This window comes from Ochotona curzoniae, unplaced genomic scaffold (assembly GCF_017591425.1).
Source record: "Ochotona curzoniae isolate NIBS_2020 unplaced genomic scaffold, NIBS_Ocur_1.0 contig_4692, whole genome shotgun sequence".
Taxonomy (NCBI): domain Eukaryota; kingdom Metazoa; phylum Chordata; class Mammalia; order Lagomorpha; family Ochotonidae; genus Ochotona; species Ochotona curzoniae.
Window position 1 is genome coordinate 181,449 of NW_024466361.1, and position 284,482 is coordinate 465,930.

The 284,482-nt window shown below is 49.6% G+C and overlaps 2 protein-coding genes and 4 long non-coding RNA genes across 13 annotated transcripts; 4 read left to right on the forward strand and 2 right to left on the reverse strand.

The window, feature by feature from the left end:
* The first annotated feature begins 7,358 nt into the window (after positions 1-7,358).
* LOC121161179 lies at positions 7,359-77,520 on the forward strand. Of its 2 annotated transcripts, none has more exons than XR_005884653.1 (3): positions 7,359-7,518; positions 11,680-11,751; positions 76,980-77,520. It is a non-coding gene; the product is annotated as an uncharacterized LOC121161179 (long non-coding RNA). The 2 variants fall into 2 exon arrangements; XR_005884654.1 differs by lacking the exon at positions 76,980-77,520 and adding an exon at positions 68,543-69,151.
* LOC121161180 lies at positions 40,116-43,439 on the forward strand. The gene is made up of 2 exons (XR_005884655.1): positions 40,116-40,942; positions 43,216-43,439. It is a non-coding gene; the product is annotated as an uncharacterized LOC121161180 (long non-coding RNA).
* Positions 72,996-73,741, forward strand: LOC121161182. Its single transcript, XR_005884657.1, has 2 exons — positions 72,996-73,040; positions 73,362-73,741. It is a non-coding gene; the product is annotated as an uncharacterized LOC121161182 (long non-coding RNA).
* Positions 77,521-107,985: 30,465 nt separating the features above from the next.
* LOC121161183 lies at positions 107,986-136,235 on the reverse strand. 2 transcript variants are annotated; one of them, XR_005884659.1, is made up of 4 exons: positions 136,223-136,235; positions 131,710-131,801; positions 121,372-121,463; positions 107,986-109,643 (listed from the first exon to the last, which is right to left on the reverse strand). It is a non-coding gene; the product is annotated as an uncharacterized LOC121161183 (long non-coding RNA). The 2 variants fall into 2 exon arrangements; XR_005884658.1 differs by lacking the exon at positions 136,223-136,235 and adding an exon at positions 132,981-133,408.
* A 504-nt stretch (positions 136,236-136,739) lies between these two features.
* On the forward strand, positions 136,740-215,676 carry MKLN1 (muskelin 1). 6 transcript variants are annotated; one of them, XM_040987475.1, is made up of 18 exons: positions 136,740-136,864; positions 144,846-144,915; positions 151,598-151,740; positions 152,939-153,027; positions 158,236-158,345; positions 160,433-160,625; positions 165,367-165,444; positions 170,320-170,385; positions 179,406-179,518; positions 184,478-184,690; positions 188,814-189,035; positions 192,678-192,807; positions 200,038-200,185; positions 200,983-201,097; positions 204,010-204,149; positions 204,878-204,980; positions 208,093-208,147; positions 213,704-215,676. In XM_040987475.1, exons 1-18 carry the CDS (start codon positions 136,767-136,769, stop codon positions 213,823-213,825), a joined length of 2,208 nt encoding a protein of 735 aa, XP_040843409.1. In that variant the 5' UTR covers positions 136,740-136,766; the 3' UTR covers positions 213,826-215,676. The 6 variants fall into 6 exon arrangements, with proteins under 6 accessions (XP_040843409.1, XP_040843411.1, XP_040843414.1 ...); XM_040987477.1 differs by lacking the exons at positions 136,740-136,864; positions 144,846-144,915 and adding an exon at positions 148,290-148,731; XM_040987476.1 differs by lacking the exons at positions 136,740-136,864; positions 144,846-144,915 and adding an exon at positions 150,782-151,450.
* Positions 215,677-227,138: 11,462 nt separating this feature from the next.
* Positions 227,139-234,308, reverse strand: PODXL (podocalyxin like). The gene is made up of 7 exons (XM_040987481.1): positions 233,863-234,308; positions 231,513-231,760; positions 231,182-231,253; positions 228,970-229,117; positions 228,712-228,773; positions 228,387-228,554; positions 227,139-227,664 (listed from the first exon to the last, which is right to left on the reverse strand). The coding sequence occupies exons 1-7, from the start codon at positions 234,296-234,298 to the stop codon at positions 227,470-227,472; spliced, it is 1,329 nt and encodes a 442-aa protein (XP_040843415.1). The 5' UTR covers positions 234,299-234,308; the 3' UTR covers positions 227,139-227,469.
* Between the last annotated feature and the right edge of the window lie 50,174 nt (positions 234,309-284,482).

The following is a 284,482-nucleotide window of genomic DNA, read 5'->3' on the forward strand; positions in this document are numbered from 1 at the left end:
TACAGACCGCTTCCTCTGCACGAGGTGGCATGTAGAGGGGTTGTCCACTTTTCTCAGAGCTGGAGACACAAGCCTGGTTAGTGTCCCCATGTCACAGCTGTGTGTATCAAGGCTCCGATGGCTTAGGAGTTGGCTTCTGATTAGAAAGTTGGTTAGGCAGGAGAGCTGGGATTCTGTTCCTCTACATATATCTTCCAATATCTTCTATAACATAACCATATAAAAATAATCCAATTACATTAAATATAAAAAAAAAATAATAACATCCTAACTAACACTAACACAATCAAACCATAATATTCTACCAAATACTTATTTTTAAAATCAATAAATCAACTCTCATCACAACACATCATCCCTCCCCACACTCTCAACCTCCATTTCAAAACAAGACATTCAACCCATACCCAACCACACATATCTCTCCTCTCTACCTCACCCCACACCCCCCCTACACACACACACCTAACACCACATAAGATACATCAATCATATTTACATCCCCTCTTCAAACATCACTCACTCACTATAATACCTCCCCTCCAAAACTCCGATATACCCCCCCCTTTACACATTTGTATATCTCCACATTTTCCTTTCCACATTATACTCATCCCCATCAATCCCCCCTCTTCCCTCCCCCTAACTCCTCTTACTCCCCAATCAAATACCTCCTAGATTAAAACAATACACCCATTATATGCACACCGCCTGCCTACACTTAAATCACTAATACATCTATAATCTAACTTTCCCCTAGCAGCACTCGCCTCGCCCCCCACCCCCCCCACCTGCTCACCTCCTCCACCCGTCTCAGGATGGCCCCCGTCAATGTATCATCTATCTACCCAGTGATTCCAAGGGCGAGCAAAGAGAACTAGTAGGTGCGTCCTCGTATTGGCGCTCATTCGCCACTGAGAATCTTCGGTTAGTAGTCCAGTCTGTTTTCCTCAAGTACCACATGTGACAAGGGGCTTTGACAGCCTAACCCGTGGAACCAGAGGTGAGCAGCCAACTGGAAAGATAACACATGCTTTCAAGAGAAAAACCTAGACAAAAAACAAAACACCGAAGTGGCTGCAATCCACCTGCAGCTAGTTGGTAGACTATGGAAAGAAAGACTTACTTTGTGTGGGGCGCTAGAGAACAGAGAGCTGTGATTGCAAGCAGGCAGATGTGGGCTCCTAACTGAACAGCCGAACATGGCTGCTCCGTGTGTCTTCGGGGATCCACCTGCCAAGCCGGATGCTGTCTTCCATAGCAGGCCTGCAGCCAGTCTGTTTGGAGCTCAATTGGTGTGTTACTAGGCGAGACTCGGTTGGTGTGTTTGTGGGGTGGTAAGCTCACGAGAGAGGTTTGAGTGGAAGTCCTTCCCACCAGAAACTATCCTGTGTCTACCCAACTCCAGCTCCTCAGCCACCCTCAGCTGTGCCTCACTAAGCGCACTACAGGGTTAACTCCCCAAGTCTACAAATCCCGTAATTGGCCTCTTCCTCTCCCAGAGAGAACTCCACTTTCTCCTTGAAAGTCTCCTCTTGTCACTCCGACCTTGCTCTGTCCTGCTTCTCGCTCCCCTCTGTCCTGCCCAGCCTCCTCCCTGGCTCCGTTCAAAGCTGCCTGCCTGCAGTTTTTAGGTTTGGTGCTTGGCGGTCTTCTCACTGTGCGCCCTTCCTGGGATGTCCTGTCCATTAGGAGGAGTCAGCTAGCACTGACCATACCTTTCTGAACCTGTCAAGTCCCAGCCTCTCCATGGTTCTGCCTGGCTCTGACAGCCTACGGTCACTGCAGACTTCGCCTGCTGCTGCTGGTCCTTCAGCTTAGAGAATGTTCTTGCACTTCAGCCTTGGCCAGTCTCCCCTACTCCCAACCCTCTATCTAATCACTAACTCTGTCCTCAGTGCTATTTCTAAACCTCCCCTGGATTTGTCTCTCCTTCTCGTCCTCTGCTGCTATGGTGACTCAGACCTTAATCCCTCCTTTAGCCTAGCGAGTAACCTTCTAATTGGCTTTCCTGGTTAGGTAGTCCCTTTTACTACTGCCCAGCCTTCATCCTGCCACCAGTTTATTCCTTATTTTTAAAATGTGAATGAGCACAACATTTTAGCCTATTTAACAACCTTTCTGATAGTTGGATTTCCGAGCCATGAACCACAGTTCTTCACTGGACAGCTACAAATGACCGCACAGGTCTTTCCCAAGGCAAACCACATTTTCCTTTGAGCGCACTTTTCCTTTTCACACCTTCCTGCCTTTTCTCAACTCATTCCACTCACACAGGAAAGCACCCTCTTGGCCAGCTCAGCTCCTCCTTCGTTCCTGACTCAGACGTTAGCACCTCTTGGAGAAGAATCCCTCTCCCACGTCCAAGTCAGGGGTTGAAGGACTATGTCAGAGGTGTGGTATTTATAGGAATGGACTGAATGGGCAATTGTTGGGGGGGTGGAGAGTGTGGAACAACCTAAGGGAACTTCCAACATTCAGGAATCAGGAGGGAGCCAGTGAAAGAAGCTAAGAAGGAGAAAGCAGTGGAGCAGGAAGGAGTCCAGAGAGAAACAGGGTGGTCCTTGGCGCCAAAGGCTGCTGAAGGCAAGAAGGTGAGCGTGCAGCACTGCGTGTGATGTCCCAGGAGTGTCTTTAGTTGGAGCAACAGGGATAAGAGGCTGATTGGATTGACACAGACTGGCACATGGGAGGCAGTTCGGGCTGGTTGAGTGGGTGAAAGTTGATGAATCAAAGATGTGATGGTCTAGAGAGGACTCTGAGGGGTTAGGAATCAAAAGAGATAAATAAGTGATTTTGAACAGTTAGAGCCAAGGAGAAGCAAGAGTGTGCGATGCTTTTCTGAAGTGCTGAGAGAATTCAGGGCAGACTCTTTGAGGCAAGGGTGTTGGTGTAGGGACAGGTTCTGCAGTGGCCCTACTGTGTTTGTGTTTCCTCACCTTCAGGCCCGGCTCTAAGAGAACTCCCAGGACTTCCCAGAGGATGCCTGCAGGGAGAGCTGGCTCTGCAGAGACTAGAGTAGAAGATATTCCAGAACTGGCTGATGGCAGTCTGGGGGGCTCGTTCTTCTGAGAGCTGGGCAGCAGTAAATCTGAATGGTTAGGATGAGGTAAACAGGAACAGATCTGACCCTTCCAATGTGCATTTGGAATGCTGCAGTTCCTGCATTTCTAGATGAATGTTTTATAGCTAAATAGCGATGGAGGTGGGTTAAGCCAGCACCTAGACCGCATGGAGCAGTAGGCTTTTCTTTCCTCTCGCCTCTCAGTCGAACAAGTAAGGAACTGTAGACTACAGGCCTTGCACAGACCTTCGATATTTAAGTCAGAGGACTTCGATTGTCTTTTTAACTAAGAAATGTTGAGTGGTTTATGCATTAGGGCATAGCAGGTAAAACCACTGCCTGCTACGTCGTTAGGGACACCAGTTCAGTCTCAGCTCCTTGCTAGTGGCCTGGGAAAAGCAATGAAAGATGGCCCAAGTGCTTTGGCCCTTACCTCTCATGTGGGAAAGCTGGATGGAATTCCTGGCTCCTGGCTTTGGTCTGGCCCAGTCCTGGCCATTACAATCATCTGGTGGGTGAACCAGTGGGTGAAAGATTCTCCTTCTCTCTCAAATTCTGACTTTCAATTAAATGGATGTTTAAAAAAGAAAGTTTAAATTTCTACATAAGAAGCAAAGACAGAGATAAAGTGTGTCCCTCTACTGGTTTGCTCCTCAAATACTTGAAACAGCAGCAGCTGGGCCTGAGAACAAAGCTGGTAGCTGGAAGCTCAATCAGGGTTTCCCACGTGGATAGCAGGAACCCAGTCACTCGAGCCATCATCTGCCTTCCTAGGATCTGTATTAGCAGAAAGCTGGAACTGGACTAGAACCCAGGTTCCCACCATTGGGTGCTAGATTGAATGCCTTGCCCCAGGCCTTGGTTCTGGGCAGTTCCCTATCTGATGCTTCTTGAATGGCCCAAGTTTCAAAGGATGCTTTGGTACAGGCCCCACACAAAATTTATTTGCCCTGCGAGGGCAGTACATTTCCCAGGCCGTGAAGTGGAACCACTGTGGTGTAACTGAAGACCCTCTCCTCCTAACATGCTTCCTTTAGTTCTCTACATGCAGCGTGCCCTCATACTCGTTCCTTCGCCAGTGCTGGTCCTTGTGCCAGGAAGCCAGGGTCTCCTTTCTCTGGAGATGGGCTCTGGGAGGTCTGCTGAAGCCACCATGCCCGTCGGGGTGAGCTGGACTCGCTGGCTCTCTGAGGAGCACCTTGAGTTGTGAGTCTCTTGAAGTCCCTGATTTTTGTCTGAATCCTAGTTTCCTGTGTTTTGTGTTTTGTTTTGTTTTATCCGTAGTGGTTGTACATTTGGGGTACATCATCAATATTTGTTGAATGGATGCATGAATGCTTGAGACTGTCAGTGAATAAATGCATGGGAAAGATCAAAAGAATGTTACCCATTCTGTTTTACCCAAAGACTAAAAGAATCAGTGGCTTCCCAGATGTAAACGTAGACTCTGTGGACATAATGAGACTTTGCAAATCCAGTCAAGAGGACAAGAACATCGCAGCCAGAGAGAAGGGCTCGTGTGTGTGGCCTGGGGTTATGAAGACCTGCTGATACAGAGCACAGCTGGGCAGCAGGAGCTCGTGTGTGGGACAGTCGATCCGTGGCATCTACGAATGTGTTTCTTTGTCAGTTCTTTTAGGAAGGATATTTTTCTTTTAAAGAGATAAGGGTACATCCTACTATGTATGATTATCAAAAGGATAAAAAAAAAAGAAAGAAAGAAAAAATAAACAAGCTGTGACACTTGCAAAATGGAAATGATATTGAACCAGTCATTTCATTCCCATATCCCTCAGCTCCTTTCATGCATACTTTGTAAAACGATAATAACCCTTACTAGTATTTATGTTTTAAGAGTGTTGTTACTGTAAATTAGGTAGTCTAAATGGGTTATGTTGTCTTGTTTGATAGACAAGCATTATACACAAATGAGGCGTTGTTATTTATTTTTCCTTGCAAGCCTGTTAAATGAGAATTAGACGGGAACTCTGCTTTGAGATACCTAGAGACGGAATGGTTATCAACTCAAGTGAAATGAACACACACACACAGTCTTCACCTGGCAACTCAGTTTGTACAGCTTAGCCTGTCTGTGCACACAGTAAAAATATTGTCCCTGTTTTTGCCTGTTGTATACTTGGCTGCTTGCCACCTCTCTGAGTTCTAACCGCAGCTGGAGGCACAAAGCCTTCTAGGGCAATCTTAGTGAGCCCTTTAGAAAACCCAGGTATCCAGGAGGATGACAATTTAGGGGAAAATGTTTCCATTCATTGAGCCATGCAACTAATGTTCTTGTTGATTTGGGGCCTCAATGAGTGGAGTCAAGTCTCTCTGCACTGCAGGTTCCTGACTTAGGGACACCCGTGGCCTCAATGTTTTCAGGTTGCTTACTGTGCATCTTTTTTTTTTTTTAAAGATTTTTCAAAAAAAATTTTTTTAAAGGTTTATTTATTTTTATTGGAAAGGCAGATATACATAGAGGAGGAAAGACAGAGAGGAAGATCTTCCATCCGATGATTCACTCCCCAAGTGACCGCAACAGCTAGTGCTATGCCGATCCGAGGCCGGGAACCAGGAACCCCTTCCAGGTCTCCCACACAGGTGCTGGGTCCCAAAGCTTTGGGCCGTCCTCCACTGCTTTCCCAGGCCACAAGCAGGGAGCCGGATAGGAAGTGGAGCTGCCGGGATTAGAACCGGCGGCCATATGGAATCCCGGAGCGTTCAAGGCGAGGACTTTTGCTGCTAGGCCACGCCGCCTGGCACTTAGTGTGCATCTTTGGCACCCCATTAACACCTCCAGTGCTTTTGTCCTTTCTGGAATCCAGGATTGTGATGGCACAAGACAGAAGCTGGGCAAAGAAAGCTTTAGAAATAGTGGATGTCAGAAACTTCATTGCGTATCATTAAGGTCTGGGAACTGTGACGGTGCCCAGGGGATTCAGGGACGCAGAGAGCTGCTGCTGATGCTCCCATCTGTGCAGAATCATCGTGTCTAGCCCTTGTGTGTGTACAATAACCTCAGCCCGTTTGGGGTTCCTCGGTCCCTGCTGTTGCATAGCTCCAGCCCCTCTCCTCTAGTCCAAAGCCCTCGCAGTGACCACCCATTCTGTTTTGGCTCACCTTCACTTCCCAGCGCCAACCTTCAGCATTGCTTGCGGTCACAATCATCTGTTTTCCACCTGACCCATTTATTTTGGCTTCTGTAGTTTGCTTTCAGAGAGGCCCCCTGCTTGGCCAGCTGCCCGGCCAGCTGTGGGAACAGCTGCCTGCTCCAGACACCAAGGTGACCAGACTCGTCTCCTCTCCCTTGGGTGGCTCCCCAAACATGAGCCGTGGCCAGAGATGATTGATAATGACAGCATGACAACTGTGTCTGGCCACATTTGTCCCTATGTAGGTCACTTAATTGGTGGACTCCTCAGAAAGACAGGCGTTCACTGCTGCAAACTGGTGGGCTTTGGTCCAGGTAGTTTGCGTGGGCCTTCAAGACCTACACAGAGAACCAGAAGGGAATATTTGGCTTGCTCTCTGCTTTTTGGCCAAGTGCAGCACCGGTTGTCATACTGCTGTCTTGAACATGGGTTGTGGCTACCAGCAGCATTGCCATGGAGGCAACCGAGTTCATGTAAAAGTGGGGAAGAATTCTGAAGAGCCTCCTGTGAGATGGACCCTGCTGGGGAACCAGGGAGATAGTCTAGGGACTGTGCCTCTATTTCCATTTCTTAAATTTTACTTATTTTTATTTAGTTAGTTGAAAGACAAAGAGTGAGAGAGATCTCCATCCTTTGGCTTATGCCCCAAATACCTGCAATAACCAACCAAGGCTAGACAGACCAAAGTCATGAGGCTGGAATTGCATCCGGGTCTCCCTCATTGGTGGCAGGAGCCCACGTGCTTGAAACATTAACTGCTGCCTCTTAGACTGTGTGTTACCAGGAAGCTAGGAGTAGAGCCAGGACTCAACCCAGGCACTCCAGCACCCTAACTCTGTGCCAGGCACTCGCCCTGTCTTCTATTTTTAAGGCAAACTTCTGAAATAGCTCCCCGACATCCCTTGGTTCTATTTATTTCTCAATCCACTATAATCTTTTTTCTTTTTTTGAGACTGACTTATTATTTGAAGGGAAATGGGAGACGTGCAGACAGAGAGAGGGAGAGACTGTCCATCCACTGGTTCACTTCCGACAGCCAAGGCTGTGTCAGGCCAGATCCAGAAATAGGGAACGCTGTGGGCGTCCCCGGGGTGGGTGCAGAGGCCCGTACCTTGGGCCATCTTCTGCTGTTTTCCAGGTGCGTTAGTGGCGAGTTGGAACTGAGGCTCAGCAGCCAGGAAGGGAAGCAGCTCTTGGATGTGAGATGCCAGCTTGACCACCGCACCACCGAGCCTGCTGTGATCCGCTGCCACAAAGCGTGCTGCTTGCTGGCCTGGTCGCACACCTCCCTGATGCATGCGTGTGAGTGCTTCTGTTTTTGCTTGCTCTCTTGACAACATGTGTTGCTGTCGCCTGCCACTGCTAGGAAGATGCTTCTCCTTGCCCCCTGGCTGCCTCTCACTGCTCCTTCCTGCTCAGCTCCCCGGCTGCTCCTCTCACTCTGCTTTTTTCCCCAGGGATCTTTGCTGTAGCGATCCTGTGGTAAGCATGGCTGGGTCTCCTCTGGGTCCTTTTCTCCTTCTGGTACACCCTTCCGGAGTACCTGATTGGTCCCTGTCCCTTCTGTCCTTGTCCCTCACACATGGTGACTCCAGTACCTGGATCTAGATTTTTCCATGAACTGGCGCCCTTGCATGCTCTCTCTGCAGCACAAAACAAACCAATCAGGCCAAACTCATTGCCTTCTCTCCACCTTGTCTTCATGCTGAATTCAATTTCGGGGGTCATAGTGGTGTCGCTGTGTACCTAATTTTCAGCTCCTTAGTCATGACTTGACTCTAAAATTCCAAGTTTAGCCCATTGAGTATTTCTGTTGATTTTCTTGCCTCTGTGGCATGGCTTACGGAGTTCTACGTATTTAGTCTTGTAAACTTCTGATGCCCATCTCTGACTGCTTGGTCCAGGATTCCCTGTCTTATTTATATTTTCAGTGCTTGTGTACTCAGCAGACACTAATTTCTGATACTTTGAAAACTTGCCCATGTGATGCCCTCCACTGTAAGCAGCCTTCCCTCCTCTTATTTTTCTTATTCATTTATTTCCAGTTTATTTGAAAAGTAGAGAAAAAATAAGAGAAAGACAGACAGGAACAGATCTTCCACTTGCTGGTTCACTCCTCAAATACCCACAAGAGCCAGGGCTGGGCCACACTAAAACCAGGAGTCCAGAACTCAGTCCAGGTCCCCCGCATGCATGGCCAAGATCCCCGTGCTTGAGTCACCACCCACGCTCCCCCAGGGTGTGTATTGAAGGGAGAGCCAGGACTCACCCAGGCTGAGCGGGCATCCCAAGCACGTGCTGCCCCAGAAGCTTGCCCCTCCACCGTGTCTGTGTATCACCACCGACGTCACTAGCTTTCAGGTCTCTCTGCTCGTGATGCTTCTCTTCGTGACACACTGCTTTCTCAGCGCCAGCCTCCCCACTCCTCTCCTGCCCTCTGCTCTGACGTCCCGGCATCAGGGGCTGTATCTGTCTCGCAAACCTTTCATTCCTGTCGCCAATAAAGTATTTGGTACAGAGTGAACAAATGCTAATATCAAAACTATGATTGTGAGGCTATGAAATAAATCTTGAATTAGATGGTGAAATTCATATTTTACTAAGCAACAGGACCCTGTAGTATCAAAGGTATTTGAAAAGGAAACTATGTAGAAGAATTTATCAAAACTAGGATCATGACCTGAGGGTGAACGAGAGAAGCAGATTTCTACTCTCTCCTCTATAAGTTTATTTTTCCAGAGTTCAATATCCAGATTCTCTGATCTGTGTTTTGGGGTCACCCAAGCATTTCCTCCTGATTGTGCGTAAACTCCTGATTCTGATTCTGGACTCAAACCGACACCATAGTTGACAACATCGGAATCGGAATTACTGCATTTTAGTTTTCCTTCCTTTTTTTTTTTTTCAAGATTTATTTATTCCAGACTCTACAGAATGGTACCATAAAATTCAAAATTTAAAATAAATTAAAACATTTTGAAAAAATAATTATTTATTTGAAAGACAGAATGACTGAAGAGAGGCAGAGGCAGAGAAAGAGGTCTTCCGTCACTAATTCATTGCCCAAATGGCTGCATTGGCAAGGGCTGGTCTAAACCGACACCGGGAGCTTGGAGCTCCACTCAGGTCTCACACATGGCTGTCAGGGACCCAAGGGCTTGGGCTGTGCAACGCTGCTTTCACAGGAGCATCAGCAGGGAGCTGGATAAGAAGTGGAGTTGCCGGGACTTTACTGATGCTCAAGTCGGATGTTGGCAGAGCAGGCAGTAGTTTTACCTATTGTAGCAGCCCGCGTTTTGGAAATCTTTTCCTCAATTATTTTGTTATTAATACTGCCATCATTTCAAACTTCTCCCTGGAATCTTCATCAGGAGATGTTGCAAGCCTGACAGTAGATTTTTTCAGAGCATGTGAGAATCTTATGCATATGAAGAAATGTCCTGTTTTTAAAAAATATATTTAGTCACTTAAAAGACAGAATGACACAGAGAGGAGAGGCAGAGATTGTTCATCTGCTGCTTCATCCTCCACATGGGTAAGAATGGGCCAAGTCGGAGCCAGGAGCCAGGAACCCAACCCAGGTCTCTTATGCTGATGACATGGCCCCGAGCTTGGGGCAATCACCTGCCAACTCCCCGGCTCTCCGGGGTCTTCTGTCCATGAACAAAGAAAATTCCTAGTTTCCATGGTACCTGGCCTTGGGACAAAAGGTCCCTGACTCCTGGCCCTGCTGTGGCCCAACTCCCGCTGCTGAGGCCATGTAAGGGGAATGAAGCAGCAAATGGAAGATCTTGTTCTTTATTTTACTCTTTGTCACTCTACCTTTTAAACAAATCTTCTTTTAAAAAGCATTTGGGGAAAGTGGTGTGACGTATCATGCTAAGCTGCTACTTGTGTCAGTATCCCACATAAGAGTGCAAGTTTCAGTTCTATTGGAACTATTGTACTTCTGGTCCTGCTTGCTGCTAGTGGGCCCCGCATCTCTGCCTGCCTGGGCCATGTGGGAGACAGGGCCAAGACGATGGCATCGTTGGTGTGCAGAGCACATTTACAGGAACACACGAGAGGTTGGACGATACAGTCAGCGTTCCCTCCTCCAAATCTCTGACAACATGCAATAATGAATCATATCTAACAATATCAAGTTTAATGGGTACAAATATAAAGTACACAGAGATCCCAAAATTCAATTACACAAGTACAGGCTGGAGGCGGGATGGCTTACAACTCCGCGCGTCAGGAAGATTTAGAATCTCCTGTTGATTGTAAGGAGATGATGAGTCAACCCCGTGTGATGCAGCTCCCAAAAAAACCCAGTCTTTTTTTTTGTATTAATAGAAATAGAGCACTTTAGAAGGGCATTGGTTCCCCACCACTCGCTGCTGGTCAGACCACATTGTGCTGCATTTGTAATTCCAGGTGTCAGACAATTAGTGACACTGGTGAAAAGAAGAGTGGCCAGGATAATAGGGGACCTGGTAAACAGGGTGACTCAGAGACAACAAAAAGACCTAGGGTCGTGTGTGGGTGTGTGAGCGTGAGAGTGGACTCGCATTGATAGCTTCCTTTGCAAGCCCAGCAGTCAGTGCTCGATAACAGAGATCTGATGGGCAGACTGGGGGCTAGGAGGAGCGGACTTGTGTTTGTTGGAGCCAGCTAGAATTTGTCAGCAACTAGATCTGCCTAGCAACCAAATGGACAGCCACTGTAAGTAGTAATTCCCTGGTTCTGGGGGAATGCACCCCACGTGGCAGATAAGACCATGATGGAAGTTCGAACACTGGGACAAAGGAGTGACGAGAAGAGGCTAGCAAGCAGGAGTGCGATGTACGTGGCGGACTGCCACAGGTGGTTGGCATTTCTGCTCTTCTCTGTCTGACTGTAACTCCACTTTACAGAAGAGGTGGGTGAGGCTTGGAGGGACTAGGTAACCTCTTGGTACAAAACTGACGTGAGATTTGAGCTGAGGTCATCAGATCTCTGACTTTCATTATTCAGTAAGAGTCTGTACTCCTAGTAGGCATTTCTTTTCCATCCTGCCAGTTTGTCTAATAACGGAATCGTGCCAAGGAGTTTATTACCTCAAGGAGCGGATGATTCTTTGGCAAATAGATTTCTTCTCTTTCTAGCTTTTGCAAGGGAGTATTCAGTCTAGATGCCTGCCCCTTGTGGTGCACAGGGCGGAGCTCGAGTTAGGTGAGCATACATTGGGTGCTCAATAAGTACATCCAAAACGAGAATGAGCACATTCCACCACACACGGCTACCCGTGTCCGAAATGTCAGAATCTCAATATACTCGCCGGGAGGAAAACGAGCACGTTCGCAAGTGGTTTAGTGAGGGCACTTGGCAAAAGTGAAAATCCTTTTTTGTTTTCTTGGCAAAGACCTTGAGCCTTTCCGGCTCAATTGTTTGCACAATGTCCATTAAGCAAACATTTATTGAGTGCCTGTCCTGTGCCAGGTGTGTCCAGTGTGCTGCAGATACCAAGATGAACCAGAGGATGCAGAGCAGGTCCACTGTTCACATGGACTGGTAAGCAGGTTCTCTTGATGTGTTCGGAGTGTTGTGTGTGCGTGCCTGTGTGTAAGTGTTTGGAGTATTGTAGAAGCATAGAGCAGAAAAGAACTAATTCTTGGTTGAAAAAGTCATCTAATCATTGGCTACACTTTAAAGATAACTTCTACATATGTTATGCTATTTGGGCTCATCCTAGCTCAGGCCATGTGGGATTGTGATCTGTTCTTTGTGTGAAAGATGAAGTATTTTCCTAGAGGTTAAGTGAGAGCCTCAAGCTCATGGCCACTGGTGATAATTGTTGACTTTTATTGTGGGTTTAGGATTCTTAATTCCTTTTAAGAATTTAATCCTCACAACACCTCCATAGGGTGCTTATTGATATCGTCGACATTTTACAGATGACAAAACTGAGATACAAGATGTGAAAGTGTCCAAAAGCTAGAAAGTGGACAGCTAGAGTTTGCACCTACCCAGTCTGGCTTTAGTAGGAAAGCACTTTTTCATTGGCCAATACCCTACATTGCCTACGCTGATGCCGGAAAGAGCAGGTGCTCACATAGCTGACTGTGCCTCCAAGTTCAGATTCTTTCACGTGGACTTGCTTTCCACCAGACGGCACATCAAAGGAGAAGCAACGGTGATGTGGATCCAGAGAGGGGTGCAGCTCACACACGCCGCAGCGTTCAGGAGGGGCGTGCCGGAATCCGGCACACGTGCACGCTTTGGGGTCTGCCTTAGGTGTCCGAGCTTGCTCACGACACAGAGCTTGGCCTGTTGCACCCAGGTCAGCAGTCCAGGCTCCATGGATTGTGTTTTATTATTCAGAGGAATGTCCCACCAATACCTACCCTGCAGCCTTGTGAGATCTAGTTGGAGTTTTCTGAAAAGAGGATGACAAGATGTTAAAACATTGAGAATAAAAGCAGCTAAATGCAGCACCTTGTGTATTAGCAAGAAAGGAGATAAAGAAAAGGAGGAAGAAATCACACAGTGGCTTAAGTTATCCAAGCTTTTTTCCCCCTAATAAAAATGACTGACTTGAGAAATGTTAGTATCAGCCCAGTATCATTGTGCTTTCACAATCAAGTTGGGTTGGCTGCATGGCGAATCTTAACTGAGAACGGATCTTTTATTAAAATGAAGGAGGTAGATTATCTCGCCACAATAATTGCCACTTTTAAGCTAATGTGGACTTGATGTATGTGATCGACGTTATTGGGTTTTTAAAATAGTCCTCTCCAATAAATGTTGGAGATTTGTGACTTTTTAAATCAGCTGTAGGTTGGGACCTCGGTGGTCAGCAGCCGGACAAGAGGCCACTGCTCTCATATCTCCTTCAAAGCAGGTGCGGCATTTGGGTGGGTTTTGGTTGGCGTGTTTTGTCATGCGTGGTGATTTAGGGGATTCATCTGATGCACCTGGCCTTTGTGTTCACAATTTGTGTTTTCTCGGCTTCAGTTCCCTGGAAACGCTTTTTCTGATGGCAGCCGCAGAGTTAGTTGAGTCATGTCTAATTTCTGCTGTTTCTATCTATTTCTAATATCCTTTAGCTTAAGACCACTTACAAGATGTTTCCAGAAAAGAAACTCTAGAACAACCTTGCAGAAACAGTTAACGTAGCGCCTGGTTAGTGTACGGCAGGAAGATTTTGCTGTATCAGTAGCTATAACAAGGATATGATTTGAAAATCATATACAGAATTCATAATTATATTTAGCATTTGTGTGTGAAATTTCAGGTTTCCTAGGGTTAATTAGAGCTACCAAGTGATCATATTGTTTTTAAAGTTTTATTTATTTTTGTTTGAAAGGCCAAGTTACATAGAGACAAGAAGGAGAGAGAGTCCATCCACTGGTTTACTCCCCTAAATGGTTGACGTGGCTGGAGCTCAGCCAGTCTGAAGCCAAGAGCCAGGAACTTCTTCAAGGTCTTGCATGTGGTAGGGAATCGAATCAAACATGAAGCAGCAGGGACTTGAACCAGTGTCTGTATGGGATGCTGGCACTGCAGGTGGGGCTTAATGTGGCTCTGGCCCCAGTAACTAGACTCTTTTTTTAAAAAAAGTTTACATTTCAGATGATGTTTACGTAGTTGATCATGATGGGAAGGATCAAGGGAAAGTGGGTGTGATTATTGTCTCCAAATTTTCTATTTCTTGTTCCTGTTTGTGGGGGCGGCGAGGGAACAGGGGAGAAGCCACATCCAGCCTCCCAATTGTCCCAAATCTGGGGGTGGGGCACGGCCTCCGATGCCAACCCAGGTCCTGATGTGACACACTCACCAGGTTCTGCCCAGGTGATGTTGATAGTTCTGAAATGCTCGCACTCTGATCCAAGGATGAGGGAACTCTTTCAGTGTCCATTGGCTGACTCAGCTGACCTTAAAATCTCCATTAGCCCAGATATTTGCTGTCATCGTTTGGCTGAGGTAGTTGTCCAATTTGTTCAGCCCTTCTTCTGGCATCGTACCAGATGTTCTCTGTAAGCCTCAATGGGCTGCCATATCCTCCATGGGGATCTGGGCCACTACTCCATCTTTTCCAATGAGGAGGACCAGTTCTCATAGGTGAGCACAGGACCTGGGCCCTACCGGTCCCTTTGCATCTGGGACTTATGGGCCCCGCATCCACCGCACAGGTGGACCTAGGGCCTGGGCCAGGTGACCTGGGCCCTGCTGGAACCCCCGCCCCCAGGGCTCACAGACCTGGTACCCACCTCCCCCAGACTGGCATGGCTCACCTCACCTTGGTTTCTACTAGTGGGTGCTGCAGTCTGGCTTGGTCCAGCCTGCCCCAAGTTCCAGCTCATGCTGGTTGGTTGTGTAGCCTAGCCAGGCCCAGCCATCCCCAAGTTCTGGTCCTAATGTGAACTGGCTGGTGTTGTGGCCTGACCCGGCACCTCCTTACCCCATCTTGGTTCTCAGATCTGCCCGTGGATGTTACGAACTGGCCTAGCCTTGCCACTCCTAGACCTGATCCGCATATATGCCAGTGGGTATTTACCCTGGTCTGGCCTGGGCTGCTCCTTGCTTGGTTCTTGCACTCATCTGCCAGGACTGTGTGCTGAAAGAGTTCCCCAAGCTCATCTATCAGGTCACCTTCCAATGGCAGATGTTGCCTACACCAGTGGGTCATTGGCCCAGGCTGACTTAATCCACCTCTTGTCCTAGAAGGAACAGTGTCCCTGCCCAAACAGCCTATACCCATCTGGCTCTTACTGTTGGGTGTTACAGCCCAGCCACACCAGGTCCATGCCCTGACGTAGCTCTCACATGGTTCAACAGAAGCCAACACCTAGCCCACCCAGTTCTACACCATGCTGGCTCTCACGAGTACCAGTGGGTGCTGGTGCCTAGTCCGGTCTGGTGCTCCCCTGACCCAGTCTACATCCATGCCAAGGGAGACAGTAGCCATGTCCAGCCCAGCCCGCTGCCCCTGTTCAAACTCATGCTCACCACTGGAAACCCCAACCAAGCCCAGGGTGTCCCCTTAGCTTCCCAACCAAGCTTGTTCCCAGCCACAGATCTCGCACATGCCAATGGAGATTGTTGTTCCACAGGGATGAGCACCTGTATGCTCCCACAGATTCTGCCCCCTGATTCGTTCATGTGCTGGCTAGTGTCATGGGCCAGCCTCACATTACCCCTTCCCTGTTCTGACTCTCACTAGCCCTGCCAGTTGGACCCCCAGCCCTAGCTTTACTGTGTGCCTGTGAGTGGCATTTGGTGATGGTTGATGCTAACCACCCCAGCTCAGGCCTCTCAGGGGCGTTGGTACCTTAAAGGTTTTCCCATTCCATACTCCAAGCAGCTGTCTCAGCCCCTTGCTTACCTGCTAGTACAGTGACACTGTCCATGGAAGTCCCTCAGAAGTCATTCTTCACCTTTCATGAACCCTCAGGTCCCTACTCAGCCCCACTTGTGTCACCTCCCAAATCTCCTATAGGCCCACACCCCCAAGGCCCCAGAGCGCACTGCCAGGCAGCCAGCCCAAGGTCCTGCAGGCCGCAGCTATACAGCCGGTGGGCGGAAACCCCGGGTCACGTGCCTAGGCCGCCCGAGGTCTTGCTGGCCCCACCTAGGCAGCTGGTGGAGTAGAAGTTCCATGCCACCGAGACCACCTGAAATCCCGCCAACCACAGCTAGATCATTACTATATTTTTTATAAATGTATTTTTCTTCTTATCATTAAGTCAACAAAAGTTGGAAAATTCATTTTTTTACACATTCCATTATTTTTCTAAAGCTTTTTCTTATTATTATTTGAAAAACAGAGCAGTCTCCTTCCACTGACTCACGTAGCACATGCCCACAGCAGCCAGCGCTGGGCCAGCCTGAAGTTAAGGTACCAGCAACTCTATCCAGGTCTCCCATGTGGGTGGCAGGAGCTCACATATTTGAACCACCACTTACTGCTCCCACGTGCACATCAGCAGGAAGCTGCCTAGGAAGCAGAGATGGGCCTCGCCCAAAGGCACCCCGACATGGGAAGCAGATGTCCCCAGAAGGAGCCAAAGCTGCTGAGCCACAAACCCGCCCCACCTATTTCATTCTTTAACTAAGCCCGAAGGTAAATTGCTTCCAAATACCACATCCCAAATAAAAAGCCGTTTTTCATCAGAGGAGGAGTAAATGAATGGCATGGGCTCCACTGGCATCTGGAATGTCTGTCTAATTAGAACTCACGGTGTTTCAAACATATAATTTACTGCAGTGGAGGTTCTTTCTTCCTAATCCCAAGTCCTCTGGGATGAAACAAGTGACCCTTGTTGGAAATATTTCAAGAATTACTTTCTCAAGGTTGACCTTTGGTTTGCTGGTCATCAATTGAATCAAGGCACTGCTTGTTCCCTGGGCTTGCACATGTCGGCACCTTCTTGCCTGCTGAAAGATGGAGGCTGGCGGTGCTCTGCTGCTGAGGAGAAGCGAGCCCTCAGCTCCCTTGGGGTGGTCTCTGCATGAGAGCACGTTCCATCCAGCTGCAGAATCACCTTTGCAACTCGCAGGAGGCAGGAGGCAGGAGGCAGGAGGCAGGAGGCAGGAGGCAGGAGGCAGGAGGCAGGAGGCAGGAGGCAGGAGGCAGGGGAGGTGCAATCTGTGTTTGCGGGGAGCTGGATGGAAATCAGCCTTGGAACCCATTGGAGCTGCTCTTCAGTGTGAAAGCCCGTACCAGGCAGGATTGTCCTAGTTGGTGATTGTTGTTGCTAACTTCAAACAGAAACACAGAGCTGGAATAACCGGATTACTGGGTGTTCTTCAGCCATCAACCTGACCTCTCTCCAACAGCTGTCTCATGAAGCTGGTTTTTTTTTAAATAATTGCTATTAGATATGAAAATAGTTAGCACAAAGCCTGGAATGTACTTGCAAGTTTCAACTGAATGTGTGTAAAGTGCACAATATTCCATGGAAATTTAGCTGGATAAATGGGCCCAAAGAAATATGAGACAGCTGTAGTTTCTTTAGGAGGAACTGATGTGTGAACACAAGGAAAATCAGATGAATAAAATGGCTTTATTTTAAAATAATGGACACTTATCTGATTATAGGACATGCCGATGACATATTACATTATAAACAATATGCTTGTTTTTATGAGTTGGTTTAAAATATTGTTTTAGTCCTCTTAAAAAGAGTCGCCAGCCACACTGGTCACAAGAGCTATTCAGATGCCAAAAGTGCCCATTACCTGACTTTTCCTCGGAGAATGTTCTGCCAGGTCCTTATGTCGGTCCAGTGATGTGTAAGGAGTGGTCTGCCTGGCTACACAGCACGAAGTAGGAGAGGGAGCCGTGCCCTACGACCCGCATAACCGAGGAGCAAGGGCTCGCGCATGTTGCCAGGCACCAACTCTGCAGCATAATTAAAAACCATCACTTCCCACCTGTTCATGTGCCTGGAAGCTGAGGCGCTGGATTCCAGCACAAAGGTGACTTTGGAGGAGAAGAAAAGAATGAACTGCTTCTACCTGAGATACAGGCTTACTATGACCTTATTACATCAAATGACAGAATTTCCAAGACTCAAATTTTACTTTAGGGTTGTGTTTCCATAAACTATTATCTGAACCCACTCAGAGCTGAAAGTTTAAATATCAGCCTTACTCAATTATATTTAAAGGTGTAAGTTAGCTGGGTGTTTGGTCCAGTGTCTGGGATGGTAGACAGGGTAGCGGTGCCCCCATCGGTTGGTTCCCCTTCCAATTCCAGCTTCCTGCTCATGTTGACCCTGGGAGACACAGGCAATGGGTCCATGCCAACCGCTCGGGGGACCTGAACCCTCGTCAGCCAATGGAATGCCCAACATTCCATTGTGGGCATTTTGGGAAGTGACTCATCAGATGGAACTTTTTCTCTTTTCTCCATATGTCTGCCTCTCAAATTTTATTTTATTTTTTATTTATTTATTTATTTATTTATTTATTTTTATTATTTTTTCATTGGAAAGGCAGATATACAGAGAGGAGAGACAGAGAGGAAGATCTTCCGTTTGATGATTCACTCCCCAAGTGAGCGCAACGGGCCGATCCGAAGCCAGGAGCCTCTTCCGGGTCTCCCACGCGGGTGCAGGTTCCCAAAGCTTTGGGCCGTCCTCGACTGCTTTCCCAGGCCACAGGCAGGGAGCTGGAAGGAAAGCAGGGCTGCCGGGATTAGAACCGGCGCCCATATGGGATCCTGGGCGTGCAAGGCGAGGACCTTTAACCACTTGCGCCACCGCGCCGGGCCCAGCCTCTCAAATTTTAAAAAGTTATTTTATTCAGCGCACTAGAAATGAATTATAGTTTATAAAAATGACATTATGAAACAAATAACGTTTTCCTAATTATAACTAATACATGTAAGATATCAAAAACAGAATATGTAGTAGAGAACAAAGAAGAAAATAAAACTCTAAGTCACAGAACTGTAGTGTTTGGAAACAGTCGGCACTTCCTTATGAATGGCTGTCGGTCGTCACACACAGAGACACTACCCTGTGACCGGGTGTGTCGTCACACACAGAGACGCTACCCCGTGACCGGCTGTGTCGTCACACACAGAGATACACACATGCACAGGCTTACCAAAATAATCTATGTAAAATGCATGCTAGCAATGTGCTATATAAAATTTTAAACATAAAGAAAAGTAAGCAGAGGATGTAATAAGCAGCCATGCTCAACAAGCCGTGACCCGTGAGTCACTCATTTCATCTTGAAGTAGGACATTCCCATAGTCAGTCATTTCCTCATAAATATCTGAATGTGCATATCTTTAAAGGCTAAAGGTTTTGGGGACCAGCTTGGTGGAAGTGAGTTTTAGGCACTCACTTGGGATTTCTGCCACCCACATTGGAGTTCCTGGTTTGAGTCCTCCACTCGTCCAGGCTGAAACCAGAAGCCAAGAACTCCGTCTGGATTTCCCATGTAGGTGTCTGGGATCCAAGCACTTGGTCCATCATGATGTGCTGCCTCCCAGGTGTATTTGCAGGAAGCTGGATTAGAAGCAGAGCAGACAGGCAGACACTCATCGAGTGCTGAGCATCACAACATGGTAGCTACCTGTCAACAGGGGAGGCAGTGCTGGAGGGAGGGATCGAGACCAGTCTGTGATTTTTAACCTTGCCTTGAAAATTGGACTTTGGAATTATGTAAATATTTTGCATAATTTAAAAAATATCGATTTTTAAAATACTATTTCTAAAGCATGTTATTTATAAGGAATTTTGTGTATCCAGTTGACGGCATTCAGAAAATTATTTGAAGTGTTTTTAAAGCACATCTCTAATTAGATATATCTTCTAGACAAAAAGAATTTCAGGGGCAGGTGTCTGACATAGCAGTTAAGATACACTTTGTGAATAAATTTGAGTCCTGCTTCCAGACTTCTGCTACTGGTGCCCCTGGGGCAGCAGATGGGGGCTCAGTTAGGTCAGGGCCTTCTTGCTGCTCACACAGGAAGCCCAGGTTGAGTTTGGGCTCCTTGCTTCAACTTGGCCTCATCCCAGCTGTTGCAGACAGATTTTCTTTCTCTCTCTCTCTGCCTTTCAATACATAAAAAGTAAAAGAACTGCAAAAACATTTCAAACAATTCTTGGAAACCCTATCACTGATGGAAGTGCTGACATTGCTATGCTGGCATCTTCAGAGCTACTCAGATAATAATTATGGGATAGTCTGTCACACTTGGTGTCCTTGAGAATCGAGATACTCAGTGTGGAAGAGAATATAAACATAAAATTAAGAAATGCAAATACACACCTGAATTTGATTTGAAAGGTTCTTTCTTTCCAGGTTTGTCTATTAATTTGGAAGGCAGAGTGACAGAAACAGAGGCATAAACACACAGAGATCTGCTCGCTGGTGAATTCCCCAAGTGCCCACCAACAGCCAGGGTTAAGTCAAGCTGAAGCAAGGAACCACACATTCCATCTGGGTCTTCCCACACAGGAAGGAACCTTCCTGGCAGGAACCCAGGCACTGGACCATCATGTTGCCTCCCAGGCACACTGGCACGAAGCAGGGCAGAAGTATGGAGGAGCCAGGACTGGACCTGGCGCTCTGATATGGCATGTGGCATTGCAAGCGGCAGCTTAACCCACTGACCCCAGTGCTTTACTGATATAAACTTAGAATGAGGGTACATGTCTTCAAAATTCTATGATGTCACTTAAAAAACAATTTGTTTATTTTCAAAGCCAGAGTTTCAGAGAGAGAGGGAGAAAGGAAGAGATCTTTTTCGCTCTCTCATCTCTGTAAATATGTCCTTCAAATAAAAATAAATGAAGCTTAAGAAAAAAAACATAAAAAAGAGAAAGCCATATGTGTGAATGCTAAGATGAAACTGCTGGGGCAAAGAGCCCGTCTGACCGCTCACCCGCTGACCCCTCACCCGCTGACCCCTCACCCCTCACCCGCTGCTTATGGGGTGCTTTCCCCAGTTTCATCTACCAGGTTGTGGTGATAACCGCCTCACAGCAGAAGACTACATCAGATGAATGGTCTGCGTGTTTCAGCAGACCACCTGGCACTCAGTAGATATTCAAATGCTAACTCCCATCATCACCTGCTGCTGTCATCACAGTCAGTGTTACTAACGCCATCCCTAACAGCATTATCATTTCTCTCTCTCCCTGTTGACATCATTGTTTAATGCAAGAACTCCTGGAAGGGACAATACATTCCCCAAGAGGCAGGTGACTCACCAGTTGTTTTTGTCCTGGCAGGTCAGAGCAGAGCCTTACAAAAGCTTAAAGAAAGGAAAGAGAACCGGAGGAGAGGGAGCCCAGAGAAAGCTTAGAGCGGGTCTGAGCTCAAACTAGTCGGGGCGAGTTTACAAAACAGTTCACTTGCAGCCCACAGACATTCATGCGGCATCCAGAGGGCCTGAAGGAAACAGGAAGGTCAGCAGGAGAGTGGACAGAAGTCTCATGCATGAGCCACCTGCCTGTGCGTGTTGCCATGGGCGAAGAGAGCACACTGTCTTCCACCAAATCTTGTGTTTGCTGTGCCTTTTGCCATGGAAAGTTTTCACCATGCGCATTGTCAGCACGGGACTCAGACGGCACAACAGGAAAGACCTCGGTAAGACTTCGTGTTTGCTCTGGACACGCTGTGCCAACAGACCAGAACTGTATTTCCCTGTTCCTTGGGGGTTAAAAGTCTAAGGGAAGTTCATCCTCACACTTTCCTCTAGAATCCTGGGCTGTTCACTGATGCCTCTTGTCTGATTTTCCTATCAGCTTCTCTCTTGGGTGTAAGTATTTGAGTCTCTGTATTTTATACATTTAAAAATCACATTTACATATTTTCGCTTTTACTTGCAAATGAATCAAAAACAAGAGGGATTTTCCATGTGTTAGTTCACACCTCACAAAGTCTGCAACAGCCAGGCCTGAGTCAGGCCAAATCCAGGAGCAAAATCTCAGTCCAGGTGACCCATGCGCGTAGGCTAGCCCGCTCCTAAGCCAGGGGTCCCACGTGTGAAGGCTAGCCCGCTCCTGAGCCAGGGGTCCCACGTGTGAAGGCTAGCCCGCTCCTGAGCCAGGGGTCCCACGTGTGAAGGCTAGCCCGCTCCTGAGCCAGGGGTCCCACGTGTGAAGGCTAGCCCGCTCCTGAGCCAGGGGTCCCACATGTGAAGGCTAGCCTGCTCCTGAGCCAGGGGTCCCACGTGTGAAGGCTAGCCCGCTCCTGAGCCACTTCCCGCTGCTTCCCTGGATATACACCAGAAGGAGGCTGGTTGAAAGGCAAGAACCTGGGCTGGAACCAGGTACTCTGATATGAGTTCAGACATTCCAAATCTTAACCACTGAGCCAGGTACTCACCCTGATTTCCTGCATTTTGTTTCTCATTTTTCACCATTACAAAGAGGAAATAAATGTATAGTAAAACAGTGAAGGGTCCAGAGGATGTTGGAGGTGTTTGCTCCCAATTTAGCTTCCAGGTAACACTGGTCAGAAATGCCCATGATTTATTCATTCGCTCAAAAAAAAAAAAATCTAAAGTTCCTCCTTGTTGGTCCTGGTGCCTGGAAGCCGGCAGCAAATGAAGCAGTGGGTCCCTGCGATCTGTGACTTATGGCCAGAAACAAGACCCATGAGCGAATGAGCATGGACGATGTTGGACAGTGATGAATGACACGAGCACAGACAGCAGGGTGGGCGATGGGAACGAAGTAGCATCATTGGGCTGATGTTTAAACACAGAGCTAAAGGAGAAGAAAGGCGTCGTGGCAAAGGAAAGCTCGTCTAAGCAATGGGGGGAGGATTTTCTACTTTATTATGTGTACAGCGTTTCTGAAGGGGTTGGTGCTGGTGCAGTGGGTTAAGTCACTGCTGAAGATACTCGCATCCCACAGCAGGGCTCCCTTTCCGATCCGGTTTCTTGCTAATGTCCTTGGGAAGGCGGCAAATGCTAGCTCAAGTACATGAGTCCCTGCTACCCATTTGACTGGGAGACAGAGGGAGAGAGGAGAGGGAGAGAGGGAGAAAGAGAGGGAGGCTTTTATTTGCTGGTTCATTCCTCAAATGCCTGCAGTAGCTGGGGTTGGGGCCACCCCAAACAAACAGCCAGGAAGTCCATCTTGGTCTCTCCCATGGGTGACCAACACCTGCCGCTCTCCTGGAACATTAGCTCAGAAGTGAAGCAGCTGGACTCAAACTAGGCACTCTGACGTGGGGTGGAAATGCCCTAAGCAGCGTCTTACCCAGCTTCATCACAATCCCCAACCCTGAAATCAATTATTTTAAACATAATCCATTGATTTTTAATTGTACATTAATAATTAAGGAGGTCTTCAAAGAGTTTATGCAAAATATATAATACATATATATTATGTATTACCAGCCCCTGTATTTTCCAAATTTACTGGAAAGGCAGAGCACCAGGAGAGGAAGACAGAGAGAGATGCTCTTCCACCTGCTGGTTTGCTCCTCAGACACAATAGCAAGGACTCTAGCAAGCCAAAGCTGGGAGGCCAGAGCTCCATCCAGCTGGGTCCCACATGGTGGCAGGGACCCAAATTCTTGGACTATCTGCTGCTTTCCCCGAGGGCATTAGCAGGGAGCTGGAAGTGGGACAGCTAGAACTCAAATCTGCACTTCAAAATGTGTCAGTGTCAGGGCGGCAGCTTAACCCGCTGCGCCAGGACATCAGCTCCCCCCATCCTAATTACATGAGGGAGACAGACTCATGGTGGGACCTCATTCTTAAGATATTATGAATCAGCATTCCCAAGGTCATGCATTAGAAAGTAACCCGAGGCAGTCTCCTTGGAAGTTAACTGGAGGTCCAGCCTTGAGCAAGCTGGAATTTCCCAGGTGCTTCCACATGCAGAGCAAGCAGCTCAGGGAAGAGCAGGTATGGGAAGTGCATGCGTCTTCTGAAGACGGTAGCAATGACTTCAGCATTTATTCTGAGTAATCCTAATGCCTCTGGGCCTCCTAAACCCACACTGGTGCCCACTGTGCCTGTGTTGGAATTGGTCTGGGTTGATATACTCAGTGCACAGAAGAGTTAGATTCTAAAGGAGCTCACTTTTTTTTTTACATGTGAAAATAATATTTTAGATGTGTCAAGTTAGGTAAAATAACATACTGAAATTAATTTCACCTGTTTCTTTTTAGTTTTCATGGGCTACCAGAAAACTGTAACTGACTCATGTGGTTCACATTGTGGCTTGCCTTCTATTGCTACTGCACAACCCTTGTTCTAGGCGATTCTGCTCAGTAATTTGATCAGCTGGATGGTATTATCGTCCCCACATTATGGGTGAGGAAATGGAAGCTTAGGGGGCTTAAGTAAATTGCCTGAGATCACACAGCTGGGGCTTAAGCACAAATCTGTGTGTCTCCAGGCCTCAGTCCTTCCCCATTACCTCTGCCAGCTCTCCATCGCTGAGAAATGCCGCCTGTGGAAGATGGGATGGCCATGATCCTCAGTGCTGGCCAAGAGCCGTGGGCATGTGTCTCCACGGCAGAGCTCCAGGAAGGCCTCCTGCGTGGATGTGCGAGGTGCACTGGGTGCTGAGCAGGAACCGTGTGCAGGAGGCTTCCTGAATACTCCCCCATGGAGGGCGGGGCAGGGAGGCCAGTGCTTCCCACCGCTTCCATTTCTGTGAGCTGTGTATGTGGTGTCACAGGCCAGCCTGTGTGTGTGTATGTGTGTGTGTGTGTGTGTGTGTGTGTGTGTGTGTGTGCGCGGTGTCACAGGCCAGCCTCTCTGGAAGACACGGGGTGGTGTGTCTGTGCTTTGTAAAGTATATGGCATTCATTTCACCCTATTCCTTTAGGATGTCTGAAGGCATTCTTCCGTGCTCCAGCCCCCCGGTTGCAGTGGGGTGCCGAGGAGAACCAGGGTGGCAGAAAAAGCCCCCCAGCTTTGTTTCCCCCACTGCCTTGAACTGCTCTCCACTCTGCCCAGCCTTCTTGGTTCGAAGGCATCAGGACACGCCCCACACATTAATGCTAGCCATTCCTATTTTTTTAATGCCATGACTTAATCGCACTTGCACTTTCTATATGCTTGGGTGGGACATGCATCGTCTTTATCTCACTTGGCGTACTGAAGATGCAGCCCAGTTTGCACCCCCGATTCTTGGAGCTGTTTTGTTCCAGGTTGGGAAGGCAGAGGGAGCATTAGAATCCTTGCAATGACTGTTACCTACAGAGCCCCAACCTTCCCAAAGCTGAAACCCTCCCCTGTCCACGGGCGTTGGACATGCTGCTGAGGGCTGTTAAGCAAAAACAAAACATTTCTATTTTTTCTCCCTGAGACTACAGATTTACAGCAGACCCAGAAACGTGGTGGCAGCTCAAACACAAAACCCTCAGAACCTGAAGATGGCTCGGCTTGTATGTGCTTTGGGTTTTGCGTGTTTTCATTTTTTTAAATGCAGAGTCTAATTTTCGGTGCCACTAAATTAGGTTCACTTTGACCTAAATAACTACGTGGAAAAGAGATTGCAGCGTTTGTTTTTGTTTAGTCATTCTTTCTTCAAATTCCTTAGCGGTTTTGAATGTAATTCAGACTTGATGACAATGAGCCACAGACAGAAGAAATCAGAAAGTTCAAATGGGGCTGGGACAGTAGCAGGAGCTGAATCGATAGTGTGACCTTAAGCAATTTAAGGTCCACAAACATTTTTTAATCAAATGCCTAGCTTGTTCTAGACATCCTAACAAGTGCTGGGAGAGTTACTAAGATACCCAGGACATGCGTCCCGAAAGAACTTACCCCCCATAAGGATGGCTGTTCACAAAACAAGGGTCTAAGGTAACAGAATCGAATCTGGCAGAGGAAATCAACCTGATTACAGCTGGGGAGTTTGAGGCTGGCTCCGTCAAGGAGGTAGTATTTGGGGTGGTCCTTGGAGCATGGCTGGGGTGTTGGTGTGAAGCTGCTAGGCAAAGGAGTTTCAAGTAACAGGGAGGCCGTGTCCGCAAAGGTGTGCTGGGAGGAAGCCCAGACTGCCGCCATCGGGGAACTTGTTAGACAGGAAGGCACAGTTAATTCTGAATAATAATAGGAGATCAGTTTTGACTGTTAGATTAGAATCAAACTGTGGTAGGGCTTGAATTCCATTCCGAAGGACTAGGACCTCACTGTGGCGGGGAGCGGGAGCCGACATGAAGAGGCCCTGCCTTGCCAGCCTGGTTACTCCAGGCAACCCTGGGTACCTTGAGGGGTAAGCAGAGAGACAGCAGGCTGGGGGAGGGAGGCACTGGCCGTGGGAATGAAAGGGAAGAAGCTACCCGGGAGAACTGGCTGGGCTGGGGGATGGTGGGCCCGGAGGAGTGACGGAGGGCTGAGGCCAGACCACAGAGGAGACAGAGGTGCTGAGCAGGTAGAAAGCTTGTCCGAAAGACACAGACGTGGGTCTTGAGCAGGTGGAGGCTGTTCCCACCAGCCCAACCAGTCCCAGACGTCTCCCTGACCCAAAGCCTCTGTTGCTTCTGATCTTAGTGTGAGCCTGAACTGCCGAGGCTGCCCACCTGCCCGCTCCCCTGCTGTGACACTCGTGTTCCTGGAGGGGCCGGCCACACGGTGCACGCTGTCCAGTTTGATTCTCTGTAAGCAGAGTAATAGAATGTCCACGTCCTGGGACTTTGTGTCTTGGAAATTCTGACAGTCACTTGTAAGAAGAGGATCTAAGGTATCAGAAAGAATCTGCAGAAAAATGTATATTAAGATGATACTAATAATAGCCAAAACCCAGAATGATTCTAACACTATAAGGAGATAGTTAAATTAAGTAAATTACTGTTCATTTACTTAATGATATAGTACTCACTTGTGAAAAGGTTAGTTGCGCAGAGCTGGTTAGCAACAAGCAACTGCTTATGAGATAATGTAATATTTAAAACAACAGAATACACAATTGCATACAGTATGGTTTCCGTTGTCTTTAAATACGCATATGAAAAAGGCCAGGCGGAAATTATCCCAAATGCTGCTCTTACATACTCTAAGCTAATGGAGATGTGAATGGCTTGTGTTTTTCCCTGAATCTTTCTGGATATCCCATATTTAGTTTGCATCCTTTCTATAATTTGGATTTTTCTTAAATGCTCAAGAGAAGCTGTGACTGTCACACAGCTCCCCCTGTAGACTGCATGGCTGGGCATCAGTGACCAGTGAGTGTCCAGGCTGACAGAACCCATTTTTAAAGACTGAGGGGCAGGCACCGTGGCCAGCCTGCGATGCTGCCTCTTGGGACTCACATGCATGCCCGAGGGCCTGAGGTTGAATGCTGCCGCCCCTTCAGTCCAACCTCCTGCTAAGGTGCCTGCCTGGGAGGGTTGGGGCAGAGGACAGCTCAAGGCTTTGAGTCCCTGCTACCCACGGGCGGGAGCTGGCTGGACTTGCGAATTGCCTGCCTCAGCCTGGCCTCACCGTGACTATCGCCGGCCTGGCCTCACCGTGGCTATCGCCAGCCTTTGACGAGTGAACCAGTACCTGGAGTATCTCTCGCTGTCTCTCTTGATCTCCCTCTCTCCTTATCTCCCCCTACCTGCCACTCTGACTTTCAAATAAATAAAAATGAATAACTAACTATTAAAAAAGAAACAAAGTAGAAATTGGCAATGCCATGAAGTTAAATAACATACTACTGGATATGAGGGTCTCCATTTCACAGTTACTGTACGTCCCCTTAGATGAAAAGCCACAAAACAGAATCAACAGGAAGAAAAAAGAAATTGACAACACCATGAAGTTAAATAACATGCTACTGAATGACTGATGTGTCACTGAAGAAATGAAAATCAAGAACCTTCTTGAAGAAAATGATGCTACTGTATGGTCTGTGAGTCAGTGAAGAATTTAATGAGAGAGTTTTGAAGAGATGAAACCAAAAAAAAATCAAAATCCATGAGATATCGTTTCTGCTGATCTTTCTGTCTCCTGTAGGCAACAAATAGATGGGTTTTGTTTTTGTAATCCAGACACTAATCTGTGATGTTTGATTGATGAGTTTAAGCCATTTACATTCAGGGTTAATCTGATAATAATAATAAGAAGAAAAATTAAATAAAATGATAACAATAATAAAAACTTGTAGACATTAAGCCATAAAGAAGAAAACAAAACTGAGGCCACTAACTGCAGTGTTGACTCCACAATGCTGAGCCCATGGCATCCCATTGTCCGTTTACAACTCCCATTCCTGACACGTTCCTTTTCCCGTCCCAACTCGACTGTGTGTCTATCTAGTTGTGAAGGTCCCAGCCATGAAACACCACAAGGTCAAACAAGACACGCGTGCTGTGGACCGTGCCCCTGCCGTGGGCGTGCAGGCCTACCAGCCCTTTCTAGTCTCATTCTGGCATTGCCAACATTTGGGTCCCACAAGCCTGTCTCCACAGTGCTCATCACCATCTGGCATATTATATATGTGCTTGTTTATATCACAGCTGAGATGTTGCTACGATTAAAAAAAGGGGGGAAAAGATCCAATATGTACCATCTAAATGCTAGTTAAGTTCTTTCCATCTGTACCTCAACACATCCTTACAAACCAGTAGCATCAGTATTACATTTTAGGGATGGGGAAATGGAAGCTGGGAGAGGTAAAACAACTTGCCCAAGTCCATGCAACTAGGAAGGAACCAACTTTGATTGTTCATTCATTCATTTACACACAAAACAGAGAGAGCAGTAATGAGAGAAGCAGAGAGCTCCAGCCTGCTGGTTCACTCCTCAAATGCCTGCAGCAGGGCCTGGGAGAAGGCCCAAGGCTGCCTAGGTCTCTGTGTGGATGGTAAGAACCCAGCCACTGGAGCCATCGTCACTGTCTCCCAGGGCTTGCATTAGCCGGAAGCTGGAGTCAGGAGCTGAGCCTGTGGACCCAGGCACCCTGATGTGGATGTGGGTGTCTGGCACTAAGCTAAACATCTCCCCAAACTGGCATTGGAACTCTCTTCTTTCTGGCTTCATGTGTTGTGTGAGGCCAATTAAGATAGTGTAAGTTAGTGTATTAGTTAAGCATTGGCCAGGTGGAATAGCTGAGTAAGTGAATAATTTGACATAAGATTTGTAACCCGTTGATGCTGTCTTCATGCCTGAGTTAGCCGGTTTATTGCCCCAGAGTGTCTCCCTGTCTGCAGTGTCTCAACAGCTAACAGAGTCTCTAAAATGAGCAATTAGGAGTCGTCTAGCTACGGCTGCTTTGATTATCTGCAGTATTCCAAGTATCTAGCTATTAACTAAAATGAACTTTCTGTGTGTTGATATATGCTTTCATCTGAAAGGCTTAGAAGCCCTCCTCAGGGACAAATGGCAACTTTTCTTATTCCTAAATATTCAGCTAGATCCTCAAAAATGATCATTTGGACTTCAGAATTGAAACTCTGAGTCGGAGACCAGGAGGATGTTGAGGGCAATGCACGCTGCAGCTGTGAGCAATACGGTTTCAGAGGAAATTTCTGACAGAGATTTTCCATTTAAAAATGCATTTATTTCAAGCATCAGTACATTTCCTAAAGATCCTAAGCAAAACTCTTATAAAGGAACTGGGTCAGATTCCCAAGAAATACCACTCATGCTCGCCAGCGTATGGGCTGGCATTTCCTCGTGTCTCCTGTGGCTGACGGCCCACGGAGGAAACGCCTACAGCTGCTGACTTAGCAGTGTCACCTGAGTCAGGTCACACAGAAAGAGTAGCCTGCCGCCTGTCTGGGAGAAGGTAGCCTGAGCAGGCCTTGGCTGCACACGGCCCTGGCTTAGCTCATTTTAATGTCAAGGTCCTCAAAGTGGGCGTGAGAGTTATGCCCACGCTACAGATGGGTGAAGACGCCGGGCCACAGAGGCATTGAGGTCACTTGTTCGAGAGATTATCTATATTTAAAATAAAGGGGTGGGTGTACTGGTGCAACGGACCAAGCCACCTTGTGTCTGAGGACTGATTCACACCTCAGCTGACCCACCTTAGATCCAGCTTCCTACTAATGTGCCTGGGAGGGGGCAAGGCAGAAACCAAGTGTTGGCCTCTGAACCCACATGGGAGACTTACATGGATCCTGGCTCCTGGCTTCAGACAGATCCAGTCCCAAAATGTGTGCATTTTGGAGAGCAAACTAAAGGATGGAAGATTGTGTGTGTGTCCCCTTTCCTCTCTCTTTATCTTTCAAACAAACAAATAAATAAATCTTTTAAAAAAAAAAAGAAGTTACAATACTTTGCCTGTTTTGCCATCACTGTGATGCTAAGTGAATAATTATTTTTAAGATTTATTTTTATTGGAAAATCAGGTTGGCAGAGAGAAGGAGAGACAGAAAGAACTTCTATCCACTGCTTTACTCCACAAATGGCCACAATAACCAGAGCTGAGGTGGTCTGGAACCAGGAGCCAGGAGCCTCCTCCAGATGTCTTAAGCAGGAGCAGGGTCCCAGGGTCTTGGGCCATCCTCTCCTGCTTTTCCAGGCTATAAGCAGGGAGCTGGATGGAAAGTGGAGCAGCCTGGCTGTGAACCAATGCCCATATGGGATGCCAGCACCAGCATGCAGAGGATTAGCCAGTTGAGCCATTTTGCCAGTCCCTGAGTGAATAACTTTAAAAAGCAATGCCATGTTCACCTTTATAGCTTGTATGTTAAAGAAAAAATGAAAGGTCTCCTGAATCACTCCAGCTGCTCTGCTAGCGATCAGTTCCCTTGGAAAACCGGCTAGGTGAGAGTTGAGGCTTTGGAGAAAGCCCCTCTCACGAGGCCTGTGTCACCTGCTCAGCCCTTCCGCCATCGGCCTGCGTGTACAGGGCCCCCTCTGAGGAGTCTGCACTGAGAAGTTTGTCTTTGGTCTGAGAGGTCAGGGAAGAGAGGTTTTGCCTGAGGTCTCTGACCTTTCTACTCAACAGCTGACGGTGCGTGTGTTTAGGGGAGACTAGTCTGACTCTGAAGTCCCCGAATCCATTTTCATTGCTCCCTCTGAGTGAGCAGTGCTTTTCCATCTTGGGTCAGGAAATAGGAACCTACAGTTTACTGATGCAGTGAAATTATGTTGAATGCCTCTTTTGGGCAAAACAGAGTTGTAAGAGCTGCAGAAGATCAAGATGACATTCATTTCAGCAATAAGGCACATTCTTAGAAATGTTCCTCGGCGTAGGTATGGTGGCACAGCACGGTAAGCTGTGTCCGTCAGCAGGGCGCCCGGAGTGGAGCCCTCAACTGCCTGAGAAGGCACACCTGGGAGGCGGCAGGGACGGGCTCAAATATTTGAGTTTCTGCAACTCATGTGGGAGACCTGGATGGAGTTCCTGGCTCCTGGCCTGTGACTGTTTCCCAAAGGAGTTGTATCCGTGTATTATGTTATATAATTAAGACATACAAAACTTACAAATAAAAGACAGGGCTTATGTTTAAGAAGCCACAGGAAATGAAGATTTCAGATGGGACTGGTTGAAGAAGTGCCTGCAGGGCCCTGTGCATGGAGACCAGTGAGGCCCTGCTCGGAAGGAGCATGGCAGTAGGGCAGGTTGGGCCAGGTGGACGAGAGCTGTGGGTGTAGAGCTAGCAATGGGAACCTCCCACCCTTGACTAGAAACCCTGAGAGGAGAAGGTGTGCCTTAGGATAGATGATTGATTGATTGATCAAGATATTTGTTTCATTTTCATTTGATTCAAAAGTCAGAGAGCCAAATCCAGGGCTTCCATCCCTCGGACCACTCCCTAAGTTCTCATAACAGCTGAGGTTGGTGCAATCTAGACCCAGAAGCCAAGAACTCCATCTCAGTATCCCTCGTGGGTGGCAAGGCTGCAGGAACATGAACCAGTGCTGCTTCCTTCCAGGCTGCACGTCAGCAGAAGCTGGACCAGAGGCGGAGGAGGAAGGACCCACCTCTCTATGCGATGCGGGGCTCCCAAGCAGCAACCTCACTGCCGTCGCAACGAGTTGATGGGTGCATACCTGAAGACCTAGCAAAGGGAGATGAGATGATTACAAACTTACCAATCTGGCACAACATGAAACAGCACAGAAGTGTTACTTGCAGCAGCTGCTGTAGCAAAGGATTTGATTTATGCAAACTTGTTGAACTTTTCTGGAAACACTGAAAAATAGAAGTGCCCCTGGGAAGTAGCCACTTGCTCTTGATACATTAAACCCTTCATAAATCTTACAGAATGCTTCACATCTTTGTTTTATTTATTTATTTCTAAACTTTTTCAAACGATTGAGTTTTTAAAAGATTCATTCTTTTTTTTAATTGGAAAGGCAGATCAGATTTACATAGAGGAGGAAATGGCTGCAGTGGCTGGAGCTGAGCCGATCTGAAGCCAGGAGCTTCCTCCAGGTTGCCCACATGGGTGCAGGGTCCCAAGGCGTAGGGCCATCCTGTACTGCTTTCCTAGGCCACAAGCAGCAAACTAGACGGGAGGTGGAACAACCAAAATACTAACTGGTGGCCATATGGGATCCCAGAGCTTGCAAGGTGAGGGTTTAGCCATTGAGCCATCATTCCGGGGCCTGTTTGCTATCTTTGATGAATGATTCAGATGGCTGAGAGAGGGGCCAGCATTGTGGGAAAGCAGATTGAGCTGCTGAATTTCCAACTGCTCAGCTTCCAATCCAGCTTATTGTGAATGGTTCATGTGCTTGGGCCCTGCCACCCACATGGGACACCAAGATGGAGTTCCAGGCTCCTGACTGTGGCCCAACCCAGTCTCTCTCTCTCCCTCCATCTCTCTCTCTCACTTGCTTACTGTTTTTCCCTGTCTCTGTAACTGTGTGCTTCAAATAAATTGTTAGATAAATTAATCTTTTTTTTTTTTTAAGTATGGGAACAATTTCAATCCCTAGCCCAGGAGAAAGGACTGGGCTGATTTTGTGGGCATGAGTAATATAACTTGGTTTTTGAAATGAGAATCAGATGTGTTCTATCACATGGCATTTGTTTTAGTGAATTTTTCCTTTCCTCCAGTGAACTGACAAAAGTCAGTATCTTCTTTACACTTACATCTGTAACTAGAGCACTAGTTCATGTGTTTTGTGCACAAATCAACACACCGTGTTATACACCAGGCCTGATGCGGTAACACAGATCTGCAGCTACCTGGGTGTGGGGAAGTAACTGACCCAGAAGCCAGTCTTGGACGCAGCAAATCTAATCTGAGAACAAACACAGCCAGTGGAACCTTGAGTCACGCCCTGTGACGCACTTGAAGTGATGGGGCTCTGGGTGAGCGGTGTTTCTGTATTGACCCACAAATGGAAGCGGGACACGTCAGAGTCGCAAAAGAATGACGAGAATTAGGCTGATCAAAACGTAGTCTTTACCTGCTGCGAAGTCTCCTGTGGACGGATGTTGCGGTCTGCATCAGAAGCTCACCTCCGAAGCTGGGTTTTGGCTTTTGTTTTCCTTCTTGCAGTGGTCAACCTCTGAAGCCATGCCTTACGTCCCCCCGACTCCCTACAGCTGCGCCCCCCCAGCCAATGCTGTTCACGCTTCCTCAGAGGGCTACGTGGAATCCTTCATTGGCAAAGTGGAGTTGTTCTGCCAGGAATGATCAAATGAGGCACAAGAGGCAAGAGGAATGGCTAGAAGCTTTACAATCACGTTGAGTGTGAGCAGGTGTTGCGGGGCCTTGGGTCAAGGAGGCCTCCGCTTGGAAGCACCTGGCCCCAGGCTGGTAACTCTGCTATCCAGCTTACTGCTAATGCACTCTGAGCGCCAGGGCCCCCTGCCCCTGTGACAATGTACTCTGAGCGCCAGGGCCCCCTGCCCATGGGCCAGTGCACTCTGAGCGCCAGGGCCACCTGTCCCTGGGCCAGTGCACCCTGAGCAGAAGGCAGGCAAGCAAGATGATCCTGTGTTGTCAGTGAGCACACAGACTTACACATGTCATAGACTGACAGTTTGGAATAATAACAAAACAGCTCCTTTAAAAATGTCCTAATCATTTTCACTGATTCCTCCATGCCAATCCTGATAGGAAGTGATAGTTCAACTCAGTTGATAGTTACTGCTATCAGCCTGGTTGAGTAGCAAACAGTTTCATGCAGTCCTAATAGCTTTGCCTGAATTGATAGGATTGTAGAGGAGCTACACAGTTCAGACCAGGCAAGTCTGTTCTGTGTCTCTCCTGACTCTTCACTGTCTCTCCCTGCTTCTCCTCTGCTCACTGTCTTTCCTCCTGACAAGCTGTCCTGCTCTCCTTCCATCCCCGCGGCTCCCCACCCTGTCTCCCTCCCTCTTCACAGATACACAAAGCAGCTGGAAGGAACCTTTTCCCCAGTTGCTCTTCCTGTCCACAGGAAAAGGAGGTGGAGCTACGGTGGGCAGCGACGCTGCAGGGAGCGCAGAGAAGGCAGAGTCATTCCAGCTGAGCAGAAGGAGCTGGATCTGCAGTCTCACAGAGGCAGGAGTAGGGTGGTAAAGAATTCATACCCTGAGGAAACAATCAGCAACAGATAGGAAGTTAGGAAGTATTTTTGACCCCAAATGCAAAACACCTGGAGTTTATCTACTTCTGTATCAGTGTGTTTGAGAGGAAACCTACAAATATTTGCAAAAACAAGTTTTACTCTGAAGATGCTCTCACAGGCTCTCTGGGTTCCTCCAGTCTTTCTAGCTGACATCATTCAGCATGTCCCCTGCTTGCTGGGGGACTCACCGTCCTCTGCCCCTCCAGCTTTCCCTGTGGTTCAGGGACAGACATCTTAATACTTTGGCAGAGCTGGTCTTTTTATTAAAGTGAACATTATTAAAAGTATATAAAAATTATTTTAAAATATTCTTCCATGCTGTGTTTTGAAAAAAAAAAAAAAGCATTTCTTTGTATTTATGTGAAAGGCAAGTAGCAGAAAGGGACGAAGAGGCTGCCAGGCTGCGTTGCACTCTCCACCTGTCTGCGTCATCGTGCGGGAGGGCGCTCAGGGCCCGGGACTGCATGGCTGGAAGGGACCCAGGTATCTGAGCCATTGTCTGCCGCCTCCCGAGGGCGCACTGGCAGGTAGCTAGATGAGAAGCGCAGCTGGAACGCCTAGGCAGGCACTCTGACGTTAGATGTACCAGCAGCAGCCTGATGCTGCGCCACGGTGCCTGCCTGTGTCAGGACGGCGCGGAGGGCAGCACTTAGAGGAGGTGATAACGTAGTGTGAGACTCAGCAGTGTTCCTGGTAGAATCACCTTTCTTCCTTTCTTTTTTTTTGTTGTTGTTTTAAGATGTAGTTTTCATTTTTATTTGAATGGTAGAGTTACGGAGAGAGAAAGAGAGACACAGAGAGAGATCTTCAGTCTGCTAGTTTACTGCCCAGTGGTGGCTGCAATGACTAGGGCTGCTGGCCGAAAGCCAGGAGCCAGGTGCTTCTTTCGGGTTTGCAGCATGAGTCCTTAGATCCAAGCACTTGCTCCGCTGTTCTCCCAGGCCTTCAGCAGGGCGGGAGTGGAGCAGCCGGGACACCAACCCGTGTCCATCTGTGTCGCAATGCCACAGGTAAAACCTTAACGCCGTGGCAATGGCCTGTTACATCTGTTCGTATTTTAAAATACCATTTTCTTGCCTTATTAAAAATTCATTTGAGAAGCAGAGTTATCTGTTTTTAAGTGTTCTCAATACTTGAAGATTTTGCTTTTGTATTTTTTGCTTGAGGATTTTTGCTCTTGTTGGCGCGACCAGCCACTGCAGTAGAAATGCTGTCTCATAGTACAGATGACCCTGTGGGACAAGAAGTTTGTGTGTTGGGAGACTGTGAAGACTTCTTGTCCCTTAAGCCCCACTTACACAATGTTTGTCAATTGTTTCCTACGGCCCTTCATAATGGCTTGCCAGCAATAAGCAAAAATAAAGCTGGAACTGTGTCAAAACAACTCGGGGGTCCACATTCATCCTGCTTGTGTCCCCAGTCGAGCCCCCGTGCCCCCCCCCCCGGAGCAGCAAGCTGTTGTCTCAGCTGAAGAATGATGGGAAAAGTGGTGCCTGTTTCGTTTCGCGCAAATCACAAGCAGCCATTTCGCATTCTGTCAATGCTCTCGCAGGCTGCAGTGGACAGTCCTAGCGCTGCTTGGGTGACTCCGATCTGAGAAGTCATGACCTTCCAGCCTGCTGGTGGCCCTCCCGAGCGAGCTAGTGACAGCCATGGGATGGAGTGGCACCCCGGCCTGCAGCCAGTGATACACGGCCCAAGCAGCCTTGTGTGTATGAATCAGCTTTGATTTGCAAGGTGCCAAGCTGGGAGGAAGAATAAGTAAGAAAGAGGAAATATGGAGTGGAGTGATCCTCACTGCATCGAGCCAGATGCCAGAAAGGCTGGGTAAAGTGCCACGACCCCTTTGGCAGCAAGCAGGAGAGAAGCTGCCTAGCCTGCTCTGCCCTCTGCCCTGCTCTGCCTTCTCAAGGCTCAGTGCTCATCCTGCTCACATGCCAGGCACCATGAAATATTCTGCAATTTTGAAGTACACAAGGACTTAAAAAAGTTTATGGGGAAACATAAATAAGAGATAAGCTTGTTTCGGTGCAAAAAGTTTTGCAATTCATTTCATGAACTTTGGAAGACGTCTTATGTAGATATGTGCGTAACTTTTTTGCTGTGTACCAGTTGCACACATTTGTTGCCATACTCCTGTGTGAATGATAGATTGTCATGACCTCTGTAACTTTGTTTGCTTTTGACTGCATGTTCTATGGAATTCTGAAAGAAATATGCTAAAATCTACCAGTATGGATGTCAATCTACCAACTCTTCTGAACTTTTAATGTTTTTAATTTTGTGGTATATCTTTTTCAGTAAGATTTATTGGAATTACAGAGAGAAAGGATAGAGAGAGTGGTCCTCCATCCACTGGTTCACTCCCCAAATGGTCACAATGGCGGCAGCTGAGTTGAACCAAAAGTAGGAGCCAGGAGCCTCCTGTGGGTCTCTTAGGCGGGTGCAGGGGCCCAACAACTTAGGCCGTCCTCACTGCTTTCCCAGACCATTAGCAGGGAGCTGGATGTGGAGTGGAGAAGCCAGGTCTTGAACCTGTGCCCATAAGTGATGCCAGTTTCACAGGCAGTAGCTCCACTTGCTATGCCACAACACCAGGCCATTGTGGTATATATTTTTATTACATAATGAAGTTAGCAACCCTTATATATTTGTCAATTTCATATTTTTACCACAGGAAATGTGGCTCACTGCACATAAAAGCATACCCAAATAATGGGGATTGAATACACAAAAATGTGCTTTGCTCAAAGAAAGCAGATGTGTGGCGGCGGGAAGTGCACGGGTGGCACAGCAACCTGCAGTCACACGAACCGTGAGCTCCCTCTGTCTTGCGGCTCAGTCACGTTTCATATGTGGCCCGCTTTTGCAAGTCGTGGTCGTAAGATGGCTCCTGCAGCTCCAGACATCATATGCACATCCCAGTTAGGAAAGGGGAGGAAGAGGTTCATGCAAGGACAGAAATAGGCTTCAGCAAGCCCCACCCACTGACCTCTGCTCAGAGCCTGTGGCTGACTCCTAATCATAAAAGGGGATGAGAAAAAAAGTTACTTTTCCATCTGGACATGATGCTGCCCCAAATTAAGCTGATGTTTGCGAAGGGCAGAGGCCGGGACGCCGAGTGGGTGTCCGACAGCGTCCTTCACGCACCGGAACTGTTCCAGTCTCTTGTTCCTGTTCAAAGCTCTTGGCCCCAATCTGATGCCATCACGCCACTCCTGCTTCCGCATTTGCCTGATATAAATCTGCCCAGTGTTCCACTTGGCCACGTTGTTTGAGGTGAGGTCCCTAGCTATAACGTAGTCTTTGATTTTTGCAGCCAATCTGAAAGGTTGCCTTTTAAATGGCAATTCAGCTCACTCCGATTTAAAATAGTCAAACGTATGTTTGTTCTCACCGTTGTCTGATTATTTCATTGTTGCTGCTCCCTCCCCCGTCTGAGGGTTTATGACCTTAATGATTTGGTTAGAAGTAATTTCCCGCCTCTGTTAAGTAGAAAGTTTTCCCATAAGTACTTACTTCTCTTCAATAAATAAATGCCTTTTTCGGATTCAATAGCTGTAACCCTGTGTCTCAGTGATTCATTGTGAGGATGCTGAGCAAGATATGTAATTTATTTCTTTAATAGTGAAATAATAAATAAGGTGGCTGGAGCCATGTAATAATTAAGGAAGTTTATTTTTTCCATTTCCCTTCAACGTCACACGCAGACAGCAGCAGATATTTGAGCAGTTCTCTTGGGCGGAGCTGGGGTGAGCCCAGTCTAAGGCAGGCTGCTGGGACAGCACTTGTTTCTGCTCAGGGCCCACCTGTTGGAGGAGGAAAGCTGTTCGCCCAGAGTTCTCCACGTCCACAGGGAGCAAAGGACTGAGTGTTCATCCTTCTCTCCTTGCTTCCTGGAGGCAAGACTTCCTCAAATGCCAGCCAGCAGTGCGTGCGGCCGGCCCACTCCATTTGCATTTGTTGTGAAAGAGGTTTTAAAGCCTTTCCTCCCGTCCTCCCCACGTGGCAGCTCTAAGTTTTACGGTGTTCGCAGCAGTTCTGGAAGGCTCCGGCAGCTGTAATGCAGCTCTAGATGAAGGGTGAAGTGATGAGCCCTCTCTTGCTACTGTTACGTTGCAGGAACATAATGTTGCTTCTGAAAGAAGGCTTTTATTCTTCTCCAAATCACACGTTCCACTTCCTGTCGCAGTGTCCCCGGGAGTGATCAAGGATCCTAGAATTAAGCAAATGGTACAAGTGCTGCTGTTTAGGTAGGGAAGTTGCTGTTTTTACGCTGGGGAGCAACATAAGGGGAGAAACCATTTCATTAAAGCCGTACAACTTGTACGCAGCTTCGTTATTCTAATTTACTTCTTCCTTAAAAAGTATTATTTTAGATCCTTACGGCTTTGCTTTGGCTACAAATTGATAAAGCTTAAAACAATCCTTCTATACAGCAGCGCTGTACTCTGAATGCTTAGTAAAGACGTGCGAATATGACCAACTGTGAAGAAGTCTCTGAGCTATGAAAGCGCTTGTCGCACGGCCTCCCGATGAGACCTGTCCCTGGCATTTCCCCCCTGTGCTGTGGAGAGGACAGTCATCTTCGAAGTGTCTGCCTCTTGCAATACATTCCTGGGGCAAAGGCACAAGCATTCGCCCCTGCTTCTGGAAGGTTCTCCCTTTCCATTTACTGCTGCTATATTCCTGACCCTTTTGAGAAAATGGGGCAACGAATGGTGTCATAGGAATTAAGAAATGTATGCATTTGGAGCTGTCCCCTCCCTCTTATCTCCCTGCTGGTACTGACTGTGAGAGTTCGAGAGAAATCAAATGTCCCATGGCTGCAGATGTTTGGTGTAGCAACGGAGTCGATGTTGCGTCCTGGCTTTTCCACTTTCCGTGCAGCCTCCGATGCATCCTGGGCTAGAACAGGAGGTAGCTTGAGCTGTTTTTTTGCCACCCACATGGATGGGACTGTGGGCCCCTGGCTTTGCCCTGACCTTCCTTGGCTGTTGTGGGCATTTAGGAGCGAAACTACAGATGGAAGCTATCTTTCCCTCTCTGTCTCAAATCAAATGTCAATCAATAAACAACATTTTCAAAAAGTATCTGGTTGAATCCTTACATTGCAAGCACCAGGATCTCATATGGGTGCCAGTGCGTGACCCAGCTGTCCCACTTCCCACCCAGCTCCCTGCTTGCAGCCTGGGAAAGCAGTCGAGGACGGCTCAAGGCCTTGGGACCCTGCACCCCCACGGGAAACCCTTAAGAAGCTCCTGGCTCCTGGCCTCATCAGCTCAGCTCTGATCATTCAGTCACTGAGGGAGTGAACCAACGGATGGAGGGTCTTTCCATCTCTCCTTCTCTCTGTAAATCTTTGGTTTGTTTGTTTATTATTATTATTTTAATTACATTATATTATGTGACACAGTTCTATAGGCACTGGGATTCCCCCCACCCCTCTCCCATCCCTCCCCCCATGGTGGGTTCCTCCCCCCGCCCCCCCGTTGTGTAACCACAGTTCAAGTTTAGTTGAGATTCCTTCATTGCAAGCTACTTTTGAAAAGTACTACTTTTGATATTTCCCATGACAAAAAAGGAGGAGTTCTTTTAAATTTTAAAGTTATTTTCATTTAGTTAAAAGTCACAGAGACACAGACATAGAAAGAGAGGCTCAGAGCTCTTCCATGCAATGGTTCATGCTGCAAATGCCGAGGTGGCCAGGGCCAGGGCCAGGGGAGATCTCGCAGGTGAGTGCATGGGCCTCCTCTCCTGTGGCTGAGATCCAGCAGCAGGAACTGGAGAAAAAGTGCCAGAGCTAGCACTTGAGTCAGGCATTAGGGTATGAGACGATGCAGGCACCCCCCAGGTGGTGATTTAACATGCTGCGTTATAATCACTACTGCACAAAAACGCTTTTAAAAAACAATAACTGAGGTTTCAGAAGATTGTTAATCCTGAACAAAAGGGATTCCTGAGTGGTGAATAATGCTCATCATGCCTGTAGTGCTGGCAGCCAAGATGGGCACCAGTGCATGTTCCTGCTGCTCCACTTCCCACCCAGTTCCCTGCTAAAGCGCCTGGGAACGCAGCAGAGGACAGCCCAAGGGTTTGCGTATCTGCACCCATGTGAGAAACCCAGAAGAAGCTTCGGGCTCCCAGTTTTCAACTGGCATACTCTGGCCATTACCCCCGTCTGGCAGGTTATCCGCAGACTGAAGATCTCTCTCTCTCCTCTCTTTCTCTCTTCTCTCTCTAACCATGACATTCAAATGAAATAAACAAATTTTAAAACAAAGGTGTTCAAAAGTGGTCTGCATTCAGTTTGGTGACAAAAAGTTTCAGGCCTGAATGTAAGAGCCGAGGTGGACATTGTACGGCTGAACATGGGAAGCTGCTGGCTTCCCTGCCGTCTACTAACAGTCTTTCAAAAATGCTGAAATGGAAACGTTTCAGAATGAAAAGGCAGTTTTTCCCAGAGCCACGTCATCCATTCTCCAGTTAGCTTTACTCTCATGTTCCTTGGGCCCAGAGAGCTACATGAAGAATCAGGAATTTTAAAATACTCAAGTTACTTCAGCTCTTGGTGCCGCCAATGGAAGAAATCCTGAGAGTAAACCTTCTGTATTCCAGAAGCATTCTGAAGAATAGCCACGGTTGAACATGTTTGCTGACTTATAGGTTCACATAGACTTCAATTAAATTTTCAGGTAACTTCAGAGTGAAAGGCACCAGGGGACATTTCATCCAGTGTCAGGAGTGACTGTGTGTCTCAAAATTAAATCCCAAGAAGTGAAATCCTCAAATGGACAGAGTGCAGAGGAGAAGAGAGTAGACGGTCCTTATCGTTACACATGAATCCAACATTTACCAAGTGGCTGTTCTGATGACCCCTTGCGTTTTAGGAATGGTTAAATCTTGGTACATGAAATATTTGCTCTGGGGCCAGTGTTGTGGTAAAGCATGGTAGGCTGTAGCTTGCAATGTGATCATCCCATAATGGGAAACTGGAGCCAATTCCAACTGCTTCATTTTTGATCCATGCTCCGTGTTGATATGAGTAGGAGGGCAGCAAATGACAGCCCAAACTCTTGGGTCCCTGTCAGCCATGTAGCAGACCAAGCTGGAGTTCTAGGCGCCTGGCTTCCGCCTGATCCAGCCCTGGCTGACACAAGCATTCAGAAAGTGAACCAGTGGATGGATGATTCATGTCTTGCCCCGTCTATGACTCTATGCTTCCAATAAGTAAGTAAATATTTAAAAACAAAAACAGACTTCCACATATACTTTTTTGTTCCTTCCAACAACTGGTGAAGTAAGATAAACCTTGTAACATCTCCAAGACATGGACACATCGGAAAACCAGCACCTGCAGAAGTAGCTCTCTGCAGTCCTCCAGTGCCCCGGACGGCCCCGCCCTGTGGGCCCCAGGGCCGTGCTCCTCGCTGTTGCTCATGCCCTGTGGAGGGGTCTGAGAAAGGGCAGGCATGGGTTCTCTCTGGAGGAGCTGATGAGCTGCACAGGAAAATGCAAGATTTCCTCATGCAGCAAAGAGAAGGGTTGTGTCATCCTGTATGAAATAGGCTATAAATACGGTAACAATTGGATCATCTTCATTGTAACAGAAGGTGCTGTAAACCGTAACAAAAGCCCTGAAAAATATGTGTGTGGGTGCCTCCGAGTACTGGTCCAAGGACTGTTCCTCAAGTTTTCCAGCTAGACAGTCAATGTTTCCTGGAGAAATCCCATGATTCCTTTTTGACTAGGAAGAGAGCCAACAGGCTCAGCCTTGCATAGCGCCACAGGGACCTTTGGTCACCTTTAGGAGCCAGGTTTGTTTTTTAGATTTATTTCCTTTTACTTGGGTAACAGCTTTTACAGAGGGAGGTCTTTTGTGCACGGGTTCTCGATCCAGATGGCCACGACAGCAGGACCCGAGCTGAGCGGAGCGAGACCTGGAGCTGGGAGCTCAGCTGGGTCTCCCTGCTGGTGATCTGGGTTTAGTTTGGCGACTTCAGTTCCACCATTTGTTTCTTGTTCTGGTTTTGTTGGTTGTTTGGTTGTTTTTTTTGAAAGCATGCTTGTTGGTCACTCCTCCGAGGCCTTGGACATCTCCACAGGCCCTCCAGAGCACCGTGCTGCTCCGGAGGAAAGACAAAGGCAGGAGCAGTGAGCGGCCTTCATCTGTTTGTGAGCACAGGCTTGTTCGGATGCAAATGCAAACAATAGATCTCTGGGCTGTAATTCTGCTGCCGGAAGCACTGCGGGCTGGGAGAGGGACCGGCTGAGCATCCATTAGAAAACGGAAGCTGAGTCTGTGCAGACCCTGAAGGGCTGTGCCTGCGTTCTCCTGTTTCGAGGCCATGTGAAAACACCAACATTGGTCTTGGCTCCCTGGTACATTAGGCAGGTGGGGGAGGCGTTTCCTTGGTTGGATAGGAGCCCTGATGGGAACAAGGGCTAGGACCAGCTGCCTCAAGCCCCAGTATTCTATCTGAGACACAGCAGAGGCTGGTAAGAACTCAAGGCTTTTTGGAGTGGTGGGATCTTGGGCCCAATCCTCCCTTGCAGGGGCTGGCATTCCATATAGGCACTAGTTTATGATCTGGCTGCTCCATTTTCCAGCCAGCTTCCTGCTAATGCTCCTGGGAAGGCATGGACTATAGGCTAAGTGCTTGGGTTCCTGCCACCCACGTGGGTCACTCAGATGGTGCTCCTGGCTCCTGGCCCTGAGCTGGCCCAGTCTCAGCCATTAGAGCCATTTGAGGAGTGAATCAGCAGATGGAAAATTCTCTCTCTGTAACCCCCTTTTAAATAAACAAATCAATCTTTATAAAGAAATGGCTCACCAGCCTTACAGACATCCTGTGTGGTGTCCCTCCCCAAGCCCACTGCCAGTGGACAGTGCAGCCATTCCACGTGATCCTCTTGTAGCCGGAAAGGATCAAGACAGCAGACACCATGCTGGAAGAGGCCATGCTCGAGTCGCTTACAAGTGTCCACTCCTGCAGTCCAGGATCTGGCAGGAAAGCAAGGAAGGCAGACGCGTTCTCAAGGCCAGGTGAGATGACACTGCTTACGTCAGTGTGACATGTACCTTGCAGGTCCTGCCTGTCCCAGCCACGTCTTTGCTCGCTTCGCTGAGCTCTTGAGTACAAATGGGCATGCAGTGCTCCCTGACTCCTGAGCCCAGCCCGCTGCGTCTCCAGAGATGCACCTGTGAATTCCTTTTCCCAGAGTGGCACTGGAGTTTTGCTGAGCCACCCAAGCTTCCATTTCATCCCGCGATTGAGTATGGACCTGACATTACAGTCCCATCCTGGCTGTGCGACTTCAGAGAGAGCTGCCCCGCTGCTCTGCACCTCGTGAAATGGTGGTATCAGTGACCCCACAGAGTGGTTCCAAAGATCCCCTGAGTGTAGCCATGTGGAGGACCTAGAACATTCCCTCCCACAAAGGCTGTGCCATGTGAGTGTTCAGTCATCCATCTAACACGAATTTAGAACCACTGCTCCGACTACTGAGAAAGGAAGACAAGTGGCAGGTACTTTCAGTGGGCGTCCAGTCTCTGGCATGAGTTACTGCTTTATTTATCCTTTTTGCCTATCACAACTGTTGGAAAATGCTCAATAAATATTTATGAAATATTTCTGAAGTATTTGCTTTGGTGAACAGGCAAACACAAAAGTGATTTCAATTAAAAGTTACTAGATAACAATGACTGGCCCAAAGCAGGTGCTTGCCACCACGTAAGTTTTAGTAATTCTAATTGTCCGTGTCACAGATCACGTGCTGAGAGACGGCGTGTGTCTGGGCAGGCTGGGGAGAGCCAGCAGGTGGAGGTGCTCTGGGGGATGGCTTCCAGGAGGCAGGATCGGGAGCATGGTGTTGATCAGTGAGTGGGCGTCAGGCGGAGAGAGAAGAGGACTAGGAGTGTTCCAGGCCCCGGGAACACTGTGTGCAGAATCAGAGAGGCGTGAAATAGCACAATACATTCGGGGGACTCCAAGGAGGCAGCCTACCGGGGCCCCATCCTCTGAAGGACACGCAGTGAGCGCTTGGGCAGTGAGTCTGAGGCATGAAACAAAGCAAACGAGGCTTGCTGGGCCCATACGGGCCTTCAGTGTAACCTGAATGGCTGGTCACTAGGCAAGAGGCAGTGGCGTGGTAAATAGGGCAGGGGTGTGCCCCTCTGGAACAAACCCCATCTCCCTCTGCACAGCGCTGTGGCAGGCGTCCTGCTTGGTGCTTAGAAGGGAGAGAGGAAGTGAGACCACTCAATGCATCTCTTTTTTGGGAAGTAATGGGAATGAATGACAATAAAATTGATTGGATCATGACAAAGGCAACTCTACGCTCACATAGAAGCAGATTGCTGGAGATCGGAGGTCAGTGAACTCCGGCCGGAGGGCCACATCCGGCCCACTGTCTGCTTTCATCGTTGGGTCTTATGGGAACACAACCAAGCTCAGTTATTTACGTGCGGTCTGCACTGCCGCCCACAGAGCCGAGGAGCTGGGGACTGTGGCTGCGTGGTGCGCAGAGCCAGCTCCTCCAGGGCTGTTCTGCCACAGCAGGCATGTGGGCTCCATTTATCCTTTCTCATCTGGTTTTAGAAATCAATATTTAAAGCAAGGGTCAACACTGTGCATAATGGACGAAGCCGCCACCTATACAGCCAGCATCCCGGGTGGACACTGGTTCAAATCCTGGGGGCTCCACTACTGATTAGCTTAGCTCCCCACTAACACATGTAGGAAGGCAGGGGAGGATAGCCCAAGTGCTTGGGGCCCTGCTGCCCCCGTGGAGGACAGGATGAGGTCCTGACCCTGGGCTTCGGCAGCCATCACAGGCCTTTAGAAGTCAGTCAGTGAGCAGAGGCAATCTTTCTCTCTGTGCTTCTCTCTATCTCTGCCTTCAAATGAACAAACGAATCTTAACAGAGACATTTAAAGCAAGAGATTAGATCGGTTGAGAAGCAATATGATACAAGTAGCTTGCAGAATTTTGAAAACTACACTGTTAGGAAGGGAGGAATGCAATATGTATGAATACATGGATCAGTGTCGAGCCAGCAGTCGCCTCGCAGGTGTCACTCTCACTCCCAGGTAGTCAATTTTTTCTTTAAAAAATGGATTTGGTTGTCTGCACATCCGTGAGCATCGCCTGTGACCTTAAAAGCCAGGGGCTCTGAAAACAAAAAGGCAGGGGCTCTCGTGTCCCAGGACTCTGCGTGATGACCTTGATGGACTTGTTGGCACATCTGCCGTCAGCAGGTGTGTTGCCTCAGGGCTGGCGGGCTGGGAGACCTCAGCCATCCCCCAGGGCACCTCCCATCCTCCAGCGGGCTAGCTCAGGCCTGTCGCCTGGTGAGCAGCAGGGCCCTGGCTAAACCAGAAGCACACAGCTGAGGGCTGTGTTTGGGACCCGCAGACTGTTGCTGCCTTTTCACGCTGGTGGTCAGTGCACGTCGCCCCAGGAGTTCAGGAGTGGACTCCAACTTTTCATGGGAGGAGCTGCAGTGGGTCCTGCCAAAGCAGAGACGCAGGGAGGCCAGAACTGGGGCCTCGGAGCTGTGCTGATAATGACAAACAATCATGTCTGGTCCAAGCGCATCTCCGTGGCCTCAAGTGGAAAGAAAAGTTCATCACCCATCGTTTTCCTCAGCCCCACCCACAGATGCGAGTCACAGGCATCTTCTGCCAAGAGAGCTCAGAGCTGTGACAGAGGATTGCTGTGGGCAGCGGCCGCCGTGCAGTGCTGTGACAGGAGAGCTGTGGGCAGCGGGCACCGTGCAGTGCTGTGACAGAGGATTGCTGTGGGCAGCGGCCGCCGTGCAGTGCTGTGACAGGAGAGCTGTGGGCAGTGGCCGCCGTGCAGTGCTGTGACAGAGGAGAGCTGTGGGCAGTGGCCGCCGTGCAGTGCTGTGACAGAGGAGAGCTGTGGGCAGCGGGCACCGTGCAGTGCTGTGACAGAGGATTGCTGTGGGCAGCGGGCACCGTGCAGTGCTGTGACAGAGGAGAGCTGTGGGCAGCGGGCACCGTGCAGTGCTGTGACAGGAGAGCCGTGGGCAGCGGCCGCCGTGCAGTGCTGTGACAGAGGAGAGCTGTGGGCAGTGGCCGCCGTGCAGTGCTGTGACAGAGGAGAGCTGTGGGCAGCGGCTGCTGAGATGTGGTATGGTGGGTGCCTGAGCCCGCCCTGCACTCAGACCCCACTGAAACACCTAGCAGTCCTCAGCCCTTGGGCTTCAGGGTTGAAGGAGGACAAGCACGACCACAGACATCAGCAAAGCCCAGCCAGACCTGCAACGTTCATGCCACCTTGTGCTTCCGCTCCGTTTCTGCTTCCGGGTGGGCTCACATCGGATCCTGCCTTCAAAGATGACCTTGCTAAGGATGGACAATGGGGCAGGATTTTTTTTTTCTGAACTCACTAGCCATTGGATAATTTCAATTTATTGTTAGACAAATCTTCACCACTACCAGAGTTTGTCAATGAGAAGTACAGTTACCGTGATGTCAGAAAACCTCCTTCGCTCGTCTTGTCCTGGTCCCTCGCGGCTGGCGCTGAGACAGTAGGCCTCGGGCCCCTGATGCTTCATTTTACTTTTAAGATTTACTTGTGTGTTGGGAAGGCAGAGTTAGAGAGAGGGACAGACAGAGACAGAGGGGTCTTCCATCTGCCAGTTCACTCCCGAAATGTGTATAACAGCCTGGGCTGGGTCAGAGCCAGGAAGCTCCCCGCGTCGGTGACAGGGTCCCAAGGCTTTGGGCCGTTCTCCGCTGCTTTCCCAGGCCACATTGGCAGGGAGCTGGATGGGAAATGGAGCAGCTGGGACTTGAACTAGCACCCATAATGGATGCCAGAGCTGCAGATAGAGATAACTATGGGACAGCACTGGTCCCCATCCTTGCTCCTGAAGTATTTTAAAATCCCCTCCCCAAGTCTAAAACAAAGATGAAGAACAAAAGATCCACACCGCCCAGACAAAACCACATGGTTTGCTCAGGCTTGAGAGTGGTCTTCCCGGCAAGGAGCCAGTCAGTGTCCTGGGCCAGGGCTGGTTCCCTCGGACTTCGACGGAGCGCTTCCCGTTAGCCTCCTGCAGTAGCAGCGATGTGAGGAGGAACAGGAGAGAGCTGACGGAATTATCAGAGATGTTGAGTCAGGCCTCAGGCTGTGAATGGAAACCCATTTCAGCTCAGACAGTGAAGCACAAGGCCTCTGCGGGCATGGCTGAAGAGGTGGAGGGAAAGCCTGCAGGACGCTGCAGGGGGCAGTTGACGGAGGCTGCGGGAGGCAGGGCCACCTCAGAAGTTGGGTACAGAACCTCAGAAGTTAGCCGGGGCCGGTAGCACAGAGGGGAATGGCCAGCCAGCTGAGGGGATTACTAGGGGAGACCTCCATCACTGTGGGTTCCCTGGAACCCCATCGCCTTAGGGACTTCTCAAAAACAAAACCAACAGAAAAGCCTGCCAGCCAACCGACTGCCTATCACTGAAGAGCTGTCCACCAGGATAAGCCGCTGGCAGATGGGGCCAGTGGACAAAAGCCACGACCAGGAGGCTGGGGAGGGGCGTGTGTGCTCTCCTGGTCCGCTCCTCGCCGGCTGGGCAGAAGGGAGTCCTGCCTCCGTGCGGACAAAGTGTGTGTGTGCTCTCAGACCTACCTTGGCATTCCTTGGTGTCTTAGAGAAGCAGATGACCCCGGCTGAGCGAGACAGTCGGCAGAACAGCAGCTCTTGATGCTGCAATTGGAAATTTCCATTCTTTGCTTGCAGCTCTGAGAAAAAAAAAAAAAAAAAACAAACTCAAGAGCCCAGTAGCTGGGAAATTTCCACGATGGAAAATTTTAACATATTCTTTAGCTCTAAACTATGCAGCTTTATACAGACTGGTTTTTTTCTCTTTTGGTAATTTCCTTCTTTAACAATAATTTATGAACATGGCAACACCACAGCTGTGGCAATGGGAGGGCATGATGACCAGAGGGGAGTGGGTACGTTTTTGGCCACTGGGAGGCGAGCCCATCTCTACTAAACCCAGACATGCAGACCTCTTCAAGGCCCACCAGTTGGGAACTCATGCGAGGTAGAGACATCGCGCCCCAGCGCCCTGAGAAGAAACCGTGTAGAGATGAGAAGTGGGAGGTAGATGGGTGCCACCCAGGACCAGGACATGGCCAGTCCTGTTACTGGAAAACCCAGGCTCAGGTCAATCCCCTAGACCACACATGGCTACCAAGGGTGCCGAAATGCCCGCAGGAGTCCCTTGGGACCCTGTTAAGTCCCAGATTGTGAATCTGGTGGTCCAGGTGGGGCCTGAGCTTCTGTCTCTAACTAATGGAGGTGCTCGTCTCTGGGCAGGTGCTGCCCCAAGGTGGGTACAGGTGATGGCCTTGGTGTTGCTTTCTCAACTTCAATGCTCAGGCACAAGAGTAGGAGGGCAGGAGCAGGTGTTGCGCAGGAGAGGCTCCATGCCAGGCTGGATGGCAAGGGGCTCTTGAAATGTGCAGATGTATGTGGCTACTGGAAGGCTGCCTGCTCCAGCAGATTCCAGGTAGAAGCTTCTAGAAGCTGCTAGATTCCCAGAGAAAGCCTTTTATCCAGCCAGAGAAGATCTCTAGCCTGGTCCTGAATCTCGAGGGATGCTCTAGCACTGTGGCATGAAGAGTGAACATGAGGGATCCAGCTGCAAGTGTGGAGGGCCGGCGGTTGTGTGGAGGGCCGGCGGTTGTGTGGAGGGCCGGCGGTTGTGTCGGGGATGGTAGTTGTGTGGATGGATGACTGTTGAGCTGTGCCTGAAGGGAAAATCAGGGCTAGGCTTCCCTTCCGGCCAGAATCTGTCTGATTGAACTGAAATGAAATAAAAGCAAATTCAAGATTTTTCCATTTGATTCACAGCTATCTCAGCTTTGTGCTACTTATTTTATTGAGAGAGAGAAGGAAAGAGAGAGAGAGAGGAGAGAGAGAGGACTGTGTGGCTCTTTATTTCAGTGCTACCATTTATGAACTGTGTGTATTTTAAAGCAATGCTGGTCCCACTCTTTGGTTTCCAATTCAGTTGAGCTGTGGATGGGTTATTATTACTTACTTTTCAAACTGAAGTTCACAGTGGAGCATATGGAAGGAAATAGCAATCATGAGAATGTGACGTTGAAATCAGCGTAACAGGCAAGAAATAGATGTGACTCTATAAGAAAAGTAGTAAAAATATATTAGCAGTAAATATTCTAGTATGCTACCAGCAATGTAATATTTCAAACATTGAAGCGGCTGACGAGATGGCTTAGGGATTTGGATATCTGGAGACTGGTTGACGCCTTCCCTTTTGAAAAACCATCACTGTGAGGTCAAGAAGGCATTCAGCCTTGAAACAGGCTTCCCGATTGCTCGAGAGATCAGATTGATATTTTTTCTCCTACTCTAGGTCTTGATGAGCAATTATGCACCTAAGGCTTATCTTACAACTTAGAACGATTCAGGGAGCCGGTGTGGTGGCATCGCACACTACTCCTCTGCCAGTGGTGCTGCCATTCCATAAAGCTGCTGGTTGTCATCGCAGCTGCTCCACTTCCCATCCAGCTCTGTGCTTTGGCCTGGGAAAGCAGCAGAGGATGGTTCAGGTCCTTAGGCCCCTGCACCCATAAGGGAGACCCAGAAAAAGCTCCTGGCTCCTGGCTTCAGATCAGCTCAGCTCTCGCCATTGTGGTTGTTTGTTGAACCAGCATTGGAAGATTTCTGTCTCTCTCTCTCTCCCTCTCCAACTCTGCCTTTCAAGTAAACATAAGTAGCTCGTTAAAAAAAAAACTGTAACTAATCAAATAAAACAAATAAAATTTGATACATATAAAGTCTATTTTTCTGAGAATTCTTTTTCTTTTTTTAATATTTACTTGAAAGACACAGGGAGAGATTGAGGGAGAGATTCCACCTGCTGGTTCCCTTCCCCAAAGGGCTGTTATCAGTAGGCCAAGGTGAAGCCAGGAACCTGGAACTCCATCTGGGTCCCCCATGACATCCTGTGCCTCTTTCCCAAGTGCATTGGCAGGAAGTTGGACCGTAAGTGAAGCTACCAGAACTCTAACAGGTGCTCACACAGGATGCCAGCGTCGCACGTGGTAGCCCAACTAGCTGCACCACAGTGCCAACCTCATAACATTTAGAAACGAACAATGCAGAGGCATCTAGCATATTCCCTACACTGTCCTCACCCCGTGTGTCTGGTTCTAAAGCAGCTTCGTCATCCACAAAAGAATGCCATCTCATTCCTCCATCCTACCCTGCCAGACCCTGGCAACCACCAATTTATTTTCTGTTTCCATAGGTTTACCTATGCTGGATATTTCATAATTGATTCATGTATACGTGATCATTTAAGATTTATATCTTAATACTTTATTACGGTATAGTAGGTAGGCAGGTATCATGGCCAGGGAGTTAAGCTCCAACTTGGGTTCCTACATGCCACATCAGAGTGCTGGGATTGAGTGTGCCTCTACTTCAGACCCACCTTCCTATCAATGCACCCAGAGAAAACAGGTGACAGCCCCTCCTCTCAGATTCCTGCCCCCCGAGGGGAGAGCCACATGGAGGTCCTGGCCCCTGGCTCCAGCTTGGTCCAGCCCTGATTGGTATAGGCAATTGGGCAATGAGCCAGTGAATGGAAGATCTCCCCTTTGCTCTGTCACTTTGCCTTTCAAATAAATGAATAAATACATTTTTAAAAAGATTAGGCATTTGATTCTTTATACCTGTATGGAAGAGGAAACTCGGTGTGAGTTGAAATGAATTGCCTGAGATCCAGAAGTTATGGCCAAGCAGGCGCCAACCTTCCTTGGCTAGACCCACACACTCTGGTGTTTTTCCAAATGCCACAGTTACATCTCAGCTTTGTTTCCCTTATCACGGCAGATGGGTAGTCCCTCCTTCTCAAGTTGAACAGCCTCACAGAGCTTGATTCAAACACTGAATGTGGTGTTAGTTGCTTACAGCTGCTATTTCTCTTGCAGTGCACTGAGTCCAGGCAAACTCTTTTTGAAGAGCTCATTAAAACTGTGATAATAAAGTCTTAGAGGCAGGTGCATTCATTAGCTGAAATGCAGACGATTATGCTAATATCACATTCAGGTGACACATTTAAAGGCCTCAGAATCAGGGAGGATAAAGGGATTTTCAAAGCTAAAGTTAACTTCTTCCTTTGTGGGACTCTTTGTTCTGAAATCATGTGATTGATTGCAGCTGTCCAACATGGGGACTTCCTATGTCGTCCCACGGAACTGGGGCTGGTGGGCAGCATCCGGTCCCCCTTAGCCTTCTTGGGTAAAGACTCCCACATCCCCTGGGACTAGTTTCCAAATGGGAGATCTTGGCATCCCATTTATAATTCATTGTTGAATTGGACCAAAAAATTCAGGACACACACACACACAAAGAAAATGTATTTCTTAATACGTTTTAAATTTTAAAAATTCTTAATTTAAAAAATCTTTGTTTTAGCGACCAACATTGAGGTACAGTGGGTTAAGTTGACACTTACTATGCCAGCATCATATTTCAAAGTGCTGGTTTGAGTTCTGGCTACTTAACTTCCAATCCAGCTTCCTGCTAAAGCACCTGGACCCCTCCACCTGCATGGAATTCCTGAGTCCTGGCTTTGGTTAAGTGCCTCTCCAGCTGTTGCAACCGTTTGGGGAATGAACCAGCAAATGGAAGCTCTCTCTCGCTCATGTGACTTTTCAAATAAATAACCACATGAGTCTTTAAGTTATTTAAAGTAATTTAAAAAGATTTAAAATGATAAAATTAATATTTGACATTAATTTCTCTGCAAGGTTTAAAACATTAGAAATTACTATGGAGTTTATAGTCTGCCCACATTCTGTTGCTTTGTCTATCAAATTGGGTACTTCTTTTAAAAAGGGATTTATTTGTCTGTTATTTATTTGAAAGGCAGAGTTAGAGCAACAGAGTAGGGCTAAGCTAGACTGAAGCGAGAAGCTAGGGGTTCTTTGGGGTCTGCCACCTGGATGCAGGGCCAAGCACTTGGGCCATTCTCCACGGCTCTCTAAGGCGCATTAGCGAGGAGCCAGGGTGCAGCAGTGGGAACTAGAGCCCACGTGGGAGCTGTTTTCACAAATGGCAGCTTTATTCGCTGTGCCACAATGCCAGCCCTGGGTTCCTCCTTATTTACCTGGCAGGAAGATGTTGGACGAGATGTTCCCCAAATTCCTTCCCAGCCAGAACGGCCAGGGCTGGGTGAGGCTGAAGCTGAGAGCCGGGAGCTGCTTCCAGGCATCCCCCGTGGGTGCGGGCGTCCCGCACTCGGCTCAGCTGCCGCTGCTTTCTTAGGCCCACGAGCAGGGAGCTGCATTCACACTGAAGCACCTGGGACTTGATTCGGTGCCGTGTGGGATGCCAGCACTGCAGATGGTGCTTTTAGCCTCTGTACCACGTTGCTGGCCCCAGCGTTTCCATCTTTACTAAAAACCGTGGCTGTAACTTTCGCTGTTTGAAATACAACCACACATGAGTGCGACTTTCTTTTTCCCTCTTCACCGTTTCCTGACTAGAAGACTGGCTCTCACTGTGGAGATTATAGCAACCTTAACCTCAGCACATGATTTTTTTTTCTTTCCTAGTTAAGCCAAGAACTCCACCTTTTCATTGTTGACACATTTTCTTTGACATATCCCAACTGGCAGCATCACTTCTCTGTGCCTTGAGGCCATTCATAAGTAAAATGGGGGGACAACTGGACACAGCGCTGCACTCCTTGGAAACTGATCTGATAACCAAGATGGCTACCGAGTGGCTAGGGGGTGGATGCCATGCACAGTGTGGACACACTGGCCCAAGGGATGGCTTAGTCCTAACAGGGAGGACATGCGATCTCATCACCCTTCTCAGAAGAATGCACAATTTAAGTCTTATGAGTCGTTTATTGCTAGAATTGTCCATTTAAAATTTGAAGGCTGGCATTGGCTGCAGGCAGTGACTTCTCCGACAGGAAAACAACCGTGTACACATACACAGCCTCACTGGAAGAAGGACTGGCTCAGGACTGGCTCAGCCCTGCTCGCATCAGCCGCAGCTCGCGAGACGCAGCATCCTTGACTGCTGGACAGCTCCACGGATCCTAGGGACACTTCCCCACCCACTCCAGTTCCTTCTGTTCACTGTTCCAGCCTGGCACACTCAGCGAAGTGAGGATAGTGGCCAGAGCAGGCATCTGTCCTTCCCAGGTAATGCAAGGCACAGAACTAAAACGTGAACTTGAGAAGACTCTCAAACCTGTTTCTTTTTGGGGCTGTATCTCTTCTAGAGAACACTCGACAGTCATCCAGCCTGAATCTGAAATGTTCTAATAACAAAACATGTCCACGTTTTCTCACTTTTATAGTGACAGGCATGTAGACAGAGCACAGTGGCACGACGGCCTCAATGCCCATCCTGCCACTCTTGTAAAACGCAGTGACGAAAGTACATTTCTGATGTAGGACCAGGTCCCAAGGAGCTATAACCACCCAGGGTCTTCAAAGAATGCAATGGTGCTGAGTCATGGAGCTTAGAGACTCTTACAACATTTTGCTGGTTTATGATATCCATCACACCATGGAAAAAGAAAAGTTAGAAAAGAATTGATAGAATTTGGGAGTGTCAATGAGGTATAGTAGCTGGCAGCTGATCGGAATGCTCACATTCCACACTGGAGGGCTGGGTCCAGGACTGACTTCTGATTCAGCTACCTGTCAGTTTGCCTGGGAAACAGCAAATTCTGGCTCAAGTGCTTGGATCCTTGCCACCCTTGCAGGAGACTGGATGGAGCTCCTGACACCTGGCTGGAGCCTGAACCAGCTTTGACTGTTGTGGCTGTTTGTATGTACAGTGAACCAGCAGACAGGAAACTTTTCTCTTTCTTCCTCTGTTGTTATGCTTGTCCAAAAAATTTTTTTGAGGCATTTTGCAAGGAATTGGCACTCTACTGTAGTGGGAAAAGCCACTCCCATGGGCACTGGTTTGTACCCCAACTACTCCACTTCTGATCCAGCTCCCTACTAATGTGCCTAGGAAAGTAGAGGAAGATGGATCAAGTTCATGGCCCCTGTGCCCATTGCGGGACCCAGATAATCTTTTGGCTCCTGGCTTCTGGCTTTGGACCAGCCCAGCTGCAACTGCTATGACCATTCGGGGAGTGAACCAATAAATGGAAGATCTGCCTTGCTCTCACCCTGTCTCTCTGTAACTCTGCCTGCAAATAAAGAAATCTCAAAAAAGTTTAAGAATTTGTAAACCTGAAAACTTCAGCATTGTCCAGGTGTTCCTCATTCCTCTCTTTCTCCCCACACCTGTACAACAAGCAACTTCTGAACTGACTTTGTGTGGGCATCTTGAACACTATTCTAGCATTTACAAAGTTGAGCAATATGTTCCCAAGTTACTTAATTTTATATGATATTCTTTTCAGAGGAATTTGGGGGGTTGAGCAGTATTCTGAAACAACAAGACATGATAACATGAAGAACAAAACCAGCACAGGAGAATTCTTTAAAGATGGAGTGCCCTGAGAAGATGGCGTGTCTCCTGTCCTTCCACATTGGCTGTCTGTGAGAGTCTATTAAATTGAGTTGTAATGATGAAAGTGGGGCTGGATTTTGCAAAAACAGATTTGGAAAATCAATTAGCTAGTAGAGGTAGAAAGGCTAGAACACCGGACTCCAATTTTGGCAAAGTAAACAGAACCGGGAGGTGTTGATGTGGTTATTATTTGGATGAGTCGTAAGCACACACACACACACACACAAGATTGCAAGAACAAAACAAAATCAACCCTAAAAATACCACAGCACCTAAAAATAACCACCACAGCATTAGAGGACTATCACTTCAGACACGGAGAGAAAGAAATATTTTAGAATCTTAAAAGTGACTTCTACTTGGGCAACTGAGCAGAACATTGTCGACAGTGGCTTAATGAAAACAGATCCTAGACCTGACTGTTCAAACGTCTAGTTCGTCTGAGCTGTTCTGAGACAAAGGGCATGCATTAGCACTCAGTCCACGAGCAATCACAAGTATGTTTATTTTCTTTAAAATGCCCGTGATGAGCTCCCATGCAGCCACACCTACAATATGTTATAATGCTTCCCCGAGTCTTCAACCTGCAAAGCAGCGTTACATGGACGGTCATCCCCATGTCATATCGCCAGGGCTGCCCCTCAGCCTGTAAGTAGTCATTTGGCCATCCTAGGTGTCCATGGCAAGTGCCCACTCCGACTAGCTGAGCATCTATTCCAACTGGTCACTGTTGGTGCCTTGCCAGTTATCAAATGTTTTTAAAAATCACTTCTGGAGAGGAAGATGGGAGATCCTTAAGCTTTGGCTAGCACGTTATGACAAATGCCACCTGCTCAGTGTCCTGTCCCATGTAGCAAGTGCCCTAGCAAAGTCGTGTCCTCGTGGCTGACACATGACTCTGGGCCCGTGTGCAACTCCCTTCATTGGGATGGTGCTTCGTTCCCCACAAAGCGGTTAGAAGAGCAGGGGCAGATGTGAGGCAGCTGTTTGACCTTGACTCTGACTGAAGGATCCCAAATAGGCTGTGACAAGAGCTCGGGTCACAGGGTTCTGAGGCGGTGAAACGTTCCCTGTTGGGGACAGGAGAGTCTGCCTGGTATGCTGGGTACTCAAGCCCATCACCAAAGGCAGTCTGCCTGGTATGCCCGGTACTCAAGCCCATCACCAAAGGCAGTCTGCCTGGTATGCCCGGTACTCAAGCCCATCACCAAAGGCAGTGAACGTGTTCTCAAGCCAGACTCCCCACTTCTCTGTCTACTCAAGAATATTATTCTTGCTTAGCCAAAGCTACTTCTTTTCGAGAAGACAAAAGGAGATCTCTCTTCAGTAATAACAGTGGGAAGGCCTTTATATATCACATGAAAGTTAATTTTGATCAATTATACCTTTTTTTTTCTGAGCATACTAGCTCAGGAACTAAGTTCCATTCTTTTAATTTTCTGATCTTTGGTGTTTTGAAAAAATGTTATTCATTGTGGGCTAGCATGGAGGGCAGGAGCAGGCGTTCAGTCTCGTGGCTGAAATACTCGCCCTCTGTCCCCAGGCCCGTCTCTCCTTCCAGCTTGCTCTTGGTGCCGACCACGGGAAGCAGCAGTCAGGGCTCCGGTTGGTGGGTGTGTGCCATGCATGAGAGAGCTCACACTGAACTCCTTGCTCCCTGCTGACTTTGGCCCAACCTAACCCTGACTATTTGCAGGTGTTTGGGGAGAGAGGCAGTGATGACAGCTCTCTCTTCCTCTCTGACTCTTTCTCTCCATGTCAAATAAATAAAAGATATCAAATCATCCCTTTTAAAATATGTCACTCTGATTCATGGAGGTTGATGCGGGAGCAGGAGAACAAACAGAGGCTCAGTAATGAGCACCAAAGCGTAGCTAGACAGAAGAGAAAGTTCCGGTTTGCCTGGTACGTTGGTGACTATGGTCAGATTTTATGAAGAAGCAAAAGGCAGAAGACAAAATAAACAGATTGAAATACTGACTTGTGACATTCGATCACGACACGGTGTCTAGAGTCTGGACAAACACATGATGTCCTATAAATATGTACACTTGTTAAAATCACATGAAGCCATGTAGACTGTTTTTAAAAACCATCAAGTTTGTCGCTCTCAACCCACTGACTCCCTGTTTCCTCCATGAGATTCCTTCTTCCGAAGAGGTGAAGTGAGTTTTATTTATTCATTTACATATAGAAGAGCAAAGTCCTCCCTCAGACAGCGCCGTTTGGGCGACAACTTAATCAAATGTTTGAACTCAAGGCATTCTGCTGCGGCACGCTGGGGAGGCCAGGAACGCTGCAACCTTCAGTGTGTGTTGTATTCAGGGCGCGTGGATGCCGTGGACTGGAACGGCAGCTTGCCCTGTGAGCTCCACTTGAGGTTGCCTGGTGGTTCTCTTGCTCGTGTGCTGGAGGCTCACGCAGCACGCGACGCCCTGTCCTGACACTGAGAGGATGCGGCTCAACCAGGTGGAAGGAGAGCCAACGTTTTCTCGGTAACCTGCATACCACAACCAGAGGGAACTGCTTAACCCACAGAACAGATCCTCTATGCAATAATAAACACTAGAACGTTAGCCTAACTGAACATTTTTTCTGCAAAAATGGGTAAGCCATTTTAACAAATTAAATCATATTCTTCATGGACATGCTCTAATGGAAAGAGATAAACACATCTTTAATTGATCCTAGACTGAAAGTGGCATTAAACCTTTCTCCTACTAATGGTGGTTAATATGTAGCAAAAAAAAAAAAAAAAAAAGATGCCAAGTTGATGCCTCTGCAGCTTGGTCTTCCTGGATGTAAAAAATGGCTCAAATTCTACTTAAAAACACATCCAAGAAAAAGCCACCTTAATTTTTTAATGTTTTAAATTTCAAACTTCATTAGCGTCCATGAACTCAACACTTTAGGGGAAAGGCCAGTTTGAATTAGTGAACGCTCCGAATGCTGTAGCCGAGGAGTGCGGGGTCGTCCACCTCGGCATGCAGTGTGCAGTCGCAGCGGGCAGCAGTGACGTGTCCCCGAAGGGAGGCCATGGCAGATGACTTTGTAATAGTGCTTCTGAGCCACTCTGCCCAGTGCCCACCCCTAGAACAACTTCAGTGACTGGGTCCTTGGGGGACAAACCTTTTGGGGATGAGTGCTGCTGAGTCAGCTGAGCGTGTTCAGTTCGTACTCACTGAGCAGTTACTGTATGCTTGGCGTCGCGCTAAAAACGCTTTGTCCTCTGGAGTTAACAATTCACTCTAAATGACTGTTAATTTTGCCCGGTGACACTTTATCACCTGCTTTATTCAGCACCTGTCTAAATGTCCTCATTTATTCAAAGGATATGCAATGTTAGAATGGTTTACAGGCCCAAATTCACAGTGACTGGGGCCTTTTACGGTGTAGACAAGCACCCATCCATCAATTCCTGAAGCGACTAGTCAGTCCATCACCAAGTCCTTTGCTGCAGCTAGCACAGCGGCTCGGGGCTGCTTAGCTTGGGTGCTGTTGACGCTTTGAGCTGGCTCGTTCCTCACTGTGGACGGCTCTTCTCTGCATCAAACAGCCTTGGCAGCATCCCAGGCTGCATGTCATCAGATGCCAGGAGCGCCCCACTTCTGCTTCTGATCATCAAAAATGTCTGCGGACATTGCCCAGCACCCTGAATGATGGGGGCAGGGAGAGAGGCGCTGGTACTGGCAGAGCCCGCCTCGCTCAGGCTGGTGGGTGTATCACGCCCCCTCACTGGATTGTAAGGACCTTCAGGGCAGAGACCCAAAGTGAGTCATCACTCCACCACCCATTCCCCACCGACTAAATTTAGTGTCTGGCACACAAATGCTTCTTGATGAATGTTCTGAGAACAGAATATCTGCAAGTGCCCTCACTGTCATTAGCCCTGCACAGGCAGCTTGGTAAACCCAGAAGATGAATAAGGTGTCTGGGATAAGCGACACAGATGTATACGACTTAAATAGTCATCCAGTCGCATACCCACTTTGGTGACAAACGTGTACGTTGAGGGCCTAACCACGCCGGAAGTCCATTTCCCAGACACAGCACTAATCACTGCAGACAGCACTGCTCGTGATTTAGGCCCCTGGGGCCTCGGGACAGACTTCCTCAGCGGGAGTGGGAGGGGGTTGTGACTTCAGTAGCATTGCCTTCATTTATTAAAAGGATCTTGGGTTTGGTTTAATAATGTTAAATTTGAAGTTCAGATTCTTTTTTGTCGTGTTACAAGTAGAGCATCTAAAAGCCTCTCCAGTGATCTAAGTGATTCTGGTTTTCTTAGATTCCTGGAAATTGCCAGAGGGCTTTAAGGGAAGAGGGGCAAAGAAGAGTGAGCAAATTTTCCCTGTGGACAATAGGGGAAAACAAAAATATTTTTGTGCTGTGGAGACTTCTCAGGAAAGCAGGGCTGGCCAGCAGTGGCCGCATCTGCGCAAGGGGAATTTCCACATTTGGAGAAACATGGTCATAATTAATGACTTGGGAAAGCCAAGAAAATGGACCATGTTGGAAAAATATGCTGTTCAAGGGCCAAGTCATTGTCAACTGAATGGACCAGAAAATTGGATTGTTTTAGAAAGAGGTTTTTATTTGCGGACGTTTGCCTATAGGTGCTTCCTTCTGGGGATCTTGGAAGCACCCCACCCCTGCCTGGAAAGCCAGCCTCCCATGGTCAGAGCCACTCTCCTGCCTCTCCCGCCCCCAGGGAGCGTTTGCCTTGGAGACTGGCCTGGACGCTGGCCTCAAGTCTTCTGCTTTGAACATGATGTTTCGATCTAGCCAGCAGGGCTATTAGCATCCATTAAAACAGAGCTGATCATCCAGGATTCTGGGACAAGGGTGGGAGGATAAGATGGCCTGATCCTAAGGCAGCCCTCATTTGTTCAGAGCTGCACATCCCAGGTCCTGAGCAATGATCCTGATTCGGAGACGAGACGTTGAGAGTCAGGCAGAGCCAGGAAGCTCTGAAGCACCACACTGGATTTCTTGCATCTTCCCATTTCAGACGGGAAGCTGACTCCCTAAATCGCAGTGTTCCCTCTCGATTTTAACAACCTGTGGCTTGCTAAGCTGGTATGCTTAGTTTGTCCTGTTCTCCCATCACTTTGTTTAAACTAGATCAGGTTGGGGTTGGGCTCATCAGTCCTCAAGAAGAGAAATGCAGGCTAGCAGGCTCAGCAGCCTCTGGTCTCGGTTTACTCACGGAATGACCATGTGGTCAGAGCATTCTTACTCTGCCGGTGTTTTGCTTTTTCTGACTTTTGTTTTTTTAATCTTAGTGATAAATTTGATTAAAACGGGTATGATCGGGGCAGATGCTTGGTCTGAAATTGACTCCTTCATTCCATATTGGAGTATCTGAGTCTGAGTCTTGCTAAAGGCTCCCAGTTCCAAATTCCTGCTGATGCAGACCCTGGAAAGCAGCAGTGATGGCTCAGCTGGGACACACCCTCAAGGGAGACCCTCACTGAGTTCCTGGCTCCTGCCTTCAGCCTGGCCCGGCCCCACATGTTTTTAGCATTTGGGGAAAATGAACCAGCAACTGTGAGAGCTCTCTTTATTTCTCTCCCTCTCACAAATAAAATAAGTAAATGAAATAAAAGATATGTGATTATCTTTTGCCTCATCTCATTTTCTCAAGATCAAAAATAGCTTGTTGAATTTCAACAGATTGTGTGAGGCAAAAGTCAAGGTTTGTAGGAAGAGATTTATAGCTAGGAGAAACATGAATTTGTATTTCACATGTAGATTCCACCAACACAATGCAGCACATCTACTTTGTGAATTGGAAAGGTTGCAGGTTAAACATGTCCACCAGAAGCAACAACTGCAGGCTCTAAACCCATGTGGTATGGCTTCTAGACTTAGCCCAGCCCTGCAACCACAGGGAATCTGGGAAGACAGACCCAATCAGAATGCAAGAGCCTTAATGCCCTGGATTAATGAACATTATGATTAATTGGAAAATCACAGCATTGGGAAATAATACATTTGTTTTCTGTGGAACTTATACTATCCATTAAATCTGATGAATCTGTGTTTGCCGAGTGCTTCTTGGGTGTGGCCAGACATTCTGCCTTTATTTAGAAATGTGAAACGATGTATTAACATCTACTGCTGTGTCACGAATCACTACTCACTCAAGGGTTAGAACAGCCTGACTGTCCTGTAGGTTCTGTGGTTCTATACGTCAGAAACCCAGCAGGGGCGGGGAAGGGGCTGGATTTTCTGTAGAAATAAAAATCCTAGGCAAGCTGGAAGGCTCTGGAAAGGAGGCTGTGAGCCTGGCAGTGCCACCCCTTTATGCACTGGTTCCAGGTCGGGAGGGAAGGAGGCTGTGAGCCTGGCACTGCCACCCCCTTCTGCACTGGGAAAGAGGCTGTGAGCCTGGCGCTGCCACCCCTTTCTGCACTGGTTCCAGGTCGGGAGGGAAGGAGGCTGTGAGCCTGGCACTGCCACCCCTTTCTGCACTGGGAAAGAGGCTGTGAGCCTGGCACTGCCACCCCTTCTGCACTGGGAAAGAGGCTGTGAGCCTGGCACTGCCACCCCCTTCTGCACTGGTTCCAGGTCGGGAGCCATGGCTTGCTCCAGGTTTTCTCCATCTTCAAAGCCAGCAATCACCTCTTTCTCTCCCTTGGAATGTGACTTTCTGCTATTCGTGGTTGTTCTCAGATTGGGTCAGGCATGCCAGGAACAGCTCTGTACACTAAACAAAACCCATGTAAGTCCTATTGAAACCTGGACAAGGGTTTGACTGAATGGCCGGGCACTAAACTCTTAGGCAACATCTTCAGAGTGAGAAAGAAAATAGTGTTCAGGGAAGGGTGACCAGGTGGCTGGGTTGGACTGAGTGCTGGGGGAGATGTCTTTGGAGAGCTGATGTTTGAACAGGAATCACCATGAGAAAATCAGAATGAAGAGTATTCTAGTCAGAGAGTACAGCTGGCACAAAGGACCCCGAGGCAGCAAGACATTGGAATTTGAGGAAGAAAATGAGGGCTCCAGTCGCTGGAACTCAGTGCCAAATGGAAATGTCGTATGAGATGAACTTGATCAAGTGCATGGAGGCTAGATCATTTGGTCAGAGCAAGGCATGGTGAAGAATTTGATTGGGAGGAAGATGGGATCCCCTGGGAGATTTTAAGCAAGCAAGTGGCTTTCTGTTTGGGTGATAAATTGTCAGAGCAAGCATGAAAGCAGCCAACTCTTTAGAATGGAATTATACCAACTCAGATGGCCAAGGTGGTTTGGCCAAAGTTAACAGCAGTGAACATAGAGGGAACAGACAGGATGTGGTTTGTGGGTGAGATCTAAGTAAAAGGAAGGAATCAAAGCTATCCCCTCTAGGGCTGGCATTGTGGTGCAACAGGCTAAGCTGCTGCTGGAGACGCCCATGCCCCGTGAGCAACTGCAGAGTTCAGTCCTGGCTGCTCCACTTTGAACCCAACTTCCTGCTCATGCATCTGGCACAGTGTTTGACCTTGCCACCCATGTGGGACACTCAGATGGTGTTCCACGTGCCTGGCTTTGGCATGGCCCAGCCCTGGCTGTCAGGGCCACTATGGAAGTAAGCCAGAGAAGGAAAGCATCCACTTGTCCACTCCCACTCCTCCTCAGATAAGGATATGTCCTGTAATATCAATGTGGACACTGGGTAGATGGTGATGCCACTGGCGAGAAGCTGGGGTGGAACAGGAAGAACAGAAGATGCTGCTCATCCCCCCTCAGGAATTCTCCCTTCCTCTTCCTGGATAGCGCGGCACTGACTTCATGGAGACGACAACAATCTCATTCTTCTTTGCTATACTGTCTACTCTCAATTCACCCATTCCATGACAGCTAGAGATGACTTATTTCTGGCTAAAGAGACCTGGACAGGAGCCTCTGGGCATGGGTGTGGCTGTCCAGAACATCATCACAGTGGCTGGAAATGCAGCAGCCACTTTCTGACTACAAGATACGAGGCATGAAGACCAAAGACCAATACGTCAAAGATGATGAAACACAAAACATAAATTACCCGTGTCCTGGACCAACACCAATAATCCTCTCTGGCCACAGGTCCTGTTTAAACCTCCTGTTATGTGATACAGGAAGGCTGAGGGAGACTCAGGAGCTCTCTTTAGATCGGGCTAATCTTGGATGTGCATGTGGCCGCGACTGAGTTCTTCCTTTTCCTGATGGAATAACAATTGCCCAGTAACAATCTTCTCTTGGTGGCATAACATTGGCTTCCTTCCAAATGCATGGATATACAGCTGTGGCACACATCTGTGATACTAGTAAATGTGAGAAATCAAGCAGAGAGCCAAACGTGAGGCCAATGTCATAGCATGGTGGGTTAGGCCACCTAGGATGCCTCCCTCCCATACTGGAGTGTCTCCCTCAAGTTTTGGCTACCCCGCTTCTGATCCTGCTTCCTGCTGATGTGTGAAAAGCAACAGCTCAAGTGCTCAAGTGCTTAAGTCCTTGCCACCCACATGGAAGCCCTGGTGTAGTTACTGACCCCTGGCTTTTGCAGGCATTTGGAAGTGAACCAGAACAAGGAGGGTCTCTCTCTCTCTCTCTCGCTCCCTGCCCTTAGGTCACTCTAGCTTTTCAAATAAGCAGACTGGGGCCAGCTCCACAGTATAGTAGATTAAGCTTCTGAGTGTGGTGCTGACACCCCTCATGGACGAGGGTTTCAGTCCCAGCTGCTCCACTTCCAATCTTGTTAATGTGCCCGAGAAAGCAGCAGAGGATAGCCCAAGTCCTTGGGCCCCCCTACACCAAAGTGGGGGATCTGGAGGGAGCTGCACACTCCTGCCTTCTGACTGCAGCCCTGTGGCTACTTGGGGAATGAACCATCAGATGGAAGAACTCTGTTCTCTCTCTCTTTGTCTTTATAAATCTATCTTTCAAATAAAAACAAATCTTAAAAGACCAAATAAGATTAACCTTTTAAAATAAATAAGTTGTTACGGTTTAACAAGAAGGAAGCAAAGCTGTACAGGGACAAAGGGACCCAATATAGAAGATATGGAAAGCTGTCTTTCATAAGCAAATCTGAAGTTGTTGAAGCAGGAAAAGAGCAACGAAGCTGGCGGACGTCAGCGATCCAAGCGCCTGCCATCGCTGGGTGAGGCAGCACTGGCCGGGGTACTTCTCAATAGTGTATCACAGTACTTACGCACTGCCCGTCTTCCTCTTCTGCTACATGACAAACAGCCTCGAGAAAATTCTCCACTATCTTGTCCAGGAAGCTAAGGATGGCTAAATTGAGCTTTTAGCACAGTTTCTAGATGCTGGTTAAAAAAAAAAATCAGCACCTACAAACCCATTAGCGCCATGACCCAGAGCTCGGTCTCCAGTTCTCCAGTTCTGTACATTAAAAGTTCACGAGACCATGACACACACTTTATAATGTACTGGATGGCTTGGACTCCATTTACAGAAAACAGCATTTTTTTTTTTTTTTTGCCAATGGTCCATCAGAAGCAGCTACTTATGTGTGTGTGTGTGTTCCAGATCTGAATCTGCAGAATTGACTTCCCGGGAAAAGTATCAGCGTGTGTGCGTGGCTGTGCGGCTGTGCGTGGCTGTGCGTGGTCGTGCGTGGTTGTGCGGCTGTGCGTGGCTGTGCGTGGTCGTGCGTGGCTGTGCGGCTGTGCGTGGCTGTGCAGCCGTGCGTGGCTGTGCGTGGCTGTGCGGCTGTGCGGCTGTGCGTGGCTGTGCGGCTGTGCGTGGCTGTGCGGCCGTGCGTGGCTGTGCGTGGCTGTGCGGCTGTGCGTGGCTGTGCGGCTGTGCGTGGCTGTGCGGCTGTGCGTGGCTGTGCGTGGCTGTGCGGCTGTGCGGCTGTGCGGCTGTGCGTGGCTGTGCGGCTGTGCGTGGCTGTGCGGCTGTGCGGCTGTGCAGCTGTGCGTGGCTGTGCGGCTGTGCGTGGCTGTGCGGCCGTGGTGAACGGTGTGGTGAACGGTGTGTCCTGTGTGGTTCAGTGTTCTCTTGGGTCACCATGCCGGCGGTGAGCTGTCCCTGCACCTTCCACTTCATCTCCCATCATTCCTTACAGCCAGCTCCTGCTTTAACCGTTTAGATCTGCATTAATTTTTAAGTCCCTGGAGGAACACTGTGTTCCCCAAACATTATGTTCTGCATTCTCCTGCTCCATCACTTCCTGAAGTGCCAGACACCTCCTGGGATCTCACGAAATGTTTCTTTTTAGAAGATTGGCAGTGACTCTGGGATGCCCATAAAATATTTCTCAGATGAGTTACTCGCCCTGTTTATTTATCCCAAGTGGTCAAGCTCAAAATATTGGTTAATAGAACGACTGGGTCTCAGTGGGCCTTCACTAGTCTCTCTCTGCCTCCATTGAAGCACAAACACCGACTGGTCTTATAGCAGTGTTGGAAAGAGATCACAGAAACATTAAAAGAAAGAAAGCCTTCTGGTAAGAATATGAAATGTGCGTGTGGACATTCAGCCTCATCCACGTCAGCACGTCTGGCTCCAGTGCCTGGCTCTAGCTCCTGGCTCCAGCGCCTGGCTCTAGCTTCCTGCCAACGCAAAGCCTTAGAGCTGGTCATGACGGTTCAGATGGCTGCTTTCCTTCCACCCCCGTTGGATCCCTAACTGAATCCTGAGCACCAAGTCAACCCTGGCTGACTCAACTATTCACCAGTGGGTGAGAGCTCTGTGTTTCTTTGCCTTTCAAATACATAAGTTTTTTTTAAAAAAAGATTGATTTATTTTTATTACAACATCAGATATACAGAGAGGAGGAGAGACAGAGAGGAAGATCTTCCGTCCGGTAATTCACTCCCCAAGCCGCCACAATGGCTGGTGCTTTGCCTATCTGAAGCCTGGAGCCTGAAACTTCCTCCAGGTCTCCCACGCTGGTGCAGGGTCCCAAGGCCTTGGGTTGTCCTCGATTGCTTTCCCAGGCCACAGGCAGAGAGCTGGATGGGAAGCGGAGCTGCTGGGACACAAACCAGTGCCCATATGGAATCCCAGTGAGGACTTTAGCTGCTAGGCCATCGTGCTGGGCCCCAAATACATAAGTTAAAAAAGAAAGAAAGAAAAATTATGTGAAATGCTAGGAAGAGAGCATCATTGCCTGGAAGCAGATCTCAGAGCAAGCTGAGCTCACTGCCATGACAGAATCTGCTCCTTGCTGCAGCCAAGCTCTGTCCCCCAGAATTCCTTTCTGCTCGTGGCACCTGCTGCACACAGTAGGACTGTGCTTGCAGTCAACTTGAAACCTGCTGTAGCCACAGTACCCCCTCCTCTCTCAGCTGTCTCCGGAGCACTTGAATGCCTTCCCCCGGGGCCCATTGGAACCTCGCTCTGACTTCCTGTGAGGACCATGGACAGAGGTCTAGCCGGCCAGCCCTTTTAGGCAGGACAGCTGCTTTCCCGGACAGGGAGACTCTCCGTGGCCGGCTTCTCTTTGTCTAGGGCTGCTCTGCTCTCCTCCAACCTCCTTCTTTGTGGCACAGTTGCCCCTGGAAACACTGGCTCCATCCATACTCCAGGCTCCTGAGACACAAGGAATTTTCGTTATTGCAAAGGCAGCTGTACAAGCATTTTCAAGTATTTTCATCATCAAATGTTGCAGAGGAATACAGAAAATAGTTTAACAAATATATGTATGTAACATCTAGCTTATAAATTGTTCAGATTTGACTTTCTTGTTCCTCTTGTGCTTATCTGCTCTGTAAAAGACCTTACGATACATCTGAGGCCCCTTGCCTGGCATACAGCTGAGGCCCCTTGCCTGGCATACAGCTGAGGCCCCTTGCCTGGCATACAGCTGAGGCCCCTGTCCTGGCATACAGCTGAGGCCCCTTGCCTGGCATACAGCTGAGGCCCCTGTCCTGGCATACAGCTGAGGCCCCTTGCCTGGCATACAGCTGAGGCCCCTTGCCTGGCATACAGCTGAGGCCCCTTGCCTGGCCTTGCCTTGTTTATTTCTCTTTTTCCAAAAGCAACCATTCTCTTGAAGTTGATGCAAATCATTCCCATGCTTGCCTCTCTGCTTATATTGCATGTATATATTCATAAACAATACAGAGCTTTGTGTTTGTAAAATCTAAAGCACAGCTATGTCATGCAGGGTGTAAGATTCTGCAATTGTTTATCAATAATTTTTAGATTTGTATCATTGTGAAACACAGAACAAATAAAATGTAACAGTTTCATATTTTTCTTGGGCTTGAAAGTGCATGTTACCTAGTCATGCTCTTGTTTTAAGGACATTTACGTTGTTTTGGTGATTGTTTACCACTGTCAGCAATAGAAAATAGATACTTAATATAGATTATTTACTTATATTTCCATAAACTTGGGCTGTTTAAATATTTAAATATATTACATTCATATTTATAATATATATCATTTTGGGCCCAGTGGCGTGGCCTAGTGGCTAAGTCATCCACTTGAATGCACCGGGATTCCATATGGGTGCCAATTCTAATCCCGGCAGCTCCACTTCCCATCCAGCTCCCTGCTTGTGGCCCAGAGCTTTGGGACCATGCACCTGTGTGGGAGACCCGAAAGAAGTTCCTGGTTCCTGGCTTCGGGTCGGCGCAGCACCGGCCTTTGCGGTCACTTGGAGAGTGAATTATCAGATGAAAGATCTTCCTCTCTGTCTCTCCTCCTCTCTGAATATCTGCCTTTCCAATAAAAGTAAATCTTAAAAAATATATAATATATATCATTTTAAATATAAATGTTATAAAATATTGAGCTATTTAAATAAGTAGTGCTGCAATTAACATTGAATTACTGGTTTCCTGGTGCATCCGATGTTATTTATTGGAGAGACAGACAAGGAGGGAGAGATCTTCCATCCGCTGGTTCATCCTCCGAGTGTTTACAGTAATTAGGATTGGATCCAGCCTACCACCAGGACCCGGTGTCTCAGTCCAGAATACCCCCCTTACCTGTGATATGAGAGAACAGGGGGCTGGCATAGTGGCTTAACAGACAAATCCTCCACCCATATGGGCACCAGAGAGAGACAGAAAGAGAGAGAGAGATGAGACAGAGAGAGAGATGAGACAGAGAGATGAGAGAGAGATGAGACAGAGAGATGAGATGAGACAGAGAGATGAGACAGAGAGAGAGAGAGAAGAGAGAGAGAGATGAGACAGAGAGAGAGATGAGACAGAGAGAGAGAGAAGAGAGAGAGAGAGATGAGACAGAGAGAGCTCTCTTTGTTTCACTCTGCAAATGGCGGCAATGGCCAGAGCTGGGCCAGTCTGAAGCCAGGAACCAGGTTTCATCAGGTCTTCCATTGCACTCGGCATCCTCTGCTGCTTTCTCCAAGCCTTTAGGATGGAGTCGAGTCAGAAACGGAGTAGCCAGACCCAAATCGGTTGACCATTTGGGATGCTAGCTTAACTTGCTCAGCCTTGGCGCCAGCCACCCCATCCCCTGTCTGTCTTGTGAGAAGTTGCACTGGGTGTCCAGCCCAAGGCTTCAGTCTGACCTTTTCTGCATTGTTGTGGGCGTCTGGGGAGTGAATTGGGTAGGAGATCTTCCCTTTTTCTGCGTGTCAGTTTCTCTGCCTTTTGGACAAATAAAATAATAATGAAGGAAATTGCAGACTTGATGGGATAGATTCCTTCAAGAAGATCAATCTTTAGAGATAGTTGCACATTCATATACACAGTGGCGTTTTTCACAATAGCCAAGAGGTGGAAGCACCCAAGGCTAGGTCGACGTATGAATGGATTGCTGGAGTGCAATGTGTACTTGGACGTGTGGTGGCGTATTATCCATCTTTTTTATGCTTTTAGACACGGTTTGATAGGCACTGGGGTCTCCCTTCTCCTCAAGTTCCCTCCCCTCCCTACTCGTCTCCCCTCCAGTCTTACAAGAGGTTCTGTGAATTTTCACAAGTTCTTCATGCCGCCACTGAGGTGTCCCCAACAACGGAGGAGATTATGAGTCATTCCGCGGAGTCCAACCTTGCATTGCACGCACGGGGACATACTCTTCTCTGTCTCCGCCTAAGAGCGCGTTAGTTTCCGCTGCACTTCCGTTCTGCATCTCCTTACGTACGGTCAACCACAGGAAGAACCGCGGCTCTGACACATGCTGGCTGAGCAAAGAGAAGACAGTGGACAGGCGTGCAGTCTCACTTCTGCGAGGCAGAAGAGCTGTGGAGCTTCGTGGGCAACGATTTGAATCTGCTTAGCCGAGAGGGAGGGCTGGCATACGACCCGGCAGCTCAGGTGCTGCACTACACAGCAGAATGCGGGGTCTGACTTCCAGCTCTGCTTTCAGGCGCAGCTGGAGATGGCCCAGGTGCTTGGGTCCTGATGCTCACGTGGGAGACAGGGACGGAATTCCAGGCGCCTGGCTTCAGCCTGGCCAGCCTCGGCTACGGTGGGCATTTACGGGGGCAAACCAACTGATGGAAAATCTTTGTTTCTCTCTGTGTGTTTCTCTGCCTTTCAAATAAATAAAAAGGAAAAATTACTCCAACAATAAATTTTATTTTGTCACAATTAAAAAATAAATAAGTCCGCTTCCTGAGGGCAGGGGCTTGTTTCATTTGCCCCTGACTTTCTGGCGTCTAGCAGAGGGTCTGACGCATAGCAGACACTTGACAAGAATTCTGCCTTCGCTGTGGCTGCTCTGGCCACCACCCTCCACGGCAGGACACAGGCCAAGTGCTCCTGGCAGCTGCTTCAGCAAACACAGCCGTGTCTCTCCTGGGCACAGAGGGGAAGAATTTCAAATATTTGTGATTGATATTTGTCCTGGTCACACCAACTATTCTTTGCATCTCAATTATGCTTTTGCGAGCTCCTTCTGTATTAAATTTTCTAAACATAGATCCTGTTTCTACTTCCTAAAACAGAATTTCCACAGGCTTTGAATGAAAAAAAAAAGTGGAAGGAAGTCTGCGGGGTGAAGTCATGCTTGGGTCCACACACGGGCAGCTGAGAAGCCCGGCACAGGCGGGCGGCCGGGACCGAGGCAAGCAGAGGTCGGCCGCAGGGTTTGCAGCTCGGGCCGTGTCTGGCCGAGTCCGGGCTTGTTTCGCTCATGCTTGTTTTTCTTTTTTCACTTGGCCAAAAATAGAGAGAAAAAGCTTCCTTGTACTTGGGATTTTCTACTCTTTTCCCAGGTTTTTGGTTTCTCTTGGCCTGCCCCTTCCTTCCTGTCACCTGCTGTTCCTCTGCAACCTCTTGCTTTCTTCATCATGCCCGCTGTGGTGTTCTGCCACCCTGACTTGGTGCAGGATACCAACGAGGAACCCCCATGCAGCACTTACTGATCACACCAGTGGCTTGTGGCAAGGGCCCGAGGGGCTCCAATGGGGAGATTCCCGTTGGTGGTTCAGGCACCTGTCGGTCCCCGTTGGTGGTTCAGCGTGGTCTTGCCCTGAGCAACTCGGTTAGCATTCCATATTGAAAGTATTTTTCTGGTACATCCTTATGCTGGTATGACAAGCAGGGAAGTGTGAACCAGAACCAATCCAAAGCCTCAGAAAAAACTGGATCAACCGTAGAACCCATCAAGCTTTGTAGGCTTGGAGATTTGGCTTTTTGAAAAAGAATTGATTAATTAATTTGAGAGGCAGAATTGCGTCTGCTGGTTTACTCGCCAACGTCCACAAGCCAGGAAGAGGGAACGTGGAGGCAGGGGCTGGGCTGCCTGCTCTATTCCCCACTGCCCCTCAGGGCCTGCACTGACAGCAGGCAGCAAACACTGGGATTAAACCGTTCCAATGGGGGACCCAGGTGTCTCAGCTGCTAGACCCTTTAAAATGTAGCACTTCATGTTCTTGTCATGTGATGCACTGCTATAAGGACTTTCAAATATTAACTCAACAACCCGATGAGCTGGGAACAATTATTGTCTGAATTTTATGGATAAAGGAATTGAGGCCCAGAGGGCCTAAGCGACTTCCTCAAGCTCACACTGCTGACATTTCCCAGCCTGCCTCCTGGAAAAGTTAATCTGTAGCATTCTCTATAAATGTGCCTTTCCAATAAAAATAAACTGAAAAAAAAAAAAAAACCCACACAAGGGTAGCAGGGAGCAAGGTACTTGGGCCATGATCTGCTGCTTTCCCTGGCACATTAGCAGGGAGTCAAACTGGAAGTGGAGCAGCCAGGACTTGAACTGGCACTCTGATATGCCAGTGTTACAAGTGACAGCTTATCCCAGTGTGCCACAATGTGGGCCCCACAAAATATTCTGTATTTTACTGAACCTGACCCTGCATAGGCTGGCACACATGAGTCAAGCCTGAGGTCATTCCACACGAGGTTTCTTGCGGGACTCCTCAATTAGACCACTGGACTCAAACCCGAGCCACAGGGAATAGCAAGATAGGCGGTCTGACCTTGGTGTGCATGTATCAGGAACGGGCCTCCTCAGCTGTGGAGGATTGTGCAGTGGACAGCATGTCCCAATGCACACGGAGGGCATGACAGCTGGGTCATCTAGGCCAGCAGAGGACACTGAGTGCCTGTTCAGCAGATGAAAAGCCGAACAGGTTGGACCAATCTCCTGGCCAAGTTTTGCAACAAGTTCCTGGGCCTGTGGATGCACTGTGGCAGACGTGGTCAGCCAACAGATGTCCTAACCCTGGTACAACGAAGCCAACAACATCTCAGAACTATCAACACCACTCAAATGTTCTTCCCCCACATCAGTGTCTAATGCGTCATCAAATGACTGTCCCCCATCCCTGGATGCTGATGTAGCTTGACAGCAACGAGTGCCTCCTTCCCTCCCCTCCCTGCAGACACAGAAGGAAAACAAAAGGAAGCACCGTGGGGCTGCTCACCCACTTTCCAAAATAGGCCCTTGCCTGGGAAGGCCTGCACCCAACAAGAGCTTGGCGTGCAGGGGAGAGCCTGGCCATTCGGCTCCAGCTGGCCCCTCCCTCTGTTAGGGTCTGGGTTAACACACTCATGACCCAACAGAGAGCAAAGACACAGAGTGCTGGCTGCCAACTGTGGCTGGGTGGGACTGTGACCTGGAACAGGGGAGGTACGCCTAGGCCTTCCTAGGCTCACTGAGAGGCTGCAGCCAGCCTCTGGCCCTGGGTGACACCCTTGGCTCCCCGGTCTCGCTGCGTGATGCCCCTTGCATAGGCATCCGTGCCCAGTCCCATGCAGGCTGCTCCCCCAGGCTTTCTAACTGCCTCTGGTTAAAGTTTAAATACCCGGGTTGCAGCCCAAGAGAAAAATGTAAACAGGCCTCTTGTACAGCCTTCCAGAGCAGGGTGGCTGCCGTCCAGGGTGTCGGAAGGCTGAGCAAGGAAACCCAGCCTGCCGCGCCCAGCTGCAGGCCCCGTGTCAGCCCAGGGGCTTTCCGGGCGCCGCAAGCCGCCCCCACACCACGGACAGGCTTCCACGGGAGCCACATGTCTCCTCTCGACTGGTTTTAGTCATCAGGATCCCGCGTGTTTGTGGGGCGCTGAGGTGTATAGCACTCTTGAGCCATCTATGCAGTCTGCTTCAGAACGGGAAGGAAGTGAAAGGAACAGTCGTTTTCCTGCTGGGATTTTGTGCGTGGGAGGAGGAGGGGCTTTGCAGTTGGGCTGGTGGGGCGGTCAGTGCAGGAAGTTGTCTGTGAGCCCTGAAAATGGGACCACACCGGGCAGCCCGGGAGAGCGCAGGCGGCTCACAGCTCCCTCGCTTTTGTTTGTTTTTGAGTCTTGATTAAGGATATTGATTTTCTATGGTTTTTTTTTTGCTGTGTGTACTTGTGTGTGTCAAGATGGATTCAGCAATAATTTGGAATGCTGTAGTCAAGGGTTTGCTGTTTGCTTTCTCCTACGCAGGACCTCGGATAATTCCTCAGTTCAGGTCCAGCCTCTTACTCAAAACCTTCTGTAGTCTGGCTCGTCCCTCGCCATTCCTGCCTTAGCCTGAAACCTCCTGAACCTCGTTACTTCCCTTCTAAAAATTTTAGTTGGAAGGCAGGGTTACAAAGACAGCAGGAGAGACAGAAAGAGGGGTTTTTGAATAGATCCATTTATTTTCTTCAAAAGGCAAATTTTCAGAGAGAAGGTCTATCCGCTGACTCACTCCCAAGTGGCTGCAACAGCCAGAGCTGAGCTGATCCGAAGCTGGGAGCCTGGAGACCCCGCCAGATCTCCCACAGAGACTCTGGGGCCCAAGTACTGGGTCCATTCTCCACTGCCACCCCAGGTCATTAACAGGAAGCTGAATCACAAGCTGAGTAGCCAGGACTCGCATGCAGGATAAGGCACTGCAGGTGACAGCTGAGCTTACTGTGTCATGTAGGAAGTTTTCTACCCAACTTCTGTCTTTGCAGGGTCCTCAATCTCCCCCAACCTCTACTGCTGCTACCCAGCTCCACACTGCCTGGAGCCAGGTAAGGATCCAGCTCTGGGGTGTCCTGGCTTTGTCATCTCTCCACTGTTTGGCGCTCAGGAAAGTGCTGTAAGCGTGGCACGCTGCAGTCCCTCATCCCAGGCTCAGCCTTCCGTGGAGCCCAGCCCTCGTTTGCAGCCCCCTTGGAAGGTTGTGTGTCAGCTCTTGGAATGCCGTGAAAGGAGGAGTTTGGAGTCAACTGGGTTTGCGCTGCTGACCCTGAGCGCTGGGATGGCACCCCGAAAGTTGCCCTTGCTGAACCTTGGTTTCTCCTCACTGCTCCGCCTCCCCCGCGGCCTTGAAAACCACATCTCTTTTGCAGGATTTTGTGGAAAATCAGATGAGGTCCTGCAAGGGCAGAGGCTGACACACGCAGCTTTGGTCTCAACCTGACCCTCTCTTGATGCTGAAGCATCTTGCTCTGGGACAGGGTTCTTTTGAAACAATCTTAAAAGGTATGGACCACATTCTCCCTTTAGGGAGACGACTTGCCTTGATGGAACAGCTTCTCCTTTGTTCTAGAATGTTGTTTCTCACAGGCTGATCTTGTGAGTAGACTTGGACGTGTCTGCTGGTCTCAAACTCAGTGGTGGGTCTGTTGCTGAGCTTTTTTATGTGTAGTCTGAGATGAAAGGACATCTTTCCACTATCAATGTCAACTTTATATATTTTTTGAAGGTTTATTTGTTCTTCTGAAAGGCACACACACACTTCCACATACTAGACCACTCTCCAGAAGGCTACAGTAGCCTGGGCTGGGCCAGGCAGAAGGCAAGGCGGGAGCACCAGCTGGGCCACTCACGTGGATGGTGGGGACTCAACCATTTGGGTCATCTGCTGTCTTCCCAGGGCGCTGCAGTGGAAGTGCAGTAGCTGGGATCTTAAGTGGCACTCTGTGGAATGCAGGTGTCCCGAGTTCAACCCAATGTGCCACAAGACCAGCCCCTGCCACTGCCAACTTGAAAGGGAAAGAGCAACCTCCCTGCTCTTTCCACACCCCACGGTGGGGAAGTGGATTCCATTCATCCATTCATTATGCACCCAATGCCTCTGGTGTGCTGGGTGCCAAGAGAACATAGCAATCACCCAAGTCCATGGCTTACAAAGTTTTCCACTCTAGGGGGCTTGAGCTGTGTGGGGAGGTTGGCAGTGGGGAGTGAAGTGACCATCTAACTAAACAAAGACTGCAGGGGAGGGCACGGCAGTGGGTCAGGAACAAGCTATACCCGTGTTGAGCATGGCTGTCAGTAGACAGCAGGGACAAAGCCCTTTGGGGAGAGGGACGTTTCCCCTCTCCTGCTGTCACTACTGGCAGCCTACAACATCCGGCTCTACCACCCTGAACCTGAACAGCCACATCCGAGGCCAGGTGACCAAAGCTTCCTTGGAAGTCACTGCGTGATGACTGCTGGCTCTCATCACAAACTGGACGCAGGACTTTCTGTTCTGGGTTTTGATGCGAGAGCAAGCAAACACTGGCAGAGTGGAGGCCGTGTGTGTGTGTGTGTGTGTGTGTGTGTGTGTGTGTCTGTCTGTCTGTCTGTCTGGGAGTGTGGGGGCCAGGGCTGCTAGGTGCTCTTGTGTAGGTGTTGCCACAGAATTCAGAGAACACAGTGGCAGTTTAGGACAATCTGGAAACAGCTCAGAGCAAGCGGAGGCTGAAACGGCCCTGAGCAGAAAAGCAAGAAGGAAGTCGCAGCAGCAGTGGAAGATTGCCAATGTCAGGCTGAAGAGCCGCAGATGTCACAAAAACAAGAACAAACTGTGTGACTCGTGTTTTCCCTAGTCACATCCTATTATCATATTTGCGTCTTTAAAGATTACTGAAATTACAACATTTGGTCTTGCAAACATGATGTACATAGAAAAACATAAAAAGCTGTGATATTTTTAAAGTTACATATGAGCATATTCTAATTTATCCCTTTGGATAAATTTTATCGATTACAACTTTGCTTTCCTTCTCCATATAAAGTCTTCCCCCCCAGGACTGGCATTGTGGTATAGTAGACTAAGTCTCTACTACAACACCAGCAGCCTATACCAATGTGAGTTTGAATCCTGCTTGCTCCACTTCTGATCCAGCTTCCTGCCTAAGGCCTGGGAAGGCAGTCCAAATGTTTGTGCCCCTGCATCCAGTGGGATACCCCGAAGAAGCTTCTGGTTCCTGATGTTGGCCATTGTGGCACTGGGGGAGTGAGCTACGGGGTAGAAGATTCTCTCTCCTTCTCTTCCAAACAAATAAAAAATAAATTTAAAAATAGATTCTTCTTCAGCACTTAAAAATTGACTCTAAATTGGCTTATTAGAAAATAGTTAAAAGATATCCTTATTACTAACACAATTTGAAAAATCCCTTTGCTAAAAGATCTATTTATTTGTTTGAAAGGCAGTGATGGGGTTGGGGGTGCGGTGGCGCAGAGAAAGCTCTTCCATTTGCCGGGTCATTCCCCAGGTGGCTACATAAGCAAGGAGGGACCAGGCTGAAGCCAGGAGTCAGGAGTTTCATCTGGGTCTCCCACATGATGGCAGGGGCCCCAAACAATTGGCCCATCTTCTGCTGCTTTTCCCAGCTCCTGGATCAGAAGTGGAGAAGCTAGAACTTGAACCAGCACCCTTATGGGAGGTGGGCGTCACAGCTGGGGCCACAAGACCCGCCACCAATTGAGAAATTTGCAGTATCCAATCTAATAGAGACACTCCAATGTAGTGAGGGGCAGGAGATATCAGAGCAAGAACTACAGGCCCCGGGTGATGTGACGGCTTTTATCTCAAGTTCATGTAGAAACGTTAGTATCTGTGACCAAAAGAAATAAAATAGTTTAGTTTTGGTTAGATTCATGAACTTGAGCCCCATATTAATGGGGTTATAAGTTGCTGAACTTGAAGATATCAACTATCGTTTTTAAAGATTTATTTATTTTCATTGGAAAGGCAGATTTATAGAGAGAAGAGAAGACAGAGAAAGATCTTCCATCCACTAGTTCATTCCCTCAGTGGCTGCAGTGGCCAGAGCTGAGCCTATTCGAAGCCAGGAGCCTCTTCCGGGTCTCCCGTGTGCGTGCAGGGTCCCAAGGCTTTGGGCCATCCTCTACTACTTGCCCAGGCCACAAGCAGGAGCTGGATGGGAAAAGGAGCAGCCAGGACATGAACCAGCACCCATATGGGATCCCAGTGTATGTAAGTGAATATTTAGCCACTAGGCTATCGTGCTGGGCTCTTATTTGACTTTTCCTCATTGATGAGGAAGCAGCAAAGTGTAAAACACAAACTAATTAAATGTTTTTATAGACCTACTGCCATCCATAAGGCATTTATTTTCAGAAAAGATATATAAAGAAGCATTTATTTTCAGAAAATAATCCAAATGTGGGGCAAGGAAAGAGAAAAAAGTAAACCAAACTCCTTGACTACAGGCCTGTTCAAGCATTCCCATTTTCGTCTACTGAGTGGATATCCACACTTTGGTCAATTCCTGCTCCCCGGGTACTGTATCTCTGGGGACCCTCTCTACGAACGTGCGAGGAGCCCTCTGTTACATCTGTGGGTCCCCGGCCTGCAGACTCCCTGAAGCTTGGACAGAAACTGTAGTTAGGGGCAGCTTTGTGGTGTGTTGGGTTAAGTGGTCGCTTGCGACACCACCATTCCTTCTCAGTTGGTGTGAGTCCTGGCTGCCCCAGCCCCGGTGCGGCTCACTGCTGGTGCACCTGGCTCGGGCCTCTGCGTTCATGGGAATCAGGGAAGGTCCTGTTTCCTGCCTGTCCTGGCCATTTGGGGGAGTGAACCAGAACACCAAAGGCCTCTTGCCCAATCTTTCTCTTCATCGCACTTCCTTTCAAGTAAATAAAATGAATGTTTAGAAAACAACAGAAAGGAAAGCATGCTAGGCCTGCAGTAGTCGCACCTGTGCTGACCACACGTGGACGTTTATCATCTACAGAGCACTTGCGTTGTCTTACGTCTTCTATGCACTGGAGGTGATGTGAAGGATACCAGAGGATGGATGTGAGGCCACATGCAGACGCTCCGTTCTTCATTACCAAGACGAGCGTCCTTGGCACCTTGGCACCCACGATGGATCTCACAGCTCCGGAGGTGTGACTGTGCCTCTTGATTGGCTCTCAAGCTCTACTCCAGAGGAGGCAGATGCGTTTCCACCTCAGCAGCCCAGTGTGCTCTGGGAAGCCTCCCGACTCAGGAGCTGGACAGAGGAGGCCTTACAGTGCAAGTTTGCGGCTCTTGCCTTCAGGGAGTGGCAGACCGCTCTTACACACTGCTGTCCAGTTCCTGATTGCTTAGCTCTCTTGCCTAGGGGATCTAAGGAATGGTGCTCTCTGCTCTCTCTCTCTCTCTCAACCCCAAAGCAATTTCCCCTCCTCTGAGAGGTGCTGTGGTGTCAGGCTGCACTGCCCTTGAACCAGACAACTTACTCTGCTTGTCTCTATCTGTCTAAATAAAGCTAACCTACATTTGCTGTCTAATTCATTCGGATGCTTGCTGATGCTATTTACAGCAGCCCCGAAGGCCTGTGGAAAACAAGACGTCTGATCTCCCGTGGGGAGCTTGGGGCTTGCTGGCCATTTAAGGAATTCAAGAATCTGAAGCATCTCTTCAGTTTGCAGTGGTTCAGATGGAAAGGGCCAGAAGCTCCAGGAGTTCCTTTTCATTCCATGCAGTCTGAGACTTGGACTTGTGCGACCCGTTGGCAGAAAAAGAGGGAGCTAGAAAATCAGTCTCAAGTTCTCTCCTCTCTTTCTCGAAGATGCGATTTCATCCTGGCCGGAGTGAGTTAGTCCCTGCACACGGACTCCCCTCCCCGGGAGGGAATGTGCGAGTTCTGAAACACACGGACTCGCGGGGAAGCTTTCGCTTCGTTCCGCCATGACCTCTTCAGCCACTGTGCGGCATCTCGGTAGAGAATCCTGGGACTTGACACGAAAAGGACAGGCTCGTGCGCGTGAGGGGCTCTTGGTTCTTCTCCAGGGTAAGCTTATGTATACCTTGGAATTGAGCGAGGCTTCAGCTCCGGGATTTATGTGGATCTGTTGGTTTGTTTAGTAGGAGGAAAGAGCTGGTACAATGGGATTGTTTCAGCGTTAGCGCCCCGCTGCTACCTGACAGGCCGGCTTATGAGCAGCATCTACTTGTTCAGCCTGGCTCCTCTGACGTCTGTTGCAGTGAATGAGTCAGAAGCCACAAGCTAACAGGTCTATTCTGTCTCATCGTCACCTAGGAAACCAGCGCATCATCCACAGGAAATGGAGCCCAAAGGGGAGTGTACCCAGATCGAGCTATAAAGCTGGCAAAGCGGGTCACATAATAATGTCCACAGTCTCGGGCTGGAGTGAGACGTGGGTCTCCTCGACACGGGTGGAGGGCTGTAAGGCAGACAGAGCGGGAGGAAGTCAGCCTTAAAAGCCCACGTCTGCCTGACAGAAACTGAATGAGATGTGACTTGATTTCTCCAGCAGCTTTTATTTCCCCAAAGGCTTAGGCTGTTTTGCGGTAGGGTTATACAGTATGCAACGAGATAAAGAAATCAACAACACAGCAAGTGAGGCTTTCTGCTGAGTAACATGTCCATGTGCCCTTCAGGCTTCTCGTCCTGACCCAGTGCGGGGGAGGCCTCAGCGGGACCTCGGCGCCCTCAGCCTCACTGTGATTGGTTTTGACTGTGTTATTTCAGCATAGTTCATCGGCCTTATTGCATATTTAAATAACACGCGGCACCAATTTCTGTGGCTACAAGCCTTGTTCAGCCAGGATAAGTACCTGCACAGGCTCATGCTGTTGGATGAGCTGCAGGCTTCCAGGCAAATTCCACTGCAATGAGAGATTCCACAATGGTGATAGAGGCCCAATGACTTGAACCTCTCTCTCCCAGTGAGGTGGATCAGAAGCAGACAGGCCTGGCACAATGGCTCGACTGGCTAATCCTCAATCTTGCACGTGCTAGGATCCTGTTTAGATACCAGTTTGTGTCCTGGTTGCTCCACTTTCCATCCAGCTCCCTGCTAGTGGCCTGGGAAAGCAGCAGAGGACGGTCCAAAGCCTTGGGACCCTGCACCCGTGTGGGAGACCCAGAAGAAACTCCCAACTCCTGGCTTCAGATCAGCTCAGCTTCAACTGTTGCAGCCATTTGGAAAGTGGACCAGTGGATGGAAGATTTTTCTCTCTGTCTCTCCTTTCTGTAAATCTGATCTGCCTTTCCAGTAAAATTAAATAAACAAATAATCATTGAAAGAAGGAGGTGGAGGAGAAGCAAGAGAAGAGGAAGAGGAGCCATAGGACTTGAACCAGCCTTCTAATACAGAATGCAAGTGGGCATCCCAGGCAGAGGCTTAACCCTCCACTGCAACACCTGCCCAGGGCACAACTTGTGAGCCTGAGGTAAAAGAACAAAGGTTGTGACGGCTCTCCTGTGATAACAAGCAGGCACAAAGTAAAGAGATGACAATGCAGCCAAACCGTGATGGCTTTCCGTAGAACCACACGCAGTCTCAGAGTGCTGTTATATCTAGTATCTTTGTTTTCATAACAGTCCTAGTAGCTATCATGCAGAATACTGCATTAGTTTTGGTTTGTAAGATACCGTTACAGCCAACATAGGAGTTTGGCTATCTGCACGGTCAGGTAGACTCACAAGGCTCCCTTCTTGGTCTCCGGGGAGGGTCACCTCTGCAAGTAAACAAGATACCTTCTCATTCAGTGTACCCTTCAACTGCTATTATTTCAACCTTATAATTGAAAACACGATGGTGGCTACAACATGTGGCAAAGATAATGAATTATCAAGAAATAGAAACGTTGGTAGCTTTCTGGTGGAGATGTTAGTTGACAAAATCTTTCCAGAGATAAAACTGGGAACAGATAAACTTTAAACATGTTCGTATAATCCTATGCATCAGTTCCTTGTACAAGTTTGTCCTAATAAAACATTCAGAGAAGCATAGTGATTTATGGCAAATGGTTTTACTATCACCTTTCTTATGAAGCCAACCAAAAGGTGCATCAAATGATAGAGTTAGAAAATGTGATATCAGGCTACCAAGGAAAAAAATGCATGCAAGAACTAGCAAAGAGCCTAAGGAAAATGTCACTCCCAGCGGCAAGGAGAAAACACAAATTCAGGAAGAAACAGAGAAATTAGGATACACCGTACAAACCAAGGAATTCAGTAAAACCACCTGGCCAAGAGTGATGTCCGCTTAGAGGCACACGGAGCCCTGAAGTCTTTAACCCCAGGCAGCATTCCATCCCCTGCTTGTCGTTGGTCTCTGTTCTGCTAACCTACTTGTCCTAAAACTACCGCGTCATGCATACAGAAGAGTCGGTCAAGGCACCTCTGAGTTTGCCAAGTGTCACGAAGAACAGTTTAGCAGCCGCTGTTAGAGGAATCAAGGCTATACAGGCCTAACAGGTCTGGAATCTGTGGGCACATTCCCCGATGTTCAACTCAGGTTTCAGAACAAGCACTTCTACCACAGTTGGTTTTTATTTTTAATTTTTTTCCGTTTGTATTTATTAGAAAGAGAGCAGGGGAAAGGACCCAAGCCTATCTGTTGGTTCATTCCGCCAATGAACTGCAGTGGCTGGGCCTGGCTGAGGCTGGTCACTGGGAAGTCGACCTAAGTCGTCCCTGTGGTCGGCAGGAAGCCAGCGGCCCAGGCCATTGCTTCATGCCTGCCAGAGCTGGCATTAGCAGGAAGCCAGGTCCTCCAACTCAGTGTCAATCTCCGTATCGAGTGTGGACCCCCACTCCTGGATGTTAAATGCTGTACAATGTTTAATATCTAGCCTTACTTATTATTTTAAATATTTGTTTACTTATACAGGAAGAGGAGGAGATAGAGTGAAAGAGGGATTTACGTGTGCTGATTCATTCCCCAAACAGCTGTCATGGCCAGTGGGGGGATGAAGCCAGGAGCTTCTTCCTAGTTAATATTTGGATCGTGGCCTTGCAAAGTTAATGTCATGCTGTAATCACATGTTCAATATGGATTCCATTTCTTAGATTGTTTCTCCTTATTCCTTGCTTATTGGTGTTCAAATGCACAAACTCAACCAACATCTTTTTTTTAATTTTTACTTTAAATTTTTGGATTTAATGGTACAATACCATAGAGTCTAGGATTTCCACCACCTGTCAAATTCCTACCCCCAACTGATTTTCCCTGTGTTGTTACAATAGCATAGTCCTTCATTGGGAGCCATGACCCCATCAGTCTGTTACTTAAGTGTGCCCCAATCAACCAATATTTTTCACATGATTTGAATCTTTCTTTGTCATTCATAATCACCCTTTGACTAATGAACCATGTGCTACCCATGTACAACACCGGTGATTTCATTACTGTGTTCAATTTGCTAATCTCTTATTTTCATCATAATCATGAGCCTATTCTCAATAATATATTAAACATTCTCACTTCTTTCATAAAAACGGACACAAGGGGATTAATGATATGGCAAAGCACCCAAAATTAAGATCAGCAATAATGCAGGTAACAGCAAACTGACCAAGGCTAGACCAATCACGTGACTCACTGCTAGGGGCATGCGAAGTTGAAAGTTTTGTTTTTAAAGCAAAGTATTTTACACCTGCACAAATGGTCACATATGGCCGAGATTCCAAGGAATGTCTGCCTATCTTTCCACAGCCACAGTACCTTCCTAGGGAAGAACTACATTGAGATAACAACCCTCAAATTATAAGCATGTGAGCCACTGAAAGTATTTTTAGCTAGCTCAGCTGGTTTACATTCTCTGAATGAGATGAGATTATAGGCTTGATATCTGTATGGATTTTTGGCAAATGGAGAAAAATTATGTTTCCCCAGTAGTCTGTAAGTACATTCGGCCACTTACAAATGAGGGCTCGTCCAGGAGCCGGGAGAGTCTGTGTAGGGTGGAGAGCAGTCACATTCTCTCATGTGACTTATGTCCGTGCAAGACAATGCAGTTACCAGCCTCGAAATTTTCAAGGTCAAAAACCTCAATTAGCAATTAACAATTGATCATATATTTTCATTTGTTTAGTATTTATTTGAGAGACAGAAAAATACAGACACATCTCTCTACTGACTCACCCCGCAAATGCATGCAGGGTCTGGGCTGGGACACGCTGAGATCTGAAGTGAAAGGAACTCATTCAGGTTTCCTGCATGGGAGAGCAGGAACCCAAGTCCCTGAGCCTCACCCCGCCTCCGAGAGCCTGTGTTAGCAGGAGGCTGGAGGCCAAGGCAGAGCTGGGGATAGAGCCCAGCTGCTCTGACGAGGGACAAAGGCTTCCTAATGGGCATCTGAACTGCCAGACCAAATGCTCGCCCTCTTACCATCTTACAAATGCCAGTCTAGGAGTAGACGCTGTAGGACTGCTCCAGCCGGGGACAGCCACCTTCCACATTGGTGTGCCTGCTCTGTTTGTGATCCAGCTTCCTAGTAGCTCACCTGGGAAGCAGCCAATTGTGGCTCCAGTACTTGGGCCCCTGCTACCCACTTGAGGGACCTAGGTGTGGTTCCTGTCTCCTGGCTTCGGTGGGATTATAGCGTTCCTCAACGACAAAGCACTGCAGAAAGATGATCCTGGTTTTCTAACTGAGATTTTTTAAGTAAATAAAAGGTAGCACCTGATTCACCTCTGCTTCTCAGGGACCCGATGACAATCGCTTCCTACTGAGTTATCTTCTGAGGTCTGCTTCTCAGGCCAGTGTCGTGAAAGGGTGCCACGCGTTTCTTAAAGCACAGAAAGCTACAGACTCACAGCTCCACTTCTGGCCTCCAATGCAATTTCCTCCCTCTGTTTTCAGAATCCACTCCGCCCTCCAATGCCAGAGCTGCAGGCAGTTCTCTAAATAACCCCGTGTCCCTGGCCTCCTGGCTCTCTCTTTGAAGGTTTCAGCAGGGCTCCTTTGAGTTCTGCCCCAGCCGCCTCCCTCTCCCAGGTGTCCTGTTCCTCTGAGTCAGCCCATGAGTCACCTCTCTCATTAGCTGAGCTCAGAATGCCTCTCCATCCCCTGGATCCCTTTTGTCTCCCTTCTTTACAACAGATTTCCTGGCTGCCTCGGGTCTGTGGACAACCTTGGCGGTAGAGGCTGGGTCATTCTGAAAAGGTCTGATCAGGAAAGAGGCTGGTGGAGAGCAGGTTGAGTCCAAGATGGTGGTGATGATGATGGTGCTGATATATAGAGCTGCATTAGAGGGATCCACGAAATCTGACAGCCTGGCCTGTGACGGCATGGGCAGCCCTGCAATCGCTGACCCCTTTGTCTGGTCACTCTTATCCCCCCCTTCTCCCTACACACTTCACCTTTCACTCATGGACAGCATGAGGCGTGTGCTTCTGAGCACCACTGATGAGCAGAGTCGGGGGGACAGCGATGCCCGGCACTGGGGCTCCGGTCCTCCCTGTCAGGTCCCAGCCTGGCACTGGAGCTCCGTTCCTCCCTGTCAGGTCCCGGCCCTGCACTGGAGCTCCGTTCCTCCCTGTCAGGTCCCGCCCCGGCACTGGAGCTCCGGTCCTCCCTGTCAGGTCCCAGCCTGGCACTGGGGCTCCGGTCCTCCCTGTCAGGTCCCAGCCTGGCACTGGAGCTCCGTTCCTCCCTGTCAGGTCCCAGCCTGGCACTGGAGCTCCGTTCCTCCCTGTCAGGTCCCGGCCCTGCACTGGAGCTCCGTTCCTCCCTGTCAGGTCCCGCCCCGGCACTGGAGCACCATTCGTTTGATTTTTACAGTCCTAACGCTTGTCTTTCTGAGGAGTGGACCAGAAGCATGAAAGAGAAAAAAGACTTAAGCCTTTTTGGGGTCACAGTAAATTGACACTAAAACAACAACAGAAACTAACTCTAGATTCCTGCAGGAAATATCAGTACTGAACACTGTTATGAATTCATAACTCTTAAAGTCCTTTGTTTTAAAAAGTACTTATATGTTTATTTATTTATATTTATTTAAAAGGCAGACACACACAGGCAGTGAGAGAGAAGTAAGCAGAAAGACAGAGCCCCTCAGCACTGGTCTGTCCCCAGTGACTGTAGAAGCCAGGACTCAGGCAGCACGAGCCAGGAGCCCAGAACTCAGCCTGGATCCCCAGTGGGGCAGGGATTCTATCTGAGGCAGAGATCAAGTACCTGAACCAGCTCTCCTGCCTCGTGGGTGTGCATTTTCAGGAACCTGGGTTTGGAAACAGAGGAGACAACTCTGTACCAGCTGTATGCATGCCAAGGGGCATCTAAGCCACTGTGCCCAGATGCCTGTGCCCAAACCCTTCATGAAATATCTGGCCCCGGTCTTTGCTGAGCACTGACAGTTTTCATGATTTCTGATGACTGCCGTGTCACCCTGTCCTCTCCTTTCATTCCCTTGGCAGACATCTGGGTACCTGCAGTGAGTGAGCCTTGAGCTGGGCGCCCTGGGGAGCTGCTTGCCCTGGGGAGCTGCCTCACACACCATGTGAGAAGCTCCAGGAGCTGTAGACACTGATTCAGGAGGCCTGAGCTGGAGTTCAAGGTTCTGCATTTGTTTTAGCTTCCTGAGCTGCCCATGCGACTGATCTGTGAGGCACACACCTTGCGTGGCAAAGCCACAGGCGTACTATCCAGTCACACGAGGGCCCCTCCCCAGCTGCTGGCTTCATTCCTCTGGATCAGTATCATCAACTATCAATGAGACCCAGAGCACCCTGACCAATTCTTCCAAATGTTTTTGGCTTCGTCACCAGACTGTGTCAAAATTGCAAGAGTTAGATGGGATTTGGACAAGGAATGGGCCCATATTCTTCACCTGTGGCTGTGAGGTCTAGCATTTAGTGCAGAATCCGATGAGCAGTAAGGCATTCCCTTGATTGCTACAGAGATCTCCTTTACGTTCGCTGTCTCATATCCTTTGCTGGTTTTTCCATGGGGGTCTTTACTCGGGAATTTTGAATCAAGTAACTCTTCATTGAAGTATTAAAGGGAATCCCTTTTCTCCTAATCAAGCTTTGGAGTTCTTTGATCTCTAATATTTTGACTTGATTGATTTGGGATTTCAGAGACTTAGCCTTAGGTACATGCATTTTCTTGCTGATCTGAGCAAGCTCCTTGACCTGCCATGACAGTTCCTTCGCTCGCAGCCACACGGATGTAGGGAATACTCCCCTCACTCACACCTGTTAGAGTAAAAAGCAAGCTCCTTGGAAGAGGGTCGTACAAATACAGGACAGGCTCAGCTGACTTTCAGATCTTCTGTTAATCTGATAGTTGTCCTGAACCCAGGCTGGGACAAAGATGACTGGGGTTGACAAATCCCAGCTTTGCTTCATTCTGTTTCTAGTTTGGCTTTTGTTAAACAAACATTTATGAGCACTTCCGAGTACTCTAAGTTCTGTTCTAGGCTCCGGCTGTGCTGGGGGACGAAAAGGAGTCGTGGTTCTGCTGGCTCCTGCCTCCACAGCCACTCCTCACAGAGTTGTCAACAGCTGAGCTCTCCCACCATTCCCAACACATTTAGTTCTGAAGCTGCCTCTGCACTGAGGGCCCGCACCAGGTGGCTTCCAGGTGTCCACACCTCCCGTCTCCTCTCTGCTACAATTTATCCTGTAAGGACATTTGAACGCCCATGTTCCCGTGTAGGAGTACCTGGGTTCAGTACCAGGCTCCAGCACGTGACCCCAGCTTCCCCCTGAGGCCGACTCTGGGAGGTGGCAGGTACTGGCTGACGTCCTGGGACCTGGCATCTTGTGGGACCCTGAATGGAGGTCCAGGCTCTTGGCTTTAGACTGGCCCATCACGGCTGCGGGAGCATCTGGAGAGTGATCACTCCAATTCTCTCTCCGTTCCTCTGCCTCTGCCTCTCAAAGTTGTTAGCCTCATTGTTTTTATTTTATCTCAAAAGCAGAGGGAGAGCGCGAATGAATCTTGCATGTGCCTACCACAGCAGGGCCGGGCTGGCTTGAAGCCAGGAACAAGGGCCCCCGTGCAGATCCCCCACGGGATGACGGCCGAGCACTGCTGCCTCGCAGAATGTGCGGGAGCGGGGAGCCGGATCAGAAACAGGGAGCTGGGACTGCAACCAGGAACTCTGACAGGGAGACAGGCATCTCAACCGGTGGCTTCAGCGCCTACGCCACAAGCCTGTTTAGAGGCAGTTACGCCGATTAATTTTATCTTTATAATAGAAGTTTTAAGAAGACCATGTCCATTTAGACACAAAAAAACTTTGTCTTAGATTTAAGAAATAGAAATTCTGCACATTCCATTTATTGGTTTTTTGCCTTAAAATGAGTATCAGTGAGGGCACTGAGACCCGGGGAATTAAGCTACTGTTGGGGACGCGTGCATTGTGTCAGAGCATCTGGAGATGAGTTCTCCATCAACTTCCCATTCAGCTTCCTGCTGACGTACATGGGAGGGCAGCAGGTGACGGCCCTCGTGCCTGGGAACCTGTCACCATGTACAAGACAGATGGCGTTCCAGGCTGCTGGTTTCAGCTGGGCTGTCCTGCGTGCTCTGGCCATGGAGGGAGTCAGCTAGAAGGTGGAAGACTGTCTCTCTATCCCATTCTGCCTTTTAAATAAGTAAATGAGTCTTTAAAAAAAAAAAAGCTAATGCCATCATTGTGTTTTTAAAAAGAGACAATTAACTCTTAATAGAAAAATTAGAACTGTCTGAAAAGATTTGTGTTTGCCTCTGATTGGCACCTGCCGGTAGCAGCCAAAGGGAACAGCTTCTGATGGCAACAGTGATACTGGAGTGAACATCTTCCTACCCTTGCTGACTCCCCTTTATTCTTCTTACACGCAAATCTGCCTTTTGGGTCTCTCTACGGAGCAAGGATGAAACAGGAAAGTCAATATTATTGAGTCCCTTCCATTTGCCAAGCACTGTGCTAAGTGCTTCCCTATACATTTTCTCATTTAATGGCTCTTTCGCTCACTGACTGCAGAGGAGAAAGTGAGGCCGTGGCTTTGTCCTGCCACCTGTCTCCTGTCCTCCCTCCCCTGGCTGCGTCAGCCTCGAGCTGGTGGCCAAGAACTGAGATCGAGACAAAATCCATTCTTCTGTCATCAGGAACACAAGCAAAGTGCTGGTGAGCGTCTCATTGCTAGAAAATGAGAGCTGTGTTGATTTAAGCAAAAGTGAATGGAACAGGGCTGAAGGCTGAGTGTTCTTGAACAACACACTGTGTAGCGTGTGGGTGGGAGGTCTCTCTTGTTCTGGCTTCTTTCCCAGATATTCCACTGCGCTCTCTGGGAACAGGGATCCAAAGGCAGCTGACTGCCCCTTCTGATACGTTTATCACTCAACACTTCCCTCTTCGCCCGACCCCAGCCACACGACCTGGAGACATGGGCAGGTCTCATCTGGTCCGGGACTACCTACAGTTTTCTCTTCTCATCGCGATTTCCATCTTGGAATATGCTAAGGAAAAAATTGCCTGGGAGATGTTGCACAAGCAGTGGGAAAGGAATCTCCCTGGGCAGCGGGGAGGAGCTGACAGACTCTCAGTTCTTAGGAATGATTTTGCCAGCTGCTGACAGGGACCATAAAAGGGTTAAACCATGAGGCCACCAAGGACCTCCTGGGACTAGTCAGAGTTGAGCTGGGGCAACTGACGCATTGGTAGCTATGCATTCAAAAGTGGCAGCCAGTTGTCCAAGTTGCAATGTCTTGGCAGGGTACCAAAGGCATCGCTGGCTCACTCTGGTGGATGACTGGTGCCCAACAAAAGAAAAAGATGTTCTTAGGACCAACACATGGTGCCATTCTCATTCCAGAGGGTTCTTTCTCTTTCTTGCACTTCCACATGAGCTCTTTGAGTGCCTGTCTAGGTATCAAGTTGGAAGGTGGCCAAGCGCCCTGCCTTCAGCAGAAAGGAGAGTACGCAGAAGCTTTGGAGAGATGAGAAGAGCCCTGACCTTGAAACGGGGGAGTGGGGAGAATGTTCCCAAGAATGTGGGCAAAGCATATGCAGAAGGGAAGGAAAAGATGTTGCACGCGGAGTCAGTAGTGCTTGGGAGGACAGGTGGCTTCCTGGAAAGAAAAGGCGGCTGCTGTGGCTTCCTCACACTGCCTAGGGCCAGGGCCAAGAGATGGCCCTGGAGCGTGAACAGGGATCCGACTGGAAACCATAATTTGAAGCTGGCATTGTGGCATATCAGGGCAAGCTACTTCCTGTGAAGCTGGCATTTCATATGGTTGCCAGTTGAACTCCCAGTTGCTCCACTTTCAATCCAGCTTCCTGTTAATGTTCCTGGGAAAGCAGGGGAAGATGGCCCAGTAGTTCAGCCCCTATCACCCATCTGGGAAACTAAATGAGGCTCCTGGCTGAGGTTGAACCAAGCCCCAGTATGTGCACCCGGGGAGTGAAGCAGCAGATGGAAGAGTTGCTTTGTTCTGTCTCTATTCGTTCTCTGTGTGTGTGCGCGCGCGTTTCTCTCTCTCTCCATATCTCATCCCATCTCCCTGGGCAGTAGTATCTGGTCATCAATGCTGAGGGGGCTGGGGGAATCTGCAATCTTTCCTGGGAGGAATGGCAAGCCACTGGCTTTCTGTTGGGGAGGGCCGTGGGCAGGTCTGCCTCCACAGAGCATTTTATCCATGCTGTTCCGTGGAAACGGAAAGCCAGTGTGGAAGCAAAGGACCAGCCTGGAGGGACTCACTGGGCACTGCCAAAGCAACAGGGAAGGGCGTCTGAGTGTGTGGAGAGTGGGGCTCTCGGCCGCAGAGCTCAGCTGCGGGGCCTGCTGAGTGGTCCTCAGCTGTGGCAGCTGCGAGAGGGGCCGAGAGGAGAAAGCTTGCTGGAGGCAGAGGATGCAACGGGGCTGAAGCATCCAGGGAGCAAGACTTCTCTCGCACCCGTCAGTGGAGGCAAGCGAGGGAGGCCGGCAGGGGCGAGGACCTGCCAGGAGGACCCCAAAGGGGTGTGATGACATGTGCGGCCCCCGCGGCAGGCGAGCGGCTCGCCACACGCCGCCTGTTTTGTTCCGAGTGTGACTGTGCAGCAGCGAGGCTGCACACAAGAGGTCTGCGTACCTGCAGCCAAGCAGAGCCTGGCAAGCTGTTTCCATGGTGACGCGTGCGATGTGCGCAGGAGGGAGTAGGAGGCTGATCCGTTCCAGAACTGTGGGTCACAAGGCTGTGGCAGGCTAACAAATGGGAAAAGGACGCAGTCCATGTTCAGAACTACTGCCAGTTCACTGGGGCTGTGTCGTCACAATTCTAGATTAAGTCTAACATTTTAGGAGGGTTGGAGCAAACCAGCTAATGATCCTGCTGGGTTATTCTGGGTACACTTAATGAGAGCACAGGCACGTAGATGCCAATTCAGGACAACTCCCAATGTGCAGGTGCCCAACAACAACACAAAAGCCTCTGGACCCCTGGGCTCCCAGCAGCGACGAGCCATTTCCAAGCTCCAGGAGAAACAGACAGACATTCTCCGAGTTTGTTCTTTGGTCTGCCATGCTAGCAGCAATAAATGTGCAGGAAACCTCCGGAGCCCGTTGGAAAATTCAGATGCTGGCAAAGGCCCAGGTTAGATGCTGTTGTCAAGAAACCCGAGGACCAGGGCTGGCACTGTGGAGCATTGCATTAAGCTGCTACTTGGTATGCCTCCATCTCATACCGGGGTACTCTTCTGAGTCCCAGCTGTTCTACTTCCAATCTGGCTCTCCTAATCACCCTGGGAAGGCAGTGGATGAGGGTTCGAGTGCTCGTCAGGGCGATACCCAGGGGAGAACAAGATGGAGCTCCGGGTTCCGGACTTCTAGCCAGATCAGCCTCAGACGTTGCGGCCATTTGGGAAGTGAGCCAGAGGATGGAAAATCTATTTCACTTTCTGTCTCTCTTGCATACACACACTCTCTCTCATTCTTTCGCATAAAATAATACTTTCAAAAGAAAGAAATTTGGGGACCATTCTGCACAGACAGCCGGAAGCAAAGGCACCCTGAACATTTGGTTTTTGGTTGTGTGTGATCAAATAGACATGAAGTTTGCCATTTGACCAGCTTTGTGTGATTCTATGGCATTAAGTATAGCCACACAGCCCATCAGCACTGCCTGCTTTAGAAACGTTACCATCATCCAGAACAAATACCCTTAGCCCTCCGGGTAGCATCCCACTGGAGCATGTGCACCTTTTCTTCTCTTGAAGAGTAACATAGACAGAGACAAAGAGACACAGAAGACACCTTCTCCCCACGCTTCAATTCCCAGATGGCCACAAAGGCCAGGGCTGGGCCAGGACGAGCTTCAGCTGGCAGGCGTCCACACACTGACCATCTTGTGTTGCTGTCCCCAGCATATTATCCCAGAGCTGATCAGACATGGAGCAGCTGGAATAAGAACTGGAGAAAGTATGGAATACCTTAGTAACACAGAGCAGTCCTCCCTGCTACGCACAGCACTGGCCCAGGGCCCTCTCTCACTGTATCTTCCATATCTTCCTGCAATACCTGTGTCATTACAACAAACACCTGATCATGGAGACTTTACAAAGGAAAGATGTGTGTTCCGCCCATAGCTGGGAGATCAAGAAGCATGATCCAGACTCTATTTCAGGCTCTGGTGTGAGCCCCATGGTGGATGGCCTCACCATAATAGGAGTATGCATGGAAGAGCTTTCTCTCCCTCCCTCCCTCCGTTGCTTCATTCCTTCCTTTTCTTTCTTTCTTTCTTTCTCTGACTTTCTCTCTTTCTTCTTATTTTAAGTTGAAATGCAGAAGTACAAAGAAGAGACCCAGAGAGAGAAAGATTTTTCATCCATTGGTTCACTCCCTAAATAGCTACAATGGCCAAAGCTGGCTTGGTCCAAAGCCAGAAGACTCTTCTAGGTCTCTCATGTGACCTCAGAGTCTTAAACACTTGGACCAACTTCTGTTGCTTTCCCAAGGCATTAGCAGGGAGCTGGTTAGGACTTGAACCAGTGCTCATACGGGATGCCAGTGCTGTGGGTGGAGGCTTAACCTGTTAAGCTATTGTGCCAACCTCTGGTTCATTCTTACATAACAGACCACTTGGAGGGAGAACAAACCCACTCCTGTGAGCCCAGCCCTCTCCAGGGCACCAGCATGAATCCTCTCAGGAGAGTGCTGCTGCCAAGCCTGAGGACTTTCCCATGTGCCCTAGTTCTTCAAGGGGCTGCATGCCTTGGCCCCATCACACCGGGGATCATGGCCACAGCACGGGGACCTGTTGGGCATACCGCATCTACCCCATGACAGGCCCTAAAGATGCTAAACAACTTCATCGTGGGATGGCAGTTTGGCTGTGGCATGGGCGAAAATGGTTACCTGCCCTTAGTCCACTCAGCTACTTTTAAAAAAAGAAACATAGAGACAGGGATAGAGGGAGAGAAAGAGAGGTTTTCCATGTGGTTGTTTACTCCACAAATGGCTGCAAGAGCCAGGGTTGGGCCAAACTGAGGCCAGAAGCAAGAAACGCCCTCTGGATCCCTGCTGTGAGTTCAGGAGCCCAAGGCTTTGGGCCGTCCTCCATGGCTTTCCCGCAGGAGCAGGGGACTGGACTGCAAGCAGAGCAGAGGGGACTAGAACTGGTGCCAAGCTAAGGATGCAGGCACTGTAGGTGGCAGCTTGACCCCATACCCAATACATCGCATTGTCGGCCTGTTTGGGGACTACCCAGGCCTGGGTTATTAATATTTTGGCTAAAAGGACCTCCTTCTATGGGTGACCTTGTTAAACCTAGCTTCTGGGGGAGGCCAACTTTAACCATTTTTTAAAAAGATTTATCTATTTTTCTTGGAAAGTCAGACATACAGAGAGGAGGAAAGCAGAGAGGAAGAACTTTCACCTGCTGAAGCACTCCCTAAGTGCCCACAATGGCCAGAGTTGAGCCAGTATGAAGCCAGGAGCCTGGAGCTTCTTCTGGGTCTCCTAAGCGGTACAGGATCCTAAGTCTTTGGGCTGTCCTCCACTGCCTTCCCAGGCCACACGCAGGGAGCTGGATGGGAAGCAGGGCTGCTGGGATATGAACCTGCACACACATGGGATCCCGGCATGTATGGATGGGATGGCATGGGATCCCAGCACACACATGGGATCCTGACAAGGACTTTAGCCACTAGGCTACTGCACCAGGCCCTTAACCATTTAAAAAATTATTTTATTTGTTTTTATTTGAAAGGCAGATTTATAGAGGTGACAGAGAGAAAAATTTTCTATCTGCTGGTTTATGCCCCAAGTGGCTGTAAGAGCCAGAGCTAAGCCAATCTGAAGGCAGGAGGCAGGAGCCAGGAGCTTCTTCCAAGTCTCCCATGCAGATGCAGGATCCCAAAGCTTTGAGCTGTTTTCTAGTGCTTTCCCTGGCCACAAGCAGTAGAAAAAGCATTCAAGGCAAGGATTTATCCACTGAGCCATTGCGCTGGGCCCAAATTTTAGCCATCTTGATGGCTGACAGGATTTATTAACCTTGACCTCCAATGTGTTCAGATGTCTAGTAACAGAGCTTATGAACAAGTTGGTTAAAATCAAGTCCAGGCCGTATCCTGCCAGAAGCCAGCTTTGTTCCCAAGCCAGAGGGGCGTGATCGTGGGAGGGTTGTGTAGGGGCCAAGCTCACTTTGACTCTCTGAAGTGGCAGTGCCTGAAGAGGGCTAGGCCTCTCTCTGCCTTTGGAACAAAGGACCATGAGCACAAGACCAAACTGAAAGTGCCGATGTCTTAGCCGGAAGGGCAGGAGTAGGCATTTTGTGATCTTGTTTCCTCAAACCAGAAGTTCGAGGTGTCTAGAGCAAGTTGTTTACAGACCAGAGTTCAGGCTGGAGGATTCAACCGGAATACAGCACTAACCCCCAGGCCGTCCCGAGACCTCGCAGACACCTGCTGCCGACTGGGGAAGCAGACAGGCAAAGGCGTGTGGCTGGTTCGGTGAATATTGCTCCATCATAAATACAATCTAAATGAAATGGCCTTCCTTGCAGACCACAGGGAGACGAATACTTTGTGACAATACACAGTTCCTGGGAATTGGGGTGCAGAGTCACCCAGAAATCAGGGAGAATGTTAAGAATTAGTCCCATCTTGCAGTGCCCGGCCTAGTACTTCCTGTTGATCAGTTTCGTTAGTGTTCTTTAGAGTTGGTTCATAGAGCCTCTTCCTAAAGATTTCATTTACAAATAGGCAGGAGTAGTTATCAACCCCTTGTCTTTAAATTCACCTGCCATTTAGTTTTCATATTATGCTGATTTTTAAAAAATCACTTATTTATTTGAGACAGAGGGAAATAAGGAATGAGAGTGCAAAGAGAGAGGACATGCCAATCCATTGGTTCACTTCCCAAGGGCTCACAAATATTGGGACTCATGAAAGCTAAATCCAGGGGTCAAGAACTCCATCTCGGCCTCCCACGTGGCCGGCAGGAACCCAGGTGTGTGCCCCACTGGCTGCGGCCTCGCGGGGTCTGTGTTAACAGGAAGCTGCACTCAGCAGCAGGGCCAGGCCTTGGAGCCAGGTACTCCACTATGGTTTATAAGGTTCTAGGCGGCACTTCAACCTCTAAGCCAAACACTTGCCCCTACATATTTTCAATCATAAACCAAGCCCTGGATAGAAGCCCAAGAAAACATTTAGTGCCATTAAGATCCTGTTAGGAGATAATTTCCAGAACAATGGTACAAGGAGCTCTACAGACCCACTCCCAAAAAACAATCCTCACTGGGGAAAACCATCTGGAAAATAAGCAGTTGACGTTTCTGGAAATTGTCCTAAGGCCATGCAACACACGAAGAAGCACTTATTCAGGAAAATCCACAAATCTCAGTTAACAGAGCCTGAGTCTGTGACATTTGAACCACATGCTGCTCCTTCCTTTCCACCCCAACACCAGCTAATGGGGTGGAGGCTAGCCTGACCTGAAGAGCTGCGGCCAAGAAGCCAAGGTCCCTCCCCAGACGCTGCCAAGGACACATATCCCTGGGAGGAGAGGGCACCAGTTTTTTTCATCCCTCAGCTCCATGTTGCCGAAGCTAAACTGAGGCAAGTCCAGCCAAAGGTAGAGAACCACTTTTCTTCACCCAGCCCTCACTCGCAGAACAGAAACTCACAGGTGCAGGAGGCTGATGGAACTTGAGTCTGAATTTTCTCCACCCCAGCCTGCCTACAAGGGGCTGGGGGGTGAACGTCCTGCTTGTAACCCAAGGGTGTCACTCCAAGGGCAGCGGTCACTTCCCTGCGCCCAGTTCCAGAGACTTCAGAGATCTTGGGAAAGGAAAAGGCTGGAGTGAAGAACAAAGGTTCTGAGCTCAGGACAAGGGGGCCGATTCGGACTGGAACGGAGCATGGGAAAGTGAGAATGATGGTGGTAATAAGAAAATGAAGAGGGATTTGGTGGCATCATGCTAGCAACAGCTTAATCTGTGTGCTGATCAGTTTACCAGTGAGAACCAGGCACAGAGACAGCTAAGAAGAGACCCACTGGAGTCAGTGACTTTTCAATGCCAGCCTTAAAAACTACACCTGCAAAGGTGTTTCTATACCTCGGATCAGCCCATGGAGAGGGTTCACCCCAGAGCATGTGTAAAGCAATAGAGTAGCTGGAAGTCAGCGGCACCTTGCAGTGAGGGAATCCTACCAACAAATGCGGACATCCTAGCCAAAAGAGACGAAGCTTTGACAGAAGTGCTGTCCACCCACGACCGTGTACATAACGAAGCCCACACCTCCTGAGGAGCCACGTCAGAAGGACGCGGACTTCACCACAACGCATAAGCTATCTACTAAGATAACAATAAGAAATTCAGAAGTCAATGTTACAGTAGCATTTACATAAATTTCCCAGTTTTCAACAAAATAGGAAGTGCAGTATGATATACACATACAGATTAAAAACAGCCCATGAGAACTGCTCGAGAGTGAGTCCACATGGCAAAGACTTCGAAGCGGTTACCACACACAGGCTCCCAAAGGGGTCAGGGCAGGCATGCTAATAGCTTTGCTTTAGATAGAGGCTGCCATAAAAAGATGTAAAGTGTTATTTTTTTCTTTAAGGATCTAATGGCAGTCCTAAATGTGAAAAGTACAAAAGGGTTCAATATTAGACTGATCTGGCAGATGAAAAAAATTAAAGTTTAAAGCTAGAGATTACATGATGTCAAGAAGAGACAGAGCAAATGATGTATAGGAGGACGTCAGCAAGCTTATGGGGGCGGGCGTTGGGCAGAGGGCTTAAGGCTTGGCTTGCCCACACGCCCTATCAGATTGCCTTGTTCAAGTTCCAGTTCTGCGTCTAATTCCTCTTCCTGATCATGAGCATCCCGGGAGGCAGAAAGTGACGGCTGGAGCATGTAAGCCCTTGGCACCCACGTGGGAGACGCCAGGGGAGAGCCTGGTGTCTGCTTTCTGCATGTTACTGTCACTTGAGGAATAGAAGAATGGAGGAAAACACACCTTTCTTTCCTCCGCTCTCCTTTCCCCTCTCCACTTTCTTCTTTCCCTCTTTCCCTTTCTCTGCCTTCCAAATAAAACAAAACATATACTTAAAATTTTTCAAAATATTCATAGAAATGAGATTAAAAGGCTTATTTTGGTACAAAACCAAATTTTGAAATCCACGGATAAGAAATCTATGTCTTGTTATTTCATAATACTTATTTTCTATGAACTGCTCAAGATTTCATAGCATGAGTTTCAAAACATTTTCACATCAAAAATGATTTCTTTAATTCTACTTTCTCACTTTTTTGAGTGAGAATAAAATACTTCCATATACTGCTTCACTCCCTAAATGCGCATGATCAGTGTGGCTGGGCCAGTACCAGAGCAGGGGTGAAGAGGGTAATCCATGCTTGTGTTTAAGCAGCAAAGACCTTCATGAGCAGCAAGCTAGAACGAGAAGCAGACCAGGAACTGAGCCCAGGCATTCTGATGTGGGATGTGAGCCTCTCAGCTATGAGGCCAAGCTCGCAGGACCCACTAGGTGTTGTAAGTGTGCATATGTGAACAGAACCTCAGAAGAATGTAGAATACCATTAAACGCAATCAATAAATGCATAATCGAATTACACAAAGGAAATGAAGAGAGGGCAGAGAGAGAAGAGAGGTCAGAGCGAAGGGAAGGAAAAGATAAGAGAGGGAAGAAATATTGTCTGAAATTTGATGAAACATTAATTTTCACATCCAAGAAGTTAAACCAACCTCAAGTAAAATGAACAGTGTCACACCCAGACACATCAGAATAAAGATACTGAAAACTCATCACACAGAAGGGAGCTGAAGTAAGAAAAACAGCCGAGTTCTTGACAAAAGCAATGGATTCCAGAAGGTAGTGGAGTGGAATAGCTAAAATACTGTAAGAAATAAAACCCTGTCAATTAATGATTTTCCAATAAAATTCTCTCTCAAAAATGAAGGTGAAATAAAGGTATTCCAAGACAGACAAACTGAGATAACTTCATTCGTATTTTCCTAAGTTTGCAAGAAGCGAGTGCTTTCATTGGAATATAAATAATCCTAAACGACAGATCAAATCCATATCAAGACAAAGAACATTAGCAAATGTAACTGGGAGAGACAGTATAAATGTCTATTTCTTCCTTCTCTTGAATTACATAAAAGTTGCATTTAAAGTATATATGATAATGACAAGAAACGGAAATGTGTATAAAGTTGAATTAAAGCAAGAAATGACACCTGCTGCTAACTTAAATACAGAAGAACAAGTGAGGAGAATCCAATATGCTAAATAACAAGACTTGTATAACAGACTCTGTAATATGCACCTGATTTTTTTTCTTGTGTTCTTTAAAGTGTGTTAAGTCATATTAAGTAATAATTATAACATTGTGACATTGGACCTTTAACAACACTGTAAACCTAGAATTAATATGCATCTACCAAAAGCCTATGAGAGGGCCAACACAATAGCCTACTGGCTTAATCCTGGTTTTTCATGCACTGGGATCTCATATGGGTGCCTATTTGTGTCCCAGCTGCTACACTTCCCATCAAGTTCCCTGCTTGTGGAAAGCAAGGGAGGATGGCCCAAAGTCTTGGGAACTTGCACCTGTAGGGAAAACCTGGAAGAAACTTCCAGTTCCTGGCTTTGGATCAGCTCAGCTCCGGCTGTTGTGGTCCCTTGGGGAGTGATGGAATATCTTTCTCTGTGTCTGTCCTTCTCTCTGTAAATCTGACTTTCCAGTAAAAATAATAAATCTTAAATATAAATAAAATTTAAAAAATAAAGTTTACTAGAGGGGCCAGCATTGTGGCACAGAGAGTTAAGCTGCCATTTTCAACCCTGAATTCCATATCAAAGTAGTCTGCTTAAGTCCTCTATGCTCCATTTCTGAACCAGGCTCCCTTCTAGTGCACCTGGAAAGTCAGCAGAAAATGTCACAAGTGTTTGGTACTCTGCCATGATGGAGGTGCTGATTCTACTGGAGTCATTTGGGAAATGAACCAGCAGACAGACGTGCTCAGATCTGTGTGTGTGTGTGTGTGTGTGTGTTCCTTACAAGCAGGTAAAGGATTACCTAAAAGAATCCTGCTATCCCTAACAGATCTCTATGAGATGTTCCAAGCAATGGAACACACTTTTTTCTGTAACAAGAGACTATCACCCAAGATAGACTATGTGCTAAGTTGTAGAATAAATCACAGTAACTCTAAAAGACTTGGAATTGTACCCCACAGCAGAATTAAATCAGAATCAAGTAGGTAAGGACATTCATAAGCTCACGATTTTTTAATTAAACAAAGTCCCATTAAATAATAATGGGTCAAAGAAGAGATTTCAAGTAAAATTAAAAACTATTTAAGATGAATGAAAATTAAAGCACCACAAACCAGCACTTGCAGGATGCCTAGGTTGCTCCTAAAACATAAATGCTGAGCAGTTTAGTCTGGATCTCATAAGCAAAACTGAAGATTTGGGGAATATTTTTGCTTGCCCTAGCCCCAATCTTGAGTGTTGCAATCTTACCGTTCTCTACAAACACAGAACAACTAAGAGCATGTACAAGAACACATGATGGTCGAATGACTGAGTTTCTGGGACAAATTCTGGTCTCTTGGAATAAGGAAGAAGGGAAGGAAAAGGTGAGGATGAGGGGGAAGAGATCTCTTACATGGGGAAAACTGGCTGCTCACGCTCCAATTTCAACAACAATAAAGTAGTAAGAAGAGCAGTGTTACACTCCCATGGACGTTTACACTGTGACCACGTCACTGTCGCGTGGTCCCATGCCAGATGGACGCGGCCAAAGTTTGTCTCTTCTTTAGGAGAGGAAGGAGAGGGTAGAAAGAAAGTGTTCCTCTCCCAAAATGTTGCTTTTTAAGGAGGAGGATTCCCGGTGGACATGCATGGGTGAAAATGGTGCAGACAGGGCCAACAGGAGCAGACGGCCTTGGTGGCTGAGAACGGCTGACGGTCCTTGAGAAGCACAGTGTGTCAGAAGAAGCTACATCTTCCAAGATTCCCAAGTAATGACTGTAATGCAGAAGGAAACGGAAGACAGTGGGGTGATTTGTATATTACACCAAGGTTACGGTTCATGGTATGAATGCAGAGCTTTGAAGACGCCATTCCCCGACACTCCCAGGGCTTCACAGATTCACTGCCTTGTGCGGTTAGTTTTTCCTTCTGCTTCCTTCTGAGCTCACGTCTAGACAGTATATGCTAATTTTCTAGTTACAAAAAAGGGAAGAATCAGGATGTAGATGAACTTCATAACCATCTAGAGGAGATACAAGCTGGTCACTTGCTTTCTCGTGTGCTGCCGGGCAAAGGGCAGTGATACCCAGGGCGCCGCCTGCTGTCAGCCCCTTGCCCCTCGGCTTGGCGCGCAGAAATGTCCAGCCATTCACTGCAGCTGAGCAGCTTCCCTTGAGGGAAGAGATAGAGACAGCTGACAAGCCAGTTGCAGCTGAGAGCAATGGTTCTATGCACAGATTTCGGCATAGACTGTATGACTCTTAAATTTGGGGGGATTTTTAAAAATGTATAACACCAGTTAGACTTGCATGACTGACCTGAACACTCATGTTGGGCATTTACCTTCTTAGCTTAGAAGACTGGCCGTCTACAGAACATGATCCTCAGAGACACTCATGCTTAGAACTCCAGGCACAGGTAGGCTTGTATGGAGAGGATGTGTCCATGGTTCCCCCCTCCCCTGTATACAATTTGTATGTTCACAAAGGAGACAAAATGGTAGCATGAACAGCCAATATCTATTATCTAGATCAAATGATGCTTAAAATTTTGCCATTTGCTGGGCTGGGCTAGACTCCAGTACCTGGCGGCATGAGCTGGAACTGATGGCCTAGGCTGGGACAAGCCAGGCTGCACCACCTACTGGTGAATGCTGAGGTGAAGCGAGCCATGCCAGTCTGGGCCATAGCACCTACCAGCACATGTAAGACCCAGGATGGATGGCCAGTCTAATGGGGGGGAGGGCTACAAGGGCGCCCCTGCTGTGCTCCTGCTGGTGAGAGCTGAGACTGGGGACAGACCTGGTTGGACAGGACTACAAAGCCCGTCGGACTGCTTTTGAGCTGGGTAAGGGGATGAGCCAGGTTGGACTAAATGACCATATCCACTGGTGTATGCATGAACCAAAGTGCAGGCTTGTTGGGCTTTGCTGCAGCATCTGCTAGTAGGTGCTGGGAATGGGACAAGTCCTGCCAGTCTAGACCATGGAACCACCTGGAAAGGGCAAGATCTAGGGCTGGAAGTGGGTTAGTAGGGAAATTGTGGACACCACTTTGATATGTTGCAGCTCCTACTGGTAAGCATGAGAACCAGAGCTGAGGGCCGGCCTGGTTGGACAGACAGTGGTACCCACTGGCATAAGTGTGGACTGGATTTTGGGGTTTGTTGCTGAGCTGGGCTCTAACACCCATGGATGTGTGAAAGAGCTAAATGAGATGCAGGATAGAGTGGACCAGTGTGCTGCATGAACTACCATGCGCAGGAACTGGGGCTGGTGGCAGACTTGTGGGGGTTACTGGGGGTCGCTCTGACAAGAATGCAGTTCCCACTGGTGTGCATGAGGGCTGAGTGTGTAGTGGGCAGGGTTAGGCTGAGCTGAAGCATCCATTGGTTTGTGTACAAGATGGGGCTGGGGACAGAACTGACAAGGTCACTGCAATCACCAGTGTGTGTGTAGGCTGATATAGGTGACAGACCGAGCTGGACTCTGCAGTGGCTGGCACAACCTGGAGTCAGGTCTGGGGTCACCTCCGGCAATGTTTCTTTGGAGACCCCTCCCAGCTGATCCACAGACTCAGAACTCCAACCATAGTAAAAATCACGGGATCTGTGGTCTTACATTGGAGTGCATGTGTCACAACTGGATCTCCTCAGTTGCTAAGGTCTGTGCAGTGGACAGCACACTCAGACGCACATGAAGGACGTGACAACCAGTTCAGTGAGGTCTGCACAGGATGTCTAGTCCCATGGAGACAAAACAAATTGGCCAGCTCTCTGGGTCAAGATTTGACAGCAAGCATCTGGGTGAGTGGAGATTCTAAGGTAGACTATGTCAGCCAATGGACCTTGGAAATATTTCCTCAACGTTGGAGCAATGAAATCAACAGCATCTCAGAACTATTAAAACCACTTAAGTGGCATCCTCAGACATGCTTCATGTCAGGTACCCCGGGATGACATTGGGTGGCCTTCCTCCATTCCTGGGTACTGATGAGCCTGGGTTGCTAGGAGCAGCTCTCTCCCCATTTTTCTCAGATACAGGAAGAAAAAAGGAGATTGCAGCCATTTATTTCATCCATCTTCCCCCATTCCTTGACCTTCCTCACCCTAATTGGAGGTCCACATGGGCATGTATCCCTCTCAACAATGTAAACATCATCAAAAATAAAATGAATTTAGTATTTTTTAAATCTTTACCCTGTAGCCCTCACCTTGCTTTTTTCCCTAGCATGATTTAGATGTAGGTGTTTGGCATGATCATTTAAGATGCTCTTTGCGATGCCTCCATCCCATGCTAGAGTGCCTGGGTGTAAGCCTTGACTCGATCTGCTCCCAGCCTCCCACACAGTATGCTGGATCAAGTGTTCGGGTCCCGCCACCCACACGGGAGCACTAGACTGGGTCCTGGCCCCTGACCTCTGCTTGTCCGGTCCAGAGATTGCAGATCTTTTCTCACCTCCCTGTCTCTGTGTCTCTGTGTCTCTGCCAGTCAAAATAAATAAGATAAATTAACTAAAATGTTTTTTAAAGAAATAAAGGAATGTATAGAAATGTAAATATAGGGAATCAATATGACAGAATAGGGTAAGAATCATTAGCCAGGGTGAAGCAGAGAGGGCAGATTTGAGGAAATAGGAGAGGTCAGGCTTATGACAGGTGGTGTTGCAGTGACCAGATACCTGGGGGGCAGTCAGCAAGTGGCGAACTGAGCTCCACTGGCAGCCAGAGCTCCGCCAGGTGGGAAGGGAGGTCACCAGGAGCTCAGGAGGTGAACCCAGGCAAAAAAAACCCATCCTGCTGATTGGTTTGATTCAACCAGGAGTAGAGGCAGTGCAGGAACATGGTGGATTTCACAGCCCAGTTCCCCACCAGAGCCACATTGGGCCGTTCTGCATAGGGAGGCAAAGGCTGTGGGACAGGACTGTGAGTGTACTGTGCTTGGAGTGAGCTCATTTCTGGCTCAGTGCACTGCACCAACATGACATACTTTAGGTTCCACCCAAAATACGTCTGTGTACACCCAAACCTAATGGCCAGCAGATTCAGAACTCTGCCTGCCCTACAAATGATCCTTAAAGATGTTCTCTTGACAGAGAAAGGGAATAGCGCCCACCAAAAACCAAAGGCAAGTGTGAAGAACATCCCAGTAAAATAACAACAGAAGACTAAATCAAACAACAAATGACCCACTGCTACAATGACGGGATCAAATTATCACCCATTTACATTAGCCCTGAATGTCAATGGCTTAAACTCTTAGTCAAACATCATAGATTAGTAGACAGAACCAAAAAACAAAACCCACCTCTCTGTTGCCTACAGGAGACACATCTCACCCAACAAAGACCAGTGGAAACTGTATCTCACGGATTTTGGTGTTTTTGTTTTTATTTTCATTTCTTCAAAACATTTTTTTTCTCATATCAAATTCTTCACTGACTCATAGGTCATACAATAGCATCATTTTTCTTTGAGAAGATTCCTGATTTTCTTTTTCATTTCTCCAGTGGTGTATTAGTCATTTGGTAGCATGTTAACTTCATGGTGTTGTAAATTTCCATTTTTTCTTCCTGTTGTTGATTTTGTTTTGTGGCTTTTCATTTAAGGGGATGTATAGTCACTGTGTAATAAAGACTATCATATCCAGATGTGAGGATACAATGCAGTATGCGTCTCTACTTCCAGATTAAAGATCTCTGAATGAAAGACTCTGAATGAAACTGTTATATATATATCTTGACAATAAGATGTTGGACTCTCTGCCATTGTCTATGTCCACGTTAATGGATGGACTTAGGACTGTTTATGAAGAACTATATTCTTGTAATAATATAGGGGAATTCAGTGGGAGGGGAGAAGGGACTTGAGGAGTGGGATAAGGGAAATCCCAGAGCCTATGGCACTGTATCACAAAATAATAATAATAATAAATGGAGGAAAAATATAAGTGTATTATACCACTAAAGTCTTCAACATTCTTCTCTCAAAAAGAAGCAGATTTTGTTAAAATACAGTTATAATAAGGTTCACATAATTTATCAACAGTATTAAATAGTCAGCTACATGAAAAATTTCCATGTTTGTTATCAAAATGTCTTTTTTACTGCAACAAAATATACAGACTGCAAAACACACCACTTAAGCCATTTTAAGTGTGCTACAGTGGTGCTGAGTACACTCACAGTGCTGTGCAGTCCTCCATGATCTGTTCCTAGACCTTTCTAGACCCCAAACAAATCTATATGATTGGTAAGAATAACCCCCCAACTCCCACCTCCTTCAAAATGTCTTCTAACTCTGGCTCATTTAAGTAAAACCCCTACAGTCATTCAACCGGCACATTTTCATACTCTTGGTACAGAACTGCCCCCTCTTGCCACACCCACATATGTTTGATCTTCCTGATGTTGACTCTGTGCTCATTATTCTATTTTTCCTTCTATATTATCCTGCTTGCTTCCTCGCGGTATGATTAAACATGTCCTGTTCTCTGCATCTCTCATGTACTGGGAGTTAAGTCTAAACATTCGATAAGTCAGTTCAATTTTTAGTAAGAACTCCTCTCGGGTACACTGTGTCTTTCCTACTCTGTCATTTAAAGCCGTAAGTTTAAGTCTGCCAACCAGGGCAAAAATGTATTCAGTTTGAGGTCTAGTAGGAACTATTTTTCCCCCAGGCCTAGGAGGGATTACTCTAAAATTGATCATTAGCCAGAATTTAACCACACATATTTTACTAACAGTTAATAAGAGACACTGAAAACACTTCAGGAGTTCAGACACAGAAGACTTTTACAACATTTTACAATCAGCCACCCCACCTCATCCTGGAAAATCACCTGAGATAAAAAAAAAAAATCAAGGAAGAGAATTTATTTTGAATATGGATAAGCAGATCAATAGATGTTTCTTGAATGTTAGTCAAATTTCATTTTCAAAATTTTTATTTAGGAGCCAGAGCTGTGGCATAGCAAATAAAACCTCTACCTTGGGTGCCAGGATCCCATATGGGTATTAGTTTGTGTCCCAATTGCTCTATTTCTTTTGTTTAAAAAAATTATTTATGTTTATTGGAAAGGCAGTTCTGCAGAGAAGGTACAGAAATATTTAACACCTGTTGCTTCACTGCCCAAGTGGCCACAATAACTGCAGGTGAGCCAATTCAAAGCCAGGAGCCAGGGGTCTCCTCCAGGTCTCCTACATGGTGCAGGGTCCCAAGGCTTTGGACCTTCTTCTACCAATTTCTGAGGTCATAAACAGGGTGGGCTATTTGGGAGGTGGAGCAGCCGGGACACAGACCAGCACCCATACGGGGTGCTGGCACTTGGAGGTGGGGGATTAGCCAATTGAGGCATCATGCTGTGCCCCCACTTCTGATCCAGCTCTTCGCTAATGTATCTGGGAAAGCAGTAGGAAATAGTGCTTGTTGGAGTAACAGAGTGCACTGTGTCCCGTGTGTTCTGAACTCCCTTTTGTTCGTCTTCCTTACATCGGGAATAGCCAGCTCCAGTTTCTAGTGTGGGTTCTATATGCTCTCTAAAGAGAGAAATGAAATTATCCAAACTCTCTTTAACATTTCACCCAAGTCTTAAAAATGCCATGCAGCTGTTTACAATAAAGCCTGGATAGATTGTCTAAACCAATGGAAAGTTTCCTTCCTCTTTGTGGGAATAAGGGGGCAGCAAGGTAGGGAAAAACCATGCCTCCCCGTGTCTCCTCTCAAGAAGTTCAGCTGGTTATTTGTTGCCTAAAGGATAGGGAAAGATAAAGTACTGGAAAGAGAGCTGTGAAAGTGTGGCCAATGAAATCTTAGTCTCTAGCAATAAGGCTTGGGCAATTTATTGAACATTCCTCAACTTCTATTTACTCATCTGTTTTTTAGGCTACCGTGAAAATTCCATATAATGTACAAATGGCTCATTACTACAAAATCTAGTGCATAAGAATAACATTTCATAAGTGTAATTTATTTGATAGCTTAAAAAATGCAAATCTTGTAGCGCTTGTGGGGAAGCAATGAATGTGACCATCGGCAAAAGCAGCACTCACGTGTCATAGCTCTGACTGGCCACTCGAGTCTCCGCAAGAACTTCTGCGAAGCCAGGGGGCTCTGACTAGGGAGTGGACAGGGATGTCCCACGTCATTTGTGTTGATGAATGGACCGAGTCGGAGCGAGATCAGATTCAAGTCCTACAGTTTCCCACAGAAACGAACAGTGCCAGTGCCATAACAACACTTCCTTAAAGCACAGCCGTTCCTTTGCTGGATTCCTATGTGTATTCACAAAACTCTGGTAATGAACCCCCAGAGGGGCTGGATCTGCTCCTAACTACCTGTGTGTGGAGATTTGGAATTTTAAGTGGCAGGAAAGTATTTTAGTGTCTCAGAGGAAATGAATACAAAATGAAGTATGTGGAAGAGACAAAGCTAAGCTAGAAGACTATTAGAGTTCAGTTTACAATTCTTGAAAATAGAATTTGTTGTAAGACAACTTCTCCCGTCTCAGCCCCACACTGACTTTTCTAAGAAACCATAGTTTGGGGGGCTGATGCTGTGGCACAGTAAGTTAAGCTGCTGCCTACACCACTGGCATCCCAAATAGGTACCAGTTCATAGCCTGGCTGCTCCACTTCCAATACAGTGCCTGCTAATGACCTAGAGAAGCAATGGCAGATGGCTTAGGTACTTTGTCCATGCCACCCATGTGAGAGACCTGGGTGAAGCTCCTGCTTTGGCTTGACTCAGTCCTGGCCTTTTGGCCAACGGAGGAGTGAACCAGGGATGAAAGAGCTTCCTGTGTCTCTTCTTTCTATATAACTCTGATTTTCCAATAAATAATCTTTTTAAGAAAAGAAAGAAATGAGACTGTCACCTAGATCTCTCAGCTCCTCCCTCCCTGTTGAACCCCAATTCTATAAAGTAACCCTATTCTCAACAAGATCTTTTACCATCTTTTCATTTAGCAACCAGTGGCTATCTAGCATCTTCATTTAAAAAAAAGATTTATTTATGTATTTGACAGGCAGAATGATAGAGCGAGTTTCCAACCAACTTCCAAGTCACTCCCCAAATGCCCTTAATAGCTGCAGCTGTCCCAGGCCAAAGACAAGAGCCAGGAGCTCCATCTGGGTGGCAGGATCTCCTGTACTTGAGCCACCATCTGTCGCTTTACCCAGAAGCAAAGTAACCAGGACTCAAACCAGCTCTCTTATTTTTTTAATAATAAATCCATTTTAGTTTTGATGATGTTTACATAGTTGAGAGGGATGCATGCCCGTGTGGACCACCAGTTAGTTGGGGTGGGGAGGTTCAAGGAGTAGGGGAAAGGTGAATGAGATATCAGTGCCCAGGAGTGGGAGAAGGCCACGCAGTGTCATCCCAGGGTCCCCAGTGCGGAGATGTTCCGAGGATACTGCTGAAGTGGTTTTCATATTTCTGAGATGCTGTCAATTTCATTGCTCCTAGGTCAAACCATCTCTCTTTTTTTTTTTTTTAAAAGATTTTATTTTTATTGGAAAGGCGGATATACAGAGAGGAGAGACAGAGAGGAAGATCTTCCATCCGATGATTCGCTCCCCAAGTGAGCACAACGGTCGATGCTATGCCGATCCGAAGCCAGGAGCCTCTTCCGGGTCTCCCACGCGGGTGCAGGGTCCCAAAGCTTTGGGCCGTCCTTGACTGCCTTCCCAGGCCACAGGCGGGGAGGTGGATGGGAAGAGGGGCCGCTGGGTTTAGAACCGGCGCCCATATGGGATCCCGGGTGTGCAAGGTGAGGACCTTAACCACTGCGCCACCGCGCTGGGCCCAAACCATCTCTCTTATATGGAATATAGGTGTCCAGAGTGGTGGCTTAACCCATTACACTGCAGTGTAGACCTCACAGCAGCATACCCTACATCTCGCATCCCTAACCGCTGCCAGACCCAATTTGGGTGAAACCTTTAGCGAGATGACCTGAAGCATCTGCCTGCTAAGCTTAGCATTCTACTGCAAACGCCAGATAAACTTCAAATATTCTATTTTAAGCTGCATTTAGCCCTTATTAAACTATAGCAAGCTATTTTTTAAATGTTTTCAATCTGAAAGTCTTTATTTATTGTCCTGAACACCCAGAGGCTACTTGAAGAAGGATCTAAATGTCAGGCCTGGTAAATTTCCCAATAACATCTTCAGGCAAGCACCCAAAGACCTCATTTTCACTGTAATGTTTGGGTCCCCCATAATTGTCCATTAGTACTGTGTTCAACCACAATGTTTTATAATCATTTAAAAAACATTCCTCCAAACACTGAGATGTCTACCCATTTATTTTTCTTCTTCATCATCATGTTAAGCAAAAACACAAAAGCAAAAGCAAGCCAAGTTTAAATGTGGTATTATTTGACTAGACCCTAAATAGATTAAATTGAATAGGCAGTTGGGGTGTTCATATGACAACTAGTTTGGAGTTGGTTATTCATTGTCCTCCCACGAGTAGAAAAATGCCCAGCAGGGAGGTTAGAGACACAGAGGCTAGCAGACCTGGCTCTGGTTCTGTGAGAATTCCTAAGGCTTCAAAATTCACTCCAGAATCTGCTACCTACAATATTACCTGGAACGGGCCTTGGTCGCTATGTGCCTTCTGGCATCTGAAGCTGTCCATCAAGGCTGCTCTAGCACTGTATGCTGATGAGCAGAGAAAAGTTGGTATTTGTCAGGACATGCTAACCATTACAACAAATGACCTCAGAATCTCAGTGGTTTGCCCTAATAGAAGCTCTTGTTCTCCGCATGGCCATGTGTGGCCTGGTAGGGGTGGAAGTGTGTGTGGAACCTGCAGGCCAGTTCCACCCTGTAGCTGCAGATGTTGCTTCTCCAGTTCATGGAGTTCTCTCTGCTCAGCCAGTTGGGAAGGGAGGCCACAGAGAGCTATACAGAGGATTTAAAATGGGGCCAGGTTAGTGCCAGCACTCATCACTTCCATATTCCATTGACCAAAACTCAACCGGAGGCTCTTCAAAGGAAGCTAGGAAGTGAAGTCTAGCTGCATGCCAGCTCATGACGGTTCCTGCCACAAGGGGAGCCAGAGAGCTCCCCAAGACTCCAAACATGGTTCTGGTCTGTGACCAAACGCATGCAAGGTAAACAGACCCTCTTATTTTAAACTCGCTTAATAGGTCCGTGTCTAGAACAGGTCCATCTGCCAACATCAGCCATCAACTTCTTGGTGGAACTTACTTGTTTATACACAGGACTTTCCAGAGTTTCAAAATACCTTAACCCAGCCCAGGATGACACACTCGCTGTAAATTTCCACACACATGTCCTTACCCTTTTCATCAGAATCTTGACAACTAACCTATCTGAAGACATGTGGCTCATCTAAGCCAACCTTTGGTAAAATGGGACCTATGGAGAGAATAAATGTGATACAAACATTTAAAGAACACCTTTCATACCTGTCTTGGTCCACTTGGCCTCCTATTTTAAAAATTCAGTCGGTTGAGTGGCTTATAAACAGTAAAAATTTTTTTTTCTGATTCTGGAGGTTAGGAGGTCCAAAATAAGGCACCTGGAGACTCAGGGCTGGGAAGGTGCCCTTCCTGGCTGCATGGACAGCACTTCCTAGTGTGTTCCTGCACGGGGAAAGGGGTGAGACTTCTATTTGGGATTTCTTTTATAATGACATCATTCATGAGGGCACTGCCTCTTTGACCTAATTATTTCACAACGATCTTATCTCTTCCTGTCATCATCTTGGGGATCAAATTTCAATGTACAAATTTTGAGAAGATACAAACTTTCCATCTACCACGTCTCTTCAAAGTTGTTCTTAATTGTTCCTGTCTCCTTTCAATCAGTAAAAATGGTCACAGTTGTCATGACTCGATTGCTGCCTGCACTTTTTCTTCCTGTTTTTCTCGTTATGCAGTCTCTAAGGGCTATGTCATAGGTCAATCATTTCAGAAGCCTGAGTTTGTTCTCATGTACGCACAAGCCAGCATCCCCATTGAGATGTTAGCCCCTCCTCGTGGTGGTCACTCATCTTCTACAAGGAACAACACGGCTGGCCAGGGCTGGGCGGAGCCTTGCCGTGCTGTCTGCTGTTCTGGGGACAGCTGTAACTAATCATTGGCCCATCCAGTCCTTCCCTGCATCGTCCAAGCCCAGCACCTCCTGCGGAACTCCTGGGGCTCAGAATGCTACCTTGTATGTATTGCTCCATTTCTTTGCATGTGTACTCATTTAAACAGTTGTTGAATACGTTCTGTGTACCAGGCAGCATGTCAGGTATCAGCGTCAGAGCAAAGAATGACGCAGTGTCCCACTCTCATGGAGCTCATGAAATAGATTCCAAATGAATAATAATGTGAACTAGGAATTATAATGTTTTGCTTCAATTATCATTTCTTCCCTCTAACTGGGTCTCTATTTCTCTGTAGAAACCAGATTCTTTCATTCACCCATAATATTCATTCATTTGCTTGGTTTCATAACGAACTGACTACTTCCCAGGCATTATGCTAAATTCTCAGAAAATATAACTTAAGGGGCAAGATTGTTGCTCCCAAGAACATGGCCAGTAGAGTACCAGCCTGCAAACCACATGATACAATGTGAAAAAAAAAGGTGGAGGGGTTCAGATCTGCCCATACAGGCCAGAGGAGTCTTTGCAGAGGAGCAAAGAATGAAACTGAGATCGGAAAGTGGGTAAGTCTTTGTCAAGCGGACAAAATCAAGGCAAAGTGAGATGTTTGATCACCAAAGACTGGAGCTCTTCTTCCACAGCATGACCCAACTAACTACCAGTCACCAATGTAAACAGGACCATAAGACTAGTTCTTATCAACAGAGTGTGAACAGAAGTATACATTGCACCAGGACCACATTAAGAAGCAGATGTACCTTGGATTCCTTTTCGTTCCCAGCTACCAGAGCTGCTAAGTGAAGGTCTCTGAAGCTTAGAAGACAGCAGAGCTGCAAAACAGAAGGGACGTGGGTGAAAAACTGTTTGCCACACTCAACCACTTTTTCTATACAGTTAAGAAATAGTGTTTTTAAGGCCAGTGTTGTGCAGCGAGTTAAGCCGTCATTTGGGATGTTGGTGTCCTGTATGGGCAATGGTTTAAGTCCTGGCTGCTCTGCTTCTGACTCAGTTCCCTGCTAATGCGCAGGGTGTGGGCTCCTGCACCCACATGAGTGACTCAGATGGAACTCCAGGCTCCTGGCTTTAGCCTGGCCTGGCTCCAACCAATGCAGCTATTTGAGGAGTGAACCAGCACATGAAAGATCTCTCTCTCTCTGTCTGTCTCACTCACTATTCTCTCATTCTCCCTCTGCCTGTAATGGTATCTTTCAAGTAAATAAATGCATCTCTAAAAATTTTTTAAATCCTATCTTGTGTTAACCTAATTATATTTTATAGCCTGTTAAAGCAGCAAGCTCTAGTCTAATTCATATAAGGCATCCCAATCAAAGTGAGTGCCAAGGCTGTGAGTGTTTAATAGAGAATATATGATCAGTAAAGACTTGCCAGGGCCTGGTAGAGTGGCCTAGTGGCTAAAGTTCTGCCTTGAATGCACTGGGATCCTATATGGGTGCAGGTTCTAATCCCAGCTGCTCCACTTCCCATCCAGCTCCCTGCCTGTGGTCTGGGAAAGCAGACGAGGAAGGCCCAAAGCCTTGGGACGCTGCACCCATGTGGGAGACTTGGAGGAAAATTCCTGGCTCCTGGCTTGGGTCAGTGCAGCATCATCCACTGCAGTCACTTGGGGAGTGAATCATCAGAAAGATCTTTCTCTGGCTCTCCTCCTCTATATATCTGACTTTGAAATAAAATAAATCTCTTTTAAAAAAAAGACCTGCCATACAAGAAAGGGCATTGTAGGAAAGTGCAGTATTGGCATAGTATAAACTATGTGATTGGTGAGAGGGAGCGTGAGAGCGGCTGGCTGGGCGTGGACAGATCATGAAGAACACGGAATGCGATGCAGGTGGAGAAAGGGAAGCCAACGAAGAGCATGTGAGGAAGCACGTTCACTGGGATCGCAGAGTCTTTGTGAAAAAGAATACCAAAGAACCTGCTTTAATGTGTTTCAAATGTCAGATGCTAATCCGAAGATGAAAGATTTTAGAACCAGAATGTACCATAGTCTGGTCAAATGTCATTGAACAAATGAGGAAAGTGATGCCCAGAGGAGCCAAGGACCCTTGCCAGGATCAGCCAGCTGCAGCCTGGCAGGGCTGAGCACTGAGAGGCCCTGCAGCAGTGCTGCCTACCCGCTGTACCACAGCACTTCAAAGCAGCTGGGACCAGCTGGCTCGCCTGTGTTTTCAGTTTCCTAATGAAGGCATGAGGGATTTGGAGGCAGATGATTTTCCATGGAAGACCATCTTTTCCGTAACTCCACATTTGACTTGAAGCACTGTTTTGGAAAAGATCCACTTTTCAGTGTTGAATCTCCCTGAAGGACAATTGGGAATGTGTTTAGTGGCCTGCAGGGTGCCTTGCTCTCTGAGACTTTCTTGGGAAGCCAAGAAGAAAGTTGCAGCGGTTTAAGCTCCTGGCAACACTGCATTGGGAGCATGTTGGCTCCCTTAGAGTTATTGTGGTTCAGCTGGTCAGCTAATTGTCCTTTAGTCCAAAACATCTTCTTCCTCTTGTCTCTATATAGTCAGCCACCTATGCCGAACATCTTAATTCCATTTTCTGCTCATTCTCCGTTCACTGCTTCTGTCATTCACGTGTTAAGCTTATCATTATTTATTACAATTATTTTTATTCTGTTCTATGTGCTCTTGCAGACTTTTGTTTCCCAATGGCACACAGGAGTGAAGAGACAGCTGTGTGAAGACCAGTCCCAGGGACATGAGATCTGAAGTAAGTAGGACTTAGGTGTGGAGTTATTGAACAACTGGGAAGCCACAGAGTAAGCTGGCATGTGGGGCAGGGAAGATTGCTGCAAAGTCTCTCAAAAGTTCCTTAGTGTGTTGGGGGTCAGGACGCTGCAGCCCTGTTCCTTGTCCTCTGTTCAGTTAATAGTCCAGTGGGTTACAGTGAGGTGTGCACCAACACAAGATTGCTGCCTCTAGCCCTGTGGAGTGCCTTGGTGGCACTCGAAGGGCGCTTGTTGTGAGAGCTAATGGGTTTGCAACTAGAGTGGCACAATGACCTACAGTATTCACTCCAGCACAAGTAGTGTTTGACCATGGGAGTCTTCCTAGGCTGGCTTGGAGACTGACTGAGGAAGGAGACAGCGACTCCACACACAGTACAGCAAGACAGTCTCACTGTGTGCCGACAGGAGGATGGGGATTGCACATGCCCCTCAATTGCTGTCTCCCCCAAGACCCACCAATCAGATTCAGCCACGCTTCTGAAGACAAGGAACCAGAACAGAGTTGAGGGTCAAACCTTTGCAGGAAATGTCTTTCCTAACATCTTCCTTCCCTTGTCCCTCTCCTCTGCTCATGGAAGACACAGGTGCCAGGGACAGAGGGCAGCTTCCAGTCACAGAACGAAAGCAAGGTATGGAGTGTTGGGGTAGGGAGTTTTGGTTTAGTCACTGGTAGGAGAAAGGGAGTGAACGTTTCAATGTTCAGAGGACTATTCCAGATGTGCAATTGGGATTTCCAAATATGGGGTTATCCTAAGGCCGACTCCCAAGCAGGAGCACGAGGCGGCAGGTTGTCACGGCACATAGATCTGATCTGTAGCCCCAGAGTTGTATGTTCTGGATTTGACTCAAATCCGGAAGCATTGTGTCATATATTTTCTGCTACAGTTTTAGTCTTTAAGATATGAATGCACTTGTGATTATAAAAATAATAATGCTCAGTGTGAAAATTTAGAAACATGGGCAAATATAAAATAAGAAAACAGCGGCCAGCTAACACACGGATTTAAGCCGCTGCTTGCAACACTTGCATCTGTATTGACATGTCATTTGGAGTCCTGCCTTTTTCCACTTCCCATCCATTTCCTGCTCAGGTGCCTGGGAAGGTAGTAGAGGATGGTTCCAGTGTTTGGGCCCCTGTCATCCATGTGAGGGGCCATGATGGATTTCCAAGTTCCTGCTTCAAACCAGTCCAGCCCTGACCATCACAGCACTGACAAGTAAACCCACAGGTGCCAAACGTCTTGTTCTCTCTGCCTTTACCTCTTCGTGTGTTACTCTACATTCCAAATAAATAAGAAAAATAGTTCAAAAAATGATAAACACCCATGAGTGATTCAAGACTTCAGACTTTGGAAAAAGAGAAACCATACACTGTACTAGCAAACACATCTAGAAATTAGACTGCAATGGCGTCACTACAATTAGTCACAGCTACTGAGCCCGTTCGCAGGACTCTGCCCTTTCCCAGTAGTACCACACACTCATTTCCTGAGAGACAGGCTGTCTCAGTTCCCGGGGAAATTAGAGGAATTGCTCCAGAGAGCCTAGGAGAAGTCTGAGGGACACAGCGACTAAATCGCAGTCTCTTGGAAACCAGGCTTCCAGACCTGCTCCATTCCATGAACTTGTCTTTGCTTCCTGTTTTGCCGATTTTCTAATGTGTGGTAAGTGTTGCGTTGCACTGGTCATCCCATTTCCACTGTGCATGGTTTTTGCTCCTTACCAGGAAAGTTGTGACATTTTATTGTCGTTTAAAGGATATACTCCTCCAGGCACTGTTTCCGGCCTCCCAGACTGTTACATATCACTGTTACTCCAAACATTCCAGTTCCCGCTCCCCCACACACCTCCAGAGCCTCTCTCTCCTGGGTGAGTGCACCCCCTTACCTGCCCCCACACACCTCCAGAGCCTCTCTCTCCTGGGTGAGTGCACCCCCTTACCTGCCCCCACACACCTCCAGAGCCTCTCTCTCCTGGGTGAGTACACCCCCTTACCTGCCCCCACACACCTCCAGAGCCTCTCTCTGCTGGGTGAGTGCACCCCCTTACCTGCCCCCACACACCTCCAGAGCCTCTCTCTCCTGGGTGAGTGCACCCCCTTGCCTCCCCCCACACACCTCCAGAGCCTCTCTCTGCTGGGTGAGTGCACCCCCTTACCTGCCCCCACACACCTCCAGAGCCTCTCTCTCCTGGGTGAGTGCACCCTCTTACCTGCCCCCACACACCTCCAGAGCCTCTCTCTCCTGGGTGAGTGCACCCCCTTACCTCCTGCTTTGGCCAATAAGATGTAGAAGGAAATGAAGTGTACCAGTTTGGGGCCATTTGTGGTTCTCCATCTTTCTTTTCCCTTCTCCTGACCTCTAGTGATGTCTCACACTACAGGGGCGCCATTAGCCCATGTGTGGAGGGAAGACAAATTACAAGGGGAACCATGACTGACTGCAATGAATGGATCATGTGAGTGAGATATAAACTCTCATTTTTGGCACTAAAATTATTTGTTCTTAGAGAATAACCATTGTTTTCCTGGGATCCCATATGGGCACCGGTTCTACCCAGCATCCACCCAGCACATTCGACAGCCAGGACTGGAGCAGGCTGAGGCTAGGAGCCAAGGACTCAGTCCGTGTCTCCCACACTGTCGTCAAGGACTCAGAAACAGCCTGCTACCTCAAGGTGTGTACTCACAGGAGTGAAACTTACAGCAACATTGCCTGACGTTATGCTAAGCACACCGCTGAACCTTAATCAGTTTACTGGAAAGGCATAAAGACAGAGACGGAGATCTCCCACATGCTCATCCACTCCCCACGTGTGGCAAGGCTAATGGTGGGGCCACCTGGCGCCCAGGAGCTGGGTCTCCCACGTGAGTGGCAAGGAAGCAGTAATCTGAACCATCACCTGCTACCTCCTAGGGTGTGCATAGGTGGGAGGCTGGACTTGGAACCCTGAGCTGGGAGTTGAACTGCCATTGCTGGGCCAAATGCTCGACCCAGGTTACTCCTGAAACTCAGTTTCTCTTACTTTTCATCTTGCCATGTTTACTCTTCATGACATCTCTAAGAAAATCTCACCACACCCAAGGTCATGAAGGTTCATTTACTCTTAGGTTTTCTTCTCAACGTTTCAGTGTTTTAATTCTTGTATTTAAGTCTACCATACATTTTGAGTTAACTGTTTTTCTATCTGGAGAGGAGAATGTCATTCATGCTTTCTTGGGTAAATATCCAACTGTCTCAGCAACATTTGTTGAAAAAAAAAACCATTATTTCCCCTGCAAAATTGTCTTGGAACCCATGCAAAAAGTTCGGTTGACCACAAGGTAAAGTTTATGTCTGTATCCTCATGCTTATGGCTTAATTCTATGGTTTTATTGTGTTTTCAAAATCCAGAAATGTGTATTTTCCAGCTTTGTTCTTTGAAATTGTCTTGGCTAACCTGTGTTCTACTTCACTTGACTTGTATCATCAGCTGATCAATTTCTGCAAAATATTTTTAAATTGGGGATTTTGATGGGAATTGCATTAGATTGCATTTTCACATTGTTCATTGATTGTTTCACTTTTTTTTGTCTTGATCTTGTACCCTGCTATGTTCCTGAACTTATTTTATTCTGCTATAGTATTTATTCTGTGTGTTGGGTTAGATACCATAGAAAATATAAAGATAAGGGGAGCAGCTGGTGCAATAGCTCAACTGGCTAATCCTCTACCTCCAAGCACCGCATCCCATATGAGTGCCACTTCATCTGCCAGCTGCTCCGCTTCCCATCCAGCTCCCTGCTTGTGGACTGGGAAAGCAGTGGAGGACGGCCCAAGGCCTTGGGGTCCTGTGCTCATTTGGGAGACCCAGAAGAAGCTCCTGGCTCCTGGCTTCAGATCGGTTCATCACTGACCATTGTGGACATTAAGGGAGTGAACCAGCATATAGATTTTTCTCTCTGTTTCTGTTTCTCTCTGCAACTGCCTTTCCAATAAAAACAAAATCTTAAAAGAGACACAAAATATAAAAATGGACAGGATATGGTCTTGTCCTGAAGAAGGTATAGCATAATTCAAGAAATAAGACATAAATCTACTGTGATGTGTGGGAAAGCACATAATCGCTAACTAAGTTTCACAAATGAACGCAATGCTAGAAAAGTTCAGGTATGAAGAATTTGAGAGTACACACTTGCCCTCTCCCTTTCTCTCCTTCCTCCCTTGTCTCCTTTAATTTTCTTGCTTCTTTTTCTCAAGTTCTTCCTATCCAGCTTCTTTGAAAAGGTTGTTAGAGCAAAACAGTCGCTGGTGACGTCTCAGTCTGATCATCAGCATCTCGCAGCAAGTCTTAAAACGGATCCCAGAGTCACATCTCAGCGCTTCTGTATCATGTTCTCAGACCAGGGGCAACGCACAGCTGCTTTAGACATTCTCATTTTTTGGTCCTGGTGCAGCAACCTAATGGCTAAATACTCACCCTGCATCCACTGGGATCTGGTATAGGCACAAATTCATATCCCAGCTGCTCCACTTTTCATGCCTGTGGCCTGGGAAAACAGTCAAAGACGGCCCAAAGCTTTGGGACCCTGTACTCATATGGGAGACCTGAAAGAAGCTCCTGGCTTTGGATCGGCTCAGCTCTGGCCATTGCAGCCACTTGGGGAGTGAGCCAGAGGATGGAAGCTCTTTCTCTCTGTATATCTGCCTTTCCAGTAAAAATAATAATAAGTAAAATAAATCTACAAAAAAAAAGGGGGCCCAGTGCGATGACCTAGTGGCTAAAATCCTCGTCTTGAATGCGCCGGGATCCCATATGGGCGCTGGTTCTAATCCCGGCTGCTCCACTTCCCATCCAGCTCCCTGTGTGCGGCCTGGGAAAGCTGTCAAGGATGGCCCAAAGCCTTAGGACCCTGCACCTGTGTGGGAGACCTGGAAGAAGTTCCTGGCTCCTGGCTTTGGATTGGAGCAGCACCGGCTGTTGCGGTCACCTGGGGAAGATCTGCCTCTCTGTCTCTCCTCTTTGTATATCTGACTTTCCAATTAAAAAAAATTACAAGAAAAGATTTACTTTTTTTTTTACTGGAAAGGCAGATTTTACACAGAGGAGGAGAGACAGAGAGAGAGGTCCCCCGTCTACTGGTTCATTCCCCAGATGGCCATAATGGCTGCAGCTGAGCCAATCTGAAGCCAGGAGCCAGGAGATTCTTCATAACGCATGTTTTCCATGAACTAATTAAGATCCTTCATATTTGTGTAATATTGTGTTGTAGTAACTCTTTACAAAATAGTCTAGAACCTATTTATTCTCCCGTGTGTAACACATGTGGTTCATGTGCTCTTGTGTCTCCTTCGACACATGTGCAAGCATTCCAGGGACTGCATTGGGAATAGAATTTGCTAGGGAATCGGAGATGCAAACCCATGACTTTCCTGCACTGCTCTCCAGGTTGCTCTCCACAACAGCCGGATCAATTTTTATGATTATCAAGGTTATATGAGAATTTCTGGCTCCACATTCTAATCAGTATAAAAAATAGATGTCTACATCGGCCCTGCTTTTCCTGAGTCTGTAGGACAACTTTAGAGCATGCTTCTATATATAAAGATATATAAAGATGCTATAGAAGACTGTGCGGCCGGAGTCGGGCATCTGCCTTCCCATTTGTTTGTGTGTCTGACCTACTGAGTGCTCACTGGTTCGGGAGCCTGCCCCAGCCCAGCCTGGTACTGAGTGCTCACTGGTTCGGGAGCCTGCCCCAGCCCAGCCTGGTACTGAGTTCTCACTGGTTCGGGAGCCTGCCCCAGCCCAGCCTGGTACTGAGTGCTCACTGGTTCGGGAGCCTGCCCCAGCCCTGCCTGGTACTGAGTGCGCACTGGTTCAGGAGCCTGCCCCAGCCCTGCCTGGTACTGAGTTCTCACTGGTTCGGGAGCCTGCCCCAGCCCAGCCTGGTACTGAGTGCGCACTGGTCCGGGAGCCTGCCCCAACCCTGCCTGGTACTGAGTGCGCACTGGTTCGGGAGCCTGCCCCAGCCCTGCCTGGTACTGAGTGCGCACTGGTTCGGGAGCCTGCCCCAGCCCTGCCTGGTACTGAGTGCGCACTGGTTCGGGAGCCTGCCCCAGCCCTGCCTGGTACTGAGTGCGCACTGGTTCGGGAGCCTGCCTCAGCCCTGCCTGGTACTGAGTTCTCACTGGTTCGGGAGCCTGCCCCAGCCCTGCCCGGTACTGAGTGCTCACTGGTTCGGGAGCCTGCCCCAGCCCTGCCTGGTACTGAGTGCTCACTGGTTTGGGAGCCTGCCCCAGCCCTGCCTGGTAACCTCTGCATTGGCTGTGTTTGCAACTTTGAGGAAGACTAGTGAAATATTTATGCTGCAAGTGCAACTTGAGTGACAGAGCACTCTGACTGGGGTCACCAGGAGGTGTGTACTCTGACGTCCTGCCCTGGCCAGCTGGCCTGATGGAGGCCGGCCTTCTCTGGACACCTCCTGGCTTCTCCTTAGGTGTGCAGCTGGATGGCAGTTGCCAGGGCTTAGAGGGCAGGCTGTGTGGTGGCACTGTATGCCAGCCAGCTGGATGGTGTCACTGTGTGGAGTGCTTGTGGCTTTTTGCAAGCACTGAGGAATCTGAGAAGCAAGCTAGAGGAGTGATGCATGAAAACAAAAGGCAGTGGAAAGAGTGAGCGGCCAGCAGGCTCCAGCAGGCAGGACGCTCTGTCCTTGTTGTTGCTGCTTCGGGAAAGCGCCGCCGGCTTCCTGGCAGGCTCTGCAAGGTAGAGGGTTCTTGAGAAAACAAGGGCAGTGCACTTGGTGGCTGGGATTCTGGTTCCCCAACTTCCCAGGGGGGAGCCAGGGGAGCTGCAGGGCCAGGCCGGGCAACCCTTTGCCCTTTTGCAGATTTCAGCTTCTCTCTCTCTCTCTCTCTCTCTCTCTCTCTCTCTCTCTCTCTCTCTTCCCTCCCACTCATAAACAGCAAGGCTCTGCTCTCAGAGGCTAGCAGGGCTGACCTGGGAGAAAAGTTGGGTGGAGCCCTGGACGAAGCTGTGTTCCCCAAGGAGTGAGCTGAAGGTCAGCCCGAGGGAGGAAAAGGACACTGGACATTTCCCATTCGAGAAGCGTCGGCCACAAGAAGTGCTGGTTTGGCACAGTGAAACAAGGCGTGCTCTCCTGCCCTGCCTGCTTTGCTGTGCTCCGAGTTATAAACGCCCTGTGGCCAGTCTCTCTCCCGGGGCCTCCAAACAAGGTGGACGCGCGGGCAAGGCAGGCGGCTCCATTTTAACTCCTCACTGGATGGACAGCCAGGACTCCTCAGGCCCAGACTGTCAGTGGTCGACTTGCATCCTCCCAGTCCTCTCCTTTCTTGAGGGTGTAAAATCCCTGGCGGCAAAAGAGGCCCATCATCACCGACCCCTGAAGAAGCAGCTCTGAGGAGCCATGATTAAAAATAGGCCCTGGAGCACACAGCAGGGCTGAGCCGAGGGTGTGGCTCCTTGGCGGCCGCTCAGGGAACGCTTTTCTCTCTTGGCCCCGGAATGTTCTTGACTTTGCCTCTAAGTCTGAGAAGTTCAGCTTAGATGTGGCCTGTTTGGGGTGAAGCTCCCACCAATAGAGTTCTCATCCCATAGTACTTTGCTAGTAGGAAAAGCTATTCTCAGAGTCTGGGACAATTAGGTTAGCGTGGGGTCATGGGTGTGTGTGCGGGCGCACACATGCCACATCTGTGGACTGGATTTGAACACCGCAGTTCTTTACGAAGTACATGTCCAGTGACCCAGAGTTCCTGAGCAAGCAGCAATCCTCAGCTCTTCCACTTTCTTCCTTAGCCCCTGCCTTGTCCCCATGGTGAGAAGGGCTAGCTGGCTCAGTTCCACGCTGGAAAGGCGGAGGCGACAAACCCATGCAATTTTTTTTTCTTTCCTGAGAAACTGCTCCAGCAGGAACGGGTGTTTCAGAGGTATCATCTGTTACAGGTACATAAACTGTTTCCAGGAAATGCTGCTATCATTCCCTCTGAAAGGCAAGTTGGTAGCAATGGTAATTTTCCATTTTCACATGGCCACATAGAAGCTTGCGTTCTCATTTTGCCAATTACAGCAAGTCCACTCTGTTCAAAGTACTGTGCTAGGATTTTCAGCGGAGAGAAAGGAATGCAGGACACATTTCTTCTCATTTGGATAAAGAGATATTTGTATGCAAAAGGAACTCCAATTTGGGAGCCTGTAATTGGAAGCTTAGGAGTGGCACAAAGAACCAGAGGGGATTTTCAAGGTGGGCAAAAGAAGGCCACCCAAGAGCGATCAGGGTCAGCTGATGTCACTTGGCCCTTGGTTCGCTTCCTGTGACTGCCATAACAAATCACCACAAACTGGGTGGTGCAGAAACAACAGCATGGCATTTTCTCACAGTCAAGGAGGCCAGGAGTTTGAAGTCAAGCTCTTGGCAGCTCTGGCTCCCTCTGAGGGCTCTGCAGGGAGATCTGTGCTTGATCTCCCCGGGCACCTCGCTGGCCTAGGCTTCCCCCTGGCCCTGCCTCCGTGGGCACACTGCCTCCGTGGGCACACCGCCACCGTGAGCATACCACCTCCGTGGGCACACTGCCTCCGTGGGCACACTGCCTCCGTGGGCACACCGCCTCCGTGAGCATACCACCTCCGTGGGTACACTGCCTCCGTGGGCACACCGCCTCCGTGAGCATACCACCTCCGTGGGTACACTGCCTCCGTGGGCACACCGCCTCCGTGAGCATACCACCTCCGTGGGTACACTGCCTCCGTGGGCACACCGCCTCCGTGAGCATACCACCTCCATGGGCACACTGCCTCCGTGGGCACACCGCCTCCGTGAGCATACCACCTCCGTGGGTACACTGCCTCCGTGGGCACACCACCACCGTGGGCACACTGCCTCCGTGGGCACACCGCCTCCGTGGGCACACTGCCTCCGTGGGCACACCGCCTCCGTGGGCACACCGCCTCCGTGGGCACACCGCCTCCGTGGGCACACTGCCTCCGTGGGTACACTGCCTCCGTGGGTACACTGCCTCCGTGGGCACACTGCCTCCGTGGGCACACCGCCACCGTGAGCACACCGCCTCCGTGGGTACACTGCCTCCGTGGGCACACCGCCTCCGTGGGCACACCGCCTCCATGGGCACACTGCCTCCGTGGGCACACCGCCACCGTGAGCATACCACCTCCGTGGGTACACTGCCTCCGTGGGCACACCGCCTCCGTGGGCACACTGCCTCCGTGGGCACACCGCCACCGTGAGCATACCACCTTCGTGGGTACACTGCCTCCGTGGGCACACCGCCACCGTGGGCACACTGCCTCCGTGGGCACACTGCCTCCGTGGGCACACCGCCACCGTGAGCATACCACCTCCGTGGGCACACTGCCTCCGTGGGCACACCGCCACCGTGAGCATACCACCTCCGTGGGCACACCGCCTCCGTGGGTACACCACCTCCATGGGCACACCACCTCCGTGGGCACACCGCCTCCATGGACCAGAGCTGAACTGATCTGAAGGCAAGAGCTTCTTCCGGGTCTCCCTCATGAGTACAGAGGTCAAAGACATCGGGCCCTTCTCCACTGTGTTCCCAGGCCATTAGCAGAGTGCTAGATCAGAAGTGGAGCAGCCGGAATTAGAACTGGCACTCATATGGGATGCCACTGCTACAGGTGGAGAATTAGCTTGCTATGCCACCATGCTGGCTCCAAACCATAAATTTTTACCAGTGTTCTTTAGCTGGCTTTGGGATCCAATCCCCTCTTACAATCCCTCACCTCCTACTGCTAAGAGGAGCAGCACATGCTCCATGGCTACACACCTGTCTGTCGCGCAGAAGATGACCCGAGATGTCCACCTCCATCTCCTGACGGCTGTGTGACTTGGGAGCACTTGTTTAACCTGTTTCCTCTTCTGAAAAACAGAATATAAACATCCACTTCACATGGCTGCAATGAGGATTAGTTAATATTCTTCAGTACTTAAAATAGAGCTATTAGTAGGGGCTATTTAAGTATTTCTTGGATAAATAAAATGCTTCCCTTTCATTTGCTGCATTCCAGCTCTACTAGCCCTCTTGCTGTGCCTTCAGCAAGACAGACAGTTCATGCCCAAAACCTTTGTATCTGTTGCTCTTCCAGAGGGTTCTATGACCAAGGTCCTCAGCTCATTCAAAACTTGGCTCAAATATCACCTTAAACATGTATAGTTTTGTTATTCATTCATTTGGAAGGCAGAAGTGTCAGCCTGAGTACTTGACTCCCTGTTATGCATGTGGGAGAGCTGGATGGAATTTTTGGCTCCTGTCTTTGGTTTGGCCGAGCCCTGGCTGTTGTAGTCCTTTGGGGAGTGAAACTACACATAGAAGATCTCCGTCCCTTGCTGTGTATGTGTGTGCCTCCTCCTGCCCTCTGTCACTCTGCTTTTCAAATAGCTATTTTATAAAAACTTGTATAAAGCAGAAAACCCAGTAAATAACAGCTTTCATTCTGGATGTTCTGTAGGAATGAGGGTGAGATTCTTATCATGGCAGACAGTTGCAGAGTTGCTCCAGGCAGGAAAATGGGAGCCTGACCCAATGGAAGATTAGAACTAGGACCTACAGGGAGAGATGAACTAACTGGAGTATTCATCTGTTTATTTTTAAGGTTTAAATTTAAGAAAGCTGAAATACTTACTTGCACGTTTTCACTAAGGGCATCTCAGCAGTCAAGCTTGAGATAACTTGACCATTAACACTTTGTAACACTGATGATTGAATATGAAGCAAAAACCAAGCATTCTGCGTGAGTCAGAAGAGAGAAGGAGAAGGGAAATGGAGGTGAAATGAGGAAGGGAGAGGAACAAACCCCTCTTCTTTACGGGCGAATGCCAACTAGTAAGTGTGACAGAAAGGAGGAGACTGAAGAAAGACCCCGCTGTGCAATCCCCAAGGTGGTGACCGGGGCAAGCAAGGCTTGCCTGGGGATGAGAAAAGCACTGGGTGAAAGGCTTGCAGGTTGGTGTAGGAGATCGACTTGTGTCCTCTGAATAGGATGTGCTGGAGAGCTAGTCCCCAGCACCCTAGAGAATACACTTCCTTGGGAACAGGGTCACTGCAGATATAATTAGTCATAATGAGGTCATAGGAGAGTAGGACTCAGATGCCATGTGCCTGGTGTCCCTGTCAGAAGACACAGAGGTACAGGGCGCACTGTGTCAAGAGAGGCCTATACTGGAAGAGTCCAGGGAGCAATTTTCCCTAGAGGCTTCAGAGGGAACATAGCCATGCCAACACATTATTTTCATGCTTTCAGTCTCCAGACAACAAACAAGTCCCCTGATTTGTGAGTGTCTCGTTCCCAGTGCCTCAGGAAACCAAGGCAATGGGGTCAGGATCACGCAGTGCACGGGCGTCCACACAGGGCTGGGTCACATGGGGCAGTAAAACATAACCCCAGCACAGGCGTTTCTAGAAATTCATGCATTTCTCTTTTCTTAAGCTACATTTTCCATGAACATTTTGCAAGCTTATTGTACAGAAAAGAAGGAGATTCTAAAGGAGAAATTTGTCTGTTATCACTTAACCAATCACTAACAGTGAGATGGGCTGACATTGGGTATTTCCTGCTGGAACCCAGTAAGAGGTACAAAATATTGCCTTGACAGACAGTTGCAAGAGTAGGTGGAAACTTATTTTTAAGATTTTTTTAAACTGGAAATGCAGATTTACAGAGAGAAGAAAAAACAGAGAAAGATCTTGCATCTGCTGATTCACTCCCCAGGTGGCCACAGCGGCCAGAACTGAACTGATCTGAACCTAGAATCCAGAAGTTTCTTTGGGGCCTCCCATGCAAGTGCAGGGTTCCAAGGCTTTGGGCCATCCTCAACTGCTTCCCATGCCTCAAGCAGGGAACTGGAAGGGTGGAGCAGCCAGGACTAGAACTGGTGCCCATGTGGGATGCTGGCACCACATGTAGTCCACTACATGTAGCCAGCTATACCAGGAGCTGGCTCCTCCATGCCATTTTCTTGCTGTCAGTCTAAATGAAAACTAGCCATGAGAAATCATCATAAAATTTAGTGTTCTTCAAAATAAATGGATCAGATGCCGTGGCAGAGGCTGTATATAACTGCCTAAGTGGGATGATTGTTCTAGGAAGATTAGAACCGAGTTTCTCAGACGTGGCATGATGGATTAAATGCTTCTTTGCTATAGGGAGGCTGTCCTGAGAATTGTAGGAGGTTTATAAAGGTTTATTTCTTTGCAAGGCAGACATTAAGAGAGAGAGAGAAATGTTGCACCTGCTGGTTCACTCCCCAAATGACCATGACAGCTGGAATCAGGCCAGTCTGAAGCCAGCAGCCAGGAACTCTGGACCTCCCTCGTGGGTGGCAGGAGCCCAGACACTTGGGTCATCTTCCACTGCTTTCCCAGGCACATTAGCAGGAAACTACATTGAAAGCAGGGTTGCTGGGATTTGAACTACACTCCAGTCTGGTATGCTGGTGTTATAAGCAGCAGCAGCTTAGCCCACTGGCCCACAATGCTGAGTCCAAGAATTGCCAGCTATTTAGGAGGCGTCTCTACCCATTAGGCACCGGAGCCCCCACGGTCATGACAGGGGTAACTGCCTCCTGACATTGCCAACTGTTCACCTTGGCACTGCAGGCAAGGAGAGTTCCCTCCCCTTGAACACAAGGCATTCTGCAGGGCCAGGAGGTCACCCAGGGGACAGTGGGGGCATGGGATGCAGTGCCTGCCTGTCTCCAAACCATCCTGGCTTGGTAAGCCTTGTGTCTCCACCTGTACCAGGTGGCATATGGAATCGAAATCAAGCTGTGCTTCAGTGAAGCGGAATCTTCAGAGACACAAATGCAAAAGACTGGATGCCTAAAAGCAACACTCAGAATTCAAAAAGAATAATGCTGAAAAAAATGCAATTTTGTAAAAAAAAATACCTGGTAAAAACAAAAAGGAAGGGAAGAGGGCCTTTGCCTGAGACATGGCACCCCTGTTGCAGGTCCACTTTCACTTCTGATTCCTGCTGATGGATACTGTGGGAGGTAGCAGGTGACACTTTGAGTGGCTCGGTCCCTTACACTTGTGGGAAGCCAGGATTGAAGCTCTTGGCCTCTAACCATGAAAGATCCCTTTCTGTATGTCTCTATCTTCACCTTTCAAATTAAATTATTAACTACTTAATTTAAGGAGTGGTAACAGCAGGGGCTGCTGCTGAGCTTGTCAGGCTAAGCCTCTGCCTGCGACGCTGGCATGCCATATGAGCGCCAGGTGAAGTCCCAGCTGCTCCGCTTCTGATCAGCTCCCTGTTAATACGCTTGCAAGTAGCAGAAGACGGTACGAGTACTTGCACCCATCCCAGCTGCCCATTATAGCCATTTGGGAAGTGAAGCAGCAGGTGGAAGCTTCTCTCTCTGGCTCTCCTTTTCTTTCTGTAACGATGCCTTTCAAATAAGTAACAACAACAAAACAGTGACAACAACATGAAAGCATCATAAACAGGACCAGCAATAAATGGCACAGTAGAAAGAATTATTTGCAATTGAACAGAAAAAGTACCTACTTCTTTATTATATGAGATATCTTACAGCCTTACAAGTTTAAAAAAATGAGCAGAAAAATGAACAACATTTCATGAAGGACTGTTGGAATGAAATGAGGAAGCATTTCATGAAAAACATAAGAATGGCAAAAAGTATTTGGAAAAAATCCTCAACTCCTTCAGCACTTATTTGAAAACTGTAAATCAGCAAGATGCTTAAGAGTGACGAGAAGTTTAAAGTTCCATAACTCTTGGTTTTGGCAAAGTATGGAGGAACTGAACACTGCTGATGAAGTGTGAATCGGAGTCATTTCACAAGAGTCACTTGGGCGCATCTAAACCAACTTAAATATACATTTGTTTTGACCTAGCAATTTTGTTGAAAAGAGTTTATCCTACAGACAGAATCATCCAAGTCAGCCAATGACATCTATCTAAAGAAATTCATGGAAATATTGTTCATAACAACAATATAATTGGAAATGGTTTAAATGTTCAGCAGTTGGGCAACAGCTAAAGTTGTAGCACATTAATGATTGAAAGATCAACACGTGCTGATGTGGAAATATTTTTGATATATTCTTAAAGGAATAAAATAAGGCATATGGCATGATATATGACCAACTATGTGCAAAAATACTGTTACATATTCTTACATGGAAAGAAGTTCATGTATTTAATCCTTCAACAGGTAGTAGTTAATAGTGTTAACCTTAAATAATAGCAGGAAGAATTTTTTTCCTTCCATTTTAAATCATTTTAAAGTTTCAATTTTTATTATGGTTATATTAGTTCCACTGTGGGAAAAAAATCATGGATTTTTGCTTTTCAAAATGTCCATCATCATCCTTCTAATATTTTCTATAGAAAACATTTTACTGAAATAGGAGATTATATATGGGATAAATTGCTTTTAACTGGAGAGCAAATATGTAAATCTACTGAGGTGTTGCAACAAGGAATATGATGTTTGGAAATCAGAGGCGGGACCGGCGTGATTGCCAAGTTCCTCAAGCAGTTCTGGGTCATTCACCCTTTGTAAGTGGTTCAGGCCCAACCTTTAGCAAGACTCCCACTGGAAAGCCAAAGGCCCAGGAAGCAGAGGGAAAAAAAAAAGTGTGACAGAAAATTTTGCTTCTCTCTCATGTCTTCGGGAACATGAAAGTTCCTGGAGATACAAACATGAAGCAAGGCATTAGATGACGGGCACAGACTGGTGAAGGCACCTGGTTGGCCGTGACTCCTGATGGATGTACCATCTTCGTGCCTGGCTGGTCCTCTTTGCAGCACCGCAGCCATTAATCTGAGGGGACAGCCTCTATCGGGGAGCAGTTTCTGTTCCCAGTGAAGTGGCACATACAGTTCCTTGTGCAGGCTCACTTAGTTCTTATTAGTCATTTCACAGTTGTATCTCGGGAAGAGAAAATCTCAAATACTTTTGGTTGATTTCACAAGTAAACTAAAAAACAAGGTCTTCACATTTGCCATTTGTTTATGATTTTCAAGTCACTCAGTCATGGCTCTCTGTGGATGTTTCTCCTCAACATTAAGCTGTCCCCTGAGTGATCCATCTGGCCTCCTCTGCTCATGCACCTAGATTTACATGTTGTCGTGTCCACGGCGGGTGCTGGGGCACCCGTCCCTAGTCTGTGGTTAAACTGGAGTGGCACCATTTTTTTGTTTGGTGGCTTAGGAGTCTAAGGTTGTACAGGGACACTAGTTCAAAACACAGGTCAGTGACCAAGTGAGACATTGGATCTCGTCAGAGGGTTGTTGTTTTTTAGGTTGCTTGAGGACATTGGATGAATACACAAATTTGTTATTGTAGAATTGCTACGAATACTGAAAATGCACATACGGGGATCATTATTATAGACTGGTTTGTGACAGCTGGTCCTGATTTAGTTGTTTCCTCAAGAAGACACTTTGAACAATTATTGAAATGCCTCCCCCTCCGTAATTACAGTAATAATGATGATGATTTTGCAACTGAATATGCAATTCAGGGTGTACAGACTCAACTCCTGTTTTTAGCTTGTTTATCTTTTTACATTGATGTCAGCTGCTCTTGTCAGGATTACTGACGAACACAGAGCTATTTCCTATGAACTACATGAAGAAAATCATTTGGAACTATCCAATACAGCAAGATATAAGAAAGAATTATGATACATGATCATTAAATCTTTAAAGATTTATTGATTGATTTGAAAGGCAGAGTTATAGAGATAGAGGGAGAGAGATCTTCCATCTGCTGGTTCACTCCCTAAATGGCCCCAGTCTCAGGGCCAACGTGAAGCCAGGGTCTGGGAGCTTCTTCCAGATCTCCCACTTGGGTGGCAGAGGCCTACAGACATGAATCATCTTCCACTGCTTTCTCAGTCACAGTAGCAGGGAACTGGATCAGAAGTGGAGCATCTGGGACACAAACAAGGGCCCACATGGAACATTGCAGGCAGTGTCTTAACATGCTAACCCACAATGCAGGCCCCGGTGGCCTTTCACTGATGCTCTGCCTGAGCTAGTTTTATTTTTTTCCCTACATAGAGAAAGGTATTTTTAGTATTTATCTATTTTTTAAGTTAACAAAACATCTTATTAGCTATAAATATCGGACAATGTGTTTGCTCTGTAATAAAGGAGCTGCAAGGAGAGAAGTTAATGACCTAGAGGACAGAGGTGCATTATGGGTAGAAGGAAGAGCTCAGAGTACAAGAAAAGGAGAAGAATGCAGACGGCATGAGGGGACAGGATAGTAAGAGATGGGGTAGGAGAAGTGAGGCAGGGTGACTGCTGACGAAGAGCAGGAAGAGGAGACATGAAGGTAGAAAGTGGAAGCAAAGGAGGAAAAGAAATTTAAAAAGAGGAGAAAGGGGAAAATTGAGTAATTTGGAAGATTTTAAAAAATATTTATCTTTATTGGAAAGGCAGATACACAGAGAAGAGGAAAGACAGAGAGAAAGATCTTTCAACTTCTGGTTCACTCTCCAAGTGGCTGCAACAGCCAGAGCTGTGCTGCTCCAAAGGCAGGAGCCAGGAGCTTCCTCAGGGTCTCCCATGTGGGTGCAGGGTCCCAAGGCTTTGGGCCGTCCTCGACTGCTTTCCCAGGTCACAAGCAGGGAGCTGGATGGGAAGTAGAGCAGCTGGGACACCAACCAGTGCCCATATGGGATCCTGGCATGTGCAAGGCGACGATTTAGCCACTGAGCCATCATGCTGAGGCCCTGGAAGGTTTTAATCAGAACGTGTACCTTTCTTTAATGGTCCCTGCGGGATCTCAGGAGCAGGGCACGTCTGCTGCCGTCACCTGCTGCCAACTCTCTGGAATGCTAGTGGACGGCTGTATTTGTCAGCTTTCTGTTGCTATCATGAACTATCTAACAGTGAAGAGGTTTACTTTGGCTCGTGGTTTGGAGGTTCACAGGCCAAGATTGGGTAGGCGCTGTTGGCTCAGGTCCTGGTGATGGGTGCTTGCCACCAGTCCTGAGCTTGTGCAGAGCATCAGATGGCAAGAGGGGAGGCCTGTGTCCACATGTCTGTTTGGTCTCAGCCCCAGTAACTAATCGTGGGTCCCACCCTAATGACCCACTGCAGTTCAACCACCTCCCAAAGACAGCACCGCCAAATAGGAGGAGTCAGCTTCCACCACTAATTTAAGACTCTGGGGACCAAACCTTTACTTAACACATGGACCTTTAGGGGAACATACTAATGTCCAGATCACAGCAACTACTGTTGATGCTTGTTTACACAGTCACTTTAATTGCAGATGTAGCAGATAAAGTGGGAAAGTCAAAATAAAAACCTTACAGAGTGCCTGTCCCAGCTGGCTGTCGTGAGTGGCTTCTTGATGCTGACTTCTCAGGAGCAATTCCAAAGGAGACAGGTGAGTTCAGCTGTCATCACTAACCGTTTTCTGCTTCCCAAGCACGCCAAGACTTCAGGAGGCGGGAGGGAGTCTTCAACCTTGGTTGTACAGAGACATCTTCTGAGGTCACCCCTTACCCGTTACTGGTTTCAGGTGCTGTGTGGGGCTTTTTAAGACTTCCCCATGGGAGTCCTGGTTCTGTAGCCTAGTGGCTGAAGTCCTTGCCTTGCTTGCACTAGGATCCCACATGGGCACTGGTTCGTGTCCCAGCTACTCCACTCTCCATTCAGCTCCCTGCTTGTGGCCTGGGAAGCAATGGAGGACGGCCCAAAGCCTGGAGGACTCCGGATTGCTAGATGATTCTACCGTATTCTAGGGATAATTTTCACCAGGAAATACATTTGCCCTGTGGTCTTGTGAAGACTGTGCTACCACCACTCTCATTATTTTCTGTGCAAACCTTTCTGAATGCTCCGTGTACTGATCCACCTAACATCGGACTTCCTGCTCTGGAGCTCCTCAACAGCCAGGTGTGTTCCCAGCATCTTCTACGTGGCAGGTGACCAGCAGCCGTTTGCCGAGTGAACACATGAATGCTTAACCAATCCAAACGAGGTGGGCTGGAGCGAGCAGGAGGTGGCAAGTGGGCAGAACTCACTGGTTCTGCCTCTGCCTTCCCAAAGCCCAGGCTGACCTTCTGGCTGAGGCAGAGGGAGACAGCATGGTGAGCTCCTGATGGAAGAATCCCCTTCACCCCGAGCCTTCTACCCAGAGGTCTGGCAGCTCCTGAGCCACTTTTCTGCTTCCCCCAAAGTAGGTTGGTTCCAAATTCACTAGGAATCAGTGTTAATCGCTTTATTGAAATATCATTTTGTCAGTTTGGTATAGATGTGGCAGTTTGCAAAGCACCCCCTAGCAGCTGACTGTCCCTAGCTGTGTGGTGTCCAGACATTTCCTGGGTCCCTGCCCACCTCCAATGCAGCAGACACTGTCTGCCAAATTGGGATATGTGCTCAACTGGGATTAGCTTGGAATCACTAGTTCTTTGTTGTGCCTGAGATTTTAAAAATATTGCATGAGTGAAGGTCCAGCCCTACTTAATCCAGAGAATAAAAACCCACTACTTCATAATTTAAGAATTAGCAGACAGGGCCGGTATTGTTGTACAGTGGGTTAATCTGCTACTGCAAAACCAGCTTGCCGTATGCGTGCAAGTTGCTCCCAGCACCTCCATTGCTGATCTGGCTCCAAGATGGCTCAAGTACTGGATCCCTGCAACCCATGCAGGAGACCCAAATGGAATTCCCGACTCATGGCTTTAACCTGGCTCAGCCCCAACCCCAGCCCCAGGCCCAGCTATGGTAACTGAGGAGTAAAGCAGAAGACAGAAGGCATCTCTCTTTCCCACCCTTTCTCCCTCTCCCTCTCTTTGTAACGCGACTTTTCAAATAAATAAAATATTTTTTAAAGTAAGAAGTAGGGGCTGTGGCTATAGTACAGTGGGTAAAGAACACTGCTTCCTACGTGGCACCAGCATTCCACATGGTGCTGGCTCACGTCCAGCTGCTCCACTTCTGATCCGGCTCCGTGCTCCTAGCCTGGCAAAGCGGAAGACGATGGCCCAGGGCCTTGGGATCCTGCACCCACAGCTCCTGGCTCCTGGCTTTGGACCATTTGAACAGCGAACCAGTAGATGGACTAGCTCTCTGTAACTAACTCTGCCTTTCAAACAAAAATAGATCTTAAGACAAAAATAAAAACCCTTGCTAGATACTACATAATAGCCTCTGAACAAAACTTATGATTTACAATACTTTTTTTTTTTAAGAAGTAGCAGACACCTCGGATTCCCCCAGTCCACGCTCACTGCCAAGGTCAGCTGGCCAGGCCTAGGAGTACCAGGTCTGGAATCTGCTTCTCAGTGTGGCACCTCACCGGGAGCCAGCCTCCACGCTCACTGCCAAGGTCGGCTGGCCAGGCCTAGGAGTACCAGGTCTGGAACCTGCTTCTCAGTGTGGCACCTCACCGGGAGCCAGCCTCCATGCTCACTGCCAAGGTCGGCTGGCCAGGCCTAGGAGTACCAGGTCTGGAACCTGCTTCTCAGTGTGGCACCTCACCGGGAGCCAGCCTCCACGCTCATTGCCAAGGTCAGCTGGCCAGGCCTAGGAGTACCAGGTCTGGACTGGGAGCTGGCCTTCCTGCATTTACACTGTGTGGGTATAATTGTTGCAGCTATTGTTTGTTTTTGAAGTTCTTCCCCCCCACCCTCCTCTAGATACTTCTTAATCTTCCTGCATACAGGGTTCAAGGTCATGGTTCTGACTGAAGTGTTCACAGAAAGACAGGCACTCACAGAGAGATGTCATTGCCAGCGCTGGCACTCTCAGTGCTATGGCTCCAACCAAGCTCAGCAAACAGGGGAGGGATAGAGCGGATTCTGGAAGCAGGGATTTCTAGGTTTGGATGCCAACAGGAAGAGCATGAGCTGTGTTTTCTCCAGCAGGCTGAGACCACAGCGGCTGCTGCTGCTGCCACCTCCTGGGAGAAGACAGACCGTGGCTTCACACTTGCAGCCGGTTCGGCAAAGGCCCTTGGGGCTGCAATTCCTCCAGCCGGGAGGAGAAAGCATGTCTGCCTATTTTTTCTTTTCACTCGCTGCTTGTGGCAGTGCTGTGTTCTGAAGAAATTATTTCAAAGCACACATTTGGAATGGGAACCGCCAGAGGCCAGAAAGAAGGTTGAGGCATACCTGTCAGCTTCAGCAGGCACTCCTTTCCTTGTCCTTCCAGATTCTGAGCCTCGGAGAGACATTAGGAATGAATGCAGACATCGGAGCATTTTCTGAAAGAGAGGGCCCGTGTAAGTTTGGTGAATCTGAACCTCCCTCCTTGACCTGCAGGGGTTGATGCAATGACTGTGTTCAAGTTTCCGGTAAGCAAGAAAATGTTCTATGGGAACTGTACCAGAAACCTGTTCACTCTTCTAATCTTAGTGGTGATTTTCTTCATTTACTGACCAAAACAAACAAACAAAAAAAAGTATCAACAATCCCCATGCCTTTAATTCTGTCCAGTCTTCCGATGGCCCTTAATACACTCCTTTTCTTTTATTTAAAAGCAAGAGAGAGAGAAAGACAGGCCATGCTCCCATTTGCCATTCCCTGGAGATGGTTATAGCTGCCTTGGGGCCGGAGCTAGATCTGGGCTCTCAACCCGCGTGAGTGGCAGGAAACGGGAGCCTTCCCCACTGCCTCCTGTGGTCTGCACAAGCAAGAGACGGAGTCAGGAGCCACAGTCCTGTGTCTAACCTGCACACTCCGCTAAGGGAACTGTAGTACTTGAGTACTCTGCGTTGTGCTTTGCCTGCCCTGACCATCTAAAAATGTTAACGAAACCAGGAACTCTAAGTGATCTTGGCCCACTAAAGTGAGACCCACCTTCTCCCCCATGGGACCTATTTGCAGATGCCTCCCGCCCCTCCGCCCCGTGATCAAGGAATTACATTTTTCATTTTAGCCAGTCCCATGCAGAGTCCCAGGTTGACTCCAGCTGAGTTACAGAGCTTTCCTCTAATCCTTCACCCTCCCAAATTCACGTGGAAATCAATTCCCACTGCAACAGTAGGAAAGGGCCGATCATGAGGCTATGGGAGCTCTGCCTTCACCAGTGACTCTGGACAAGGGCTGGGGGCATGAGCAAGCCCTTCCCCCTCTTCCTTCATTCCTCCTGCCATGTCAGGTCACAGTGTCTGACCTTTCTGGGGGCTCTGCAATAACACACAGTCTTGGAAACAGCGAACCTGCAGGTGCCTCACTCCTGACCTCTAGAACTTGGAGAACCGGATGTCTGCTTTTTATAAATTCCCCGGTTTGGGATATTTTATTATGATTAGCTAGCATAACAACTGTGAAACCCCTTTCTTCACAATGAATGCTTTTTGCCTACAGCCAAATGGTGTGTTCATTTGTCTGGAAAAAAAATAAACTCAGTTGCATTTATTTTGCTTGTTGACTCTGGTGACCTTATTACTGCTTGATGCATCTGAACGACACCTCACGGTTTACCAGTTTCTCCCATTCATTAGTTCACTTCGGCAGACAGGGGATGCCATCAGACAATGGGGCTGGCTCTTCTCACCAGCTCGGTTTTCTGGAGTCAGTCCCCGGAGATGGCAGGGTCCCGTTCTCTGAACTACTGAGCCAGGCTTTGCATGACCGGCTCTTCCTCTTGGTACAGGGATCGGTTCAGATATTATCTTCTGAGGGAAGCCTTCTTTGCCATTCCATCTGAAAATTACCCTGGTTTGGTCTCAGCATCAGCTTAAGCTCTCTGGGTGTTTGCTACCTATCGCGTTGTTACAGTGGAAGCTCCAGGAAGCAGGGAGTGTCCTTGTCTTCTTGAGAATCTAGGACAGGGTCTGGTGCATCGTGAGTCCCCAGCACTTCTTTTCTGTAGGATAATATGGTAGATAGTAGACAAACCATCAGTTACCTTCTCTGGGATGTCTTCCATGGGAGACTCAACTGAAAGGCACGTGAGGGGTGATGGCCGGGTGGGAGAGCTGTCAGGTCGTCACAAGCAGTGTTGACCTCTGAGAAATGCCAAGGGGCTGGCCACATGCCAGTCTTTGTCATCTGAGGGAACTATTTCCAGGCCTTTCGTGTGTATTCTTAGAATAAACTCCACCAGCCACAGACCTGCCCAAGAGGCAGGAGAAAATAAAGGTGTGTCCCTCCAGGGTAGAGGCAGCCACCTGTAGCCTTCTGCAGAATCGGAAATGCCTTTACTTTTCTGTTTTAGCTTAACATTCATGCAAATGTTGGATTCAGTATCATATTATCTCTGCATTTATGTTAACATAGAACTATTTTATGTTGCTTGGTCATTTGTAAAATGCATGCTGCAGAAAAACTCTGCCCTGGGTCTTTTCATTCTCGGCGGCAATCCAGTGACAAGGATGTATGTTCGTTGTCCCTCTGGGAAGGTCTGGCTGCTGGAGCTTACTTGCAATGAAAATACCTCCACTTCAAGCTCTCCTTCAGCAGAATTCATTCATTCATTCATTAAGAACTGTTTACTGAGCATCTGCTATGTGCTAGGCAGCACAGACAGCTGTGAACAGATGCCTCCTATCCCCATGAGTTTTCTCTGAGAGAGAAAGAGAAATATAGAGAGGAAATGGAAATTAAAGTCTGTTTTGATGTTTGCTAAGGAGGGGAATTCAGGTTGCTAAGGAAAATGTTACAGAATGCCACCTAATGTCAAAATAAATGATAGGAAAAGACTGTCCCAGTACAAAAAGATCTGAAGAACGAGCAGGAATTGCTCAGGTGAAAGATGGCACAGAATATTCCAAGCTTGGCTTAGATTAAGGCTGGCAGCAGAGACAACAGGCAGCAATAGGAACCAACTTAGTGTGCTGCTGCCTACGACTAGGACAGAAAATACAGGGCAAGGGAAGAGAGAGGAGAGAGAGCAGAAAGAGCAGGTCCTGGGGAGGCCATTAAGGTGATGATGGCCTCTGGGAAGCAGATTGGAAGGGACTAGGGGGGCCAGCACAATGGCTCAATTGGCTAATCCTCCCCCTGCAAGTGCCAGGATCACATATGAGTGCTAGTTTGTGTCCCAGCTGCTCCACTTCCCACCTAGCTCCATGCTTATGGCTGGGAAAGCAGTAGAGGACGGCTCAAAGCTTATCATTGTGGCCATCTGGGAACTGAACCAGTGGATGGAAGATCTTTCTCTCTGTCTTTCCTCTCTGTAAATCTGTCTTTACAATAAAAATTAAAAATAAATCTTTAAAAAGAGAAAGAGAATGGAAAGTCACTGAAAGGTTTTTAAACTTAGGAAGACCCGGTTTGCATGCATTAAAAGACCATTTATGAACCATAACTATCATTCCAGAGAATAACAACTTTAAGAACATTCAGGTAACAGATGTAATTAGCAAATCTGCACCCCCAGTTAACTGAAGGGAGTCTCCATCTTAATCCTTGCCTCTTTTCTCCAGAGATAACCGCTTAGCATCTCTGGGACTGACGCCTGCTGCTCACAGTGTCTGGCAGGTCCCAGCGCAGGCTCCCAGCACCCTCTCAAGGAGCAGACACTTTCCCTCCCTCTGGCAGCCTAGACCCTCACAGCCTCCCCCTGGGGCCCTGGAGTCAGGACGGGACAGGAGGGTGAGCGACTGCAAGCGGAGGATTCACTGAGTCATTCACAGACGTCCCCTGGTCCAGCCCCCAAATGGTCGCAAGGACCACAGCTGGGCTCATTTGGGGAGCCAGGAGCTTCTTCCGGGTCTCACACGTGATGCCTGGCCCAAGGATGTATGCCACCCTCTGCTGATTTCCTAGGCCATAAGCAGGGAGCTAGATCAGAAACGGACTGGCCAGAACATGAACCGTCACGCATGTGGGATGACAGTGCTTACAGACTGCCCACTAGGCAGCTGCACCCTGCACAGGGCCAACCACGCCAACAGCTTTCCAGGTGTTTCCAACCTTCCAAGTAGAGCATCCCAGGACAATCCTCTCTTCCCAGCGCCACGTGGAGCAACCAGGCTGCTCACACTGGGTTAATGAAGCCTTGGGAGGAATTACGCTTCTCTTTGTCCAGGAGAAGATGCTGGGAAGCCCCGGTCGGGCACACTCAGCTCTGCCTGAGATACCTGCCTGCTTCATCAGGTGCATTTCCATTCTCTCTGAGATGCCCATCCGGCCCGGCAGGTGTGGTTCCCCCATCACATGTCCTATCTTGCTTCCCCTGGTCTGAATCACTGGGCATGCTCACGGCAGATGTGCCCACCCTTCCCATGGATGACCATCACCCCTTCCACCACTACTGTCTCTTTGTTTTGTGAACAATCTTTTTTTCACTGCTCTCTCTGTAGCCAAGCTCAGAAACAAATATGCATACCCTCACGTGCACGCTGCCAGATTCGAAGACCTCGCGTTCCTTTTTCTTGATAAGCAGCTAGGAGGAAGCCCTGGAAGGCCCAGCCAGCGCAGGGCCCCGAGCCCTGAGCCCTGAACGAAGGCAAGGCGCCTTCTTCGCCTCCACCTGCTGCGCTGTTGGGCTGCAATGCCGTTGGCCGATTTACCAACTGCAACAAGGGCACAGAGCTTGGCAACTCCGCTGGGGTTTCTCTCTCTGAGTGGATGTAAACAGTGTCGCAAGATTAGCAGGAGCCCCAGAAATGCTGGTGGCGACCGGAGGGAGTGTGCGGGGACCCAGGCAGGACTGGGGACTGGGGTCTCCGGACACCGGCTGTCTCACTTCCTGAAGAAGTTGGCGACTTGGCCAAGGCGATTGTTTTCACATTGCAACAGTCCCTTTTGAATCCCCGTTGGTCTTGCCATTTTCCCTTTCTGGTCCATAACTGCAACGTGTTTCTTCTCCTAAGAGTAGTCTTGGCTTTCTCCTCACAGCCACTTGTTCAAATAAAGTCCTTTCTCACGCCCCTGCAGGCGCTCCCGCCTTGGGCCCCGGCGTCCTCCAGCAGTGGGCGCCCTGGACCCCGGCGTTCTCCAGGGGCTCCCGGCCCTGGACCGCCGTCCTCCAGGCGCTCCAGGTGCTCCTGCCCTGGACCGCCGCGTCCTCCAGGGGCTCCCGGCCCTGGGCCCCGCCGTCCTCCAGGCGCTCCCGGCCCTGGGCCCCGCCGTCCTCCAGGCGCTCCAGGTGCTCCCGCCCTGGACCGCCGTCCTCCAGCAGCGGGCGCCCTGGGACGCCCGCCGGCCTGCGGCCCCTTTAAGAGCAGGCCACGCCCCGCAGGCGCGGCGGGCGGCGGCGGCCGCTGGGTGCTGACAAGATGGCGGCCGGCGGGGCCCTGGCTGCGGCGCCCGAGTGCCGGCTTCTGCCTTACGCGCTGCACAAGTGGAGCTCCTTCTCCTCCACCTACCTCCCCGAGTGAGTGCCGGGCGCCCCGGGGCGGTGGCGCGGCCGGCGTGGCGGGGCCGGGGGGCCGGGGGGCCGGGAGGCCTGGCGAGGGGGACGCGCGGCCTCGGCAGGCCCGGGCGGCGGGGCGGGGAGGGCGCGGGCGCGCGGGGCCCGGCAGGTTTTGGGGGGTCGGGGCCGGGCCCCCGATGGCGCCCCGGGAGCCTGCCGAGCCCGGCCGCGGGCCCGGGAGCAGGAGGGCCCTCCCCGAGAACCGCCTTCCCTCCGGCTGCGGCCCGAAACTCGGGCATAAACAAAAATGTCTGCCTGGGATCAACTTCCACGGGGACGGGGTGCGCGTCCCCCGGAGGTGCTCTCGGCCCGCGAGGGAGGCTCTGTCCGTCCCCTGGCCTGGCTGCTTGCAGCTGGAGGGAGGACGCGTCCGTCTCGCCCCTGTGCGTTCCCCAGGTGTGAGGACTGAAGCCCGCCGCTGGCCAGGGCGGCTCGCGGAGGGCGCTGGCAGCGGGCGCTGCCCCCCAGGTGCCACCGGACCCACCTGCGGACTCCCGGCCCCCGCGGCATGTTTGGGTGCTGCGTGGCCCTGGGCAGTGATGTGAGAGCGCGCCACGTGAGCCTGCTGCTCCTCGGGCGGGACTGATGCCGTGGCGGTGGGCACCGGACCCTCTGGGCCAGGCGTTTCTGGTTCTGTACCTGGGCAGCTGGGCAGGGGTGCTGCGGCTTCGTGCAGTAATGTAGAGGTGCTGGCCCCGAGTTCGGCTAGTCTCGGCATTGGCAGTTCTGGGCTGGGTGTGAAATCCCAAGTGCGTTATTTGTTGTATAGGTACTTTAAGAATTGAGTCCGTTTTCTGCCGGGAGTGAGTTGGGGGATGGCATCTTCGTAGTGTGATGATGGCTCCTTTGCCTGGCCCCTGTTTGGAAAATGGAAAGAGCACCAGTTTTGGAGTTAAAAGGCAATTGTTTGAAATTGGAGAACTCTAGTGTTACAATTTTTTCAAATACATTTACAAAATAGTGTTGAAGTCATAGGTGGGCACTTTTAAAAGTTAATGAAAAACAACTTAAAAAGTTGATTGGGATGTGGTGCGATGGCTCAGTTGGCTGATTCTTGGCCTGCTAGTGCCGACTTCCCATTTGTTCGTGCTGCTCCACTTCCCATCCAGCTGCTTGCCTGAGGCTTGGGAAAGTAGCAGAGAGTGGCCCCAAAGCCATGTTATCCTGTACCAAGTGGAAGACCCAGAAGAAGCTCTTGGCTTCCGATTGGCTCAGCTCAGCTCCAACCGTTGCATCTCTTTGGGGCATGAACCAGTGGATGGAAGATCTTTTCAATAAAAATGAATACATGTTTAAAAAAGAAAAAGATTATTTTAGTGCACGAGACCTTGGAATTCATGTTTTTAGGAATCTTCAAAAGTTCGCAAAATACCTGTTATGGAAAAAAAAAAGTCGATTTTAAAAACTTTTGCACCCAAAATGAGCTTTTATTTTTTTTGACATTCGGTGAGGGGGAGAGTCCTTGAGTCTGCTGGTTTCCCCTTAGCTGGCCAGGACTAGCTGGTGAGGCAGGCCACGTCCAGGTCCCCATGGCTCCTCGAGTTGTCCCCACTGCTTCCTAGGGTCCCCGTTCGCAGGAGGCTGGAACTGGGGGTAGAGATGTGAGCTCAGACTGGGGGACTGGCAGGGCCGTGGCCATTAGCTTTAGATTCTGTTTTCCGTGTAGGTTTGGCTTTGATTTTTCGTATTTTACTTAATCCTCTGGCATTTTATTCATAGATTCCATATATATATATATCTTTTTATTTAAAAGCACTAACCTCTAACAGGAGCAACCTGAAATGGTTTCTTTGACAAGCATAACTGAGTGCTGTGTAGCTTTAATCGAGAATTTGGTGTTTGTTGTGTTGGTATGTGCCATTCAAAAACTAAAATTCTTGGTCCTGAATTTCCATTAGTAAGTTACAAACTCATATCAGAGAAGGTGTTAGAACTGCTTTTCCCTACTTTTGCCCTAAGTCTACCCCAAAAGAGGGTGCTTTAATTTGACTGACCGGGGATGCTATGTTAAGGGGCATCCTTGTTTACAGGTTTCAAATTAGGTAAAGTCATTTGCCCACGGAGCAGTGACTCTGTGGGCACAGATGTAGGCATTTAAAAGTGGCAATAATGAAATAATAGCCAAAACTGTCATGAGCCTGCTCTCCTAGGCCATTTTGTGACTATTTTAAAAGTATTCGATGCACTTGCTCCCTGCCAAGTGCTGTGAGGCAGGCCTGGGGCCGACACAGCCGACATTTGAACTTGGGCATTGTGGCTGCACAGCCCGTGGTCCCTGAGGCCTGGGGCCGACACAGCCGACATTTGAACTTGGGCATTGTGGCTGCACAGCCCGTGGTCCCTGAGGCCTGGGTCTGCACAGCCGACATTTGAACTTGGGCATTGTGGCCGCACAGCCCGTGGTCCCTGCTGCTTCTGCGCAGTGCCAGGCAGTTATGTTTTAGTTGTGTGGAGCCTTGAAAACAAATTCTGATCTTTGTTTTCTTTCTGAGGACTTAGAATTCTTTTTTTCCTTTCTCCAAAGGCAGAAAAAACAAACACATTGAACTCTTCTAGATTTATTTGGACCTTAAAAATGTTAAAACAGATGTAGTTATAGATGATACATTTTTACTTTCAAACTGACAAAATGACCTTTTGCTTGCAGTGAACTTTAAAATAGAGTTCACCCTCCTTTGAGATTTATACTTAATTTGGGAAATTAGGAGAAATGTTTATTTAAATAATAATTACCCTCTGTATGGGGTGAATTGACAGTTTCTGTCCCAGCCTGGAACTCATTAGGTTAATCCTCCTTCAATGGCTGGCAAACCATATGGGTGCCAGTTAGTGTCCCAGCTGCTTCACTTCCCATCCAGCTCCCTGCTTATGCCTCGCACAGCAGGCCTTGGGACCCTGCACCTGCGTGGGAGATCCAAAGAAACCCCTGGCTCCTGGCTTTGGACCGGCTCAGCTCCAGCCGTTGTGGCCATGTGGGAAATGAACCAGCAGATGGAGGATCAGTCTCTCCTCGCTAAATCTGCCTTCCAATATGAGTAAAAATATATATTTTTTAAAGTTTGCTGTTGTACCTAGCTAATGATGGTAGAAATTATTGAGCAATGTACTGTGTGTATGATGTTTTACAAATTTTTTATTTTCATCTACTTCAAAAGCAGAGAGAAGAGATTTCTGTCAGTTCTTTCCCCAGATGCTTTCAACAGCTGATGTCCGTGAAGTCAGGGGCCAGGAAGCCAGCTGGGTCTTGCTCAGGCGTGGCAGGGGCCCACACAGTCAGGCCGCCTGTGCTGCTGTGCCGGACACGGTAGCAGGGAAGCAGAGTTGCCAGGCCTCCAGCTGGTGCTGTCCTCAGGGATGCCAGCATTGCCAGTGAGGCCTGCCTTTGCTGCTGGCAATGTTGGTCCTGAAGTTATTGTTTCAGAAGTGAAATATTGTGTGGAAAATACTTTTGGGAAATATGAAACTTTTCCTTATAGAAACTGATATGTGAATGCTTCTGTAAGTTGTTATCTGCTTTAGTTCGAGCTGTACTGCAAGGGAGAGTCCGTGCCTGCTGCTTCACTTCCCAGAGCCCTCGGCAGCTAGGCCTGGGGCTGGCCACACGGGAGCTGGCCGCACGGGAGCTGGGCACACGGGAGCTGGCCGCACGGGAGCTGGGCACACGGGAGCTGGGCACACGGGAGCTGGGCACACGGGAGCTGGACACACGGGAGCTGGCCGCACGGGAGCTGGACACACGGGAGCTGGGCACACGGGAGCTGGCCGCACGGGAGCTGGGCACACGGGAGCTGGGCACACGGGAGCTGGCCGCACGGCAGCTGGACACACAGGAGCTGGGCACACGGGAGCTGGCCGCACGGGAGCTGGACACACAGGAGCTGGACACACAGGAGCTGGACACACGGGAGCTGGGCACACGGGAGCTGGGCACACGGGAGCTGAGCACACGGGAGCTGGACACACGGGAGCTGGATACACAGGAGCTGGGCGCACGGGAGCTGGGCACACGGGAGCTGGACACACAGGAGCTGGGCACACGGGAGCTGGGCACGTTTCCCATCTCCTGCGCGGGTCGGCGGGAGCCGTCGCCTCTGTCGCCCACAGCATCTGGCTGCAAGCCCCGGAGTTGGAACGGGAGCCAGGACTGAACCCAGGCACTCCTCTGCAGGGCTTGGGGTTCTTAGCCACCAGGTTAACCATTCACTCCTGTGGTGAGACACCTTAAATTGTTGAAAATAATTTGTAATTTGACAGAATGTATGCATCTAGGTGTGAAAGTTTACAGCTGTGGCATCTGTTGGTATCTCCGTTTTCTGCAATCTAAAGTGCTACTATGGGTGGTAGATAAACTTGCTGGTAATTTATATTTTTCATTGCTATAGTGTGGTATTTGGGTTGCAGTTTTGGCTTTTCAAGTTTTGGATATCTTTGCCATGAGTAAATTACTGGAGCTAATTGACTCTGAGAGCAAGGACTGAGTTTCTGGTGATACAGTATCCATTAGGTGGTTGAATGCAGCAGAGGCCGAGTGTGCGAGAATGGTGAAAGGAGTAAACGCTGCAGAAATGGCTTGTGCGATTCAGGGGTGGGGCTCCCGCTGCCCAGCAGGCCTTGCAGGTGAAATGCGATTCAGGGGTGGGGCTCCCGCTGCCCGGCAGGCCTTGCAGGTGAAATGCCGTCCTGTGATGCAGATCCGCTTTCTGTGACCTTCGTCACATTCCTTTCTAGTTCTGTCTGGGAAACCAGGTGCACTTAGGACTTTTGGGATGCTATAGTATATCAACCAGGAAGTTGCTCGGCAGAGTCCTTGCTGTTAAGTGTTATTATCTTGTTATTAAGCATTAAAGATGTGCATTGGTGGCCCTGCCCATATTTCTGTTTATATTCACACCTTTTAAATGGTTCGGATAGGCTTCTTCATTTTTTGTTCAGATTTATTTAATAGTCGAGTATTAGAAAACATTGTTTTGAAGGCTGCTAAACTCATGGAACTCCAGGGTTTGAGGAAAATTGTTTCTGATAACATCTTACTCTTTTAATCACATCTGACAAAGTCCAGAATATATTTGTATCACTTGTATCATATTAGTAGCATTGAAAAGACATTTTTTTAACCAGTTTAAATCTTGTGAACAAAGTCAGGAAAGGCTAATCTTGAACTCTATGGCCCCTTGTTCTCTGTGTTCACTCCTTTCCCTCTCTTCCAGTAGAAACAAAGGACCCTCCAGCACAGAATTGGAGAAGTCTAAGGAGGGACAGCATCCTATTAAGATATAGTAAGCAGTTTCATGGGAGTCCATCTTTGATCTGGAAGTAGAGATGCATACTGCATTGTATCCTCACATCTGGGTATGGTAGTCTCCATTACACAGTTACTAGACATCCCTTTAAATGAAAAGCCACAAAACAAAATCAACAGCAGGAAGAAAAATAGAATTTTACAACAAAACAAGCTTGGGCCTGGCACAATTGCCTAGTGGCTAAATCCTCACTTTGCACACCCGGGATCCCATATAGATGCAGATTCATGTCTCAGCTGCTCCACTTCCCATCTAGCCTCTCTGCTGGGTGAGTGTACCCCCTTGCCTCCCCCCCACACACCTCCAGAGCCTCTCTCTGCTGGCTAGTGTACCCCCTTATCTCCCCCCCCACACACCTCCAGAGCCTCTCTGCTGGGTGAGGGCACCCCCTTACCTCCTCCCCCCACACCTCCAGAGCCTCTCTGCTGGCTGAAGGTACCCCCTTATCTCCCCCCCACACACCTCCAGAGCCTCTCTCTGCTGGGTGAGGGCACCCCCTTACCTGCCCCCACACCTCCAGAGCCTCTCTCCTGGGTGACAGTTGGAGTAACTCTTGTTTTCTGTTACAGTCCTGTATGCTGTGCTCTCCCTGCTGCCTGTTTCTGATGTGAACTTGAGGAGAGTGTGTATTTGGCTGTGCTGAAGTGGTCTCAATGTCAGATCTGGTTGAGTGACAGTGCTGTGCGGCTCCGCGCTAGTCTCACTTGCTGACAGTCTGCTGGATCTGTCTGTTACTGAGGGAGCGAGGCTTCTCGCAGTTCTGGCAGTTTGTTCCTCAAGTATTTTGACACTTCTTTGTTTGGTACAGACATGTTAAGGATTGGCATGTCTTCTTGGAGGATTGATTGTTTTTTCATTGTGTAATTCCCTGCCTTATCCCTGATGATTTTCCTGTTCTTAGCTCTGCTTTGTGTGGTGCTAATGCATCGATTCCAGTTCTTTTGATATAGAAACTCCCCCAGAAATTAAAAATACACATTTTTAAAAAGATTTATTTATTTATTGGAAAGTCAGATATACAGAGAGGAAGATCTTCCATCCGATGATTCACTCCCCAAGTGAGCACAACGGCTGATGCTATGCCGATCCAAAGCCAGGATCCAGGAACTTCTTCCGGGTATCCCACGCAGGTGCAGGGTCCCAAAGCCTTGGGCCGTCCTTGACTGCTTTCCCAGGCCACAAGCAGGGAGCTGGATAGGAAGTGGAGCTGCCGAGACCAGCGCCCATATGGGATTCCGGGCGCTCAAGGCAAGGACTTTAGCCGCAAGGCCACGCCGCTGGGCCCCCAAAATGCATATTTTTAATACAGTTTTTGAGAAGAGGAGGACTTTGGGACCGCACACCCATGTGATGGGTAGGAGTGGGGAATGCTTCTATTTACTAGGGCTTGCAATGGCCGTGGCGTGGCTGGAGGTGGGGACTGGGCGTGGCTGGAGGCGGGGCCGAGGTGGGGCTGGGACAGGGCTGGAGGTGAGCTGCCTCCTGTCTTCCACGTGAGCATCTGGAGCCCTGGTTACCTGAGCCTCACCACCGCCTGGCTGGTGCTGGCGTCACGATGAAGTGACCAGCACGGTGCACAGCCACTCCTTAGAGAGTGTGTGGGTCCTGTTACTCTCTCATATTTCAGCCATGTGTGGGGTGGGCATCTGAGAGGCGGGTCTGAATTCACGGATCAGATCCTGTTGTAAACGCTGCCCCTGCACTTGGCATTCAGTGGTCCATCTGCTTTTTCAGATCCGGGTGTCTCCATTTATTTTCTTTATGCAAGGTGGTTCCCTTCAACCCCCTTGAACTGGTGGAGGCTCATTTTTTGTTTATTAATTTTCCAGGTGCTGAGAGATGTTTATTTCCTGTTTTTATTAATTAGTTTGTTTTAATTACTATTTTATCTTCTGTATTTTGCAAAAATTACTGAGTTTTTCTTGACTTTTCTGTCTCAATTTGTAAGATGTTAAGTTTTTCTTTAGTTTTATTAGACTTTGAGTAGTAACCTTAAATCATTTTTCTTTTTATCAACTTTATAAGCATTGTTCTTTTCTAAGAACTGGGAAAGATGAAGAAAAATCTGTGTCATGTGATCTTCCCCAAATTTGTTCTTACTTATTTTTTATGTGTATGATCCCAATTTATTATAGTAGAACTATAATAACTATAGTAGAAAAAAGGTTGCCTTGGGGCCAGCTGCCACGATGGTTCAGTTGGCTAATTTTCCACCTACAAGCGCCAGCGTACTGTATGAGCACTAGTTTGTGTCCCGCTGCTCCACTCCCCATCAGCTCTCTGCTTTATGGCCTGGGAAAGCAGTGGAGGATGGCCTCAAGTCTTGGGACCGTGCACCTGCGTGGGAGACCTGGAGGAAGCTTCTGGCGCCAGGTCAGCTCAGCTGTTGTTATTGCGGCCATTTGGGAGTGAGCCAGTGGAAGACCTCTCTCTTCTTGCTGCAACTCTGCCTTTCAATAAAAGTAAATCTCAAAATTACCTTGTGAAGACTTGTTTTTCCAGTTGTTTGAAATGGCACCTTTATCTTTCTGTGCTGCTTATTCTGTTTTATGTTCTGTTCTTAATTTCCTTATTTGCTAGATTATTTTTGCCTACTTATCCCTTCTTTTTAAAATTAATTGTTGTGTTTTTCTTTGTTTCAGGAATATTCTAGTGGATAAACCGAATGACCAGTCTTCAAGATGGTCTTCAGAGAGTAACTACCCGCCCCAGGTGAGGTGGCGTGTGGCCCGGGGGTGCAGAGGTCGAGACGGGGAAAGAGAGAGCCTCGCCAGGCGCCACAGAGCTCAGGCCTGGGCCGGGCCGACCTGGAGCTCCACCTGCGTCTCCCACGGGTCACAGGTTCCCAGGGACGAGCACCGTGGTCCACTGCTTTCCCTGGGGCATTAGCGGGGAGCCGCTGGGCGGGCATGGGTTGCTGGCAGTGTAGATGGCCACTTAACCCGCTGGGGCGGAATGCCAGCCCCTCTTTCTTGTCTGAGTTTTGAAAGGGTTTTGATTTGCAAGGCAGTTACAGTATGGGATTTGATGAGATGTAGACTGCCTACTGGAAGATTGGAGATGTTTTATTTTCTAGATTACTAATGATAGAAAAGTAGGTTTCTTGAGAGCTTCTCAGGAGGAGGTTGACCAAGCAGTACTAGCAAGGTTGCTGTGTTTCCATCTCTGTTAATTATACTCAGCTCGTTGTATAACTGTTCAAGGAAATATCATTAGACTGAACTTTGACTCAGCGACTTGTTCGTTGCTCTTTGGAAAGAACAAACAATGCAGTTTGTTATTTTATTAAACTAATATACTCAGATGACATAAAGACCATGAAATAAATTCCTTTTTGTAAAAAGAAATATATATTTATTGGAATGGTAGATTGAGGATGAGAAGGAGAGACAGAAAAGATTTTCTGTCTGCTGGTTCACTCCCCAAATGGCTGCAATGGCTGGAGCTGAGCCTATGTGAAGACAGGAGCCAGGAGCTTCTTCCCGGTCTCCCGCACGTGTGCAGGGTCCCAAGGCTTTGGGCTGTCCTCCACTGCTTTCCCAGGCCACAGGCAGGGAGCTGGATGGGAAGTACACAGAGAATTAGTTTGTGGAGCCACTGCACCAGCCCCATGAAATAAATTCTTTTCCTTCACAGAAATGGTGTCCAAAGTTGTCAGAGTTTCAAAGCAACCGTTCTTTTAGTCCTGAGTGCTCAGCATGAATGTTTTTTACGTATTACTCACGCTTACTCTGCCTTATCCCTGATTGAACTGATGTGACGCAGCAGGTTGGGGAGTGCAGCTTTTATACCATGAAATTTGTGAAAACTTACATACCTGTTGGACCACTTGCCATGTATGTTTTTGTTACAGAATTTGCTATATGCATTTCTTTTGCATATGTAGTATAAATAATAACAGAACAGCTGTCAACCATCAGCCCTTTCAGAAATGGTGAATATAGCTTTGGGGGCTTTTTGTGAACTCCTTTTTGTATCTGTCTTCCACCCGTCCGCAGTAACTATTTTAAGTTTTGTTAAGTGTTTTTTCACAGTATTATATATGCATATTATGCATATATGAGTACAATTTTTTAGTTTTGGCCTCATGAATATTAATTAGCTCATTTGTAAATCTTCTGTGACTTTTTATTGCTTTACATTATGATGACTTAAACAATTATTTGAGTGACAGAAACAGGGAGAGAGCAGCAGCCTACATCCTCTGTTTTACTGCCCATTTACCTGCAAAACTGCAGACCAGGATGAAGCCAGAATTAGAAACTCCAGTATGGGCGGCAGAACTGCTCCCAGCTGAGCCCTCACCCGCTGGCTCCCGGCTGGCTCCTCCCTCACCCGCTGGCTCCCAGCTGAGCCCTCACCTGCTGGCTCCCGGCTGGGTCCTCCCTCACCTGCTGGCTCCCGGCTGGGCCCTCCCTCACCCGCTGGCTCCTGGCTGGGCCCTCACCTGCTGGCTCCCGGCTGAGCCCTCACCCTCTGGCTCCTAGCACAGGCACTGGCAGGAAGCTGGAGTCGGGGTGGAGCCAGGACAGGAACCTGGACTCTATGGTGGGAGTCAGTCTTCCCAAGTACTGACTTTATGGCTCAGCCAAACACCTGCCTTAGTAGGTGTTGTTGTTTTTTTAAGATTTATGTATTTATTTAGAAAGGCAGATTTACAGAGAAGGAGAGATCTGTTGGTTCACTCCCCAAATGGCTGCATTGGCTGTAGCTAAGCCAATATAAAGCCAGGAACCAGGAGCCTCTTCCAGGTCTCCTGCATGAGTGCAGGGTCCCAAGTGCATGGTCCATCCTTTACTGCTTTCACAGGCCACAAATGGACCTGGATGGGAAGCGGAGCAGCAAGGACATGAACCTGGGCCCAAATGGGATGCTAGTGCCTTCAGGCAGAGGGTTAGGCGTTTAGGCCATTGAAGCGGTCTGTTGGTTTGTTTTTACCGCAGTAACGCATGCCAGTGTGTGAACCATGCCACACCAGGCTCAGGCAGTTGCCCTGACTGCTGCGTGTCGGAGTGCGCATTAACAGGAAGCTGCAAGCAGGAGGGAGCAGACCGGAAATACAGGTGTCTTCACCAGCGCCCAAAGTGCTAGGCCAGATGCTCGTCCCTGGGCTGTACCTTACATGCAAATGTGTGTGTGTGTGTGTGTGTGTGAGGGGGGGGGGAGAAGGAGGGGGAGGGAGAGAGAGAGGGAGAGGGAAGGGGAGAGGGAAGGGGAAGGAGAGAGGGAGGGGGAGGGAGTAGGGAGAGGGGGAGAGAGGGAGAGAGAGAGGGAGGGAGAGAGGGAGAGAGAGGGAGGGGGAGGGAGAGAGGGAAAGAAGGGGGAGAGAGAGATGTATTTTTTTTTGCTTATGTATTCATTCGAAATTTAGTTAGCTTCCTTTTGTTTAATATGGCTGTTTGGTTGTCAGGACATAAATACTTATTTACTTCTTTGGACCTGACTGCTTAGTAAATGGAGCTATTGATTTTTTTTTTTTAGTCTTGTATGCTATATTAAGTTACCCATTGCTGTGCAACAAATTACCCACAAAATTTGGCAGTTAAGAAACAATTAAGCCTTTATTATTCACACTGTTTCTGAGGGTGAAGAATCAAACAGTGGTGTAGCAAGAAGTGGCTCTGGCTGGGTGTCTGCTCTGAGAGGCTGTGGGTGGGTGCTCTGAGGGGCTCCAGCTGGGTGCTCTGAGGGGCTCCAGCTGGGTGCTCTGAGAGGCTCCGGGTGGGTGCTCTGAGAGGCTCCGGCTGGGTGCTCTGAGAGGCTCCGGCTGGGTGCTCTGAGAGGCTCTGGGTGGGTGCTCTGAGAGCCTCTGGGTGGGTGCTCTGAGAGGCTCTGGCTGGGTGCTCGAGGGGCTCCATCTGGGTGCTCTGAGAGGCTGTGGGTGGGTGCTCTGAGGGGCTCTGGGTGGGTGCTCTGAGAGGCTCCGGCTGGGTGCTCTGAGAGGCTCCAGCTGGGTGCTCTGAGAGGCTGTGGGTGGGTGCTCTGAGGGGCTCTGGGTGGGTGCTCTGAGGGGCTCCTGTTGGGTGCTCTGAAGGGCTCTGGCTGGGTGCTCTGAGGGGCTGCGGGTGCCTGCTTGGGTGTGGCCATAGTCTAGCCATGTGATTTGAAGGTTGCTTGGCTTGGTAGGACTCACTCCGTCCGTTTGGTAGGAGACGTGGCAGGAGGCAGAGTTGCCCACCAGCTGGCCTGTCTGCAGGTGGGTGGTATCCTCAGGACTTGGTAGCTGCCTTCCTCCCCTGGCTAAGGAGCAACAAGAGCTGCTGAGGCCTTCTGACCTAGCCTGAGGCTTGTTCGATTCTCAGCCTTCTCTCTCCTGTGGCTCTCTGTCTTCAGAGTCATCTCTGTCATCCATTGCAAAGTTCATCTAGGGATTGAATGGTTAATGATGTTGATCAGTTTTTCTTGTTTGTTTTCCTACGTGTTCTTTGATGAAGGTTTGTTCAAAGGATTTGTCTATTTTTAAACTTGTTTATTTTCTTATTGTCGAATTGTAGAGGTTCTTCATGTTTTGTGGACGTCTCTTATCAGGTATGATTTGCAGATACTTTTTGTTTCTTTCTCCTTCCCTCTCTTCTTCCCCCTTCCTTCCTGCCCGCCTTCCTATTTCTTTGAAGGATAGCTTCTTTTCTGCCTTTTTGTCTGTCTTTGCAAGGCTGGGGCAGGTCCACGCCTGGAGCCTGCAGCTCTGTCTGGGTCTCCATGTGCTTAGCAGGGACCCAGGTGCTTGGCATCATCAGCTGCTACGCAGGCATCTCGACAATGAGCTTGAATAGAACTGGCGCAGCTGAGACTCAAACTGACATGTGCTAGGAGACGCTCTGACAGCGCCTCTTGCCACAGGTAATGCCTTAGCCCGAGGAGCCACTGCACCAGCCCTGCACATGTGCCTTAACATCCCTGCCCTCCATGTCCCACCTGCACCACCCTGCTCCCCTCCCCACTGCCACAGCCTTCTGTCTGTCCCCAAATTAGAAGCAGTCATCGGTGTGACGCTAACTCTGTGTCAGTCGGAGACCGTCTTCTTATGTTTCCTCTTGTGAAATGCAGATCAGTTTTCTTTATATTATTCTGTGTCTTAAAACTCTAATACACCCCCCACATCCCCAGAATATAATTTAGACTTCTTTTTAAAGATGCACCTCATTCCCTTACCTCCTGAAACTTGACGGACCTTGTAGCACACTTTGAGAAAATGTGAAGGAGACAAACCGCAGTCTGTAAACAAGACCTGTTGACACTGTGACGTGGGGCGCGCACCTTGCTCCTGCTGCAGCTCAGCAAGTCAGTCCCGGCTGAGCCTGCTCCTGCTGCAGCTCAGCAAGTCAGTCCCGGCTGAGCCTGCTCCTGCTGCAGTTCAGCAAGTCGGTCCCGGCTGAGCCTGCTCCTCGAGGCTGCAGCTCAGCAAGTCAGTCCGGCTGAGCCTGCTCCTGCTGCAGCTCAGCAAGTCGGTCCCGGCTGAGCCTGCTCCTGCAGCCCATGCTCTGCCCATGGCCGGGCTGAGGGGATACGCGTGCAGCAGCTGCTGTCCTAGTCCCAGGACATGTACTCCAAGTACACGAGGTCACAGTATAGCCACAGTGCACGCTGAACACATCAGCATGAGCAGTTCATGTCCTTTGCCTGTTTTTTAAGACTTGTTTATTTTTATTGAAAAAGCAAATCAGATTTACAAAGAGAAAGAAAGATCTTCCATCTGCTGGTTCACTTCCCAGAAGGCTGCAGTGCCCAGAGTCGAGTGAATCTGAAGCCAGGAGCCTCCTCCATGTCTCCCATGTGGCTGTGCATGGTCCCAAGGGCTGTCCTCGTCCTCTACTGCTTTCCCAGGCCATGGGCAGGGAGCAGAAGGAAAGTGGAGTAGCTGGGACATCCATAGGGCACCCATAGGGGATCCTGGCACTTGCACGTGGAGAATTAGCCATTGAGCCATCGTGCCAGGCCTTCTTTACCTATTTTTATATTGAATCAATCATCTTTCTGTTGTAAGAGCTTTTTATTTATTTATTTTTAAGTTATTTTTATTGGAAAGGCAGATATACAGAGAGGAGGAGAGACAGAGAGGAAGGTCTTCTGTCCAATGGTTTACTCCCCAAGCTGCCACAATGGCTGGAGCTACGCTGATCCAAAGCCAGGAGCAAGGAGTTTCTTTCAAGTCTCCCACACAGATGCAGGGTCCCAAAGCTTTGAGCCATCCTCAACTGCTTTCCCAGCCACAGGCAGGGAGCTGCATGAGAAGCGGGGCTGCTGGGATTAGAACTGGCATTCATATAGGATCCCTGCATTCAAGCCAGGACCTTAACCTCTACATTAGGCTATCATGCAGGGCCCTGTAAGAGCTATTTAAATATGCAGTACTGTCAAAAGTATGATTTGCTAGCTTTTTTTGTAATTTTGATCTTGATAATATCCTTTTATACCATAGCTTGAATTTTGCTAAAATCCTCTATATCTTGTTGCTTATTCTGTGGCTATACTGTAATCTAACGTGAACATACTGTTATGATCCATTGCCAAATCTCAAAGCATGAAGATTTACTTACATGTTTGAGTTACGCATTGTCAGTGCTTGTGTTAAGATGCTGGTCTCAGTGAGTTGATGGCTTAATTTTGATTCATTTAGAGTTAGTTCTCATGTATGTGACAGGGATGGCCACCTGCAGTAGTATGACCCTCATGAAATAGGAAGTCCGCCAGGTGTCCGCATTGGTCTTCAGACTTGGACCCCATGTATTCTCTCCTCAGTAACTGCCTGCTTATGTTTCCTAGTTGAAATGGCTCTGTTTGTCCCCGTGTGTCGTTGGCTCCGTTAGACATTTGTAGCAGATCTGGCTTGTTCACTTGCTCACTGGCGGGGATGGTGAGTGCATCTTGGAGTTTGAAGGTCTTACATTCCGTCACTGGGTTAGAGTGTCAGTGGAGCTGTTGGAGTGTGTCGGTGGGAACAGGTGCTTGATTTTGCAATTTGGTTTATTTGGCAATTAACTTTATTTCACTTGTATTTCACTTAATAATGTAGGTCACCTAATGAATACCAACCTGGTTCTGTCCTGGCCACTTTGCTTCCAGCCCAAGTCCTTGGGTGCCTGCCCGTGTGTGGCCAGGTGAACTCAGTCCTGAGCTGGCTTTGACCTGGCCCAGCCAAAGTTGTGAGCGTTTGGGGAGTGAACCACCAGATCAGACATCTTTCCCTGACTGTCTAATGTTTCTCTGCCTTTCCAAGAAAATGAAAAGAGTTCTTTAAGTGGCAATGGTAAATAACCCCTTTACATGGTTCTTTAGTTTTCAAAAACTCATGTTACAGTGGTGAGGCAGCAGTGTAAACCTTGCACTCTCCTGTTAACTGTCAAATGCTTGAACTTGAAAGGAGGAATATATAGCTTGATTGTTTCTTTCTTAGTACTTGATTCTGAAGCTGGAGAGGCCTGCTGTAGTCCAGAACATCACATTCGGAAAATACGAGAAAACTCACGTGTGCAACTTGAAGAAGTTCAAGGTCTTTGGTGGAATGAATGAAGAGAACATGACAGAGCTGCTGTCCAGGTGAGTCAGGGTCGGACTGCACGCGGACTTGAGCTTCCTGGGAGCTAAACCGGAAGAGAAAAAGAATATTTCTTCTATTTAGTGTAGTCGTTCAGCTTTTTTTGTTGTTTTGTTTTTAAACTGCTGGATACTCACTATTATCAAGCAAGAATGAGTAAAACTTAAAAATCTTTCATTTTCAGTTGTATTTTAGGATTTTTAATGACTTCACATTTTATTAAAATCTTTGCTATAAAAATATGGGTTTTTCCACAGCATTAAGATTCTTTACTCTGGGCCCGACACGATAGTCTAGTGGCTAAATCCTCGCCTTGCATGCGCCAAAATCCTATATGGGTGCTGGTTTGTGTCCCAGCTCCTCCACTTCCATGCAGCTTCCTGCTGTGGCCTGGGAAAGCAGTAGAGGACGGCCCAAAGCCTGGGGACCCTGCACCCTACTTGGGAGACCTGGAAGAAGCCACTGGCTCCTGGCTTCAGATTGGCTCAGCTCTAGCTTTTGCAGCTGTTTGGGCAGTGAATGGAAGATCTTTCCATATCTCCTTCTCTGCATTAATTTTAGTCAAGAAGTATTTCAAGACAGTCAATGTGATTTTCCCATAAATATGAAGAATTTTAGAAAGCTCATGAAGATTCAGGATTAAAAAGTAGGTTTATTTTGGCACAAAATGAAAAATAAAATTCATGTGTGATATTTTCACAATATACATTTCCAGGACCTTTTTGAAGGCCCTTTGTAAGCATGGATTAAAATTCCTTTTTTTCTCCAAAATAAGCTCTTTAATGCCATTTTCCATTAACTTTTGATATAACACTCACTTTATTTATGTCAATTCTAATTGTTTAAGAGGAATAGTGATACAAATTCATTTAGGCTAAAGTAAATTTAAGGTAAAATGATTTTGTCTTTGAAATTTTGTTTAAAGGGAGAATTTAGAATTAACTGATTTAATTCTCAGGCAAATTAATGCTGGATGTTTTTCATTAGCTGTCAGTAATTAGAAGAATATAGTTAGGATGCAGTTAGTTGGAATGTAAACGATTCCGCCTTATGCCCACGTTCGGCTCCCTGTCCATTGCTTCGGTCATTTATTCTGAGCATTGTTTTAAACTGGAAATTTGAGTCTCACGTTCACTCTGGTTTAGCGTGTCTCCTAATTACAATGAGGTCAGATTTAATACCCTTATTTTTTCTCTGCAGTGGCTTAAAGAATGATTACAACAAGGAGACATTCACATTGAAGCATAAAATTGATGAGCAAATGTTCCCTTGTCGATTCATAAAAATAGGTAAGGTTTTAACATTCTGGAAGGGGAACTTTTTTATATTACCAGTAAACTGTAGCCCCGGGCATTTCCTAAGGCCTTTCTTTGTATCAGATAAGCATCTGTGGGAGCACTGTGGTTCTGATTTGTCGGTGTTGCTTCTTGCGCTGCGTAAGCAGGACTAAGTGCAAGACGCCGGCAGTCCACGGCGAACGTTAGTGTTGGGTCATTTGCTGAAAACTTTGGCGGTTTTGAAACTGTAACATCCTAAAACACGAACAAAATACTGATGGATTTCTTAGGCTGGCATATTGTGGGTTTTTGGGTCTGATCTTTTTATTTGCTTTGTTTAAATTGACATACTGATCATATCCATTAAGTTAATTTCATGACTCAGTAATAAGTTGGAAACTTTATTTGAAAATAATTACCTTAGTGAATGAGTAAGATTAAAAGCCAGAACTTCACATTTTGATTTGGTAGAATCATGATTAGTTCCCATTCTGTCAAAAGGCCTTCCGTTTCATTTGCGGTAATTCTGTTGTGCAGAAGGAAGATCTGAAGTCTTAACAAAGATTACTTACATAGGGAAAGCCATCTTGGAATAGTTGAAAGTTTAGTGTGTTACTTTCTTTTGTAACCATAATTTTTATAAATGTAATAAATCTGTTTCCCTTTTTTTTGAAGAATTTATGAGCAGAGTAAAAACAAAGATTTATTTTATTGGAAAGGCAAATTTACAGAGAGAAGGAGAAACAGAAAGATCTTCAATCCATTGGTTCACTCAGTTGAGCCAGTCTGAAGCCAGGGGCCAGGAGCCTCTTCTGGATCTCCCATGTGAGTGCAGTGTTTCAAGGCCTTGGGCCACCCTCTGTTGATTGCTGTGGCCATTATCATTGAACTGGATGGGAACTGGAGCAGCTAGGACATGAACTGGTACCCATATGGGATGGTAGTGTTTGCAGGCAAAGGATTAGCCTACTGTGCCACCACACTGGCCTCGATAAACAAATACTTATTTATTTGTTTGTTTGTTTTCGGAAAGGCAAATTTATGGAGAGGAGGCGAGACAGAAAGATCTTGTGTCCACAGGCTCACTCCCCAAATGTCTGCACTGGCCATTGTTAAGCTGATCTGAGTGTAGGAGCCAGGAGCTTCTCCTGGGTCTCTCATGTGGGTGCAGGGTCCCCAGGCTTTGGGTCGTCGTCCTCTGCTTTCCCAGGCCACAGGCAGGGAGCTGGAGGGGAAGTGGAGCAACTGGGACATGTACCAGTGCCCTTATGGGATCTGGCACTTGGAGGTGGCAGATTAGCCAGTTGAGTCATGGTGCCGGACCCAGGTAAGCAATTTATTTAGTAAATTAACTCCTGATAGTTTCTTTTGTAATAGTGAATAGTTCTTTTTATTAATATTTTGACCACCAGTTACTGAAGTCTGTTATAGATTTAGTGATTCTACAACCTTTTATTTCAAATACAAACAATGAAACTTAAAACCTTTCCAACTTTTTCTGTCAGCCTTTTATTTTGTTGAATTTTTTATTTGCCCTTTTAATTTTCCCTAGCTTTTTTAAGGTCTGATTGGTGACTGTAGTAATCTCACATATTTGGTGTGTATTTTGCAGTTTTGTGATAGAGGCATACATCAGGAAGCTCGTTGACTTATCCTGCAACATTTTGGTGGGGAGAACATCTCATTTCTACTTTGGTAGGGTGTTTCAAGTGTGCAGTGCGTTGTGGCTCCTGTAATGACAGCACTGCACAGTAGGCCACTGGAGCTGCTTTGTCCTGTCGGGGTCTGCCTGGTCCGAGCAGCTCGGTGAGAGCCCAGGGACAGGCCTTCTGGACTTTAGGTTTATCTTGGCGTATTCAAGCAGGGTGCAAGTTGGAACTTTCAAGTGATAGCCATTGATGGACTTTTGACGTTTAGGAGTTTAGTATTTAGGAAGTGATGTGGTTTTTTTCTATTAAATTATGGTAACACTGGTCTGTAGCGTATTTGCTTTTCAACCCCTTGGAAACATCTCTTGATCCTGTTTGATTAAATGTGAAACTAAAAGCCTGTGTGTAGCGTGAGTGTCTTTGGTTGATCACCTTCTGTTTAAGAAGTCACTTGTGTGCAGATGTTGGGCAGATGTTGGCACAGCAGGTGCCCACACCTGCATCACAGTGCCCAACCTGGCACATCCATGCCGAGGGACACTGCAGTCATGTCCAGACCAGATCATCACCCCATTCCAGCTCTCGCACCGACCAGTGGAAACCATTGTAGATCTGCCTTTCCAATAAAAATAGTAAATAGGTTTTTTTTAAAGTCTGTTTTGGACTTTTCATCTGTGCATGATTTTGAAATTTCATCTGTAGGTCATTTGGAAAATGTAGCCGGGGGCAGGTGCTATGATAAGTGGATTAATGCGTCCTTTAGGAACGCTGGCCCAGGTCTCTGCTGTTCTGCTTCTGCTGGAAGCAGCAGGTGGTCCCCTAAGTGGAAGACCAGGATAGAGTGACTGGCTCCTGGCCCCCTGATTCTGTCCTCATCCCGCCCTGCGGAGAGGGAAGCCAGCAGATAATACATCTCTCCTTCCAGCTCTCCTCCCTGACGGTCTGCCTGTCAAATAAGTAAATACGTTCTAATGAATGGCTCATCTAGATAAATGTGGAAACATTTCCTTAAACAGAGATTTAAAACTCAGATCTGTAGCTTGCACCTCCAAACTTGTGAAAATCCTTAAGATTTTTCTGAGTCAAACTCGTAGTGATTTATAGCAAATTCCCAGAGTTCTGATTTTCACTTGAAAGTTTGATTTTATCTCTAAGAGTAAATATCATTAGTTGCATCTCTTGAAATGACAGCTAAATTGTCTGGCAAATACTCTAAATTATAAGTTGTCTGCTAGGTTTTTTATTTTTTAAAAAATACAGTTGAAAGTCTTGGTTATATTAGCTTATAACTTAAAACAGTTGTACAGGTGCTTGTCCTTGGAATAACCAAGGTTGTTATTGCTTTGGTATTCAGCAAAAAATGATTTCTTTGCTTTTTGATCATGCAACATGTTGAGTGATATAGTTAATGAGGAATTAACTAAGGTTTACTGCATCGTTGGGGCATTGAATGGTGTCTCCTTCAGCCCTCCGTCATTTTTCTCTGCTGCAGCTTCCACCGCAGTAAATGCAGCAGTGCTTTTCGCTTCTGTTAGTGTGGAAACAAGGTCCAGCATGTCACTCACTGTTGCTTTTGTGCCATTAGTCAAATATTGGCATTGTATTAAAAGCTGACAGTCTCCTGGTGTTAAGAAATTTGATCACCTGTCTGCCTTGAAGGGTTGTGGGGATCCCCGGGGTTTTGTGAGCTCTGCTTTAAAAGCTGTGCTCTGTCCTTACATCGCTGGTGTGTAGTGTCACCAGATGCTTCGAGAGAGGCTTGGAATCAGCATGGTGGCTCAACAGACCAACCCTCTGCCTGCTGCGCCGGTATCATGTGGGTGCTGGCTTGTTTCCTAGCTGCTCCACTTCCCATCCGGCTTGGGAGAGCAGCAGAGGATGACTGGAGGCCTTGGGATCCTGTGTCCATGTGGGAGACCCAGCGGAGCTCCTGACTGCGGACCCACTCCACCATGGCCATTGTAGCCGTTGGGCTGGGGGGTGAACCGACAGAGGAAAGATCTCGGTAGATCCGACTTTCAAATAAAATAATTAAATTTTAAAAAGTTTGAAACACTTGGTATGTTCCATTGATATACTTCCTTTGTCATGTACTAATAGTTTATAATTATTGTATATATTTTTTAAAGATTTATTCTTATTGGAAAGTCAGATATACAGAAAGGAGAAACAGAGAGGAAGATCTTCTGTCCATTGATTCACTTCCCCAGCGGCCGCAACTGCTGGAGCTGAGCCAGTCCAAAGCCAGGAGCCCAGAACCTCCTAGGAGTCTCGCACATGGGTGCAGGGTCCCAAGGCTTTAGGCTGTCCTCGATTGCTTTCCCAGGCCACAGGCAGGGAGCTAAGTGGGAAGTGGGACTACCAAGATTAGAACTGGCAGCCACAATGGATCCGGGTGCATGCAAGGTGAGGACTTCAGCTACTAGGCTACCATGCTGGGCCCAATTATTGTATGTTTGTAGTATGCTAATCTTACTGTTTTTAATATTTGCTTATCTTTTTATATCAGCATATTCAGTTAGATGTCACAACAAAATTGAATATATACCATTGGGATTTTGCTGAGTTATATTGAATTTATAATTCAGAGAAATCATGTACAAAATTGGATCTTCTTGTCTAGTTAAATAGTTATACTTATTCCTTTATTTCTTCACTTCAAAATTCTACATCTTCTTAATACTGTGTATTTTCTCGTTTATTTTTAGATTTTTCAGCTTTTTTTGACTGTTATAGAAGAACTTTTAAAATATCACAAGTGGAAATTATTGGGAAAGAAAACATTGACTTTGTTTCCTTCAACACAGCCGCAAATTTTAAAGATATTTTTCAAGTTAATGTCTTGAAATTTTTATGGTAGATATATAATCCTTAATTGGTAATTTCCTTTCTTAAAAGTTACACTGCTAAGAGTTCCATATAATGAATGATAGAAACATTCGGCTTCTTTGTATTGGAAGAGATCCAGGGAACAGAGGCTCTGCGGCCTCTGCGTGCATCACGCCTGTGAGTTACTAAGGAGAGCGTGCATTCTGTTTTTGTTTATTGGAATAATATGACATCTTTTAGTTTTGTTTAGGTGGTAAGTTATGTGAGTGTACTCCTGTTGGAGGTCTGTTTGCTTACAGTAAAAGCCTGATAGATTTGGTTGGCAGTGTTTTCTGCTTTGATTTGAATATCCTAGCTACGATGAATCTCTTCTGGTTTGGTTTTCAAGTCTGTAACATCGATAAGCAATTGAATTTTCAACTCCCCTCTGTTCTGACATCATCCAAATGATAGACTGTTGCAGGTTTGCGAGTTCAACCTGCCTAGTCACCTAGCTCGGTTGTATTTGGGGCTGCCTGCATGACCACTGTTCAGCCCGCCTTTCTGGGTTTTTATTCCCTGACCTCATCCTGGCGTCTGTCCCGTCTCTTGCTGTCGCAGGCTTAGAGTCTGGTGCAGTGCTGAGCGCACAGAAGGCAGTCGCCAATCTTGTTGAAGGAAGCCTGAGACTTACATGCATAATGGTTTTACCTTGTTAACGTTTAATGGGAACTATAATGTGTTTTTTCCCTCTTCCTTAAAGTTCCGCTGCTGTCCTGGGGACCAAGCTTTAACTTCAGCATCTGGTACGTTGAGCTTAGTGGCATTGACGAGCCTGATGTGGTGCAGCCATGTCTCAACTGGTACAGCAAGGTAGGGTACCCTGCAAGCGCCTCTGTGTCCTGCCTGCCAAGTGAGAAGTGTGTCTTCAGTGCAAATCTGTGATAGCATGAACTGTACAGCTGTAATGTTAACCAGTGCATATTAAACTGTCACAATCTCCAGGTTGTAAGCAGTCTTGATAACTCATGTAATTATCAGTTTATGAGGTAGGGAATTCATTATCCCGTTATTTTGCAGTTGAGGAAGTACAGCAGTGGGAGACTAAATATTTTGCCTACGGTCACCTCGTTGCAAGGTGACTGAGCCAGTAAATCAATACAGCAGTCCGCCATTATATTATTATATTGATGTGATGACATTTTTTAAACCAATCTATATTGAGTAAAGTAGTTTAAACATAGTTTCTGGTGGGATCGTTTTATAACCTATACATAATAAGTTTAGAAGTAAGATTCTTAATGATTTAAGGCATTGTTATTGTAATCATATACTATTATTTAGTTATGAGTTTTTAGAAATCAAGAGCATGAGGCTGTTAATGTAAAATTGGTATAGATATCGAATCATGTTTTAAAGATGTATTTATTTATTTGAAATTCAGAGTTGCAAGGAGGGAGGATGAGGGAGAGCGAGCAGTTGGCTCCCCAAGTGGCTGATGTGGCCAGATCTGAGCCAGCCCGACGCCAGGAGCCAGGAGCTTCATTTGGGTCTCCCATTGGAGTACAAGAGCCCGTGAACTTGGGCCTTCTTCGGCTGTTGTCCCCAGGCATGTTAACAAGAAACTCAGTCAGAAGCAGAGCATCCTGGACTTGAACCAGCACCATATGAGATCCTGGTGTCGCAGGCGGTAGCTTTACATGCTATGCTGCAGTGCCAGCCCGTAAATCATTATTAGATGAAGTAAACTCTTAGTTAATTTTGTATAAAAAATAGCTGTGTACAGCACTGGTGTGCCTGGCTTTAAAGTTCAGCTCACCTTCTGATTCCAGTTTCCTGCTAATCCACAGCCCACAGACAGTACTCCTGGCTGAGTGGCTAGCCCTGTGACATGTGGCAGAGTAGGCAGTACTCCTGGCTGAGTGGCTAGCCCTGTGACATGTGGCAGAGTAGGCAGTACCCCTGGCTGAGTGGTTAGCCCTGTGACCTGTGACAGAAGTGGCTTGCATTCCTGCCTCCTGGCTCTCACCTGGCCCAGCACTGGCTATGGAGAGTGAACCAGTGGATGGAAGATCTCTTTTAAATAAGTTAAAAGGAATTTTTAATCAAAAAGAAAAATTAACATTTAGAATGCTTTTACTAGTCAGAAAGTTAGGTAATTATGAAGTGGTGTATCTTAGATTTTCTTTCTTTATTATGCCTGTTGCTAAGTCATTATTATTTGATTGTCAATCAGCATTCTGTGTCATGTCTCTTTTGTTAATGGTTTAACTTTTTTTTCTTATTTTTTAACTGTACAATGGGATAATTAGAAAAATTAAGGTGTTTTTTTCCTGGAAAAAAATTCTTTAAGCTTTTGTTTTCACCGTTCATGTTGTTTGAGATAAAATTAATTAATTGAGTGGCCCTCTTTGGGTTCTCATCGAGTGAGCTCCCTGCTTGATAGTCACGTGGTAGGTGAGGCCATCAGGCTGTGAAGATGTAAGAGGTAGAGTGAAGATTGTTGTCCTAGAAGCTGGAGTTCAGTCTGGGATATTGGCAAGGCTTACCATTCCAGTGATAGCTTGTTAGGAACCAGGAAGAGCAATCACAGCGTAGTTCATGGTTTCTCTGCTTTCAGTGCTGTTTGTCACACGGCGAGTAGACACCCGGGAGCATCAGCCTTCACAAGTGCTTCTGCTGCTTTTCTTCAAAGCCCGTGCTCTCCTCTTCATTCCCACCTCACTTCATCTTACCCAAAAGTCCCACAAGCGATGATTGTCATTTCAAACGTTTGCTTACATGCTGCGTGTCCTTGGCAAACTGTTGTGGGTTCAGTTTTGCTGTTGGAAAGCGGCAGTAGCGTGCAGTGCTGTCAGCAGTGCAGGCTGCGGGCTTAGTGGGGTTCTCCCTGCCGTTCTCTCCTGCCGTCGCGGCTAAGCCGGTGTCTTCTGCGACCACTCTGTCTTGTGTTCTAGTAGTACCGTGAACAGGAAGCCATTCGACTTTGTCTGAAGCACTTCCGGCAGCACAACTACACTGAAGCGTTTGAGTCACTGCAGAAGAAGACCAGGATCGCTCTGGAACATCCCATGCTGACGGGTCTGCACGACAAGCTCGTGCTCAAGGGGGATTTTGATGCGTGTGAAGAGCTCATTGAAAAAGCTGTCCATGGTATGAAACTGATTTATTGCTAGGATGTAATTGCAAATATATAAGGGAAGCTTTTTCAGAAAGAATGTAGGCTGCTTAATGCCGTATTCATTTTTTTCCCATTTTGGATTAGGAGCTTCTTTTCCTGTAAGATAGGCCTATATTGTAACAGTATTTTTAAAAAAAATTGCTAGACTGGTGTTGTGGTGTTGTGGGTAAAGCTGCCACACGCTACGCTAGTATGGCACCCTTTCGAGTCCTGGCTGCTCTACTTCTGATCCAGCTCCCCTCTAACATACCTGGGGAAGCAATGGGTCATGGCCCGGGTGCTTGTGCCCCTGTGACACGTGGGACACCTGGATGCAACTCCTGGCTCCTGCCCTGGCATGTCAACACATGTATCTGTGTGCTAGCTGTCACCTTGGGAAGCCACGCATGTAAGAATGTTAGCACTAGCTAGCACTAACTCTTGTTAGGAACCACTCTGGCCTGACTTTAGTAGCAGTGACTTGTTCCAGTACAAATTTCTTGTCAGTGTCTTGTGTATGTTCTTTAGTGTGTGTTTTGGGTGCTGCAGGTGGTGGTTAGCAGCCAGAATGAGAGGAGACGCGTTGAGCAGCTCCGGGTGATATGGATGCTACATCATTGCTCACATTTTTTTTGGCCTATAATCTAACTTTGAAAGAAATGTGAATATGTAAACAGAATGATCTCCCAAGGTAATTGCTTTGTAGGATCATACCCATTTGGATATTTAAATTCTTGTGTATTTTATTTAATAATAGTTTCTGCTACTAATAGAGTAACTTATGTAAGTATTCAGCAGATTTCATAGTAGTGAAGAGTGAGTGCTTTATGTGAGACTTGTGCAATTGAACTTGGTACTTTTTTTTAAGATTTATTTTATTTTATTTTTTTTTACAAAGTCAGATATACAGAAAAGAAGAGAGAAAGGAAGATCTTTTGTCCATTGATTCACTCCCCAAGCGGCTGCAACAGTGGAGCTGCGCAGATCCAAAGCCAGGACCCCAGAGCTTCTTCTGGGTCTCCCACACAAGTGCAGGGTCCCAAGGCTTTGTGCCGTCCTCGGCTGCTTTCCCAGACCACAGGCAGGGGGCTGGATGGGAAGCAGGGCCTCTGGCATTAGAACCGGTGCCCATATGGGATCTTGGGGTGTGCAAGGCAAGGACTTTAGTCACTAGGCTACCATGCCACACCAAAAATTGGTGCGTCTTTTCAAAAAATATTTGTGCATCTGATGGAGAGATAGAAGGAGTAGAAGAGTTCCCTCTGTTGAGTTCTACGTCAGATTGACTACATTCTGGCTAGGATGAAAGCAGGACCAGGAACTCAGTCCAGCTCTGCTGCGTGGGTAGCTTGCCCCAAGTATTGGAGTCGTCATTGCTGCCTTCCAGTGTGCATCCTGGTGAGCAGCCAGAATCAGCAGGTCAGCCTGACCGTGGCCTGGAGCATCTTAACCACTAAACCACTGGCCTGCCCTGATGCATCTTTTTAGAGAAAGGAATTGTCCGTAGATTTTAGAGCCTTGCGTCCAGATATTTTAATATGATTACTGTTGCTAGTCCTCCACTATTGAATACTCATATGTATGAAACACCGGACTATTTTATAACTAAAGAGTACTGCCTTTTTTGAGGCAGTTAAATAAAGTAAATAAATTTAACTTTATAAAGTGTATAAATAAAGAGTATAAATGTGATAATTAATCTCTTAGAAAACATTGAAAGTGCCACTGGTGAGACTGTTCTCCTGTGTACGTGTGTTTTTACACGCTGTCTGTGAGTGAATTCTGTATTCTTTAACCTCAGAGGAAAAGGGACTTATAGGTAATTCTATGTTGTCTGTTTCAAATATTTAATTGATTGGTATCACTGTTTTAAGGAAAAGTGTTAAGAACTGTCACCACCTTCCTGCAGCCTCGTGTAATTACCAGGATAAGGATTTCCTTCGTAGTACACTATGTTAAGAGGGACTGTTAAAATTGTACACCATTTTGATTAGTACAGAGACATACCGTCTGGCTCTAGAAGAAAAACCAATTTTAGGGAAATTTTTCAAGTTAAGTCAAAGTGTGTGTGTGTCTGTATTCCTATGGTCTCCCCTGGTTCGGAATGCTGGTAGTCAGCGTTCCTTCTAGAGCTGACTTTGCTGCTGACGTCACTGGTGAAGATCCGTTGGACAAATAAGGAAGTAAATAGAGCAGAGATTTTTTTTTTTTTTTGCGTCTGTTCTACTGAAAACATAGCAGAGAAGAACAAGAAGTTCCAGCTTGCTAAGTGGGGAAATCTAGAGAATCAGAAACATTTACCCAGACTGTAAATAATGGAGGGAGAAAAGGCTGCCTTTGGTGTATGTAATGTGCATTAGTCTGATCTTCAAGCATGGGCTATGTCTTAAAGTCGCAGGCTTATCTCTCTGATAGACTTCCTGTTTGCCTACAGAATCTAATGTCATGAGAGGCGAGTCGTGAGGCAGTATTTGCTGCTTGCTCCCTAGCAGTGTGGAGCCTGGTGTGATGGTGGGCTGGTCTCCTGCAAGGGTGGCCGTCTGGGGTAGTGCTTCGGCTGCCGCTGCCGCGCCGCTGAGCTCTGCCTCGAGGCCAGCTTCCTGCTCACTGTGCCTTGGCAATGACGGCTCTCGTAGCTGAGCTTGCCACTCACACGAGTGATTTCTGGCTCCTAGCTCTGGTCTGGTTAGCCCTGCGTGTTTGCCAGTAGTTACAGAGTGAACGCAGGTTTGGAGGGTGTGTGTGTGTGTGTGTGTGTGCGTCTGTGTTTCACATAAAGTGAAAAAAATTTAAGTTGGAAAATTCAGGTTTCAAAATTGAAAAAGCTAAAAAGGAGTTAGAAGATTTTTGTTTTGGCGTATATTTTGTAAAACTCCATGTATAGTTTTTCTGTAACAGACAAGTCTGAGGAGATTGTGGTGGTCACTTACATGTGTATACGTGCTTAGCTTCATTTAGGATGCCAGTTCTGAGCAGTGTGCTGTTTTCTGTTTGTTGGCAGCATGTGCTACACCCCACGTTTTGCCCACATTCAGTAAGGTCAGTTTCCACGTTGGTTGTCTTAGGGGAGGGTTTGCAGCACAGCCGGTTAAGCCGCTGCTTCAGACGCCTGCACCCCTTAGCAGAGCACCTGCCCTGAGCATTGGCTGTTGAAGTGCTCGGGTCCCAGCAGCCGCGGGGGGACCTGGGCGGGTGTCTAGGAGCTGCCTTTGGCTTCAGACTTGTGGGTGTTCACAGGCATCTGGGGAGGAGAGCCAGTGGACTGAAGAGTTCTCGTTTCTCCATCTTTCTAGAAGATAGGTAGCGTCTTGTGGTTCTAAGTTGCATTTCCCTAATAACAAGTGAGGCCTTGTATATTTCCATATGCTGCTTTCTCGTTTCTGTGTCTTTGGTAAAGTGTCTTCAGATCTGTTGTTCCACTTTAAGTCGGGCTGTGCTCGGCTCTGTCATGCACACAGGATGTCTGCAGGCTGCCGGCTGCCTTCTGTCTTGAGTGTCACAACTTTTGAAGTTTGGTAAAACTCAGTTTGTCCAGTATATCATTTAGCGATATTTTCTGTCACTGGATCTAAGAAATGTTAACCTAAGCAAAGGTTGTAGAGACTTTGTCCTTTGTGTCTCCTGCAGTGTTGTGGCTTGATGTACCTGCCTCAGTGTAGGGGCACTGTGTACCAGATGTGGAGCTGTGGTGGCTGGGCTTTCCCTGGGCCTGCAGGGACGCTGTCCTTTCCCACTGACTGGTCTTTACATATTTGTCAATAATCAGCTTGTCATCGCTGTGTGGTGTTCTGTCTGTGCTTTCTAGACTGTTGCAATATGAATCTTCTAACTTTATATTTTATTTCAAAGTTGTTTTTGGAAGTTGTGCCATGAATTTTTATTTGAATTTTGTTTATTTTTAAAGATTTATTTCAGGGAGAGAGATGTATCTTTCATCCACTAGTTCACTCCCCAAATGTCTTGTAATGAGAGGCTGACACCAAGAACCTGGGACTAGATCAAGGTGTCCCACAGGGGTGACAGGGACTCAAGTTCTTGTCCATTCTCTGCAGGTAGGACTGGTACTCTTTTGGGAGTAGTCACAATGGTCAGAGCTGAGCCAATCCGAAGCCGGGAGCCAGGAGCTTCTTCCAGGTCTCCCTCACAGGGTGCAGGGTCCCAAGGCTTTGGGCTGTCCTCTATTGCTTTCCCAGGCCACAAGCAGAGAGCTGGATGGGAAGTGGAGCAGCCAGTATACAAATCGGCACCATTATGGGATCCTGGAACATGCAAGGCAAGAACTTTAGCCACCAGTCTGCTGCACCGGGCCCCTATAAATGATTTTTAAAACACATAGAATTCTTTATTTGAATTGACCAGAAAGTTTATTTACATTATTTTAATCTTATTTTCTACTATTTCATAACCTCAAACTGTCATTTTTCACTCCCCAATGATTTCATTTTCTTACATTTAAAGTTTCTGTTTAAACTGTTTATATCCTTATGCATTTAATATAACCATGTTTTTATAGCTAATAAGTGTAATCTTTATGGGAAAATAAGTTTGAGTTGCCACTGAGTTTGTTTACGTGGCTGCATCGACGGAGGCCCTCACTGTCCGTGTTTGGAGTAGTGCTGTCAGTGACATGGGCGTGGTTGGCGCTTTCGTTGAAGGTGGGCGCTTGCATGTGAAAGCGTGTGTCTTAACGTGAAATGTGGAAGGCCCGATGTGACTCTCGCTCTCTCTTGTCAGATGGCTTATTCAACCAGTACATCAGCCAGCAGGAGTATAAGCCGCGCTGGAGCCAGATCATCCCCAAGAGCACCAAAGGTGAGCCTGCCCGGGCTCAGGCCTCGCGCTTGCCTCTGTCCTCGGTCCTCCCAGCACTGTGTTCATGACAGGTGTGGACTGGAAGATACAAGAGTCGGTGTGGGACATTTTGTTCAGTGCCGTAACAGGAAGTTGGACAGTTTTCACACAGAATATAATCATAAATTGCTTTCTGGAGAACTATGGAAAATTACAAGCTGTTTGTAATGCCATACATTTGTGCCAGAAAAATTCTAAGTTCTGAAGAATTGCTCACCAAACCCTAGCAGAGATGAGGGAAACAAGAGGGGCAGGCTGGTCCAGAGCTGTGGAGCTTTGATCATAGGCGTTTAGCAGATGCTAGTGTAGGCAACTTTTCTTTATTCTTCTTAAAGATTTGTTTGTTTGAGTGAGGGAGATGGAGAGAGGGTGGAGGAATGGCCAGGATTTAGCCAAGCCGGAGCCAGGAGCTTCTCTCACATCTGCCATGTAGACAGCAGCCATCCTAGTCTCTGAGCCATTTCCTAGTTGCATTAAACAGGAAGCTGCATTGGAAGTGGGACAGCTGGGACAGGAAGTGGCATCAATATTGGCTGTTTGCATTGGGGCGGCAACTTTACCCAGTAATCACAGTGCTAGCCCAAAGTGAGTTTTTCAACACATTAATTTTGAGGGGTCAGCATGATGGCTGAGGTGGCTAATCCTCCACATACAAGCATTGACATCCCATATAGGCCCCAATTCATGTCCCAGATGCTCTACTTCTGTTCCAGTTCCTTGCTTGTGGCCTGGGAAAGCAGAGCAGAATTGCCCAAAATCTTGGGACCCATGTGGAAGACCCAGAAGAAGCTCCTGGCTTTATTTTGGCTCAGCTCCAAGCATTGCAGTCAACTGGGAAGTGAACCAGATGATAGAAGATCTTTTTTTCTATATAAAACCTGCCTTTTGGGGGAAAAAAAAATCTTAACAAGAGATATTGATATTGAGCATTTTAGTGAATTTGGATGAAACCTAAATTTTTTTTTAAGATTTGTTTTTATTGGAAAGACAGGTGTACAGAGAGAAGGAGAGACAGAGAAAAACATCTTCCATCTACTGGTTCACTCCCCAAGCACCCACAAAGGCTGGGGCTGAGCCGATCCGAAGCCAGGAGCCAGCAGCCTTTCTCCAGGTCTCCCACACGAGTGCAGGGTCCCATGGGTTGGGCCGTCCTGCACTGCTTTCCCAGGCCACAAGCAGGGAGCTGGATGGAGAGTGGAGCAGCACCCAGATGGGATCCCAGCACCTCTAAGGCGAGGATGTAGCCGCTGTGCTATCACACTGGGCCCAGACCTTACATCTTGAGTCTCGTCCTTCCTTCCATTAGGTACAGGTCCTGGAGGGCATTGCTTTTAGTGAAAACTGTTTTCATGGGATCGAGCTTCATTCTTACTGCCTTCATGTCTTATTGTGAGGAAGCTTTCTCTCTCGGTCTCTTACGGATTTGTTTGTTTATTGTAAAAGTCAGAGTTACAAAGCGATCTTCCATCTGTTGGTTCACCTGGGTGACCACAGTGGCCAGTGCTGGGCCAGACCAAAACCAGGAGCCAGGCACTTCATCCGGAGAGCCGTGCACGTGGGCCATTCTCTCCTTTTCTCAGACCGCTAGTGGGGAGCTGGAGTGGAAGTGAGGGGGCCAAAGCACAAACTTGTGCCCATGGGGATTCTCGCATTATTGCTGGTGGCTTTACCTACTGTTCCACCCTTTCCTTTGATAAAGTTGGAGGAAATTGCCTATGAATCTGTTATTTTTGTATGATATGAACACCATTGTCTTATTACAGTAGTACTTACGAGATAACTTTTTTTTTTGAAGATTTATTTTTATTGCAAAGTCAGATGTACAGAGAGGACGATCTGTGCAATGATTCACTCCCCAAGCCGCCACAATGGCTGGAGCTTAGCTGATCCGCAACCAGGAGCCAGGAGCTTCCTCCAGGTCTCCCATGCGCGTGCAGGGTCCCAAGGCTTTGGGCCGTCCTCCACTGCTTTCCCAGGCCACAAGCAGGGAGCTGGATGGGAAGTGGATCCTCCAGGATTAGAACCAGCACCCGCATGGGATCCCGGCATATGCACGGCAGGGACTTTGGAACTAGGCTGTCGCGCCGCGCCCAGGATAACTTTCCTCAGAGACATACATGTTGTAGTAAATTGACTGCAACTCTCTTTGAAAAATAAGGAATAAGTATATAAAATGCTTGGAAAATAAGCTGTTTTAATATTGTCTAAGCAAGTGACTGGGTAGAGAAAGAAGAGCAGAGCAAAGCTGCACTGGCAGTGAGCTGCAGAGTTCCGTCTGCGGGGGGAAGGAGGCAGAGCCCCGCGCAGGCTCGGCGTTGGTCCCACGGCAGGGAAAAGGTCTGGTTCACGTCGTGCTTTCCGACCGTTTGTCAGAATTGTTCATTTGGTCATTTTTTAAGTACCCTTGTGAAATTAGTACAAAGTAGAAGGTATCAGTTTTTCATAGGAGAAAACTGAAGTAGGGAATTTATTAGACACAGTAGTGCATAATGTAAAGATGATATAATATAGTGTATAATAGAGTAGTGACAACCCTTATTTATGTTAGACCCTTGTAACCTTTTGGACTATTGAAATGAAATTGTATTTTCATTTATATAAGACTTTGTGTACAGTAAACTATCAGTTGAATAGTTTTCTTCTTTAAAAGCTTAAATTTCCATTGATTTCTATATTTATTTTTCGCTTATTCAGTAAGGCTGTGTCCATGAGCGATCAGACACTTGGGTCGTCACGCTGCCTGCCATTGGTCTGCCTTGGCAGGAAGCTGGAGTTGGCATCCTGAGATACTCTGGGAATCAGGCGTCTCAACTTAAAAACCTGCCCCGAACTTGTTTAATCCTACCTTTTAAACTCTGTGAAGAAATGAAAATCAAAGTAAACTAAATCGGGCCCTGCGTGATAGCGTAATGGTTGAAGTCCTTGCCTCACATGTGCCGGATCCCATATGGGCTCCGGTTCTAGTCCCAGCAGCTCCACTTCCCATCCAGCTCCCTGCTTGTGGCCTGGGAAAGCAGTGGAGGACTGCCCAAAGCCTTGGGACCCTGCACCCGTGTGGGAGACCTGGGAGAAGCTCCTGGCTCCTGGCTTTGACCAGCTGTTGCGGTCACTTGGGAAGTGAACCATCAGACAGAAGATCTTCCTCTCTGTCTCTCCTACTCTCTGCCATCCCAATAAAGATAAATAAATCTTTAAAAAAAAAAAAGAAGAAGAAAGTAAATCAAACCAGTGTTTTCTCAGCATTGTTCAAGTAACAATAATTTGTAATGTATATAGGGACTGATTTCTGAAATATTTGTGCAGAATTAATATCATAAGGAAATTATCATTAATATAAAACCTGATAACATCTTAGTTTTCAATAGTTTTATGTACTTAAAACTTTTTATTTAGCAATGAGCCATGTCTGAAATTCAAGAGTACTTCAACATTTTTGTGGAAAATACAGGCAAAAGATAAGTTTATTTAGGTGCAAAATTTTTTTTGAAACTCATTCATAATAGTAAGAATAGGTCCATGAAAAATGTATATTATGAAAAAATATATCTATGGATTTCCAAATTTTGCACCAACAAAACCTTTTGTCTTTTTTATCTTTTTAAGTTTTATTTTAAGATTTTATTTTATTGATTTATTTTACTTGAAAATCAGAAATGTAGAGAGAAATCTTTTCCATCTGTTGGTTTACGCCCCAATGGTTTACAGCCAGTGCCAGGCCACACTGAAGCCGCGAGCCAGGAGCTTCTTCCAAGTCTCCCATATGGGTACAGGATCCCAAAGCCTTTGGCCATCCTCAGCTGCTCTCCCAGGCCATTAGAAGGGAGTTAGACCAGAAGCTGAGCAGCCAGGGCTCAAATTGACACCCACATGGGATGCCAGTCCTGCAGGCAGAGGACTAACTTGCTGTGCCACCACACTGGCCCTGGAAACTTTGTCTTTTAATTTTGTGATTCCACAATATTTTGATGTACCCTTTGGAATAGGATTTTAAGACTTATTTGCTTTTTATTTTTGTTTGTTTTTTGTTTTGTTGTAATTTGAAAGGCAAATTTACGGAGAGAAGGAGAGACACAAAGGGAAAGGTCTTCTGTCTTGTGGTTCCCTCCCCAAGTGGCCACAGCAACTGGAGCTGAGCCGTATGAAGCCAGGAGCTTCTTCCAGGTCTGCTGTGTGGAGGAAGGGACCCGAAGCCTGGGCCGCCTGCCACTGCTTTTCCAGTCCATAAGTGTGGGATGGCTTCAAAGTGTAGATTAGCTTGTTGGACCAGCTCAGTGTCCCCAAGGATAGGATTTTGTAATTGTTTTCTGCCTTCACTTTGACACTCTAGTAACTGCAGAAATATTGTCTTTCATATTTGTATAATATCATATGTCTTTGTTAACTTTTGTCAGTGGTCATAGATAAAATGAAAATAGCTTCCAGTTGCATTAATGTAGCTTGAATTCAATTAGAAAAAAGAGCAAGATAATTTTTACAGATGTAAGTCATATTATTTCATATATTTAGTCTTAATATTTTGAAAGGAAAAAAAGGCTGATTTTTAGTACAAGTTGAAATATTCCATATCCCAAATGCCTGGGGTGAGCAGGGTTTCCTTGGGTGGTTTGAACTCTGCTTCTGCTTTACCAGTCGGGCACGTGTCATCTGGGGCCCAGGTCGGCTCCAGGACATGAAGCTCTCTGGCTAGTATGTCAACATTGAAAAGGTTTAGGTTTTTATTTTGGATTTTCACATGAGGGGTTCTCAACCTGCACTTGCTACAACCTTCTGAGTAAAGTCAGTCTGGATTTCCGATGGTTCTTTATCATTCCTTTAAAAGAAGCTGTTTCTGTTCAGGTGATGGAGAGGAGAACCGGCCGGGAATGCGAGGCGGCCATCAGATGGTGATTGACGTTCAAACAGGTGAGTAACGCTGGAGCGGTGAGAAGCACCAGCCTTTTGTTGTTCACCAGAAAGGTTGACGGTTGTTCGTAACCCAGTAACAAGGTAAACATTCCCCATAGGCATAACCTAAGGCAGGAGGCATCACACACGTGAAGGTGAGTCACCTAGAATGCGTGGAAGGTGCAGGCTCTGTATGTACATGAAGTTTTATGGGTATATATGTAGTTCATGTGAGTTGTGCTAGCATGAAAAGCTAGAGTATTCATAGATTTTGAGTGATTCATATTTTGATAGAACAATATAGGAATTACCAGAATAAAGAATCAAGTTTTTTTTTTTTTAAATAGATATTTGTTTGTTTGAAAGACAGACTTAAAGACAGAGAGAAGAGCTGGTCCTGGTGCTATAGCCTAGTGGCTGAATACTTGCCTTGCATGGGGTCCCGTATGGGCACTGGTTTGTGTCCCAACTGCCTTACTTTCTTTCTAGCTCCCTGCCTGCTTTCTGGTAAAGCAGTAGAAGACGGCCCAAAGCCGTGGGCCCCTGCACCTGCATGGGAGATGCAGAAGAGGTTCCTGGCTCCTGGCTTCGGATCGACTCAGCTCTGGTCATTGCGGCCACTTGGGGATTGAACCAGCAGATGGAAGATCTTCCTCTCTGTCCTTCTCTTGTAAATCTAGCTTTCCAATAAAAATAAGCAAGTCAAAAAAAAAAAGAAAAAGAAAAAGAAAAAACAGAGAGAGAGGAGCTTTCGTCTGCTGGATCTGCTGACTTACTCCTCAAATGGCCGAAGGAACTCAGCTGAGCTAAAGCCAGGAGCCCTTCCAGGTCTCGCACGCGGGTGCAGGGTCCCACGGCTTTGGGCCGTCCTCCACTGCTTTCCCAGGCCACAAGCAGGGAGCTGGATGGGAAGTGGAGCAGCCAGGACAAGAACTGGCACCCATATGGGATGCCAGACTTGCAGGCTGCAGTTGTAACCACGTAAGCCATAGAGCTTTCAGAGAATATGAAATTAGCTTAGACTTGATCTGTTCATTAGTTGCTGAAAACTCATCAAGTTTATAAATGATATGTTTGTTTTGCTGCCTTTTACATTTTACTGTCAAACTTGGCACCAAAAAATGTTTCAGGTTTATATTGCTTCTGACACTTTGAGTGCCGTTATAGACTAATGCCAACTTCACAGTAGTTTTCAAATCAGTTTTTTGAAAGCAAATGAAACTAAGAATCTAGGATTATATTGTTTAATTTAAGAAAACTTTACTGCATGGCAATATCCACCCTAGTAATACTTTCCTTTGTCTAAGACTAATATAACACTTGGCCATGATGGTGATTTGCTGATTCATACTGCTTTGGGAATTAAAACATTTGCTTTTGTAGACTTGTAGGAAAATTACCAATCAGAATCTTGTAACGTGTGTACTGAGTCTTGGCATAGTCCTGTTTTACAGAATGTTTGGAAAGAACAAGGAGAGCATGATTTTTCATTTAAAATTAGCACAGCATTTGCGGAGTAACCTCTGGCTGGTCTGAGGGCATTGCTGAAGTGTGGGTGTCTGGGGCAGAGAAGAAGGGAGGTGACTGTGGGTCACGGGCTGGACTGGAGCTCCTTCGGAGAGGAGGGGAGCCCTCCTTGCGGCTCTTGCTTTACAATCGGCGCCGCCTTCGGAGAGGAGGGGAGCCACTGTTGTGAACTGACTCCGTTCAGCAGCACAGCCTGAGTGAAGGCAGAAGCCGAGAGCACTGCTCGCTCCTGACGCGTGCCGGGGGCACTGGCCTCTGTCAGACCGCTCGGTGCTGGAGCAGCGAATGGTCAGCCTGGCGAGTTCCTCACGGACACGGTGTGGCTTGTGAGAAAAGCAGTTGAAGATGACTTTTTAAAAGGTGGTAGTCATTTTAAAGAAAGATTTATGTTTTTTAACTTGAAAGAATGTTAGAAAGTCTTCCATCCACTTGCTCACTCTCCAAATAGCTGCAGGAGCCAGAGCTGAGTGAATCTGAAGTCAGGAGCCAGGAACAACTTGTGGTTCTCCCAGATGCCTACAGGGACCAAACGGCGTGAGCCATCCCTCCACTGCCTTCCAAGGCTGTGAGCAGGGAGTTAGATCAGGAAGTGAAGCAGCTGGGACACGAGCCGGTACCCTGTGGACTGCCGGTACCACAGGCGGGGCATTCCAGAGCCCCCATATGGACTGCTGGTACCACAGGTGGGGGATCCCGGAGCCCCCATATGGACTGCTGGTACCACAGGTGGATTACTGAGCCCCCCATATGGACTGGCAGTACCACAGGTGGAGGATCCCGGAGGCCCCCCATATGGACTGGCATTACCACAGGCGGAGGGTCAGGGTTGGCATGCCATGTCAGCGCGCCAGCCCCCGCCATCATTCTTTAAGTGAGGACAACAGGAGGGATCAGATAGTTGGGTTGTCATATCAGCAACGTGGTTTCAGAGCAATTGGAGACGCCAGTTGGACATTCAGGTAGGCGTAGATCTCCGCTGCCTAATGATTCCCTCTGAACTGTTACGTAATGTTTTACTCCTACTATTATTTCCACCATTATAATTCCACTTTGGTTTAGGTCCTTGTTGTTCTTACACCTTTGCAGTCTGTTTAGCTCCCACCATGAGGGGAGAAATAGGATTTTCTCTTACCTTTCTTTTTTCTAAATAGCAGAATCATTGTGTGGGTGTGTGTGTTTAAAGATTTATTTATTTTTAATGAAATAGCAGATCGGGTATATATAGGGAAGAAGAGACAGAATTAAGCAGTGGTTAAGGACCCAGTTGCTCTGCTTCCTGTCTGGCTCCCTGCCACTGTGCCCGGGAAGGCCAGGCTGCTGCCATCCCTGTGGGAGTCAGGTGCAGTTCTAGGATGTCCATTGTTATTTTGAGCATGTGACTTGATGACTTTTTATAGCGGAAGCTCTTTGTCGACCTTTTGTTTTCTGGGAAGAGAGACCGTGGCTTCAGGTTACCAAGGAGTCCTGAGCAGTGTCACTGGTTGTCTCCTGAAGTCTGTTTAGCGTCTAGGAGGCGGCCGTGGGCTGTGTGCTGTGCAGCCTGTCAAGCTGAATCCCCCGCGGGAATCCGTGGCATGAAGTTCTGCTTCCAGCACCCAGCTGGCTTCCTGCTGCCACACACACAGCCTAGGAAGCAGCACACAGGGCTGCTGGCAGTTGGGGCCCTGCCTGGGGCAGCTGAGAAGCCGCCAGCCCCAAGGGCAGTGGGCATTTGGTTTTTTTCAACATTTGCTTTGAAAGACAAAGGATGAGGCGGGAGAAAGAAATCCTTCCCAAGTGGCTGTCAGAAACTATATCGGATTCTGGCACTTGAGTGGCATGGGCCGTGCTGGAGCTGGTCTGGAGACGGATCAGCCAAGACTGGAACTGGTACTCCTAGCGGACCCTAGTGCTGCAGGCAGCGGTTATACCGGTGCCACAGTCCCAGCCCCTGTGTGGGCATTTGAAGAATGAGCCGACATGAGGAAGAGTTACCTGTGCTGTATCGCTCCCAGCCGTGTGGATAGAGACCATAAATGCTTCTGACAGCATGTTTTTACTATTTAATTTTCAGGGTATTTTCGCTAAGGTAATTGTGCTCCATGCTGTACTAGAGAAGGAACGTAGCATCCGGTCCTCCTGAATTGTGCGTTAGTTCTGTGGATTGTGACCCCGCAGCTCCTGCTTCTCGACTTGGGAGCCTTCAGCCGAGGGACAGGAGGAAGGGTTGGCTTGCCTGCTGCGTGGGGCTGCTCTTGGTGGCGACGCTCCTGCTCACGTTGAGAACGCGTGTCGGGCAGAGCAGGTGCGAGGCTCGGCTGGCGGGGAGGCTGATGGGAAGCGCCCGCTCGGCTGCGATCTGCACCCTGAGCCAGTAGCGGCCAGGGGGCGAGCGCTGATGCTGCTCTTAGTTTTGATCATGTGGTGGTACGTCTGATTCACTGCATATTCTTTTAGAAAGGATAATCTGTAAGGAATAAGCAAACACGGATTTTGTTCATGACAAATGTGTTCATGTGGCTTTTCTGTGAAGCGATATGTTACAGAAATCTTTTTCATTCTGAAACGCAATGAAGAGTACAGTTTAACACAGTCCTGAAATGCAGTCTTTTTGCAAAGTAATTACATGTTTGTCCAAGATACCTGTCTCTGGGTAATTTTATAATTATAGCTTTAAATAAGAGGCAGATGAATTTGAAGGAGCGCAGGGAGCTGTGTTGATGACCTCCGGCTCATGGTGGCCGAGGGAGTGGTTTACGGAGGGGAGACCTCAAGTACACTGTCTGTCCCGATTCTAACTCATTCCCTTAAAACCTTCTTGTGCCAGTTTAAGGTCTTAGTAATTGGCACTTCAGAAGGATTCAAGTCAATTTGTGCTTCTATTGTGCTTCTATAAAATCTATTTTTTTTATTGTAAAGATTGATTGATTTTCATTTGAAAGGCAGATTTTACAGAGAGGTCTTACTTCTGCTGATGGACTTCCCAAAAGGCCTCAACAGCCAGAGCTGATCTTATCCAAAGCTGCTTCTCAAGGCTGAGGGTCCCAGCCCTCCTCCACGGCCGCCCTGGGCCACAAGCAGGTGCTGCTGGACCAGCCGGGCACAGACCGTGACCGTGTGAGGTGACAGTGCCTCGGGCCGGGACTTTGTCGGCTGGGCCCAAAACCTTCATTTCCATTTCATTAGCTTTCTGCATGGTGTCTAGTTAAATTAAGAATTAAATCAACTTCCGTCACCCACCCTTTTAACTCTCTTTTTGATCCATGAATTTTGTCATTGTCAGTATATTCTGCAACTTATACAGCTTCAAACAGAAAGAGCTGATTTAATTGTGCAAGTAGTGTGCCATCTTGTGGAGGATTGTGCAACAAGCAGTCTCAATCACTCTAGAATCAGATTAGAACTGAAAGTGAGCACTTAAAACAAGTGTTTTGGTGTGTTAAATGGTATGAACACATTGACATCTGTTAACATTTCTGTGTTTTTTTCCTGTGTAGATTTATGCTGCTGTACGTAAGGCCTCTCAAGTGTGTTCGGTGCTGGTACCAAGCTGGTGCATACCGTCCACCAAAGAACATAGGTTGAATTTTAGTTAGGATGGTTTGACATGGTGTCTTAGAATGAAGCTGGTCTGGCATTTTGAACACAGACTCCTGTTGGCTGTAATTCCTCTTGTTCACTAACTCTTCCTTCTTAGTTCTGTGTGATGCAAGTTTACATCTTGGCATACTCAGGTCCTCTATGTGGAGTTGAGTTCCAGGTGGGCATTTACCCTGGTGATTAAGACACTTGTAAGAGCACTGTGGCTGGCATGCTGGTACGTCACGCTTATCCTCTGCTCTGTAGTGCCCACATCCCATACGGGTATCAGTTCATGTCCAGGCTGCTCCATTTCCCATCCAGCTCCCTGGGAAAGAAACAGGTTGGCCCAAGTCCTCAGGTCCCTGCACCTGCTTGGGAAATTGAGAAGAAGCTCCAGGCTCCTGGCTCCAGATCTGCTTAGCTCTGACCATTGCGGTCAGAGTGCCTCAGTGGATAGAAGACCTTATCTCTCTATTTCTTTCCTTTGTGTAATTAAAAATTATTTTAAATACATTTTTTAAAAGCTAGTTGTAGTTAAGACCACTTGTATCCCACATTGGATAGCTTTGTTCAAAACCTGAGTAGATTCCTGCCAGGCAGTCCCCGGGAGGCAGCAGTGATGTTTCCAAGTGGTTGGTTCCTGTGCCCACATGACAGAACTTGGCTCTTGGCTTGGGCACTGGCTGAATGGAGTGTTTATCTGCTAGTCCTCTCTGCCTCTCAAACAAATAAATAATAATAAACCTTTCCATCATCTGGCTGTCTTTCTCTCTGTCTCGCTCTCTCTCTAACTACCTGTCTCAAATCTTTCAAACCTTATCTTTATAGGGCTGGCATGTTGTGTGTGGATTAAGACTTTACCTTGGAAGCAAGATCCACTGTAGGCACCAGTTCATGTTCTGACTGCTCTGCTTCTGGTCCAGCTCCCTGCTAATGCCCCTGGGAGGGCAGGCTTGAGTGGAAGAGGCCAAGAAGAAACTCCTGGCTTGAGGTTGGCTCAGCGCTGCCCTGTGCAGCATTAGGGGGAAACGAGCCAGCAGATAAAAATCATCCTGTCTTTCGGTCTCTGTGTATCTCTTTCAAATATATAAATAACACATTTTAAGGTTTGTTTATTTGAAATTTGCAGAGAGAGGGGGAGAGACAGAGTTCTCCTGTTCACTGGTTCTCTAGGCCAGGCCAGAGCCAGAACCGTCATCCAGGTCTCGCCTGTGAGTCCCAGGCCAAGTCCTCGGGCCGTCCTCCACTGCTTCCCCGGGCTGTCCTCCACTACTCGCCCGGGCCGTCCTCCACTGCTTCCCCGGGCCGTCCTGCACTGCTTCCCCGGCTGCACTAGCAAAGAGCTGGGTCGGAGATGGGCCGTGGGAATTGGAAGTGGTGCCAGTGTGAGATGCGGGTGCTGCAGGCAGCAGCCTCTTGGACCAAGCCACTATTCTGGTCCAGTAAATGAAATATTTACAAAGAAGAGGAAGAAAAGACCTTCACCTTCAGCTACTACTAACCTTTTTCTTGTCAAGCAGTTTAGCTGCTTTATAGCTATTACTTGACTTTGTTTCCTCAGTCCCCTTGAGTGGGTATTCCCGTCCTGTGGAGGTGAGGAGCCCTCTGACGAAGGCTGCGCACACTGGCGCAGCCACGGACCGGCCGGCACCGGAGTGAGCTGTGCCAACCGCGGAGGATCAGTGTTACCCCCTTAGAATCAAGATTATGTCTCCTTTTTCTTTCTAAAGTATGTTGCTGATTCAGATCCGTACTCAGGAGTTATTGCATGAACATACCCTCAGGTGCTGGGGGACCGGCCTGGCCTGTGGCCTCTGCTGCAATGGCTCTGTGAGGAGGAGTGCTGTGCTCCAGAGCGTGTATCAAGTGGCAGACACCTGTGCGTGCGTGAACAGCTTCCAGCAGGCAGGTCGGCCGCCCAGCTGCAGCCCGCTGTCTCCATGATGTTTAAGCTTGCGCGTTAAGTAATACTTTCAGTCGTGTTGATTTCTACATAAGAATTCATCCCTAACATCTTTCAATACGTGATGATTTAATCAAGCATTTTGGGGGCTATACACTCTGGTGCATCCAAAGGTCTGTCTAGTCCTTTGATTTTCTGTTAAGCTTGAGTTGGGACCACAGAGCTTTTACGCACAGGAATGACATCTTGGCTCTGTCCCAGGGAGAAGCTTGCACTGTGCCAGATTTTATTTTGCTCAGCTCTCAATGAGGCTGTTGTGGAAATGTAGGTTTTCTTTGCTGTGAGAATTTATGCGTACAAAGAACATTGAGAACTCGGAGCCCATGAGGAGGGGTTATTACAGTTAATGAACCGGGGCAACCTTAGCCAGAAGGTGCCCAGAAAGGTCAGCTGCTCTGCTATTTTAGTCCAGTTGTCTTCATCTTCAGGTTTCAGAATCTAGCCATGTTAATTCCCTTTAGAGTGGAACTTTGACAGTTTTTAAGCCAGATGAACCCCCCCCTTTTTTGTAAAATTGTAAATGTCTGGATATAATTCTCTGACATTTGGGAAACAGAATTTTACTCGCTGGTGATAGTGGATTGTTCTAAGATATGACAGTTCTTAGTAGTTTGTCTATTCCACATTTCTACGGTGCCTGACATACTCTGAGTTCTGAATTAAGCGTGAAATTGGATACAGTAATGCTAGGGTTTTTGTTTGGCCTCTGTGTGGTGGTGTGAAAACTGTTGTGTATTTGTGTGCCTTTGAAGTTAGGAATGCTGTAATTCCTGATAGTTTCGGGTGTTCTCAGGTTTACTGTGTTTGAAGAAATTCACAACAGTGAAAAAACTCAGACTGCTGGAGAGCTCGTGACGCGTGCTTGCTCACCGGTTAGCACTACAAGCCGCGCTCCAGTGGGCTTCCTTTGTCCAGAGCGCAGGGACGTGTGGTGATTCCTCCAAGTTATCTGAAAAGTCTGGCAGAACTCCCTTGCCCAGCTCTGTGAAATGCAAGAAGTTCCTTAAATAATACTACAGTGTTTCCACATGCACTTGGATTGTAACCCCTCATGATAGGGGGAACACTTTGAGTCCTCAGGTTGCTGTTTAGGGTGTACACGGCCCTGTTGTTGGGAACAGTAACTAAGGAAGCTGCTGGGCTTCGGAAAGCGGGGGGTGGGAGACTTCTGGAAAGGGAGGATGCTTGAGGAGGGGACGGCAGGCGATTACACAAAGGGGGTTCGTGGTGGACATTATGTGTGAAGATCCATTATGGACAGAATGAAATCAGCTTGTGACCGTGATGGAGTTCATGGCTAGAGTGTGTATTTCAAAGTCAGAGTTAACAAAATCCTCAAGGGATCTACACACAGAGGTGGCTTCTTCAGAAATGACACGGTATGTGTGGGGAAACTTCCCCGGGTTGATTGGAATTATCAAAGGTAAGCATCACTTTATTCTGAACATACCTACCTTACGGAGAGCTTCAACCATTGCTTTCAGAATTGCGAAGGAGGAAAAAAAACCTGTAACGGTATTTCAAAAAACAGCCAGGTCTGTGTTATGCTCTTATACTGTATCATCTTACAATCTAAAAAACTACACAGGTCTTGGTAGTAAAAGAATATTGTTAAGAAACTGGAGAACGTAAACTTTTCATGACTTTTCATCACAGAAATTTTTAACTGGCTGCACATCAGACGCACTTGGGAGACTTCAAAGGTTTTAGCAACTAAAGATTTTGGAGTAGAATCTTGAAGAACACTTTCTACTTATCGTATTTTAACAAATCTCTGAAAATGGTGATTCCGCAACAACATTCCCTTATACGCGTAGTTAGGAAATACTAGCCTAATATACATTTTGACAAGTTACAAGTTTAAAAACTCATTTTAAAATTTATTTAGTTGTTCCTCCCCAAATGGCTATAGAAGTAACTGGCTTGGTCTGGTTGCCATTGTTTAACTTCTCCTAAAATTTCCTTTGTCTTTTTCTGACTTGTGTAGAGACCGTGTATTTGTTTGGTGGCTGGGATGGCACACAAGATCTGGCTGACTTCTGGGCCTACAGCGTGAAGGAGAACCAGTGGACGTGTATCTCCAGGGACACTGAGAAAGAGGCAGGTTTCGTCGGTGCCTTCTGGGGCTGGTGTGCATTCCCCTGTGGGCCCTGGGTGTGCATTCCCCTGTGGGCCTGGGTGTGCTCCTCTGTGAGCCTGGCTGTGCTCCCCTGTGGGCCCTGGCTGTGCTCCCCTGTGGGCCCTGGGTGTGCTCCCCTGTGAGCCCTGGGTGTGCTCCCCTGTGGGCCCTGGGTGTGCTCTCCTGTGGGCCCTGGGTGTGCTCCCCTGTGGGCCCTGGGTGTGCTCTCCTGTGAGCCCTGGGTGTGCATTCCCCTGTGGGCCCTGGGTGTGCTCCCCTGTGGGCCTGGCTGTGCTCCCCTGTGGGCCTGGGTGTGCTCCCCTGTGGGCCCTAGGTGTGCTCCCCTATGGGCCTGGCTGTGCTCCCCTGTGGGCCCTGGGTGTGCTCCCTTGTGGGCCTGGCCGTGCTCCCCTATGGGCCTGGCTGTGCTCCTCAGCGCTAATGGCACCAAGTAGCTCTCTTCTTTTCGTGTTCCTGTCACCTCTATTCTTCATGATTTTCATGAATGTTATGTCTTTTTAGTTAAAACTGTATGTGTGCTTGTGTGTACACCTGTGTTTCTGCAGTGGGAAACGTAGCTTAGGCTTCCGGCTTTGAGTTAAACAAATACTTGCTTCTAGGCTAAGAGAAAGTAGTCTTTGTTTTTTTAAATCCTTGTAGAACATTTTTTACTCTGTCCTTCTTCTAAGCTCTTTCAGATTATGAAGTGAAAACTGAGCTCCCAAAGCAGTGGAGTCCGTGAAGGAGGCTGACGCTGACTCAGCACTGTGACTTCCTCCTAGGAGGGAGGCTTCAGACGAACTGCTGTCTAATCCTTGGGCACTAGTTCTTGCTTACTTGTTATTTTGTTTTTCTGGCTTAATCATTTGGATAACTTTTTACTTTTTCAAAGAGATCTTGAAGTTCTGATTTCTTTGGCACAGTATATAAAAATAGTTGTCCCCGTAGAGTGTTAAAGTTTTGTTTTCTGAAATGATTATTTCTATGCTCCAATGTAAAATCCATCTAAGAAAGATCTATCTTATGTTCCTCACTGATTTCTGTCTTGACTGAGTGTATCTGTAATTATTCTTGCAGTGTGCCCAGGATTCATCTCTAATTCCTGCCTCTTAATTTCCACCAGTTGTGGCATCCCGTGCTGCATTTAAAATGTCTTTTCTGCCATTCCTTTGGCACTGACCCCAACATTTGGGTTTCTTAAATGTTTTGTTGGTGCTGGCATTGTGGTACAGTGGGCCAAGCCGCGCTTGTTATGCTGTCTTCTGGATCAGAGCACCAAATCGCATCTTCTCACCAGGCTTCCTGGTCATGTGCTGTGGACGCAGCAAAAGATGGCTCGAGTACCTGGCTCAGTGCCCCCGCGTCGGGACCTGCGGAGCTCGCGGCTGCTAGCTTGCTCCTTGTCTGACGTTAGCTTGCTCCTTGTCTGACGTTAGCTGTTGGGGTTGTTTGGCGAGTGAACCCACGGGAGGAAAATTGACTCTCTTTCTAGCCCCTTCATAATCAAATCTTTAAAAAAATAATTGCACTTTTTTTTTGTCTTCAATGTTGATACCTAGTGCATTCTTTATTTTTCTTTCTTTTTTAATAAGATTTATTTATTTTTATTTAAACAGCACATTTTAGGGAGCGAGAAGGAGAAAGAGGCTTCCCTTCCATCTACTGGTTCACTCAGAATGGCTGCTAATGGCTGGAGCTGAACCGATGCGAAGCCAGGAGCTTCTTCCTGGGTTCCCCATGTGGGTCCAGGGGCCCACGGGCTCGAGCCAGTCTCTGCTGCCTTCCCAGGTCATGTGCTCAGCCGGAAGTGGACTGGTATCGGGAAGCTGGGACCCCTGGTGGAGGATAAGCTTGTTGGCCTATGTGTGCCACCCCCTGCCCTGTTTGGCCGCGGGACAGCTCTGCTGAAGCTGTGGTTACCTTCAGTCCCTCTTTGAGTTGTCTGTTGCGCTCTGTTGTATTGCAAGCACCCAGAAAGCCGTAGGGACTTGGCGACAAGCATTGATGGGCTTGTGAATCTGCACGTGGGCCGGCTACTTCTTTTCATTGTAGCTCACGTCCTTGTTGGGGCTGGCCTCGTTGAGACTGCTTGTGGCTGTGTTTCTTAAGGCTGTGCAGTGCTCTCCTGGGGCAGGAAAAGCTGTGAGAGTTCAGTAGACGTGAGCAGTCTGAGATTTGCTTCTTCTAGCAATGCATGTCCGTAAGTCAGTTTATGCTAGGGTAGCCTAAAGGGGTATTTAGAGTAGAAATTATAGCCATAATACCACAGATTTTCTACTTTATTTCATTTGTTTATAATAAAACTTCTATTTTATTTATTTGAAAACTAGAGTCACAGTGGGGAGGGAAGCAAGAAAAAGGGAGAGATCTTCCATCCACTGGTTCACTGCCCATCTGGCTGCAGTAGCCAGAGCTGGGGGATCCGACGCCAGGAGGCAGGAGCTCTGTCATGTCTGCCGCATGGCTGCCAAGAGCCCAAGGACTTGGGTTGCCTTTCGCTGATTTCCTGGGTCATTAGCAGGAAGCTGGAAGGGAAGTAGGCCAGCTATATGGGATGGCAGGATTGCAGGAGAGGGCGAGCTCAGTTACAGAAAGAGAGACCTAGAGATCTTCCATCCGCTGCTTGGCTCCTCAGTGCCAGTGACAGAGCAGGGACGGGAACTCGCTTCGAATTTCTGCTCATGCTGAGGGTCCAGGTACTTGAGTGTTACTGCTGATTGGGGAAGTGCACAAGCTGGCTGGGGACTGGACTGGGGACTCGGGAGCCGCTTTCCAGTTAAAGCATGTGGGCAGCCCGAGTCACATCGTTAACACCAGTCACCTGATGGTGTTTTCTGTTCCGGCGAGTCTAAGTGTGTTTGAGGACAATGTTTTGTGATTTAGTCCGGACTTCCGTAGCAGAGGGAGGGAGGCTGTGAGGATGCTTGTCAGAGACGTGCTTGTTGCTGGAGTGATTTCAGTGTTGTCACCATAAAGAACAGATTTCAGATCACCTTCCTAAAGCATTGCTTAGATTCAAGAGGTTCCTTTCTGTTCCTATTTTGTTGTGAATTTTTGCATGAGTAAATGTTGAGTTTTTAAGCTTGATTTCTTTGTTTGAAAGGGTTACAGAGAGAGAGGGAGGAAGGCGGAGGGCTCTTCACCCGCTGCCTCACCCGTAGGTGGCTGCAGCGGATGGGGGACCAGCCCGCGGGAGGGGCTCTGTGCAGATCCCCACCTGGGCGTCAGGGCCCAACGCCTTGGGTCTCCGCTGCTTTCCCAAGGACACTAGCCGGGAGCTGCTCAGAAGTCCCAGACCAACCCTGATGGCATTCTGGTGTCGCAGGCTGTGGGTGGGTTCGAGCCTGCGACATCGCAACGCCAGACCTGACTACTTTTTTATGTGTTTTGTATGTTATAATTCTGTTTTCCTCCTGTTGTCCTGTGGATGTAGCAGGTCACGGCGGTGCAGTCAACTTCGCATTCCTGGGATAAATCTGTGTTCGTTATGAAGAATTCTTTTCATAGTCCAACACATTTTATTTGATGGTGTTTTCTTAGATCCTGGTTGTATCTCTGTATATTACTCTGATGACAGGATAGTTAACTTTATATGCAAACTGTAGCCTTTTCATTCCTCTATTCTTTGACCTACTTTCTGTTTCAACCTTAGACATTCATTCTGAGTTTCATCTTAGTCAAAACTAGTATTTTTTCTTTTGTTTCTTTTATCTTCTGGGAAAATTAATGTTGAGTAGTGAAAAGCACACAGGTTCCGGAATGACTGCGTGGCCTGGGTTTGGACAGACAGCCGGGAGTGTGAGACAGTGGCAGTTTCCTTCCGAGTGGGAAGCAGGCCGCGCAGGCGCAGCAGTGATAGGGGCGGAACTCCAGGGGTTTCCTTCCCCTTTAGCTTTTCAAACTCAGATTCTGTGCTTCTGTTCAGGAACTTCATGGTTAGACTTGAATGGGGATTTAGCCACTTACTCTGCCTGTGGTCAGTGGTCCCAGTTGATCTTCCACCATCCTGAGGGTCCCTGGCTCAGCAGAGTCCTTACATAATGTCAAGGAAGGATGCAATTCTTTTTTTTTTTTTTTAATTTTTTTTAAAGATTTATGTATTTATTGGAAAGTCAGATATACAGAGAGGAGAAGAGACAGAGAGGAAAATCTTGTGTCCGATGATTCACTCCCCTAGTGAGCGCAACAGCCGATGCTATGCCGATCCGAAGCCAGGAGCCAGGAACTTCTTCCGGGTATCCCACGTGGGTGCAGGGTCCCAAAGTTTTGGGCCGTCCTCGACTGCTTTCCCAGGCCACAAGCGGGGAGCTGGATGGGAAGTGGAGCTGCCGGGATTAGAACCGGCACCCATATGGGATTCTGGGGCGTTCAAGGCAAAGACCTTAGCCGCTAGGCCACGCCGCCGGGCCCAAGGGTGTAATTCTTACTCTGCTGCCTGCAGCCTGGCAAGCTCCAGAGGAGACCTTCTCTCCGGGCTTATGTGTCCATAGCTTTTTTTGAAAGGGGAAAATTTCAAAGATTATGTTATAGTTTCTTCTAGTTTTCAAATTCTTGGAGTCCCTGTTTGAGCTGGATTGATACAAGAAATATAAAACTGTTTTTCAAGACCAAACGTGTCTTCGGAGGAGCTTGTCGTGTGATGGGTGACTGTGAACACAAATGCTGAGGACCCCAGGCAGGGTGTGCTCGAGGGTGTCCGCTGGAAGAGTGCGCGGCGCAGAGAAACTGGCGCCTTCCGGGCAGCCTTTACGCGTTTAAAGATAAGGTTTATATAGTTGCATTTCCAGCTGCTTTTTTTACTTTCCTTAGATTTGAGCGTACCGCCAGACTTATAGTTTATGTGCTGAGTTTCTGGCAGATCTTTGAAAGAGAAATGGCAAAAAGGAACGTTTGGCTTTGCTTTTTGTGACCTGATCTGCCCGTTCCTCTTTGTTTCACAGAATGGTCCGAGTGCCAGGTCGTGTCATAAAATGTGCATCGACACCCAGCGGAGGCAGATCTACACACTGGGGCGTTACCTGGATTCCTCCGTGAGGAACAGCAAATCCCTGAAAAGTGACTTCTATCGCTATGACATCGACACGAACACGTGGACGCTCCTAAGTGAAGACACTGCGGCCGACGGGGGGCCGAAGCTGGTGTTTGATCATCAGGTTCGAGGCACCCTTAAATGCGTGGTGGAGTTAGAAGGGATTCTGGGCTCAATGTACACATTCATTACACCTCTGCCCGCTGGTTTTGTGCAGAATGAAATGTCAGGTCTCAGAATGTAATTTTAATTTACGAAATTTTTAAAGACTAGTTAGGACAATATTAGAAAAAGCAAATTCATTTTTATGATAAATATCTAAATCATTACAGCTTGTCCTTCTTACACTATTTTTATTTGATCTGCATGGAAGAAATTTTAAGGCAATTCATAATGAATTTGAGAATTTAAAATCTAGAGCTTTTGTTTTAGTCAAAAAATTTTAATTTCTGTTGTTCATTTTAGTTATAATCAGTTCATCGTAAGCCGAGATAGTAGTAAGACTTGCAGGTTAAGCTCAAGCTCATCACCAGCTGCAGTCTTGTGGGACAGGAATATTGGAAGGTTGGTTTTGTTTTTTTTAACCGTGATGTGGGTGTAGCTTTCTTTTTTATTCCACACTGTCTTTGTCATAATGTCTTTGAATACCTACTGTGGATCAGTTCAGTGTAAGCCAAGCAGTCGTTGCCTTTAATACTGCCGGCACTTTACTCTGTTCAACCCATGTCCTTTTTTTTTACAGAAAAAGAGCTAAAAGATGTATTTTGATGAATACTGCCTTGTCTGGTACTTCAGAAGATAATGCCAGAATTATAGCAGTTTAACTTGGAATTCAGATCTCTGAAAGGCTTGACAGATTTTTATTTTTAAATAATCTACTTGTGATGTTTAGATTAGTGGAAAATGGTGAGGAAAAGATGAGTGTGTTGCTGGTAGGGAAGAGGCTGCGTGTTCTTGGCGTGCGTTCCATACTGAGCTGAGAGCTGTTCGCCTGCGCATTCCTGTGACAGGAACGTGCTGCTCATGCAGAAATGCAGCATCTGCAACATCTGCACGTGACGTTGCTAGGAGGTCATCGACGTCCTTGTCCCAAGGATGCTGGACTTCTGTGGAAGATACTGTTGTATTTATTTTTATAGGTTAACAGGAGAAAGAGGAGTGCAGGAGTCCAGTCCCCGGAGCACAGGCAGAGTGCCCGTGTTTGCTTCTTTCAGATAAGAGGACCTTCTGTGAAGTGCTGCTTGTCTTTCGGCTGGATCGGTGGTATTCAGGAACACTGATTTCGTTTTTAGCTCTGTGAACTGGAACAAGCAGCGTGATCTGCCTTTGGTTTGACTTCCATTTCGTTGCAGGAAAGGTGTAGTTAGAACCTTCTAAGAATGTTCATTGTGATGGATCTAATAGGTAATGCTTGTGTTGTTTTAGGTTATAGCTCCATGCTCAAATTGAAGTAAAACATTAAGAAAGCTAAAGGCATGAAGACATGTTTCAAAGTTTTCTGGCTACTTTGAATTTTAACATTTAAGATTGAAAGACTTTAATATACTGAGAACAAAATGGTAGCTTAGTTCTCAGAGTGTCTGTGTGATTGCTTTGTGTGATGTTTTCAGAAAGAATGGCAATCAAACAAAAGTTTTTGTAAAAATGTACACCAGCCACATTTTCAGCAAAATGAATACCAGACAAAATAAACAACTCCCAATTCTTTCTGAGTTTAGCCAGAAACAACTGAAACACTCAACATTTGTATTGAAGTCCACAGTAGTACAAAGCAAGAACTGATAATGTGTGGAGCTTGGCTGATGTGTGTCAGCTTGAAGTGCCCAGAAGGGACAGCACCGTTTTCTAGAAAATGAAGGAAGTACCATAACAGGGGGAGAGTGGCTCCTTTTCCAGGCCTGGAAGGAATTGGCAGAGCTCAGAGCTTCAGGAACTTCTAGCCAGAGTCGGTTCACAGGGGCACAAGATTGTTAACATCAGAACTTAACGCAAGAACATCCCTGTTTCATTAAAACTGCCGTAAGATTATCTTGTCCAGAGAAGTTCAACTAACTTACATATGGAAAACTAAAATGCTTTAGAGAGATATGCTAAGGAAAGTCAATAAAAAGAAAAATAATAGGACTTTTCCTTCATTAAAAAAAGCATGTGAAAATTATATTCCAGAATTCTAACAGGAATGAAATGATTTAATTACGCTTGAGACTCTGAAGAAAATATCGCAGTATCAGTTCAGGTGCGCAGACGGTGTGGCCCGGCGGTAGGAGCCCGTTAGCCCGGGCCTGATAGAACTCAGGGGGTGTGTCAGAAAAATGCCCTATGACTTTCAGAAGTAGTAAGGACCAGATAGCAGAGAGGTAAGAGATTTTTAACAAGGTTAGCCTGAAAATCATAGGATAGACGAACAAGACACAGCCAACATACATGGAATGGGAGACATTAAAGAAGAAAATCCAGTGTGTAAAATTAAAGCAAAGTTTTTTGAAGAAAGACTGTCCCACATGTTGAGTGTGCACATGACAGTCAGGGAGAATTAGCCCAGTCGTCTCTGAAGACGTCCATTACTGATGTCAGGTGTAAAACGTGAAGAGACGGGGTCGGTTGGCCAGTCTTCCGCCTGCAAGCACTGACACCCCATATGGGCCAATTTGTATACCACCTACCCGCTTCCCATCCAGCTCCCTGCTTGTGGCCTGGGAAAGCAGTGGAGGACGGCCCACAGCCTTGGGACCCTGTACACTGTGTGGGCTGCCTGGGGGAAGTTTTTGGCTCCTGGCTTTGGATCAGCTCTGCTCCAGCTGTTGTGGTCTCTTGGGCAGTGATCTTTCTGTCTCTCCTCTCTGTAAATCTGCATTTCCAATAAGGAATCTTAAAAAAAGGTAAAGAGACAACTTTTGAGCAACTAGACAAAAAACCACGTTGCCTATAAGACAGCTGAGCAGACGCTGACATCAGATTTCTGAATCTAGAAGGTTTTCAGGGAATGATGGCATGGACCAGGCGTTCTGTGTCTAGCGCAGTTGTCCTTGAAGTGTAAGCGCTTAGGAATTGGCTGGAAGAGGATGTGAGCCAGCCGGGAAATGGCAGGGAAAACGTAACTTGAAAATGGAAAAGCTCCGCTTATTGGTGTTCCGTGTGGTTGGTAATTTTCGTTGGCAGGATGAACATGTGCACCCACTGTCCTGCCCGCCAGCCTGTGAAAGACAAGACTCCGTTAGAATACATTAGCATTGAAATCAAACTGACCTAGCACGTGGGAATCCAGCCCGAAGAACACAGCCTAAAGGATTGCTGCAAAGTGTGGGAAACAAGTTTTTCTTCTTGTTACATCTAAGAAACTTTATTTATTTTCTATTTATTTAGATTTTAAAGACTAGGACAGAAAGATTTTCTGCCCGCTGTTTACTGCCCAGGGGGCTACAGCCAGTTCCAGAAGCTTCCTTTAGGTCTCCCATGTGAATGCACTTGGCCAACCTTCCAGTGCGTTTCGCAGACGCGTTTGAGAGCTGGATTGGAAGTGGGGCAACCAGATGTGATGCCAGCATCGCAGGTGGACATTTGGCCTGCTAGCCACAGTGCTGGCTGACCCACATGTTCTTTCAAATAGAAGTTGAGTCTTACTCTCTTAGCAAAAGGCTGTTTTCTCACGTTTGTATGGCAGTGTGTGATTTTAAATTGAAAGAATGAAAACCAAGGTTGGCTTTGAGCATGAATTGCCTATGTTAATTCAAAGAAAATTAGATTTATGTGTTGTCATTTTAAAAGAAAGTTAGTTCTTCAGACCGTAGAAATCACTCTAAAGACTGCTCCAGGTTTATTCTGTGACGTCCTCTGAGGACTGTGCAGCCTGTGTCAGCCCCCCTCCCGCTGTGCTGCTGTCACTGCGAGGCTTGCGTGGACTAGAGAAGGGAGCTCACAGGAGAATCCAGAGGACTGCTCGCCCATCAGGTGTCATCAGTGGTCCCTTTCAGGGGTCGGCACCACGCGTGTCTGCCATACGCCTTGGGAGACCTGAAAGCTCTTTAAGCACTTGGCGTCCCCGGGAAGGGGAGACCAGAAGGGCATTCAGAAATCCGCCCTCTGCGTGCTGGGTGCGGAGCCCTGGGAAAGGACCATCCTATGATAATGATTTGCAGTACTTTTAAGATTCTTTTTTTTTAAGCCTATAAAACTTGGCACTTTAATTTCATTTTAGAACCTGTGAGAGGAGCAAACTAAAGCTGTTCAATGTGTTGTCTCACGGGTAGATGTGCATGGACTCCGAAGAACACATGATCTACACTTTCGGTGGCAGAATCCTGACGTGTAACGGCAGCGTGGACGACAGCAGAGCCAGTGAGCCGCAGTTCAGCGGCTTGTTCGCTTTCAACTGCCAATGTCAAACCTGGAAACTTCTCCGAGAAGACTCCTGTAATGCTGGGCCCGAGGACATCCAGTCTCGGATAGGACACTGCATGCTGTTCCACGCAGTAAGAAGATTCTGTGCACTGAATTCTGTTACTTTTGTCATGTGTGTCTTTGTAAGAAAAGAAATGGTGAAATCAAGTTCCTTAAAGGTCAGAACTGTCCGTTAGAAATAAATATTTAATGTAGCAATGACAGAAGTTAAAACTTCCTTTTACAATGAGTGGTTAGTTAGGAGATTGTTCCCCTCGGCCCGATGCTCGCCCCGCGGGGCCCGGGCCGCTCAGCCTGTCTTCCGTGGCTCCGTGTGACCTGCCTCCGTCTGTGCCCTCTCCGCTTCTAACTCTGCCAGAATTAGGACTGTTTTTGTCTGTTCTTTTTTTCCTCTCTGCTGCTTTCTGTTAAGTACAAAGAAGTAAATATTAATTTTGCTAGAGTTAAGAATTAAAATCTGTTAGCAAAACCAACATGCAAACATTTCAAATGCTTTAGTGAAATATTGATCTTCACATGAATACAGTTTTTAAACAAATATTTTTAAACATACTCTTTACCCTTCATTTCTTTACCAATTTATTCTGTTTAGTTGTCTTAAGAGCAGGGAGAGAAAAGGATCTTCCATCTGTGTATTCATGCCCCCGGAGCCTGCACAAGCGGGCCGGGCCGGGCCGGCAGCAAGGCGCTCCTGCCGGCTCTCCCAGGAGGAGGTCGCCTGCTGTCTCCCAGCGACACTTACCCGACAGCCGAGGCTGAGGAGCGCAGACTTGAACCGAGCGCTCGGATACGTTGTGCCCAAGGCCTGTCTGTGACACGTTTGTTCTGTCTCAGAGAGAAACAGAAGCTCATGCAGTGACTGAGTGCTGTGTATTCACCCGTGGAAACAACTGCTGCCTGCTTTCACTCAGCATCCTTCATCACCGTGCTCTCTAAATTGAGTCTTACATTTTATTTTGCTGGTGCGTTTTAAAGCAGAGACCAGATACTGTGTGTCATTATAGGTACAAGTACTGTACTGTGTAGTTCTTAATAGATTAGGGCTTTAAAGACATAATTGCTAACCGGTCAACAAAATATACATTTTCTTAATTTCACTACATATTCAGTCTACATTTATGTTTTAAATAGTGTACTGAAAAATAGTTTCAATAGCTACTACTTTGAATTTAGAATCTGAAGGTCTGTGTATGCTGCTCGTGGCTGTTGGAGCTCTGAATTTGAGCCCCTAGCACTCCCTCTGTACCGTTCATTTCCCTGCATGAGCACAACTTAATTGCTTGCTTTTAAAACGTGAGCCATTTGTGTTCTGGAACCTTCTATACTTAGATTTTTAAAAGAAGGTTTGTTTATTTCTATTTGAAAGGTAGGGTTACAGTCAGAGAAGGAAAAGCCACTCCCAAGTGGCTGGCTAGAGCTGAACTGGTCCAAAGCCAGGAGCCAGGACCTTTTCCTAGGCCGTTAGCAGGGAGCTGGATGGGACGGCGAGCAGAGGCGATTCGAGCCCCGTGTGGGCGTGCTGCTGCAGGCACAGGTGTGGCGGCCCCGGTCTGAGTGTCGCACATCCATGGTGTTGGGGGACATATCCTCGGAGTTCACACTTTGTACAAGCTGATGCTTACATCTGGAGACTTGATTTTTAGATTCCCTTTTTTGGTGGGACTTGGGGTAAAGGTGGAAGAATACTTGATAGACAAATAGATTATAAGTACGAAGAGCTAGTTAATGTCTAGTTAGACTTGGTTATATTCCAGTGTTATCAGACTGATTTGATTAGTTATCCTATTTTCAGCTAACCTTTCACCAAGTAGCTTCAGTAAGCCTTGATATTCTTTGCCTAGATTTTGTTAGGTGAACAACTAAGGACTTTTGTAATATGATTTCTTCTGCATTTATTAAATGGATTCTACTATGAAAGAACTTATTAACTATTTGGTTACCCTGAACATAAAAGTACAGAATAGGCAGCATAAAGATTTGATTATTTTCCTTGATTTATTTTTGTATGAATGAGTTGAGACTCCATAGTTATCAATGAAGCTTGAAAGAGATCGTTATTAACTGATTGGATTCTCGTGTTTGGTTTTTTAGAGTTAAATGGTGCCATTATTCCTCGGTGTTCGGATTTCTCTCATATACTAAGCCATTAGACACCTTCCCCCACCATGTGTGTATCTTTTTTCTTTTTCTTTTAAGATTTATTTTATTTGAAAGGCAGAATTACACAGAAAGACAGACAAGTCTTCCATCTGCTGGCTCACTGCTCAAATGGCCAACACGGCCAAAGCTGAGCCAGTCCGAAGCTGAGAGCCAGGAGTCTCTTCTGCGTCCCCATGTGGTTGCAGGGTCCCAAGAACTTGGGCCGTCCTCGCTGATCTCCAGCCGTAAGCAGGGAGCTGGACTCCAAGTGGAGCAGCCGGACAGGAGCTAGCGCCGTCGGCTTCACAGGATGGAGAATTTGCATGTTGAGTCACGGCACCAGCCTCGTGTGTGTATCTTTTTTAAAGATTTATTTATTTTTATTGAAAAGTCAAATACACAGAGCAGGAAAGACGGAGAGGAAGATCTTCCATCCGATAGTTCACTCCCCAAGTGAGCGCAACGGCTGGAGCTGAGCCAGTCCGAAGCCAGGAGTCTGGAGCCTCTTCCAGGCCTCCCACGCCGGTGCAGGGTCCCAAGGCTTTGGGCCGTCCTCGACTGTTTTTCCAGACCACAAGTGGGGAGCTGGATGGGAAGTGGGGCTGCCGGGATTAGAACCAGCGCCCAAATGGGATCCCAGTGTGTTCAAGGCAAGGACTTTAGCCACTAGGCTACGCTATTGCGCCGGGCCTGTGTGTATCTTTTTTAATAAGACACAAAAATTAAGTCATATGTTCATATTGATAAATTCAATTCAGATTCCAAGATTTTTAAAAATCTAATGTCTGATTTTTGTCTTTGCAATAATAAAGGCAATATTCAAATCTTTGAGTGCTGTTTAAGAGTAGTTTCCGATTTATTTTCTGTTTAGAATTTAGTCTGCTATGAGTGGATAGAGTTTTTAGAAAGTTAATTTAAATTACTAGAAATGCTGCTTCTTCAAATGGTCATATTTTTATATACAGATTTTGTTTTCACATTTCAGGTGTTTTTGCTTTATTTGAAAACTTAATGCTTTTACGCTAAAAAAAAAAATGCGCGTGACTCCAAGTTAACCCTGCTCTGAAAGGCCTTGCCCCGCCCTGCCCTGGCCGAGGTAGCTGGCCAGCGGATGGGACTTTGGCCTTGTGCTTCCTGCTCACACACGCTCAGCATGGCCCTCTCAGGCTGGCTCCCGCAGCCTCTGTCTCCAGCAGAAGCAAACCTGTGCTTGGTGTTCTGCGCGGTGTGTAGTGAGGCTTCCTTCTCTTCCTTCCTCCACTTGTCCCTTGGTTGATGAACTCCATCATATCACTGCTTTTAGGGTGGACATGTCAGGGTTCGTAATGAGTTGGGATGCCAGCTTTCTGTGTTGGAACGTGTTGTTTGGTGCGCGATCTGGCTGCTGGGGGACGGGGCACCAGGAGTGATCCAACCAACCAAGCTTCTCTTTCTCTGTTTCTGTCTCTTTTAAATAAATTTAAAACAGTACTTTTTTAGGGAGTTAATTTTTTAAAAATTGTTTTGAATTCTTTTATCAAAGTGACAACTCCAGTTTTTTTTTGTTTGTTTTGTTTTGTTTTGTTTTTTTTCAGAAAAATCGTTGCTTGTACGTATTTGGTGGCCAGCGATCAAAGACTTACTTGAATGATTTCTTTAGCTATGACGTGGACTCTGATCATGTGGACATAATATCTGATGGAACCAAGAAGGATTCCGGCATGGGTAAGGGCGTTTCATTGATTTTCCACTCTCGTGTCTTAACTATTTTAAAGAGAAAGCCATATTCCACTTGTCTTCTTTTTAATTACTTTTAACCTCTTTTAAAATCATTTCTGTAGTGGATTAATTCTGAATAAAAGGAAGGAAACGGTCAGTTTTCTACTTAAAAAACATGAATTGTTATGACAGGTTTCTTCTGGTAATAAGAGTGTGTGAGCATCTAAAGCGGGGCCGTCCCCATGGGGGGACTTGGCAGAGCTGTTGTCGCGGAGGGCATGGCCCCCGCGGAGGGCGTGGTTCTGGCTGGCCTCCAGTGCCTTGCTAGGAGCAGAGGTCTTCCTGTGCTTGGTGACACCCAGTGATTGTACGTGCAGCGTTTCACAGATTGGTCCTTGTACTAATAGTCTCACTGTTGGCCAGTTTCTGCGTATTGACATGGCACAATTATTAATAGAACCCGATTACTCTCACGTGTCTCTATCATTTATAGCTTCACTCTACATGGCAGTTGTTTTGCCTACGAATACTGTAGGAAGAAAAATGGCTTTGATTAAGGACCAGTGATTTAAAAAACCTTATTTGGGGCCTGGCGCAGTGGCTAAAGTCTTCACCTTGAACGTGCCAGGATCCCATATGGGTGTCGGTTCTAATCCCGGCAGCTCCACTTCCTATCCAGCTCCCTGCTTGTGGCCTTGGAAAGCAGTTGAGGGCGGCCCAAAGCCTTGGGACCCTGCACCAGTGTAGGAGACCCGGAAGAAGTTCCAGGCTCCTGGCTTCGGATAGGTGCAGCACCAGCCATTGTGGTTATAAGGGGAGTGAATCATCAGACAGAAGGTCTTCTTCTCTGTCTCTCCTCCTCTCTGTATATCTGACTTTCCAATAAAAATAAATAAATCTTTAAAAAAAAAAAAAGAAAGAAAAGAAAGCAAATGGCTCCTGGTTCCTGGTCTAGCGCTGTCGGTTACAGTGTCTGGGGAGTGAACCTGCACGTGGACAGCTTCTCTCTCTCTCTTTCTGAAACTGTCTTTCAAATAAATAAAATACATCTTTAAAAACAAAAGAGCTATTCTGACTTTGTGTTAAATGACCAGGAGAAGGATGGCCGTAATTCCCCTGCAGTCCGATGTTGCCATCCTTGGGAAAGGCAGTGGGCATGATTGCATGTGGGCGGTGCCACAGTGTAAACGCACGCGCAGTGCTTGGCGGTGGAGCACGGCCGCCACGAAGGTTCAGCGTGCTCACAGCACAGCTTGCTGATGGAGCACGGGGGCTTGGCTGCTCGGGGCCAGAGTGTCTTCAAGAGAGTATATTAGTCAGCTTTACAAAGTAAGAAAAATGACAAATCAATGAAGTATACTTAATGTACTGTAAGATAACAGAGCTGGGATTTCAATGTTTGAGTGTAAAGAAAGATTTGTTTTTGTTATACCAAGCAACTTCTAGACTAACAGAAAGAAACATGACAGTGATAATGGCAGAAATCTAGTAGAAAAATTCAGTGTAATAAGTCAGCTTTAATGGGCCTGATGCATTAGCGTAGTGGTTAAAGTCTTCGCCTTGAACGCATTGGGATCCCATATGGTCTCCAGTTCTAATCCCAGCGGCCCCACTTCCCATCGAGCTCCCTGCTTGTGGCCTGGGAAAGCAGTCGAGGACAGCCCAAATTCTTGGGACTCTGCACCTGTGCGGGAAACCCAGAGGAGCTCCTGGCTTCGGATTGACTCAGCTTTGGTATTGTGGCCACTTGGGGAGTAAATCATCAGACGGAAGATCTTCCTCTCTGTCTCTCCTGCTCTCTGTATATTCGCCTTTCCAATAAAAATAAATAAATCTTTAAAAAAATAAGTTGGCTTTAATGATTATTATTTGAAATTTTTTTAATATTATAATTTTTAATTATAGAATTTGCAAAATTGATTGTTACAATGCCATAGTCATGTTCATGGCTAATTTTGGGGCAAGGAGGCTGTGGTAATTGTTCTTTTTGCTCAGTTTTTTTTTTGTGTGAATATGGAAGGGATTATATGAATATTGTAGAGAATTTTAAAAAACAAAATGGCCCACAAAGCAGTGCTGTGAGCCACCCAGAAAGAAGGTGCACAGATTAATGGCTTTGGTTTTTTGAGAGTTATTTGTATGAAATTCAGCAGTTTTATCTTCTGTTTTAATTTAAAACCCACAACATAAATTTTATCGTTGTGGTGCCACACTGTCATGAACCATGGGTTTGAGCGGGAAGGACAGAGGATCCTTTCCCTAATTCAGGCTCTAGTGGACGTCCAGGTCAGGCTTACCACTGCTGTCTTACATCGTTCAAGCTGTAGTTGTGCTCAGTCTTTTTTCTTTTTTTTTTAGATTTATTTATTTTTGTTGGAAAGGCAGATTTATAGAAAGAAAGACAGAGGAAGATCTTCTGTCTGATGATTCACTCCCCAAAATGGCTGCAGTACTCCGTCATATCACCAGCAGTACTCCGTCATATCACCAGCAGTACCCTGTCATATCAGCAGCAGTACCCTGTCATATCACCAGCAGTACCCTGGCATATCACCAGCAGTACCCTGTCATCACCAGCAGTACCCTGTCATATCAGCAGCAGTACCCTGTTATATCACCAGCAGTACCCTGTTATATCACCAGCAGTACTCCGTCATATCACCAGCAGTACTCTGTCATATCACCAGCAGTACCCTGGCATATCACCAGCAGTACTCTGTCATATCACCAGCAGTACTCTGTCATCACCAGCAGTACCCTGTCATATCAGCAGCAGTACCCTGTCATATCACCAGCAGTACTCCGTCATATCACCAGCAGTACCCTGTCATCACCAGCAGTACCCTGTCATCACCAGCAGTACCCTGTCATATCACCAGCAGTACCCTGTCATATCACCAGCAATACTCTCTGTCCCAAACCATTTGATTCTTGGAAAGTTTACACTGCACATTTACATGTGTAGTCATAGATCTGAATTTGCATGTTGAAGCTAAGCTCCTCCCGTGTCCTGTGGTGCAGACACTAGGGACTGTCAGGCCCTCTCCTCGTCTTAGTGTAAAGGTTCTTTGCAGATCAACCTCTTATTAAAGGTTCACTAAATGGAAGGAGTGGGCCCCACAACATTATGACCATAATTCGGGATGTCATTTATCTCCTTCTGTTATGACACATTTATGCTCAGCCTTGTCTGGGATCTGGGAAGTGTTTCCAGGAGCCAAGGGCCCTTAGCAAAGCAGCTGTCACTGGACTTGCTGAAGGCCAGATGGCCACCATCCAAGTTCGCAGAAGTACAGTGTGAAAGACCCACCAGAGGGGGTCCTAGGGACCAAGCAGAGAACCGCACCTGGCCGGAGCACGTACCTGTCGGCCTCAGCTTCAGTCTATGCTAACGTTTGTTGCAACCCCTGCTGGGAGTCCTGAAGCCGGGCTGCAGCTGCCACGCTGCTTGCTGTGTGGTTTCAGATACCTTCCTGCTCCCGCTGCCTCCAGTGTCAGCGGCTGGCTTGCTGCGCCTTGGGTGAGGACCCCGATCTGGGGGCTCTGCAGCAGCATTGCCACTTGTATTCCTTTATTTACTCTTGGTGTGGTCCTAGATTCTTTTTATTTCTCAAAATTTTGAAGGTCTTTATTATATTCTAGCATTCATTGTTACTGATTTAAGGTCTAATGTCAACTTAATTTTCATTCCCTTGTGCACTACTCACGGCTTCTTGTTGTTTAACCATCTTGGGTCCCCTGGACGCATTCTTTTGTTATCCAAATCTTGAACCCTGTCCGTGATGCCAAATCTAAATGGAGCGGACAAGGTTTGGGGTTGGAGGAGAGAACGTTTAGTCGTTTGGCAGATAGAGGGTGATAGAACCAGGGTGTGCAGGCTGCTGTGCTGAGTGAGCATCTTCAGGGGCTTATGAAGGGACCACAGAGAAAGCGGTGCCGCCTGATGGAAAGACTATGTCCTGGGAAAGCAGGGGCCAAAGCCTTGGGACCCTGCACCCACACCGGAGACCAGGAGGAAGTTCCTGACTCCTGGCTTTGGCTTGGCTCAGCACCGGCCGTTGCACTCACTTAGGGAGTGAATCATTGGACAGAAGTTCTTCCTGTCTCTCCTCTCTGTATATCTGACTTTGCAATAAAAATAAATGTCTTTTTTTTAAAGATTAGGCTAAAATGTATGCATATATACAAGTGTATTGTGTATGTATGCATAGAAACGATTGTTTTGTGTGTATACACATACTTTTATAATACATATTCTACCAAATGCATTCTGATAACTTTTTAAATATTTCGGATGTATGGAATAGGGTGTAAAAGAAACAAATTTAAAATAAACAAGGAAAAAAATAATTACTGGATTGCTTGACCTCTAAAAGTAGAAAAACAAAAATCAAGATGAGTATTGACTAGCACCACCTGCCATGATGTTCCAGATTGGTTTTAAAATTTTTCTTCAGTTTGATACTTAGCTTTTCAGCATGTTTTTATTTCTTCATAAGTAAAACAATTATTTTTAAACAATAATTTAATTTATCTTAGTTCATGACATATTGTGAAGTAACTTGAGTTGATGAGATATACTTTCAAAATTTAAAATTCTAGCCATTCTAAATAACAATGATAAAAAAATGATTTATGGGCCCAACATAATGGTTTATTGGCTAAATCTATGCCTTGCAAGCCGCAGGATCCTTTATGGGTGCTGGTTTGTATCCCAGCGGCTCCTCTTCCCATCCACCTCCCTGCTTGTGGCCTGGGAAAGCCTGGGAATCCTGTATGGGACACCAGGAAGAACTTCCGACTCCCGCCTTCTGACTTTTGATTGGCTCAGCTCCGGCTGTTGGCCGCTGGAGGAGTGCAGCACCGGGCAATCCTCCCTCCCTTTATCTCCTCCTTTCCCTATATCTGTCTTTCCAATAAAATAAATAAATCTTTAAAATAATAATTTATATTATCATATCAATATTTTACAAATGGCTTTAATGTAGAGTGGCATTACTGATTTAATGGATTACTTAGGATAATGAAACATTTACTCTGGGGCATTCAGGTTATTCAGGAAAATGGAATGTCATCTTTTTCTATTTTGAAAAGTATGGCTTATCATAGATTTTTTTTTTAAGTTTTGCTTTTTATTATCATTTTATGATACAGTTCCATAGATCATGAGATTTCCCTTATTCCCTTCCCACTTCCCTTCCCAGTGAGTTTCCCTGTATCATTACTATAGTATAGTTGTCATACACAATCATATGTCCATCATTGTGGGCATGGACAGTGGCAGAGTCCAGCATCCTATTGTCAAGATACAGTAAAAAATTTCATTGGGAATCCATCTTTGTCTGGAAGTAGAGATGCATACTGCATTGTATCCTCACATCTAGATGAGATAGTCTCCATTTCACAGTTACTGAACATCCCCTTAAATGAAAAGCCACAAAACAAAATCAACAACAGGAAGAAAAATAGAAATTTACAAAGCCATAAAGTTAAATAACATGCTACTAGATATACAGTAACTGTAATGGAGACTATCATATCTCCTTAAATGAAAAGCCACAAAACAAAATCAACAACAGGAAGAAACAAAAGAAATTAACAACACCATGAAGTTAAATAACATGCTACTGAATGACTAATGTGTCGCTGAAGAAATGAAAAAAGGTCAAGAACCTTCTTGAAGAAAATGTTACTGTATTATCTATGAGTCATTGAAGAATTTAATCATGAGAAAGTATTTTGAAGAGAGGAAACTAATAAAAAAAAAGTAAAAATCCGTGAGATATAGTTTTTGTTGGTGAGATACTGTGGTACATCTACTCCATGGAATACTGTTCAGCTATTAAGAATGAAATGCTATTTACAACTAGGTGGTCCCAACTAGAGACCATTATGCTCAGTGAAATGAGTCAGCCACAAAAGAACAAATACCATATGTTCTCTCTTATCTAAGCAAACCAGCATGGAAAGTGTAACTTCAATAATCCAATCCATACTGTTTTGTGTTTGTTTGTTTGTATCCCATGTGTTTTGATGTTTTTTATTTCAGTTTTGTTTATTCCAAATAATTTTTCTCTTGTTGAATTCATCACTGGCTCACGGGTTACACAGTGCCATCATTTTTCCCAAGAGACTTTTGTGTTTCCTTTTTGTCACTCATGTGTTGGTTGCTCAGTGGCGTGTTTTCATGGTGCTGTAATTTGTTGTTGTTGTTGTGGCTGTTCTCATACCAGTTGTTGACCTTGTTTCATGGCTTCTCAATTATGGAAGCGTGTAATGATGGAGTACTGGGGTCTGTCACATACAGATGTGGGGGTATAATGGAACGTGCATCCCTGCTTCCAGATGAAAGATGGATTCCCAGTGAAACTGTTGGACGTGTGTAGACAATGGGATGCTGGACTGTCTGACATTGTCTGTACCAACAGTGTCGGGGTACATTTAAATAAGAGACTGATAGAATTATGATTCCTTATGAACGACTATACACCATTGTGATAAAATGGAAAAAATCTGTCAGGGTGTGGGAGTTTTGAGGGGGAATCCCAGCCTTTATGAAATTGTACCATATAATTCAAAATTCAAAATAAAGATATTATTTAAAAAAGATCAGCACACCAACAACCTAGTTATCATAGATTTTTAAGTGATTTTTGATGTATCAGCAAACCTGTGTTCCACTTTTTTGGCAAAATTTTGTTTTTTCAATTTGAAAATTGAATATTTTAATATTAAATTAGGGCTGGCCTAGATAATAAGTCAGTTGAAGCTTTACACTTTCTGCCTTGTTCCTACTCCTGCCTCACAAAAATGGTTTTGTTGTGTTTTACTCTTTCTTGTGGTTTATGTTAATTTTTTTCAAAAAGAAGTTGTGAGTAAAATAAATTTTAAAAAAAGTGATGTTCAGTTCATGGATTCTGTCTGAAGTTGAGAGAGTTGTATTTTTTTGAGATTGTACTATCACGTTAATGTGTGGATTTTAAGAATAATCCGATTTTAATATCCACACGTGATATTTTAGGCACTTGCAACAAAATGGTGGCCAAGCGACTCTGCCCCTGCGGAGCTGGCGTTGTCGGGCAGGAAGGGGGGAGGCTGGACTCTTGCTCGTGTTTGGCACACTTGTGCAGAGTTGGAAGCCAAGTGCTGAGTGTGAGCACAGAGAACGTGACGCGCATGTGCTGTTCGCAAGAGTTGGTTCTAACTTGCTGTCTCGTGTTTCTCCTTGGCTTTTAGTTCCCATGACAGGGTTCACACAGAGGGCAACAATTGATCCAGAACTGAATGAAATACACGTCCTGTCGGGGCTGAGCAAAGACAAAGAGAAGAGGGAAGAGAACGTGAGGAATTCCTTCTGGATTTATGACATTGTGAGGAACGGCTGGTGAGCATCCTCGTCTGTCTCAGTGTGACGTCATTGGAGATTGTTGGTCTTCTTAAAAGATAAATGAGGCTGTTGACTTATGACATTATACACTTAGGGGTCGGCACTGGAAAAGAAACATTAATGCCTGTATGCGGCATGACCGTCATTACCTGAATTTTTCCTTTGAGTTTTTCAGTTAGTTAATGTTTCTGGTTTGGAAGTGGAGAAAATTGTCTTTCAGTCTGGGTTCTTCTATCATGTGTGAGCCTAAGAACAGTGTCATTAAGTGTCCTCAGGTTTGTGTGTGATAAAACGCAGAGGTTTGACTGAAGCCTGGGAGATGTACTGTTCCCTATGACCTCGCGAAGCTAGAGCTGCGCGCTTGACGTTGAGAAGCACTGGCCCCGAGTCGCCAGCTCTGGGCGTCCGTGTGCTGCAGAGACACTGCGAAGGGCGTTACTCAGTCATGGAGAGCGACCCTCCACAACTGAGGACTTGGTATTTTTAGACACTGTCAGAATGAGATGAATCTGCTGAGTCTCTTCTGAGTCGGCCGGTGGCATCTCCTTTAACCTTGAGTCTGAACCCTGTTGAGTGCTGCTTGCCGCGTGTCACCAGCTGGATCGGGCTGTGCACATTGGGAGGAAGCGCGGAACTCAGCTGTGACCATTTGGGTTGTTCCGGGAGGTGACTGGTGTGGCCCTGATGGCTGCTTTCTAGTAGCGATGCAGTGTGCTATGGACTGCCTTGCTGCGCTTGGGTTGACATTGTGACTAGTTTTCTGGGATGGAATTCTGAAACTCAGTGTCTTGCAGGTCTTGTGTATATAAGAATGATCAAGCTGCAAAGGAAAATCCAAGTAAAAGTCTTCAGGAGGAAGAGCCATGTCCGAGATTCGCTCATCAGCTTGTGTACGATGAGCTACACAAGGTATTGTCGTTGCACTGACTGGAGCTTCCCGTGGCACGCAGTCTGAAAGGGTCCACGTGTGTGGGATTGTTTTCATGTAGGTTTGAATGAAGAGCTGGTAGTCAGTAAGACTTCTCCATTAAAATTCCTTTAAAAGATTAGTGTTTTTGCATAGATAATTATTGACATTTTTTTTCAAAATCAAAAACAGTGGCCACTGCTTCGGTTGATCAGTGCATGTAACATAACCTGTTGCTTCTATAGTGTATAAGCAGAAGTTGCATAAGTGCAATTTGTTGTTGCAGTTGTACTTTTAAGATTGATTTCTTTGAAAGCCACAGTTGGGGGAGGAAAGAGATCTTCTCTCCGCTGTTTAGTTCCGCAGTGGCCACCGCCGGCCTGGTCTGGAACCAGGACTTTCTGCCAGGTCTCCGTGGGCGCAGGGCCCAAGCCCTTGGGGCGTCCTGTGCTGTTTAGCAGGCGTATTAGCAGGGGGCTGGATCACGAGTGGAGCTGGGGCTTGCCCTGGCACCCATGTAAGACTTTGGCCGAGTGGCTGTGCCACAGCGTGGGAAAGTACAGCTTGCCACAGCTCTAAAAGTACATTTTTTTTATTTTTAGTTTATTTATTGACTTGAAAAGGCAGAGCTACAAAGAGAAAGAATGGGAAGGGAAATGAGAGATCTTGCTTCCATCTGCTGGCTCACTCCCCAAATGGCTACAACAGCCAAAAGCTTGGAGCTAGGAGCTTCTTCCAGGTCTCCCGCATGGGTGCAGGGGCCCAAGCACTTAGACCATCCTCCACTGCTTTCCCAGGGTTTATTAGCAGGGAGCTGGGTTGTTCTTGGGCCAGCCAGGCTCAAACCAGCCCCCATGAGGGCTGCTGGTGCTGCAGGTGGGACCTTACCCTCTGCACCAGAGCACTGGCCCCGCCAGCACCACGCGTGGACACGCAGACGCTGCAGAGCGTGGCCTGTGGCTTCCGTAGCATGCCGCTGCGACTGTCTCCTGGCATAATAAGGACCAAGTATAGCACTTTCTGGTTTTGCATTTTTGAAAGTCTTTTTTTAGTCTTTATTTTTTATTTTAAGGATTTGTTTGGAGTTCTTTTAGCTGACAGGGGCCGCAGACGGAAGGAGAAGCAGAGGTCTGCTGTCTACTGGCCGCAGCCCGATGGCCAAGGTCTGCTCTGTGCTGACCCCGCCATCCAAGAACTGTGTCCCGGTCTGCCACGTGGGAGCAGGCCCAGTATTTTTGCTGCCTTCCCCAATGGTTAGCAGGCGATTGTACCAGTGGCAGAGTGACAGGGACTGGAGCTCGCCTTGGATGTGGGTGCTGACGTCAGAAACGGTGGTTCCAGCATGGCGCTGCAGCACAGCGTCCTGCCTCTTCCTGCCTGTCTCCCTCCGTCTGACGAGAGGAAGTGATGGCGTTCCGGAGTGGTTTCTGGGAACTATTTCTCAGGAGACACTTGCTTTTTAGATCCATATTATAAATTCTTGACATTCTGATTCTTTTGAACTCACACACGATGTTGTTAAGTTCTGTGCTAGATAGTTTGCAATCTCAGTATTAAAAGAAACAATGGGGCCCCCAGCATGGAAGCCTGGCAGCAAAAGTCCTCATTTGGAACACGCCAGGATCCCATATTGGCGCCGGTTCCTATCCCAGCTGCTCCTTTTCCCATCCAGCTCCCTGCCTGTGGCCTGGGAAAGCAGTCGAGGACGGCCCAAAGCTTTAGGATCCTGCACCCGTGTGGGAGACCCGGAAGAAGCTCCTGGCTCCTGGTTTCGAATCAGCTCAGCTCCAGCTGTTGCGATATATCTGACTTTACAATAAATATATATATACATATGTATTTGTATCAAATCAAACCGTGGAAGTGAATAAAAGCCCTTTCTCTTAGAGCAACCCAACTCACAGAGTTAAAGAATTTCCAAAGTTAGGATAGAATTAATATTTTTATTGAAATTTTAAGAACTGTCCTTACTCTGCGTAAGGACGGAATGACATTAAGGTTCTAACGTAATGGTATAACTGCTCTGGCTGCTCTTCTCCATTTTCTCACATTCATCTATGGAATAGTAACTTTAAAATCATTTCACAAAGTATTCCTGTGCATTCAAATCTGGCATTTAGGCTAAAGCAGAAATGAAAATGTAAAAATAAGTTCTCCAGTTTGCTGTTGACTCAGTGATTCAGTCAAACATGTGTCAGTTTTGGGTTTTGTTTTAAGATTTTATTTGTGACTGATCGACATTTGATTAGCTTGGCGATCCTCATTGTCTGATCGTAAGCCAAGTCTGCCTCAGTTAGCGTCGTCCTGGCCCTGCTTCTGCTGTCCATCTGCCACTGTCCTTGTCCTTGTACTGATGGGATTGATTCTAGCATAAAAGGAAGTTACAACAGTACTTTAAAGCAAAATGGAAACTTGGGAAAAATCAATGGGCCTAGTGCTGTAGTCTAGTGGCTAAAACCGCTTCTTGCAACCACCGGGATCCTAAATGGGTGCTAATTCATGTCTTGGTAGCCCCACTTTCCATCCAGCTCCCTGCTTGTGGCCTGGGAAAGCAGCAGAGGACGGCCCAAAGCCGTGAGGCCCTGTCTGTACCCGCATGGGAGATCCAGAAGCGGCTCCTGGCTCCTGGCTTTAGACAGCCAACTCCAGCCATTGCGACCTCTCAGGGTGTGAATCAGCAGATGGAAGATCTTCCTCTCTGTCTCCTTCTCTCTGTAAATCTGACTCTCCAATAAAAAATAAATAAATCCTTGAAAGAAAAAAGGAAAATCAAGAGAAGCCTTTAGGGAAATGCAGTCGTGTCTTTTTCCTTTTGAACATGAGTGTCTGGCAGAGTGACCTGTACCCACTGCTTCCCGGCAGCGCTCACTCGGCTTCCGTGGCTTCACAATCTGCTTTGTTTTATTCATTGTAGGTTCATTATTTATTTGGTGGGAATCCAGGAAAATCTTGCTCTCCAAAGATGAGATTAGATGACTTCTGGTCGCTGAAGCTGTGTAGGCCTTCGAAAGATTACTTGCTGAGACATTGCAAGTTCCTCATTAGAAAACACAGGTAAAAATCACGCGTGGCGCTGAAGTCAAGGTCAGCCGTTACTCGTCTCCCTTGTCCGCCTGAGCTTTCTCTGCAGGGGCAAGTGCTTGAGCTCTGTCTGTTTAGGGTGGGGCATTGGGCATTTTTGCAGTTCCGTTACAGGAAATATTTACCTCATTCACTGTGTTTGTAGTCAGAAGAATGGTGGGCGTGCTCGTCCCTCTCCTGGTGCCACGGCTGCCCAAGGCCACCTGGCAGTGCACGGCCTGCTCTGTCGATACCATCTACATGGCAGTACTTTTTTTTTAAGATTTTGCTTATTTTTATTGGGAAGGCAGGTATACAGAGAGAAGGAGACACAGAAAGATCTTCCATCTCCTGGTTCACTGCCAGAGCTGAGCTGATCCAAAGCCAGGAGCCAGGAATCAGGAGTCTCCTCTGGGTCTCCCATGTGGGTGCAGGGTCCCAAGGCTTTGGGTCGTCCTCGACTGCTTTCCCAGGCCACAAGCAGGGAGCTGGATGGGAAGTGGAGCAACTGGGATAGGAACCAGCACCCATATGGGATCCCAGCATGCGTGAGGAGAGGATTTAGCCACTAGGCTATTGCGCCAGGCCTCACATGGTAGTAGTCCCACTGTAGATTTTGTTAGAACAGAAAGCCGCCTCATGTGGAGTATATTCCATTCCAGCTGTCATAGACGTTCCTCGTGGGTTCTGATAACTCGAAACTTCTTCTTTCCATTTTTTAGATTTGAAGAAAAGGCTCAGCTGGACCCCCTGAGTGCGTTGAAATACTTACAGAACGACCTCTATGTGACTGTGGATCACTCAGACCCTGAGGAGACCAAAGAGGTAAAGGAAGGTGGTATACGGAAATGGGCTTTTCCAGACAAAATCGAATGTGTCTGGTGATTTGCTTGAGTGTTTTAAGAAAAATAGAGCATCATGCCATAACCAGTCCCACACGAAGTCTGACGCAACAGGCGCACATTTTGAAATGATCGCACGTGACTCACAGCAGATCAGACAGATCAGACGGTGTCTGAGATGTGGTCACCCTCACCTTGACCGTGGGGTGCCGATGAGTCCCTGCGGCTGTGTCCCTCGGGCCTCTCCGTGCTGACCGTGGGTCCTGGCGCAAGAGCAGACACCGGGCGGCACTGCACAGCACGGCACTCCACAGCGCGGCTTCCAAGCAGTGAGAGATCGCTTTCAGGTTAACTGGACTTTTAACAATGGACTGTTTCTTTTCAAGATTTGTTTATTTTTCTTGGAAAGGTAGATTTCAGAGAAAAGGAAATACGGAAAGATCTTCTGTCCGCTTGTTCACTCCCCAAGTGCCCATAATGGCTGGAGCTTCGCTGAGCCAAAGCCAGGAACCAGGAGCTTTTGGGGGGTCTCCCACATGGATGCAGGGCCCTAAGTGTTTGGGCTATCTTCCACTACTTTCCCAGGCCACTGGCAGGAAGCTGGGTGAAGTGGGGCAGCCAGGACACGCATCGTCACCCGCATGGGACGCTGGCACTGCAGGCCGAGGGTTAGTGAGCATGCCGTGGTGCTGATTCCAAATGAAAACACGTCTAGTCAAACCTGTGTGCTCCTGTGCGTGGGAATACAACTCCATCGCTCTGAGCAGAGCGGCTCAAGGAGGGCAGAGCACAACCGTCCACAGCTGACCGAGTCAGCCACCACCCGCCTGTGCTTGCCCGGAGTCCCTGCTCTCCGCCGGGAGCCGGCCCCCACTCTGACACGCACTGCACAGCCGGGCCAGGCAGGCATGGCAGGCTTTCCCAGAACAGCCCGCAGCACCTGACACACGGCCCTTCAAGTCCCAGTCCCTCCTGTCGGAGGGTCTTCGGGAAAAAGCAGCTTTGTGGGTCATAGCTCCTGAGTAGTGTGAGTTTTCTTTGCAGTGTCCACTTTATACCTTTTAAATTAGAATGTCGCTTTCATCCGTCCGTGGTGAGTGACCGAGGCGGAGCCGAGCCTTGTTAGGGAACCCGCTGGAGCACGTTGCCCCTGGGCAGAGACCTCAGGAAATCCTGTCCGTGACAGGCAGGGCAGCGCTGGCCTGCAGTTACCCAAAACTTTGTGATGGGTACTGCTTTCTTCCAGCAGGCCCTGAGTGCCACCAGCTGCTTTTCTGAGTGCTGTAACGCTTGCCTTGGTGCAGGGCAGGCAGGGCAGTTGTGTCCAGCTGGCACGGCTTCTCCTGGGCAGGAGCAGCAAGGTCCTGGGTTAGGTGTAGCGGCAGTGCTTAAGCTGCACACCCCGTGCTGTCAGGTCTTGACCCTGCCCCCAGTTCTGTGGTCCTGCAAGGAGCAGGGGGTGGGGAACGACTCAGCCTGCCACTCGAGCAGAGACCAGCTTCTGGTGGTGGGCCCTGGCATCACCCTGGCCTGGGGCCGTGCTGTAAGCGTTTGGGAAGTGAGCAGCAGGTGGGAGACCTCTGTTTCTCTCACTTTGCCTTTCAAATATCTCTAATCTTTTACAAAATCACTTCAGAGTCTCATGCAGAGGAAGGTACAGTCTGCCTCTGTTTTAATTAGAGAACTGTTAAAAACAGACTGAAAAGGAATAAGGATGAAGGCTGAGAGACTTGACAGAGACTGCAGAAATCTGAGTGAAGAATCGTGTGTCCAGGACCGGAGCCAGAGCGGTGGAATGCTGAGAGGCCAGCAGACGCTGGAGCCAGAGCGGTGGAATGCTGAGAGGCCGGCAGACGCTGGAGCCAGAGCGGTGGAATGCTGAGAGGCCGGCAGACGCTGGAGCCAGAGCGGTGCGGTTCTGGGAGAAGTTAGTGTGGACTGTGAACGACAGGAACTGAAGCTTTGGGGCCCAGAAACTGGAACGGTGGAGCCACTCTCAGCTGAGACCAACAGTTTGTGGCAGGGATCAGTTTAACCTTGTACGTGTTTGGTTTAAGATGTCTGAGGTTTTGAGGAAACAGTCCGAAATTTAGGGAAAAGGTCTAATAACACTTGGTGTCTGGCAAAGCAATAGGCCATGCATATCAGTGCAAGAAAAGTAACACTGGTTATTTCCTCATTCTTTTATAAAGTAAAATTATTTAGTTCCTTTATTCATTTGAAAGACACAGCACCTGGCCCGCAGTGATAAGCCTAGTGGCTAAATCCTTGCCTTGCATCTGCTGGGATCCCGTATGGGCACTGGTTCATATTTCAGCTGCTCCACTTCAATTCAGCTCCCTGCTTGTGGCCTGGGAAGGCTGTAGAGGACTGCCCAAAGCCTTAGGACCCTGCAGCCATGAGGGAGATCAGGAAGAAACTCCTGACTTCTAGCTTTGGACCAGCTCCTGTAGTACCGACATCCCGTGTGGGCACAGGTTCGTGTCCTGACTGCTCTACTTCTCATCCAGCTCCCTGCTGTGCCCTGGAAAACAATGAAAGATAGCTCAAGTCCTCGGCCTCCAGCACTCATGGGGGACCCAGAAGGGAAACAAGGAGACTCTCCTGTCTGTAACTGTCTTTGAAATAAAAATGTATCTTTTAAAAATGCTGTGTAATTGTATAATCACAGGAATGGTTTATATGCATCTTTTTTCTCAGTTTGACTTGTGTAACAGAGACATCACATGTTTTACAACAGCATAGATTTCAGTTTGGAATGAAAATGTACTATGCTAAAGTTAATGTGTCCGGAATTTGAAGTCTAGCAGTGTGTGCTAAATTTCCCAAATGAATGATTTTCTTCATTATTTTAGTTGTCCTCTTGTTTCTTAAGAAGTACATATTTCAATCAATTTTAAAAAGATAATTGCAAGACTTGGTCCAGTAGAAAAGCCAACACATTCTTTGGTTTAAATGTGGTGTTTTGCTCGCCATTAATTTGGTGAATAGGCCTAAGCAACATATTTGCTAAGAAATGGTCCCAGTTACAGAGTATTTCCTTCCGGTAGAATTAGACAACTAATCCTGTCCTTTTTTTTTTTTTTTTTTTGCAGTTTCAGCTCTTAGCTTCAGCTCTGTTCAAATCTGCTTCTGATTTTACAGCTCTAGGTAAGTGTCCTGGTCCAGTCTGTCCAGCTAACTGCTAATATTTAGGAGGTTACTTTTTGGTGTTAGATGCGCCGTCAGGGAGCTGTCCACCTGGACAAATGGAGTGCATCTGGAGTAGCAGGCAGTTTGTGCTGCTCTGCCGCAGCGCTGCCATCCGAGCATCCTCCTGCAGGTGGCTGATGTGTTTGCCGTTGCAGCAGTTGCTGCACTGTTGGGCAACAGCGTAAATTAAGTCGCATGGTGTTGGGTGCACAGACTGCGTTACTGATACGCGTTGTTGGCTGCATGGGTGTTCTTGTTTGTGTGTGTCAAGAAAATGGTGATGGAGTAGGCAGTGAGGTAAGTGGATTGAGAGCAAAGGAATTCTAATCAGAAACTAAAGGAAAAGCGACTCCTTGGTTATAATAGGTGTTAACAACTACGTTTATTGAGTATGCTGTTCTGGCTTGCTTGGGTTGCCATAACAAAATGCTGTGGACTCATGTCCTAACCAGCAGGTAACCAGCAAGTAACCAGCAGGCCAGGAGAGCAGTGTGGAGGTGTGGGCAGCGCGGGCTGGCCTGCCATCGCTGCGTGGCCTGGCGGCCTCTCCTCCCACAGGAGTCTGCGCTGTCTCCTGCCGCCGTGCGCGGGGCATGGCCGCAGCTCAGCCAGACTCCAGTGGAAAGGGACTCTGGTTTCTCTGTAGGTTTTCACTCAGGACATTTATGTCAGGAGAATTCATCCTTGGTAACCTTGGCATGTTTGTTGTTTCTTTTAACAAGATAGCTGTCGTTTGAGCTGTGGGACTTTCTAGCTTTGTGTTTGCTGTTATAAAATGCCATTGCACAGTTAATGTGTCAGCGCATGCAGCCTGGGCCTCAGAATTCAGCAGCGCATCTGTTTATCCGTCCTTTGCTGGGCTCAAAAGTAGAGTCCAGCAGTGGTATTCATTTTCCAGCATATGTATGTGAATACTATTTTACATTTCTTTATTTTTATCTTATTTGAATAGAGATGAGGACAGTATGTGAGAGATCTTCAGGCCTGAAGTCCACATTAGCTAGAAGCCAGGCTATAGCTCGGGTCTCCTGCTCAGACGGCAGGAGTTGCCGCTGGCTGCCTCTCCGGGCATCTGTCAGCGGGGCCACAGTGGGAAATACCCTTCCTGTCAGTACTAGTTTTTTTTTTTTTTTTTTTTTTTAAAGATTTATTTTTATTATTTTTTCATTGGAAAGGCAGATATACAGAGAGGAGAGACAGAGAGGAAGATCTTCCGTCCGATGATTCACTCCCCAAGTGAGCGCAACGGGCCGATACTATGCCGATCCGAAGCCAGGAGCCTCTTCCGGGTCTCCCACGCGGGTGCAGGGTCCCAAAGCTTTGGGCCGTCCTCTGCTGCTTTCCCAGGCCACAGGCAGGGAGCTGGAAGGGAAGCGGGGCTGCCGGGATTAGAACCGGCGCCCATATGGGATCCCGGGCGGCAAGGTGAGGACCTTTAACCACTTGCGCCACCGCGCCGGGCCCCAGTACTAGTTTTTATATTTGCATTTAAGTAGCAGGTTGAGGTGTCAGCTTGTTGTGTTGTTTTAATTGAGTTAGAAGGAAAGACAGAGGTCGTTTATCTGTTGGTCCACTCCCCAGATGGCTGCAGTGGGGGAGCTGAGCTGCTCAAGAGCCAGGAGCTTCTTCCTGGTCTCCCACGCAGCGAGAGGCCCAAGCACTTGGCCAGCCTTGCTGTTCCCCACGTGTGTTACTAGAGAACTGAGTGGAAGGTGGAGCCGCTGGAACACAGACTGATGCCCGTATGGGATGCCAGCACCACAGGCGGGAGCTCTAACTACTACGGCACTGGCCCCAAGCCTGATTTTTTAATTGCTTATCCCCTTTGTCTCCTAAAGGTGCACTGTACTTAAAAGAAAGAAGCAGAAAGCACATAATTCTGGTGCCCTTGCCTGCCAGGGTAAAGCCTGGCCGTGTCCCTTGGGGTGTGCGAGGTCAAGACAAGGGCAGTCCCGAGTTGGAGCTCTCACGTGTGGTTCCATCATGTCACACTCAGAGAAGCCTGCCAAGCTGGCTCCAGTGGGTGTTCCTGGACGTTCAGGGACTAGTTTACTAGTGCTCCGTGTCCTTGAACTTTACCAGCATGTGTCTCAGCCCACGGGAACAGGCAGAGCCCAGGTGCAAGCGCTTTAGGAAATGCATACTCTTCTGCGTTCGACAAGCCTCCTTCAGAAGGTTCGTAGAGAATAAATCGGGGCTGGCACCATGGCATAGTAGGCGAAGCTTTCACCCATAGCGCCAACATCCCACATGAGCAGCCACTTTCTGCCCTGACTGCTCCTATTCAAAAATCTTAAAAATTTTTTAGAAGAAAAATGAAATTAAAGATTCTCATTTTTATGCCAAAAAATTGAGATGCATGGTTTCAGTGCATGTTTCGGAAAGTTTCTGACAAACTTCCTGAAGTGCACCTGTGCTGCTTGTCGCAGAGCTGCAGTGGTGTGAGTCAGGAGCCCAGCATGCCTCTGGAATCGGAGTGCAGCGTGCCAGTCCAGGGCAACACCAAACTCACTGGCTGGCTTATTTTTATCCTTAAAAACAGGAATTTCCTGTTAGTAATTTAAATATGTTAGGGTGGTGTCAGCGATCTTACCTTCACCTTAATTCCTTGCTTCCTGTCAGTCTGTTTACTGCCAGGCTAACATCTTTTATCAAGAACCATTTGTTTCACTTAGATTCTAAATAAAGCTCAGCTTCAGTAAGAGCAGTACACACAGAAAGAGAAGTTTAGAAAAGGGACGAGTCCTGCTGGCTTTGTTCCCTCTGCCGTCTGAGACGGATCAGTGCGGGGACGGCGGGTAGGAGGCCGGAGGGCTCTGCGACCAGTTCCTGCATCTCTGAAGTACGCGTGATGTGAGCACTGCGAGTTCAGTGACGTCGTTATGAACGAGCCCGCACAGCAAGACGCTCAGAGCTAGCACGTTTTTTAAGAGGTTCCTGACAGTGAAATGGATGAGGAATACATACGGGCTTTATGCTTATTGTGATAATGATCAATTTCATATATTTTTTTACAAATAAATGCTTTTCCTAAAGCTTTATGCTTATTTCATCTCGCAGATATTTTCCAAACTTTGCAAAACAAACAAAAGGCACAGCCAAGATCACTGACTTGCTTCCTAGTACACTTATTTACTGATGTGTATGTAATGTTGGGAGAACCAAAGAGGCCGACTGCAGAAAGCAGCTAGCTTTGCAGGAGACGAGCCCTGGGAGTGTGTGGTAGCGTGGTGCTGGCTCACGTTCCAGCAGGGCTCAGCCAGGCTGCCAACGTGACGAGTTCTTGCTCAGTCCCGGAAAGCGTGTGTTCAATCCGACAGGCTGATTTGCAACTAAACGTGTGACGAACAGGCGAAATGGGTTTACAGAACATGTTGCCTTTCCTGGTCTGTACACTTACCTTGAGATTTTACAGTCCTTCTGAATTTCATAGCATTTTTTGTGCCTTTGAACTTCATACTTTGCTAAATGCATCAAGCTTAGATTTCAGGAAGATGTTTCCTTCAAGCCTCGTGTCTGCAGTCCACGGGCTCTTACTGTAATCGTTGCAGCATTAGAAATAGGAAGTAGAAATGTGCTAGAGGGAAAATGAAAGCTTTTGCTGTTTCTTTTTTACTCGAAGTAGGAAAGACCAGTTAGTCTATATAGGATGTTGGGCTAAAGTATTGCCAATAGGTCGGTTTCTTTTTTAGAGTAGTAATTGTCTTAAGACATAACAGTAGTGGTATAATAAAGTCTGATGAATATTGAGCATGTAGGATGGGGCCAGATCCTGCTCTGAGCACTTAGCAAGTCGTAACTCATTTAATTTCTGAACCAGCCCTATTAAGTAGCTATCATAGATGTGTAGCAGATGATCTTGCATATGAAGAAACAGGGACTCAGCAAGGCTAAAATGACATTTTCCACATCGAAGCTAGCGCATGGCGAAGCCTCCAGGGCCTCAAGGATCTCATTGTCAGTGGTTACCCTGTCTCCTTACTGTGCGTTTCCGGTTACACTATTTGTCTATTTATTGGAAAGTCAAATTACAGAGAGAAGGAGAGACAGAACGATCTTCCATCTGCTGATTCTCCCCAAGTGGCTGCAACAGCCGTAGATGAGCCGATCCGAAGTCAGAAGCCAGAGCTTCTTCCGGGTCTCCCACGTGGGTGCAGGGTCCCAAGGCTTTGGGCCGTCCTTGACTGCTTTTCCAGGCCACAGGCAGGGAGCTGGATGGGAAGTGGAGCAGCTGGGAAACAAACCAACACCCATATGGGATCCTGGCACATGAAAGACAAGGACTTTAATCACTAGGCTACTGTGCCAGACACAGCCTAAAACATTTTCTTTTGTATTTGAAACAACAAACTTGTAAGAAATGAAGTGAGAGGTGTTTGCTGCATGGTGGAGACGCTACTCTGAAGTGCCAGAGCAAATCTGGCTCCCTGGGGGCAGCAGATGACAGCTGAAGTGTTCGGGCAAGTGAACCACCAGAGGGAAGATCTCTATTTGCTTTTCAAGTAAAATAAAAACAAGTAAATAAAAATGCTTTAAAAATAAAGGAACATGTTGTTTTGGAGGCATTGTTTATGTTCCTTCCAGGAAATTGTCATCTTTGACAATGTTCCATTACATTCCTGGCATTTATAGAGGGGGAAAAAAATGGGGCTTAAAAATGTGTTCTAAATGAAATGACAGTCCAACTTGGGACAGTCTCCCTTAGTATGAGTCACAGTTAGGGAAGTCTTGATGACTGTGCTTCTGCAGAAGATGAGATTCAGTAGGGCTCTTACGTCTCAGCCATTCCAGAAAGGAGGAAAGCCGCTTACTTTGTCATCTGTATACCTTACAGCAAGCTCAGTATGCCAGCTGCTCTTAGGGTGGGTCATGTCACCGAGTGTCCCCTGGCTGGAGTGAACCTTCCTTTCAGAATGTCGTCTGCTTGCTGATGTCTCCCTCTGTTCTGCCATCCGTGTGCCAGCATAGAAGCTGGATACCGTAAGTGAGCAGTAGCTCCTGTGTGCTGGACGTGTGGTGCACACGCTGCTTGCTCACACTCAGTCCTCCGAGACTACTTCCAATTCTCAGGGCCTTCATGATTTTTAGACCATTTTCTAAAGACCCCTTTTATTTAAACTTCTTACATTTATATTATCCAAAAAATAATTATTAAAAAAGGGTATAATTTTCTCAAGGGGCGCACTAGCAGAGGAGAGGGGTCATCTTGCTATTATGCAATTACTGAAGGTGCCAGTCCTTTCGGTCTGTTTCATGGAACCTGCACAATAACCCGGTAGTGAACAGGATTAACAAAGATTTACAGCTGCGGACAAAGAAGGGCTCAAAGCCAGGAGGACAGGTCGGTTGACCTGACCACAGCCCTGGCAGCTAGTCCAAGTGGGAACCCATCAGTAGAGCCTGCGTGGCTTAGGTGTTTCCCGTTGTTCATTCTGTTGGTTTCTATGAGCTTTTTGTTTCAGGCTGAGTTTTAAACACAGTGGATGAGTTTCTTTTTTCTCTCTTTTTCACCAGGCTTTTCCGATGTGGATCACACCTATGCTCAGAGAACTCAGCTCTTTGACACCTTAGTCAATTTCTTTCCTGACAGCATGACTCCTCCTAAAGGCAACTTGGTGGACCTTATCACGCTGTAAGGCAGGTCAGAGAGACGCAAGCGCAGCAGGAGGCGGCCTGCGGCCTGTCCTGGATGGCAAGCTGGGCTGCCCTGGCTGAGCCCCCCTGGCTGAGCCCCCCTGGCTGAGCCCGTGGCAGAGCTGGGAAGGCATCTCCACCCTCACAAGTTTAATCCTCTTCTCCTGCCTGACCGCAACCCCCTTCGCTTCATCCTATCCCAGACTAGGCTAATAAAGTGAAATTGGTATACTTCCCATTTAAATACATACATATATTTTTCTTACTTTAACCTTCAAGAATTAATCAATATAAAGGAAAACAACTGGGCCGTTTACCCTGCCCTGACTCTCACCTTTCCTTTTTTGGATTGTGAAGTTGCGCCCGATGAACTACTCGGTGCTGAAGGATGTTGGGACTTGGGTGTTTGGCTAGCTCTCCTCTCTCTCGCCTTCCAATTTCACTTTATCTCACATCACACAACTGCTTGTAAATGTGTTGCTTGTTGCCGCGTAGACTTCATTCCCAGCAGGTGTGTAGTACTTGTGCCACGGTGGCTGTGTGCAGACGTGATGTGCGTGTCAGTGTTGTCACACATCAAGAACAGGCAGAGCAGAGAGCTCACACCTGCACTCTTTGCCGTAGAACAAAGAAACAAAATGCAGGACGGTCCGGGACGCCCAGCTGAGGTCAGTGTAGGATGTTTCTGTAGCAGACTTCTCAGAGTGGATCCGAGGTGCCCTCTGGCTCCAAGTCACAGAACCTGTAAGCTGAGAAGTGAGTTTGGAACCTTCAAGAGCCATTCCAAAACTCCCGAGCGGGAGAGCTGTGAGGTGTCTAGCCAGCGTGGAGAACGGTGAGCCGTCATGGGAGGCGACCTGCGGGGCTCGGGTGGAGGCCGGGGCTGTGTCCAGAGACCGCCCTAGCCCGCTGCCGGAGCTGACCTCCGTGCACGTCGGCTCCCTGCATCAACTTCTCTGCACTCATGTATTGACAAGTAGTGGTTTGTGATTTCTGCTGGTGTGCAGCTGACTGCACTTCACTTGGTACTTTTTTAAATGGAGAAAACTATTTTTTCATTGAATAAGAAGGAGGACATGACTGTTGATTTTTTGCCACAACTCCAAGGTTCGTTTTTGCTTTTGTTTTGTGCCGAAGACAGAGGTGCTGTGGTCTGCAGTTTAGGAAATCCGGCTGGTCTTCACATCTGCCCTGACAGTGAGCTGTCTGCAACTCCTCGCTACCGTGCTGCAAGCCAGCTCGGCACCCGCAGTGGGTGTCTGTCGGGCAGCTCTGCAGACGGAGCAATGCAGGAACTGGGGAAGGGAGAGAGGCCTGGCTCGCCGAGAGAAGTGTTTTTGCTAGTTTAGCTTGAGCCATCGGGGCTGCAGTCAGCGGGGATTTATTCCACAGGCATGCCTGCTGTGTCTGGAGGGTTCATAAGGTAGCTGTGCATATGCATCATGACCAGTTGATCGTACAGTTCAGTAAATACAGTTTACTTATATAATTGTATAGTTCCATAACACGATTCTCCTGGAGTAATGTTCCAGAACCAGAAAATGTCAGTCTGACATTGTCACCAGCCGAGTCTCATTTTGTGAAGATTGGTGCAGATCAGACTGGCAGGCTGACCTTGATTGGACTACATTGAAAAGCTCTGGTAAAACAGCAACCAGATGAAGCCTGCTGCCCTCTGCTCTCTGCCCTTTGCCCTTTGCCCTCTGGTCCTCGTGCTTCGTGACCTTCAGCAGTGCCCTAGACGCTCATTACTGGAAGGAAGCCCAGCTCTTGACCTCAGTGATTTTGTTTTCTGAATCACATCTTTTTGTTTTAAATATATGCTTTAAATAAATTTATGCTTCTTTTAATTTCATCTTCTCTCCTTTTGCTTAGGTAAAATTTTCTTCCTTCATTTTTTGGAATTTTTTTTCCCATTACAATGTTTAAATTGCATGGAATCCTGGGGAACCATTTGGTGTTAGCGAGGTGGGATTAACGAGGTGCAGCATCTCTCCTGTGGAGTTTGACGGGCACTGCTGGGTTGACTGCAGAGACGCAGTGCCCGTGTGTCCCCGACCAAGGTGCACTCGGTGAGAAACTGCAGATTTCCGAGAATTCTAGCAGTGTACTTAGATATTTAGTGCACTGTATTTACATAAACAAGTCATTATTTAGGTAACTAGGTATATATATAATTTCCTACTTAAGAGTTTTTTGATTTTGGTCCAGATTTGAAGATACCAGCTGACGGTTTAAACACTAACTGTCAGGACAGTTTGTTTGGTTTGATCCCTAGCTCAACCACTTTCCCGTTCTTTGTCCCAGTGAAATATATTTTTTCAATCAGAAATAAAGTAGATCTCTGATATTTCTTGCAGTGCCTGTGCTGTATGAGAAATGATCTGATTTGCAAGAGCCTTTGAGTGCATTTGCGATTTATCTTGTGGAATAACAGAAACCTCACTTGGTGTGATTCGCTCATTTGATTTATTAAAAGCATAGCACTCCACAGTAAAGGGGCTCCGACTTGGGTGCCTTCCTGTGAGCCAAAGCTGATAGTGTTAACTTTGTCAAGGCCGTGTTTGAGACTGAAACTGACCTGACCGTGTCTAAGAAGTAAAAGCTGCTACAAAACGACACCCCTACATCTTTTAAAATATAGAGCGTGGTGATTGGTTTAAAACTCTGTTCTTGGGTGAAGCACTACTGTGTCGGAACAGTGCCCAGGCCGCGAGCCTCACGTGGGCCCTCCAAGTGCCACTCAAAATGTAACTTACAAACTAGCTCGAGGCACCTAGCCACTTAGTGAGAGGTTGAGAGTAACCCAAAAACACTTCACAAAGAAGTATGTTCCTAATCTTCCTTTGTGAGTTGTATTAAATTTCGTGGTAATCACATGAGGGATTTGCCATGGAGCTGTACCTAACACTCAGGGAATGCACTGGGTGGTTGGGGTGATAGGACTTCCTGCCAAGTCTCTGCTTCCGTTCTGGACAATTCCTGAGCAGGTTACACTTTTCAAAACAGGTGAGAATTGGGGTGCCAGTGGTTACTGTGGGAGGGGAAAGTGTGTACTCTGCAGAGCGTAAGCTGGTCATTGTTTTCAAAAATGTGCCTTTCCAACCCTTTGTCTGTCGCAGTCTTAGGCCAGCGTGTAAGCTCTCGAGGGAGTTTTCCTCAAGTCCCCGTCTTTGATCTAGAATGTGCTGGCTGCCCCGGAAGCAGCTTGTCCCAGAGGAAGGGCATACTGTATCCGTTTAGGGCCATGACAGGTGAAATCTTTGGACTCTTACCTGAAGTATTTTTTGCTTTGTTTTAGTCAGGTAACACCTGCGGTGTGCGTTAGGGCCGTGATGACTTGGTTATTCCAGCTCAGAGGGACGTCTGCCGGAGGGACACGTTTTTAGGTTGGTTGAATCAATCAGGAGTCAGCTGGTCCAGCTGAATGATGCTCTCATCGCTATTGCAATATGTTGAATTTTGTTCACCAGATCTTTGTTTCTTTAAATGCTCTGTCAGAGATTTCATTTTATTCTTTGATCCTTCGTTTCCTCCTACTCACCAAGTAGTGTGACTTGTTTGTCTTGGCTTTTTGACTGAGACTGCATTTTGACTGTTATAATCATCAATTATTAGGATTTCTGTAGTGATGCTTAGAAACCCTGACTGCTCTGTTTGAAAAAAAAAATCAAAATCATTCTGGTACAAATATTTCTACATTCTAGCTGTTTATGATACAATTAGTAAAATTAAAAATATACATTATAGAATTAATAATTTTTGAGATATTGCAGTAAAAAATATTTGAATAATGTTTTTATTTGGGAATAGTGATAATTGCTGTGGCAGCCTTTTCTTTAAATAAGAAGTGCACCCACTCCCCTGCAGTGATGTCATTGCCCAGATGCCCTGAGACCTGGGTGGCTGGTTGGAGCCAGGAGCTCGGGACGGGTCTCGTGAGTGGGTACCATGGAGCCAGCCTCTATGGCTGTCACCTGCTGCCCTCTGCAGTCCTCCTGGGAGCTGGCCCTCAGGCATTGTGACTGTTTTAATCATAAGACAGAGGCCCATCCCTGTGGCAGCTTTAATCTTGATATTCTTTCCTAGCAAGAGGAAACATTGTCAAAGAACTGTTGGTGAAGACAGTTTTTATGAGAGCTCACCGAGTTCAGCATGCCAGCACATGTTTCCTCTTGCCTGTAGACTTTCATGGTACTTGTGAGCTATTTTGTGTCCCCACCTCCTATGAACAGCATTAATTTCCTATTGAATCTGGAGTTTGTGTTAAGAATTGATTTTCAGTTCCTGATAGAAATATTAGGAATATCTTCAATTACCATGAAATGATATCTTGTCTTCCTTTTATCACCTACTGTTCAAAGAGCCTCAGTGAACTGGTTAACATTTTCATGTGCTGTCTGTCTATGCGTGTCCCAGGCGTTTTTACTTGGAAGTATTAAACCTCAGGATTAGAACTAGAGGAGGAAAGGGAGGCAGGCGCGTTAGGTGTCTGAGCTCTGCCATCCAGATACCAGCCAGAGGAGGTCAGTTTTCAGTTTCATTCCGTACTTAATGAGTGCCCAGTGAACTGCAAGGGGGAGCTCTGAGTGGTGTGCTGAGCGGAGCTGCTCTGGTAGCCAGCTTGGGCATCGTTCTCATTGCTTAGCAAATCCCAACAAAGCCGCCTCGGTATCTGGCAGTGTCGTTTCTTCCGTGGTATTGGATTCCCTTTCTGACCGGGTGAGTTATGAAGGGGTGCTAGGCACGGTGCTTGAGCCACTCTGAGGGATGCTGCACCCCATGTGGGAGCCTGATCCAGCCCTGCTGCTCGTTCCAGCTTCTCATTGGTTGCCTGCCTGGGAATCGGAGTCCAAAGCTTCCAGGTCCAGCCCAGCCCTCGCGCATGGGAGAGCTCGTGTCTGTCTGCCTGTCATATATCAGTCTAAATAATAAATTAGATAGAAAGTTGGAACTTAATGTATGACAGAAACCCATACAGAAATGAACTGATGTTACTAGTTTCCATGCTTTAAACTTAATTGAATGGAATCCCAAAGGGTTCCGTTTGTTCTGCTTTGCGGAGTGTTGTCCTCAGGGCTTGGCATTGGAAGGATTCACTTAGGCTTGTTCCTGCAGTGCCTTGTGCAGCCGCGCAGCAGCTGTGTTGGAGGCGGTCTCTAGCAGAGTTCTGGCGGTCCATCTGTCACTGCTTTGTGGGGTGGGAGTGCGGGGCCCGTGGCTAGGGCCTGGCATCAGACCTCACAGGGAGCTCTGACGGTGTGCACACTGCCTTGCAGTCGCTGGGTCTCCTTCTGGAGAGGAAGGAGGGGACCGAGGACAGCGCTGTGTAGCTTTACATTTGTCATTGGAATTTTACACTCCCCAGTCACCCATGCTCGTGGAAGCACCAACTCTAGTTAGAAGACATGAAAGCCGTTATAACGCAGATCCCGAAGTCGGTGGGCCAGCAAAGGCCAGCAAATGTAAGGTGGGTACGAATGGCCTTCTGATAGGGAAGAAACTTTTCCAGATGCCAAGTGTGTCATCTCCTTGGGATTTTGTTTTTTCCTTTCCTAAAAAAGTGGCAACTGACCGTGACCACCAGCTTTCTCCCTTCATCACAGAGCAGTCCGTCCAGCCAAGCGCAGTGATTTCCTTCGCTAGGCAGTGCAGTTGGCCTGCGCAGGTGGTGGTGTGTTTGTTTTTGGGTTGTGTGCAGTGTCTTTGAAGTGAAGTAAATTAGATTATGTAGTATTTTATTACCTGTATATTCTTCAGCTCTGTTAACACATCACATAATAATGTGGCATTTCTCTGAGCAGATCTCAGTATGAAAGCCAGTGTACACCGGTGTACTTCCTTCTGAATGCAGCTCTCCCCACAGTTGGTACAGTTGAGTCTCTAGCTCAGCAGAGCATGGGAAGGCCAAGTTAACAATGTCTTTGCCACTCACAACCTTAGAACCAATCTTCTCTCCTGGTGAGGCCGTGCCTGGGCCAGCGGGGGGTCTCTGCAGACCTGCCTGCGTATGTGGACGGCTCCTGGTGAGGCGGTGCCTGGGCCAGCGGGGGGTCTTGCAGCACCAGCTCAGTTGGAAGCTGGAGTCAGACCTCCCATGGTCTTTAACAACAGCGACTGATTCTCGTGGTTGTAACGCGCTTGTCAGACCACCTCTGTTCATTAGTGAGAGTTTATTTTCTTTCCTTGGTTTCCTTACGTTACTAGACAACGTGGTAAACTGGGGAAGGGTTAAGGAAAGCGAACAGCTCTAGCACAGTTTTTGCTCCTTGGCTGAGCTGTAGGAAGAAGGCCCAGCGCGCCAACACATGCCCCTGCCCCCCGCCCTTGCTTCCCTGGACGCGCCGAAGCCGTCCTGCGCACGTGGGTCCCGTGTACCTGGGCTCTGCGGGAGCCGCCGGACTCTGGTCATTGCAGGTCTCATCCCCGAGACTCAACTGATGTTTTTAATTAAACCTCAATGTGTCTTTAAGGGAAAGGCTTGCATTCCCGAGTGACTTTATATGGCTGTCATTGAAACCACAAAGAGTGGACATGGTGCTGTTGAAAGGCCATGGAAGGTGGTTGTGGGGCAGACAAAGCAGAGCAGACAAAATGAACTTAACCACCAGCAAGGAGTCACTGGAGCTGGAGTCCCTCACCAGGCTTACGCAGATGTCTTTCAAAGCTGTGCTTTTCCTTATACCGGCTAAGCATCACAAGCTTGGCCCAGAATCGATCATGTTCTGGATGCGATCCTCTTGCTAGTGTGTGGAGGAAACTCCCCTGCCGGGCTTTGCTGCCCATGCCGTTGGGTTTGTGTGCTCGAGTCCCAGAGACGGAAGAAGTGAGGGTACCAGCTAGCTGGAGCGTGAGGCACCTGCTGTGTACTAGGTCTGTGCTGGCATGTACTGTCTCAGGTCATCGTTGGCAGTCTCCCCATTCCGTCCTGATCTCGTGGCTTTGTCTGTGGTCCAGTCATGTGAGCTTTTTAGAATTTGGATATTTTTTGTTTTGTGTGTGTATGGGGGGGGTTCTTTTTTTAGTATATGTAAATTTCTGATCCCGGGTTTGGTAAATGTGTTAACACTACTTTGTGAATAAGTGAATTGAGTGACCTGCTGAACACCTGCACTTGTAGACTTCTGTTGTATGTAATGTACATATGAAGAAAGAATGTATTTTGTTCATTTTCTTAATTAAAAGCTATATATGGACCTTACAACGCACTCCTGTGTTTGCTTGTTTGCTTCTATAATTGCTGTATTTTTCCCTCCAAAAGGCAGGCCTGCAGGCTCCCCGAGGTGCGCGTGACCCTGTAGCAGGGCCTTGGACGTACTGCTGAAACAGGGAAGTCCTGGCCCAGCTCTCGGTTTCCGGAGGACGCTGCCATTTCTAAAGGAGACGGGGCAGTTGTTCCGTCTGCTGTGAGTGGCCGACTATTTTACGGTTTGAGAACATGGACTGTTTCTACATTCTTTTTCTCCCAGGTCTTTTTGTAGGTTAGGAACTAAAAGAGGATTCTGGACTGAGATAGGAAATGAAATGCAGAAAGATACTGAAAGAAGAGAACTTGGACGTTTACCAAGTGGGAAAGAATTCTGCTTTCCGTCCCCAGTGCAGCGGCGAGGTAACCTCGAGAAGGCGAACAGCACGACAGGTGCTGGTGGCCCTGGCGGTGTGTGCGCTCCGCTTGAGCTCCCGGGAGCCAGACCAGCCTCAGCTCTAATGCTCAGGCCTTTGGATGCTCCATTCTCGGCTGACTTGTCCATTTATTTCCTTCCATAATTCAAACCTATTTCACTGCATATTTCTCAGTTCTAGGGTATACTTTGAGTGTTGCTCAAAAGTTACATGTCTTTTTTTTTTTAAGATTTATTTATTTTTATTACAAAGTCAAATATACAGAGAGGAGGAGAGATAGAGAGGAAGATCTTCCATCCGATGATTCACTCCCCAAGTGAGCGCAATGGCTGGTGCTGTGCCAATCCAGAGCCTGGATCCAAGGACTTGCTCCGGGTCTCCCACACGGGTGCAGGGTCCCAAGGCTTTGGGTCGTCCTGCACTGCTTTCCCAGGCTACAAGCAGGGAGCTGGATGGGAAGTGGAGCTGCCGGGATTAGAACCGGCGCCCATAAGGGATACTGGTGTATTCAAGGCGAGGACTTTAACTGCTAGGCCATGGTGCTGGGCCCACATGTCTTTCTTTTAAAAGATTTATTTTATTTTTCATTGGAAATTCAGATATACAGAGAGGAGGAGAGACAGAGAGGAAGATCTTCTGTTGTTTCACTCCCCAAGTAGCCACAATGGCCAGAACTGCACCAATCCGAAGCCAGGAGCCAGGAACCTCTTCTGGGTCTCCCACACAGGTGCAGGGTCCCAAGTCCTTGGGCCATCCTCGATTACTTTCCTAGGCCACATGCAGGGAGCTGGGTGAGAAGTGGGGCCACTGGGACACGAACCAGAGTCCATACGGGATTCCGGTGCATGCAAGGTGAGGACTTTAACCACTAGGCTGCTGCGCCAGGCCCGTGTGTGTTTTCAAAACGGGAATGAGGTGCAATGGGAAGGTAAAGAGCTGTGTGCAGAATGCACCAGCACGTGGGGCTGTGCCCTCATCTGTTTGTCACAGGTGGCTTGGGCTGACCTTGGCTGAGATGCCAGCTCCTCCACGGGGCAGGAATACAGAGAGCTCCAGAGGCCGAGAATCTGTGCTTGCCCCGGAAGGGCGATTCAACTCTAGTAGGGAGATGGCCACGTGGGCCCATGCTTGAGTCAGCCCGTAACTACAGCCAGAGTCGGTAGGAACTGAAGAGGCCCGACTCAGTGGCTAGAGCCTCACAGCGTGCGCTGAGGTCCCACATGGGCGCTGGTTCACGTCCCAGCGGCCCCACCTCCCATCCAGCTCCCTGCCTGCGGCCTGGAAAAGCAGTCAAGGACGGCCCAAAGCCTTGGGACCCTATACACACATGGGAGACCTGGAGGAACCTCCTGGCTCCTAGTTTCTGATCAACTCAGTTCTAGCTGTTTGCCATTTGGGAAGTGAATTAATGAAATGAAGATCTTTCTGACTCTCCTCTCTCTAAATCTGCCTTTCCAATAATAAAAAAATCTTTAATTGAAAAACTGAAAGGACGAGTGCTGTCAGCTTCGTCACTGCAGGCCCTGAAGGTGGCGCTGGAGAGGGGCCTGTGTGGTCCCCTGGTCTCCCATGCTGCCTTGGCCTTAGCATCTCCTGTGTCACCTCCCCCTTCGCCTCTGCCTGTGTTGGAGGAGAAAGGACAGAGTGCAGACCGGGGCTCCTTGTGGCCTCAAGAAAGGGGAGGACGCTTGGCAATGTGGTTAGCATGCATGATGGCCACAGGATGGGTCACCCAGGCGTCAGGAGTCCGGATCTGCCAGGAACTCCTGTGTGGCCTTAGGCAGTCTTCCTCTGCCTCGCCTTGTCCATCTGTCTAGCCAACACCTAGCAGATCCTGTAAAGTGGTCTGCACGTCATTTGTCACCAGTGTTCGTGAGAGCAGCGAACCTATTCCTTACTTCATTTTCCCTTGAGGTAAGTGGTTTGGGGAGGAGCTTCCAGAACAAGGTTGTGAGTGGCAAAGAAGTAGGACAAGTTTAAGACGGCAGCTAAGCACAGCTTGGCTGGCAGGGCAGGAAGCCGAGCCGGGGCAAGGGCCTCCTCGGGAAGAGAGCGTGGAAGCTGTGGGTCAGTCTGCTGACGCTGCCTGGGCAGGCCACTCCTGGGTCCCTGGCAGTCCCGAGGGCCACCGCAGGATACCCCAGCCCGACTGGCACACCTGCAGGGTGGCAAATGCTTTTCTGCGTGAAAGAACTTACAGTAGTTGAGCGTTCCAGAAATGTATTCGGTAGTTGTTGGAGTTTAAGCACCAACAAGGACTTAGTCTTGTGAGTCATCCCAGAGGGAGTGCTCGCTCCTGCAGCTAACAGGGCAGCCCAAGAGGCCAGGCAGACGGCCACGATGCCGGCCAGAACTCCACAGCTGGCCTTCAGTAAACGCTGGTCTGCCGAGGGCCTGCCGATCCCAACTCGGTGATACCACGGTAGGTACCTCCCTGGCGAGCCCTTTTCCGACCGCTCCTGCCTCGATGTAGGGAAGACACCTTCCGTGCGAGAAACATCCCGTTGTGGGCAGACACCACTGGTGCCGGCATTGTTGATTTGTTTCTGGGCCAGCTTCCATCCCTGGTTCAGTGTGCAGCAGCCTCTTAGGATTTTGGGTAGTGGGAGAGAGAACAGCGGGGCGAGGCTAACCTGTGGCCACAGCCTACCATTCCAGCATCCCCCAGGAGTGCTGGTTCAAGTCCCATCCAGCTCCCTGCCTCAGTACCTGGGAAAAGATGCCCCAAGTAGTTGGGTCCCAGCCACCCATGGAGACCCAGATGAAGCACCCCACTGTTGCCGTTTGGCGAGTGAACCAACAAAATGGAAGGTCTCTTTCTGCCTTTTGGATAGATGCTTTATTAAAAAAGTGTCTCAGGAGACCAGGTCCCTAGTTCTCCGAGAGCCCGAGGCTACATGCACTCTGCCGCTTTCCCTGACTCCCCACCCCTGTGCTCAGGTGCTGTGAGATGAGGCTCAAGCACACGAGACCAAAAGCAATCAGCAAAAACAAGTGTGAACCAGCTTACACAAAAGCACTTTAATAGTGTACAGTTTTCCAAAATATATTTTTGTAAGAAAATGCAATAATTACTATAAGTCTTTACAAACAAGTTTCCCCACAAAATCCAGTGTATTTCAGACCCCTGTCCACTAACACATCTGCTGTCCCCAGTCTCCCGGGGGGAATGTCTAACATTGCTTAACAATAATAATAAAAATATAACAAAGAGACCAAGTAGCAATGCCCTCCTTGCCCTTAGTGTTGGGTGTCAGTAGACCTGAGGGATTCAGCGGGGACAGTGACAGAAGCTGGCCTGTGGCTCCCTCTGGTCTGGTCTTGCTGGTGGAAGTTCCCAGAAGCAACCACTGACATCACAGACTCGGTGCTCACAGGAGGAAGCCGTGGCCTAGAGCTCCCGTTGTCTGCATTGTCTCCCGGGCCCTCGGGTCAGAGCTGAGGGCAGTTCCTTCGAGTGGCAGTCTTCAAACCACCAAGCTGAGGCACATGGTACTGGGCGGCCAGTGCGGGCTTTGGGCTCAGGTTAGAGTGGACCTCCGTGTCTCACCGGACTGGTCCCATTTCAACCATTCCAGGTTGACTCCAACCCTCACCGCGTGGGTCACATGCCAGAAGACACATGCCCACTCCTCAAGACAGACCTCGTTCACCGGCTTGCCTCTGCTTAAAACAAAAACCACTCGTTATGTCCAGCAGGATGGACGTTCCCGTTCCTGCCCAGAGCTTTGCCATCTCCTAGTTAACACACTGGGTTTTTTTTTCCAAAATATATTCACTTAAAGCAGTGCAAGATAGATTGAAAACGTGGCCACTGTATTTACATGATCAAGATTGCTTATACATGTATCAGTTTGAAGCTGTTCTTCAAAGTTTCTCCAGTATATTGTCAAAAAAAAAAAAAAAGCCACCTTGGGAAGTGGTGGAAACTTCAGCTAGCTTTCCTTCTCGAGAGGGGGCAGTCTGGTGTCTGGCTGAGATTAGAGCCATGGAACATTCTGTACTTCCACCCACAGGGCAGCAGGCCTCACTGGGCTGCCCATCACAGACCAGCAAAGGTCTGGCTCACGTAGCTTTAGGAAAGCACAGTTTGCCTCTGAAAGCGTTGCTGATCTCTTTGGTACAACTTTTTTTTAATAGCTCTTTCTCTCAGCTCAGCCCCTAGAATCTCGGTGACCAGAGAGAAGCCCGAGGCCAGGGGTGGATTCTGAAGGAACGCCCCGGACAGCCCAGAGCACCCCTGGCTCTCCAGAGCGAGGCCGCTCCTGTCTGCAGCCGCCATCTCCCCAGCAGGCCTCCAAACTGGCGTCCAGGCAGGCGCCAAGGCCAGGCAGGCGGAGCGCCTACAGACGCCACTCCAGTTTCACAGTTCACCTGCCATGCCTACAGATGCTTGGGCGTGCCCGACACTCCTCTAAGTCTTGGGGAAGTGGAGGAAGGCCCTTCTTGAACCTCTGGCCTTCCTTTTCCTCCAGATGAAATTGCCACAGCCTGCAGAGGACCCAGACAACCAGGGACCCACCCTCAGTCTGGCTCCAGCCTCACCCGAACGCACATGGTGATCCATTGCAACTCTGCAGCCTGGCCCTGTGGGAGGTGGGGGAGTGTTAGCCCTGAACTGACAATTTCCACTGCCCTACAGTAGCTTTCCCATCTTCCTTGTGGGTTCCAGAGGATTGAAGCCCGGGAACAATAAAGGCTGAGGTCAATGATTAAGATTCTGAGCTCAGAATCTGAGATTCAGAATCCCCTCAGTCTGCGATCCGGCAGCTGGCCGCCGAGCCCGCCATGCCGGGGACGGATAGCTTCGTGCTTCCCTGAGATGCCCCTCGAAACCAGGGACTGCAGCGGCGTCCCGGGACCTGGCCCAGCTCACTGCCAGGGCAGGCAAGCCACGCATCGGAAGGTGGGCTGCCCGTCCTGGGCCGGCCGGCCTCGGAGGCCACAGGACACTCAGACTTGTCCCAGCTAATTCAAAGTCTCCAATCACTTGAACTTCGGCCTCTGGCAGTGGAGGACTGGATTAAAAACAAACAGAACACACAAGCAGAACAAAACCTTCAGCAACTTGGAAAGCGCCGAGTTTCCTGTGCAGGAGACTCAAGTTGCAATGGATTGTCCATGAAGACCCATCCGTGCTGACTGCCGGCCACAGGCGAGACCTGCGCAGACCCTGGCCCTGCAAGCTGGGCCACCAGCTGAGCGCTGAACTGCAGGCCACAAGCACTGTGCCTTCAGGAGCCTCTGCGGACAGCAGTCCTGGCAGGAAAGCACCCAAAGGAGCCTTGGAGTGGGGAGTGTGTGAGGCAGCGGGCTCTCCCGGGAGTGCGTGGGGTGACCAGCCCAGAGTGGGTGCAGGGCCCTGAGCTGCTGCTAACACAGCTTCACGGGGCAGAGCCTGCTCCCACTGGCAGGCCCGCATGGGCTAGGTTCCATTTCATTAGGCAAATACAAGGAAATCAGAAGTGTTCAAGGTCACAGTGTGACCTATGCCGACCCTCGGGGGCCCTGGGGCAAAGTGGAATAAAAATTAAAAGAGGGGGAAAGCAAGGGAACAGCGGCCGACAAGGCAGCGGAAGATCAGACCTTGGGACCTGTCCTTTCAAATCATCAGACCCCAGGGACTGGAGCCCCCGGCCTGGGGCCTGTTACCCATTCCAGCCCACCCACCGCTGGAGTCTCACCCGTGCCCAGGAGAGGGTGCGCGTGAGCACCACAGCAGGCACCTGTAGCTGAAGGGCCGCTTGAGACCTGACAAAGGTGGCCGGCCCTGGCCCGCCCCTGCTCTCCCCTTCCAGCAGCGCTGAGCTCAGGCACTAGCGGGTTGTTTCACAAGTGGAATCTAGACAGAGTGTGATGTGTTCAGCTTGAAAAGGGAAAAGTAAGGCCCTGGGGGCACCCTGGAGTCCACGCCCCCGTCCCTCCCTCCCGGAATGGGAAGGCACTGTCCTTTCTCCGTCCAGTGGCACTTCGGGTGGTCAGTGTGGCGCTGCGCAGCGCCGGGGCAGGTGGCGGCAGACCGCCTAGAGGTGAGTGTCCTCCTCGTCCAGGTCGTCCTTGGTCAGGTTGTCTAGAGGGACGATCCAGCTGTCCCCCAGCTCCCCATTCAGACTGACCACCTTCTTCTCCTGCATCTCGGCTGACGTCTCCATCACTTCCAGGGTTGGGTTGTCATGGTAACCGTTCTCCACAGTCTGCAGCTCCTCTGTGAGTCGTTGCTGGATTGGAGGTGATGAGGGAGAAAGGGCTTAGCCGTGGAACACGGGTGTCCCTGCCACCCAGGAGCCCCCAAATGGCTGAGCTGGGCGCTTAGTGCCCATAGCTGGGGGCCACCTGCCTTCTGGGCCCTACTGGCCATCCCGCACCCAAGATGGACTTACCCTCACAAGTCCTCCAGGCTCCGTCCCATTTCTCACCCCACCAGCCCCATCAGTACGAACAGGGCAGCACTTTGCAGAGCGACCTCCCAGCTTGGGCAAGGAGGCCAGAGGGTGCCCAGACACCCCTACTCAGATGCAGCCACTTGGCCACAGGACTTGCTCGCTGAGAACAGCCCTGGCTGCACCATGCCATGGCCTGCGGAATGCCAGTGACCACGGCGACCTAGAGGCTGTGTTGGATGACATGTAGGCGACTGGGCACAAGGAGCTGTTTACAGAGAGGACTGGGGCACGAGGAGGGCTTTGGGGGGTCTCCAGGGGGGCCTGAGGGTCTGGCTGGAATTCTAGCAATGAAATTCCAGGAAAGTACACGAAAGGGTTTGGGGCCAGACAGGCAGGGACAGGGCTTCAGCCTCCTGCCTGCCTCCGTCAGGCTCCCACACAGGCAGGCAGCCTGCAACGGACGGGGCAGCCCCGCTGTCGGGCACGAGAAAGCAGCAGTGCGCAGGCCACGGGGGGGGCTACACCAACCCCCTTGGCTGGAGGAGGGGAGCACGCACCTGGTCCTTCCTGTGGGAGAGGCGCTGGTGGCAGCAGCCATAGAGGGCTGCGACAAGGAGCAGGAAGGACGCCATGCAGACGATGGTGATGATGAGCGGCAGGCTGAAGCGGTCCTCGGCCTCCTCCGGGGGCCCCTGCTCCCCCAGCTGCATGTCCCTGACGCCCTCCTGGCGGGGGTGAGAGGTCAGCTGCGGCGAGGAGGCCCGGGGCTGCCCCCCACCCGGCCCGAGAGAGGGGCTGCGGTGCCCGGGGCTGCCCTGCTGCCCGCCGTGCTTACTCCAAGAGGGGGGTCTGTGGGGCCGAGCAGTGGGCCCAGCCCCTTACCTCTTTGAGGTCCTCCCATCTGTCCTTGAGCAGCTCAAACACGGCGTGTGGGAGCAGATTGGCTGCGGGCGAGGTGGAGAGAGGCTACCTCAGTGCCCAGCCCGGAGCGATGCCCGGGAACAGAGCCCCAGGACATTGCCTGCACGTGGACTTGGGCAGACCGAAGGAGCGGCGATCCGGGGAGGGGCGCCGCCCACCTGCCTCCCACCCTCTCGCCGCCGCCCTGCACACCTCGGCGCCCTCTGGCCCTCAACTCACTCTTGATAGTGATCTCTTTGACTGCCACCACTTGACTTCCCAGGACGGGTGCCAGCTTCACGTGGCACTGGTCCTGAGTAGAGTTGAAGGTGGGCTTGGCTGCTTGGCACAGCAGGGTCACCAGTGTGTCTTCTGGAAGGCTCTCAGTCTGTTGTGGGATACGACAGGTGAGGCACCTTGCCAGCAGCCCGGGCTCACGGGGCTGCCCTGTGCCGAGGCCAAGGAAACACTGCCTGCTTGGCCCTGAATGTGGTCCCTGCCCCTGGCCCGTGGTCCCACTTCCCATCAACAGCTGTGTGCCGGGGCGAGCAGTATGACACTCCTGTGATGCCATGTCACCGCGAGCACGGGCTTGCTCCAATCCGTTCCCTGGCCGTGAACATGGGACAACAGCAGAAGATGGCTCAAGATGGCCCCGCCACCAATGCGAGTCCCAGGTTCCCAGTTTACCTGGCCTGGCCTCTACCTGCTGTAGCGTTTGTCACATGAACCAGCAGACAGGATCTCTCCCTAACTCTACTCATTAAAGAAAGAAATATTTTTAAAAGATGTTTACTGAGTTTCATTGCAGAGGCAGATTTACAGAGTGAAGGAGAGACAACGAGAAAGGCCCTCCCCAACTGGCCACACGGCTGGAGGTGAGTTAATTCAAAGCCAGGAACCTCTTCCAGGTCTCCCACATGGGTGCAGGGTCCCAAGGCTGTGGGCCGTCCTCGACTGCTTTCCCAGGTCACAAGCAGGGAGCTGGATGGGAAGTGGAACACCCGGGACTAGAACCAGCGCCCACATGGGATTGCAGGTGCTTACAGGTAGAAGACTAGCCTGTTGAGCCACCATGCCTGCCCCAAATGGAGAAAGCTTTAGGGCAAAATGCTACTCTGCCTCATTCCTGTCTACCTCCCCGCTGGGCAGTGGCTGCCCAGTGCCTTCCCCTCCACCGCTCTGAGCCCACTTTGGCCAGCCCCTCTCACCGCGGCCAGCACTTGTCTCCTTAAGCTGAAGCTGTGCTGGAGCCAGGAGCAGGCTGACGGGGGTCGGGGCACACGCGTCTCGGCCATGTAGGCAGGAGCAGTGTGGCTGACGCAGTTTTAGGGTTCATGGGAGAGTACAGTGCAGCCACTCCAGCTGGCTCTGCCGCTGCCCACTGCTTCTCCGACCCGGCCTTGGCTCACAGAACTCTGAGCACGGCTCTCCCTAGGAACCCCTTCCCAAACAGCCGCTGGAATCCCGGAGGCTTACTGTCAGCCCTCTTGGCCTCAGGAAGGCATGCGGAGGGAGAGTGCTGGTCACAGCGCTCACACAGTGCCCTGTTCCCAGGGCCAGCCTCAGGGCAGGGTGTCTCCGCTCCTCCCCCACCTGGTGCAACAACCCCACCCGGGGGATAGTATTAGATCGTAACTCTGCCCCGGACGCGGGCTTCTACAATGGCCACTTGCAAGTTGCGTGTATAGAAGGAAAAGATGTGCAAGAAACACGGGCAGCAATGGGATCCAACGGGCGGTGCCGGGGTGGCCGCAGGAACACATGCTGGCCAGGAGAGGGCGGCAGCGAGCCAGCAGCACCTGCATCCACAGCCGCACTGCCCAGCAGATGGGGGCCTAGAGGTGCGCTCACGGCGGGAGGGGGCTCCCTCGTGGCCAGGGGGCTCTAAAGGCCCTGGGGTCTTCCTAGCCTCCTCCAGTGCAGGGAGATCCTGCTGTTCCTTCACCGAGGCAGTCAGCATGAACCCAGCCTCACACAGCTGCAGCTGGGCCACCCGCAACTCTTTTGGGCAAGACCTCCAAACAGCTTCCCCAGGTCACACTTAGAGAAGCAAGCCAAAGGGACCAGGATCCGAGCTGCGCAGCACTGCCAAAGAGCAGGGCTGAAGGGACCCACTCCTTCCTGGGACCCTGGCCTACTGTGGACTGCAGGGGGCAGTGGTGCAGCATGACAAGCTCAGCAGCAGCCTGAAAGGCTGTCACCAGTTCGAGTCCTGGCTGCTGTTTTCAACTTAGCTCCCCGCAAATGCACTTGTGAAAGTGGCATGCCTGGATCCCTGACACCACGTGGGGTCCAGGGGGAGTCCTAGGGAAGGGCCCCCAATTCTGCCACTCACACACATTCATCTAGGGAAAAAAGAGCCTAGCGGGAGGCACGGTGAGAGCTCGTCCCTCCTGCCACCACCTTCCCTGCTGGGCTGGGGCAGCGGACCCGGCCGCCAGGTACTCACGCAGGGGCTGCTTCTGGTGAGGTTCAGGACAAGCAGGTGCTTGGTCAGTCCTTCCGGAGGCCCGCAGCTCACCTGGAGAAGCCAGCGAGGTTGGAGTGGAGGCCAGCAGCCACAGGTTCTCCAACTTGGCCCTCCCGTCGATGGAGGCCACTGGGCAGGCTGGGAGCCCCACGGGAGCAGGCTCAGGGATGGCCCCCGCTTGCCCAGCCATGTAGTCTGCTATGGACAGAGCCAGGGCAGGGGCGCACACAGCTCCCCACGGCGCAGCTGAGGCTCCGTGTTAGGGGGAGACCAGCCACATGTACCCGCCCGGCCTGTGCCCAGGACTCACCCTGTTGTCTCGGACCACTGAGGTGGGAAGAGGCGTGCTGGGCCAGTGTTGGCTGGTCAAGGCCGTTTTCGAGCTGGAGCTTGTGGGGCCGCCAGAGGTAGCAGCCTCAGTTCCCCACGAGGGGCTCGAGGGCTGTGGTGCTAGGGAGGAGGGAGAGGCTGAGGAGGGGGAGAGGAAGGAGGGGCTAGCAGGACTGGTTGGCACCGAGCTGGGCATCTGCTGAGTTTCTGATGAGTTGGCCAGCGGAGCTGCAAGGAGACACAGAGGCTTTAAGCTGGGGAGCAGTGCCCGGTAGACCCCCCTCTCCTTGGGGTCTCCAGTCTCCTCCCTGTCCCCAAGTGGGAGCAAGCAGGCCACGGGCTGGTGTTCACCAGGTCAGCCTGAACAAGGCATTGCAAGAAGCCAGCCACGGAATCGCCCAGACGCAGACAGCACAGTCGTCAGGGCAGCCAGCTGAGCCCCTGGCCAGGGCACAGGGCCCGTCTCTTCAGTCCTCATCACCTCCCTTGGAGGGTGCCATCACTCCACTCTATTTTACAAACGAGGCAGCTGGGACTCACGACTTGTCCAAGCCCATGTGCCAGCAGCAGGTGGCAGATTGGAATCCAATTTTCTCTGGTTCAGGACCCATATCCACACTGCCACCTTCCCCAAGAGGCCCCTTTTGCACCCACCATCAGGGCAGGGGCCTCTTAAAATGCAGATTCCTGGATTCACACCCAGGAATCTGGATGTGTCATAGTCTACATACAGGCTTAAGAGTCACTCATAAGATTCTTTTAGGGCCCGGCGTGGTGGCGCAAGTGGTTAAGGTCCTCGCCTTGCATGCCCGGGATCCCATATGGGCGCCGGTTCTAATCCTGGCAGCCCCACTTCCCTTCCAGCTCCCTGCCTGTGGCCCGGGAAAGCAGTCAAGGACGGCCCAAAGCTTTGGGACCCTGCACCCGCGTGGGAGACCCGGAAGAGGCTCCTGGCTTTGGATCGGCATAGCATCGGCCGTTGCGCTCACTTGGGGAGTGAATCATCGGACGGAAGATCTTCCTCTCTGTCTCTCCTCTCTGTATATCCGCCTTTCCAATAAAAATAAAATAAATCTTAAAAAAAATTCTTTTAAAGGATTTATTTATTTTTACTGAAAAGGCAGATTTATAGAGAGGAGAAAAGAAAGCTCTTCCACCCATTGAATCACTCCAAGTGGCTGCAACGGCCGGAGCTGAGCCGATCCGAAGCCAGGAGCTTCTTCCAGGTCTCCCAAGTGGGTGCAGGGTCCCAAGGCTTTGGGCCGTCCTCTACTGCTTTCCCAGGCCACAAGCAGGAAGCTGGATGGGAAGTGGAGTAGCTGGGACACGAACCGGCGCCCATGTGGGAACCCGGGCACACGGCAAGTATGCAGCCACTGGGCCTGAGGTGGATTTGAATCTGCCGGATTAAGACCAGCCCAGCAGGAAACGAGCAGGCGAAGGCGAGCCGCACACCCGCACAGCAGGCCCGCACAGCAGGGTACTGCGGGCCGGCTCAGGGTACTGCGGGCCCGGCTCAGGGTACTGCTGGCCCGGCTCAGGGTACTGCGGGCCCGGCTCAGGGTACTGCGGGCCGGGCTCAGGGTACTGCGGGCCCGGCTCAGGGTACTGCTGGCCCGGCTCAGGGTACTGCGGGCCCGGCTCAGGGTACTGCTGGCCCGGCTCAGGGTACTGCTGGCCCGGCTCAGGGTACTGCGGGCCCGGCTCAGGGTACTGTGGGCCGGCTCAGGGTACTGTGGGCCGGCTCAGGGTACTGCTGGCCCGGCTCAGGGTACTGCGGGCCCGGCTCAGGGTACTGCTGGTCCGGCTCAGGCTGCTGCTCGGAGCAGGTGCACAAGGAAGCCTGAGGCCACAGCTGCGTTCAGCTCTCGCATCAATGTACTCCAGCTGCCGGGTGGGGAACACCCGTGCGGGGCGCCGAGATGGCTTCAGAATGTTCACGAAAAACCTGCATTCCAACATGCTGAGTGGAGTGGCCGCTGTGGCGCAGTCAGGCCCTGCCTCCTTGTGACCGAGCCCTGCTGATGTGGTCATGCTGCCCTGGGGCCAGCGGGGCCCTCGGAGACCAGGGCGGAGTCCCCGGCTCCTGGAATCCACCCCGTCCTCAGTCATGTCAGCACAGATGGAAGATTCTCTCACAGACACGCAGACACACACACACACTCTTTCAAATAAAAAAATGAACTTAAAAGGAGATGTTTATTTTGGTGGAAACCCATGCATAATTCTCCCCTAATCTGCATTTTCCACCAGATTCCGAAGCCCGACTCCTGGAAGCACTAAATGGTTGCACCTGCCTGGAGTGTGAGAAAGGAAACAGAGTCACTCACTCAGTGTCGTCAGGATTCCCCGAGGTGTGGAGAAGCTGGAGTCAGTCACGGGGACAGGGCTGCCCGTGGACACGCTGTGCTGCTGTCCCTCCGGGGACTTGGGCGACGTCTGGCCGGTCACCTGGAAGCTGGTGGAGACGACCAGAGGAGAAACGCCAGGCTTCGTGGTGCTGGGCAGCGCTGTGGCGTGCCCGGGGGCTTGGCTCCCGGCCTCTGTGCTCACAGGGCTCATGGTGACGCTGTGGCTTGTGGTGACGTTTGGAGTTCCAAGTACAGATGGGTCCTGAAGTGCCGGCTGGCCGCCGGTGGTCCTGGGCTCAGTGGAGTCGTTGGAGGGAGGCATCCCGCCGCTGGGTGCACCCTCAGCTTTGGCTGTAGTAGCCATGCCCAGGGCTTTTTTCTGAGCCGGCCCAGGGGTCACTGCGGACAAGTCCATGGCTGAGGCCGGCATGGGTAGAGAGTCGTTTGTGGTGGTTCTCCGTGTGCTCGTTGTGGCAGCCGGGACTGCAGAGGTGCTGGAATTGGTGGGTGCCGCGGCCGGCTTTTGAATGGTGGTGCTGTTTGGTTGCGTGTTAGCCACACCAGAGCTGGGCGGCGATGCTGAGGGTGACACAACACAGAATGAGGCCAGGCTGTGGGTCCTGCTCTTCCCTGACGACCCTGCCTGGCTCACAGCTAGGTCCTAGAAGCATCTCCACTCAGCCGGGTTTTAGGCAACCTCCAGGAGGGAGGCCGAAGCCAGCAGGCCATGCTGCCCCGAGGCTGCGGGCCACCCCCAGGCCAGCCCGTGCACACCCCCAGCCCACACCCATCCTCTGCACCCCAGCCTTGGGACACCCCACCAGGTCTGAGTACACCCTCTGTTCTCAGCCACCCTCAAGCTGTTAGAGTGGATGCCAGCACGGCCCTGTGCTGCAGGTGAAAGACCGCTGTGGGTTGCACCCAGCAAGAAGGGCCCGACCGGGCACTGCCACTCAGGAGTCCCTGGGACCACTGGATGACAAGGGGGGGCTCAGGTCTGGGGTACCAGTGGCTCCACATGCAGGCAGCCAGGCAGGCTGGGCTGGCCAGCCTTGCCAGCCACCAAATTCTGGGAGCGGCAGCGTGTAGATGGACAGGGCATCGGAAGGATGCCAGGAAGAAAAAGGGCAGAGAGAGGCATCTCTGAGGTGCCTATCCCCAGCACCGGGCATCACCGACGCTGGGGACAGGAGGGACGGAGGGGAGCAGTGGCAGGACAGCCCTGGGAGGCAGGGTGGAGCAAAGGTGAACTGAAACTTTGCAAAACTGTTACTTGGCTAGTGTAACAAACAGGGTGGTGAGCAAACTGCTTTTAGAGGTGCACTGTTTGTTCTCACAGGCCCCAGTTAGCAATTTCGGACCTAGTTTATAGGGCTATGAGGTGTGGACAAAGGAGCAAGCAGCCGACAGGTAGCAAGGAGCAGGCTGCCCCGAGGAGGCTTAGCCAGGAGCAGGGTCCGCGGATGCTGGATCCCAGCCAACACCCCAGTGGGAGCCCTGCTGGGTGGGTGTGCACACGGGTGGGCACGCAGACTCACACACGCACAGGCAGAGAAACGGTAGCCACGTGCAGGCACAGCTCTGCCCAGGCAGAGCCAGTAGCCCAAGCAGCAGCCCAGAGCGCACACAACATCCAGCTGTGAGTCTCCAAGACCATCTTCTAGAAAACAAATCGGGGCTGCAGGGCTAAGCAGGCTGGCTGCACCCGAACGGGCAGACACCACAAGCTGAGCCTGGGTAACGTGAGCGCCCAGGGCAAGAAGGGCTCCCCAAGACCCTATCTGGGACAAGCTGAAGGAAGGAAAGACACTGGCTTGGAACCCTAAAATCAGCATCAAGGGGCCCACTGTGAAAAACAGAGAACAAATCAACCATGTTCATTATCCCCCAAATTATAGTTGCTGCAAGTCCTGCAAAATTCTAACGTAAGAAAACAACCCAGGGTCCAGCGCGGTAGCCTAGCGCTAAAGTCCTTGCCTTGCACGCGCTGGGATCCCATATGGATGCCAGTTCTAATCCCTAAGCCTTGGGATCCTACACCCATGTGGGAGACCTGGAAGACACTCCTGGCTTCAAAAGGCTCAGTTCCGGCCACTGCAACCACTTGGGTAGTGAATCATCGGACGGAAGATCTTTCTCTCTGTCTCTCCTCCTCTCTGTATATTTTTGAAAAAGGAAAAGCTAGAGCAGTTATTTCGTGGGGAACGGGAGCTTCCGGCCTCGTAGGACAGGGCTGGTGGTGTGAGGTGTGGCCTGGGAGGGCAGGGCTGGCGGTGTGAGGTGTGGCCTGGGAGCAGACATCATGGCGTGCAGTGTCCACGGGCGCAGTGCGCGAGCAGCCTGGGCAGAGGCTGAGCGGGTGTGAGCTGCGTGTGTGGACTGCACTTTGTCATGGTTATGGAAGCAAAGGGCAGAGCTGGGACAGCAAAGAACACTTAGGTAGAGGTGGGAGACACCAGGACTGGTAAGAATTCTTTAAAAAACAACATGATTGTGGGGCTGGTGTTGTGGGGCTCCGATTGGCCCATCCGCTGCAACATCAGGATGTCCTAGGACTGCTGGCTCAGGGTGCAGCTCCCTGCTCAAGCGCCCGGAAGGCGCCAGAAGACGGGCGTTTGGGCCCCTTCACTCGGGCGAGTCTGAGGCTCCTGGCTCCCGGCTTCCAACGGGTCCAGTTCTAGCTATCATGACCATCTGGGGAGCGAGCAGTGGATGGGTTATATATATTTTTGATTTCTCTCTGTGATTCTTTCAAATTAAAATAAAGCTTAAAAAAAAAACAGTGGAAAGAAAGCTAGGCAGTGGCCAACAGCTTTCCTCTTGACGCAGTGTGCATGCGAGTCACACTGCGCAGACTCCACCCACTGTGCAAGGAAACTGCTTTACAGCACGTTGAGCCCACTCTGAACTTGTTCCCTAAGCAACAGTGTAACAGCCGTGGCCGGTGTGGTGCGGGAGGGGCCGGCAGGCACGGAGTTCCCTCCGCAGCACTGGGGCCCTAAGTCCTCCAGGTGCTGTAAAGGACCCTGGAGGATGCGAGCAGATTACACACAGATCCTGTACCATCCCCGGGTCAGACTGCACAGCACAGACTGGGTACCTGTGAGGGCACGCCCCGTCCCATTCGGTCAGGTGGGCTGGGAGGCAGGAGAGGGAGGTTAAACTGGAACAGGGTGGGCATTTGGGGCACCACTCAGCCCCCAAGTCCAGCTTCCCATTAACGCACTTTCTGCAGAGCAGCTCAGGCCGCCAGGTCCCTGCCACCCGCATCCAGACCCGTGTTGGGCTCCTAGCCCTCACGGATGTGGGGGCACCTGGGGAGGGACCCAGCATGGAAGGTCCTCCCGCAACCCCATCGAAATACGGGATGCTGGGGGTTTGCAAAGTGCACAACATTACACTGGAAACTGTAGGAAGGTGGGGGCGGGCCATGTGCTTCCCTGACGGTCCTGGAGGTCCCGAGGCCCCCGAGAGAGGAAGAGGCTGCCGTGCAAGCTTACCCAGGGATGCCAGGAGGAGCCTGCAGGGGAGCTGGCGAGGAAGGCGCAGGCAGGCCCGGGCAGGCGAGCGGGCCGTCAGCTCTCCCCTGGGCCCTGCTGCCCGTCCCCGCCACCGCCGCCAGGCCTGGGACTGACTCTCACTATTAATAGTGGGAAAGGAAGTGTGAAAGAATGCCACGGGAAGAGGGTGTGTGGAAGGGGCAGGAAGGCAAGGGGCGGGAGGCTCTGGGCCTGGACACCACTGTCCAGCCTCCCTCCGCCCGCGCTCACGCCCGAGCCCCGTCTCCATGGACACCAGGGCACTTGTTCCACAGTTCATGAGAACGGGATGAAGAGATAAGTTTATTTTGGTGTAAAACAACTTTTAAATCCAGGTATCACCTTTCCCCATGTGTTATTTCATGAACTTTCTCTAGAGCCCTCAGCAAATCGCAAAGCTCCAGGGGCGGAAGCGCCCAGCCAGGGGCACCGAGTCGCCCTGCTGAGTGTGAACGAGAGGGAGGACACTCCTTTGTCCCCGGCTCCCGGGCAGGCCCCCAGCGGCCTTTTCCCTCCCCAGGGTGACGCACAGACAGGAACCGAGCAGGGTGTGGGGTGAGCCCGGCCCAGCTCCTCAAGGGCCCCCCTCAGACCCCAGGTCCTAGGTGCCCATGGCAGGTGGCAGATGGCTAACGGCTCCCGCCAGGCTCTGGGTGGCAGCTGCGGAGGGGCCAGTGAGGGCCCCGGGCTGCCCCAGCCCACCTTGCACCTGTCCGCTACCACCTCAGGCTCCCCGGCTCTTCCATTCTCGGCGTGAGAGGTCTGAGTTCCCGCAGGCTGCACTGCAGGTTCCTGCACACCCTCCCAAGCTGGGCAGTCACTCCCTCCGTCCCAGGCCGCTCAGCGGCCACGGAGGGTGCCCAGCTCATACCCAGCTCCAGGGACAGGAGCTGCAAGGACATTCCTCCGAGAAAGGCCCAGGCAGGACGCTCTGACCTCCTGCCCGGCTGCCGCACCGTGCAGGGACCCACACCTCGCCCAGACCGACCCACATCCCAGGCACTTTCCTCTCATGTTTCCCACTAGAGGTGGTGAGGATGGCAGTGCCAGGATGCTAGGGCCAAATAGACGCAGCCTCGTCTGCCCAGGGAATAAGGAACTAGAGGCAGGAGGTGGGGGGCAGCTAGCTGCAGGCGGAATTTCCTCAGTGTGGTGAGGGAGGGGGCGGCAGGCATGGAGTCCCCTCCGCAGCCTTTCCAGAGCCCCGCCCCGCGGCCCCATCTAAGGAGGCTGTGTAGGGTCAGCACTTGGTGTCAGCCCCACGGGTGGGTGGCAGGGGTGGGATCAGAAGGGCTGCCGAGGCTCAGACCTGCAAGGTACCTCCCCCCGGGCCTGTGTCTCCTGTGTAGGGCAGGGATGCCCGGTGCCCGAGCCTCCACCCCAACAGGTGTGGCTGGAGGCAGAATCACCGAGCAGGTGTTTGGCGCCAGGCATCCTGCTGTGTGCCCTGGAAGGCAGCAGCAATGGGTCAAGAACTCTGTACCTACACAGGGGACACAGAAGGAGCTTCTGGCTCCTGGTCTCATCCCGGCCCAGCCTCAGCTGTTGTGCATATCTGAGGAACAAGCTGATGATGGGAGACCTGTCTGCCTCTTTCATTAAAATGAAAACAGAAAAATTTAAATTTTTACGATAAAAATATGAGTTGGTGTCACGGTGCAGTGGTTACAGCTGTGTGATGCTGGCGTCCCACACCAGAACAGACTCAAGTCCTGGCTGTTGCACCGGGCTGCCACTGCCTGCCGATGTGCCGATGTGTTCGGAGCCCTGCAGGTGTGGGAGGCCCAGATGCAGTCCCAGGCTGTCGGCTTGACCCGGACATGGTGGCCGTCTGGGGAATGAACCAGCACACTGAAGCTCTCTCTTCAAGCGAACGCATGAGTGTTTAGGAGTGTGTACACAGATATACAGGTTTGGCCATCAACAGAGGGCCCAGGTGCTTCTACCTGGTGTCTCTCCCATTCCAAAGGACAGCAGGTACCCAACAGGCACTGCCACAAGCACCCCAGGACTAGGCGCCACAAAGTGCTGAAGCTGCTAAGAATTATTGAATGTACCTGGGACCTCAACAGAAAGGAAAGAAAATGAGGTGGAGAAAGGCGAATCAACCAGCTCAACCCCGCAGCAAGTGGCTGGCCGGGGCAGCGTCCGCCTCGGACAGCCCTCGTCCCCAGGGCCCTGTGTGCGGGGCAGCCGGGGCAGCGTCCGCCTCAGACAGCCCTCGTCCCCAGGGCCCTGTGTGCGGGGCAGCCGGGGCAGCCGGGGCAGCATCTGCCTCGGACAGCCCTCGTCCCCAGGGCCCTGTGTGCGGGGCAGCCGGGGCAGCGTCCGCCTCGGACAGCCCTCGTCCCCAGGGCCCTGTGTGCGGGGCAGCTGGGGCAGCCGGGGCAGCATCTGCCTCGGACAGCCCTCGTCCCCAGGGCCCTGTGTGCGGGGCAGCCGGGGCAGCGTCCGCCTCGGACAGCCCTCGTCCCCAGGGCCCTGTGTGCAGGGCAGGAACAACACCCCCCTGTCTGCAGGAGAACAGGTGACACGGGGGCCAGCAGACTCCGGACAGAGCCAGGATGCACGCTGCAGACCTCACGGGCCACACAGGTCCTACCACCAGCTGTGCCTGCTAGGAACCCTGGCAGCCGCAGAGGAACTGAGAACAGCTGGCCTGGGCATGGCTGTGAGCCATCGGAGCCCGCGCACACAGGCAGCCAAGCGGCACTCTGCTCCACGTGGAGCGTATGCAAAGTATACCCCGAATAGCTTAATCACTTCAATGCCGTTTTCTACAAACATTTTCAAATCTTCTTGTTTTAGGTTCCTCTCGTGTCCAGGATAAGAAGCCCAGAGGCTCTGCCGCTAAGATGTATTTATTTAATTGAAAGAATTAGAGAAAGACAGAGAGGGAGTCCTTCCATCCACCAGTTCACCCCCCAATGTCCACAACAGATCCCATCCGGAGCCCCCTGAAGCAGGTGGCTTCCAAGTCCACCTGTGCTATTATGTTTTTTAAGAGTTACTTATTTTTATTGAAAAGGCAGGAGGAGGAGAGACAGAGAGAAAGATCTTCCGTGTACTGAGTCACTCCCCAAACGGCTGCAATGGCTGGAACTGAGCCAATCCGAAGCCAGGAGCCAGGAGCTCTTCCAGGTCTCCCAGGCAGGTGCAGGGTCCCAAGGCTTTGGGCTTTCCTCAACTTCTTTCCCAGGCCACAAGCAGGGAGCTGGATGGAAGCAGGGCCCATATTGGATCTTGGCACGTTCAAGGCGAGAATTTTAGCCACTAGGCTACCACGCTAGACCCCCTCCTGTGCTATTAGAAATCGCGCCATGTTCGTGTCCCGGTTGCTCCCCAGTCCAGCAGAAGCTGCCCAGAGGCTGGCCTGCACACTGAGCCCACAGCCCTTGGGTTGCTCCCAGGTAGCTGGAGACGGAGCGGCCAGAGCTGTGCCACCCACGGCTCCTGCCCTGCGGTGGATGGCCTGCCCCTCCGCTGCCCTCCTCTGCCCCTCTCCCCACCTAAGGGAGGGTCTCAGCCCCCAGCCCACCCACCCAGGACCTCACACCATCACAGCTCTTCCTGAGGTTTTCAGGGGCCTTGTCTAGGGACCACCAGCATGTCCGGTGCAGCCCAGAGCCGCACAGGGCAGGCGGGCTCACCTCCTTAACGACGCCCTCTGGGGGGCCCCATCCTTCTGCTCACTGTGGACCGTGATCTCAACTGCCCAGACGGGCAGCAAGCCCAGGAACAGCCAGCGCATCAGCCAGAAAGGGCCAGGGCAGGTGCCGCCCGGCTACCTCCGCCTCTCTGCCGGCCAAGGGCTCCAAGCCGACTTTGCATGGCTGACAGGCTCCAATGAGCATGAGTGTGTGTGTGTGTGTGTGTGTGTGTGTGTGTGTGTGTGTGAGAGAGAGAGAGAGAGAGAGAGAGAGAGAGAGAGAGAGAGAGAGAGAGAGAGAGTTTGTGTGTCCTAGAGGCTGTATAGCACAGGCTCCTGGCACCCAATTTCCTCACACGGCAAAAGCAAGATCTTCTGATTTTTTTAAGTGTGTAATAACCTGGTGGATACTGTTCCAAGCGCCCAGATCTGCAAAGCAGTCCTTGCTGGGGCAAGGCGGGCTCTGTCCTCACCCATATCCTGTCGTGAACCAGACCCAGCGATGTGCAGGGCTTGTCCCACTGCACCCGGAACCGCCCAGACACCATGGCCAAGGGCACGGCTACACAGCCTCTCTCACCCTGCAGCTCCCACACCTCCTCCTGGACAACAGGCATATGGAAGCTGCCTGGAACCCGCACACTAGCACTGCCCCAGCTGGACCCTGAGTGGCAGCCGCCCCTGGGCAAGGCAGGGCAGGGTCTCATGGAACCACCCAGCTCCCCTGCATGAGGCCCTGGGACAGAGCAGGGCAGTCAGATGGGTGGGGTGGGTAGGCTGGGCCAGGGAAGGTGAGGGAGGTTTAGAGCCTTCCCAGCCATCAGGGAGACAGCTACAACGCCGCCTGGGTCAGAACCAGCCAGCCTCGCGCTCCATCCGCTCCCAGGGGTACCGCCACACCTCCTCGGCCAATCGCACGCCTGAGCCAAAGTGCTGCGTGCTCCTGGCGCCCAACTCTTCCCTTCGCGTAAGCGCTAAACAACCTTGGGAAATACTTTCTCATTCCCACGCCACGCCCCTCCCCCGCAGCCCTGAAAATAAGCAGAAACACACGCAGCTGCTCCTGGCCCCTGGGAACCTCTGCCAGGGACCAGCGTCCACTCCCGGTCTGGAACCAGGGCCGGGGGCCAGCTCGCGGGTGGGAGCTGGAGGAGCCCAGCCGAGGTCCCCCGGCGCTCAGTTCTGAGCAACCGCCTCCCTCCTGGGTAACACCTGCATCCTGCTTACTGCGCAGGCCACAGCTCCCCAGGGGACTGGTGGGCGTGGCCCCGGCCCCTCGGGACACTGCAGGGCCAGGAAAGCACCACTATGCCCTCTGGTGCCCTAACTGGAAGAACGAACCAGGCAGGAGAGTGACTCGGGTGGCAGTCTTGTTTAAAGTGTTGCAGCATAGCCTGTTGAGCTGTCACTTGTGCCACCGAGCAGCGGTTCAAGTCCTGGCTTCTCCACTTAACCCAGCTCTCTCAATGCGCCTGGGAAAGCAGCAGCAGATGGGCGGGGATGGCACAGGGAGCCCTTGCATCCACGTGGGAGACCCGGAAGACGCTCCAGGCTCTTGGCTTTGGTCTGCCCTGCCTCAGTCCTTACACATTTGGGGAGTGAACCAGCGGGTGGAGATTTCTCTCTCACCCTCCCAGGCTCTGTAACTCTACCTTCAAATAAAGATAAACACATCTTTAGATGTTTTAAAAATCAATTTAAAAAAGAACAAAGCAAACAGGTGGAACGTGGATTGAACTCAACACTCTGGGGCCAGCTCCCCGTCCTCCGGCAGGCTTGCCGGAAGGTTAAAGGCCACGTCCCTTTCCAGCAAAACGCAGTGTTGCCCTGCACGGAGGCTCTGCTCGGGGAGCCGGGTTCCTACACACCCCACCTAGGAGGTAAGTCAGGAACCCCAGCGTGGAGCTGCTCTGGAAACGTGGCCCTGGCAGGCAGAGGCGGCCTGGGCACGTCAGGGGGTGGGGACAGACGGTGTGGCGTCCGTTCTCCTGTTATCAAACTGACATGGCCCTCGCTCACTGCCCTCCCGGCTGTTTCCCAACCCCGTGTCGGTCCCTGCAAGGTGCTGCAGGCGCCCAGGCACGGCCAGCCACCAGGCCCCGTCCAAGGTGAAGGAGTTCCTCCCGTCTGCAGGGACCCTGGGACAAGCAGCCCCCTTCTCCGTGAGGGAGGCAGGGGCTGACCTCACACACGCCCATGGGTGGTGGTGCTGCCTCCCCAGCCCAGCCCAGCCCCTCAGAGCTGCCTGGGAGAGCGTGCCAGCCCAGGCAAGCGGCGCGGCTGGGGGCCTATGCACACAGCTGCCTGGCTGAGGTCTGGCCTAGCCTGACTGTTGCTACCATTCCAGGAGTGAACTAACAGATGGAAGATTCCTCTCCACACCCCAGCCCACCCCACCTCATCCCTCCTCTGTCACTCTTTCACATAAATAAATGTAAAAAAAAGAAAAACCAGGAGGACTCCTACCGGGTTTTTGGGCAGTGTGGTGTACGGCCTGCTTTAGTAGCTGTAAAAATTTAAAAAAAAAAAAAAAACCTCACGCACTGTTAGTCTTGATTTGCCATCTAGGGTTAGGGTGGGGTCACCAAGCAGAAACCAACCGGCAAGTCCCTCTTCCCACTCCCCCTTCCTCCCGTCTCACACTGGCTGGGTCGCAAGGCGCACTCACCCCCAGCTCCACAGCCCCTCTCCCTTCCCCGAGAAGGCAAGGGTGGCACTGCCTGGGCAAGCAGCACGCCCCGCTGCCGGGTGTTAGGGCTGCCGCAGGCCTGGGTGATGGAGAGACAGAGCTGTTTCCAGGGCAGGGGAGGGACGCACAGCAGCCGGTCCCATTGCACCCCTGCACCGTCTGAGGTGGCAAGGCTGCAAGGGTTGGGGCAGAGTTCCAAACCCAGCACAGGAGCTTTCCCAAAGCAATCCTGTGCAGAGATGTCCCAGAGGGCAGTGGCATGCCCAGCGGCACAGAGGGTCAACGTGGAGTGGCACCGGAGTTCTCCAGCCAGGACATACACAAGCATGCCGCCCTAACCTGCGCACTTCCAAAGCGCACCTACACTCAGCGACAGCCCAGGACAAAGTTCTCTTTCCTGCTTCTCTTGCAGCTAGCTGTAACCACTAAGCTCTGGAAGTGTCCTGGGTGGTTTATAGAAGGTGCACTCAGAAAGAACAGCTACAACCTTCCTGTTGGCCTTTCTCCAGATGGCTGGAACCCCGGCAACCATCATGGGCCATGAGGCTCTGTTTAGCCATTGCTCCAAAAGTCCATTACATCACAGGAATAAGTTCAGCCTTGTGGCTATCAAAAGCCAAACCAAGTTCCAACCAGAGGAACCCTGAGGCTTACTGAAGGATCCTGAAGCGGCTGCACCTCCAGGTCCCTCAAATGCCACACATCCTGGCAGCTGGAGCACACTGCTCTCTAAATGGCATTACCATCTGCTCCAGCTAGGTGCTGTTCTAAGTGCTGTGGGGCAACACTCAGCAACAGGTGGTCTGCTCTTGGAAATCGCAGTCCAGGAGAGATAAGACAGAGGACTAGCTGCTGATGCTCCAGGCTGCGTGGGAGGGCTGTATGCTGGGGACAGCCCTGCGAGGCCTTCTGGAGATGGTGGATCAAGTAGAGAAGCAGGCAAGAGCCCTGTGGGCATCTGGGGCAGGAGCCGCTTGTGTGGCCTATTTAGCGGCCACGCAAAGGAGACCGCAGCCACTGCCAAGGGGCAAGCCCTGTGACACAAGTGTATGGGTGTCAGCCAAGCAGCGCTGTGGCCCCAGCCCAACACATCTCCCCGTCAGGCTTGTACCCAAGCACCCTCTGCATCAGGCCCTGCCCTCCTCTGTCCCAGGCAGCTGCAAGCTCAGAACTCGAGCAGCCCTGGGCCCCTGGCCGCTCACTTGTCCCCAGGGGGCTGCCCATGCACTCCATCCCTGGCTGAAGGGCCGGCCCCACTGCACCACCTTGCCCGGCACTGGAATCTCCCAGCAGTGACAATAGGCAGACAGGGCGCCACCGTGTGCCCTGGCCCAGGGAAGTGCGACGTGGCTGACCCAAGGAGAAGGTGGGACTTGTACATGTGCACGTGGTGTGTGGCTGTGTGCGGTATGTGTGTCCAAGTGTAGGCGTGGTGTCATGTGTACGCATGTGTGCACGTGTGTGGCTGTGTGCGGTACGTGTACTCATGTGTGTCCAAGTGTAGGCGTGATGTCATGTGTACGCATGTGTGCACGTGTGTGGCTGTGTGCGGTATGTGCACTCACGTGTGTCCAAGTGTAGCCATGGTGTCATGTGTGTGCGCGTGGTGTGTGGCTGTGTGCAATGTGTGTGTTCAAGTGTAGGCGTGGTGTCGTGTGTACATGTGTGTGCACGTGGTGTGTGGCTCTGTGCAGTATGCAAACTCACGTGTGTTCGAGCGTAGGTGTGATGTGTGTACGTGTGTGCACATGGTATGTGTGGCTGTGCTCTTCTGTGCACACCTGTGTACAGCACGTTACATGTGCAGTGTTTCCATGTATGTGTGTGCATGTGGGGCATGTGCAGATGTCACAGGAAGGGCTGGGGAGAGGCGGCATGGGCCCGAGTGGTGGAGGGCCAGCGTGCACCTGCCAGAGCTGGACGAGCAGAAGCTGGGCTGGGGGATGCGGGCAGGGCAGCCGAGGGGACCCAGGCCCTGCCGCGTGCGGCCTGGTAGCCTGGTCTTTGCTGGCCACACGCTAGGTGCATGCTGTGGACACGTGGGGCTCCCAGGCCAATGGGCAACACGGACACCTGCTGTGACAATGCAGTAGCTGGCGCCAGCCAAGGAGCCCCTAAAGTGCCCCGCGCTGGAATGACAGCAAGTGGCTTCGAGCCTCAGTTTACCTGGATGGGGGAAGAGATGGGAAAAGAAATATGGTACAGTATAGACTGATTTCCCACCATCATAAATCCTGTTTTTTCTAATTTCTTGTAAAAAAGATTTTTCTGGGGTCCGGCTCAGTAGCCTATCAGCTAAAGTTCTTACCTTGCACGCACCAGGATCCCATATGGGTGCTGGTTCATACTCGGTGACTCCACTTCCCATCCAGCTCCCTGCTTGTGGAAAAGCAGTCGAGGACAACCCAGTCTTGGGACCCTGCACCCTGTGGGAGACCCAGAAGAGGCTCCTGGCTCCTGGCTTCTGATCAGCACAGCTCCAGCTACTGCAGTCACCTGGGGAGTGGATCAGTAGAAAGATCTGTCTCTCTTCCTCTCTGTATATCTGACTTTCCAATAAAAAATAAATCTTAAAAAGGTTTCCTGACTCATTTAAAAGGAATGAAAAGTTACAGATAAGGAGAGAGACCTCCCCCCTCCTTCTACTAGGACACTCCTCAAAAAGCCTGTTGAAGCTGGGCAGGACTTTAAGCCAGGATTCCAGCACTTTGGCCATCTTTCACTGCTTCTCCAAGTGCATTAGCAGGGAGCGAGATTGGAAGTGGAGTTGCAGGAACTCAAACTGGTGGCCATCTGAGATGCTGGCACTGCAGGCAGTGGCTTAACCCACTATGCCACATCAGTCCTAGACAATCTCTTTTTTTCCCCCAAAGATTTATTTATTTGCACTGGAAAGGCAGATCAGATTTACAGAGGAGAGACACAGAGAAAGGTTTTTCATCTGCTGGTTCACTCCCCAAATAGCCACAACAGTGGGAACTGAGCTGAGCTGAGCTGAAGCCAGGAGCTTCTCTCTGGTGCAGGGTCCCAAGGCTTTGGGCCGTCCTCGACCGCTTCCCCAGGCCACAAGCAGGGAGCTGAATGGGAAGTGGAGCAGCCAGGACACAAACCAGCATTCATGTGGGATCCTGGTAACTGCACGTCGAGGACTTGAGCCATTGTGCTGCATGCCCCACCCCCTTTTTTTCTGGTCTATCCTGAAAATTCTAGTACACTGTAGTTTTGTCTTAAAGATCCCCTGAATGTGAGCAGATTTGAAAAATTACTCTAACGATAGTCACCTACTAATCAGAATGAGTCCTCAAACTACAGTACTTGAAATCTGACCAGAAGAAAATGAAGTGTGTGAGCGGGCAGCGGCCCCACGGCCAGCCCCACGGCCAGGCCAGCCCCACTCCCAGGCCAGCCCCACGCCCAGGCCAGCTCCACGCCACGGCCAGCCCCACGGCCAGGCCAGGCCAGCCCCACTCCCAGGCCAGCCCCACGCCCAGGCCAGGCCAGCCCCACGCCCAGGCCAGCCCCACGGCCAGGCCAGGCCAGCCCCACGCCCAGGCCAGCCCCACGCCCAGGCCAGCCCCACGCCACGGCCAGCCCCACTGCCAGGCCAGGCCAGCCCCACTCCCAGGCCAGCCCCACGGCCAGGCCAGGCCAGCCCCACGCCCAGGCCAGCCCCACGGCCAGGCCAGCCCCACGGCCAGGCCAGCCCCACGACCAGGCTAGCCCCACGCCCAGGCCAGCGCAGGCGGCTCAGAACCAGCAGCAGCAGGGGCCAGGGAGCCGTCCCAGCAGACAGGTGCCTGGAGAACAAAGAGCCGGATGGGTGGACTGCTGCCCCGCTGTGAACAGAAGGGTGTACAGGGAGGGCAGTTCGAGATTTGGTCCAACATCTGGCCAGAAAACCTCTTTTTCAGAAGGTTCTCCATTTGAGTCTCCAGTTCCCAAAGAGAACAAGCAAAGGGGGGGGGGGGGGGGATCCTGTGACAGGTCCCCTCGGCTGCCACTCCTGCGACAGAGACCGCTGGGAGTCCCCGGGAGCCTGGGCCTGGGTTACGGTTCGAGAAGCCTAGCAGGCACTCAGCGGCAGAATCCAGGGTCCTGGGATGCTCCGGCTGACACACGACTCAATTCCATTTGGAAAAACCTAATTTACCACGACGGCAGAAAAGTAAAGAGATGTTTGCTCTGGCTGGCTCACTCCCCCAAATGGCCGCAGCAGTGGGGGCTGAGTCAGCCCGAGGCCATGAGTTCCATCCAGATCTGCCCCGTGGACAGCAGGGACCCTGAACCCTCCCCTGCTCCCCTCCCCAGGCCCGTTAGCAGGGAGCTGGATATGGGGCAAGTGCGCCCCAGGGGGCTGTCTCAATTACCGTACCAGATGCCTGCCCCCAGTTCCCTTCCAACACCAGGCCAGCCACTACTCAAAGGAATCTACTACTGCGACCACCACGAGGCTCCCAGGCTGGCTCTAGCTGCCTCTCGCTGCCTCTCGCTGCCTCTCGCTGGCTCTCATTGGCTCTAGCTGGCTCTCGCTGCCTCTCGCTGGCTCTCGCTGGCTCTCGCTGGCTCTCGCTGGCTCTAGCTGGCTCTAGCTGGCTCTAGCTGGCTCTAGCTGGCTCTTGTGGTCTTGAAAGAGACCACCTGTGACTGGGTACGCGTGACCCGGCAGTCACCACAGGCAGGCAGCTTCCCTGGCCCTCAGAGTTCTACAAAGCAGGAAGCCCCCCGCAGCTGAGCTCCTGGGGCGGCTGGAAAAGCACACCCCACCTGCTGTGGGTTCCAGCTCGCAGCAGCACAGCCCTCGGCTCACCTTCAAGGCACCTGTGGCTCCATCTAAACCTCAGGCCTCTCCGAGGAGGGGCTCCCTCCCGGGCATCAGCGCTCACCTACTCTGGCTGCTGAGGATGGAGCTGACCACTCAGACACAGGCACTCAAGGCCAGGGCCTGGGGCCAGCTCCAGTGTGGCTGCTCAGGGCCCAGGCCGCATGGCCACATGCACCTCGGGAGGCTCAGGGCACAGTGGGGAGACCCCAGTAGACCCTTGCATACAGTGACTCCGTTACAGGAACTACGGAAGGCTTCCTGGTGGAGGTGACACATGAGCATGCTCAGTAGCTGGCTCTGCAGCCTTTCCTGCACCAGGCAGAGAGGGGCTCTGCCTCCCTGCAGTCCTGTGCCTCTCTCCCTGCAAGGGAGGTCATGTCGGAAAGCAGGTCTCCAGCCCCAGGGCCATCCCTGCGGACCCTCAGGGGCTGGCTTCCAAGCCACCTGATGCTTTCGTGTCCACTCCCCCTGCTCACAGTGGCTTCAGCCCTGCAAGGGACACCAGGATCCCCAAGCCCAACCCAGGGAACTCACAAACTCCTCACCCCTGGCCAGGACCTCATCACTCTAGACCCCAGCCCCCTGCACCCCACACCTCGGGGGGCCTCACCACTTTGGGGAGCATCGGCCACATCACACTGACCCCGCCCACACCCTGCAGATCTCTCCTCACTCCCACCTGCCTTGCTGATGGCTCAGCACCTGCCCTTAATAGCGGCTGTAATCACGCTGAGCCCTGACCCGCCTCCATCATCTTCCAGCATCAGCCACCTGCACACTGGGGCTTGTTGCCACTTTACAGATGAGACCAATGAGGCCCCAAGACCCAGGTGTCTGTAACTGGAAGCCTCAGAGCTGCCCCCACTCTAAGCCGCCTGGTTCCCCCTGCCCGGACCCAATCCACCGGTGCTGGTGGGCCAGCCCTTCGGCAGCGGAGCAGGCACGGAATCCAGACATCTTACAACACTGGAATGAGGAGTCCCTCCTGTTCTCTTCCACTGTCAGGAAACTGAGGTAGGACTTGCAGGTCTGAGGCTTCCTCCATGGCACGACGTGCCTGTGTTACCGGCAAGCTCTGTGCTCCCTCCCTTGCTGGGGAGACTTTACTGGAACCCGAGGCGTCACAAGCTCCTGGTGGCTGCGGGTCACCCCTTCGGAAGGGCCCTGATGGAGTCCCCAGAAGAGGGGGAGAGAAGTAGCGCAGCCACTAAGCCCCCAGCTCGGGAGCCTTTTCCAGGCATCCTGATCCCTCCTCCCTGCTGGCCCAGCTTCAAAGCACTTCCTCCAGGTAACTGCACCCGAGGGGGTAGCGTCGGGGCTGAGCACAGACTCGGGGCCTGCCTGCGCAGGGGAGCCACCCTCATTTCTGCTTGCCACATTGTCACGCTGGGTTTGAGGGGCACTGCCCGGGTGTCCAGTCCCAGCCTCAGAGCCTGGAGCTGCAACATCCAGGCCTCCTCCAGCACTGTCCCCTCCTTGGGGAGAAGAGTGAGGGGGGCGTTTCCCACCACGTCTCCCCTCCCCCAAGGAGGAAGAGCTGAGCTGCCTTCAGCTCCAGGACCAAGCCACCAGGCTGCACTGGGAAGGTCCCGCAGGGAGTCTGGGGGAACCCACACAGTCCAGCCTTCTCTCTGGTCCTCAGGCTGAGGAACCTGTAACTCGTCAGAGCCGGGCTCCCTCCAGGGCCACGGGGCCACACGCCCCTCACCTTCAGGCAGGCTGGTGGAGCGTCCATCAGCCACCTTCCTCCAGGAGTGACCCCAAGCCTGGCCTCTCCACCAGCGTCATCCCTCCTCCCCGACACCCACGCACACCCCAAAGGTGCGCTTCACCTCCCCACGGAGGAGTCTGACCCCAAAGCACCAGCACAAAGTCCCCTGCCCACCCGGCTGTCACCAGGGTCCTTGGAGCCCTGGAGTGGGGACACCCTTTCTCTGGGGCGCTCCGGGAAAGATAGAAATCACCCCTTTTCTCCCAGGCTGAGCCTCGAGCTGTTTACCTGGGGACACCCACTCTGGTGGGATTCTGGGCCAACGCCCGCCCCAGCCCCACAAAGGGGGTAACATCTCTGGAAAGAGAATGGGGGAGGGCGCAGCTAAGATGCGACTTTCAGTTTCGGAAGACACAGGTGCAGTTTCAAGGATGTCTCAAGATGCCACCCAATCCACTTTAGGGGAATACTTCCTTCCTCCGTCTGTGGGTTGGCCGGGTCTGTGGGTCAGAAGGATCTGGAGACGCTGGGACAGAGACCCTTGCTCAGCCGGGGGGCTCCCTGCATCTGCCCCACAGCGCGGGCGCAGGTGGATCGAGCCTTCACTCTGCCTGGAAAAGGGTCTGCGAAGCGCCAAGCACTTGGCCGCGTGGGCCGCTCCGGGGACCTTGCTACCCGCTGCAGGCTCCCGGCTCGCTGCGGTGTCTGAAACCCGCGCCTTAGCCCAGCCGACACGATAAACACGAGACGCTGCGGGAAGCACGCGGCCTCACCGTGTCCAAGTTTTCCTCTGTCTCAGCGCCCGCACAGTCCACCCACCACTACCCGAGAGTAATGACTGACGCATCCACACCCAAGGCCCCGACACCGGGGAGCTGGGAGCCGGCGCGGGTGGCGCAAACCCGGGGCCCGGAGAATGTCCGGGCGAGGGGCTGCCCGGGTCAGACCACGCGGCGCCGCCGATCCCCGCAGCAGCCGGGCCGGGGCGCACGGGCACGCGGAATCCACCTAGGTCCCCGCGACACTCACTAGCGTTCTCGGAGAGAGACGGTGGTAGAAGCAGCAGCAGCAGCAGCAGCAGCAGCAGCGGCGGCGCCGCGAGCTCCAAGGCGGAGCGCATCGCGTCCTGGCTCGGGGATCCCGGAGCAGGTGCTGTGGAGCCGGCGGGCGGGGGGTCGGTGCGTGGTGGCGGGAGAAAGCGCGCCCGCGCTCCGGCAGGCCCGGCGGTGCCCGGGTGCCCGGGGCTCGCTGGCGCGGAGCCTCCTTCCCGCCGCTGCGGCAGAGCCCGGCTGGTGCGCGGCGGTGGCGGCGGCAGAGGCGGCTGCGTCCCGGGCGGCGTCTGCGCGGCTGCGGCTCCCGCTGCTGCAGCCGCTCGGCCCCGTCCCGTCCGCGCCGGCCCCCGCCCCTCCCCCAGGAGCGCCGGGCGGCGTTGGGGCCGGGCGGGGCCGCGCGGGGCGGGCCCGGGCCGCGAACAATGAGCCGAGGAGGAAACTCCGCCCTGGAGAGCGGCGGCCAGGCGGGCGAGGGGGGGAGAGGGCGGACGGGGCGCCCCGCGGGGCCAGTGGCTCCCCGTGCAGGTGCCGCCCCGGATGGTGCGGCGGCGGGGGGAGCCCCTCGCGCGCCTGCCCAGCTAGGCGGACCCCCAGCTCTGCGCTCCGCCGTGCAGGGCTGCAGCTGCCCCACCGCCCCGCCAGGTGCAGGCCACCTGCGGGCAGCCCGCGTGTGTGCAGCAGCCCGGGCACCGCGCCTCTCCAAGCCCGGAGGAGGAAGTGAGTGTTCACGGATGAGTCTGTGCCGACCTGCACTCAGCGCGTTCCGCCTGTGATTCCCCACGGTTGCTTGAGTTTGAGCCTCATTTTATAGACAGGAAAATTAAGTCCAAAAGGAGGTTAAGGAGGCCGAGCGGCCGTTTGGGGCAGCGGTGAGGACGGGGCTTGGGATGCCAGCATCCCATATCTGAGGACCCGTTTTCTCCTCAAGTGCACCAGAAGAGGAGCTGGCGCCCTGCCGACCGCCCCGGCGAAACCAGAATCGGGTGCCTGGCTCTGCTGCCGCCTGGCCCAGCCATTGGGTGATGCGAGCATTTGGAGAACGAGCCAGACGACAAGATTCTCTCCGTCTCATAAATCATATTAAGTTTACACATATATCCATACATATATATAGAGAGAGAGACTTGCCCAAGATCACAGAACTGGTGCAGACTTGCCTTAAACACCTTGCAGAGTGTCAAGGTTATACTAATTGCTCAATACCGCTCATTATTCTTGCTCTGTAAAGAGCACCCATCAAGGCCTAGGATTTGGGGGCTCCACACGGACATGAGCTCAAAACCAACTGGGCCCATCTAAGAACTTCGCAGAGTTCTTCCGCGGGCCTCGGGCCTCGGGAGGAGAACCCGGGCGCTCACACCTGCCGCTATGGCGCAGGCGGACTTGGCTGCGATCCACGCGGGAGGACTGGTTAGCTCAGAGCTAGGTCTCCCTGATGGCAGCGGCCTGCGCTCAACTGAGGGTGAGATGGGGATTAGAGAACACCCCCCACACACACACCCCGCCGCGCGTCCCTTCAAGCGGGTATTTTTTTTTTTCAACCACTGCTTGGTGGGAGGGCAGGGGCGTCAGTGTGGCCCCCTGCAGAAGAGGTGCTTCCGCCGTGCCGGATGCAGAGCTGGATGGGGGGTGGGAGGCAGGTGGTGGAGTGAGTTGGGCTCACGTGACTCCTGAGCGGCTCATCTGCAGTCTTTCTACCAGATCCGCCGGACAGAGTAGCCAGGGCCCAGGACGGTGGGCTCCGGCCTCCAGGTGGGCAGTGCGCAGGCGCTGCCTGCAGGTGGAGCGGCCGAGGGAGTGCGGCGGGGTGGGCATCCCGACCGGGGTCCGGGGAACACCGCCCCTCAGGAAGTGTGTGCAGGATGGCCTGCTCTGGCTTTCCACAGCGGGGTGGGGGTGTTCCCGGTGAACACTCTAGGCTGTGTGTGTGTGGCTAACTTTGATGCTTTGTCAGTGCTGCCTCTACCATGCACCAGCACAAGGCTTGTTTCTTTTCTGAAGCCTAGCGGAAAACAGGAGAGTTTTAAATACTGGCATTGTGCGCTCTGATTCCAACAGTGTTCTTGCTCTCGAGGTATTCCCGTTCGTGTTGCAAGGGTGAGCAGCTGTTTTAAAGCTCGAGCATTTTACACCCCCCGGGGCAGGATGGACCCCATCACCCCGTGGCACAAGGTTAAGCTGACGGCTGGGGCTTTGTGTCCCAACTCGCTGTGACCTCCCCCATCCAGCTGCTCTCCAGCTTACACACAGTGGGACTTTCCAGAGGCAGGCCGGCTGACTAAGGTCACCTGTGGTCAGCGAGCAGAGCTGGTCTCCTAGATAGCTGGCCTATGCCCTTGGCCCCATTAGCAGTGTGCTGCAGCCCTCCAGCTTGCTGGCCCAGAACTCCTGAGCAAATGGAAGAAGCCCCAAGCATTGTCCGGGTGCCTGTGGCCCACTGGTGCGGGCTCTGTTGCACTGTGGTTGTGTGAGTCCCTGGGGAATGGACGCAGATACAGTGAATGCAAACCGGGAGATCCTGGAGCAGAAGCTGCAGCCCGAGGTTGCACAGCATCTCTCCGTCATGGTCCTTGGCCCACTGCCCCTATACTAAATGACGTTCACCCCTAGTCAGTGCTGTGGGGTGGAATCCAGCCTCTTCCACCCCCACCGGTGAGTTATCAGACACAACTTCCAGTTGTAAAGAGTCCGGGAAGCTCTCAGGGTGTCCCACTGGTTACTGAACCCATTCCCCAAGTGCCAGCAGAGTGAGCGATTTACATGCAACGGCAAATGGACGCAGAGAAGCTGGGAGATGTGAGCCCAGTTCTACCCCTGCTGGCGGTGTAGACACACAACCCCCTCAGCCCCTGAGTCCGGAAGTTCTGTCTACGACCCTGGAGATGGATCGGAGGTTAAGACTGGACTGGAGATAGAAACTAAAGAGGCATCACAGGGCGGCCTCTTCCTGCAGCACGCCCAGCACGTGCCCCAGCGCAGCGTGCCCAGCTCTCTGCTGGTGCTCCCGGGAGGCGGTGGGTGATGGCCAAGTGCTTGGGTCCCTGCCATCCCCATGGGAGACCAGATGCCATTCAGGCACCTGGCCTCTGCCTGACCCACACCTGGCTTTTGCCGCCACTTGGGGAATGAAATCGGCGGTTAGGAGATTTCTTTTTCTCTTCCTCTCTCCCTGTCACTTTGCCTGTCAAATAAATAAGTAAATCTTAAAACGAGAGAGAGCGAGCCGTGAGTACAGGCAGCGACGGCTGTCGGTAGTGAGCCAGGAATTCTGTCCGTGAAGAAGCCGAACAGAGAACACTTCCGTTGCAGGGAATCCGTCGCAGCCTCACGTCTCGTCTCACACCAAGGAAGAATTTTCATGAAGACAACTCTAGTTTGCAAAGCAAGATTTATTTACCAGAGAAGGACAGAACTCCTGCCTCAGTGACAGGAGAGGGTTCCAAGGAAGGACAGACCCAAGGAAATGGTGCAGGGGTGTCTTTTGTGCACCGTCTCTGGGAAGCAGTCCACAGGAGTTACACCGAGGGAAGAACGGACAGCAGGCCTGCCACCTCGCCCAAAAACAAAAGGCTGAGCCTGGAGGCTTTTCCTCCACCTGCAAACAACGGCGCCCTCCCTTTGCAGGGATCCAGGGATGGACTGGTGGGTCGCCTCTCCTGCTTTCCTGTTGTGACAACAACTCTGACAGACAGGAATTGATGTGCTGATTCCCCCTGGGGAGGCTGTGCTCCTGGAAGGGTATGGAAATAGGAGTAAGCCCTGTTTTTACATTTGAAGGGATAAATTCATCTGGGACGGGAGCCCTGACTGCACCGTGTTTACAGCAGAATCAAGAGAGAAATATGCCATGGAAACAGCAGAGGTGATGCAGAGGGTTCTGCACAAGGACGCCTGTGTGCTGCCTCCGTCTGCCCATGACAGTGACCCGGGCAAAGTGGGAGCGAAGGCACCATGGAAAGGTGTGCGTGTCCTGGTCTGTCACTGGGGTCAGAGCGAAGTCAGATAGTTAGGTCTAACCCCAGGTCAGCGGGGCTTAACGCTATGGGATTTTAAAAAAGGTTTATTTGACAGGAAAAGAGAGACTCTCCCACGTGCTGGTTGGCTCCCAGATGGCAGCAATGGCTGACTGAGCCAGGCTGAAGCTAGGAGCCCGCAAGTCCACCTTGGGCTTTCATGTCGGTGTCGTGTCGATCTTGTTTCCCAGTTCATTAGCAGGGAGCTGGAGCCAAAGCTGGGACTCCAACCTGCACTCGTGTGGGTTGCCAGGCAGCATACCCAGAGCTTACCCCGCGGGCATGGGTAATGCCAGCCCCAGTGGCATGGGATCGAGATGCTGTTATGGCCACTAAAGAATGAGCTTGCAGAAAATCAGGTGGACTGTGTGTCCTTGGGCTTTCATTGACCTCTGGGAGAGGCCATCTCCTCTCAGCAATAAACAGCTGCAGGCCTGCAGAGAACCTAGGGTACTGGAGGAAATCCTTGATGCCAGGGGCGCTGGGTGAATGGCAGGTAATGGTCTCTTGTAAGCAGAACTGCTCCCATGCCAAGAGCATTCAGTTCCCTCCTGGAAGCCCTTGCATCCCAGGCAGGCGGGCAGGAACCGCCCCAGCCAGGCAGGCGGGCAGGATTTTCCGCAAGAGCTGCTCCCGTCACAGACAAGGGCTCCTTGCCTCTCCGGTGCAATGGAGCCCTTGTCTGGGACCCCAGAATTTAGGCACACCTCAGCTGCAGAGGGAGGGCCTTGAGGCTCTTGGACATCAGAAACCACTTAGTTCAACCCCCTCTTGCTGGGGGAGATCAGAGGGAGCCCCCTTGCTCACACAGCTGGTTGACCGTGTGGAGCCAGGGATGACTGCTGGTGGCCTGGCTGTCAGGATGATTTGGTTTCCGCATCTGTCTCACAGCTCAGAAAGCCACACGTCGCCTGGCAGAGCCTCAGAGGATGCCCCTTGGAAGTGGGGTAGAGGGAGGAAGCTAATGAGGTTGAGAAAAATGAAGCCCCAGCTGTTGACTTGGCTCAGTTTGGCCCTGCACCCTGACCTGCCTTCCAGTCTCAGCCCCAGCCTGTCTGTCCCAATACTGGGTTCAGGACCTCATGAACAGCCCACACTGAACCACTTTCCATCTAGGGGCCTCCCAGGGCATCTGAACCTGGGTGGGGCTTGTGGGCATGGGTGTCCTCACTTTACAGAGGGGCTTGGTTCCAGGAACCCTCCTAGACACCCCAACCCAAAGTGCCTAGGTCCTTCTGTAACATTGTGTGCAATCCTGTTTCACTGAGATCATCTGGAAGTCAGAGAGATCTTGCATCTGCTGGCTCACTTCCCAGATGGCCAAAATGGCCTGTGCTGGGTCGTGCTGAGCCAGGAGCCAGGAGCTTCTTCCATGTCTCTCATGTGGGTACAGGGACCCAAGGGTTTGGGCTATCCTCTGCTGCTTTCCCAGACACAAAAGCAGGGAGCGGGATTGGAAGTGGAGCAGCCAGGACACGTTTCCATATGGAATGTTGGCATTGCAGATGGCAGCCTTACCCACTCCACCATAACACCAGCTCCCTCTTTGCATCCCAGCACAAAAATGTTGTTGATTAGTTTTATTCAAAAAACAACGAGACATGGAGGGATCGTAAGGGAAAGAGAGGACAAAGAGTCCCTGTATCACTCCCAAAATGCCTGGAACGATGAGAACCAGACTGAGCTGCCACTGGGAGCCAGGAAATCAATTCAGATCTCCCATGTGGGTGGCAGGCATCCGGTTCCCTAACTGCTGCCCACTACCTCCCAAGGTCTGCCTGGAAGGAAGTTGAAGCCAAGTACGTGGGCATCTGAGCAGGTGTCTGACCACTCGGCCATAGGCTCACCCTATTACTGCTTCTTCCAATGAACTTTCCAATGCTTGTCTCCCACTGCGGCACAGAGCCCTTTACAATCAACCCTGCTGCGTGCTTGCTTCAGTCCGGCGTCATTGCTTGCACAGGAAGTTAACCTGTTCTGCCCTCCCATCCTAGTGGTCACGGAGCCTGCTCTATCTGGCCCTGCCCTTGGATCAGAAGCCATCGCTTCCTCCCCTAGCTGCCTGTTGCAGCCTTAACTCCCCATCAGGCTTCTCCAGCTTCTTGTCTCCACACACAGACCCCATGTTCTTTCTTGGAGAGCAGGAAGCTCACTTGATTGGTTTGTGTGTCCAGGCCTCACCCAGCCCTGCCTGTGGCTCGCAGAAGCGCTCCCCAGCTGACTGGGGCGTTCTCCAGCAGGAGTGCATACCCCCGGGCGTGCGGGCAGCCCCCATGGGTGTCACCTAGCTCCCTGAGGGAGTGTTGTTTGTGCTCTCGTTTTACTGATAAAACTGGGACTTTGAGGAAGGGAAGGAGCTTGCCTGGGATGCCATAGCTATTAGGTAGTCACCATTTCCAGGGGCAGACTGACTCCTAAAACCACCACGTTGATCACGGAGTGAGTAAATGTGTGATTGTGAAACTCGAAGCTCTGTGTTCTCACGTCACCTGCCTCCACACAGCTAAAGAGGAAATATCTGCCCCCAGGAGCAATTCGAAACAGGCACGAGGAGGGGCGTGTAAGCCACCACCTGGGCTGCTTCACATCCCACATACTCTGTTTCCTTTCCAGCTTCCTGCTACTGCTAAAGGGCCTGGAAAAGCAGCAGAGGGGCCCTTGCATCCATGGGGAGACCCGAACCAAGTTCCTAGCCTCAGCTTGACTCAGATCTAACTGTTGAGGCCATCTGGGGAGTGAACCAGTGAATGGAAGATATCTTTATCTCTCTGTCTTTCAAATAAATGAATAAATCTTTAAAAAATAAAGTTGAGTGATGGCTCAACTCTCTAATGCATTCCATACAGCCACTGGCGTGTGTCCCAGCTGCTCCTGCTGTGGCCTGGGAAAGCAGTGATGGATGGTCCAAAGCCCTGGGACCCTGCACCCACATGGAAGACCTGGAGGTGGCTCCTGGTTCCTGACTTCAGTTTGGCTCAGCTCCAGTGGTTATGGCCATTTGCAGAGTGAACCAGCTAATGGAAGAGCTTTTCTCTGTTTCTCCTTTTCTCTGAAAATCTGCCTTTCCAATAATGTTAAATAAATACATATTTTTTAATGGACATGGACCAAGCCTGACTGTTTCCAGTGGCTGCATCCTTACCCCACACACAGGAGGTCGTGCCTTGCTTTTAAGGGAAGCACAGGCTCCCTCGGGGCTGCTTCCTCCCTCTGCAAGACTCGGAACCTCCAGGCTCCGCAGTGATCTCCACCCCAGCCTCTCACCTCCACAGGTCTCCCAAACTCTTAATCAGTTGCTCATGGATGAGGCTTTTCATTCACCCCCTCTAACAGCCATTCTCAACACCCACATTTGTGCAACCCCAAGATCACGTCTTCTGTGGAGGCGCACGCTCCATCAGAGGGGACCTTGGACCTATGGGAAATGCTTGAAGCTCGTGGCATCCTCACACCCAGGCTACTGCCAGAAGCCAGGAGGCAGGGCGGCCTCCTTGCGGAGGTAAACAGTTCCCATGACTTCACAGACCTCAGGAACACTGCCCTTCCCGTGTCACCAGGATGTCTTGATAAGGTCGCAAGGCTTGCCTGGTCTGTGTGGCCTGTGCCTGCGCAGCAGGAAGGCAGGGGGAGGCGATGGAGGGGAGAGCTGGGAGCCTCGGGGGAAATGGAACGTCCCTGCTTCCCACCCTCCTGGAGATGCATTCTGCAGAAGTTCAGAATGCTGCACATGGAAAGCATGCAGGCGAATCACGGAGCTCCGGGGCTTCAATTCAATTCCAGACTCGGGGAGCCCGTGGAGCGTAAGGGGGGTCCTTCCTCCATGCTGCGGGCGTGGCTGGCCTGTCTGTTTGTTTCTGCGTGTGTTGCTTGGCATGTGCAGGTGTCTGGCAAGAGTGTGGGTGATGCCTGCGCTTTACCTGTATCCCAGGGTAAGTGTTAGCAGGTGCCTGGCCTTGGTGATTGCTTCCGTAAATATTGGCCTGATAAATCAATCCGTCTCCAGAGTTAAAAATCATAGAGTGTGTCTGTTCTTTGTTGTTCTTTTGATGTCTCAGAGCTGTTTTCTTTCTCAGAGCTGTATTTATTCCGGGGGCAGAATGGACTCCCATCTGCTGGCTGAGTCCCTCCAAAGAGGCACGGTGGCCTGCCTTTTTTGCCAAAGCCAGCAGCTAAGGACTCAGCTAGAAACCCAAGCTCTTAGGGCATCACCTGTTGCCTTCCAGGGCCTGCATTAGCAGGAAGCCGAAGACAGGAGTAGGATGCAAGGGGTAAGCCAAGGCATTCTGAACTGGGATCCAGCCGTCTTAAGCCTAACCTAACCCTAACTGCTAGCCAAAATCCCTACCTCACAGGAAACTCGGAATTCAAATATTTTGCTTATTGGAATGGGAGAGGTGCAGAGCAAGGGAAGCCTCCCACGTGTACATTCACTCCTCAGAGCCGGGCCAGAGCCAGGAGCCAGGAACTCCAGGCAGGTCTCCATGTGGATGGCATGGACTCCAGAAGTTGGGCCATCATCTGCTGTTCGCTCAGTCCATTAGCAGGGTGCTGAGTTGGAAGCATAAAGTAGCTGACACTCCATCCGTGCACTTCAATAGGAGAGGAGTACCAAGCCCACAATACACACCACAGGAAGCTTTTTTATGTCTTTTTGGCCAATTGGAAAAGAGAGAGTCTTCTCCACCTGCTTGTCAGGGGTGTCAGAGGCAGCACTGGGGGCGCTGATGTGATCACTGCAGCAGTGTTTGCTGCACAGTCATGTGCTGCATGCAGAGGCTCTGTCGAGGACCCAGGTTTGCGGCAAAATCTCCTCCCTAGACCCTCTGTATGGAACACGGGACTGTACATGTGGATATAGTTTGTATGTGCATTTTTACCAGGGTGGGAACATTCAATTATACAGCAGGCCATAAAATCCAACACTGACTTGGTCCTAAATAAGTTGAAATAATGAAAACCAACATGTAGTTGGCCTTGCTCTGTGCACACAGTTTGCTAGCAAATGGACATTCGCTTGTGTTCATTCACAAGACGAGTGTCTCCGCAAACTGGAATCCTGTTGTTAGAGAGCTCCACTTGGTCTGTGCCAAGACAGGCCCCGTGGCAGTCCATTCAGCCTGCACAGAGGGTGCAGGGCGGCGTGGCAATGGGAGCCATGGGAGAGGACAGCGGGCAGTTGTCTCTCCTCTGTATCCCTGGAGACTTACCAGCAAGCGAGTGGCAGTGGCATGCCACTGCAGGTGGCATTCTGAAGGGAGGATTTGGCTCCCAAAGCACAGATGTGACCAGAGAGGTCACAGGATCAACAGAACAGGTGATGACTGTGCAGGGCTAGGAAAACATGTATGGAAACGCACCGATCGCATGGCTCACGCAAAGGGCCCGGTGAGCCGGAAACCAGAGCAGCGCTTAAAACACACGCTGTGAGCGCCTAAATCTTCTCTAAGACTCGCATTCATTCTCCCTGTTCACCCCAGAATTCAGAAAACTTTCTGAGATTTATTTTTATTTGAAAAGCCAGGATTCTTTTAGGGCCTGGCGCGATGGCACAGTGGTTAAGGTCCTCGCCTTGCATGCCCGGGATCCCATATGGGCACCGGTTCTAATCCCGGCAGCCCCACTTCCCATCCAGCTCCCTGCCTGTGGCCTGGGAAAGCAGTCAAGGACGACCCAAGGCCTTGGGACCCTGCACCCGAGTGGGAGACCCGGAAAAGGCTCCTGGCTTCAGATTGGCTCAGCTCCAGTCACCATGGCCACTTGGGGAGTGAATCAGCAGATGGAAGATCTTCCTCTCTGTCTCTCCTCTCTGTATATCCGCCTTCCCAATAAAAATAAAATAAATCTTTAAAAAAAAAAAAGAAAGAAAAGAAAAAGAAAAGCCAAGTTACAGAAAGAAGGCGAGTCAGAGAGAGAATCTTCCAACTGTTGGTTCACTGCCCAAATGACCTCAATGGCCAGAGTTGAGCCAATCTGAAACCAGGAGCCAGGAGCTTCTTGTGGGTTTCCCATGTGGGTGCAGGAGTCCACTTGGACCGTCCTCTTGGGCTGCTTTCTGAGGTGTGTGAGCAGGGAGCTGGATTTGAAGTGGAGCACCCAGGGCTTGACGCAGTGCCTGTGTGCGGCGCCAGCAGTGCAGGAAGTGACTTACTGGCTGCGCCATGACAGCGGCCCCAGAGAAGACATATTCTTACTTAGACATCTGGTCTCTTGTTGTGGCCCAGTGCTGGGCAGCAGCCACAGCTCTGAGTCACCCGGTAGTCGTGAGGGGCCACAGTCCTGCACAGCACACTGTGCAGCAACCGAAAGGCATCTGGCAGCTGAGGGAGAAGCAAACGTACTTGCTCAGTTTGTGGTGTGATTTCAATTGTGACCGTGCTGGAGTCAAGAAATGTCTAGAGTCGTGGCAGATGTGGGTGGTCAGGATGAGGCAGGGAACGTGCAGGATGAGGCCCTGCGGGGCCAGGGGGCCGTGGCGGAGAAGCAGGGAAAGTGGAGGGGAAATGCAGAGACGCACTGCAGGAGAGGATACTTGTAGAGACTGGGCGTGCCCAGAGCCACAGCTTGGAGCCAAGAGGCACTGGCTCGGCGGAGGGCACAGAGCAGCGTGAACCTGGCCAGCTCCCTGAGGCTTCCTCCTGGAAGAGGAACTCCTGAGCTCGGGTGGCACAGCAGGTTCAGTGGGTCATCGCTTGCATGCCTGAGTTCCATGTCTGAGTGCCTGGGGCGAGTCCACTTCCGCTTCCCATTCAGCTCCCTGCTAAGGTGCCTGCAAGGAGCAGATGACGGCTGGTGTCCCCACCGTGGGAGGCCTGGAGGGAGTTCCCAGTTGCTGACTTTAGCTTGGCTCTGCCCTGGCACTCACAGCCATTTGGGAAGTGAACGAGTAGATGGAAGCTCTGTCTTTCACCGTGCCTTTCAAATAAACAGATGCGTCTTAGCAACAGCAACCACCCCCAAAAAGGCATCGTGTGAGCAGGTGTGACGTCTGGCTGTGCCCAGAACTGAGTGCCCATGGCTGAAGAGTTGAGTAGACTGCCTACTGGTGATGGCAGTTTAAAACAAAATGGGGAGTTGTGTGTGCAGATAGAAGGATTGAGAGGCGTGACAGGCGGGCCTCGGTCACTCGAGGATGGTTCTGTGCACAGCTCACCCTGCACTTCGGACCGAGCTGGGCCTGCAGCCAGGGCGGCCTGTCGTGACTCGCTCACCCTCCTGGAAGGGAGTTTCCCTCAAGAATCCTGCACTTCGCTCCGGGTCGCAGCAACACAGGCCAAGCGCAGAGGGGCTGTTTCGGAACCTGTCCTGGAGCCCAGCTCCTGTGTGGAGAAGGCTGAGGCACAGGAAACAGGAAGGACAGGGGTGCTTGGGTCCACAGGGCCAGCGACACTGACGGCAGGCTGAGCCTGGCTTCGGGAGCTCAGACGCAGGCTGCAGGAACCTGAGGGCTCCCGTGCACAAGGGGCAGGCTGGAGCATGCTCTGGGTCCAGCCGGGATGTGGGCGCTCCCTGCTAACTGGCACTAAGTCTGGAACTGGCAGGTGGGCAGGACGCTGGTGGCCAGGGGAAGAGCTGAGTCCTCGCTCACCCAGGGCACTTCCTGCTGTTGGTTTTGGACCTTCTGGGCTGGGACACAGGGAGCCAGGGAAATCCCATCCTGCTTACCACCTTGGGGCTCTTCTTTTTAAATCACTTGACTGGCTTGGTGCGGGAAAACAGAGCAGCAAGTGTTTCTATGTAGCGATCTTTCTTCAACCTCCAATGCCAGGCACTTCCTGCCTGGCTGTGCTCAGCTCACTTCACACGTCAAGGCTGAGTCAGAAGGAAGTCAGGAGCGCTTGAGCCGATGCGCTGAGCCTGGCCTGGCCCGGCATGAGCTAAAGGAGCAGGGGGGATGCGGTGATCAAGTTCAGAGAGAGGATACGGTATGGCAAGGAGGTGCTGCATGTTACCTCGCCCTCGAGGGCCTCTGACGCTAAGTCAGCTGACGCATGGGGCAGCATCCTGGGCCTTTTCCCCCTTTCCTCAGTTGATCCTTGAGGAGGGGGCCTCCCTGAGTGCCCAGGGTAGACAAGCTCAGTAAATATCTCTGACATGAGTGAAATCGAGAACGCCAGCGTGCAGTGGCTGGGGTCCTAAGAACAGATTCCGCCTGCACGGAGGCGCCTGGTCCTCATGTGCACCGTGCTCAGGGTGAAGGCAGGGACCCCCATTGCCACTGCCTCCTCCCGCCTGATGTCATTCTTTTGGTGGGTGAGGGACCCAGAGATCTTAGCTTTTCCCTGGACCAGCCCAGGTCGCAGGCTCTGCCGGGGCGTGCGGTCTACAACGAGGGAGCTGGCGGCCACTACTGACCACCTTGAGCCGACGACGTGAGAGCCTGCCCTCTGGCCCTCCCTCCTGCCCTCTGCTCCGGCCCGTGTCTCTACCCCTCTTTGGGAAGGAGGCTGGCTCCTGACCCTGGCACGGTCTGTCCCGGCTTCCCTGCACCTCAGATGCGTGTACACACTGGGAAAACCCCCGGGCTGGAAGTTAGCCCTGGACAACTCCCTCCGGCCTGTCTGCCTGCTGCAGGTGGGCGGCACGCGGTCAGGCGGAGGGGTGAGTAAGGAGGGCAGTATGTGCTCTGTGAGTTCTTATCTGCGGGAGACTCACCTCTGGAATGCCTCTGCTTCCAAGTCACAGTCGGACATGTATTAACACCTGCTCCTTCCCTCTCATGGGAAACAGGGTGTGGGGGGTTCTGTGGAAGAAGGGGGGCGGGGAGGGAACGCGTGTCTTCAGGAAGAGGCTGGAGGAGCAGGCTTTCTTGACAAGTGTGCCTGTCCCCTCAACCTTGAAACTCACGCCTCTGCTCCGAAATTGACTTGGGGTGGCAGGTACTGTAGCAGCTGCGGCTAAGCTGCTCGTCCCTCGTCCCTTGTCCCGCGGTCCTCAGCAGAGTGCTTCCTGCTGACGCACACCTGGGAGGAACAGGTGATGATCCGTACCACCCCCACGGGAGACCCCACGGGAGACCCCACGGGAGACAGATGGAGTCCCAGACTCCCTGCTCCAGCCCGGCCCTTGGGAATCGCCCAGCTGACGAAAGATCTCTGTTGATCTCTATCTCTCGTGCTTTGACCTTCAAGTAAATTAAAATAAATAAATGAGACTCAAGGAAAATGAATTTGGATGCAGCTGACTGATCCTAGGTGAATTTTTGAGTGCACTCAGCAGTAATGCATAGGGCTCCTGCTGTGTTCGCCAAGTCCATAGCAGGGATCTGTGGAAAGGCACAGCAGCACCCCGTGTTGTGGGGCTCAGCCTCGTGGATTCTGCGCTTGAAGAGGGCCGAGAGAGGCAGCGAAAGGAAGCCCTTGGTCGGTCAGAAACAGACCACGAGCACATACTTAGAGCCATGCATCTGTGTGCTTATTCTGGGTCTATTTGCTCTTTGCTTAACATTTACCTGGTTATTTTATTTTTTGAGAGAGAGGCAGACAAATGGAAAGACCTCCCATGGCTGAGACAGCAAAGGGACTGGCGCTTAGTCCAGGCTCTGACGGCTGGCAGCAGCCCACACGGCTGAGCCATCTCTCACCCGCTGCCTTCCATGAAGGCAGACTCCATCAGCAGGGCCAGGCGCTCTGATCCGGAGTGCAGGGTGGGCTTGCACCAGCTAGCACTGAACAGCTTGTCCAACACCTGCACAAAGTCCCAGCAGATCAGCAAGCCATACACTTGAGCGAGAGAAGGTTGTTTTCTCATCCGTAAAGGATGCTCTCCAACTAGCCGAAAGTCCGAAAGGCAGGGCAGGAAGAAACCTATCCTGAAGAATGACAAGAACTCACGAGGCCAGCTTGAGCACCTCAGGAACATCTTTGCTGACACCACTGTACAATCACGCGGCCCAAAGCAAATCCCAACCCCAGAGAAGCAAGAGCGAGGCTGGTCACTCAGCATGTAGCTCACGGCACGCTCATCCGAGCAGGCTCACGGCCCGCTGTGCACCTGCTTCCAGCTGGGTGCTGGTGTGTGCCCTGGCTTCACCCAGGTGGGAGACCCTCAACCCCTTCTTGGCCCCTTGGCCTCAGCCTGGCCCAGCCTGGCCCAGCCCAGCGGGTCACTGGGGAGTCAACCAGAAGAACAAAGCTCTCTTTCTCCTTGCCTTTCAAATAAACTAAATCCATAAAACCTTGTAAAAAGTGTATTTTACTCTGTGGCATCTGGTTGATGTCTGTGGACCACAGGGGTGAAGGAGCCTGCTCCCCCTCACACAGGCACCCCAGCAGCCTGAGGATGGAGTTAGATTTGTTGGGGCTGCCTCGGCTGCTTCTTCCAGCTGTTTTGAGACAGGACTCCGAGCTCAAATGCTGGCCCTTCCCGATCTCGCCAGAATCCTTGGCTGTGATTAACAGGGGTGAATATGGCTTCCCGAGAAAGGAGACTTCTGGGAATGAGCAGCTGAGGGGTTCCTTGGGCGTCCTGGCCTATAAGTGTCATACCTGTTACCAGGAGGCTGGTGACAAAGGTTTGCCCTGTTGGAGGGAGGCAGCAGAGGGCAGGCTGTATCTGGGTGCAGGAGGGCTGACGGCGGGCTGGGGGAGCGTGGCAGCACCTGCTCAGGTGTAGAAATGCCAGCTGGGTTTCTCATTAGGTGTCTGTGGCCACGTTCTTGCCAGGGGGTAATGTCGCCCCGGGCGGTGGGCACCCTGCCAGTCTCCACGCCCACATCCTGCTGCTGCCTCGGAGGGGGCCCACCCATTTCTATATTGAGAAGCTCCTCTCCATAAATAAAGACCAGGAGCCAGGCCCGAAAGAAAGGCGACCGGGAGCGCCGGGAAGGCTGTGTCACAGGGGCCAACAAAGGGCAGGAAGTGGTAGGCGGTGGCCGCTGTGTGCGTCCCCCAGCCCAGCTCACCTGGCTCTGGAGCCTTTGTGCAAAAAAAATGTCAGGCCCAAGTCCCCCACTTCCTGCCATTTGTCAGGCTGTGCTGTGACCCCAGGTTCACCGAACGCAGCAAGCAACAATACACACACACATCCTCTGGAAAAATTCTCTCCCTTCCAAGCAGCGGTGGGAGGTTTTTTTAAGAAAGTGGCTGGAGGGGCCTAGGACAGAACAGTGCAAAGCTCCCCTACCTGTTGGGCTTCTTCCCTGCGGAGCTGGCTCAGCTCTGACCAGGGATCGAGGCCCAGGCTCGGCCTGTTTCCATGACTCACGCGCTTCCCGCTCCTCTCCCCACCCCTGCGCGGCCCCCAGCCCAGATGCTTGGTCCCACTTGGCTCCCCAGGACTTGGTGAGCCGAAGGCACTGTGCCACCAACAGCTGCCTGCCCCCAGAGATGGACAGCTAAGGGCAGGGTTCAGGGGGTGTGTGCGTGCGCCCGTGCGTGTGTGTGTGCGCGCGTGCGCACGGCGGAGTCTGAAGGGAGGAGGTCTGGGTGCAGGATCAGCTCCCCACCCTCAAGCCCTGCAGCTTGGCCTGGCTCGCAAGCTGGCCCATGGGAGAGGAGACTCAAGGTTGCTTCTCCACCCTCGGCCATAGTGATCGCCCAGCCCCTCAGCCCCTAGAGGGGCTCCACAGTGGCTGCCAGAGGCTGGCACAAATGTTGTTGAGTGGCCTGTGTGCCCCTGTTGAGCAGTAAAATGAGATGAATTTCCCAAGCTGCTAGAAGTCTGCCATTGAAAGTTGCTTTTACTTTGAGATTCTGTCCTGAAAGGAAGGAAAGGGAAAGGCTCCCTCCTTCTGATTGGTTCTTCCATCCCAGGGGTGTCCTTAACCCCGGGGAGTGCCACCTCCCTTCTTCCTTGTGGTGAAATGCGCCCTCGACCACAACAGAAAGAGCAGAAGAAGAAAGTGTCTGATACAGCACAACGTCTAGTGGTCAGCTCAGCTTTAGGCTCCGAACGCCCAGCCTGAGGCTTGGAGTGCTCAGAGCCAGGGACTCGGGGCTGCAGAAGGCAGGGGAGATGCTGCCAAGGGCCCAGCAAGCGCTCTGGCCACACCGGGATGCGGCACGGGGGCTAAGCTGCTCTCTTGGCATTGGCCCTCCCGATGGATGCTGGCTTGAATCCCAGCTGCTCCATGTGCAGTCCGGCTCCCTACTGATGCCCCTGGGAAAGCGTAGGAGATGACCCAGGGGTTGGGTTTCTGTAACCCACGTGCGAGATCCACCTGGGTGTCCAGGCTCCCGGCTTTGGATTGGCTTAGTTCTGGACATTGTGGTCACTTGGGGAATGAATCAGTGGATGGAAGATCTTCCTCTCTGTCTCTTCTCCTCTTTGTGTATCTGTCTTCTCAATAAAAATAAATAAATCTTTAATAAATAAGTAAATAGATAAATGGGACACGGAAGCATAGTCTTGCCAAGGTGGGCGCATGCTTAAGGGCTGCAACAGACAAGCGCGTCCGCATGTCATGCTCCACAATTGGGGAGCCGCCGAAGGCTCTGGAGCAGGAAGTGCCAGGAGAAGCAACAGTGGAAGCTGCCCTGCTGGCAGCTCTGGGTAGAGGGCTGGGCCTGCCCTGGCCAGGAGGGGCCATCCCAGAGCCGTCCACCTCAGGGAGAGGAAGGGGTCTGGTATAGTGGCAGTGATAACCTAGGACACTTCTCTCTAAGACATATATTTTTTCATTAGAAAGACAGAATTAGAGAGAGAAGGAGAGACAGAAAGAGCTTCCATCCATTGATTAATTTCCCAAGTGGCCATAGCAGCCGGAGCTGAGCTGATCCAGAGCCAGGAGCCTGGAGCTGCTTCCAGCTCTCCCAGCAAGTTGGATGGGAAGTGCAACAGCAGGGACACGAACCAGTGACATATGGGGTAGGGGATTTGCCTGTTGAGCCACCACACTGGTGCTGGTGAGTGAAATTGTAACTTGGAAGTTGGGAAAGTTGTGGCCTGACCGCTTGCTGGAAGTGGAGAGGTGGGGGTTTTGGGAGCAGGTGGGGGGGTACTTGGCTTTCACGTTGACAACGTTAACACACGATGGGTTTCTTTGTTGAGGGTGAAGCTGGAGGAAGCAGAGACAGCCTGCCCAGAAGGGGCTATCAGGTGCCCCTCTGATGGCCTCAACATGGGTGGTGTGCTGGGCCTTCCCAGGAAGCTCCCAGCCTGACCTGATAACGGGAGGAATTCAGGTCTGGATTAAAGCAGGGCGGGCTGCCAGGGAGGGGCAGCCATCTCCCAGGGTGGGGCTGGGGGCCACGAGGTCAGCACGCCTCCCCTGCACACACTCACTAGCAGCAGATAACCCAAGCTATTTCGGGAAGAAAGCCCTAAGAAGATAAAGAGCTCGGCTGGCCTGGCAGATGGACAGATAACCCGCGTTTATCCAGAAGGAAAAGCGAGTGGGGGTGAAGGAGCTGCCACAGGCCCCTCCAGCAGGAGGGGGTGTGCCCCCTCACCCAGGCAGGGAGCCCTGAGGGGCAGTGGGAAGGGGCAGCAGTCCCCAGAAGTGCAAATTCCCAGAGCCTTTGCCTGTCACTCTTCTAGGTTGCTCCCCCTCCATTTCTGGGCGGCTTGCAGTGTTCACAGAAGGAGGGTGGTGCTTGGGTGTGGTGTGTTGCCTTTGAGTTGTATGTGTGTGTTTTGTAGGTACGATGCATGCGGGAGAGCTGTGGGTCGACGCACAGCAGGAGCGTGTTGCCACGTGCACCCTGTGGGTTCCACATGTGTGCAGTTGGTATGTGAATCAGGAGTGTACGAGGTCATCTGTGGCCTCAGCATGTCGAAGTGTGTGTGTGTGTGTGTGTGTGTGTGTGATGCAGCGAGAGTGCATGTCAGTGTGTGGTGTGACTGTAGAATGCGGCTCATGTTGTAGGTGGTGTGTGCATGCGTTCGCCCTAAACCGCGAATGGTGTGTGGGTGACAGGAGCAGAATGACAGCCAGGACTGCTGGCCCGCAGCCCCGTCCCTGCCCCTCGTGGAGACCTGGCTGGGTGGGTGCCACAGCGCTGGGGCGGGGGCCCTGCCCGAGGTCTGTCTTGGAGCCTGCTGGACTCCGTCCCTGTCCCTCTAGCCACCTTGGCCCCTCACTGGGCACGCCCTTGTTCCTGTGTCTGCGCCTCTGTTTGTGCAGTTTCCTCCCTGGGGAGCGTCCTGCCCATCCTCTCCGACTTAGGAAGCATCTTTGTCCCCGAGGGGCCATCTCCTGCCTGCAGCCACAGCACACAGCAGCTTCCTGAGCCAGCATGCCCACAGGTACGGAGGGACTTGGCCATAGCCCCTTCACCCAGGACTGAAGGCCCCAGCAGGCCCAGGGAGGCGCCTACGTAGGCCCCACACAGCCCCAGTTTGCTCTGGGTCTCCCTTGGACTAACCTGGCCCATTCCTTCTGTCATCTCCTGCCTTGTCATTGTGTCTCAGAGCGGGGCCTCACCTGGTAGTGGGGCCTCACCTGGGAGTGGGGTCTCACCTCAGAGCGGGGTCTCACTTTAGAGCGGGGTCTCACTTTAGAGCGGGGTCTCACCTCAGAGCGGGGTCTCACCTCAGAGCGAGGCCTTATCTTAGAGTGGGGTTTATCTGTTCCTCATTTAGGAGACTAATTCGGCCGCCAAGCACATCAAACCTCTTAGGGGGTCCCCAGCCCCTGGGATGGGGGTGAGGACAGGAGTCCATAGAGGAGTCCACCATGGGATGCTGCCCCAGGACCATGACAAAGCACTCAGAGTCGGCTGTCCGCCCCATACCCAACCTGATCGCTCTCGGTACCTCGCCCGTGCAGCACGGCTTTATCTGTGATTTTAGCTTTGCAACCTGCTCCTGCCTCTGCCCTCTCCGTGTCAGTTTCTGAAGGCCGTGATGTATTCTAGATATTAGTGTCTTTTAAGAGTTGGAGTAACATCTGTGTTGGGGGAGGGTGCTCGACCCAGCGGAGGCCATGGGAGAGCCTGCATGGCTGTGGCCTCACGGCTCCAGTTCCAGCTCACTGCGAACTTAAGCTGGGTTTCCCACATGGGTGGCAGAGATCCGACCACGTGGAGCATCACTTGTCTGAGAGCCCAACGGGGGCGCCCAGGACAGCAGGTGCAGCCACAGTCTGCCTGCGACACCAAACGCCCACTGCACTGGCTTTAGGTCTGCTGATGGCTTTCCACTCCACTTTGCATCCACCACCCTTGCTCATGGCAGCCTTTGGGAGGAACAAGTGTTTTGTCCTGATGTGTCCAAACTCAGCGCTTCGTGTTTTAGACTTTTCTCTGTGATTTTTGATCTTAAGATCTCTCCCAAAGCCAGCGCTGTGGCCTGGCAAGTTAGGCCAACATCTACAGAGCCAGCATCCAAGGCCATTAGCAGGGAGCTGGATCAAAGTGGAGCAGCTGGGAATCTAACTGGTGTCCATGTGGGAGTGCAGCAGCGCCTGCTAAGCCACAACACTGGCCCCTGAAGTCCCATCTCAATGTGTTTATGTCTGTAACAATCACCTTTCTGGCGGAGTTATGCTCACAGGTCCTGGAGCTTACAACATGACAGCATCCGTTTGTGGGCGCCCCATTCAAGTCATCGGAGAATCACAAGCCATCTCGATGATCACCATCACCAGCACAAAGGATCAGCGTTGTAAACCAAACACACGTGAGCAGTCCCTTGGACACTACCAAAGCGTTAAAAGGTTTGCAGGAAGTTGAGAGACACACACAGGGTCTCACGTGAAGTTTCTCACCCTGTAAGGCACTTGGCTCCCAGGGAACTGTGTCAAGGCATGGACTCTGCCTCACCGGCCTTGGGTGGCCTGACCTCTGCCTGTCTGCCCTGCTCCCAGGTCATGCCTTTGTGGCTGGCCACAGTCACCCTGGGCGGCAAACGGGGCTGGAGTCTTTCCAGCTGGAGGAGACCAGCCCTGCCCTCCACTCCGCCTGGGACCTCTGTGCTCTCAAGTGCCAGCCTAGCAGGCTGCTGGCAAGGTGGACCCAGCTTGGCCGTCTTAGCCCTCCTTGCTGTTCCCTGGGCCGACCCCGCCCACAATGGATGCACCCCAGGAGCCAAGAGGAGGAATCTTGGTTGAGATGGGAACTTGCAAACACAACTGAACACAACATGCTTACATCCAGCCAGAGACCCCCAGTCCTGGAGCCAGGCCAGACCTGCCCCTTTATGATACCAGATCTTGCCTGCAAACAGCCTGGGCGTTGCTAAGGTAACGCCTTGGAGCCTCCCTGAACACATCATTGTTTGATTCCAAGAGCCGCTGCCCAGAGGAATTCGCTATTTGTTTAAGAGATGAAAGCTACAAACTTCCACACATTCTTCTCCAGTTGCATTGCTTAGGACTGGAGGGCTCAGCCAGAGGGAACACACTGGGGGAGGGAAACCCAGCCAGACAACCGGGGTCTGCAGGTGGCCTTTGTTCCCGAGGACAGGGAGATCCAGGAGTGTCCTTTGCCCAGGTGCTGGAGGGAGAACTGTCCTCACAGAAAAGGAGATGAAGAACAGCCTCTTGGAACTGCCTCCCCAGACTCCGTGCAAAGCGGGAGCTGTTCACCTCCCTGGCCTCCTGTGTCACATCCTGTACCCGCAGCAAAGGCACCAGGCACCCTGCGGAGCCACCCTCCAGAGGGCACCAGGGAAAGCCAGGCTCAGCGCCCAGGACCGCTGGCCTCCCGGAGACCCGGAGAACATGGTGTGGTTGGAAGGTGCTTAGTGATCCAGGCTTGCAGTCCCCAGGGCCTGCGGCCTCATGCCAGCAGGACAGCGTGGGGCCTTCCCTGCTGCCTTCGGGGCTTAGCCCTTGCCTCTGCCTGTCCGCCGGGACCACCATGCTTCTTTCACTGACAACCTCTGTGCTGCCCGCCTCTGCTTTGCACCTAGAATGTGATCGGCTTAGGAAATCAGTAGCTGAGAGAGAGAGAGAGAGAGAGAGAGATTGAGATTCCATCTGCTGGTTTGTTTGTCCAAAAACTTCAAAGACCAGGCCTGGGGCAGTGAAAACCAAGAGCCAAAAACATCATCTAGGTCTTCCACAGGGACACCGGGGCACCGGGCCCAAGCATCCACATGGGCACCGGGGCACTGGGCCCAAGCATCCACAGGGACACCGGGGCACTGGGCCCAAGCATCCAAGCGGCCCTCTGCTTCTTTCCCAGGTGTACTGGATGAAAGCTGGATCAGAGGTAGAGCAGCCAGCAGGATTTCTAGCAGGTGCCCAGGGATGCAGCACCACAGGGAGTGGCTTCACCTGCCACAATGCTGGCCCCATGAAAGCATCACTCTTACCATGAAATTTATACTGGATAGATGGACAGTGTTGGGAAAATCTGTGTTCTTATCGGGCTTCTAACATGTCCTCAGGGACCAGCATTGTGGCACAGCAAATAAAGCTGCCACTTGCAATGCCGGCATCCCACATGGGCACCAGTTTTGTCCTGGCTGTTCCACTTTTGATTCAACTCCTTGCCAGTGGCCTGGTAAAAGCAGTGGAAGTTAGAAGGCGGTGAGGGTATCTTTGCTTCCCTTCCCCCATCCTCTTCTCTCTCTGTGCTCACTCATGTGCACAAGCCTGTGTATGCTTTCTTACCCTCTAAATAACTTTGCCACTTTGTCTGTGTGCTTGTATTTAAAATACTTTCTAGGGTCTGATGTGATGGCTCAATGGCTGAATCCTCACCTTCCAAGCTCCAGGATCGCATATGGGCGCTCATTTTAATCCTGGCTGCTCCTCTTCCTTTCCAGCTCCCTGCTAAGGCCTGGGAAAGCTGTAGGTGATGATTGAAAGACTTGAGACCCTGTACCCGCATGGGAGACCTGGAAGAAGCTCCTGGCTTCAAATGGGGTCAGCTCTGACCATTGTGACTATTTGGGGAGTGAAACAGTGGATGGACGATCTTTCTGTCTCTCCTTCTCTCTATAAATCTGACTTGCTTTTCCAATAAAAAGAACTAAATCCTTAAATAAATAAATAAAATAAAATTGTTGGGCCAAACAGAAGTGACTCCAGAAGTAGCAGAGTGCATCAGAGGAAACTTCTCAGCAGCGAGGAGCCCTGGACCTTGGAACACCCAGCAGCAGACCAAGTCCCGGTGCTGTCTCTCCTTCCTGCCTCCGTCTGGCCACAAACAACAGCAGAGCTTCACTGGCCGCAATGACCTCTGCCGAAGCCAAGATACTTCCTTGCAGAAATTTCCCAAGTACAGTGTCTGCCCAGAAGATCAACACCTGCCACGGGGACACATCGCAAGCATGTGCAAACCAAGGCGCTGCTGCCCGCCGTCACCCACGCCCAAGACGGACTCTGCTCCCTAAGTAGGACTTACATGACTTTTTTTTAAAAGCAATTTATTTATTATTTGAATGTCAGTTATACAGAGACAAGGAGAGATAGGGAGGAAGATCTTCTGTCTGCTGATTCATGCCCCAAGTGGCCATAACAGCTGGAACTGAGCTGGTATAACGGCAGGAGCTTCTTTGTGGATCTCCAGCTCAGACGCAGGGTCCCAAGGCTTTGGGCCGTCCTCGGCTGCTTTTTCGACCATAAGCAGGGAGCTGGATGGGATGTGGAACAGCTGGGATATGAACTGGTGCCCATGTGGAATGCCGGTTGTTTGCAAGGTGACCAATTTAACCACTAGGCTACTGCACCACGCTCCTAAATATGATTCTTAAAGTATTATTTACAGCATTCTTTAAAAATGTAACATTTATATAAAAATAAAAAGGTATAGAATTAAAATGTAATCCATTATTAAGTTGTTCCAAGGTATAAAATATACCCATGTGTTCTTCTCTGTTAGTTTTTATATTAAAATGAAAATGGTAACAACATGTTGCTGCTGAGTAAGGTTATAAAAACATTTTTGTGGGCCTGGTTCAATAGCCTAGTGGTTAAAATCCTCTCCTTACATGCATGGGGATCCCATATAGTTGCTGCTTCTAATCCTGGCACCCCCACTTCCGATCCAGCTCCACAACTTGTGGCCTGGGAAAGTAGTCAAGGACAGCCCAAAGCCTTGGGACCTGCACCCGTGTGGGAGACTGGGAAGAGCTCCTGGCTCCTGGTTTCAGACTGGCTCAGCTCCAGCCATTGCGCTCACTTGGGGAGTGAACCATTGGACGGAAGATCTTCCTCTCTGTCTCTCCTGTCTCTGTATATCTGACTTTCCAATAAATAAATAAATCTTTTAAAAAAAGTAAATAAATAAACCTTTATTTTAAAAAAAAAAAAACAGCCTTTTTTTTTTATAATAAAGAGCATGGCTTGTAAAATATTCCATCCAACAGGAAATTTGTTTCCTTAGACTGCAAAGGTAATGACGACGAAATATTTGAAGGTTTAAGTATGTTAAAGAAGGTTGGGGAAATAATGGGAGATTTGAGAGGAATACATCTTGTATGATTTGTGAATGATATAATTGATGAGAGTCCTTAAAGTATTGCTTGCAGTATTTTCTAAATATTTATCATTAATACGTAAAATTAAAATCTGATCTTTTTAAAACAACATTTTATAATAGGCACGCTATTGTGACATGTCCTTTTAAATGACTTTGATCTAGCTAATGACTAAATATTGCAACTAGCTTCAGTAAACTCTGTTACATTATCTCAAGGCATAAACTGAATCAACGTGCTTTCATCTGCTAGTGCTTTTAATTTCAAGGTAATCTTTGTATTCTCTGCCTTTTGTAAGAGCTCATGGCTTATAATCCACAAATATTATACACTTGTTTTAACGACATTTCAGCGTTCACTTTGTCAATAATCGAATCTAACTTATATTGTATTATGTCAACAAATTCCCTTCCAGATATTTTAAATCTTCTTGGCATCCTTGACAGACATTCAAAAAACTTAAAAACTTTCAAATTTTAGCACTTTGCATTTCCGGTGGGGCTCCTGGAAATATCAAAGGATTTATCTCTCATTTTGTAGAGACGACAACTGACTAGACAACTTGGACCTTATTAAAAGTGCCAAGCTACAAAGTGGTGTAAAACTTAATTATCATAGCAACATACTACTTATAAAAATGTCCAGTTACACAAGTCTAATGACCTCTGTTGTGTTATCAACCATAATTTCTATCTTAATTCAAATGTGCCTAAAGTTTATATCCTTCTGTAAAATTGTACATGTGCTTCCTAAAATACCTTGTGGAGTGAACAGACACCTCCTGGCAGTTAATGAGTTTTATGGGTCCAGCTGTGGCTATTTAAAATGTAACTGGTTAAGCTTTCCTGTAACTCAGTCTTGTATTCTCCTTTACCTATTTCTATAAACCATCTAAAAATATGGCAAACTCATGTTACTATAAACAAAAGTTAATTCTAATCAATTAATTGTGTTTTTCAAAGCCTCTAAAGATCTTAATCTACTACTAAAACCTAATTTATCATTCTGTCCTAAACTAAAATTACTCCATCAACACAGAAATTCCTTTGGTTCACACAACTTAAATCTCAGACTGTTTTTCTAAAAAACATATATGTATATTTTAAGGCGCTGACATGTTTGTGCTCAAGTTCACTAATCAACAAACTTAGTCATGCTACGTTCTGCTTCCGTTCTCTCACGCACAGCTGAGGTTTAGCGTAAACCTGTGCTCAGATTTTGAGCAGACGTTAAGGCTTAGGTATCTGCTTTCTGGAACTGTGGTTTTGAGAGAGGAGTTAGACTGGGCAGTAGGCAGTTAGGGTATTCTGGGTCCCCGAGTCATTTTTTTCTCAACTATAGAAGGGTATTTTCCCCACCACGTCTTGAATTCACCAAGGGACAGGGGTGCTATTAGCATATCAATTCCCCACCGGAAGTATCAGCCAATGTGTGGGAGGGCCTCCGGCTGATCTCTTTATCATTGAAAGGAGAGCAGGAAGAAGTAATACACATCTGCCCTAGGCCTGGAATGTCCTGTGCCTGGCACCTCTGGGGCCTTTTGTCCCAAGGCCAGGTGCCATGGAAACCAGGAATTTTCTTTGTTCATGGAGAAACATCTTTGAGGGAAACCTTTAAAAGGTGCATTTCCCGCCATTAATACGGGTTCTTCTTGTTCTCCTGCCACCATGGCTGGGGGTGAGGGTCCTTTCTCAAAACCCCCTGCCGTCGCTGGGACGGGAGTCTTCTCAGCCTTTCTAATAAATCTTGCTTTAAAACTAAACTGTGTCCGCACGAAAACTCTTCTTTCCTGCAAGACAAGAATTGAGGTTGCTGCCGTATTCGGGGTCAAAAACCCTGCAACAGTTTGGTAGTTTTCACTTAATATTGTTGCTGAGAATAATTAATCCAGCAGCTCTGCTTTCTTTCTCACTTCTTTACTCTCTGACTCTAAGACTAAAGGACGCTCGGCGTGTCCAGCGTCACCTCCAGACCTCATCCGAGGGATGACTCGCTTGGAAGACCGAGCACCCTGTTCCCTGCCTCGTGGGCATGACCTCATCTCGCAGTAAAAGCTCTCAGCCTGCGACTGTCACTACAAATCTCCAACTGAATGCATTAAAGATCCAGGGATAGAACTGAGCACGTCTTGGCTGACATCCTGACGGCTGCGTCTGTGGCCACGTTATCAGAGGCCCAGAGGAAGAGGAGTGAGCTGGGCGGCAGGAGCCCCATGAACGTGGCTCCTGCTGTCAGGCACACCTGGTAAGGCCAGCCACACTCAGGTAGAACCTGCTTGCAGTATGGGAAGCCGGAGTGGCTTTCAAAGAACCCTGTCAGCTCTGCCAAGAGCCAGGCCGCCAACAAATGGGACTGCCCTGGGGGTCAGAACTGTGGGAGGCCAGGAGCTAAAAGGCCCTTTGCTCTGCCCAGCTTCCAAAGCAACCACCACTGTGGAGACTGGCCTAGGATCAACATCACGGGTGAAATCGTACATTCTCATCTAGAGACACTGCCTGTCCTGTACCAGCCTCCTACCCAGGCCAGCCCCGTCTAGCCAGGTCCCAGGAGTCAATGGGATGTCTCCCGCAAAAGAGTTTGACATCGTCCTTACGTCTCGTCTAGTACCCCACGTAAAGAGATCCACGGTCCTGGGTCCCACGTGCACTTGGCCACGCCTAACACACACCTGACGGTCAACCCCCTCCTGTCCATCTTGGTTTTGTCTCTGCGGGAGGATTGTGGACTTGGCTGCATGGCTTTCCTGGCGACTCCACTGATTCCTCCGGAACTGTGTGTAACCTGCTTGCTCGCTATGTCTCCTCCAGACGCAAAGCTCAAAGACAGTTCCTGCTAGCCGGCCGCCTCGTGCTAGACAAGGGAATGAGAGCACTCAGGACTAGGGGCAGACCAGACCATCTCCATCCCGCCAGAACTCGGTGAGGGATTGCACGCTGTAAAATCAAAAGCATTTTTTGGTGCCACAGTCATGTGTAAGACTTTGCTTTACACTCTGCTTCTCAAGGCCCCACTAGACATTTAACCATTCCTCGTAGGCCAACAGAAGCCTCCACTCACTCATGTTCTGGCCTACCCCTCCCCACAACAGCGGCTTCTCGGTGATCACCACGACAGCAAGGCCGGACTGTCGGGCTGAGCTGGGCGACTCCTGGAGGAGCTGAGGGCGGAGGACAAGCAGCAGCACCTGCAACGCCAGCCGAAGTCCTCACGCTCTCCTTCCTGCCTCCCTTTTGGTCACAAAAGGGACAGGGTGAGTGTGACCCCTCTCAGTGCTATAAAAAGAAAGCTTTTTATCCATTCCTTTAAAAAAAATTATTGGATTTACAGAGAGAAGAGGCAATAGAAAGATCTTCCATCTGCTGTCTTACTCCCTAAATGGCCACCATGACCGGAGGCGAGCTGATCCAAAGCCAAAGCCAGGAGCGTCTTCTGAGTCTTTCTCATGTCCCAGGGCTTTCCTACAGTCTGCTGCTTTCCCAGTCACAGGTAGGGAGCTGGAGTGGAAGTGGAGCAGCTGGGACGTGTGGGATCCTGGTGCTCACAGGCAGAGGATTAGCTAACTGAGCCAATGCACTGGGCTCTTAAAGGGGACATCCCTGTTCTCATTCCAACTGCCTGGTATGCCATCTAACTGGTCACAGTACAGAAAGACCAGCTGCTGGGAGGACCTGTGCTTGGGGGTCGCAGGGCAGGCAGGGGAGAGAGTGGGCTCTTGGGGCACAGCAGGGCTGGGGACGAAGGGGCTCTGGCTGCCCCCTCCTTTACCATCTGCAGAATCTGTGTGGATGCAAAGCGGCACCCCAGACAGAGAGGCACCTGTGATTCCTGGAGAAGGAAAGGGCAGTGATCTCAGGCTGGCTACTCACAGGTGCACAGTGTAGGAATCTGCAGGAGGGCTTCTGGCCAGTCCCTTGCTAGAAGCAAGCCGTGGTGCTCCTGTCTCAGGTTACTCTGCTTACACAGAGCTGTGTCCGAACTGTCACCTTTGGTGCCCTCAGTCCTGGCAAGTGGGAATGGGGTCAAACTCCACCGTGTTTGTTTGTGGTTGCCCTGGGGTCAGAGTCAGCGGGGGCTTTTGCTGCAGATTGGGCCCAGGTGTCCCAGCCCCCACCTCGGGCACCGGCACGCCGGTGCTTCAGAGCCTTTCAGGAATGCCCGGGGTGGGGGAGGGCTGCTCTTCTCTGAGAGTGGCACCACATTTGCATCACTGGAACTTGGGCCTGGGACCTGGCAAGATGCCCAGAAGAGGGAAACGCTTTGGGGCAGAAGCCAAAGCAAGCAGATCTCCCGGCTCCACCCACCCCACCCCCATCCCCTTGCCAATGACTCAATTGGTCATTGACAAGAAAAAACAGCCGGGCAACTCTTTCAGCTCCCTGCTAGGATCTTCCTTTTGAATGCAAAGGGAGGACTGGGAACTCGCTGTGGAGTAAAAGACTAAAACGTGGGTCTCCATCTCAATGCCCAGAGACAAAGGCCAAAAAATGTGAGGAATTTCCCAAGTGGCTCCTTCACACACATCTCCCCCAGCCTCTGGCCCCGCGCCACGAGCAAGCTCTGCTGTTGGGAAAGCCAGCCTGGCCCACTGCCACCCACTCAAAGCTTGGATGGCACGAGAAATCAGCAGCATCCTTGCTGGGCCTACGCACCTGTCTTCCTGTAGGAAGACGCTTCTCTGAAGCGGTTGGCTCCTTTGGGCCTTGTGTAGGCTTCTGCTGCGGTATGGGGCAGGTGCTTGTGCCAGGCAGTGTGCACACCCTGGCAGGCCTGTTCCAGGCCCAGGCAGCCACTGCGAAGGGGTGTGGGCCACAGAAGCACCCCCACTCTCCTAGGAGCCTGGAACAAAAGTTAAGCCTTGGTACCATCCTAGTGGCCGAGAAAGAGGCCAGGAAAGGGCAAATAGGATTCTCAGCTGAAGAGTTCAGGAGGAAGCAGACAACGCAGATGTGTCCCATGGGGACTCGGGTCTCTGCTTCCCAGCACCTCAGTTTCAGGGCTCCTCGCCCTGCTGATCAGCCACTTGCTAAAATTAACTTGCTGAATGGAGGGAGTGGTGCAGCTGGCCTGGGGTGAGGTCATCGGTTTTCCCAACAGATAACATCTCCTGGTCAGTCTCCTCTCCAGAGGTTTCTGTTCCAGGAATTCCAGGGGCGTAGCCGAATGTAAGTGTGGCCCATCTCTCATCCCCGGACAGGCTGAAGCCCCTTTTCCATCAGAGAGGACCCAGTATTGGAGCCCAATAAGGGAAGGCTACAGGTGGGGCTGACACTGCTGTGTAACAGGTTAAACCAATACTTGCAGCACCAACATCCCATAGGGGTTCCAGTTCAAGTCCCAGATGCTTCACTTCCCATCCAGTTCCCTGCCTGTGGTCTGAGAAAGGCAGCAGAGGACGGCCTGTGTTCGGGCTCCTGCCGCCACATGGAGACCCAGATGAAGCTCCAGGCTTCTGATTTGAGCCTGGCCCAACCCTGGTCGTTCTGGCAGTCTGAAAAGTGAACTAGCCAAAGGAAGACTTCTCTGTCTCTGCCTCTCTTTGTCTTTCAAATAAATCAACCAACCAGGAACCTGAACATAAGCTAATCATATTCTTCTCACTGTTGTAGGGTTTTTTGACCCAGAATATGGCAGCAACCTCAATTCTTATCTCGCAAGAAAGAAGAATTTTCGTGTGGACACAGTTTTAAAGCAAGATTTATTAGAAAAGTTGAGAAGAGGGACTTCCGTCCTAGTGATGGGAGGAGGCTCTGAGCTAGGAAGGACTCTTCCCCCCCATAGTGGCGGGAGGAAAAGTGGAAAAAAGAGACCCTAGTCCTCTGCCATAGTGGCAGGAGGAAAAGGAAGAAAAAACAAGTATCAATGGTGGGGAAAGCATCTTTTAAAGGTTTCCCTCAAAGATATTTCTTCATAAACAAAGAAAATTCCTGGTTTCCATGGTACCTGGCCTTGGGACAAAAGGCCAGAAAGGTGTCACTGGCCAACTTCCTTGGTGCCTTTCTAATGATAAAGAGGCCAGTGTGAAGCTCTCCCCCTTGGCACTGGCGGGAGACAGAATGGGGCTGAGGCTCCAGGTGGGGAATGGATAGTTAATGTCGCCCTTGGCTCCTGGGGAAGCGCGTTCCTCATAAGATATGCACCTGTCTTGGGAGACATGCTCTGGGGAATCCAAGACGTGGTGGGTGTAAGGACTTATTCCAATATCCCACCCCGGACCCTGCGCCATTTCTTCTTCCTCACAGCTCATGAAATTCGCGCCAGTCCAGCCATCCACCAATCAGATGTAACCTGGCATTCCACCTGAGAATCCCACCCCCAATCTCCCAGCCCCTTCCCCAACCCCGCCCACTCACCAGGCATTCACCTGCAGGCACCAATCCCCTGCCCTCAATCCCTCCGAATCACCGCCCCCCACACCTGGCAGACAAAAAAGGCCTCCAGGTGAGGCTCTCTCTCTTTCTCTCTCGGCCTCTTCTTCCTTGCTCTTCCCCTCTCTTCTCCTTCTGGCCTCCCTTTCCCCCCCTCCCCTCCCGCTTCCCCTTCCCCTTTTCCTGCCCCGCTGGAATGAACTTCCCATGAACTGCGTCTGGTGTTTTCAACTCACGTTGCGGGAATTAGCTGCACGTAAAGTATCGTCATATCGTATGAGCTACAACTAGAACTCTCACCCTCTTTAAATAACAGTGGGGGAAAAATATCCCTTTATATTTGAGGGAAAATGACTTGGGGACCCAGAATACCCTACCTACCTACTACCCAGTCCAACTCCTCTCACATCACCAATTCCAAATTTTTTTTTAAATTTTTGTTTGAAAGGCAGTGTTACAGAGAAGAGGTGGGACACACACAGAGAGATCTTTAAAGAAAGATTTTATTTTTCCTTGGGAAGGCAGGTTTACAGAGAGGAGAAACAGAAAAATCTTCATCTTTTGTGGAGTGTGAGACAGATCACACACACCAGGCACACGTAGGGAGAGTCTGTATTCTCCAAGCTTGGCCACAGCACCTGACACCACACTCCAGGAGCCACTGCACAGGGTGGCTGAAGTCACGTTTTTAAGCTCTCATCCTTCAATCAAGAGCCATAAAGGACAAAGTTTCCATGCATTGAATTAACTAAGTGGCCTGAGGCAGGAAGGGCGCTGCCAGAGCCCAAAGTTTCCCTGTAGTTAATTAATCCTACACAGCACCGTAGGAGGTTCTGTGTGGTGTGGCTTGAGCCTCTGGAGCCAGTTCTGTTTCTGTGCTGTCAATGAACTTGAGTGACAGGAGAGGAGGTAGAGAGGGTGGGGCACAGAATCTCCATTTCAGCGCTGTCTGCTGAGCAATTAATCTGGCAAGCATGCTAGCTAATCAACCAGCTGTACCCCATTACACACTTGCTGATTTACGCCCAAGTGGCTACAATGGCCAGAGCTGAGTCGATCTGAAGCCAGGAGCTTCTATTTGGGTGGCTTATGTGGACACAGGAGCCCAAGGACTTGAACCATCCTCTGCTGCTTTTCCCAGGCCACAAGCAGAGAGCTGGATGGGGAGTGAGCCTACATGGGACGCTTGGACTTCAGGGTAAGGATTAGTCAGTTGATCCATCGCACCAGCACCCCAACTCCAATTCTCAAAAACCTTTACACCCAACCCTTTCAGGATCCTGGGAGCATCCCTGCTTTTTGCCCTGACTTAACCCCTCCTGTTCTTCACCACCCCAATGACAGTGACCGGCTTTTGGAAAACTGAGCTAATTTGCTTTTTGATGGTTACCGTGGTTACAGGAGGTGGGTGGAGTTTGTTTCAGGATGGACATATCACATTGACCTCAGGAATGTGGCATACACCTCGAGGTAGCCTGACAACAGAAGGACCAATGATGGGCTAGGGCCAACATTCCTTACCTTATTAGGGCTCAAGCAGAGTCTGTGCCCCCAAGTCAAGAGGGGTATAAAACCCTCACCCACACCATTCTGCCTGCTTTTTTCTGCAGCCCTTTTGCCCTTCTCGGTTTAGGGCTCGAGAGCGAACCTCAGTAAAAGTCTGTACATCTTTTTACAACTGGCTGATGTTTTGTTTTTCACGGGTGGTTGCTAGATCTAACAGTTGAAGCAGCTATTCTAAATCGAACTGCGAGAAGAAGGGAGGAACATGGCCTGCATGGGCAGCTTGGCCATGGACTGTGGGCAGGAAGACGCTCCCCTTTTTGCCCCGCATTCTCTCAGCCTGCATTGCATTCCTTGGTAGATGGTAGAGTGGTCTCTAGGATTAGCTCAAGCCATGTGTCAGGTGCTCAGGATTGGGAGAGGACCTCTCAGAGTAAGGCCTTGAAGTATGGCGAGCACCTGGAAACTCATTCAGTGCAGGTGTCTAGACTCCATCTTTGGCCTGATGAATGCTGTGTTTCACTGAGCACTCTGGAAGATTCTAAGGCCTGTTCAGAGTTGAGAGGCATGGCTGTGCTCCGATGCTTGGGCTGCAAAATGCAATCAAGGACAGGTGCAGTGGGTTAAGCCCCTGCTTGGAACATCTGCATTCCTTTCAGGTGCTGACCCAGCCTTCTGCCAGTGCATCTGGGGAGCAACAGGTGATGGTGCCCCCTGCATATGGGGAGATCTGGTGGAGCCCCTGGCTCCTGCCTGGCATGGCCCTGACCGTTGCAGGCATTTGGAGAGAGAACCAGCAGATAGAAGATCTCTCTCCTTCTCTTTCTGTCACTCTGCCTCCTAACTAATAAACATAAAAGAAACCATTCCAAAAAGCTGGCCAGTTGGCTGACCCCATCAGTTCCCTGCAGGACAGACTCCATCCTGAACAGGCATCTTCTGACAGCTCTTTCCTGCCCGATCAGCTCATGGGAAGAGAAGAAAAGGTCTTTCTGTCTGCCTTGTGTGTGTGTGTCCTCCTGCTGACATTTCAGCGCAGCCAGGAGCTTGAATGCTTGCTGACAGGAGAGGCACAGGGGCTCCTAGGAGACCTATTGGCTGGCATGAACTCTCCAGGCTATTCCTCTTGGCCCCAGACTGATAGGCCCTTGGTTTTACTTCTAGGAAGAGTTGAACAGTGACCAACATGCAGTATGCTGTATGGGATGCCAGCACTACAGGTGGAATTTTAACCTATCCTGCTACAGCATGGTACCCAAGAGAAGTTGCCTTTTGCAAGGGTGTTAGGTGAGGTCTCGAGTCTTACTTCGACAGGTCAACGTCCTGTGTACTTGTGTTTTCTCAGTGTCCCACGCAGTGTTAGAGACCAGGTGAGCAGGTGTCTTGGAATAAGTGATACTTCTATCTCATCCATAAGAGCCAGGAGAAGTAGGGTGTTCATCTGAAGATGGTATCTAGTTTCCTTGGTGGAGCTTTCCTAGGGAGGGTCCTGGGCATTCTGCAGCAAAGGAACGAGAAATGTGAAGTCTGCTGTTGCAGAGTTCCTTGGCTTCCTGTGCGCTCTGATAATGGTGCAAAAGTCAGAGGTAAGGGGGCCAGAGTGATGACCATGACTCAACCGGCTAATCTATCTCCAAATGCTGGCATCCCATATGGGCACTGGTTCGTGTCCTGGCTGCTCCACTTTCCATCCGACTCCCTGCTTGTGGCCTGGGAAAGCAGTGGAGGACAGCCCAAAACCTTGGAACCCTGTACCTGCTAGGAAGTTCTTAGTTCCTGGCTCCAGATCAGCTCAACTCTGGCCATTGTGGCCATTGGGGAAGTGAACCAGCAGATGAAAGAGCTTTCTTTTTCCTTCTTTCTGTATATCTGCCTTTCCAATAAAAATAAAAAATAAAATTTTAAAACAAACAAACAACCAACCAGCAGGCTGGATGGGAAGTGATGC

Excerpts from the sequence above, each read along its gene's own strand:
- MKLN1 (XM_040987475.1), top strand. The coding sequence starts at position 136,767 with ATGGCGGCCGGCGGGGCCCTGGCTGCGGCGCCCGAGTGCCGGCTTCTG. Across the intron at positions 170,386-179,405 it reads GGTGATTGACGTTCAAACAG|AGACCGTGTATTTGTTTGGT; the intron begins GTGAGTAACGCT and ends TGACTTGTGTAG. Across the intron at positions 189,036-192,677 it reads ACTGCATGCTGTTCCACGCA|AAAAATCGTTGCTTGTACGT; the intron begins GTAAGAAGATTC and ends GTTTTTTTTCAG.
- PODXL (XM_040987481.1), bottom strand. The coding sequence starts at position 234,298 with ATGGACTTGTCCGCAGTGACCCCTGGGCCGGCTCAGAAAAAAGCCCTG. Across the intron at positions 231,761-233,862 it reads GGGAATCCTGACGACACTGA|CTCCGCTGGCCAACTCATCA; the intron begins GTGAGTGACTCT and ends GTCTCCTTGCAG. Across the intron at positions 229,118-231,181 it reads TCACCAGAAGCAGCCCCTGC|ACTGAGAGCCTTCCAGAAGA; the intron begins GTGAGTACCTGG and ends ATCCCACAACAG.